The sequence below is a fragment of the Fistularia commersonii genome, chromosome 13, assembly GCF_037954325.1.
Source record: "Fistularia commersonii isolate RoL2024-O1a breed Wild chromosome 13, RoL_Fcom_v1.0, whole genome shotgun sequence".
NCBI classification, from domain to species: domain Eukaryota; kingdom Metazoa; phylum Chordata; class Actinopteri; order Syngnathiformes; family Fistulariidae; genus Fistularia; species Fistularia commersonii.
This window is the reverse complement of record NC_141296.1, coordinates 7,653,345-7,909,074: the sequence shown is the minus strand read 5'-3', so window position 1 is coordinate 7,909,074 and position 255,730 is coordinate 7,653,345. Positions and strand designations below refer to the sequence as shown.

The 255,730-nt window shown below is 39.3% G+C and overlaps 15 protein-coding genes and 1 non-coding gene across 26 annotated transcripts; 11 read left to right on the top strand and 5 right to left on the bottom strand.

The window, feature by feature from the left end:
* Nucleotides 1–35,977: 35,977 nt before the first annotated feature.
* Nucleotides 35,978–46,689, top strand: xpnpep2 (X-prolyl aminopeptidase (aminopeptidase P) 2, membrane-bound). The gene is made up of 21 exons (XM_086158244.1): nt 35,978–36,101; nt 36,584–36,648; nt 37,144–37,254; nt 37,336–37,399; nt 38,102–38,206; nt 39,318–39,404; nt 39,572–39,715; nt 40,269–40,370; nt 40,708–40,789; nt 40,919–41,120; nt 41,445–41,534; nt 41,829–41,938; nt 42,032–42,109; nt 42,415–42,486; nt 42,564–42,624; nt 42,817–42,886; nt 43,033–43,137; nt 44,915–44,974; nt 45,159–45,235; nt 45,338–45,427; nt 46,299–46,689. Exons 1-21 carry the CDS (start codon nt 35,993–35,995, stop codon nt 46,497–46,499), a joined length of 2,085 nt encoding a protein of 694 aa, XP_086014370.1. The 5' UTR covers nt 35,978–35,992; the 3' UTR covers nt 46,500–46,689.
* Nucleotides 46,690–50,974: 4,285 nt separating this feature from the next.
* On the top strand, nt 50,975–62,623 carry sash3 (SAM and SH3 domain containing 3). 2 transcript variants are annotated; one of them, XM_086158203.1, is made up of 8 exons: nt 50,975–51,254; nt 53,261–53,356; nt 54,491–54,625; nt 55,823–55,955; nt 56,109–56,260; nt 57,307–57,519; nt 58,149–58,257; nt 59,400–62,623. In XM_086158203.1, exons 1-8 carry the CDS (start codon nt 51,198–51,200, stop codon nt 59,618–59,620), a joined length of 1,116 nt encoding a protein of 371 aa, XP_086014329.1. In that variant the 5' UTR covers nt 50,975–51,197; the 3' UTR covers nt 59,621–62,623. The 2 variants fall into 2 exon arrangements, with proteins under 2 accessions (XP_086014329.1, XP_086014328.1); XM_086158202.1 differs by having other exon boundaries at nt 58,113–58,257.
* zdhhc9 (zDHHC palmitoyltransferase 9) lies at nt 60,720–88,247 on the bottom strand. Of its 2 annotated transcripts, none has more exons than XM_086158200.1 (9): nt 87,356–88,247; nt 77,960–78,120; nt 71,840–71,998; nt 69,758–69,895; nt 69,295–69,341; nt 68,665–68,769; nt 65,718–65,821; nt 65,319–65,427; nt 60,720–63,978 (listed from the first exon to the last, which is right to left on the bottom strand). In XM_086158200.1, exons 1-9 carry the CDS (start codon nt 87,646–87,648, stop codon nt 63,775–63,777), a joined length of 1,320 nt encoding a protein of 439 aa, XP_086014326.1. In that variant the 5' UTR covers nt 87,649–88,247; the 3' UTR covers nt 60,720–63,774. The 2 variants fall into 2 exon arrangements, with proteins under 2 accessions (XP_086014326.1, XP_086014327.1); XM_086158201.1 differs by having other exon boundaries at nt 60,720–63,957.
* Nucleotides 88,248–90,375: 2,128 nt separating this feature from the next.
* Nucleotides 90,376–94,473, top strand: tyw2 (tRNA wybutosine-synthesizing protein 2). Its single transcript, XM_086158386.1, has 7 exons — nt 90,376–90,514; nt 90,671–90,836; nt 90,912–91,110; nt 91,189–91,339; nt 91,441–91,550; nt 92,348–92,505; nt 92,949–94,473. The coding sequence occupies exons 1-7, from the start codon at nt 90,462–90,464 to the stop codon at nt 93,324–93,326; spliced, it is 1,215 nt and encodes a 404-aa protein (XP_086014512.1). The 5' UTR covers nt 90,376–90,461; the 3' UTR covers nt 93,327–94,473.
* An 859-nt stretch (nt 94,474–95,332) lies between these two features.
* On the top strand, nt 95,333–104,872 carry sytl4 (synaptotagmin-like 4). Of its 2 annotated transcripts, XM_086157978.1 has the most exons (17): nt 95,333–95,436; nt 96,851–97,023; nt 98,450–98,665; nt 98,978–99,090; nt 99,277–99,382; nt 99,447–99,608; nt 100,091–100,196; nt 100,291–100,381; nt 100,459–100,553; nt 101,138–101,227; nt 101,591–101,769; nt 102,137–102,239; nt 102,731–102,892; nt 103,295–103,391; nt 103,471–103,579; nt 103,685–103,893; nt 104,268–104,872. In XM_086157978.1, the coding sequence occupies exons 2-17, from the start codon at nt 96,905–96,907 to the stop codon at nt 104,414–104,416; spliced, it is 2,106 nt and encodes a 701-aa protein (XP_086014104.1). In that variant the 5' UTR covers nt 95,333–95,436; nt 96,851–96,904; the 3' UTR covers nt 104,417–104,872. The 2 variants fall into 2 exon arrangements, with proteins under 2 accessions (XP_086014104.1, XP_086014105.1); XM_086157979.1 differs by lacking the exon at nt 95,333–95,436 and having other exon boundaries at nt 96,884–97,023; nt 98,450–98,577.
* Nucleotides 104,665–114,971, bottom strand: srpx2 (sushi-repeat containing protein X-linked 2). Its single transcript, XM_086157980.1, has 11 exons — nt 114,830–114,971; nt 114,587–114,738; nt 110,824–110,901; nt 110,251–110,442; nt 108,500–108,676; nt 108,138–108,261; nt 107,932–108,053; nt 107,654–107,833; nt 107,421–107,554; nt 107,207–107,328; nt 104,665–105,344 (listed from the first exon to the last, which is right to left on the bottom strand). Exons 2-11 carry the CDS (start codon nt 114,627–114,629, stop codon nt 105,164–105,166), a joined length of 1,353 nt encoding a protein of 450 aa, XP_086014106.1. The 5' UTR covers nt 114,630–114,738; nt 114,830–114,971; the 3' UTR covers nt 104,665–105,163.
* A 935-nt stretch (nt 114,972–115,906) lies between these two features.
* Nucleotides 115,907–122,248, top strand: tspan6 (tetraspanin 6). Its single transcript, XM_086158151.1, has 8 exons — nt 115,907–116,170; nt 118,673–118,861; nt 118,933–119,007; nt 119,098–119,193; nt 119,433–119,585; nt 120,559–120,642; nt 121,373–121,457; nt 121,580–122,248. Exons 1-7 carry the CDS (start codon nt 116,084–116,086, stop codon nt 121,439–121,441), a joined length of 753 nt encoding a protein of 250 aa, XP_086014277.1. The 5' UTR covers nt 115,907–116,083; the 3' UTR covers nt 121,442–121,457; nt 121,580–122,248.
* A 3,091-nt stretch (nt 122,249–125,339) lies between these two features.
* Nucleotides 125,340–126,917, top strand: mid1ip1l (MID1 interacting protein 1, like). Its single transcript, XM_086158781.1, has 2 exons — nt 125,340–125,481; nt 125,715–126,917. Exon 2 carries the CDS (start codon nt 125,792–125,794, stop codon nt 126,284–126,286), a length of 495 nt encoding a protein of 164 aa, XP_086014907.1. The 5' UTR covers nt 125,340–125,481; nt 125,715–125,791; the 3' UTR covers nt 126,287–126,917.
* Nucleotides 126,918–141,294: 14,377 nt separating this feature from the next.
* Nucleotides 141,295–158,450, bottom strand: bcorl1 (BCL6 corepressor-like 1). Of its 4 annotated transcripts, XM_086158780.1 has the most exons (13): nt 158,228–158,450; nt 151,982–152,067; nt 149,255–151,867; nt 148,836–148,968; nt 148,095–148,559; nt 146,929–147,113; nt 146,444–146,701; nt 146,199–146,365; nt 145,658–145,803; nt 144,811–144,888; nt 143,555–143,726; nt 142,143–142,281; nt 141,295–142,033 (listed from the first exon to the last, which is right to left on the bottom strand). In XM_086158780.1, the coding sequence occupies exons 2-13, from the start codon at nt 151,985–151,987 to the stop codon at nt 141,953–141,955; spliced, it is 4,443 nt and encodes a 1,480-aa protein (XP_086014906.1). In that variant the 5' UTR covers nt 151,988–152,067; nt 158,228–158,450; the 3' UTR covers nt 141,295–141,952. The 4 variants fall into 4 exon arrangements, with proteins under 4 accessions (XP_086014906.1, XP_086014903.1, XP_086014905.1 ...); XM_086158777.1 differs by having other exon boundaries at nt 141,295–142,281; XM_086158779.1 differs by having other exon boundaries at nt 141,295–142,281; nt 148,836–148,965.
* Nucleotides 158,451–168,637: 10,187 nt separating this feature from the next.
* trnav-uac (transfer RNA valine (anticodon UAC)) lies at nt 168,638–168,710 on the top strand. The gene has a single exon. It is a non-coding gene; the product is annotated as a tRNA-Val (tRNA).
* A 5,304-nt stretch (nt 168,711–174,014) lies between these two features.
* Nucleotides 174,015–184,472, top strand: cstf2 (cleavage stimulation factor, 3' pre-RNA, subunit 2). 4 transcript variants are annotated; one of them, XM_086157899.1, is made up of 15 exons: nt 174,015–174,135; nt 174,366–174,444; nt 174,631–174,800; nt 175,588–175,724; nt 176,833–176,952; nt 177,104–177,226; nt 177,501–177,636; nt 179,182–179,241; nt 181,037–181,051; nt 181,451–181,550; nt 181,794–181,990; nt 182,145–182,269; nt 182,739–182,822; nt 183,955–184,098; nt 184,193–184,472. In XM_086157899.1, exons 1-14 carry the CDS (start codon nt 174,039–174,041, stop codon nt 184,078–184,080), a joined length of 1,569 nt encoding a protein of 522 aa, XP_086014025.1. In that variant the 5' UTR covers nt 174,015–174,038; the 3' UTR covers nt 184,081–184,098; nt 184,193–184,472. The 4 variants fall into 4 exon arrangements, with proteins under 4 accessions (XP_086014025.1, XP_086014027.1, XP_086014026.1 ...); XM_086157901.1 differs by lacking the exon at nt 179,182–179,241; XM_086157900.1 differs by lacking the exon at nt 181,037–181,051.
* Nucleotides 184,473–184,475: 3 nt separating this feature from the next.
* Nucleotides 184,476–190,244, bottom strand: nox1 (NADPH oxidase 1). Of its 2 annotated transcripts, none has more exons than XM_086157898.1 (13): nt 190,182–190,244; nt 189,976–190,071; nt 189,775–189,881; nt 189,101–189,185; nt 188,389–188,534; nt 187,948–188,141; nt 187,748–187,871; nt 187,562–187,654; nt 187,232–187,473; nt 186,464–186,626; nt 185,581–185,727; nt 185,368–185,492; nt 184,476–185,277 (listed from the first exon to the last, which is right to left on the bottom strand). In XM_086157898.1, the coding sequence occupies exons 3-13, from the start codon at nt 189,832–189,834 to the stop codon at nt 185,151–185,153; spliced, it is 1,506 nt and encodes a 501-aa protein (XP_086014024.1). In that variant the 5' UTR covers nt 189,835–189,881; nt 189,976–190,071; nt 190,182–190,244; the 3' UTR covers nt 184,476–185,150. The 2 variants fall into 2 exon arrangements, with proteins under 2 accessions (XP_086014024.1, XP_086014023.1); XM_086157897.1 differs by having other exon boundaries at nt 189,775–189,885; nt 190,182–190,237.
* Nucleotides 190,245–190,556: 312 nt separating this feature from the next.
* Nucleotides 190,557–201,617, bottom strand: xkrx (XK related X-linked). Its single transcript, XM_086158482.1, has 3 exons — nt 200,647–201,617; nt 193,196–193,455; nt 190,557–192,533 (listed from the first exon to the last, which is right to left on the bottom strand). The coding sequence occupies exons 1-3, from the start codon at nt 200,985–200,987 to the stop codon at nt 191,680–191,682; spliced, it is 1,455 nt and encodes a 484-aa protein (XP_086014608.1). The 5' UTR covers nt 200,988–201,617; the 3' UTR covers nt 190,557–191,679.
* A 3,603-nt stretch (nt 201,618–205,220) lies between these two features.
* arl13a (ADP-ribosylation factor-like 13A) lies at nt 205,221–209,761 on the top strand. Its single transcript, XM_086158387.1, has 10 exons — nt 205,221–205,240; nt 206,317–206,433; nt 207,004–207,074; nt 207,174–207,426; nt 207,852–207,957; nt 208,055–208,260; nt 208,342–208,441; nt 208,805–209,072; nt 209,155–209,262; nt 209,372–209,761. Exons 1-10 carry the CDS (start codon nt 205,221–205,223, stop codon nt 209,425–209,427), a joined length of 1,305 nt encoding a protein of 434 aa, XP_086014513.1. The 3' UTR covers nt 209,428–209,761.
* Nucleotides 209,762–211,876: 2,115 nt separating this feature from the next.
* On the top strand, nt 211,877–214,202 carry tmem35a (transmembrane protein 35A). Its single transcript, XM_086158012.1, has 2 exons — nt 211,877–212,067; nt 212,831–214,202. Exons 1-2 carry the CDS (start codon nt 211,948–211,950, stop codon nt 213,194–213,196), a joined length of 486 nt encoding a protein of 161 aa, XP_086014138.1. The 5' UTR covers nt 211,877–211,947; the 3' UTR covers nt 213,197–214,202.
* Nucleotides 214,203–216,252: 2,050 nt separating this feature from the next.
* cenpi (centromere protein I) lies at nt 216,253–237,161 on the top strand. The gene is made up of 20 exons (XM_086158301.1): nt 216,253–216,492; nt 219,884–220,021; nt 220,716–220,834; nt 221,144–221,251; nt 221,397–221,445; nt 221,574–221,620; nt 222,746–222,835; nt 222,917–223,048; nt 223,822–223,965; nt 225,606–225,726; nt 225,973–226,067; nt 226,893–227,010; nt 227,182–227,246; nt 227,406–227,515; nt 230,807–230,942; nt 231,842–231,966; nt 232,416–232,464; nt 235,853–236,068; nt 236,447–236,488; nt 236,638–237,161. Exons 1-20 carry the CDS (start codon nt 216,321–216,323, stop codon nt 236,779–236,781), a joined length of 2,220 nt encoding a protein of 739 aa, XP_086014427.1. The 5' UTR covers nt 216,253–216,320; the 3' UTR covers nt 236,782–237,161.
* The last annotated feature ends 18,569 nt before the right edge of the window (nt 237,162–255,730 follow it).

The window sequence follows — 255,730 nt, the reverse complement described above, 5'->3', positions numbered from 1 at the left end:
AGCTATTCGTCTCACTGCATTTCCACAGTTCACCTGCATTGTCGTTCAGAGCATTCCAATATCACATTTAACCTCTCTTACTTTATAACAAATATATAACTGTCAACTTTTAAGGAACCACATAAGACTTAATCAAGCAATGTGCAGCTCTATTTGCCATTACAGAACATTATTTTGACTTCTTTCCAAGGCAAAAGGTTGTGAATGTAATGTGTTCTGTCCTCCACTGTTTGTTGGGACTCATAGAGCCTCTGTGTTTCATCACATACCTATTCATCACGGTGTTACCTAAGCCACTGTACGTCAGGACTTTACCAGGTGTGAGGGGGACTCTACATCTTTGAGGGTCCTATTCAGGAAATGATCACAACCGACCATGAGTCATGGTATGGTCTGGTTGTCATACTCTATATGTTGAGCTACAGAAGTGGTATCTTATAGGTGAAATGTATACTCGACCTCCTGAAACCTATACCTGCACCAGTGGGATCTCAGCTCTCTGCTGAGTGAATGTTTAAGCTTATTTTTCAGAGTTTTAAACATATCAAAAGTTTGAATTGTATCAATTTTTCGATGGCCATTTGTACCCTCTTTCATCTTTTTACCTTTACAAGAAATACTGTTTTTCATAACAGCCACAGAGAGTTAGACCTTGGTGAAGTAGCACCAATGACGCTATAATTGCTGACTTAAGTTGCATCACTTTTCACAATGAACACTCATGGTCTCACTTTAGTGCTCGGAGTACTCTAAGCTACAGGAGGTACACACTTACCAAACTGAGGTCCTGTTTGAGCTTTATCGTCAAGGTGAAGTTTTGTTGAAACTTTCTCACAGAAGAGAATATCAAACAAATATGGTACGATCTTCCAAAAATAGCAAGGAAACTGATAACCAAAAGAAACAGCCAATACAATATAAAGATAATTCCATGTACCATTTTAGTTAATAGCATCATATTTCCATATTCATGTGTCCTGCCATAAGTACAGAATAAAAATAAGATGTACATTTTATGCATGATGAGGGTTAATTTTCTGTTGAAGGTGTGCATTATTTTATACGCACCGCTTCTTTTTCTTGATTAATTAACAGCTAATTAAATAAGCTTTTATATCTCTTAGACATTGTGACCAGTCTTATCATAATGAGACTCAGAATCACAAATGTAATCATGATCACAATCATAATCAAAAGAATCAGAACTAGTATCAGAATTTTTACCACAGCCACAGTCCTAATGATGCAGTTCTGGGAACTAATCACAAATGTAGTATCTTTGTGTTTAAATCCATTGTCAATTCATTCTTCCACACATAAATCATTGTTCTATGAAAATTGAATGCCAAATTTTGGTGGATTTACTCATTTGATCATTATTGATCATTGTTGATATGATCATTTGATCATGATCAGTCGTTAAATAAGTGATCATTTGTGTTCCTTGGGGGTAAATACATGTATCTTTAGGGTGGTTAAAATCTAATGTGATGTTCTTTCGCTAATAGTATCAATTTGTAGGTTCCCTTCAACACTGTCAGGAAGCGGATGTCGTAGGTTGATTTGATTTTACGATAAAAGCTTTTTCAATCTCAGCAACAGTTGGGTTATTTTTTCTCTTAAGCAGCCCAGTTTTGTTTGGGAACATTTGAGATCATTAGAAGTAAATAACATGGACTCTAGGTAGAAAATGGAAAGGAAGGTAACATAAAATAGAATAACAGGAACAATGCATTTTGTTTAAAAAAAAGGCATCCATTATGTGACGTAAATTAAATATCTGTCAACTGCTGATGTCAACTGGGAAAAAAAAACAATGTTGTGAACAGAACAGACCTTGACCCACTTTAAACAACAAAGCGGTGCCCAGGAAAAGGAACGACGGATCATTCAAAATAGAGGTGACGTAAAAGAAATACAACTTTAAGTAAATAATGACTGCAAGTTTATATTTCTTTTAATTTGAAAATATTAACAAGAACCACTTTGGCAACAGTGGAAACAAAACCCTGAATAATGATTATACTTAATTGTGAAGATCACATTAGTTAGAGCTTAGTTTTCATAAGAAGCCTCCCCAGTGCATCATTTGGAGCAGTGCTGCAGTCACTGCAGAGACTCCAATTACTGACCAAGTCCCACATGACTGGTTTCTAACTGTGACCAGCAAATTAGAAAAAGAGGGGGAGGGATGGAGCGGGGGCATATAGAGCGAGACAAAAATTGTTGTTGCAGTGTGATACTGGCCCATAAGATAGCAAAAATATTAAGCAGAATTTAACAAGTGCATTGCCTGAGCACAGGGAGAGAAAGGTGCTCTATGTGCATGTTTGGACATGTTCCAGATGTTAAGGTCATTGGACATTCTTCAGTAATCCAGGCAGTGGCTCGGCTTGTCTAATTTAATGGTTGCATTAATATTTTGGATAAACTTCCTGTGCAGATTCCTTAATGATAAAGATCTCATCTATACATCCATTAAAGCAGACAAGAGATATATATGTTTATATATGAGATGAGATGAGATGAGAACAACTTTATTAATCCCGAAGGAAATTGTTGTGCCAGAGTTTCAAGTAAAAAACATAACAGTAATAGATGATAATAGAAAGGAGGAAGAATAAGAAATATTATGAAATATGAATCGTTTAACTGTTAGCAGTAACTACAAAGATTGAAAGATACATGTATATCTACAAAGATATATATATATATATATATATATATATATATATATATATAAAATGTATGTATGTATGTACATGTACATGTACTGTGTGTATATACATATGCATATATATATATATGTTTATAGACACACACATAAAATCTATGTATGTATATTACAAATGTACTGTTTCTGTCCATTATAGGTGTCACTACATCATAGATATAAAAGGCTTAACTTGGAGCAAGAATGGCTTCAAAATATTTGTGATGTTATCAATGCTGGTCGCAGGACCGCTTCTGAAATTATCCATAGGGAACATGGACATGGACAGATTGGTCTTTGCTCAGATCATGATCAACTTTGTGAAACGCATTTAACTGCAGGAATAACAAAAAATAAATTGGTTTCTGTCAGGCATGCAGCTTGGCAACCAAATTAGTGTATAACAGTGACGATATTTACAGTGTCCTTGTTTTTGAGGTTGACTTTAAACAAGGACACCTATAACTTGTGTTTCTCAATGTTTTGTCGCATAGCACAGAAAAGCAGCTTTTTACTATAATTAACAACAGACACCCACATTTAAATGATGCAATGGAAGCCATCTTCTAGGCCAGATATTATTTGATATGATTTAAATTCAACCAGTCTTATCAGTATGGTGCATTGTTGTGTGTGTTGGGATGAAATTCATCTTCAGCTTTCCTTTAAAGCTTTCGCAGAGTCATACATTTGGGTGTTAGACCAGACGTCCCAGGGATCTCTAAGGTTGTACTTCCCATCTTTGTAACATCTCATATGTTGAAAAGAGAAACACCATTCTTCTAAAGCTTTAAAACTTGGTTATGATGACACTGGAATGAAAGAATGATTCAGTCTCTGCAAACAAAACCATTTATCTCTCCCGTTCAAGGGAGAATTGGAGCTGCTTATTGTAAAATAATGTCATCCTGTTTTCCTGTGTCACTGAGTACTTTCAAGGGATCCCAAACACTTCCAGCCCATAACTTATTGCTGCTCCTCTACTGTTTTGACCTGATATCGTGTTTCCCAAGACAGAGTCTTGTGTACTCTAGAGGGGATTTCGACACTGAAGTAAGATTATTCTTTTCTCCCTATGCAGAAACATTAAACAAGTGGGAGATCAGAGAAGCAAAAAGAGGCAGATGAGTGGTAGTTGTGTATGCTTGCACTTTTACGCAAGCCTTGAGAGTCAGAGGACAGCTGGTTCACTCATCACTGTTTAACTGTGTCCAGAGCTTTCAAAATCACAGGAGATTACTTGATTCTGCAGGAGAAATATAGTACACTGAATTATAACTGGTTATAAATGAACAAAGGGACCATGAAACATATTTCAGGCTGTTTTCAAGTGGTGTTATTAATGGTATAGTCTGACTCTGTTTTTGATTGTTTTGATCAAAAACATGAACTCCAGCTCTGCTGCCAATGTAATTGGCAGCATTTAGTTTATGTTTATGTGTTATTTATTCAATACATATGTGCACTTTGGCATGATTATGAATACAGATTTACAGCCAACACTTAACAATAAGGGTACTTGGAATCGACATTCATAATAATTTGCATTAACATACAGTTATTTAACAGTTAGTTTATACGTCTACAAATAGTATATATGGTATTCAACATAACTAAGGACTGAGTAAATACATTGTTCATTCAATCAGGAAGATACTACTATCATGGTAAGCAAAGCATTTACCAAAAAATTACATAATGCAATTCTGATTCTGAAAAAGAAACAAATGTCTCAACAATTTCCAGTGATTAATTTTCTTTTGAAGATGATGCTTTTTACTGATGGCTTGACAGTTTATACTTAGAATGCCGAGGCATTAGATATAAGACACTGCTGGGACTCCTGTAAAGGTCCAGAGGAAAATTAAACATGGGCAATGTCAATGGGGTATTCTGACATTTTGCGCTGTGAGTGTGTCTGAAAAGGTTCAAACATACTGGGAAGTGAATGTGGCAGCCTTGAATATGACTTACTATTAAGAGAAGACATGAACCTCCTGCCCACGTTTCAAAAATTGAAAAACTTAGACGGGCAGAACCAAAACGAAGAAATATGAGGTATTTAGCAACTACAGTTATATATAAACCTAATGTATATAAAATCATTCTCTTGGTAGACACATTATAAAAAGATAAGATTGTTTGAATTCTCATGCTGATGAGGGATGAGGCAGTAAATAAATCATGTGATTAACCATATCTATCCAATAATCAAGAAAACTCCAGTAGGTAATAAGCAATTATATCATTTGGAGTATAGTTCATAAAACTACACATGCACATCATCGCACTTAACATGAATGTTGTGTCCTCTTTTAGTTTTCCTCTCCTCATGTTTTCACTTATTTAAGTAGTTAACTAGCTGAAATGACATGATAATGGCCTATGCAAAGCTTTGAGATCTCACAAAGACAATGAGCAACGTTATTATGATTTCCATAAAGAGCATGTGACTTGATTGAAACCTTCTGATTCACATAGAAGGTGATCTTCAGTTTTGGGTTGTGGACCTAAATATTAGTACATAAAAATACTGACCAAAAAATGAATATCTTAGCAATCATACCAAAGTAGCCTGATTTCAATGTAATACATATACAATACTCATGTAATACATACTATGTAAACTTTCTGTTTGAAGGTTTATTTGAGGATGTTTTTGCCAAATATTCCAAAAGCATGAATCATAATGATATTCTCATACTGTATCTCTCTTGAACAGAATAAAATAAAATTCCATTATATTATCTAAAATGTTCCAGGAAATCACAATTTAATTATTTGTAACCCTGTGCCTCCTACTCTAAAATCCCTGAGGTAGAATAACAGAACAGTGTTTTCTGTAGTTGCAGCGTGTTTGTGGAGAAAAGTAATGAGGGAGATGAAAACCAGTAGTGCATTGTGTAATTAAGTCTGTATATCATCTTTATTGTAGTTTTTATTGCAGAGCACAATAAAAAAAACATTAAATTGTGTTAGAAGCTGTTTAATTAAAACCACTTTATTTTAGTTGCCACAGTAATTATCATTTTTGCCATTAGTTAAAGACTACTGGTGCGTCTGGGAATTTACTGGGAGTTTTTTTAACAGATACCAAACTGGACAGAAATGTCAAAAAGAAAAGGGGAAAAAAAAATGTGTCAAACATCCTGTCAAAAGATACAAACAGTGGAAATGTAAAAGGTGCTCAAACAGAGTTTTCCTGTGAAATAGCAGATTATTACCAACAGTTCAGTTTCCTACTTTCTAGAAGTTTTCTCTACAAATAGAATCTGGCTAAACTGTATGTTTATGACCAGGCTTTTTATGATCATGATTACACAAGATTCTTTTTATCATCAGACATTGTCAAACATCAGAAAATTGCCAATAAAGTAGATATAACTTAGATTTTTCTTTCACCTGGAAAAAAGCTCTGAAGTTTGCATAATTAGAAGATTTTCTCTTCCTTTTGGCTTTTCCCTTCAGGGGTCGCCATAGTGAATCAACCTTCTCAATCTAACACTGTTCTCTGTATCCTCCTCTCTCACACCAACTACCTTCATATCCTCTCTCACGACGTCCATAAATCTTCTCTTTGGTCTTCCTCAAGACCTCCTGCCAGGCAGCTCCAATTCCAGCATCTGTCTACCAATATATTCACCGTCCCTCCTCTGTACATGAGCGAACCATCTCTGTCTGAATTCTCTGACCTTCTGTCCAAAACATCTAACATGTGCTGTTCCTCTGAGAGTCTCATTCCTGATCCTATCCATCCTGGTCACTCCCAAACCTCAATATCTTCATCTTTGCGACCTCCAGCTCTGCCTCCTGTCTTTTTCATCAATGTCACTGTTTCTAGACCATACAGCATCGCTGGTTCTCACCATTGTCTTGTACACTGTTCCTTTAATTGTATAATTCAATCCATTAGAGTTTGCATTAAAAATTTCTCATATGAGGCAGATGACAATGCAAATTAATGACATGAGGTGAGAAAGAATAATGTCAAACAAAGAAATAATTATAGAAAAAAAAGACATAAACAAAATCAGCAGTACCCACAGCTCACTGTGCGATCATACTGACCAATAATACACCTATTATGAGCATGTTACATATTGTTCAAGTGACTGCAAGATTTGAAGAATCCCTCCTAAAACGATTAATGTCCTCTGTTTTTCACCTGATAAGACCAGGATAAGACAGATTAAAAATAGGGCACATACTTGCAATTAGTGATTACATGATAGCACAGCTATGATAACGGGTAATAAACCCCTAAGCACTGACGATGGATGGATTATTAGACCGCAGAGGATTAACAGTCCAATTCCGAGCTATTGCATGTGTCAGAAAATGTTCATAATCGCGCCTGAGATTGATCAGTTCAAAGTATTAGACCAACATAAATGTGATTTATTTATAATTCTGGTGCTCAATAAGAATTGTAATATGTCATTTATTGATTTTAAATAAACCTAACTCTTCAAATCTTCAGTATATTATAACAATGATGGCAACTCCAATACTAATGGTACCAGAATTGATTATTTCTTTATAAATAGTCCTCACCGATATTTTTCCCCTATATTACACATGATTTTTTCTAAATGGACAAATGCAACAAGAAGGACATTAATTTTCCTGGGTTATCGATCATTGAAAAGGAAAAAAAATCTGGTTGTATTTTCTGTAAAGTTGTGAGAAAACGTGGCTTTTAAGACATTAATAAGGTGCTTCAACCTCACTCTGCAAGCCCACAACCTGTGTCGAGTGTGACCTTGAGTAAGAGAGAGCAACACTGTAGGGTTGGCCCATTTTTCCCACCACTATTATACTATTGATTAAACCTCTGGGCCATTTCAGGAGACACACAGAAGCTTTCAATGGTGTTGAGATAACATGATGACTGAAGATGAAGATTGAAGGTTGCATACATTGTGGATTATGTTTTGTTGTACTTGAAGAAAGCCCTGGTGACTGAAAACTGTCAGGCTGAGAGCAAATTATATCAGAAAACGCTGACTTAAACCAAACAAAGTACTGTGAAGATAGAGTCATTTTCATATGGATAGTATCTTATCCCCTTTCTATGCCCGAGTTCAATGATAAGTGCAGGAAAGATAAATGTTTGCCCTTCAACTCCTTTACATTTTAAGAGATTCATTGGCGGTAGATGACAGTAAATGGTGAGGATGTGAACGTTATGTTTAAATTATTTGATTCATAAAGAAATCAAGAGTAAAAACTCTCTCAGTTAAAGGAGAGATGTTCTTTCTGTTTTGAAAAGTTCTTTTTCCAACTCATCACTACATCGGTGCAGGATTTCCAGCTGGGACTGACTTCTGAGCCTGACTGCAGGCCACAGAAAGACTGGCAGTGCTTTTATGATGGGGATAAATGTTCAATTATGAATATGGCAGAAATTGGATATTTGAATTCTGGATAAATATATGTCTCACAAAATATCTTCTATTTATTCAATAAAGAACTCTTGAGAGTTTCAATTCTCAGTGAGACAAATGATGTGCAGTGAATTATAACTGGTTATGAGTGAACAAAGGGTCCATGATACGTACTTCAAGCTCTGATTTTATTGTTTTGGTCAAAAACGTGAACCCCAACAATGCTGCCAGTGATTTAATTGGGGGCATTTTATTTATGTTTAGATCTTATTCATTCAATACATATGTGCACTTTGGCTTGATTATGAATGAAGGTTAAAAGCCAACACTTTATAATAAGGGTAGTTGGAATCAACATTCATAGTAATGTGCGTCCACATATATTTAACTATGTCTTCAAGTAATTTAGATGGTGTTCATTATAACAAATAATACATGTTAGGGAAGATAAATAATATCATTCTTTCAATAAGAAGCACAAAGTGATTGCTCAGCAGCAAAATCTAATTTTGTGAAGATATTAAAGGTAATTTTTTGTTTAGCAATTGGAAAATGCATGTCCTATGGTTTAATGACAATGCCTCATATGTCAAAGACAGGTGGTTAAAAGAAGCAGGAATAGAACTCTTAGAAGGGGCGTCAGGGAAAAATCATCATTCGAATGGTCCTCAGCCAAATGCATCATCTGGAAAGAACACCGCTGGAAAATATTATAAGATATTTCAAGACCCCTCATCAAGACAAATATGAAAATACAAATTTGATAAACTGGGGACAATGCGGCTCAAGGGAGGTAATTCATCTCCATTTATTCTGTGACAAACCCAAACTGAGCATATTTTGGAATGAGGCGGTTAAAACAAATACACAATGTTATTGTGCCTTTATAACTATGAGACCTTATATACAGATAATGTTGTGTTTTTGAAAGCCTAAAGGGATTTACAAACAGAAAGATTTATAGGCAGCCAAGTGGCTAAATCTGGCCACCTGCATGGTTACAGAACATTTTAGGAAATGTGTGAAATAGAGGAATCAAAATATTGCTGATAAATTTCAAACACTGACCCAAATACAGTCCAAATTTAGTGAACACCTCTAACCTCTAATGAGCAGACTTTATATGATAACACTGTAATATGTTCCTTTTACCACCTGGATGAGAGAAATCGAAAAGCATGCATAATCAATATGCTTGTGCCATGGGATGTGCTTGACAAAAAAGTTTAGTTTTGATGGATGATAAAATAATGCTGCGTCCCTGGAGTTAATTTTTTGTCCTATTTGGATTTTCAAGCATCAAATTGGGGTATATGGAAATTATACATATCTTAAATTATTTTTATATTTTTTTCACTTTTTAGCCATGATCTATACAGCCTGATAAAAGCTTATCATACACTGGTTATGGGAAAATGTAGGTCAAAGTGGGGGCTTATGGTAACTTTTCAGAAAAAACAGTATGTAACTGTGGTACAACAGCCTGTGACATTTGTGTGGCAAAAAAAAAGATTCTAAAAAGGTTCTCTAAAAGAATTTTGACTATACGTATGTTCAAGTATTATGAAAATAATGCATGGCCTGAAACTGCATACGGTTAAATAGTATTTATCCCAAAGCATTTTCAATTAACCAGGTAAATTCAAAATGTCAGCTTTGGTTCAAGGAGGCTTTTTTAATTATTGGAACATAATGTTGCTTTGTAATCTTTTTCTAATCTGAAGTAATTCAGCATTTCCCATTTGTCTAAATCCTGTGACTAATTGATCCCTCTTAACTTGTTAATTGGCTAATTGTTTAAATCCTGACAGTGACTAAAGAAACTTCCTCTGTCTTCTTGCAGTTCCGACTAACTCTGAAACGGCTCATTTCTCAAACGTCCCATTGCAATCTTCCCAAAACAACATCCATTAGCAGCTCGGCTTCGACAAAACAACTGAGTGCTTGTTGACTTGTCATTAAATGGAAAGCGTATGCGGGTCAGCTGTCCTGCGCGTCTCACTCGAACGTCTCCTAGTCTGTTGATGGGAATTTCATGGGCGATACAAATAGACAGACAGCAAAGTACGTGGTTGAGGACTGGCCCAGGATGTCACTGATCAGGGTGGGATACAGTCTCTGCCATCTGTTTCCCAGGCGGCTGTCCAGCAGGGTTACAATGAATGCACAGGCAAGAGGGGAGAAAGAACAGCCCACCATGCAATACTATTAGCATTGCAGCTTTTCAAATTAGCATGGCACTCTGAAGGCCTCCCAGGCCTGTCAGCAGGGGAAGAGTGGCTTTGGTTGAGGCTAAACACGGATATTCATCGAGTCTGAAACTCAAACTGACCATCTCTCTTTTGTCTGTCAGTTTTTATGTCCATTGGAATGGATGGGATAGGCACATCCCAATTTTTTCCACATTGCCGGGACATTAAGTGACAGAATGTGGGCAGAGAATGCCAAAACAAAGATTATGTGTGTATTGTAAGCTCAACTGTTTATTTTTCCTCTAAGTTTTTACTTGAAGTTGTTGGTTGGTGTGAATTTCCCATCCAAAGTCACTTTAGCCTGCTTTATAAAGATGGGCAGGGTGAAAGGCACCGCTAGTGTTCGGTGACACAGCTAATACCTTAAATGGCATATCATTTTCTGTTTGGGTATGTTACCCAAACAACAAAGGAATGTTATGAGAGCAGTGGGGTCTCATCGCTCAACCTTTTATGAGAGGACCCCACAAAGGCCCAAATCACTCTTCCTTTCTGTCTCTGCTGTCACCCTCAGGAAAAGTGAGCACACCGTAAATCACTTTGGCAGCTCTATGTTTTGAAGCAGCAGACTGCCCGTAGCCACAGTCATTTTATAGGTTGTTATTTCTCTCCATGTTGTGGTGAGAAGAGTCCAAAATCATGTATCTTCAAATGCTGATGTATATGCTTGAAGTGCTGAATCAAAGCAGAGATGAACGGAAGGACGTGCAGAATGACGGCCCCAGGTTGTTGAAGGAACCTCAATTCAACCTTTGTCCATAAAGTGAACTTGCGGATTTCAGTGAATTCTTTTAGTATGGAAAGTGGGGGCTTTGTTGCATTCTTTTAAGATGTGAACCTGAATGTTGCAGTGTTAACCTGCATTAACATGTGTGCCTTATATACAATGCATTACTTTGTGCAGGCACTCGTGGGAGAGGTTTAGTCTTGAACGCTCGTGGTGAAGAAATTGGCCACGTTCATGGGTGCACTGAGAATAAGTAGATTTTCATCTCTAGACTTTTTATTGTTACTTTTTATGTCTTAAATCTGACAAGCTATCATATTATTTTTATTTTGTCAGAAAGACCGTCTGCACTATTTTAATGTGTCATAAAGTGTATGAATGCTTGCATGCATAAATCTGCCCAAATCCCAAAACAGCCTGTTCATAAGCCCCAGAGAGCGAAAGAGAGAGAAAGAGAGATGGATTATTTCTTCCTGATGCCCTTTGTTTGAAGAATAAGGTGTTGACTGACAGCTGAGCTCCTGGACCCGACTCAGCCAGGGTTCAATGCGGATGCCTGCCTAATGAGGTCGACTACAGGGATTATAATCAGGCAGGGAATATTACCGTTCTCATGTGTCAGTCAAGAAGGGAGAACCTCCCAGCGATGCAATTTCAAGGTGAGATTTTCAGCTCTCAATCGGTTCATATTTGCCTCTCAACACAAAGCCATGTCACGGAGTCCCCGGAGCGTCTTAAAGGCGTCTTTAACTCGTGGCAGTTAATGGTGGAAGGAGTTATGGTGGGAAATCTCACCATGGGTCCTTTTCCGAGACCCCAGTGGACTCTCGGGGCACTCCAAAACTTACAAATTATCTCCTGTCGCCATTTTGCCATTAAAATGTGGCCAGCTTAACCCTGCAGTATTTAACCCTGCAACAATCATTCAGCAAAAGGTAGACCTCAAGCTAAGCCTGAATCCCTTCTTTGGGTTGATATGTATTAATGACCACCACGTTTGACCTTCTCCAACCCCAACAGCGTTCCCCTCTCCCTCCCTGGCCAGGCCATTCTAAAGAGCAAAACAGGGAAAGAGATGAGAGATGGAAAGAAAAACATTTAAAAAAAGTACCTACAAGAGTGATGTGACATATGGAAGCCATCACAGACCTGAACTCCCATCTGTGTCAGCCGTCGTGGCCTGCTGGCACCCTCAAGTCACTGCACTGAATAGAAATAATCCAGGACAGAGGAGCCATGGAACTGTGATAAGAGGAGTCTGAATCCCCCGAGGGAAAGATTTCAGTGCTGGGGGAGGGATGGGATGAACAGCTAGTGGAGGATGGTATTGTGAGGTGCTAAAGCATTTGCAAAAAAAAAAACAAAAAAAAAAACAGGTGCCCGACAGCTCAGTCGGGTTCAGCTGGGTTTAACTGGGCTCAGTTTCTCACGTTTCAAGATGCAACAAATACCGTCTACACGGCTAAAGCTGCTAAACGGCCTTGTCCTAGTTTCACATTAGCTGGTACAAACATCGAATTGGAACGTTACATAAAATTGTGATGGGTTTAAGCAAATGCGCATTCTCTCTCCCTCAGTCACTGGGACACATTTATTTATCTATTTTTGATTTCTGTTTGGACTGCAGCTGCAGTTTTTTTGGCTAACTTAACAAACCGGAATAAGACTAAATGAAAGGCATATTTGGAGAAGGAAATTGGTTTCTCCTCTTAATTTAAATGTTTGTATTACCAGAACAGCCTAGAGGAATGAATTAAAAGGGTATTATTACAGGCTTCAGTTGACTATAGAGGTATTTTAAGTTTTGACCACAGCCATTTCAAGCTCCCTGGTCCGGTTCACTGGAGATCTAATCAGAAAGTTGAATGATATTTGTTCACTTCAGTAAAATCATATTGCGTTTTGTTCCCTTTACTGTATATATGAAGAGGAGTTCCTCAATCCCCAAGAAAAGGCAAAAGTGTGCAGGTTTTTTGGAAATTTTAAAATACATTTTTACTCAGGTGTCTGCCAATGTGCAAAAGCTTTTTTTTAAGTTTCTGTACTGCATATTCAGACTATTGTGGAAACTCTTGAATGTGCAGCCAAATCAGTCTTCAACTGAACTCTGCTTTACATATTCATTGAGATACAATCTGAGAACACAAACAAACACACTTACTTCTTGCATCCTAATTCTATGGTCAACATGCATTTCAGTTAAAAAAAAAAAAGACCTCATGCTTTTCATTTTAAGCAACAAAATAAATGCAACACTTGATCTTGAGTGACAGTATGGTCAGGTCTCTCCGGTCCTCCCCTCTGAATAATTCCATCCTGCCCCGAGGCCACAGAGGGCAGGACCCTTCTGATATAACACCTCACAGACTTGAACACCTGGGATTTATTAGTCAGTGAACTTGTGTGGTGGCATGCAGACAATAAGTCTCAGCCTCTGTCTAAGTAGAGGAGAAAAAAAAACAGATTTTTTTTTTCTATACCAGCATTTTATCTGCTTCCCTGCTGCGTGTCCATCTTCAGCAATCTGGTGAGGAGTGTGATTTAGATAGCGATCAGGGTGATGATGGGGGAGCGCCTTGATCTGGGCCGTACCTTGTTTGTTGTGGCGGTTTTACCTCAGCCGATTCAACCCTATTTTTTTCCACTCTTCACTGCGGTTCTGCTTCAGTGGCTCAGTCAATTGGAGGAACATCTGTCTGATCCCTTGTCAGCCGGGCTTCTTTATTATGGGTCCTCAAAACAGAACATCATAGCAAGGTCATGTTCAACAAAATGGATTTTTTTTTAAGTACAGTCAACTATGCTTCCAACAACTCCTGACCAGTCACTGCAATCATGCACTACTCTTATCATCGGGATGTAATCCTGTAGGAGGGTTTTGTTTGTTTGTTGTTTCTACACATATTTATTTCCTTCGGTGCAAAGAATTAGACAACATCCTGGATCGTAGAGAGGAGCACGCCACGGTTGTGTGCAGCTGGCAGTGACACAGCAAGCCATGGTACAGTAATGGAGTCATCCATCAACAGGCCCTATTAAAACACCTTGACAAGCCAGCTGAGGCTGCTCCAGTGGCCATGGTGACGAGCCACAACGTCGATCTCAAACAGTAGCAGCAGTCTCGAAAGAAAACTGTCCGTGAAATGGAAACTACCCAATGTTTGTAGTCATTTCTGTACAGCAAATGATTTGATTTGGCAATGCAAAACAAATATTAGAAACATTTTTAATGCATTAAAATTATTTTAGGTAATTAGATTAAATATGTTTAAACAGGAATAGTTTTACTTTAACCAGAAGATGACTATTGATTTTCTCTGTAATTTTTGAAGACGGGAATCATTGATCAAAGCAAGTACATTTAAGGAGGGAACAGGGCAGACAGATATAACAAAAAAATGATATGCGTTGTGATTGTGTGCCATCTATTTGGCATCTTGCCATTTGGTAAATAATTAATCATTCATCCGAACGTTTTCCAAACACACAGGAGTCTTTTGATGTACAACTGTGATGGTTAAGGTTCTGTCATGCAAACAAAAACAAAGCCAGCTGTTCAAGCTAAGAGAATGATTATCATGGTTACCATAAAGGAGAAAAATCTTTACTTTCAATCTAAAAGCATTACATCGCAGACATTATTTGATTGGCAGTCAGATTTTTTTGTGTCAGATATGTCACTGTTGGATCTTTTATGTTAAATAAAGTGAAAGTAGCTGAAGCAATGAATTATTAACCTTCCCCATTAAACTTTGGATTTGTGTGGATGGCCCTGTGTGTACACATCAACCCTTTGGATGTTGTGTATAAATTGGCGTCAAATATTGATTTATCGCTTGTGCTATGTTTACTCTGCCGATACAAAATGATACTGTAATGTTTCCTCAGTCCAACAATAACCAGTAGAAGCCTGTCAACAATAGTGTCATGCTGGATGTTAATCTGAATACCTGTCAAGTTTAGACAAATAATGAAATGATAATTGAGAATTGTCTATCTTTCATCATCGGCCATCTGATAAATACATTTACATACCTTCTTTTTTTCTGTCAATATCAAGTTCGTGGGCAGGAGGTAATGCATATACAAAACATATCAAAAATGATTTTTGCTGCAGAATAAAAACACTGATTTTGAGAAATCAAATGTTTTCAGTAAAATGTCTTTTTCTGTCCTAGCTGCTTCTTATAAGCTCCATTATTTATTCCCTGTATTTCAAGCCCTTTGAGAATTCACTCAAGCGGAGACAGAGCAATTATGTGCAATTTCAGCTCTCAAGACCATCTCTAGCGATCACCATGGCAATGTTTTAAATGGGGTTAGAGTCAGATAGCAGACACAGAAAATGGTAATATGTTCCTTTTCCTGATGACCCCTATTTGTTCTCTCCAACTTCAACGAATTAGTGAACAAATATTTCCTTCCTTCAATCCTTCTCATTGCTTTAAATAGTTTTTTTCGTTGCATTGCCATACAGATAAGCAGTTCTAGCAGGATCAGGATGGCCGCCTCTTATTGCATTGTTTGTATCAGACAAACACTGAATCGCTGAAGTCCTGCAAGGAGTATTATTCCTGCCGTTTGTAGTTCTTTTTTTATTCAGCCCTGGCTGGAAAAGTCCCTCTGAGCCCCCAGTGTGTACATTATCTTTGACCAGTGATCAGGATCCTATTCAGAGGACCGTATCTCCTCAATCTGTGGCATGTCAACAGGCATCTTCCTGCATTCCTCTTCTTTTGTTTGCAGAGGTAGGGGAAGGACATTAATGAGTCTTCCATTGACTTCACATCCTTGGAAAGTCCACCTCGGTCCCACACCTGCTGCCTATAAGCTGCTGGAATCTGTTCGTTCACTGCTGAGGATGTGTTGCTTGGAAAATATGCGGGCAGCTCACGGCCTTCCAGGTAGCGCAGCATGCGTCGAGGAAATGATGAAAAATGTCAGCCTGAATTTTGCAGTCCTCGCCGTCATGACTGCCAAATATTTGGCTATTGTTTCACAAGAACAAGCAGTATGTTGTTGATATTAAGCACCTGTAGACTTAATAAACTGTTAAGCTCTATTGTTTTTATGATTCTCCTATTGAAAGTTCAAAAGGTTTTTATAAGCTGTGTACATGTGAACATCTTTGAAAAAACTGAAAGATACAGCCCGGCCAGTGATATATGAATATTATACACAATGATATGCAATATTTGTGCACACTGACTCAAAAATCCCACAATCCCACTCATCAGTGCGGAGTGGTGCTCCAACAATATCTGTTGACTGAACCAACTCCATCAAGATGGATGGCGCTGAACAACATATTAGCCCTTTTGATCGAAACTTTGGGTACAAAAAAAAATTCATGAATGGACAATCGACCAACATAAAGTAGTGTGCAGACTCTGCAGGAAGGAGTATTAGTTTCACCAAGGCACTTCCAACTTAAAGTATCGCATCAACCCAAAATATGATTCCTCCCCAAGTACTTCAGTGACCGCAACGCTGGCACCAAACCCTCCTGGAACTTTGGGGCCTCGGATAATGTAAACAACTTAGTCCGTCTCAGAAGCTGACTTAAAGAGGGATAAGATAATATGGATATTTGCTTGATTAAAACAAGAAAGAGGAAATGTGGTTTGTTAATAAAATGTGGTTTTATTTTTTTGTATTATTTCTATTAACTTCATCTGGGGCACCACATCTGTTCTTTTGTAAAAAAAAAATATAGATATAGATATAGAGTTTAAGAGAGCCCGGGTGAGAGAGAGTGACATGATATGATGTAGAAAGCATCCTTTTTTTAATGTTTGATGATTGAAATGATTAACAATCATCATTTGGAAGAAAGGATCATAGTCCATAAGGTACAGAGTTGCTTTTGGGGATTTCTTCACTGCATAGCAGAACCTGTTGAAACTGGTTGTTGTACCAGAAGAAGTAACTATTTCTTTTATTTCCAGTTAATATTTTAGATTTTGGTTTAACTTGTTACCTGCACAGTGACACACTGGTTAGCACTCCCACTCCACAGCAAGAAAGTGTCTGGCTCAATTCCTACAAGGGTGCCTTTCTGTGTTAAGTATACCTGTTTTTCCCATGTCACTGCGGGTTTCCTCCAAGTTCTCGGACTCCGCTAGGTTGTTTGGAGACTCTAAATTGCCCAGAAGTATGAATGAGTGAATGGTTGTATCTGTCTTTGTCAGCCCTGCAATCAACTGCTGTCTGGTTTAGGGTGAATCCCACTTCTCACCCACTGAAAGCTGGAAGCATTGGCATCCCTGCAACCTTTAGTGCAGGATAGGTGATATCAATATTCAATGGATGAATGGATTGTTACATGACAAGATATGGAAAAGGAAGGTGCATGAAGTTTACTGCAGAAGTTAATTTCCAAAGTGATAGAGAAAGAAATGCTATGATATCTTTACTGCTCAGGCTACTTGACATGACTTAAAGCTTGATTTAAATTTGGATCTGTTCTACCTTTTTTTTCCCCCCAATCCCAATTGCAGATTGTATACTATTTCTCTGGATATGAAATGTTTCTTATCAAGAGCTGTACAACAGGTAATGTCATCATATTTGTGTGTCTGTGTCTGCGTCTGCACTACAACAGAATGAGAGGTATAGAGGTCCAGCCATGAGGAGGCTCCTTAGTTTGACGACATTTCATATTGGCAGTAAGATATTTGAAGAGTAATCTTAAATGAATGAATGTTTCTGAAGTATATCAGAATAGTAGAATTATTTAACACAATATATATGCAAATACTTTGGTCTTTGATCGCAATCATTCACTGCAGCTGTTTTTGAAGCATTGCAAAAAAGCCAATTGGTTCATTTCTGTATTGTTGATCCACTGTCTCTGGTGAAACAGCCTGGAAACAGAATTAAACATACAAGGGTGCTCTGTAGTTCCATGATACATCAAACTTGTAATGGACTCATAAAAAGAGAGCCTATCAGTGTCTAAATCTGCCAGTCTTTTAATACACACAGCGAAGCCAGTTTAACTGCTGGCTTTCATCACAATATATTAAACTTATATCGGGTTTAAGAGCCTCTAAAAGCTCCAGTGACACCTCACTTTTTGTCTGGAACCAGTTTATGTGTAGGTTTTCCAATAAAACATCTGAAGAGTATGTAAGAGAGTAAGACTGATGCATGAAAGGAAGTGTCTTCCATGGCACTTCCATGGCAGCTTCACTAATGTATCGAACAAAACACAAAAACAAATGTTGCACAAAAAAAAAAAAAAATCAGCAAACGAAAACCCTTGACCCTAAATCTACTCAGAGTCTCTGCTTTTGAGTCACAATCAGAAAACCATGTACTCTATAAGCCAAATGCCCTTTGATAGTATAGGTTTCTATCGTGTTTATTACTCAATAATCAAGGAATCTATTTCAAATCTAAAAAACATAATCATGGATGAAGTGAAATCACTGTGAGTTTCTTAAATCCTGCATATTGCTTTACATTACCTTACTAGTCCAAATAGACCATAAGCCTTTCTTTTACTGCTCAACAAAGGTCAGAGCAAGGCTTGATGTCTGAAATGGTTTTCTGCTTCGAATATCTGTCCTTGTTTTGGAAATATTAATCTGGTTCGAGTGTAAGGTTGTGCAGCAGTAAGAATAAATCTGAACCCTTTCTCTAAGGACCTGTCTTTTAGACCTACATTGCATGTAACATGGTGAAAAGCATCTTACACGCTACAGGCCATCAGCAAATTTGCTGAAAGGTTAGACATACAGTCAGGAAATTTTCCATGATGGGTTGCAGCAGCTCAGCATGAAGCTAGAGATCCTGCAGCTACAGTGTGTCGTGCCTTTCCCTTTCCTCTATGACCCCCAAATCCTGAAGGTACCAAGCTGTGGTGCTGCAGTAATGGCCAGGAACATCGCTAAGGAGCCTCTGGTAGATTTATGGGGACCATGGTTTTGTTTAGCCAAGGTGTCCAGTTTATTTTTGCTTTGCTGTTAGAGAGTTCAGTTTGAGATAATTAATCAACAGTCTGGACTGAGCTTATGGATCTATGGAGAGTTGCCTCTCCGGTCACCTGGTTTGAGCATTTTCTTCAGGTGGTTGGTATCAATGTATTCAGATTAACCCTGACTCTACTCTAAAAAAAAATGGATCAAAAAAGAATCCCTAATTTAAGTTATCACATACCCTATAGTGAATAACTGTTCTCACATTCCTTTAAGAATAAAACATGACGGTCATGAGTAAATCATCTGTCTTGCATGGGTGAAGCATGCTTTTGAGGAACGAGAAATAATTCATTTAAGGGAAATTGTATTCTAATAAAATTCCATTAAAACATTCCACTCAAACTAATTTGTATGCATTTGACTGCTGGATTGCTGGATATTACTATTCTTCTGTTGCCCAAGGGTTCTGGTATCTATTGATGTTTTTCCATCCTACTTTGAAGTCCCGCTCTTTTTGGAAGTGATGTTTTCTCCAGCCTAAACCATGGAGCTTCAATCTTACATTGTGTTATCATGTAAATACTTTTCTAAGTGTTGTCTTGGTCAAATCCTCTGTTAAAATCAAATCAAATGTAATTTTCTGAATATGTTTGCCTACTTTTCAAAGCACTGTAGTTCATGTGTGTATTTGTTACATATTTTTCACAACTTGCTTGTTATACTTTTGCCAACCTATACTCAAAGTAATTTTTAGTTATTTAAGTTATTTTTCCCTTGCACTACCAAAATGTTGTTGAAAGAGCATCTCTGGAATCATTAACTGTTTATTTCTTTGCTAGTGAAAGATTCAGTGCTTTTCTTGTCATGGTTTAGTAGCTTTTTAAGGGGTAGAATAACATTTGCTCAAAATGATAGAGGCTGGAAATAGGGGTTGTTGAAATCACTCTAAATGGCAGATAAGGGTATAACGAAAGGTTTAGCTCAATAATAACATGACCAAAATGTGCTAAAAATAGCATGTATCATCAGAGCAGAGGGAAGGTGTCTGAACTGACCGTCTGACTTGTTGAAAATGTCAGCCAGGGTCAGGGTGTGCGTGCTAACTGCAGCGGCTCCAGTTTTCCACTGGTCAGAGCTAACACCCATAAAAAGTTCTGTACATGACAGAGTTGTATCGAAGGGGTTTTGTCAACCAGAGGGCCATTTCTGTTCTCCCTCTAAGAGAGATATGAAAGTTATTGCCTTAGGTCATCTAATGGGCTGAGTTTCACTTCAGTCGAATCATTCTCTCAGTTGGATGTGGGCCATCTTCTCAAATAAAAATGTCCTTTATGTAGCTTTTGTGTGTTGGGTTTTTTTAATGACAGAAAGATTTACAACATTCATATTTGTATTAAATTTCCAATTAGAAAAATATGGTGCTCTGGTTTTGCTTAATTTATTAATGAATTCCATATTTACTTCTGCACTGTTGATATTATGGTTTCAAGACTTGTCTTCAACTTTTTTCCATTTATCATTCATTCAACTTTCATTACAGTTTCCATAGACATATTTATACTGTAACAATGCAAAGAAAAATGGAATAGAATTTCAGTACGTTCCCTCAACAAATCTACCCTTGCTTTTCAAAGTATGGATCTGCATCAAATAACAAATCAACATCAAAGTTCCCTTTCACGGCAAATTTAGCTCTTTTTCAGCATCTGTGGGAGTTTATTGCAACCTGACTGATCAATTGGCAGGGTCTGTCATGCTGTCCTCAGTACACTGGAGGAGCTTACAGTTGTCTGAGGGAGAAATTCTTAGGGATGAGCCATCTGAGAAGTGACAGCCTTTTTGTTGTTCTTTAGTGGCTGTCTGCTGGCGGTAGTGCAGAGCCCTCATTTTGAAAGGTTAGGGGGTTAAGTTAGGGACGGAGTTAATCCCTTGCAAGCTCATTACCAGCTCCTGATCGTAAGGACGCAAGCTGTGCAATGCTTGAAATCATAAGTCGAACATAGGTTTGTGATACACTCTCATCTTCTTTCCAATGACAACTGTTGTTTTGCTTTTTCATTTCACAACAAATGCTTTTTATACATCACTACATTCATTTCTATTTACTACAACTATTACTTTTCTCTAAAATATGCAGAATTCTATGGGCAAATAATGATAATGCTAAAGCCCCAGCTATTGCCAAGGACCACTTGAGAAGTCCAAATTTGTGCAAGTGCATAGTGGATCACTTAAATTCTTAGACACACAGACAGTAGTAGGCTGCGGCACACATGGATGTTCCTCATGTGAGTGAATAAAACAGGTTTTAAAATTGAAGGTTTTGTAACCGTCAGGAAGGAGGATCCAAGCAAACTCAAAATGACAAGCTTAATCAGATACATATCCATAAAGACTGGGCTGATGGAAGCGAGAGCCATGAAACTGTAGACTTGTTGCAATCATTTTGTCTTTTAAATAGGTCTTAAACAAAATGTCTTTTTCAATGAATGAATGAATAACATCAGCAGTGATTTTTTTTTTTTTTATTTCAATTTCTTGTTTCCCTTTTTTATTTCTCATGGGCTGGAATGTTTGATAAAGTGAGAAAAATGAGCACTGATTTTCAGCTGGAATGCATTTGTAATCTGGACTTCTTAATTTGGTTTGTTTTAGGTAGTCAACCTGGGGCATTTTTCATTTAATGTAAAGAAAACCAGAGGTGGGATAGGTTGTTCATTCATATAATGAATTGGAAATCTGCCATGAAAAGTGTATATTTACTTTGTAGACAACTTATTGAGGTAGAGGAAAGCTGTTAACTGTTTTAACCCATCTGTTTCATCAGAGGGGTAAAAATCTCTCCTGTGCAGATAGGTGTCAGAGCGTTGACGTGTGGTTTTAAATGGCAACAACATCCAGCAGTCCTTTTCGCCATTACACATTTGATCCATTGTTGTTATTACAATATTGATTAAGGTCACTTATGCAGAGCTGTTGCTGATTAAGTGCAACACAAGCCCCCGGGAAGTTGTCTTTGCAGTTTTCCTCATTTGCTTCTAGCATGCTGGTCTTGATTTACTTAAAACCGATCCATGATTGTGGATTTATTTGTTGGCTCAAAGAACATCATCTTCTCATCAAGCTGCAGAATCTGTGTTATTTAATGTCTACAGAAGGACATGTTAATATATACAATCAGTTGGTCATTTATGAAGAACAGAAATAAGAATAGTCATGTCCTTTTTCTCATTCTTCACTTTTTCATCCTGTACAGTAGTTCAACAAGATTCCACAGCCAATTAACGACTCTAATTATAGATATGAGCAAATGAACGTGAACAAACAAGCTGACATGATGACGGATTCACTGAGAAAAACAAACACATAAAACCGGATATCCAGAAACGAGCAAACCCTGCAAATAATTAAGATAACAACGCAGAATGAGCCGGAGTGTGTCACAGGTCCTGAGGGAAGCCGCGACACACTCCGGTCCATACATACCCTTGGCCCAGGTGTTTTCCGTTGTGTATTTTCCTGTTTACTAACTTGCTTATTTGGGTATTTTCTTTTGGTCCCTTAAGTCAATAACTTCCCGTGGACCACGCTGCTCCTGTCTGACTTCATTGCGTCCTTGTGGCCTCCGGATGTCATTAAAAAGCTCAGATTATCAGCCAGAGGAAGTCTGATGGAGTGCACTTCATTGTTTGGGAACCATGCCGGTTTGGACTTGGGCTATTTGTGGAGCTGCAGAGATGCCTCCTGCGCATCAACTGTTTTAATACTGCAAGGAGTGGATGCTGGCCACTTCCAGATGAAACAATGCCATTTTTTAAGGATTTCCTTCAAGTAGAAATTAATTTCCTTTCTCCACAAAGACAACCTTACCGCTGACACAAGTGGTGGAATGTTTTTCTGCTCCTTGCACGTTGTTAGAACATTTTTAACATTTTAAACATGCTGAATGATTATTGCTGGTTGCAAGATCAAAAATCCCTTTCCTTTAATTATATATTTCCACATCCATTCTTTTACCTGCATCCAGTGATATTATTTTTCATCACCTGAGGGTGGAAGAAAATTAGCAAAGTGCTGTTTTGCCAACTGTAAATTATTACATCTAACATTCATTTGTTCACTCTTTATATGAGTTACGTGGCAGTAAAGTGAGCTGTGTCAGCTGAATGGTGATATTGTTAGTTACTTACAGGACTGTAAGGAGATCCTTATATTAAAAGCGTGCCTCCTCTATGCTGCAGTTCCTCACTGTCACCTCTTCTAAAACAAACTTGGATTACTAGATAGGAAAGAGCACCAGTGATAAGGAAAAAATACAGCGTTGCTGTATCACAAGGTTACCCTGCAGCAGTAACTAATGGCTGTACCTGTAGTCATTAAATTATTTTTTTGAGATCTCGATCTTGCTGCCACAGCGAAGGTGAACTGATTGTTGAATTTTATGTGTAAGCATACGGGAATTTTACTTGTTGGGAAAGCACATGGCGATTTTCACAATTTGAATGTTTATTCAAAAAGGGGTTCAAAGCCCTGCATTATTTCCAGTAAATTACCCTCAGCTCATGATGAGGACATTAGCATTATCTCTGGGCAATTGTACTTCATGGTTATATACTGCCACCTATAGATTTTTATTGATTGAGGAATTCTGGAATTTCTTGTTACACAGGTCATGATACCATTTATTTTGCAGGTTTTAAGGATTACATTCTGTTCTTTAACTTCATATTATTCAATCAAGTGTTACGACAATGAGAAATATATCAACATATGAAAATAGAGCTGGAAAAGGCTTCCCCCTTTTCTCTTTGTGTTCATAAATATAGAGGTTGGCCTGTATGTTAGTTTGTCAAATAAACATGCCAAAATAGAAATAGAAACTACAACATGGCTTCGAAGACGCAAACTTATTCAAATATCCTCTGACATTTCTTACCTTTTTCTTGATGACTTAATGGACCCGACATTGATACTACTCTCACACTCAGTGTCTGGGTCACAGATCACACCTGTACAGTGTGACCTTTGCTTTAGCATGTTATCAGACACACAACAAAATCCAGACTGCAAATCACATCACACAGATACATGCACACACTGCCTTATTTCACACAATAGAAAGCTCTGCTGCTTTTTTCGAACGCACAGCAAACACCCTGATAACAAAGGATTAACTGGACTGCGGTAGAACAGCTCTGCTGAATCTTAACATGTCATTCTTCCACTCTTGACCAGGCTTTATCTATGGAAACCCGCTAGTCTAACACTCATCTACTGTACTCTCCACTGATATAATCCTGCTCTGACCTGTCACAAGTTGTGTTATTCCCTCACCATTTTGGAATTTGGCACTCTAGGAAAAATGCATGTATATTCATTCCCCATGATCGGTGTCCAGAGACAGAGTATTGGACGATTCTGTCACTTCATACCACACACTGTTATCATCTCTCTCAACAAGCCACTTGAAAACCTGCATTCAGATCAACCAGATTTTTTTTCAAGCACCGAGTACGGCAATGGTGATCTTGTCTAAAACACTGTAAAGCACCACCTTTTCTTCAGAGAAAAAAATAAGGAGCACAAAAGCTACATGAACCTGAACAATGTATGAGCAGAAACCGTTCAAAGGCTCGTCATTACCTCTTCAGTAGCTCTGGAAATTGTTACCAACCCTCTGTCTCTGTCATGCATTAGTGTCATTTCCCAAAATCCCTTTTTAAATGTGGGAACATTTATTCCCAAACAAACCCAGAAAAAAATATTGCATTTTAAATGTCATCTGACCACAATGTTTACCACTGAGAACCATTTGGCTAGAATGGTGTCTGTGGTCATTATTTCTTCTAAATTCCATCATCAAAGCTGTTCAAGCAGACTTGTTTTTTTTTTTACTTGTTGTAGGCCTCCGCTGGGGAGTTTAATGCAACACTTTTAGTTGTGTTATTTTATTACTTCTTCTCAAATGATCCCGGATTCCCTCAGCGAATACATTCTGACATATAGCGCCATCAAGCCTCTACCCAGCAGCTCAGTGTTTACACAGTATTCATGAAGGTCTATGGTCTGTGGAAAGTAGCAGATTGCATGTGATGGTCTTGTTGGGGAACATAACTCAACTGTGCAGTAAAGTTCGGCAAATTGCCTTAACCATGCTATCTTAAAGTCGATTACCTTATTGAAGACAGACATGAGGAATTGCAAACTGTTGCCATTTGTTCCCCAAGGCCCCACATGCTGTTTTACTGTAAAACGCGATACCTGTTCATTAATCCCGCTGATTGGAGCGCTGCCCAGTAGGATGTTAGCAGGTATGCACACATCTGTTCTACTGTGGGTGATTGCGCATATGCATTTACATCTAAACACATGTGTGTCTGTGCATTAGTAAGAGAGGCATTGGCGCCTCAGGACACAAACCCCATCTCAGAATGTGTAAGTGTGTGTGATTTGTGGACCAAATGAGAAGTCTTGCATCCATCTCAGCTGACAGCCCCCGACCTTCTTGTAATCTCAGTATTTCTCACTATCTCACTCCTCCCCATTTCCTCACACATGAATACACACACACACACACACACACACACACACACACACTCACACACAGACAGCAGCCATGTGACCTGCTGCAGGATCAAAGCCAGGAGCCTCATTCATCTGCTGCTGAATTGACAGGCAATCACATGGAAGACTCCATCATCAGCTACTGGCCAAAATCTGGTGTCATTCTATCTGCATTCCTGCTTTTAAGTTTAGAGTGTATTTTACTCCAATGCTGCAGTGTTTGGTAGAGAGGCTACATTTCTTTTGTATACTGTTTCAGCAGTGGTTTCCTTTTTATCAGCCATCCTAGAAGACTGATTGTCCTTCACATGGAATCAGACACTGAGCGACACAGCCCACTGATATCTGACATTCTCATCCAGAATACAAAATGCCTAATTTGGGAAAAAATAGCTATGTTTCTGCAGTAATAAATAACATATAAGGATGATAAGGCAAATCATTTGGGTGATCAATTTATCGTTTTAAATCTCTGTCAGTCATTAGCTTAAAATTTTATTCAGTGCTTTGAATATCAGATTACTCACAGCTTTTATTACTCACAGAAGTGTCTTTAGTATGGTAGTAATAGGGTATGCTAGCAATAATTTGTGTTGCAATATGTCGAAAATGGCCGGTGAGTGAGACAGTCAGTTGGTGCAGTGTCAGCGGTTATGTGAGCGTCGTATAGATTTGTGGTGGAGCTGAATCAATGCAAGCCTTTCAGACAAAGCTTTTGCAGTTTGTCAGTTAAGACTGTTTTACTAAAGCTGGCTGTGGAGCTCAATATGGAATAGAATAGTTGCTAATTCACAGTAAGTTGAGTCAGCTGAGGTGGTTTGAGCATCCACAACTGGAGGCACATTCATCTGATAAAAGTCTCTTCGGTGGAACAAGGACTTGCTTGACGGGCTGCAAACTTCTGGCCAGGCTCTCCAGAAGAAGCTGGGATGGCTCTTACACTGCAAGAACAAATGTTTACTGTGATGCCACATACAGCTCATGGACTTTAAAACCTACCACCATGATCTTCTCATTATTTCATACCTCAAACATCAACCAAAATTATTGTAATGGTTAGTATTTATAGTAGTAGTGTGACTATCAGTAGTAATGATATTTGATGATGATGATGATATTTGTAGTAGCATGGGTATATGGATGGATGCATGGATGGATGCTACGACAAAAAAAACATTGTGCCCATAGTTTAAACATCCTCCAATGTTAATGTTATTGTGTTATTAACAATGGTAACAGTAGTGATAGAAGCACCAGTGGTCATGGAATTACATATCATTGCAGTAGTTTTATAGAAAGAAGACTGAATATCAACCTTTTTCCAAATTAAAGTTCACTTTGATCTCCTCAGAGCCGGTTTTCATGTTTCTGTTTTTGTGTTGGGGGTGATTGGTGTGTATACAAGGGAGCATCAGTTTAGAGACCTTGGGTACATGTTGTGTGAAGGCATTCCCTCTTTTGTGTCGAATTGTTGTGCCAGCATGATTGATCCTGACCAAGATATAGAAATAAAAAGATAAGGCCTAAATTCTTCCTCTAAGAATTTCCATACTGTATCTTTGGCTTACCGGGACATCCTGAGTGTGGTAAATAATGATACAATGCAAACATCAGCTTATATGATTAAGATTATATGAAGTCTCCTAGTTTGCTACTGCAAAAAGATGTTATTCCTGCTCTAAATGTGAATCTGTGGCTGCAGTCTTTTGTCTCCCAACGCTTTCTGGCTTTACCACCTCCTATCTTCTGCCGCCTCTATCTCTCTAAGCAATATGGTTCCACTTGGGCCCCCAGCTCTATTTACGATCACTTTGTCAAAATAAGGAGAGGAGGGGTTATCCCTCCTAGCTAAAAGTGCACAAAATTGTGTATTGTGCTGTAAAGCCCAGGAAGATCTCTGTAATATGGCTGGTGCTGAAATCTCATAATTTCTTCAAGATGTTGGTATTTTTTAAGGCTGATGAAAAGAAGTTTTTTTTGTTTTTTTTTCTTTTTCATACGCAGCATATGCTTGTGATCATTGCATGTCTGACATTAAGTGTGTACAGGAAAGGCTTATGTCTATATTATCACTGATGAAAACACTGATGATCTTTTATTGAAAACACTTTCAAACAAACAAGAGTTTTCACAAAAGAGTGCAAATATCAGTTGAGAATACATGTCATTTCATGAAGAAAGGAACCTTATGGTCTTGACAGAAAGTAAACATTTTATTGCAATATGTGTCTGCATATAGAAACCAATGTTTAATCATTCTTTACACATTGTTTTAATGATATATGTCATATGTCATTACTTATTCATTTTGGTTTGACATTTTGAGCTGAAATATCACTCGATCACGTTTGTGTAAAAGGTCATATAAAAAATGGAAAAATATATAATCTCCTGTTTTTACTGCTAAAGTTTAATGCATCAGTGAACACAGTGGAACATTTAGCAGCTGAGGAGCTAAACATTTTCCTCATGAATATTTAGTTCATCGTCACAAAGGTACTCAGAAACATACAAAACTCAACCAGAGTTGATCAACAGCAACATATCAGTCAGTATTTCACTTGCTTTATTTGGCAGAATGTCACTGTTTATCTTTTTTAATGTCCAGTGCCATGTATTATCAATTATATTCTTTGTCTAAGACCTTTGTAAAATAAAAATCAGAAATAATCAGGTGCAAATGGCAGCATGGTGGCACAAAGGTTTGATCTTGATAGGCGTTTCTGTGTGGAGTTTGCATGTTCTACCTTTTCCTCCATGTTCTCTGGTTTCCTCCAAGTGTCCAAGAGCATGCAGCCGGTTCATTAGAGGACCTAAATTGCCCGGCTGTGGGAACAAGCGAGTGAATGGTTGTATGTCTCTATATATGGCCCCGTGATCAACCGGTGACCAGTCCACAGTCAACATTACTCTATTTTCATTTAAGCTTTTAAGTTTATATTATTGCAAAGAAAAATGTATAGTTTCAAACAATCCATACACTTGTTTGTCCCTGTCTTCTCCTTAGAAAACATAAATGGAAACATTTTTGACATTGTGTGTGTAATCTTAGCTTCTTATCAGATTTTCCCCAGTAGTGGCAGAGCACGCAAAGATAGCAAGGTATTTGGAAGTGGATGTCCCTCCCTTCCACCCCAACTGACAACCTGTTGTTGACTTTGTGGAGAGACTGAGGCACAGCTCTGTGTTTACGTGACTGTAGTCACCAAGCTCCTGATCCAACTGTCAGGGCTGCAACTAATTAACCCTTTGTGGGTTAATTAGACCAACACATGATGTTTCCTTATCCTTATTCCTCCAGTTTTTGACTCTACAGTTTGATTTTGATGGAATCTTGGGGATGGTATTCACTGTCTGGATTGATTTTAATAATGTCTAGTTGTTTATAATCTTTGACATAATACTTGTGCCATTCTTGACAATTACCAAGGTAGAAGGAGTAGTTCAATGAAACGCCACATAAAGAGATTATTAAAAATATGTTTGCACGTCTACTGAAAAGAATCGGTATTATTGTTTTCTGAATTCTACGGAACTCAAAACCGAGACATGATTCCTTGTCAGAGCATACAGATTGAGAGGTCATGGTGATGGGATTGAAAAACTATCAGTCCTCTGATGCTGCAAACATTGATTGACAGCTCATCTTGGTGGTGGTTTTTCAGGCAGCATCCATGCAGGCCCACCATGCCCTGCCTTCCCCTCTTCCTCAGCTGTGACTCACACACTCTGCACTGTTGCCAGGGCTACGATTTAATAAAATTGCTCACTAACTTTGTGTCTCATCATCAAGCTCCAATGACACTAAGATCCACACGCAGACAAATACTCACCCACATACAAACAGGGATTTCAAAACACATTTCAGACATCTACATTATGAATGAGTGCAGCTGTGATGGAGAAAGGTCCTCAAAGACCAGGTTGTTCACTTAAAGGCAGGTGAGTATTGGAAATCAGATTGGTTGTGCATTAGCGCCCCTCTGTGTTTAGGTCTGGTCATGTTCTGTTTCATCAGGCTCTGCCAAGATTCGGCTGTAATTCTACTTACAGCACAGCTGTGTCCCAATTACATGCTACACATTCATTTTAACCGGGCCCCACTTACAGGAATTCTGTTACATGATGGAAAAATAGGGGATCTGCCATATCTATAGCTGGTGTATTGGGATGCAGAAAACAAAACAAATACTTTTTTTTTTTCAAAATGAGATCAACTTGAAAAAGAGTGGGTGCAGATGCTCGAGGTGAAAGTGTTTGTTTCATTGCTTTCTCTTTTGTAATCTAGTTAGTGCTCCTTTCAGTCCTTAGTAGGATAGTTTAGACCGTCATCATTCACAGCTGTATGGAGTTTCATGATTCTCATCTTTTATCCATTTATCATCAACCAGAGCAAAGTAAGGTATATAGAAAATACTTAGCTTATAACTACAAAGACATTATTACTTAAGATGCAAAATGTTCAAGTGTACTTTTTCTTACATGACTTTATTTTATATATTATTTAAAAACCTTTTCAATTATATGAATCATATTTTTCATTAGCAGAAGTTACAAACATCATAAGATAAGATAAGATAAGATAAGATAAGATAAGATAAGATAAGATAAGATAAGATGTGTATTAAAAAAGATAAATTAAAAAAGGTCTTTAATTTTTTCCCATAACTATATGACGATATAAATATCCAAACAAAAAGACAAAAAAATCACATACACATAGTTGTGTCAGGGATAACTGAGAAAGGAAGCAAAATATCAAATTGACAGTGTGATTTCAACTGATCAACATTAAACATTTTAGCCATTTATCTTTGTATCCTCATAAGAGGTTTCTGACCAGACTCTAAATTAAACATAGCTTGGCATTATAGAAACTTTGCCTCATTCCATTGCAATTTCATTGACTGTGAATTATCCCCTCAAGGTCAATTTCTGAACAGATTACCAGTTATTAACAATAGTTATTTAAAAGTGTTACCTTTGAAATTGCCATGATAGATAAGTATCATTATCATTATATGCGATTCAGCTTTTAAACATGTTTTGCTTTTGTAACATTTACATTTACTTTAGCTAATCCCGATGTTATGCTCTTATCAATCTCATTTGGCAATGCTACAAATAAGAATGGAGCACTTCCACCTCCTACTGGTCATGGAATATGTGAGGCCTGAACGAGACGTGCCAAAATACAAGGGAAAACAGTATATCATCTTTGAAAACATTTAGTGGCACAATTATAGTAAATCTAACCTTCTGTGCACACTTCTATTTCCATGCAAGTGACAATATTAAGGTGAAAAGAGGTATATCCTGAGCCATTCTTGTGCATCTTCATATTTAATATTCTGACATGTCAGCTCATTCACATCGGAAGCGTAAATCTCACCTGACAAGCTAGAAAACCTAATACTTAAGTTGATGATTTGATTTAGATTCAGCATCTAAATGCAGATTTTCATGAAGCACATAAAAAACAATTTCAATCAGCAGTAATGGTGATAACATGGCTGTCAATGTTTTTGTGTCATTTACATGTTGCTTGAGAATGTTGCGGGAGCGGCAATTGGTGTCATGATCGAGCAAAAGAAGTTCACCAAGTCAATTTCCTCACTATCTGGATTTTAAAAACTCACTGTTGAAGTTATGTAATCAATTTTATGACAAGGTCAGCCACTTCTCAGGTGTTATCAAGGAATTATATCCAACCGAAGGACTTTATAACCAATGCCTACATTTATTGACCAAATTTCTTATTTCAATGTGACCAAACATTAACTGGTGTTTATCATGGTTGTTTGCTTTTACAATATATGTAATTCAGCCTATCCTGTTCCAAGGTCAAAGCAATTTGCAGGCTTCACTGAACTTTAACTCAAGTACCAAGTGTCAGTGGTCATAAAATGCCCAAAAGTATTGAACAAGAACTTCTTCATTTTTTATTTGAAAGAAACTGATGCAACATACTCACAACCTATAACATTTCACTTCCCAAGCCCCTGGGCATCAACATTTTATAATCCCCTCATAATCTGTGTGGGGTGTCCTCTGACCAGTGCCTCCTCCACTTAGAAAGAGAAAAAAATAATATATGGCTTTTTGTGACAAGCTAAGAGTCAAGGAATGCATAACAAGTACAAGCAACAACACCCATTATAAAAAGGGACAGAATGAGAGAATGGTTTGTGTGCATGCGTATGTGTGTACGTGTGAAATTAAAATACATGATGATAAGAAGTTTAATTCAACACCAAAGAATAAATCATATTTACGCAGTGTATTTATAATATGTTATAATGCAAATCGTACTATAAATTATGTCTCTTGCATCTGCCATGGCACATTCAATTCTAATGAAACCCTACTGATACAGGATAGTAGTAGTGGAAAATATGTGTTTAAATATCTCTTCTCTTTTTTTCATCTTTTCTCATCCATGTCTCCTCACGATTACAAGTCCATGTATGCTACTCAGGAAAAGATCATCTGGTTCATTGACCAATGGTTTTCGGATGTAGAGCGATATCAACTGTGCTGGGATTGTCTTCAGCTGCCACTTTTTGGTACGAGTTGGCATGGATGGAGTAAAGGGGATGATGTGGCTGTATCAGTCATGCGTTAGATATGCTGCAGCTGTTTTCAGAGAACAGCTGTACGTGGGCAAGGGAGAAATATTTCCCTTTCTTGCTTTTAAAGAAAAAAAGCTTGTATTGACTCATGAAGTAGAAATGTTGCCAGACCCCTTCAAGGCATCACAGGAAAATTAACAAAAGAAACCAAACATGTTTACTTTGCAGTTTGCTGCTTGACAATGTTCAACACAGTCATCAGGCTTCAAGGCAAAGATGAGTTCAGAATTTCACTCTGAACTCCAGATGGCTTCACTGGAAGCCAGAAAGGGCCAGTACCCTCCGTTCCACCTCGTATGCGTACACAGCATGTGTTTTTGTCAAAGGCCAGAATCCTTCATCTGTTTCTTCCTCTCCGTCCTCAGCATGGCAGCTGCAGCTCATCGCAAAACTACAATATGTACCAGGTGTGTGTCAGTACCCGGGATAATGTGTTCACAAAACTTTGCTCACAATTTGTTTTTAATGGATTTTTTGGTAGCTTCCCTGATATGTAAATATATTTCTTTCCAATTTAAATATGACACAAACATAAATACAGCGGGTACCTTAGAAAAGATAAAGATAAATCAGTGTCTCCAACTATTTCACTTGATAATGGGTCTAAAAACTCTTGAAAAGTGTGTGGCTTATTAACAGGGTTGGTAACTACATGATGACCAAAATTTCATTAATGCACTTTCATACCATTTGAATGAAGAGAATAAAATATGCATCGAAAGCCAATATACTGTATATCCTGGGTCTCTGCGCTTGCACCTACACACTGGAATCTTTTTTTATTTAGATTTTCTGTTATTTAGCCTCAGGGAGGTTTATTATTATGCCTTACATTTACAAATCAAGTTGCGTTTTACGCGCGAGAGAGAGGCCAGGAGATGATCATAGCACCCAAAGCCATTGAATACACAGACGCAATACTTAATAATGACTGCATTTACTCAGAACACTTTTCAACAATCATCAAATCCAGATACTTTTCAAAAACCCAACATCACCCAAGGGGAAGGATTTGTGTATCCCAAGGACAGAACATTATAACACAAAGTTGAAAATGTGACGAATGCTGTTAAGGGCAATTAAGATTGTGAAGACCTCTACACTGGTGACACAAAACAACCTCTGAACAAACAAGTGGCGCAACAAAAGAGAGACACTTCTTCAGGACACGACTCAGCACCTGTCACACCTGAAGGACAAGGGCCACCCCTTTGACAAATACAATGTCTGCTTTCTGGCCAGAGAAGAAAGATAGTTTGAGAGAGCAGTCAAAGAGGTCTGGAAAGACCTTCACTGAGCTACAACTCAGTCACTGACCGAACAAACCCTTTCAATTTAGACTAACACCCAACCCCAGCTGGTATAAACCCAAAACTCCATAGTCTGTTACAAGTGAAGAAGACCGAGGGATGAGAGTCAAAACATTTTCAAGATGAAAGACAGAAAGAAACAAGTCCAGTTGCCACAATGGCATTTGACAATAAAATGACTGCATTGTTATCATATTATCCTGTACTATGACACTCAAACCTTCCTAAACACAGTCCAAGAAGTTCCAGAGGGAAACTCAAGGAATGAGCAAGCATCTGTCTGGGAAGAGGTCCAGCTGCAATGTGCTCATCTGTTTTACAAATGGTGGCATATGTGCAGTTATGTCTCCCCCAGCTGGTCACTTCACTATAAATGCTGTTGGACGGGCTGCTCCATTAGATACACAGAATGGATAACATTTTGATTCTACCATTCATTGCGCCCTTGCATCAGAACACAATGATGAAAGTTGGTTAACTACTTTTATAAATCAATATTCAGTTGTGTGCACTGGACTCACAATAGGCTCATAATATGTTAATATACTAAACAGGTGAGCAGGAGGTTTTAGCAAAATATGCCTGAAAGAGATGCCAAGTTGTACTTAAATAAAGACTAAAAAAATCTGCAATCAAGCTCAGAATTTTACCCTAAATTCCCAGTGATGGTATTTTTTATGGCAATAACTTTCTCCCAGGTACAACATTTCACTCTCAGCAGTTTCATTAGAATTGATAACAGCCACCTTTTCAATATTTTCTAAAGATAACAGAACATCAGGATGAAGATGCTGTGACACTTATAACATTTAATACTGCTGCTGATAGAAATGTAGAATATGAGCTCTGATTGTGTAGCTTACACAATCAGAATCCTTAAAATGGAGTGCTTTTACACATCACCACTGACTGTGTAAATTTAATATCCACTTACAGTTATAATATAAAAGTCTGACAACCATCTTGAATTATTGCCTCAAAAATCAACCTTAAACAATCAATCATTAACAAAAACATAAAAATTCTCAATTGCATGATTGTTAATTTCCAGATAAAAAAATTGAAAAACAAATATAAATATATCAGCATCAGCTGTCTTCAGTATATCATTGTCTGATATTGTCTCCACATCAAGAGTGACCAGCATCACTCTGATTAAAAGAGGGGAAATAGCCAAATCTATCAAACATTTTTTGAGCTTACTACTTACGAGAAGAAAATCTTATGTTTTCCCTTTGTCTTTCAACAAACACAGAAATCTTCAATTCTTTATACTGACCATGTTACAGAGAAGGTTTTCTTTCATAAAGACTGAAACTCACTCAGCACGGTACTGTGATAGAGATGCCCACAGACATCTCAGTTACTCATTAAATGGAGTGCTGGATAGAAATATTCATCATATTTTATCACTGTTTAATTTTAGCATTATAATGATACAGTGTGGAAGTCGCAAGATTTCAAAGTCATGACCACAGCCAAAGTATTTTCTGAAAAAAAAAATCTTTAATGAGGCAGTTTGTCCGCAATAACATGCTGCATGGGCATAAAATCTGGTGCAAACCGTTAATAAGCCAGTATTAAAAGATGTCTCTTGGGCACCGTGGATGCTTGCAGCTTTCTTGTAAATGACTCCAAAGCTTCAATTCTTTGATAACAATAATTATGATGATATACCCACAACACTTCATGCGAAGCATTAGTGTAAAACCCAACAATACAATATCAAACTGGGCCATACGAAAAGAAAGCAAAGAAAATTCAAATAAGGCAAGACCTAATTTTTTTCTCAATTGAAAAAGACCTCCTTACACCCGCACTACTTCACATTAAGTCCTCCTTCAGTTTCCCTTCTCTTCTCTGCCCTTCTCTTTTCATGTAAAGGGAATACACTCAGTTTCATACAAGTACTATAAACACAGAAACCGTGAGCAGGCGCACATGTTTGAAGGTCTGCTGTTTTACAAGGAGCTGCTCATTTGTATGCAAAGATATGATGATTCACAGACATGTAATAAAATCAAAATCATCAGCATACCAGCATGGCCTTATCTTTTCTTATGTAGCGCTGCCTATACATAAGCACATTTGGAATCTCTCACTGTACCATTACATGAATTCAAATAACTATCCGTATCAGTGGCTTTATGTAGTGATGTGAGAAATGCAAAACCAAAGTATTAGAAAATGGGGGTGGAGGGGTGAGAATCTCAGTCAGGGTCGAAGAAAAAAAAAACAACCTGTGGGTGGTCATTGTGGTTGACCACAATGTTTTGTTGGTCACAAAGCAAAGAAAATGTTTGTGGTGACATCAGTATCCTTCCTCAAAACCACCTCATGTGATTTCTATCAAGAGGGCTGCGGGAAGAGGAGATGGAGGAATAGCTGAGAAGGAAGGAGGAGGGGAAAGGAGAGAGAGAGAAAGGATGGTCATGCACTTACTAGCAGACACCCACACACACTTTCTCACCACACACTGCATATGCTGCATGCACAACGGAGCACCTGCTTTGTTGCCACTCTTTTTAGCCGGTTTGAGACAATGCCTTCCCATGGCTGGCTGCTAGTTTTAACTCTTGCTACGCTGACAGGTAAAAGTTTCTCTTTCTTCTCACTGAGCTCTGCATGGTGAAACTGCACAGTTACAGGTGGGGCAGAACAGAAGATCGAGAATTGTCTTTTGTGTCCATACAGGACCGAGTACTAATGAGTAAACAAATTGTTATTGGATTTTATGAAACCATGCAACTACTATTTTTTTTTCTTCTGCTGGTTGCTCTATCCATGCATATATTTGCATAAAACTTGGCTTTGAAAAGTGCACGAATTTATACTGTAAAAACAGATCAAAGTTTTAAAATGTTGATGAACTGTATGACTTGTGGTTTATACACAGCTACAAAGGAGCACCAAAGAATTCTTTAACTGAATTTGTTGTGTAACTGTGACAACCACTTTGGCTTAAAATATGTAACAGAATATATTACCAATTACAAAGACTCCGATTCACATAGTTTAGCTCGTTTACTGTCGCTTTTTAAGGTATTTTGTCACTACACTCGTCTGATTCCAGGAAAAACCACTGCGGCTGCCGTTGCTTATGAATCAACTGAGAGGAACTGCACTATATCTCCACCAGTAAGCTCAGAATGGGATAAGTGGGCACATTATGTGATTTAAAGGGTTAATGAGTAATTATGACAGGGAGGTTTATGACAAGTCTATTTATATCACATTACACAGTTATTTACAATAAACTGACAAATAGATAAAGGGTTGGAGAAAATTTGAGAATAAAATGCACATGGTCAGATTAAAATGATGGAAAATAAGATGGAATATGACAAAATATAAAAACCTTAAACAACAAATGAGTCATAAGGTTCCACAGAATTAAAGATTAGTTCTAAAAGACTCAGTCCCCATAATAAGATAAATAAAAATACCACTGAGTTACCAAGGATTTTCCTATTATGAAAGACATTGCATGCCTTCGAAACAGTTGTGGTTAATGATTTCTGCACACATATGACAGTAAAGATCACTTTGCCAGATACTGAAAAGAAATGATTCAGCACTCTGATTTAATGAAATGTTCTCACTTTTCTCCCTGGTTGTTTGTGTGTGTTACAGTACCTCCCCAGCACAGTAAAAAATACCACTCTCTTGCTGTTGGAGTTACGAGAGCAAATGCTTTCATTGAATATCCCTGCCTACATTATCCCGGGCACTGACACACACCTGGTACATCTGCTTGCCATCCTAATTAATTCATAATGATTTATACGGGTGTGTGTGTGATGCCAATTTATGTCTCTTTGGCAGAGCGAGTATATTGCACCACGTGATGCCAGGTTGGCCTTCATGACAGGCTTTACAGGCTCTGCAGGTAAAATCTTTTTATGCCTTTTGTCTTGTCCTCCTCCACTTTCCCATGACTAAACGCCCCCCTGTCTGTGTGCCTTGCAGCTCCTCTACTTTCTTCCCACATCCTCACATTGCAGCCTTTCTACTGTTCACTTTGTTTCATTGCCTCTGTCCACTCAGTGCATCATCGCATCCACATTTATCGGCAGCCTCATTTGCAATATGACTTAGCGCGTAAATCACTGCTTCAGCATAACAACCGTGACCTAAAAATTAATGAACGGAAATGTTTCTCCCCACCATATCTTTATTGATGAAAGGCTCAAACAATGTTTAGTCATGTCACAGTTACACGAGAATCCTTGGAAAAAAAAAAGATTTTCTCTCATTTGGCTCATTAAAGATTATTTCACAGTTCCACATTATAATTTAACCCACGGGACTGGATTCTGGGAGTAGATGTACAGTGGTATTTGAATCTATCTTTCACATAAAGGTGTAGCAGTAGAATATAAAGCAGATAACACTCCCTGAATAAATATCCGTCCTGCATCACCAGATTGCTATCTTCCCCTCGTTTCCGCTTAACCTTCCCGTTATCCCACACGTGTATATTTTTCAAGATTAGCTGGCCCATTACACATTGTTCTGACATTTATAGCCATCTGTAATTCAGTGTCACCAGCACCCCCCCTAACACTGTTGGCATCCCATCTCCTTACAGGCACTGCCGTAGTTACTCAGACCAAGGCCACACTATGGACAGACAGCCGTTACTGGGTTCAAGCAGAGAGACAGATAGACTGCAATTGGGAGCTGGAGAGAGATGGTGGGCAGATCATATGGTTTTTCTAACATAATAGGACAACACAAATTTTGCAACTTTAAGACCTTGCTGACAAAGGCTCAGTTAATTTATCAAGATCTACACGGTAGCAACAGTGTGTGTTACTACGACAACAGAAAATACTCAAAATAATGGACATTTTAATGCATTAAACACACATCAGCTTTTATTTGGGTTGAGGATAAGTAATGTTACTTAAAACAGATGTGTACTAAAACACTATACTGCAATGTAATGAGAGTCAACCAAATGAAGGTATACATTCAGACCTGACATAGTAGTACATTGAAAACGCCAGTGTGGTCAGGAGGGAAAAATTATAAATCCTCCATCAATTTAATGATGTACCTTGTGGTTTTCTATCTATCAATGATTGGTGTTTTCATCATAGTAAGTCAAAAAAAACACACCACAGTTACTTAAAAGACACATTGCAATGCCTTAGCGGCGTTATGATGCTTCTTCATTACTGGAAACTGCTGTCATTCCTCCCCTACATCATAGTTAAAAAGTGTAGGACAAATGCAATATAGTCCCTTAAAATAATTCTATTAGTAGCTTAAATATATTGTCCAGAACAATTACAATACTGTTTAGGTAGTGATATTTCGCTGTATTGCATTTATTCATTGCTTTTTTTCTCACATAGTGGTTATTATATCTTTAGGGCTTTTAAGTAAGATGTATTGATATGATTCAAAAGCTATACAGTTTGTTGAATCTCAACCAGATTCACATTGAACATACTGTATAGCTGAAGGGTAGACATTAAAACGAAATAAACAAGGAAAATAGCGTACCTTGAAAAAAAAACATTAAGGTAAGAAAGAACTTTAATTTACTGCACATGACCATTAATAAACAGCTGGGTTCTATTTTGCTGATGAATGATTATAAACATCAGAGCATAAAGTGGATGCTATAATTCTTTGCAATGTTACATATTACAGAGCACTTTGATGCACATTTGATATACTGTAAATATCATACTGCAGTGAGGCACTGCAGCATTCACCATTGCATGACTATTCAGTCACATCCTATAATGTCTGTAATAACTTGGCTACCTCCTGTCATGTGTGATGACTCCCAGCATCCGTCAGAAGCATTACGGAGTGGCTCATTTCTGAGGTCCCATCCGGCGGCGAAATAGGCTTTGATCCGTTTCTCTTCTCCCTCAGTAAGTGTTTGCTGTCAATTCGTTCTGTCAGTCCAGATTAACATTTATAAACAGCGTTCGTGTGTGAATGTTAAATTATTGATACTGCTTGCAGAGGCCAAAGCAAACCGTTTTTCTGTGATTTACTCTGTTCTGTTAATGCATTGATCTTCAATTTCCTCTGCAAGAAACTCAGGAAGACTACACCATCGGGCTTGACGCAAGTAATCGCACCCTCAGGTCTATTCCAAGTAACCTGGTCGACCAAGTGTGGACAACCAGACCTCAGATCCAAGCAGATAACCTGACCATCCTCCCGGACAGAGTCATTCGTGGGTTGTTTGTTTTGTTTTTTTATTATGTGCGGGAGACTTGGTGTCCATACACTCACGAAACACACACAATGGGATCTGCCTGTGCTTTTCTACTTTATCTATGTGCTGATAAATACCTGCAAACTCGACAAAGAGAGATAAACAGCACCACAAACACAGCCATAAACAGCCCATCCAGCCAATAGATCAAATACAAAAAAAGACAATCGGCTCCAGACATAGTGTGTTCAGACGCTTGTGGGTATTATTAGACTTTATGGTCAAACAATTGGCAAATGTAGGCAAATGGAAGACATGAACTAATGGAGACCGTCATAAAGCAAATGGCTATATGTCTCTGTGTGTGTGTGTGTGTGTGTGTGTGTGTGTGTGTGTGTGTGTGTGTGTGTGTGTGTGTGTGTGTGTGTGTGTGGTTGTGTGTGTGTGTCTTTAAGTGTCTTTGTCTATGTTGAAGGAAATAATGTTTTATTTTTTGGTGAATAATCAGCTCCCAGATGAATATGCATGTCAAAATGGAGGGCTAAACCTCATCTATATGTTTTTTTTACAGAGCGGTCCTGGCAGGATAAAGTGTCTCAGATCCGGGCACAGATGAAAGTCAACCCATACGAGCCCACAGCTCTTCTGCTGTCAGCACTCGATGAAACAGCCTGTAAGCAATATCATGTAAACATCCTCCTACAAATGTAGAGTTCACATGAGGCAGTGATAAATACTGTGCACTATGATATAAGGGATACAGTCACAGACAAAAACAAAACGTACTCCTGAAATAATGAAATTATGATGAAATGAAATATTCAGAGATAAAGCAATGCACAGTGGCCTCATGTAGCATGAAGATGAAATCGGGCCACATTACCCTGCCATTTAAATAATATCACCTGTAAAAAAAAATGAGGGGGACTAATACATTTCTGATATACCTGACTAATGCTGGAGATAAAGTGTTCTGCATTAACTAACGACAGTATTTCTGTTTTTTCAAGGGCTGTTTAATCTACGTGGCAATGACATCCCATACAATCCCTTCTTCTATTCCTATACCCTATTGACATTGGATGAGATTTGGTAAATCTGCTTGTCTGTGTTTATGTTGGAACATTCTTGTTTTTTTTAACATTCACATTTTTTCCCTCATATAAACGACCCCCTTACCTCAGTTTAAATTTATTTCCACCATACCTTGAAATCTACTAGGCTCTTCCTCCACAAATCCAGAGTGACAGAAGAATTGAAAGTATACCTGAACACCTCCTGTGAGGGACCCCTTTGTGTGCAGTTAAAAAACTACGACTCTGTCCTGGATGACCTCAAGATCTATGTGGATCAGCCGAGGGTGAAAGTGTGGATTGGTACAGAGTATACAAACTACGCACTTTATGAGATCATAAAACCAGAGGTACATCCACTCAATTTTGTCTTGATGTATTTTTTTATTGGGTACCTGAGCAGTTTTGAAATTCTTTTATCTTTTGGCTATTTGACTTTCATTGTTTTGAAATGAATTTTCATTGCTGAATATATTCCATCAAGGATTCATCTCTTGGAGTAAATTTACCCCAGATCTATTTATATTATCATTCGGGGGAAGGCATTGGGAGGGCAGGGGGGTGGGGGGTGGGGGGGTGGGGGTGGGGGGGCAGTGATAAAAATAATTTTATTTCAGGAATAGCAGAATTAAACCTTTAATTATTTAAATCATCCTGTATCCTGAATCCTGTAGGACAAACTAATGACAAGCTCCTACTCTCCTGTGTTGATCACAAAAGCAGTGAAAGATGAAACTGAGCAGCGAATCTTAAGAGAAGCTCATGTAAGTCATCACACACACACATGTACACACACACACACAAGCACCCAAGATAGAAAAAGACCTGAAAGTTTAAAGGACTATTCATGGGGGGGGCATATTATATGCTATAATATCAATTGTGTGGACTTAGAGAAAAAGTACAGATACACAGCCAAATACTTAGTCGAAATATCAAAATAGGGAATATCAATAGGGAAATTTGCAACCACCTGAAAATTTGCTCATACCTGACCTAATCACTCAAAAAGAATTGCCTGAATTAATTTGTTTATTCGGCGCTGCTGTTCTGTCAAGGTGAGAGATGCTGTTGCAGTTATACAGCTACTGATGTGGCTGGAGAAGGCTGTGCCGGCGGGAAAGGAAACAGAGTTGACAGCTGCAGAATACGTCAGAATATGTCGCAGGTGAATGTGTGTATTTAATACAAAGGCAGACATTCAAGTCATACTATTGTTTATGATTTTTATGAAGATGACCTAAAATTAATATCATTGCAGCAAGCAGAAAGATAGTAGAGGACAGAGCTTTGAGACAATCTCTGCAAGTGGACCCAATGCTGCACTTGCACATTACAGGTAAGTAGCTCACCTTCTCAGGCAGAGCCCTTATAATGTACACCACCCTCGTTCTCGTCTTTATGTTTCATTTAAAATCATACATCCCTCTCTAAACATTAATATATGAATTGCTGCCCTTGCCCCGTATGGTTGGATGGATGGATGGATGGATGCATGGATGGATGGGCCATGGGAAGTTCAAACAGAGTCAGTAGTGCAAATCTGGAATTCACTTGATTGATTTTCTAGTCTTCATGCTATTCTTGGACTACATTGTTTTGACTTACATGCCATTTCATTGTTCATGTTTTTTTGTGACGTAGCCCTACAAATGAGACGAGTAGGAGACTAACAATTAATGAGATGTACCTGCTGGACTCCGGTGGACAGTATCTGTGAGTAAAATCAGACAGAATTACTTAATTATATATCCCTGGCATTTAAAATGACATCTCTGGTCTGTCATTTTTAGAGATGGAACCACTGATATCACTCGTACAGTTCACTGGGGAACTCCAACCACAATGCAAAAGGTAAATCTTTTCAAAATCGAACAGTAATTTTTGTTTGTGTCCAAATATGAAATGGCCAGCACTATTTCATTATTGTTGTATTATTGTAATTATGTTAATTCAAAAACACGGAATGCAACCTATATAAATTTCTTAAAAAAATCAGTTCCAATAATACAATTTCTACACAAGTAACAACATTTTAACTTGCAGGAAGCCTTCACCCGAGTGCTTATGGGAAACATTGAAATATCACGTACTATATTTCCTTCAGGAACAAGAGGTAAGAATAAAATATATTCAATAAAATTCTTCTTTGGTCATCTATTAGAGATTTATTTCTATTTTGCAATTGCTGGAACTGAGCATATGTTGTTTGTGCAGCAGGATGCTCCATAATCAGCTCTTTTATTTTTATTTTTCTGAAAGGTGTGAACATGGAAATGCTGGGCCGACGGGCATTGTGGGAGGTTGGTTTGAACTACGGCCATGGCACAGGACACGGTGTTGGAAACTACTTCGGAGTTCATGAGTGTATGTACACTAATGATTTCCTAAATGTTTCTCCATCAGCTCAGGTTGAACAGAAATTACCACATGTAGTGTTAGTAGAGTCAACAATTAAAACAGAAGTACTCAGAAAGAGAAGTGTGCACAGTTTTTAAATCAGCCTTGCACAGAATGGGAGAGTGTAGCACATCTCACTTCATTCTTAGTTTGTGACCGGTGATCATGTTCTTGAGAAAATGCAGGATGGAATTAATTTAGTCGAAATGAGGATTTACATTTTAAGTAGGTGAATATGTTTGGATATGACATTCAGAGTGTATTAAATAGTTTGTTTATTATAAGAAGTTAATAAACAACATATGACAAGTGGAAGGATTTGAGAGGAGAGCTGATAGTTTATGTTTCAAGTCTGTTGTAATATGGACTTATTAAGATATGGATGTGTAATGTAAGGATCAGTAGCATAGTATGCATCAAACAACCTCGATTTTCAAAAAAATAGTTAAATGTCAAAGCAGTTTTCCAAAGAAAAGAGTGGAGTCATTGTGGATCAACTATAATCTGGCATTACTGGAGATAAAAGAGCAGACGCATTGGAAAGAAGAAGCAGTCAAAAGGGGGAGTTAAAATTAACATTTGGATCAACAAGCTCAGTCGGAAAAGCTGTAGTGTGGAGAAAAGTAAATCTTGAGCCAAAGCAACGCTGCAGAATTCAGCACAAGGGCAATATTTGTAGTCAAGCCAGAGTAGGACTTTGTTTTACAGATAGACAAAAAGCATTCAAAGAAGCAGGCTGAATTTAATCTGTATTGTACATTTTTCACTCCAGGAAATCATTCAACATATTTTTAAGTTTTTCTACTTAACTTGCTCTTTTTCAAGAGTAACCTAATCATGATGGGGTTTTTGGACAGAATCCAGCAGCTGTGAAAAAAACATACTAAATGATAGAGAGAATACTGTGGAGATTAAATGAATCTGAAATCTATGTTTAAGAACTTCTGAGCTTGAAAAATGATTTCCAGTGCATTAAGCACTGAAAGAGAGCAGAGCTTGAAATTGAAAGAAATGCATCTCCATGGAATTCAACCACCACGAAACCTCAATGAAATGGTAGAAATTTGAAGCCAGAGATTTGAATGCACGCCCACACGAAACACGCACGTGTACGCACACAAACTCACAGATACTTATGGCACACGCACTCGTAACACATGAACGTTTCACAATTATCTAACAGAGCCTAAATGATTCTGCAAAACATCCATCTTTCTTTCCCTCAATCCAGCTATAGCTTGCATTTTTTTCAGTCATTTTCAGCTCCAAGTGATTTCTGTTGCAAAAATGTATATTTTAGTATCATGTCTGTGGAGGCTCTCAGTCATCCAAGTCATGGCAAATTCTTGTCGAAATCTTTTTGTCATGGCAACTGGACTTTAATTTTTTTTACTTGAGGACGTTTCACCCCTCATCCGATAGGTTTCTTCAGTTCTAAATAACAAGATGATTTCGACAGGAATATTATCGTATTACTTCTCTAATCCTGCAAGAAATTTCAATCATGTAGCCCAGGGGTGTTTATATTGAATTATATGTCATACATATTCAGTGCGAACAAATTTATTTCTGATTATTTTCAAAAAGTAAAACATATTTTGGGTAAAAATTACAGAACAGTTAAACAATATAAATAAATGAAATATCCAAATATTAATTCAGAATATATTTTAAGTTTAATGTCTTGCTCTGTGCTTTTGAATAAATTGAATAATAAAATAGTGTTATTGCTGTATGTCTTCAGGGCCAGTTGGTTTTCAAAGCAACAACATTCCATTCAGAGCTGGCATGTTTACATCAATAGGTGAGTTTTTTGTTATTGTTTTTGTTTTATTTGGGGGATTTTTCTCTAACTTTTCAAAACTATGTTCAATTCAAGACTCATTTTTAGGGAGATTAACTCCCTAAAAATATCACCCTATTTTGGTGTGTTTTTCTTTTTTCTTTCCTCCTGTTCATTCATTAAATCATTTACTTTTCTTTGTAAGAACCTGGTTATTACAAGGAGAATGACTTTGGGATTAGGATTGAAGATGTTGCAGTGATTGTACCCATCACCACAAAGGTAGACGCAGTGCAGTCATTGCTCTGATGCTGGTGTTACATTCATTGTTTGCATAACAGTTGTTTGTGAGTAACTGCTGGCTCCATTTCCTTTTCATTTCAGTACGGTCATAACTACTTGACCTTCGATACAGTTTCATTGGTGCCATATGACAGAAAGCTGATTGAAACCTCTCTTCTTAGCCCAGTGCAGGTAAATGTATATTTTTAATGTGTTCTAAAATTTTGATTCGTCATTCATCATAATCATTAAATGCCCATAGAAAGACATTACCTGCAATATATATTTCTTCCTTCTCGACATACATAATCGGTTTCCTGTCTAACTTTGTAAATACCCCTGCTTAAAGCACATTTGATATGGAAATATGTTTCGGTTTGTGTTGATGGCATTTGGTTTCCTTTCAGAAAAAAAACTGTTTTCACTCGAGGTTAAATCCTCTCTGCCACTCAGAGATACAAAAACAGCACTCTGACATGAAATCTGTCTGTATTATGTTCCCTTTTGTCCAAAGTTGAACATGATTTCCGATTGAATACAGAATTGTCTTGCTATGCCACTCTCCTGTACTGTTTTATATTGATTGACCACTGAAGAACATTTGAAATTTGAGTATTACACAAAAATAACTGCGCCGTCTGATAGCTGTTGCTTGTGACGACAGTCACGCATGTCCTCATGTAGTTTCGCTATAACGAAATGCAAAACCCAACACTTCTTCTAAGTCCCTGCTGGTTCATCAATATTTGACCCAAAATAGACTTAAGATGGGATCTTAAATCCTGATTTTTTTTCTTGTATTGGATTTGTTTTGGATTTATAATTATATCATACTATATTAAATCATAATTACTTTAGTTTATGCCTTTGGAAGGCAGACTATATTTTGAAAGTTGTCTACACAAACACAAGTTCTTAGCATTTGGAGTTGAATTAATTCAGGGTAATTAATCCAGGGTGGGTGGAATATTAAATTCACCACACAGATTTTTTTTTTAAACATCTAAATGTCATATACTAGCAATGATTATATTAAGGTCCAAACAATTTCTTCTCCTTTCAGCTGCAGTGGCTGAACAACTACTATGAGACTATCAGAAAGCTGGTCGGTACAGAGCTGGAAAATCAGGGGCTGCATAAGGAGAAGGAATGGATGCTTAAAAATACAGAACCTTTCGTTGCACCTGGATCTTCTGCCTCTGTCCTTTCCACCTCCATGACGATTGTTTGTCTGACCACCTCTTTTCTCCACAACATAATTTGAGCAGCTTATTTCTGTTGCAGTGTCTCGATTTCCTGCAGGCCAGTTCTACCACTATGCAGCCTCTGCTGAAAATCATACAGCTATACTATGCTGGGAAAGACACTGTAATTTATTTCAGTTTTAAACTAAAGGATATATTTGTTTAATAAATTTAATAGGTGATTAAATAAGTGATATTGTGACATTCAAATTGAAATGTTCCTTTTTTGTGATCTTTGCTGTTGTTAGCTTTGACCAGATTATTTCATTTCTATAGCAATAAATTAACATTTTAATGACAGTGAAGAATGTTCATCAGGACTTCAGGACTTCTTTTAAATCAGCTATTCAAAATGCGTGAATCAGATGAGTGACTATTTGATATGGAGAATTATTTATGAAGAACAACATGTGTATACAAATTTGAGATATTTTACTTTTACTCATTTTTAATTTTGGATGACTTTGTACTCTCCCTACACTTCTCCAGGGGCTAGAGAATCAAGTCATCATTCAGACTTGTGTTTTAATTTCATGGACTTCCCCAAAATGTTTAAATGTTCATAATAATCATATTCTTTATTGAATTGAGGACATAGATACATATCTCTCTTTCAGTCATTTTGTAAAATGCAAATGGTGTACTATGACAAGCTGGAGCCAAAAGCCCAACACAAGAAGAAGTCGTCAATTTTTTGGTGAACTTCTTGTAAGACCTCAGAGCCATTAACAACAATACCAAAGACTGGGAGAACTGAGCTGATGATCACACTTTCTGAAGAAGACAGCCTGATCAGGGACACTGTTGGGTTGGGTGAGAAGCAAAGATACATCAGATGGGAGGAAAAATGGAAACACAGACACCATTTAAATAAATCTGCCCCCACGGACCTAATAACAGACTATGTCCGCAGCACATGCAACATAGTTTGTTGTTCAAAATCGTCTCGTTTAGTCACAGCAGATGCTGCAAAACAGTCTAAAAAAGCCTATCAGATGAAAGTCTCTCAGTTGCAGAAAAAGTATGAATAAACAACAAAACAAAACTCCCCACCAAACATGACTTCTACCCTGTACCAAAGACTTCTCCTTCCTCATAGTTGGACAAAACACACAAACTTGGCAACATAACTGACTCTACCCTCTCCTTCAAATCCCATATCTTCTTGTGTTGGGCTTCGATGATGACCATAATTTTCAAAAATATAATAATAACAATAATAATAATAATAATTGGATCCAATGATATTGATTATGATTAAGAGCATTACTGAAGATCTTTTTTTTTTCAAATATTTTCCACTCTATTTCCTATCTTTAGCATAAAATTGAGTCATTCAAATTAAGATTTTTCACAGAAAGCAAAAAAAACACATGTTGAAAAATTTTGATTCCACAGATTAAACTACCCAGAAGACTTTCGTGGCCAGAAGGATAAAGTATAATACTACTGATTTTAATCCATTCATTTTATCCATTCATTCATCATCTATACCCCATAAGCTAAGGAAAGTCAGGGCTGAGACCGAACACCAACTGGCTTCATTTCTGTGAGGACCTGCATACTGCCTCTGACAGTAGCCTCCCTACCATGAAATCCACTTACCAAGAATGAACTGCATTAGGCCAATGAGTCCTTTGCTTGTGTCCTTGAATACAACCTCCTGCTGCAGTCCTGGAAGGAGCCATACCCTATGACATTTGGGATGCACATTTATTATCCTGAACAAATAAAAACTGGAGAAGGGGGCAAGGCTTTTGCCTTAGTAATCCTAGGCGAGCTGCGGCTTTTAGCTGACCGTGTCTGCCTGTGAGCACAGTGTGAAATTAGGGCCAAGAGATCTATGATAGATATGATCTTGTCTTGACAGTCACTTGAGAAATGTTGCCTAGCATGTTTGCAATGCTATCATAGCACCGCCTAAGTTCATCAGATGCATGTTAGAGGGGCGCAACCCAAAAAATGCGTGGTCTGGATCACTCACCACTGGTTCTAGACCTACAGGCAGACCATCTCTTTGCTACAAGGACATCTGCAAGTAAGACCTCAGAGCCATTAACAACAATACCAAAGACTGGGAGAACTGAGCTGATGATCACACTTTCTGAAGAAGACAGCCTGATCAGGGACACTGTTGGGTTGGGTGAGAAGCAAAGATACATCAGATGGGAGGAAAAATGGAAACACAGACACCATTTAAATAAATCTGCCCCCACGGACCTAATAACAGACTATGTCCGCAGCACATGCAACAAAGTTTGTTGTTCAAAATCGTCTCGTTTAGTCACAGCAGATGCTGCAAAACAGTCTAAAAAAGCCTATCAGATGAAAGTCTCTCAGTTGCAGAAAAAGTATGAATAAACAACAAAACAAAACTCCCCACCAAACATGACTTCTACCCTGTACCAAAGACTTCTCCTTCCTCATAGTTGGACAAAACACACAAACTTGGCAACATAACTGACTCCGCCCTCTCCTTCAAATCCCATATCAATAATATCACCAGGATTTCATTTTTTGACCTCCTTTTTTGCACCCCTCTTTGCCATTCTAACACAGTAAAACTCTTTCAAGCCTTCAAAGCCTTGAAACTTGACTACTTTCACAAACATCCTGTATTGCCTTCCCTCAACTAATCTACAAAAACTACAATGCACACAGAACTCAGCTCCCCAGTTACTCAAAGCACCACAATCCCCTCTTTACCATCCTCCAACAACTCCACTAGCTCACTGCCCAGTATCATCCAGTGTACAAACTCATCCTTCTCATGTACAGAGCCCTCAATAACCTTGCCCCCTCCTGCCCACCTGACCTTCTCATTCCCCCTTCCCCCTCCCGTTGTCTTCAATCTGCCAACTCCAACCTCTTGACCCCCATCAACAGAATTAAGCAGAAAAACTGTAAGGGCCGAGCCCTCGCCTCAGCTGCCCCTACCTGCTGAAATTCCCTGCCGTCACACATCAGGAAATCGAACTCATTACCTATCTTCAAAGCACTACTGACAACCTATCTCTTCACAATGGCTTTCCCCCCAGCTCAAAAAGTCATTTATACTTCTTCTTTTTTCAATTTGTATCTATTATGCTGCAAAGAATCTTTGAATGACCCAAAAAGCACTGAATATATCAGATTTATGAGCATTATATTATTCAAAATCTCTGGGGTAAGCACTTTCCAAGGACCACCTGTCAAATAGGTAAAAATGGTGAACACATAGGCCCTAACTAGTAATAGTGTTAGTTTATGAATGGTCACATTAACCCATATGCTCAGACAAAATAAATGCAACAACTGTGTACAGGATTTTACTTCCACTTGCTACTTTCACCTGTGTATATGTTGTTTTGACAAGTTAGAATATAAACATCACCATTTCACTTGGGTTAATTGTCGACTTGAAATTTCAATGTACTTTTACAGCTATTCACATTTTCACTTTCCCTGTGCTCAGACCTGCAAACAAACTCGAACCACATCAATGTTAAACTTCACTTCTTTTCACACCCAGTTATTTTGTATTAATTCTGTCAGCGCATCATAGAGGTGTGAAAATGTTATGTTTGCATCAAGGCTTTCTACAAAAAAATTCACTTTCAATGATTCTTATACAGGACATGGTCTAGCAGTTCCATTTGGTGAACAGCTTTATGGTGAAGAAAAATACATATGAGTGTTTTTGCTGCTGTGTGTTTTTGTTTTGGCATTAGTATTCAATTTTGGTCTTTTATGTCATCAGGAAAAAAATACGATCAAACTACCAGTTTTTCAACAGTGGAAGTCTAATTTAAGAAACAGGTATTTACTTCAGAGAAGAAATATTTTTGCCAGCTTTAGTTTATTAATTTTATCTTTCATTTATTGAATCTTTTTATGGCATTACACACACCCAAATGGCACTGCAGTACATGCATTAGTTAACACTAAGTGATTCTTAATGTCAATTTGGAAATGCATGATTTTAAATCACAATGAAGTATTCTGACTTGAGTCGTTCACTCATTGATCAGGTCTACTGAGAAAAATGTAGAATCTTTCTGACAACCTCACCATCAGTGGAGTGACAGGAAGTTAAAATAGAGCATCTTTGTATCATGTGGTTTGCAACAACACCAAAATAACAAGCTAAACATGGCTTACATTTAGTTCCCTCTCTGCTTTTACTGCTGAGAATCCACACGAGTACTTTTTGTCTTAATTGTCTGTTTCAGTTGAGTTTTACAGAGTCAGCATCTGTCTGGCAGAGTAGTCCATTTAAACTACAAACCAATGTCTGGACTCAAGCTCACATCTATCAAACAGCTACAGAATTGTTTCCGAATTATTACACGCCTCATACTTCCACGCTTGACGTAGACTAAGTGTGATCACTGGAGTGGATCTAAAGCAGAGTGAAGAATCAGAAACCAGAAAAAAAAATGCTAGCATTTCAACACTGAGAAAAAGTTGATGTTGTTTAATGGGAAAAGGGTTGCAAAACAGAAGCTTTCATGAGAAAAAAAACAAGTATCCAAACGTAGAGGAGTATGTAAGCCAGAACACCAAACACAGGGTTTTCTTCCTCGGTGTACCATGTGACTTCCTCTTACCCTCTGCACTTCATTCTGCGGCAGCAGAGTGTGCAGCTCTACCTTCTCTGTTTTTATTCCCACAGCTTTGGCAGTGACGAGACAGAATCAGAAACCGTCTCAACTGCTTTCTCAAAAGAAAAGAAGAAAATGTTGAGGCGAAGGCCCTCAAATGCCTCAGAGAAGGAGCAAGTGCAGAAGAAGAAGGTGAGCGTTCCTTATGCGTGTGTTTTAAGATATAGTAAAGTGACTTTGCACATAGAGAACATTTACAGTATAAATGTCCAAAAAAAAGTGTGATTGTGAAGTTGATTAACACTATTTCATTTATAGAGCATGTTTACTTGTTGACTGACAAACTTAAGTACACATCTGACACTCTTGAACGATGCAATTTTTACGAATCCGCTTTAAAAATGAGCTAAAGCCAGAAAAGTTCCTCTCCTGGGTGATTCATCGTCGGTTTGAGTCAGAGCAGGTTGTGGCTTCTTCTGTCGCCAGAAGCACGAACCTCCTACGCTCATCACCGGTGGTGTTTTTTTCCATCCAAGTCACTACTCCTGAAGTTTAATTCACGCCTCATCATAACAAACCTCGTGTCTCCCTGCAAACATCTTCTAACATGTAATTTTCAGTGGCAATAAGAAGCTTAGAATACAATTGTTCCATGACACAAGTCACTGCTTGCGAGGCTCATCTATCAGAGGACTCATGAGTCTGAAAGCCTTATGTTCTTTTTTTCATAAATCATATAACAGAGGTCACTAATTAATTCAATATTGTCTAAAAGAAACAGACATTTCAGTACAAAGCTACAATGCAAATAAGATAAATACACAAATGGTTAAATGTCTTCTCATTAAATGTAATTACATGTGGAAGTGATCGATCTCTGATTAACAAAAGTGCTCTGAATTTTTGATGTGGCTGCAATTAGTCATCAGAGTTTGGCAGGTTTTTATCACAGAGACAAAAAAAGTTTTACTTTTAAAGAACTACAGTTAAGGCTTTATAAGTCCCAGGGAAGAGCTTCAACTTGATAGCTAAACGTGCAGTCTGATACAGCTGAAGTCTTCCGCAAGATCTGCTGATGAAACATAGAGAGGTTTATGGGATGCCAATTGCCTTGCCACCATGTACTGGTAGTTACATAGACCATCAGTATCTACGGCCCTGTGACGATATCTTTGCAATGACTGGCTGCCAGCAGTTGCTCAACCTGTGCTGGTTTCCTGTGGTTTTGGCAAGAAACTAAAACAGATGTGCTTCAGTCAGATAAGGTTGCTACCTCTAGTTTTAAACCGCAGTGCAGCAAGAATCAAGTTGTGCAAATCATGCAAAGTAATAGAAGGTTTTCCATGTTACCTTAAAGTAAATTAATCTTGAATAATGAGCTGGTATTAAGCAGTTGGATATACTGGATTCACCTATTTTCCATCCGCAACTTATGGTTGTTTTTCTCCTGTGCTTCCTCTTGTTGCTTTATTGTTTTGAGGGATGCCTGTGTTTGCATGTTGATAGATAACTGCAAATGTTGATTGTTTTTGTTCTGTATTGAAGATGAAGACAGTATTTATTCGGCTTTTTCAAATCTATAAAGCCGTGCATTAATTAAAAAAAAAAATGGGGAGGGGGAGTGAAGCAGAAAGAAGAGGAAGGTTATATTTCTTATGTCCTTTATATCATTTTTTATAATTATTTTTATTAATTCAAGAACGAAGTGTTTTAAAAAAAAAATCAAATGAAAGCATTGTACTCATAAGTATGAGCAGATGAGTCTCATAAGCAGCAAAAAATGGAATGTAAATGTACATATGTAATATGTTAAGTCTGTTGTTGCACAGATGATACTATTGGTAAGTTTAGCAGCCTGTCTGATCTTTTAGTCCGTCTTACATTTCCTAAAAATACAAACATAGACCAACATGAAATGGCAGCAAAGGCGATGACCTTTTTCGTCTCTTTATCTTTCAGACATCTTTTCCAGATAGCAGGCTAGTACCATAAAAGATGAAAAAAAGTATTTACATTTATGTAGATTAAAATTGTTGCTCATATCTGCGATCATAACAATCTGTGATGCACTGAAATCAACAAAGTACATCCTGGGGATTTTTCTGGGGATGCTTCTCCGATGTAATGTTTTGAGATCAAATTGCCATTTTGCTGTTGTAAGATCTTGTTGCAATTCTAACAAATTGCATGTTTTACAGCTTAGCCTGCAGAGGTCCAGCAGCTTCAAGGACTTCATGAAGCACAAACCCACCTCACCTGGTGTTTTAGAGAGGGATCTTTCCTTGGAGGAGACAGTAAGTTTGACTCACTAAATCCTAAACAAAAAGAAAATTGCACATACAATATATAACTTTAATAAGATTGAAGCATAAAATTATCAAAGTTCCTACTGTTAAATGAGCCTCATGTTCCTAATTCATTCTTGTATTACCATTAAATGCAGCTTTCATGCAGGAAGCAAAGGCCAGAAGTACAGATGTTCCTACTCTGACATTCTACATAATCCATATGCAAAAAACAAAACAGTCACAGAACTTAAATAACTTCCCCATAACAGTGTGTGGCTTTCAGTGGAATTTAAAACAAAGAAAAATGAGAGACTGAAGACGAAGAAGAAAGAAAGACAGGGTGTCTTGATGTGACTCACTCAAGCAGAGAGCTACTTTGTTTAACAGACAAGCAACTAGCATGCAACCTGATGTTTCAGCCTCAGAGCTTTTTCAGTTAAATGAATCATATTCACATTTCCTTTTTCACTCCTCAGTCACGATCATGTTGCAGGATCATTATAATACAAAAAATGTGTGTTCTAAACAACATAATTGTAGGCACAGAAGAAAACTTTATGAGAAATCTGGTTGTCCTGACCAAAAATGCAGAGTTAATAAATCACTGGCTACAGCTGAATACAGTATACTGATATTGTATACTGGCTACTGTTTTTGTGTATTTGCACCCATAAATACAATTAAATCAATGTAAAGTTTTTTTATTTGGTAATATAGTGAGTGTACTATTCAGTGTACTTCTTCATCACAAATATCTTAGGGACGATCCAGCGCCCTTGTAAATCATGAATATTTTTGTTTTTTTACAAACGACTAAGAAAGATGATAAATGGTGGATATTATTATTCTACCTATTAATGAATAATATATTTTGTGATTTTATTTCATACTTTTGTCTTTGATTTGAAGGTGCAAAATAACCTATTGCAACTGAAAAACTGATTAAATTACCAAGCCATCCTTAGTCCAGGTTACTTACTAGTATTTAGAAGTGAAATTAATACAGAATACAGAAATCTATTTTGCAAAAAGGCGAACTGTGGCCCTATATATGTCAATAACATGAATTTCAATACAAATTCCACATGAGTTGATCTGATAGTATCTTGTCAAAAGTTAACTATGAAAATTTCCTCTCAGGTGGCAGAGACTGAAACTGAGGAAGAAGCAGTGAAAAGCGGTAACAAGCTGAGCAAGAAATGGCGTAACGTCATTTCACGTACCATGACCCGTAAAACATCCAAGATGGTGCAGAAAGCACTGGCAGAGGAAAGGGTAAAGACTGCAACTAAAAGATTGGAATATTACAGCATTTCAAAACTGATAATGAATGTATATGACAACCTCAAATGAACACATTGCCACGCTGATGATGACAAAAAAAATTCTGGCCTCATGTGCATCTGCAAAAGTGATTGCTGAAGCACAAAGATTGAATTTGTCTCCATCTAGTGTGTTAACTCATATACTGTGGCATTTTATTGCGGTACCTTTGATAAATTCATGATCTAGGAAATCCGTGATACAAAGAGGATGAAATAGTGCAGACGAATCAGTACAAAAGAGACAACAATGTATTCATTATCTACAGGAAAGACGAGGGATAAGAAAACAAGGGGAAATACTTTTGTATTTCCTTCACAACAGCTCCCTCAATTAAATGCATCTCAATGATACTGATGCTGCCTTACACAACAGTCCTTGTCTGCTATGCTGTGCATGTCCCCATATCAACTATTAGAGCTCTACATTCAACCAGAAAAGTTACTTACTCCTTTCTGACATGCCATAGACCACAGAAAAAAATGTGAAAAATTATCTGTGGTTCATCTGCGCACTCACATACAAGCAATTCATAAAAATTAAGAAATAAAAAGTAGATCATAACTGAAAATACCAGGGTCTAAAAATAATGTATATGCTATAATTTCTTGCCTTGAGTTTTTGATCATGAGTTGCTTATGTGGCTTGGAATTCAAATGACTTGTGGTTTCATTGTTCTGGTTTGCAGGTTCATTTTGCTCAAAACACTTTTTAACTATTAGCCTTTAACAATAGAAACTTGACCAATATAAGTAGTCACACAATTTTGGACAAAAGTGGACAAAAGTGTAAAATGATAATTTTATTATATGCCAATTCCCTGGCCAACAACAATGTATAATACTGATATTTGGTAAAATGATGGATGTGACATCATGTGAAAAAATGGCAATATCTTGATGTCTAATGCTAAACATTTCATTTAGAATATTCCGCTTAAATTGTGTTTTGCTAATAAATTCAAATCCATTGTCAATTTCCACACATTTAGAAATTTAACAAACACAAACTTAATGATTGTGATTCGACTTTTCCTTATCTTGACTCATGCGAGGGAGCCATCTGTATTATGATGTCTTGCTTAATTTCCACTTGGCCAGAACTAGATCAGGATGAACTGTTGAACAAGTGTGTTTTGTTTTTCTGCAGGGGGATAGCAGCGAGGAGCTGTCCCCCATCCCCTCCGACTGGCTCCCAGACCTCAATGGAGGACAGAGAACATCGGTGTGTTCCTCCGGCTCAGAGGAAGCCACGTCCAGTCTGACTCGCCAACAGCTGTCCAGTAAGTCCTCACACACACACACGCACACACACGCACACACACACGCACACACACACACACACACACACACACACACACACACACACACATTCACATGTGTTTGTTAGAAGGCCAGAAGACATATGAGCTGAGCTGACTGTGTGTTGACCCCAGGCAGTGACAGACAGAGCCTGGACAGTGGATACAGCCAAAGGGACAGCATGAGGCTGGAGGAAAATTCCTACAACGGACCTTTCTGTGGTTGCGCTCTGGTCCACACTGACTTCACTCCCAGTCCATATGATGTGGAGTCATTAAAACTCCAAGTAAGTATCAGACCACCATCCGTCTTTAGACTGCCCGATTCCTTCCCAACTGACTTATTTCATGTCTTCTATGTGAATTATATAATAGGTTTATGAGAGAAGTGAAATTTTAAAAGGCAATAAAAGACATTGTGTGGTGTACTCCAGCTATTTTGGGAAATTCTGTTTGTTACTTCCCCTCTTTTGTGTCAACAAGTGATAACTGTGCCTTTTTCAAGTGGTGAAAGGATCAAATTGGATTCATAAAAGATATTGAAATTAAGAATACTATTAGGTGTAAAACATTTCAAATATTTTTTTCACAAATTGTATTAATGTCAAATTTTCTTCGGTTATTGAGCTATTTGTTCCCATTCCTCTTTTCCCTGTGGGAATGTTTTCAAAAGAGAAAAAAATATATCATTTAGTTTTGTATTATTTTCCTTACCTCAACCGACTGAAAAGTTTAATTTTCACTCTTCACTCTGACATTAGAAGCCTTTAATTTCAGTATTAAAGGTGGTTAATCCACACGTCAAGTCCACATAGTAAAATAAGTGTGTGGCATTTTATAAAAATACTCTTTCATTTAGCAGATTATTCATATTCTACTTTCCATCTACTTTTCTATCTCTGTATTTCCATTAGAAGTGTCTTGCAGATGTCCAAATTTATCATGCTTTATCATACATAGGTATATATTCAGTATATCTTCTGAAAAGTCAGTGTCAAAAAAGCAAATAAAAGATAAAGGGCAAAAATGCAGTTAAAAAATGAAAATGAAAAAGACAAACTTGACTTTTAATAATTTTTTTTGAATTTTCAATTATATATTTTACCTGGAAAATCAAACTTGCACATTTATGATTTATTTCAACATTTTTGTATGTATTAATCACAATGTGGAAGGGATCTTTAAAACAATATTATTTCAATTTCAACAGATATTATTAAATGACGGAATGACAACCATAACAAATCTTCTGTAAAAGCATCAGTTATAATATGTCTCTTTGAGAATGTGTTTAGAGACTGGCAAACCTCTTCAACTGTCCTCTCCACTGCAGAAAGGTGACATCATCCATATCATTGAGAAGCCCCCTGTGGGCACTTGGACTGGGAAGCTCAACAACAAGGTGGGCTCCTTTAAGTTCATTTACGTCAACCTGCTACCAGACGAAAGCATGCCATCCAGGAGGCGGCGATACAGCAGCAGAGTCAGCGGAGATCAATCCAAACCAAAAACCCTGGAGGAGGTGCTGGATAGTATCGGCCTGGCGGTGAGACAAAGCCAAATCCCAGATGGATCAATTTCAAATTTCTGCTTAGAGAGGGAAAATTCATTTCCAGATATGTAAACGGTTCATTTTCTGCATTGATTCATATCACAGCTTCTGCTTGACTATGGAAAGCTGGAGTTAAACTACTGTGTCCACATCACCAGTAGTAGTTTGACAAATAGATTAATTTGATCAAAGTTTTAACAAACTGTTTCATAATGGTAGTAGAAAATGATCCTCGAAAGCATCTGAACACATCAAGTCTGACTAAGCATGTCACTGATGATTTTGTTTTTCGTTACTTATGTTATTACTTTATTTTTTTAACTGAGTATATTTTGCTCATATATTTGCTTTTCTGACATTCGTTTAGCTTCCTGCTGATTTTTTGATGGCCAATAGTTTTGTAAATAAACAAGTGAGAATCTGTATCTTTATCTATCCATACATATATACACATATCCACTATATGAATATATGAATTTTTTTTTTTCTTTTTAACTGGGCATGTTTGAATGCAGGATGCAGTTAAATAATGTATCACATTTTCAATGTGAATATATATTTTTTACCATTTCTCTTTGTTGCTCTAGGAGCTCAGCTCTCTGCTCTCCATGCATGGTTTCCAGAGCTTCGAGGACTTCATTAGCTTGACTGAGTCTCACCTCAATGAGCTGAATATCACCGACCCAGATCAGCGCTCCAAGATCCTAAACACCGCCAAACTGCTGAAAGACTGTATGTTTATGAACACGATTTGATTTGATTCAAAAGCATAATTTCTAAATTAGCAAATTTTGAGAATACATAATTAAAGTTCATGAAGATAATGCTTTCAGGGGTTCAAGATTATTAAATATGTACCCATAGCTTTGACTCCTTTTCAGCCTCAGCTACATGATTAGTTGCATTGCAGAGCTCTGTTACAGTTTTTACAAAGTCAGTAGTTTTATTCTTTTGCTTCTTTGTGAGTTCATCTCCATTAAGAATTGATTATTTCACACATTTTATTTATTGTCTTGATTTATTAAGTATCATTCAAATTCTGCACACAAAATAATACTTAAAAATGTAAAAAAAAAGCATGATAAATGAATCACCTGCAGGAGAGATGAGCTGAAAAATCTGACGCCCTGGTATACAGTATGATTAGTTGGCCAGTACAGTAGACTTAGTTGGCCATGTAAAACCATCATGCAATGGTTTATTTTCTTAAATTAACCCCATTTAGAACAATTGAGCATTTATTCTGGAATTAAACGTAAAAAAATTCAAGGTACACTCACCTTTTCCTGCAACTGAAATGTTAGTCCTCTGAACCAACAAGTCCGTCTACTTGTGCATGTGTGTTTCGGGGGAGGGGGGTGGAACAGATACCAGTCAACCTGTTAAGCAAGTGTTATTTATTAAAACAAAATATGACTGTCAAGAAAACCATACAAACAGATGATGTGTGTGTGTGTGTGTGTGTGTGCGTGCGTGTGCGTGTGTGTGTGTGTGGGTATGATTCTGTCGTTCTGCCGGTGTATGGCAAGCTTTATGTGTGTATACACACAGACACACACACACACATATATATATATATATATATATATATATATATTTTCCATTTAATTTTGATCCATTTTATTGATTTGATTGAGGGGTTATTTGAGGGGATACGTTTATGACATTTCAATAAGCTGTCCCCCTACAATACAAATGTACATTTAACAAAGATAATTTAACAATACGCGGTCACTCACAGTTGCAATGTTCAACGGGATGATGAATCATGAGAAACCCACAGAGAATATTTACTTACACGATCAGTGCATGTGTGTATTGTCAAACTCTCATGGTTCACAGTGTGACTCAAAACACTTTTCTTCTGAAAACAGCTGAAGAGGAGTCTGAGGCCCCAGATTGGGACGGATCTGAGGCCAGTGAGCCAAGAGACTCGGGCTGCTTTGAGGGTTCGGAGAACCTGGAGGGACGAGGGGGGTCAATGATTGAGGTCAAGCTGCAGGAAGACGTGGAGGAGGAAAAGGATGAGGTGGAACAGCAGGTTGAGAGTGTTCAGGAGCAGCTGCAGGAGCTCCGAGTGGACGAAGGGTCATGAGACGTTCACCTACACACACAAAAAAGGAATGATAAACTCAAACTAGTCTTACAGTTTCTGGGAGTCTGTGGATCAAAACTCAGTGCCGTTAGTAAAGACAACTTTAGAATTGTCTGATGAAAGAAAAGTCAGATGATTCCCGCTTCCGTTCTTTTTTTTTCACTGTTGAGCAAATTAATCTGTCTCAGCTTGACAAACAGAATGTCCAACATGTTCACTGTTATTTCCTTTCCAGAGATTGTCATATTGATCCAAGCTGTTTTCACAGCTTAGCTTTTACATTAAAACTATTTTCCTTTCATACGAATGTAGTTTGATCACATACTATTGAGGGAACTTGAGTTGCTCCCTGGAGGGTAGTTCACTGTGTACTATGAGATATGTTGCAGTGACTGCCATGTAAATAAGTTATACAGCAACTGTAAATATCTGCCTTGTTTTCTTTTCTTTTTTTTTTATAATAATTGCAAATATCAGTGACCATTATAAGATCAGACTCAGATGTTAGCATCTGTTTAGAAAAATGAAAATAAATATCAACCCGATGAACTTGTATTCCTGTGTTGAAAGAAGCATTCTACACGGCATTTTTTGTTTAACGTTTCCCTACATCATATGTAACATACATTAAAAAAGGTAGTTAAATTTAGGAACTTGCATAAAAACGGTGTCTGAGTATCCCTACTGATGATGTTGTTAAGCAAACCCCAAGGAATCAGTGACTCACAGATATTTCCATGTCTAGTACACCAAAGGTACTTTTGTCATTTTCCTACTTGATCACTTTTCATTGTCAGAAAATAATGAGATAATAAAGGTTAATAAGAAAGTCAACTCATTTATTCCTGTTCACCAAAATCCATTGAAACGTTTTTCAAAATCACTTTTTCATGTAATGTATATTTCAAATTATTTTGAAATTATAGTCAATTCCAAATTAATTTATTCACCCATTACTAGCAAGTAAAATGAATTCTGGTGAAAATGACAATATAGGTATAAATCCACACCCACAAATTCTGTACTTAGTGTGTAATAATAATAATAAATGAACCTTCTTCATGTGATAAGACTTATAGAAAACAATTTAGAAACCAAATGATAATAAGACAATATTGTTTATTTACCAGACATAATGATCATGTAAAAAGAAGTGGAGTATATGGAATGAAATACATGTTGTCACAGTGTTAATACCAAACAAAGTGAACATAAATAAAGAATTACATCAATGAACATATATTGGATCTGTATACATCATGTAAGCATTTCAGATTTGACAAGATCATGGCATTTTTATTACACAAGAGCTCACCTGGGGAAGCTCCAAAGTCCCCAGGTCAAACACAGAGCTGCAAACTCAAAACTGCTTGATTGTGTGTCATAGAAATTCAACACAAACATCCCTTCTTTTACAAAATATCATCAGTACATACATTCTTTCTTTTTGGCCAGAGCAAAGTGATCATGTACACACCACCACTGTCCTCAAATACTTTTCACAACTACTTAATTCATCTTAAAATGAAAACAAAAAAACATCGAAAAGAACTGGCCAGCTTGTTTTTATTATTCCTTAAAAGGAATCATTTTAGGGCTGTGTTTTCGAGCCTCCTTCTGGAAACAAACAGTGGCACGCTACTGTCCAGGTGTCACCGGAGTGAAATGCAACACAGAGGTTTCATTCGATCAGTCTTAATTCATTACATTTCCACAAAATTATGTTACAATGATGACCATCACACAGCTGCCAAAAATTCAGCTTCAAGAAGTTAACCATTCACATTCCTTTTTTTTCTCTCCAACCTAGTCATAAAAGACAGTAATTTTTTTAAAGTTAAAATCCTCCGGCGATAAGGGAACTTGTGATTGATTGGAGTGTAATCATCTAAGGCAGCAGAGTCTGATACCGTTAACTAGAACTTCTACACAAGCATTATGTCACAAACACTAACTCTGTCTTGCATGAAACACAATCACTATTACAGACTCTCGCTATCAGCTAACACTATTTAAACACTAAAAAAATCAGCTTGTCTTTCTCGTTCTTTGCTTCGTGTGAATGTCTTTTTCCCTCTGGCAAAATTCCCAGCGATAATGATCCTGCCAGTGATGGAATATCTCTCACAGGGAAGACAGAATGAATATGTGGGGTTTTTTTTTTCTCTTTTTTTTTTTTTTCTTTAAACCAAGGAGGACAGGGGTGAAGTGACGTTGGGAACAATCAGCCCGAGCGTGAGTCTCAGGAGGAAGCGTTTGCTGGCTGCACGTCAAGAAACTACAACCAGTGCTGGAATTTTTCCTTCTCACCAGTCAGATGACTTTCACAGCATCCACCTATTTAAAGTTTGTACAATTCAACCATAGCTCTGTTCCAATTTTTGCTTCTTATTCAGTGTTTCCAAAATAAGAAATCTAGAAGAAAAAAATAAAAGTAATTAACTAGGGAACAAAAGTGGCAAAATTATTACACATTTTACCGATGAAAGCATCCTTATGGGTATCAAATATAGGGTTTGTTTGTTGAAGAAGAGGACCGAAAATACATTTTGGGGTACATGCTTGATTATTTTTCTTACTGAGGGTTAAAGAGTGATTGATACTCACAAGTTGTACTCATAAGACAATTAATGATCTAAAGAGGTTTAGCAGTGCCGAGTGTGTCCAATCCTTAACACTCAAAGGTGTTTTAACAAAAAGGCGTAGTTTACATTGGTTCAGGAAGACCCAAGGGACAACAGCGGGAATGACCTTTTCAAAGTACAGATTATCTGCTGTATAATCAAACTATATTCAACATGTATTCAACTTATTGTTCAACAAATAATATCTTAAAATTTTAGATTTGTAAAGACACTTACATAAATATGCATGTAGCTGCATGTAAAACAGCGAAAAAAGTAATGCTGACTAGCAAAAACTGTAACAAATTGCACAAAAATAAACATAAATTTACAAAGAATTCATAATCCAAATTAAAATAATTGCTCAAAAAAAAAAAAAGACAAAGTAGAAGGACCTTTACATTTAAGTGTCTTATGAGCTTTCATTTAAATACAGACTAAATGTTCATTCAAATGGCAGCTATGCCTGAGAGGAGTAAAAATCTTACATAAACCTCTGCAAGAAAATGAATAAAAGCATTGATAAGCGCTGAAAACATCCAAACAATTCTTCAGAAAATGTCTTAATCCCTTTGACTTAATGTGCATGTCACAGAGTAGAAATCATCTCTGAACACTATTTCTGTACTTGAATTTGAAGGGCGTCTGTTCTCAGTTGGTTGCATGGTATTTGATAAGGCACTGTTACTACTAGTGTCTACGACCATCAGAAGTTAGTGTTCGCTCTCTTTCATACATACACACACTGGGACCATGGCAAAGTAAAAATTTTAAACCATTTGTTTCATTGCGTGGACATCAATGCATCCTTGATATAAAAATGGTAGAACAGGCTTACTGATTTGGATCAGATCAGTAAAAAAAATGTTTTTTTAAAAATTGAGGGATGCACGTAACAAGATACTGAATGCAGCAACATCAGAGTACAAGATAGATCTGAACTGGTCTGGAAGGAGCCTTTAGAAAATCTCAGCTACAGGTTTGAATGTCTTCCCCTGTTCGGACATCACATGCTTTCAACACTTCTTGTCCAGCCTATTCATGACTTGCATAGGGCATGTAATACAGTATGTGCACAACTGAAAACTGACTGTACCGATTGAAGATTTATACATTGAGAAGCCAGACACTTGCTATGAGTATATGGTTTCTGGCATCTCACAATAAATGTCATTATGCTGTTTTAAATAAAGAAGACAGTAGTACTGACAATAAGCCCGCAGGCGGAGCTTAGAGAGTTCTACCAGCAGCTTCTCCCCCAGGGTGCCTTGTCCATGCATTGTTCAGGAGACCGAGGAAGAAACCGACTTGCCATGAGATCGTGCCTCTCCCAGAGGAGGATGTGTCACTCAAACAGCTCTGCAGCCACAAGGGAGGAAAAAGGGAAAGAGGAGGAGCTGCAGAGGAGAAGTAACTCTCCTCTGGTGGAATGTGGGGCAAAAGTCGTAGACTGACTGAGTAACCTGCGCATTCATCTGACTTTTATTCTTAATGTTCTGGGTCCTAGCCAAGCAGGACAACGTCATGCAGCTAATGGGTCTTGTCCTTGACGATGGATGTCTCTGCGTCCGTCTCAGGGGAAGCCAGAGGCGGGACACTTGTGACAGGAGACTGCTCCTCTTTGGGGGAGGAGCTCTTTTCTGCTGAAGCAGTGATGCTGGGTTTGGCTTCCTCGGGTGTGTGTTCATTTGGGATGAGGGGAGCCGTGGTTTTCTGTAGGCAGAGCACAGCATGCTGAAATAAAGACACATAGACAGTGAGAGCTATTCATGACAACCACATCTCATTAGTTACAGCATTAGAGACAAGATAGATAATGTTTGATTAATTTACAGAAATATGTTGACGATACTGACATGCAGGTACATTGAAATTAAGGGATAATGAAGAGCTTTGAGTGCCTTAAAGGTGGAAAAGCCCATTCATGAAGCAGCTGCAAAATCTAAATTCTACTTTTAATACATTTAAGTCACAAGAATACAACTGTCGTAATACAATCTGGATTCCCACTCTTCTCAAGATAATCTCTGGTTATTGTTTGTTTTTCCTCAGGACATTTCCAGAAAAAAAAAAAAACCTTTTCAGTATGATAGACATGAATCAGAGAGGTTACTGTTTTTCTTGTTTGTTTTCCATTTTTTCAATAATCACAATATGAATTACATTTGAATAAAAGCTAGGATAAAGATTCCATTTGATTCCGTGTTTGTTCGATAAGAGGGTACACATGTCCGTGAGACACAACAAGTGGTATTTCAATCAGCTAAGAAAAGTTCCTTAATTATTGTATATTTTATACAAAGAAATAACACTTGGATATCAGCCATATTGATGTCAATGGTACTTACTTGGGGTGACCTATTCCATTACCATGAAAATTGTAACATAACCCCAAAACTTCAAAACAGGAAGGGTTAAAAAGGGTTGAAATTTTAAAAGTACACCCCAAATGTTTTCTTCCTTCAGTTGTGCAGCCCTCTACAATCTGTTTTTCTGTTTTTTTCTTTATTCCATATTGCTTTGTTTGATTTCAGCATAATTCAGGATTACCTCTTTTCCTAATCAGTAGAGGTAAAACAAAGTGGTTTATAAAAAGTATTGAAAATGTACTGAAATAATGTTACATTATAATACGCAGTAATGGTATTTTGGCAAAACAGATAGTGTGAATGCTACTTTTTATTTTACAGCATCTGCATAGGATTTGGGTCATGGTTCACAATCAACAGATTTCTGCATCGAGAGAGCAAGCTCAGATTTATGAATTTAAGTATACAAGTATGCAAAACACTAAATTTTCATGTCTGCTGAAAAATCTGCTAACTTGGCAGTGTCTAGCAAAAATGTGCTATCAAGACAGAACTAGGAATATGATGGGCGGTATGTAAGCTGCACAAGATGGCTGAATATCAATGTGATAAACATAGATTACTGAAGTCACTTCAGTCATAAAAAAGCACAGTTCTTCGTCGCAGTTGAACTTTGTTTCTGCAGTATAATTTCCGTCCTGAACATGCGCTAGCAACAGTAAGTGGGGAAGGAGTGTGTGTGTGTGTGTCTGCGTCTTGGCTCACTGTGGTTTGTGGCACTGGGCTGCTGCTGCTGCTACCAGAAGTGGAAGGTGCAGCACACAATGCAGGAGGAGGTGAATCCTCCTGCATGAGTCCTCTTCTGTCCAAGACACTGGAAAGGGGAATAAAGCAATCAGTCACTAAATACTTCCTGCTTGTTATTCAGCAAAAATAGGTGCAACAGAGAGAGGAAATCTGACCTATCACAAGACATAGCAATCAATGATGACAGTAAGTAAGAAAAAAAAAAATCAAAGTGAAAAAAATTAACAGAAAACAAATGCGATCAAACGTGTTTAAGGCTGCTTTCAAAATAACTATTACTGAAGCAGCCTCAGGGAAAAATTGGAGTGTGCAGAGATATGCTTCTCCTTATTTGGTCCAAGTTTGATCAGATGTTACCTTGGGTATGTAGGCCCACAGAGCACCTCGCAGCAATTTTTAATGATGTTTTTGTGGCTGTATGGGTTCTGCACTCTGTTCTTTCCTGACCAGGATCCTTTGATCTAAGAGAGACAAAAGAGCCCAAAACATCATCAAATCTGTGATTTTGAACATTTCCAACATATTTTAACATAGAGAACTTAGATTTAGCTATACACTATAATTGATCTTGCTTGCTTAAAATACAGCTTGTAACCCAGAAAACTGTTCACTGCCCAAAACTGTTTCCTGGGTTCATACTTCATTCAAGACCACAGTTCCATTTTTAGATATTATTCCCACAGGCTTGGCTTTGACCTACAAAAAGGAACTTCCAAGGGATTTAGTGATTCCTGGTTTACTGGGAAGGTGTGCCGCTGGGTGCAAACAAGCGTGGCAGCTACACATTAAGACCACATTAATAATTCAGTGACAAATCTGAAAATTTGGACAATAGTTTCCCCCAGCAGGAAGAAATAAATATTTGGCCTAATACTGTGTATATGACACTGTATGTACACAGCAGGAAAAGCAATAGCAGTAAGAAGACTTTTGCAAAATCCAAATTCCTAAATATTCCACTGGAGAGCAGCATTAATTAAAAAAAAAAAAAAAAACAGAATTAAAAAATATATTTCAGGGAGAAGTACAAATAAACCAAGGACAGCTAAAAAAAAAGATGATTTATTTTTGAAGCAGCAGATGCAAGATGTTTGTGTTTTAGAGACACAGCTGATGCGCAGCCTTTCCATGTTTGCTATTTGTACATAGTTTCTGCCTTCCATTTTCTCCTTGTCTCTCTTTCCATCTCACACTCTCCCTCCTCTCACCCCCTCATCCCCAACTACAGCGGTGATTCTGGCAACCAGCCCAGCCCCTGCAGGTATCGATGCATCTATTATTAGGCCGATCAAAGATATCGCGGCGCCTGGGCTGACAGCCATTGTATCAACTCGTGAAGTGACGTTGCACAGTAGGTAGGTGCAAATTGAAGAACTTCTTCACTGATTCAATGAAAAAAAGGAGGCCAGCCCTCCCAGTGGAGAGAAAAAAGGAGAGTAATGAATTAATCATTAAAACAAAGTATGAGTGCACCGCACTCTCTTGCTTTAAGCCAACTAGATCCTCCCACCAACTGATGCCTTTCTCTGCTTCTCATCAGAGCTTAGGCAGGCAGATCTGGGCTAACAGCTCCTCCAATAACCTGCAGTATATACGCTCTTAACACTGTTACACACACACAATCACACACGCACAGATCATTTTCAACTCATCCACCAGCATCGGTACTCGTCATATGCTTTACAGCAGTTTCACAAGGTGAGTGTTGTGACTGTAAAATGAGTCACTGGTGATGCTCTCAAGCAATCAATACCCAAACCAAACTCCTCACCCAACCCTCAAAACGAATCTTGTAAATATTTAGAAAACAGCTGCTCTGTTTTGTACTCATGACAGCCCATTGCTTTAATAAATACTTTGTTTGAGACTGTTGGCTTGCCGATGAGTAAAAATGACAACACCTTCAGTTTCAGTAATTTTATACTATTAACCAGTTTGTCGTACGCCTCAATATTAGACAGCGCCATTTTTATGTTACAGAAATCTATGATCTCAGTGTGGTTTAACTGCACAAAACTCAGGGGAATTCTTCCTCTTATAACGATGACCAACATGTTCACACCAGTTCTGGCTTAAAAACAATGTAATGGTAAACTAATCCAGGCTGATATGACTATATGAGTTTAGTGATTCCATTGTGTCTGTTGTTTCACTTGAGTTTACAGTATAACAGCTTTGTTTAACAACCAACAGTTTACAAGCCCTTTGTCCCGCAGTTCTGCACGTTGTCAAGGAAACAGCTCTGTGGTCTTAGAAATTGTCATGTTTTGACCCCACTGATGTATATTTATGCTTCCAGCCATGTGAAGCCAGGCTGTCTGATTACAACATGCTCTTTAAATGGCACTTAATCTTAACACTATAACAATAACTGGAAATATAATAACTGCCTTTAAAACACATCAAATACATAATTCAGAAGTATGTGGAGACTGCAAAGCTACATGTGTAAATATTGACAACCGCTGAGTTTTGATTATTAACGGTCAGAGCAGAGGTCGTCAGAGGAGATGGCACTTGAATAGTTGCAATGATAGAAATAAACAGTTAACTTTTTGAACTGCTTTGAAACTAGAAATTGTTTACCATCACAGCATAGAGCCACCTCTTTGGACACCTTGATTTCAGTTTCTATAATCAATTTGTCACTGTGTTATTTTTTTGTTATTATTGTCTTTTAATCACTTTGATATTCACTTACTTTTGATTGAATCCTCTACTGAAATTTGTTTTTTTTTCATGCACTGTAAATATAGTTTAAAGATTGATGACAGGCTGAAACAGAATCAAGTGCTTTTATAGGTCCCACTCCAATGTCCTCTCATCTATTCAAATCTGTACAAAAATGAAGAAATCACATCATGAATATGTGACCACATTAAAGAAAATATTGTAACAAGCCAGGGATTAGAAAAGTAACAATCAGATTCCAGGATAACTTGCACTCAGGATCATGCTCTTTAGCAGATGGTTTTAGGTCAACCGTCCACAAACAGGGGAAACCCTGGGGGTGACTTTCTCAGCAATAACAATTAGACTGAGGGTGCACAGCACCATTATGATATTAACAGTGCAGGTTAGTGTCACACATCGAGCACAACATTGCACAGCTATTCAACAATGGAATTCTCTAACACAGAACTACGAGAAGCACCCCATTCCCCACACACTACAATAAATTGAAGATGCTGTATAACAGAAAATTATACCATATTGCCTGCTGAGTGTTAATATGACTGCAATAAGAATCAAGTTAAGTGTAAGTCCATTGACCGTATAGGAAATTTAAAAGGAACAAACTTACATCTTCATTGGTGGTCTGGTTAAGAGAGATCAGGTAGGTGTGAAAGCCAGTCAGTCCCACCACAGACCACAGGGTGAAGAAGCACACCAGCACCTCCAGCACCGTAAAAAACAAGTTAAGAAAACAACAACACACTTCTTAAGCCAGACGTGGAGCGGCTGGTCAAACAGTGACAGGTTACACCGACTTCACACACACAATTACTTGATTTTAAATGGGGAAAGTAAGAAAAACTAATTCATCAATTCATAATTAAGTAAAGTAACATCACTTTAGTCTTTGGCAAAATCGGAATGCTAAATGATTTCAGCCATTTTGAACATGACAAGACATCTCTTTTTAACATTTAGCATTAAAATGCTCAAGAAAGAACACATGCCAACATTTTCTATCCAGCCTGTGCAGAACTCCTTTGTCATTTGGAACCGATTTTAGGATCTTTTTGTTGCCCTGCATATTTTAACTCAGAACACTATTAACATCTATCACCTTGCCTCATCGAGTTACAGTTGCTAAGAAAGTAATGTGAAATCATTGTTCAAGAGAAGGGTTGAGATTGAAGTTGAGGTGTGATATAAATTTCTATCAGATCTGGCATTTGCAAGCCACACCGCTTCAAAAAGGATATGTTCCAGGTGTTTCCTTCAAAGCATTCAAGAAACCCTTATCCACTGAGCCTGTGAAAGAAGTATAACAAATATTTGAGTATATATGACAACACTTTCTGAAAAAAATCCACAGAATCATGCTGTGCTCAACTGAAAACACAAGTGTTAAGATAACAAGCCTGCAGCTAAATAATGGTACTCAAAAATACACTAATTTCTTCATCTCTCTGTCAGTCTGCAAAGTATAGATGAGGAAGAACAGAAAGATGTAATAAGAGAGGAAATGTTTTGGGCCTCAGTGGCTGTTGTTTGTTGTGTCACCCTCCGAATCTCCAGGACGAAGCCTGAGTGAGGTTGTATTTGTTGCACTTCATGCACTTGCTGGTTAGTTTGTAGCACAGCTCAGCTTTACTGTTTAGTCACATTCTTTTAATCATTCATGTGTCATTGTCCATGGGAAAGACTCAACTCTACAGGATACTCACGCATGACTACATGGACAATGTTGAACGTGAAGATGTAAATAGTGAGCAGAGAGAGGGACAGGGTGAACAGATAGAAATATCGGTAGTTCCTCTTGCCCACACAGTTTCCCACCCATGGACAGTGGTGATCAAAACGATCTGGGGAAAGGACAGAATGTGAAAATATGTTAAATGTAACGCAGGATTCACACCAGCATTTTCTGAGATAGCAGACAGTTTAAAAATCAAATGTGTTAAAAATACACCACACTCCAGTCTCTGCTCAAAGGTAGGCTTTGTGCATCAGTTTCAGTAAATATGTGATCTAAATATAGTTTTCACTTCCTTCTTCCCTTTTTTTGTCTTCAAGAGGAGAGCTGGTTCCAGTGATAGAATTACATATCTTTCGTTTCTTCAGAGCAAACTTATGTAGATGCCTGAAACCTTCTGTGCCATAGCGGGGTCATAAAGTAATCTGAGTTTTTTTCTTTGTTTGTTTGTTTCTTTGTTTCTTTGTTTCTTTGTTTGTTTACAGAGCAAAAACTATATATGTGAGCAGTGAATATAGATATACTCGGATGTAAACATGAACTGAGATTTAAGCTTTACAATGTTTGACATCCATGCCTGTAAATTACCATAGTGACATAATATACCATGTATATACTGATGATTTATTTATTATATCTGCACCTGCTGCTCTTTTGCACTCTTGTTTAGATGTTAAACTGCATTTCATTACCTTGTACTTTATGACAATAAAGTTGAATCTAATGTAATCTAATTTAATCTAATCATAGCAATGTAACAATTAATGTCAGGTAACTACTGTCAGCTTCTCTTTTCATCCTCATCAAAAGTGTTTTTGGGTTTAGGTGTGCACTCTCTAGGATACATTCTTAGAGACATAATTCTGCAAGACTGAAAAGAATTCTAATGGTGTTATTTGACAACATTTAGAGGCTATAGAGGAAAAGTTCTTGTTCTAAATTATTACTCCCAAAAGACACAGTGAAAGGCAACTGTGTGATATATAGCTTCAGTAAGTTTCCCCACTTGGATAATGTCCAACATGTAGAGGAAGTCTCAGAAAGAATAATACATATTAATACACTCTTATTGGACCGAGCCCAAAAACTTATCTCTGAAAGATGTAATTTAAGTGTAAAGAGAATGTACTTGTACTTGTACTTGGGTTTAAAATGAAAGTAGTGCTTTTCTCCTAGACTTTCATATTATAGAAATACTCTTTGGCTTAGACCGACGGTCTGGTAATTCTGGAAAATACCAGATGGGTCAGTTCACCTGGTGAGCAGCATGGCCCCCAACACCATAGATATTGGAGAAAAAACTGCGACTGTAAAAAAAATGCTTGGTAGTTCCAGACAAAAAATATCATATGTGGATAATATGACCCTAACCCTACATATGTAACAATAATAAAGGTAACTGTGTATGCTTATATAGCTTCAACTTCAATTGTTTGCCCTAAATTAAAAAATGAATGTATGTGTAATCTTCACGTGGTCCATTTATACCAGCTTTGACAATGTTTACTGTTTAAATTTGAGATCTCTCAGTAAACTGGGTGAATGTGAATTTCATGAGGGAAGAGTATCCAGTAAAAAAAAAAAAAAAAAAAAAAAAAAAAAAAAAAAAAAAAAAAAAAAAAAAAAAAAGGAAGTAAAATGTATTGCTGTGTCATGCCTGTGCTATTTGTGTGTGTGTGTGGGGGGGGGGGGGTTGGCCTTTACTGCAGGTTAACAAGATGAACCAGTGTTCACTGTCACAGCAGACTTCTAGATTAATAGCAACATTTTTAAAAATGTGCCTTGTATAGTTTTTGGCTCGTTTGTTTCAGTTTTTTCTAAATGTTGAGTGTCTAAAATTTATTTACTAATTTTGATTTCTTTTTGAATTATTTCATTACTATCAAAAATATATACAGAGGAATTAAGGTTACGTCTTTAATGATACCCATGATGTTTGCAAGCAATTTTTCCCTGTTCATGAAAAAACTCACTTTCTACATCTCAAAAACTGAAATAGAACTGTTTCAACTGTTTTTCTTCATAGTTTCTTTTAACTGACAGCTGATCTTACCCACGCAGTTGTCACAGATGCTGCAATGAGATGCACGAGGCGGTCGGAAGATCTTGCAGGTGTAGCAGTACTTGAGCTTGACAATCTGATTGTTGATTTGAACATTGCGGATTCGTGGTGGAGGTCGCTGGCCAGCAGGGACGTTGCCATTGGCAGCCTCTGTTAAGACAACAATCTTTGCTATTACATGCTCATCTTGGATGCATAAATTCTAGAAGTTATGGATTTAATCTAAATCTAATCAAGAAACAAAATTCAAAATATTAAAACATTTGATACATAACATGATTGAAGCACTAAATGTATCAATAATTTGATGCTGAACGCATTTAGGAAGTATTGAACTTGTTGACAACCAGAGGAATAAAATCATAACTTTTTTTTTTTTTTTCTTACAATCAACAAATAATCAAATCTGACTTTGGATAAGGGAACAGTAAAACTTAAAAATCTTATCAAATCAATTTTAGTGGTCCTCCTGGAATGACAATATAACTGATCAAATATTTAACAGATACAGTAAAAGTGTAAACCTGTCACACTTACCAAAATGCATTTATACACTTGTTTATATACTTGTTCTGAGAGGGCATGTACTAGGCTTCCTCATGCTGAAATTTCATTGTCAGATATCCTTGATGTTACCAAATAGATGGTCCCTTTCAGCCTTTTTTTTGTTTGTGTGGGTGAGAAGCGGCAGGACAATAACCAGTCAGCTAGCTGCTGGTATCGATCAAGAGAGGTATCTAAAATGGGCACACTATGTACAATGTGGAATAAATTAAATAAATAAGACATTGCCATGACTGAAATTTTGATACAATAAGTAGAGGAGAAAAGGCATTTGAGCTGATTTGCATAATGTTTTGTATAGAACGTTTTAACTGACTATTTCCAGTTTTAAAAAAAACCTTTTTGTATTCATAAGGCTGGTACATATTTATTTGATTATACTAAGCATCTACAAATGTAGAGAAATTAATTTAGTTTGGCACAAAATACAGGAGATTATTTTTACAGTAATCTTTAGTCTACAGGATAAACCAGCAGAGGATGAATTAATGACTCATCACTCACAGGAAATGATGCCACTCCCTTGGGTAGAAATCTCCATCTGCTAGAGGTATTATACATTCCAAGAGGATGCCTCTCTTTATATTAGCATTCCCTCCCGGGGCTCGTCTCAACAGGCTGAGGGGACAGAGCACTGAGGCTGCATCTTCATTGACAGCTTTAGTGTAAGCCCTGGATCTCAAGCATCCACACCTGCTACTCCTAACATCTATGCTTTTCTAATATATGAAAAAAAAGGGATTAACAATGATCACATTTTTTATTTGCATGTTCTTCCCATGTTTTCAAGGATTGATATATGAATTGTGGATTATTGTTAGAATATATTAGTTGATCTGGAGAAATTAAGATAAAAGAAAAGAGAAAAGTATGCTGTTGAGGGCAAAGAAATAAAGAGGTTTATATTTTGGGTAAATCCAACTTAGACCAAATATAAAATGATGATGGTTGGGCTGGTTGTTAGAGATATATACAGCAGCTGACGTCCTCATCACTTCCATTATTGAAACAAAAACAATGGAACAAAATTGAGTCATATGGAAAATTAAACAATTCAGAAATTACGAAGCAAAATAGGCTGAAATAGGCTAAGTAACGCTTTGTGTTTTGAAAAAAATGTTTTTGGATTTCATATACCAAACTAAAAACCGTAGAGTATGTTTGCTGATAAGACAAAATACACATGGAGCATATAAGATGTTAAGTGTTTGAACTCCTCCCAAGTGTCTTAAAACAAATAAATCATAATCTGACCAAAAAACCATGAACCTGTTGACCTACTGAACTGTCAAAGCCCTAATTGAGTCACATTCCTAGAGAGACTACTTGATTACCAAAATTTTGAATTAAACTTTTGAGGAGACAATGAAAAGCATGATTGGTCATGGATATAATGAGTTTAAGTTCAATGTTGTTGAGGTGGTATCTGAGTTAGAAGAGAAAGAAAAATTCAGGACTGAGTAAGATGAAGTGATGTAGAATATCCTGAGGTGAGAGAATGGTAACTGATCCAGATTTCAATGGACATGCTGGTGCAGACATGAAAGTGAAAGTAAGATTTTCTATCCAGGATAGGAACACAGAGAGAGATGATGGGATGTTGCAGAAAAACTGGAAACGGCTGTGGTGATTACTTTCTTCCAGAAGAAGCAGACGCATAGGGTAATGTATAAGACTGGAGGTAAGAGCACACAGGTAGACTACATCTTATATAGAAGATGTAGTCTTATGTAGATCAGTGACTGCAAAGCAATGGTGGGTGAGAGTGTAGTCTGACAGCATAGAATGGTGGTTTGTAGTATGTCTCCGGTGACAAGAATGATAATGAGGACAAAGGCAGAGCTGAACACAAAGTTTTGGAAGCTGCAAGGGAGGAGCCTTGTGTGGATTTCAGGAAGAAGCTGGGTGATCAACAGAAGCTTCAAAATAACTGGACAACTACAGCTAATGTGATCAGGGAGAGAGGTCGGGGAGATTGGGATACCCTAAAGAGATAAGGAGAGGGTAGCAATGAAGAAGTGGGACACAGAGGAGACTGAAGAGGGTAGACAGGAGTTCGGGAAGGTGCAGCACAAGGTCAAGGTCGAGGTGGCAAAGGGCATAAAATGGGCATATGGGCATATGGTGGCCTGGATAATTGGTTGGATAGTAGGGAAGGAGAGACTGAATTATACAGGCTGGCAAAACAGAGACAGAGATGGGGCGAACGAGGAATAGGGTCCGGTGATTGAGGATAGAGGGAGGAAATGTATTAATAGGTGCCAGGAGAGTGATGGGAAGATGGAAAGGCTTCTTTGAAGAGCTGATGAATCAGGAACATGTGAGCAAGAGCAGAGGGGAGTGGAGGTGACTATTGTGGACCACAAAGTAGCAGATATCAATAAAGGTGACATCAGAGGGCAGAAGAGTGAAAGAGGATGAAGGGTGGAAAGGCAGTTGGTCCTGATGATATGCCTATGGAATGGGACTGTCCTGGAGATGCAGCAGTACAGTTTCTGACTACATTATTCGACACAATCTTTGGGAGTAAGAGGATGCCTGAGGACTGGAGAACTGTGCTGGTGTCCAATTTTAAGAATAAGGGAAATATGCAGAACTGCAGCATCTATAGAGGAATAAAAATTATTAGCCATAGAATGAAGATATAGGAAAGAGTCTGTGCATTTGTCTGTGCATCTTGTTGTTTGCAGTCGTGATGACTATGATAGACAATGATGTTTGCAGATGACATTGTGGTCTGTGGTGAAAGCTTGAGGAAAATCTCAAAAGGTAGAGGTATGCCCTGGAAAGGAGAGGCATGGACGTCAGCCATAGCAAAGTGTGTGAACGAGAGGGAGCCAATCAGAACCCAGAGGATTGTGATTGGAGATAAATAAGGTGGAGGATTTTCAGTACTTAGTGTGAAAAAGAGGCGAAGAGCTGCATTCAAGCAAGTTAGAATGGTATGGCAATGTGTCAGGGACAATATGTGATAAAAGAGCATCATACAGAAAGAAAGGAAAGGTGCAAAAAGGCATTTGTGAGACCAGAGATGCTGTATGGTTATGAGACAGTGGCATTGAGGCTGGAGCTAGAGGCAGCAGAATTCAGATGTTGAAGTTCTCTTTGGTAGTGACAAGGATGGCTAGGATCAGGAATGAGTTCATCAGAAGAATAGCGTGTAAGATGTTTAAAAGTGAGAGATGAAGTCAGAGAGGCCAAACTGTAATGGTTTGGACATGCACAAAGGAGGGATGTTGAAAATATATGGTAAAAGGCTGAATATGAAACTGCCAAGCAGGAGGCCTAGAGGATCACGGAAGAGGGGATTTATGGATGTAGTGAAAGAAGACTTAACAGTTGATGTGAGCGAGAAGGATGCAAAAGAGAGGGTTAGATGGAGGAAGTTGAATTGCTGTGACAATCCCTAAATATATCCCCAATCCCCAACTACAATGACTGAATAATATTCAAAGTTGCACTTGGCAGTTTTTAGTTTATGAAATATTTGACAATTCTAAAAAATATAACTGTAAAATGAAACTGAGTTATTGACAAATATGCTTTTTAAAACCTGTTTTAAACCCTAAGAACAAATCCATCAATAGCTTGATCATTATATCCATCACATTCTTAATGCCCAATTGTATCTGCTGATGTAGTCGAAATGAAGGAAATAAACCTTCACACCTCAAGAGAGTATGTAAACTGTTAAACCACCAATCTTCTAGTTTATGAGTCATAGTCACGATGAGAAGTGCTGGCTAGAGGATACATTTACCGGCATCCACTGTCACTAACAGAGGCCGGTCTCCACCCATGCTGGTTGTCTGGAGTGAGGGAGCTTGAGCAATAACTGAGGAATACGTTCTTAACAGAGACAAAGACGGAAAGCTGAAAAGCTCCACATGCAGAGAGGGAGGGTGGAAGTTATAAGAGTGATTGCAACATTTATGAAGTAATACTAATCTTCTAATTTTGAATGCCAGAATGGGGATAAGAATAGCAGGAACTAATAAAGATTGCAAGGGTTTTGATTTGTTTTTATAGAAGGAGACAATTTGGTTCTATTAAATTTAAAGCACGTTTGGGATGAGCTGTAAATCTGCAGATGAGCAATCGCTGGCAACATAAACCATAGCAAACATGAATAAACCAAAAGGGCTGAGGGTGACTACTCACTGCTTTCCTCACTTGTACTGAAGTATTTATGCCTGGAAAATACTTTTGCTTCAGCAATTTTCAGTCTATATCCAATCCATATCTCAGATTATCATTTGGAGAGGGAAGTAAGATGAAAGCTGGACTATGATGCAATGAACTGTAATAACTCTTCAGCCTGATGACCAGACACCTGAGTGGCAGTAGATAAGGAGGCCTGGTGGTAATATTGGTCCTGATTGTGCTTAACAGCTTTGCATACATCCAAGTGAAATGCTTGAGTGCAGTCATATTAGAAGAGGGAAGGGCACCTGCTTCATCAAAAGAAGCAAGAATCTGACAGGTTTTTAGAAATGCTACTCAAAATTGTATCAATAAGATGCTTCTGGTGAGACTTTACGGTTTTCTCTTACCAGGAATTCACAGTTTTGGAACATCTAATGAAACTAAAGCAATACTGACTGTTACTGAATATTGAAGAGTCATGATCTTGATATTGAGTACTTCATATGCTGGTCACATTCTTGAAATGATTTATTCAATAATGATGACAGAAAATGTGTGTGTCCCAATAACAACATGTTGTTGGGGTGAAGACAAGAATCTTGAAGTTTAACTTTTGAGTCAAATAAGTCAAATAAACAAGATCAATACTCTAAATTCATGTATGGAAAACTATTTAACAAGACAGTAAATTTTCAAAAATATTTTTTGTCAAGCAAACATCCTTTTAAAACTTCCATTTGTCTTGGGTCATTAAGCACCTATAGAGGGTGTATTGTGAGTAAGTCAGAATATGCCAGATGACATCAAGGTGCACAGCTGGCAATTTGTCTAAAATAGTATCCATCATTGGACAGCAAATGTACAGCGTAAAGATGAGTTCAAAAACTCTGCTCCTAACCAATACCAGGGCCCAGTAGTTTACGGCAGAGTACCTACAACAAGCACAAGATGTAATCAAATCACTTCTTCTGTTGTCACTGACATACAAGGCATTTGTGTTTCATTATTCACTTATGATCAACACAACAAAAGCCAAGTGAATGGTTCACTTTGTAGGTTGGAGGATTAGCAAGAGGACACGACATTGAGGCCGATCTGGATTTTCCACTTTTCTTTACGTTTGTGAGGTGGGACATTCTAACAGACACTTTCCCCATTAATTTCTCAGAATAATAAATTAAAGAATTCAATCATAATTCCAGTAAAATTATCTACTAATGCGCAGATTTTGACATTTTTTCTGATTCTGATAAAGTGCAGACAAAGTTTTGGACTTGGAAGAGGTTAGTTCTCTCTGTATTGAATTCTGGTCCTCTTTTGTTTAAATAGGAATTAAGATGTTGATGGGAAAATTACATCTTATAAAAAAAAGAAAAAAAAGTCTTAACTCTGTAGACTTACCAATTTCCATCTCAATGAATGTGGCCTCTTCTGGGAGTGCTCGTGGAAGCACCCCTGGGTCGCTGAAGCTGGTCCGCAGTAACATGGCCATGACAAAGAGGAAGAGCAGAGCTGCAAAGACTGGGATTGCAGGAGACAGATGGACAGCCAGGTATGGGCATCTATATGAGGAAAAAAGGACAATATATGCAGAATAAACTCAGTTTAAAAGCAAAGAATTTGTCTTGGTAAGAAGAGGAGAAAAGATATACAGTTTTGCCTGTTCTTTTAATAGGCATCATTTCAGTGAACACAACAAAGTTACAATTTTGCTTATCATCTACAGCTTCATGTAGCAGAAATCGAAATGGGAGAGTATTTGCTTTCAGGCATAAACTATCTGACAAGGCGTGACAGATGATAACACCAAACATTTTCTGACCCGGTGTTCTGAGCAGAAGCTTATGAACTCTGAAAGTGGACTCTCTCGGACCTCCTCCAGGACAAAGTCGATGCTTTGAATACACAACATCCCACTACACTCACTTCACCTACTGAAAGAGTGGTAAAACATTAGCATAACTTTGACTGCCAGGCCTTTGAGATTTTACCCGGGGCGGAAGGGGAGGCTCCTCCAAACAGGCCTGCTACTCCAAGCAGTAACAGATGTGAGCAGCACCCCAAAGTGCTACGACGGAAGAAAGCAGCAGTAGCTGAGGCTCCTACATGCTGTTATTAATAGTTAACTACATCACCTCATCTTCCTCCTGTGTAGCTAGGATTATATATGCATAATGCAAGAAAAATGTTACACTACTGGATTACAAGGAGCTGTGCATTATTCGGTGAAAGCGAAATTTGTGTCTATGTGTGAAAAATTACATCTGCAGTACAACAACTGCTAAATATTGTATATGGGCATCCATGTCCCCAAACATCGAATTAGTTTGAAGCCTTTTCAAAGATAAATTTCCATGAGAAAATTCATTGAGACTTAATTTACACATTTCGTAGTGTGATTGAATTTTTTGTAAAATTCAGATAAAACACTGAGTCTGTTAATAGTATAATGGGCAGCTAAATTGATATTGGTTTACAGATGAAACACAGAAACAATTAAATCCATAGTGAAATATGATATACATGATATACAGTATTGATTGAGAGTTGAGAAAAAAACAAATAAAATTTCTTCTATTTTTTTACCAACACCTGCAACAATGAATTTCTTTACGGAAATGTACTGTCCATCAGACAAATCCCAAATAATATTTAAACAGATGCTTGAATTTGAGAGCAAACTCTCTTGAATAGAGAAACAATTTTAGCATCAGACATGTTTCAGTCTTCTGGCTTCTTGCTTGTAGCCCTAGAACAATTTTGGGGCATAGATTTTTGTACAAAAATGCTGGCTTACAATATGATCAGGGAATGTTAAAGTATACAAATCAATGTGATACGACTCAACTAATTAGTCCTAAATTAGAACAGTGCTTCTTTACAATTAACTTGGGTAACTTTGGCCTACATTTCATGAAAAAATACTAACTTTGCTAAAACTAATGCTTGGAAATAAATATCAACAGTGGAAACTTTTTGAGCTATGTTAGATTGCAATCAATTGTTGGATCTGTATTTTCTAAACACTATATATTTATGGAGTGTTTTCTCCACAGGAGGTCTTGGATGAGTCCCAGGTACAGGCTGTTACACAAAAATCCAGGTATGAGAATTTTTAGTTCCATTTAGATTCCCGGTCTGTGAGGAAAGCAAATGTATGCACCAACTTGAAGGCAATCAAATAATCTGCTAACGTTTGATAATGCTTAAGCTTTTAATTCATCAGTAAAAATACAGTATGAGACCTAAATTTCTAAACTCTGAACTTCTTCTTTTTCCGTTAACTTTTTCCTTCAGAGGTTGCCACAGCAAATTAACCTCCTCCATCTAACCTTGTTCTCTCATATCTCATATCAACTAACTTTGCGTCCTCTTTCACTACATCCATAAATCTTCCCCATAGTCTTCTTCTATGCCTCCGCCCTGGCAATTCCAACCCCAGCATCTTTCTATCGATATATTCACTATCCCGCCCCTGAATTTATAAACTCTCACTCCCTTCCCAAATAGAATATGACTGTCAGAGTGAAAAGGGCATCTCCACCTGACATTGCAGGGTAGCTCTTGAAGCAAGTGTTTACTCTTAACCTTTGAAGTAAATGTGAGTTTTAAAAAAATTCAACATTTAGATTTTTAAGCTTCTTTACAATTCAAAAATAGCTCCTGAAAGCAGTGTAGTCTCATGAATTGCTACAGTGTCCACTATATTGACAAGCTACTCCCTGTTGACAACACACAAGCCAGCCAAAACTATACAGTTGTAGGTCAATCAGAACTCCATGCAAGGTGATAATTCTATGTAGCCAAGCACTATGACTACTCTGAAATAGCACCGTATCATTAAATACACTGAGGTTTTTTTGTCTGAACAGCCTCAAGTACTTTTCAAAGACTTAAATAGAAAGACTGTCTTGGCCTCTTTACTAGAATCAGGTCTCTTACAGGATACAGGTATGCAACTGTACTTGACTGCAATAAGGTGAAAACTGGACTAATGAGGAATATTGTCAAACTATGTCATTTATATTCAAGGTACATTACTTGAAAGCAATAGAGTCTACAATTTCATGGTAAATCTTCTGAAAGGAAATGTGAAGCTTTATTTATCATTGTGCATTAAAAACCTTCTGAGCAAGAATAGACTAACGAAAGCTGAGTTTGGGGTTTGGAGATATCACAAGCCTATGGATGTGGAATAATGCACTCCAAAAACATTCTCCATTTCAAACTGCCTTTAGATAAAATATTATATCCATATGTCATACACCATCAAAACGCAGTCCCTTTGCAAAACATAGCAAATCACTGGCATTGTTTCATTATAAAGCTCCCATTTATCTGTTAATTTGTTATTTTATGGACCCCTAGCAGCACTGTGTTTTGGCTGAGAAATAATAGCTGCTACAAGTGGTAAAAAGAAAATTACTACTTGTAAAAAAGACAATTCTCATAAATGAATGCAAGAATTAGCCCTGCTATACACTGTTGTAACAAGATCTGTGATGCAACCTGTGGCAATTTTTGACAAAGGCAATATAGGCAATTGCCTACAGAGAATAATTATGTGGGAGCATAATATGGACATATACTTTTACTTGTTGATGAAACAGCTACATGGAAATATCTGAGCTCAGCTCACAGCACCAGCTGAACTGGTTGTAGTAATTTTCCTGCAGAACTTGTATTCACAAGTGAGAGCGAGAGGCAATGACTGAATCAGTAGCAAATTCCACAAAAGCAATCCTGTGAATTATGTGTGGCTAATTTATTAGAGACAGAAGACAGCTGCAAATGGGGCTGGGCCAAGGCAGGGCAGTCTGTTGATGAAGGGTATTTCCCGTGCTGATGACTGGTGGGCATTCTAGGCAGACTCTATCAATGCTTCCCATCAAGCCTCCACATCCTTTCTGGATGTGACTATTTCCTTGGCTGGTGAGGGGCAGAGTAGTGCTGCAGGGTTCATTGGTCACCAAGGAAGCAGCAGAACGCCCCGAGTTTAATCAGATTCTCTGTCCATGAGGTTCGAGTGTTTTTAATCGGCAAAGCTATCAATCAGATCCCAGTGAGACTCCCATGCTTCTTGCCCACTCAACTTCCTACCTCTCATGGGCCTCACATGAAAAATGATGAGGGTTTACATAAATACTGCACACCAAAATTATAAATGGGTTTTTATCAGTCTAAAATAGATTCAAATTTTGATAGAATGTGAGTGAAAGAGACCATTTCTTTCTCAATGAACTTTATTGATAAATATTTGAATTCACTTATTCCTAGTGAAAAAGACCTTATAAATTGGTAGGAGTATAACAATAAAATCATGTAATGTAGCACTTCTACACAGTTCTTAACAAACATTAGAGGTAATGATAGAAAAAAACAAAACAATACGAAGCAATTGACAAAGCACTAAAAATAATAAGTATAGGTGACAGCCAAAAAGAAAAAAAGAGGTTAAAATTATATGTAATGATAAGCTAGATAATGCTATTTATAAACCTGTTTTGAAGAATAAGTTTTTTTATTTAACCAGGGACACATTGTATAAGATGACAAATGATACTGCAACAGGTCTCATACTGAGTACTTAGATAACTAAAAAGAAAAAAAAAATTGGTTAAATTTTACACGGCAAAGATAGTCCTATTTTTCTGGTGTAAGGCAGAGTGCGTTATCATCAGTGTTTGATAATATCAAGAAATTAATCTTGAAAAATGTAGCTCCTACCACTATATGGCGGCTGAAATCAACTTACCGGAGTCAACTCAACTTACCAGAACAATTTGTTTTTGTACTTAAGATGTTATTCAGTAATCCATATCCAGCTTTGCTTTCTTGCATGCAGACGCACTGTTTAGCACACCTAAAATCTCTGTCGACCTCAACTGTTCTTATCCTTTAAGAGGTTCATACAGACCACAGCTCAGGTAAAAGCACTTGAACCTTGGTCTTAATATCTCTACAACAACCAAACAAAAGGATTAGTGCCAAAATGTTATAGTTGTAGAAGTGCTTCTGCTTAACCCTGTTTTTTTTTTACCTCTGGATGGTTACATGGGTTATCCAATAGCACACTGTAAATAAGTTGGATTTAATAGTATAGTGATAAGAAATAAGTTGAAATACATTGCACTGAGCTCTACATCTGTTTTTTGTCAATGTCTTTGTCCAGCACTCAGGAACAAATAAACATAAATAATACAGATATTTACTGCCGCTTATGCTGCATGGAAAGTGGAATATTTACTTTTGTGTGTATGAGTGCGTGTGCATAAGGTTTAGGGTTGGGGAAAAGACCTATTAGGGTGTGTCTACTGCGGACTATGAGCCACAGGAATTCCCTTCTTAACGTTAGATTACACTGGCTCAAAGACAAGACCCGTCTGAAGTTGGTAACAGCATTAACATTGTTTTGTTAAAATTACTGTGCTCAGTATAAATCTGAATCCATGTCATGACAGGATGACTCCTGACATTTACCCTTTGTTAAAAAAGCAATACCTTTAAAAATACCTGAGACTTGGAAGTTGTTATAAATGGAAGTGAATCAAACTTCAATCAAATTGTACACTTGGTATAATTGGTGATCCACATTTGTCCCTATATAAACACAAAATCATTCAAACATCTGGAGACTGTAACTCAGCTTGTTTCCAAGGCTCGGATGAAAATAAAGCTCAGAAACTCCATTTGGCCTCTCCCACTCTTCCGCATTCAGACACACAACCTCTGCATTATCCATCTTGTAGATATGGCTATTTGGCAAAGGGTTCTTCGGCAGAAAACCTTTTCCCGTTATGAATGTCATATTTTTACATCAGCCTCAGTTTGTGTTTCAAAAAGAATCACTTAAAATTCATGGTTTTGAAAGAGGTTAGTCTAAAGCTGCAGAGGACACAGTCTGTTGTTCAGTCTTTCAAGTTATGCAACATTTAAATACCATATGAGAGAGATGAAGCATGGGTCAGGTTCATAGACATTTTTCAGGGATTAAAGATGGGATTACAAATGTTGCATAATAGAATATTCACTAAGTGAAAAGAGGAAAGATGATACATAAACTAAATGACTATATCACAGCCAAATGAGGACAAATCCCATTCCTCTCAAAGTAAAAGACAAAAATGTGGATAGTGAACATAAGTGCACACGGGGCTTCTAACCAATGTAGGTCAAGAATTTCCCTTTCTGAATGGCAAAGTATGAGGTTGAAATATCGCTTCGCCATCCACAGACAACAAGCACTTCTCAGAGAAGGCAGAGAAGCCTTTATAGAACAAAGACACTGATAACGGTTACTGGAAATGGAGCATGCACTAGGAATAGGGTATAAATCATATTATTGCTCATTTAGCAGGGGCTGCCAATCGCACTCCAATTGGCTAACGGGAGAACAGGGTGGGGCCGAATGCCAAAGGAAGCTCCGGGGTCGATTACAAAATCTCCTTTGACTGCAGCTGCTCTGCAGGCTTAGCCCTGCACTTCTGCTTCGTCAGTGCATCTCATGTGTGCAGGAACAGAGGCCCGATCGACATCCGGACACACCGAGAGCGTTCACTTTGCAACATATAAGCCAAAAACGCATTCAAGCATTGGTAGAGGACCAGTGCCCCGGGGATGGGCTGACAGATGAGGACACTGTCCTTGTGTTCCAGTTTCTAGTTCCTGCTTTCACAGTGCATATGCTTGAGTGAAGCAAAGAACAAACTGACATATTCTCATTTGCACCACTAAAGCAGAGATCACACACCTGCAAGAAAACCTTAAAAGAAAAAAACAAAACACAATTCCAAATACCCAATATCAATATATTCATATATTATGTTGAAATCTACATAAATAGTATATTGATTTTTGACAATCTCCCCGGGTTGTGGAAAATCACATATTAGATCTTCTTGTCTTTATTGGCTGTTCCCTTCAGGGGTCGCCACAGCAAATTGTCTGCCTTCATCTAACCCCATCCACTGCATCCTCTATCAAATAAAGAACAAAAATAACCTACCTACATTTCCATATTATACTGACAAATAATTTAACTAAAAAATCATGCAAATGCTTGTGAATGCTGCATTTATAAGCCTTGTGCAATTATATATATATATATATATATATATATATATATATATATATATATATATATATAAATATGCGCGCGTGTGTGTGTATGTGAATGTATATGTGTATGTATATGTGTGTATCATTGTATTTTTCATTCAGTTCATACAGGTCTCTCTATGTATTCGGCCTCTTGTTTCTGCAAGAGACTCTGGAGCACAAAGAGGACTTTCTACACATGGTGCTGATGGCTGCTGATGTCTGCTAGACTGATGCTGGATGTGGGCCCAGCCAGGCCAGGACACTACCCTCTCTGTTTCGGATCTTCTCTACACTGCAACCCACAGCTTAACCTCAGGTTCACACGTGAGGAAAACAAGCAAACACAATAGCAGAGTAATGAATGAATCAGCAAACACATAAAAGCTTTGCTTCTCCAACTGATGCAATTCGACAGTGTAACGCAATTTAATGAACACTTTTGATATTGAAACTATTTGGGTTTTCTACTTGAGCTGTACAAAGTCATCAATGAGCTCAGTGACTGATCAACACAACATTTTTCAACATTAAATAAAGAAACATTTTTGGAGGAGGAGATTTACACTTTTTTTAAAGGAGAATAAAGGTGACTATCAATGTACTTGTGGCATTTTCCAATGAAAGAGGAATCGTTAGAAAGAGAAGTGTTTAGTTGAAAAGAGCTTTGCCTTTTTGTCAGAAATCATTTGCAGATGAGAAGTCTGATTTAACTGTTACAGTAGACTGAGGATATTCTGAGTAATTCAGAGTGAAATATCTGGTGATTGGCTAGCGCAATTGTTATAATTTCTCCATTAAACACAATTGCAAATTGGGTATTTGTGTACAAATTATACCTTGGGGTATTCATTCTAAAGGATATTACTCTGACAGTAGTTTGAATCCCGCATGTATCAATACCTTGTGTAAGGACAAGAAAATGGCCCCTGTGTCATTTGGGCCAATTTAATCATTAATATCCATCCTCCGTGACCAATAATTGTGATCACTGGTAATATGAATATTGGGAACAAATTACTGGGAACAAATTACACGCCAGTCATTAGTCAGCGCAAAGTCTTCCCCAAGCTGTGGATGTGAGCAACATCGGGTCTCTGCTCTGCACAACGATATCTATTGTCCGGACTTAAAGGGAGGTAAGAGGCCATTAAAGTGCAGAGCAGATAGATGGGGAGGGCCTGGCAATGTGTGACTGTAGCAAACTCTTCTCTGTTCCAAATGCATTTGGCATTGTAACTGCATACCTTCCCACTGAAAGGCTGGGTTACTGTGTAACAACCAAAGATTTTATGCTTAATCATCATGCCTGAGTTAAAAAATGTCAAGAAGAGGAGGGGAAAGGGGAAATAAAACAAACACAAAGTGGTGCATTCTGAATGCGACAGCTTGACAATAATCATCTGCAGACATGGTCTTTGTTTTAAAAACAACCTGACAGACAGGATTTGGGTTCAAATATTGCATCTGAGCTGCTTGGCTGTTTGTGAGACTAATGTGTCCGAGGGGTTTTGAAGAGTGGTGGGCTGATATAGAACTGCTGATGGAACAAAACATAGGCAACAGCAGACAGAACAACTATGGTAATTAAATATTAAAATCGACATTATGTGGTCAGTTAATAACCCTCCAATTGAGGATGAATTTGGAAAAGGAACATATGAATCCAGGGTGTTGGCAGCTAAGTGAAAGGCAATATGGTTGTTGAGCTGAAGGCCATGCAGGCAGGTCATCTTACAGCCTGGTTGCAGATAAGAACTATGAGCAAAATTTTAAACAGACATATTTACAGGATACCTGGAAACTCCATCATGATCTTTTTAAAGCTATCATCTAAAGCCCGATGCAGATGTTCCCATTGCAAAATATTGTATAATGGTAAGGTTTGATCAGACCCATTCAGAGAGGGGTGGGGGTGGTGTCACATCTTTCTTAAGGAAATGCACAATTTTAATCAAAATCATGGGAGAGTAAAAACACCATGCGGACAGAAAAAGTCACTTATAGACATAAGGAAAATAATCAAAAATGTGCAAGAAATTACCAACGGTAACTGAGGATTACTTATGAATATGAAAAAAAAATTAAACAGATGTTGAAAAAAAAATAATTAATAAGACCACTATAAAAAAAAGAAGCGTACAAAGGAAGCATTAGGAAAATGTCGTACAGTTTCTGTAATTTTCAAATCTAATCATGCATTTAAAGATTAAGGACATTTATGCTTTGCCATATTTTACTGTGTGAGAAGCTTTGAAAAAAAAGCTATTATCATGTAGAACACATATTCAGATATGATGTACTGTGATACACAGGTTTACGTATATTGTGATTTTTTTTTCTTTGATTGCCCAGCCCAAAAACATGCCGTACTTGTGCGTGTGCGTGTGCGTGTGTGTGTGTGTGTTTTTTAACCAGATCCTCAACACGTGAATCTGTGGTTATTACTGAAATAAAAGTAGTTTGTTTCATATCATATTTGTTAGAATAATTATACGATTCAGACAAATGCTATTTTGGGATTTAAAAAAAAAAAACGGACATGAATAATTGAATAAATGATCAACTAAGATATTGACTCAGCGTATGTAACACAAACTACTGTTGATACGTTGTGGATACTTTGTGGACAAATCAGTTCACAGGAGTGACGGATAAGTACTTTTGGAGTAATTGGAAATAATCAGGAGGGGAACTTACTCGAAAGCAAAGAAGAGGGAGCAGGTTCCGATGATAAGGAAGAGGGTCAGATAGAAGACCCCCTTCTGCCGGGCCATCATCACCCGTCCATCGCAGCAGAAAGTGTTCTTACCCGGCAGCTTCTCCCATTTCCGCACCTTTCTCGTGATCATCACCGCCGACATGGTTTCCTCTTTTCTCGTCAGTCCACAATCCTGCTTATGGGTCAACGCAAGTGTTTTTAGCGACTCGGATAACAAGGCGGTGCAGGTGCTCTTGTGGTCTTCCCAGATATCGCTCAATGTGACACACATGGGCAAAGCGAGGCGGGCCGGCACAGAGACGGGCTGCGGGAGGAGGTTTCTGAGCGTCTCCGAAGTGGCGCAGTCACATCGTCGATGCTTTCCGATTCATGATATTTCCAGTTCGCTTTCTGTGCTGCGGCAAGTCATTGTCACGTCGAAGCTGCACTCAACCTGGATTCCTTCGCCGTTCAACACGATGAGCCGATTAAGCAGATCTTCACCCGAACGCCTGTGGCAGATGTTTCCCGGTGTAAGATCGGAAATCCAGCCTGTGCCTCGGAAGCGCGGACGTTGACCGGTTGACATTCATATCATCTCGATAAATCACAAATGATCGCTGTCGGGCGAGCCGCTTGCAGAGGTGTGTCAAAAGCACGCATGGAGATGATCGATTGGGAAAAGAAGGGGGAAGGGGGGGGGCGTCGACTCTGAAAAGACAATCAAAATTGAAAAATCTTTTTTTTTTTTTTTTTTTTTTTTTGTGGACTTAAATTATATGGAAGTGGCGGCTGGATGTTCTTTGGTTTTCCGCCTTCTCCGCAGAATGCCAGTTCGTGGTTTTAGTCAATGGCAGCAGGAAACACGCCTAGATTGAAACGTCTTATCTTAAAGGGGCAGGACAGGTACACGCAGAGGGAACAAAGGACGGTGATTCAATACTTACTTCAGTCACGGTCATGTGCTGGATTTCTTCCTCTGATTTTACTCGGGAGGAGCCTGCAAAAAAAAAAAAAATGCATACATTAGGTAATGAAATGACTCCTGAAGATTTAATCCCTAAAGTGTTGCTACATGTGTCGATGTCAGGTTCCAGTGAACAGATGTAAACAGTGCGGAGGAAATCACTCTTATCTGAGTGGAAGTAACATCTCATCACCCCGTGTCCTGCAGCAGACGCCAAATGCCTTGTTCTTTTTTTTTTCAGATGATATGAAATTGCACATCATGCCACTTGATTTATTGTGTGTATATCAAAGGGGTACGAAAACATGAGGAAAATAAGTTGAACTTGTCCAGCAGCAGAGGTTTATGGGGGTCTTAAGGGTTTGAAAACTGAGCTCCACGGAGGTGACTAACCACGGGAATAAAAAAAAACAAATGAAAAGAAAATTAACTTGTGTGTAAAATTAAAAGATGCTGTTTAATATATTTCAATTATGCAAAAAAATATGGGCAATGAAGTAAGAATTATGGTTACTAACAACTTGTTTTTGTTATTGTTAATAATAATAATAAATCAACAACTACTACTGCTGCTACCACTAATAATAATTTATTATCAATTAGTCTACTAACAACTTGTTTTTGTTGTTGACAATAACAACAACGACAACTACAGCTTCATTATTAAGAAATTTGTAGTAGTAAAACAATGGCAGTGCCTCAGGGTTGAAATGTATTATAAAGTCTGATTTTTAAAGAAATAATGCATTCTACAATAATGATAACTACAACTAACCCTTGGGTGTCATAACATTAATACAACAAAAATATGTGGCCTATAATCACTGTAACTTTTTACATTTCCTAATTAAACCCGGTGGCAGTTTGGCTAAAATAGTGAATATTTCAAAATGTCCAAGTCACATATATTTTGAGCATTTAAATTGATGCAAAAATCCCAACAAAGATTTTTTTTAACTACACTGCAGGATCCACTATATATGTTTGATATATGTTGTTTGTCCCTAGTTACATTAACAGTACCACTTTATGTAACCCTGCTCTTTTTTATGATTCAAAATGTTTTTTGATGAGTATAAATATTTACTTTTTTGACGTATTTTACGTATCATGGCAGCTTTTGCAAAGTGTTTTTAAGCATGCACATGAAAAAATATGCAATAAATGTTCTGTATTGGCATTCCTTAGTCATACAGTAATTAGTTTTGTTGCAATACAGAGTAAATGTGCTTTTCCTGGATCAGCTTGGAAAATCTTAAATATATAAGATCCCTTACAGAGACCACATAGAAGTGTGGTCACTGTGAAGAATGGACAGAGAAACGAGGGGCAAGTAGTTTTGGTCTGCAGCAAACACAAAGTTCCTCTAATTTATGTATGGCATATGTCATTTTCATTCCCCTGCAATGAAAATGACAGCTGAGTAGGGCCGCTACAAGCAAAATCATGCAATTGGTCCTGTTTGTCCAACAAAATACATTCAAACTTTAAAAATGATATCAAAATGAACTGGAATTACAGAATATACCTTTTCAGTCTTTGGGTGAAAGAGCTGAGGTGCAACATTGTAGTCAGCCTTAAAGTTTGGTTTTAAAGTAGCATTTTGCTTGCATTTTGATACACCTACACCATATTGCATTTTTAAGGGGAAAAAAATACAAAAGCATCTGATTGATTATTAATTGGCTCTACTTGTAAATAATTCATTAGTCATCCTTGTCCTTTTACTTTTCTAAATTCTAATACAATGTCCCCAAATGAATTTGGTCATTTGTCCTTTCGACTGAAAAACTGTTTTCATCGAAATTATATATATGAGTGTTATATACTGTATTTTTGGATTGGCTCCCTCTATCGGCATAAGCTCGGCATTGATTATAAGTGATATTCAGAGTGTCATACACTTGCAAACAATGTTAATTTTGACATCATACAATTTCACATCAATATTTAAGGAATTCCAAAAATGAAATGCTTGAACTTAAATGATCGGCCGTCGGGGTTTATGTTGGGTGTTTCTGTCCGTCGTACTCAACATTCCGACTAGAAACACGCGTGGTTTAACGTTCTGCCCGAGTGATATTAGACGAATTCTGAAACTCGACATCGTACCGGTTGTCCAGTTTATTTGCGTATGAATGGACGAGTTGCTCTGTCTCCGTGTGTCTCAAAGCCATGCCCAGCAGCTCAGGTAATCGTGTGTTTACACAGAGCCACGAAATCCTTTAGCATTTAGCACGAAACCGGCTATTCCAGCTGTTTAACTTACGTCGCAAAAAGGGTTCGGGGTTGTTTTTGTCAGTCTGTGCTAAATTTGGCATTACTCATTTCTTTTTTTTTTCCACAGGAAATGTCTGGAGTCACAAGGTTTCCTCGATCACAGTCGACGCCTTCTGAAAGAGTCAGATGGGAATGTTCTTCTGCCCGTTTTAAAATCCTGTCAGTCAAAGCTGGACCTTTCCTGTCTCAGAGCCATGGTGGCTCCACAGGCCACCTGCGAAATTTTGACTCAGGTCAGGAGGAGCCTATGTTACTGTTCAGCTGAAATATATTTGGGGGTTGAAAAGCATATTTATTGTTCTCCACAGTTCCCTCTTCAGTCAAAAAAGAAGAAAGAGCGAACAGGTTGTGATAAACTAGAGAAGATCCTTCGGCACCTGTTGGAAAGTCATGGAGAAAAGTGGACAGATGACCTGAGAAAAGATATTCCTCGCAACTACCAGCGGCATGGAGACTTAATCCTGCTTGGGGACAAGTGTTTCTCTCTGCCTCTATGGAAGAAAATGTGTAATGTCCCCAAATTATATTTACTATAGAAAACAAGCATCAAAACCATTGACACGGCTGTTGATTGTTCGTTCTCAGATCAAGAGTTATGGAGTGCAGTGGCCGAAAGCCTGGGTGCAAAACGCTTGGCAAGAATGAGACGAATATCCAGGGACGGTTTCAGATCTCCCGCAGTGACAATGCTGATGGGAGAAAACAGCTGGGTGAAACATGTGGACAATGGAATCAGGTAAGAATCATCCCTTATCATTGATAGTCAACTATTTCCGAATGATTAAGTACATTAACAGTACATTTTCAAATGAATAATCTGCATTGTTATTGTTTCAGCTATGAATTTGATGTCACCAAATGCATGTTCTCAGCTGGAAACATAACGGAGAAGATCCGGGTAGCAGCATTTTGCTGCAAAGGGGAGACTGTAGTTGATTTATATGCCGGTATGAAATCTTTGTTTAACACCTAAATGCATTTTAGGGTTAAGTGAGTTAGTTTATTATGAAAATATAATTTTGTAGTTTGAGTTTGGATACACGATTCTCTTGTCCCACATTCACCCTTATTGTTGTCTGTCTTATTTTTGAAAATCTTTTGCTATTAGTTTTTTTCCTCTGTTGTGCAATGACTTTCAATCTTAATTTTCCTTAAAACATTGGAAATTGCTTGAATTGACAATTGCATCAACATAAGCAAAACCACCAAAAAAAGCATGTTTTTTATTTTCTTTAACAAGAGCAAAAGTCGATTGTAGAATTTTCCAACAATTCTTGAGAAATCGCATCAAAAAGGGGAATGCAGCTGTTTCTCATTGTGCAAAGACATTTGTGTTTCATAAATGTGGTGTGGTTTCCTTTCACAAGTGAATATTGGAATGTATTTCAGTATCTTATGCAGACCATCATGATATTCATTTTTTTTTTTTTTACTATCCACCCACAATGTTCTGTTGATTAAGATACTGTACGGTTGATTTAACAAAAAAAAAAAGAAACAAGAAACAACTTAAATCGCTTGACCTATATTTTAAAATCCAGATTGAGGCTAGGTGACAGAAATAGTGCAACATCTACAGATGTCTCAGAGGACATTTGTATTGTCTTTTTTTTTCCAAGTTTTTGCATAAATATTTCTCAGTCTGTCACATTGCTCAACACTTCCAGAATTTATATGAAGCGAAACGTATTTTGGAGTCATGATACATGATAAGTTTAACTAGCATGACTGTACCTCGTCTTAGGTATCGGATACTTCACACTCCCATACCTGGTACATGCTGGGGCTTCACATGTGCATGCCTGCGAATGGAACCCAGATGCAGTGGAGGCACTACAGAAAAACCTGGTGGCGAACGGAGTGATTGATCGCTGCACAATTCATCAGGGAGATAATCAAAAAGTAATATGATTTATTCATCTCTATATATAGTATTTAGTTAATATATTAAAGAAGAATTTGATGTCTGTAAAAAGTCTATCCACTTCTTGGAATTTAATATAACTAATGCTGGTGATGTTTTACCTAAAACCAGTTCTGCTTAGATGTTTCAGCCAATTGCTGTTCCTTTGCGTTTCTATGCTGTTACCATACATGTGGGTTCAATTAAAAAGTAGATCTGAAATATGTCATAATATTTCTTAACTTAAGGTTATGCTCTTCATTAAATCAATATATCTTTTTGAAGAGTATCAGTGCCCTTTTTTCAAATAGCAATTTTTTTTTAAACATGAAATACATCTGAAGTGTAGCTATCATTAAGTAATTATGTCTTTATATATTGTTTTTCTTTTTCATTGAGAGGTTCAACAAAATACATTGAAGTGGTTTTGTAATTTCCTCAGGTGCAGCTCGGTGACGTCGCTGACCGGGTGAACCTGGGTCTCATACCAAGCTCTGAGGATGGATGGCCTTTGGCCTGTCGTTTGCTGAAGAGAACCACTGGTGGCTTTTTACACATCCATCAGAACGTTACGTCGCCATTTCCAGACACTGTAGCCATCCATGAAATCACTGATGCTACCCAAAGGGTGTCTGGGAAGAAAGCTGACAGAGAGGTGTGGCAGAACTGGGCTGATGAAACTGCAAAGTGCATCAAGTCTCATTTAAATGAAATCACAGCTGCACCCTGGACAACAAACATCCATCACATTGAGCATGTGAAGTCATATGCACCTCATGTTCATCATGTTGTGCTGGACTTGGAGTGCAGACCCTCCTAGATTAAAGATATTAAAAACTGCTGAAAAAAGAGGCAGACAACAGCCTGTCAGTAAAAGTTTCTACTGCAAACCAAGTAAATTGTCTGAATTTACCTACAATATTTTTTGAAGTAAAATCAAATACTGTCTTTTTTTTTTTAACCCAGCCAGACTTTGACCTGTAGTTACTGAACCTCCCTGCCTTGTCTCATAGAAGTCTAGTAGGCAAAGCCTTTTCTCATCAAGAAACATACTCCCAAATACCAGACATTCTTTCCTTGTTGTGACAAATGGTAGATACACATAAATTAATGTGAAAGCATAATTCACTTTTAACACTTCCCATGAGCTTCTTTTTTGAGTTCCTGTTTTACATGTGGTTGCTACATCTTCCAAAAAAATCAAATGGGTAAATTGTTTTTTAAGAATAGTGAGGCAGTGATGGAACACAACAGGATATTTCCACTTTTCAGCTCTGAAAAACAAAACTCTCTCTTTTTAGTTTTTTAGTTTTCACCTTGCTATGAAACCAGTGCTGCTTGCCAGGCAAAAATGATAATATAGTTGGAATAAAAGCAATTGGTAAGAATCATAGATTTCGTTTTTGCAGATCATACATTGATATTGTCCTGAAACCACATAATCACTGCTACTTGCCTTTCTTGGGTGACTGACATCCATCATATACCACTTATCCTACTCAGGGTCGCAGGAGATGCTGGAGCCTATGGTCACTGTCTCATTCTCACATCAGGGCACTTATCGCAATTTTTGTAATTAACCTGCTGAATGTTATTGGACTGTTGGAGGAAACCAACACAGACAAAGGGAGAACATGTGAATGCCACACAGAAAGGTCTCCTGGTGGAATCAAACCAGGGCCCTACATACAGTGAGGCCAATCTTGGCTGGCGGTTCAGTGTCTTGCTCAGCAACTTCGGCACACTAGGAGGAGCCAGGAATCAAACCAGGAATGTTTGGTTCCAAAGACAACTGCTCTACCTCCTGCACCACACTGCCCCCAAGCTTTCAGATACACACAAATTTTTTGATCTATTTGTTAGGCTACAGCTTTTTGAGAGCCACAGGATCACAACTAGGGCTCACGTGAATGCAAATTATTTCAAGGTTACTGTTCCCATGGGGGAGGATATGGAAATGGTCTTATTTTGTGGAATTGGCCGTTCTAATAAATATTGGAATAGCACAGATGAAGTATATGTATCAGAAATTTGTCTGTATTTAATTTCACTTCATTTGGCGTTTTTGACATTTCCAAATCAACGATTGTCAGACATTTACTGGGAAAAATGTGCTTTGAAAACATTCATATGGATCCGTTCATAGATTGAGTGAATTTAAAGGGCAGGGAAAACTGAAATTATTAATTTCTATGATCATTACATTACAGTCATTTGGCAGATGCTTCTCTCCAAAGCGACTTACAAAAAGTGCAATTCAGTCAACGAAGATCCAAAGTACCAGTTACTTTTGATGATTAAGTTTGTTTCATTAGTTGCGGATAGTTGTGCTCCTGCTTTCTTTAGTTTCTGTAATTAAGAATGCTGGCCATTTTCATATATCTAGTGAAGAGTATTCATTCCTGAGTCAGAAATTAATATTAGACTCTCTGATAAAATCTCAAATTTGAATTAGATGGGTCCTAAAGATAATGGTGATAGCCAATAACTAAATATTTGAAAATGTTCCTGCTCAATCTTTTATGCCACTGATACAGAAAATGGACCACTGATGGATGGCAAACCTGAGAGAGATCTATAAATCGGAGAAATGCTGTGAAGGCACAATATTTCCTGCAGATTAAACGCCGACTCTTTTTATCACAACACCAGAAATAATCCACACACCAGAGTCCAGAAAAAATCAATCCAAGCAAGTGAGGCGCGATCTAACTTTCAAAAGCTCACAATTCCGGGCGTCCGGTGAAAAACAGAGCAGAAAAAATGCACCTGCTGTGGAAAATGTGGAGAGGCGCTCCTCCTGCCAACTTCCTCTGTCTTCTGGGAGCTACTAGGGACTCTTCATGCACAAAGTCAACATTTTTTTTCTGCGGAGAGGCGAGGCGGCCGGAGTACGGGAGAGCGGGATTATGGGGAAACCGGCGATACAGGCGAGTAGAAGTCAACTTTTTCCGACATTTGTGTTCATCTTGATAAAAACCATTCGCTGTTTTCCCAATTATCTCCTGTCATAAAAACAACTATAGCCGTTTAGACGTCTCTGATTCACAACAGGTGCGTGTCATTAACTACAGTTAAACGTGTCGCCAATTGTTTTGTTAGCGTCGCCGAAATAATCTAGTCAGTTTTTTACGTTTCAATAAGTCTGTTTATGTGTCTTTTTTGTTGTTGTTGTTTGATGGAGGAGCGGGGCTTGCTAAACAGCGAAATTACAGGAACAAACGCAAAGTTTACCCTTACATGGGGACAGTACGAACACCAGATATTGGCAAATGTAGTCGGTTGGGTTTTTGTCATTAGTGACATTTTTTCACTCAACAGCCTCTAGCAAGCTGTCTATTTTAACGGCTTTAATACACCCCTCTAATGTCATTGGAGTTCGTCGTCAGGGACGGTTTTTACTTTTGTTAACCTCGACGCCTCATAGAAATGTGCCCTGGACTAAAAGAGTGACCGGCTGCCCGTCGAATTCACGTTATAGTTCACATCGCGTTAATGCGACGTCTGCGGTAACCGAGATCCACGCATGCGCCATTTACTGGACAAGTTGCAAGTAGGTAATACTGACATCAACTTGGGTTTTTAAAATTGGCATGAGGGAAAACCCGTCTTGGATGTTCCATCCCGTTCATAATTTCCGTTTTCTTTTTGGTGGCAAGTGATCTTTCTCTTAAAATGTCCTTTTGAATCATTTTTCAATTCCGTTCAACATATAAAAAGGAGGGCACGACTGATGACAAGCTTGATGTTTGGTTTAAACATATGGTTTAGGGACTGGATTCCAACCAACTCTCTGTATCTTTAGAGGGTGGGAACCCTCTGTGAGAGCCAAGTTCATGTTGTTTTTGCCTGTCTCACTCTAATCAAACTTTCACCCCTGTAGAGGCTTTTTCCGTGGGATTTCAAACGTTGTATCCTGGTTCTTACGGTAATTTATTATTGTCGGAAAGCTAGGTTTACTCAGCAGATAGGTCAACCATCTGAGATTGCCAGTCTTAAAAGTTATCTAGCATATTGTTAATACTCATGGAAATCCTGACTATCATGTTTTCGTAGTTATGCCCTAAAAAGTTAATATAATAATGCAGCATGACCATCATTTTACTTTTTTCTTTATTCATGAAATACCCTCAGCGAAACACTAGTTGAATATAGGTACTCCAAGGTTAAAAACCTTCAGATCATCAATTTCCTCTTTTTGCAGCCTTGTGCTTTACTTTGACAACCTTTTCTTTGCACAAATGTGTCATGGGTGATTTATTAAACAAGATTGGTCAAATGATTTCTAAAAGGTTCATAGTAATGTCTTTTCATTTGATTCTGGACGTCTTCTTTTCTTACCAGGCCACTTTGATGTGACTAGTTAACCTGCGCTGAGGGTTCCTGATCGAGGACACTATGCCTGAAGCAGTTGACATGATCAACCTAGGATTCCTGACTGATTCTGAGCGGGATCTTATCCTGGAAGTTTTGCAGAGGGACGAGGATCTGCGGCAGGCTGAGGAGCAAAGAGTTCGGTCAGCTCAGGGCTTTTCTCATCAATAATATTGTGCACTTTCCTCTAATCCTTTGTTTAAGCCTTAATAAAATCTAAAGCCCCAAGCAGCACTGGATCAATCAAGAGAATCAGTGTTGCTAGTCAGGTATCCGCTAGTTTGAATTTTTCTGATAATATTTGTACAATCATTTTTTTATTTTGAACTACTTATAATCAAAAATGCATGTTGAAGCTATACTTGTCGGTATTTCATAAATAATGATTGGAATTCCTGATTTTGGTAAGCCTGGATGTTGATATAAGTGCCAACTGAAATCTTTTAAAATGTGCATAGACTCAAAAATGTTTCTCTAGTGAATCATACACACTGTTTGAGAAATGCCAGATAAAGTGCAGTGCATCACAGATAATGGACCTGGCTGTCAACCATCTGAAATATCAGGAGTTTGTTGGGTTACCACAACCAGGAAGGCCAGGTCTTGAATGGGAAACCACACCAAAAGCATTGCTAGAACCATTCGATAAAGAAAGAAATGGGGGATTTCTGAAACAGTCAAATTGGAGGAGATCTGCAACAAGATCATTTGCCAACATCAACAACACAAATGGACAGCCTGAGATGCTATCATCAACAGGGCCATCAAACTGGATAGGCTGACATGCGGTTCACATCATAAGCAAGGGTTAGCTTCCTGATCAGGGCCACATACAACACCTTTCTCAGTCCCCAAAGTCTGTATCTGTATTATGTATTTAGTGAGAACTCCCTGTCACACTCCTCCCAGAACCCAAGCTTGCAGGCCACTAGAAAATGTTGATTTTTATCAGGAATAACATTGTTTCCTACTCTATTGGCTATGATTTAATAGATACTTTTACATTAAGTAGCATGCAAATTTAGAAATATTTGGATTCATTTCTATTTGTCACCAATCTAGAGAAAAGTGTTATTTAGTATTTACAATGAAACTCAATTATTTTATCAGTATGTGTGTTTGGTTAAAAAAAAAAAAAAAAAAAAGCCCAACCTCATTATTTAAGGGCAGTTGTCAAATTTACATTGGAGGTGTTTCAGGGCTCAACAAGAAGGTACCATACCTAATCTCAGTATAAAATACTCCTGGTGTATATTCAGTATTTACATTTGACATCTGATAAAATTAACTATTGTGATCAATAAATATCACTATCAGAACATTAAGCGCTTTTTTTATAGTGTGTTAACTGAATTGGATTTTTATGCAGATATTGGTATGAAAAAATATCCATGGTAACATTTATGCTAAGCAAATTGTCTAACAACTGTTTTCATTTAGACACATCAATGCAATGCATGTGTATTATATCCGTGTGGACAAAATGCATAATTTCATCGTTTGTTTTTATTTATGCATTCTTACTGTTCCTCTCTTTTTTAAGCTTCTATTTGTTTATCTTTCTCTCAGGAAGCTGAAGACTGAGTTGTTGGAAGTTAAGAGGAAAGGAGCTAAACGTGGCAGTGGACGATACAGTCAGCATAGTTGTGGTCGATGCCAGGAGCCTTTGAGCCGACTAACGGTTTTCTCAAGCCAGTGTAAGATGTGCAATCACCATGTGTGCCGAAAGTGCCAAGTAATCTACCCCAATGGAGCCTGGCTGTGCAGTGTGTGTGCAAAGGAGTCGTAAGAGATTATTTTGATCTGTCTGGATTCAAATATCTTTTCTCGATCCATTTTCTGAACTTTCTAGCTTGACATTAAAACAGACAATATCTTGCAGTACATAAAAGTTTATGCCCGCAGCCTTTGCTTGCAAATCTGTTCAGTGTGTGTAGCCATAAGTGAAATCTGCAAGAAAATAAGTAGAATCGTTGATGATAAATGTAATATGTAATATGTTTGGGGAAAAAATACATCTTGTTTTCTTCTGCCGCTCATACAAATCTTGGTAAGCAAGTGCATTGCTTAATGTTGGGTTGTGAAATGTGTCTTTAGGGAACTTAAAAAAAGTGCAGGTGACTGGTTTTACAATCAAAGGGCCAACCGCTTCTCTACAGCCTCAGGACATGAACTAGTCAGAAATTCTCTCAAACACAGGCCAAGTCCATGTAAGTACCAGAAGAGGAAGTGGGTATCAACAGTTCAGTGATTAACAGCTCAGAGCCAGACTAAACAAAATGCCATCACTCACTGGAATGTTTTCCCTGCTAAATATTTGGACAAAAAGCTAAAGGAAAAATTTTGATGGTATATTCAAATGGTAAAGAAATTAAACTATTTGTTTGTTTCCATAGTGAAGAAGCATGAGACAACCGGAGAAATGCTCTTAAAGAGTACAGAGTTATGCCAAGATCCACCCAAACCTGTTCCAAGACAAAAAAATCTGATTGCGAACAAGAGGTGCTTCATTATTATACAATAAATGTTAATTATTTTCACAATGTTAATATTGCCTTTTTCATAGTCCTTTAAGGGACATTTCAGGATACAATGCTTCAAGGGAGTCCCCAAATGAGGATGTTCCTTCAGTGCCAGCACACAGTGACACAGAATCTGCAGAAAACATAAGCTTAAGCAACAGTAATATGGAGAGTGAGTCTGGACATGTAACCCCTGAGTCTTTCAGGTGAGTTCATTCTTACAAATGATGGATGGATAGATGGAACCTTCTTGAAGCTCTTTTGGTCACATGAATTTACTTGATTTTTGATTTATTTGTTGCGTATGTCCTTTAACACACAAGCTCTGCTTAAAGTAACGAAAGTCAACCCTTGACATTGACCAGTGTGGCTCTTCTACACAGAGCGCTAAGAGGCAGGACAAACACCAAAAGTACACATTTCCTGATTGCATTGTTTTTTGTGAGAGTAAAGCAAAGCTCCCCAAAATAATTTATCAGTTATATTTTTGCTGTTTTTTGGCCATTCTTGTATAAATTTTGCATCTTCAGTGATGGAAATTAGACATTCTTTTTCCTGCTTAAAACCTAAATTGTCAGTAACTGTAATTCTTAGTGTGTCATGTCAATCAAATGATGTACTTGTAATGGAGCACTATATAAAACTATGAGGAATTTCATTTGCATTTATTGTTCATTGTACCATACAGGAAAGAGACATTAATTCCCTCCAGCCCAGCAGAATGCAGTGCCTCCAGTTTGTTGGTCCCTGTTCAGGCAGATACAACCAGCATTCATAACTCAAACATATGCTCTGTGAGCTTTTTTTTTCCCCCAGTAGAAATTATTATATTTTTGATTTCCCTTATTTTATCCCAACCTTTTTTCATTGATATTTCTGTTGCTACAGGACCCAAAAGTAAAAGAGCCGTGTCCAAGCCCAGATTTGGATGTTGATAAACTCTTCAAGAAGAGCATTAGACGAGTTCCAAAAACAACTGGTAATGATCTCATAGTTCTCTATGCACCATTGTCATTTTGGTTTGATGTATCATTATGTATGGTGTTTGTGTTTCAGAGCACATGTCTACACTGGATCTATGTGAAGAACACAACACTGTGAAGCCCTTAATGGGCAACAGAAGCCAATCTGTTCCAGGCTTAGACATCCAGGTAATGCTATAAATAATCAAAATGTTTATATACATGCACTTTTCAAGAAATTATTCAAATTTTAATAACCCACACAAACTTAAAAGACAACTTAAATGTTAATTCTTGATTTAATTGTTTTATTGTATCAATCATAATTGGCTTTTGATAAAATGACATTTTTATCTATTTCAAATCAAACAGCCATTGATTAAAAGTGCAGTGAATAAGAGTGAATCTAACATACCATCCTATCTGTCAAGGGACCTGAGTAAACCCTATAGCTTCATTTGAACCTGATTTCATAACTATTCAGCCCATGGTTGTTTTAGTGCTCCAATGAGATTTGCTGGAGGTCACTAACAAATTGAGTTTATAAAGAGGTGCTTTTCTGTTATTTAAAGAGATTTTAATGGGACTTGATTTAAAAATAATAAATTAAAAAAAGTGAAATGCAGACTTGTGGTGAACAGCAAATTTTGTATTGTGTTCTTACATTAGACTCATCATTCAGTTTTTTCTTCATTAAGAAATAGTTCTGTTTTTGTTGGCTATTGTGTTTAATTTGAAGAAAGTTTTGGCCTGCGCTAATTTTTATATGACAGGATGAAGAGGAGGAGGAGGATATCGACAGCTTGGTTAGCTTCCATAGAAAGGCAATGGCTTCAAGTTCCTCTAGCCTACACAGCTCAAAGGTGAATTTTTGATATTTTCACAGTAAGCAAGAATAGTGTCTTGTCTCCAAAAATGGAAATGGAAGATAAATGATCTCAATCCATAGGATATAGTCTTTTATGATTGAATTTTGATTAGTCTGTCATTTTTATATGAATCTAGTTTATGACTTGGTCTTGTGTTAGTAATAATGTTTGCTTATTTGTAGTTCCTTTAGTTGAAATAATTGTAATAATCATTGCCATTAATACATTAGGGCAAGGCTTTCAAAAGACATTTATGGCATTGTTTGTTTCAGTGATATGCAGATAAACCACTGGAGGTGAATCATTGTTTTCTTAAGGTGTGTGTGCGTGCGCGTGTGCGTGTGTGTGTGTGTGCAGAGCACACTTGGCAGTCTGATGAGTATTTACAGTGAATCAGGAGATTATGACAGTGTGGAGGTGAGCGGAGACATTGTTTTCTCTATGATCTACGATGAACACACCCAGAGTCTCCAGATCTTCATTAAGGAGTGTCGTGGGCTGGCTCATGGTGATTCCTACCGGCAACTTTCAAATCCGTAAATATTCTCTATATATTTCCAAAATCACTTACAGTTACATGCTTTGAACTACAATAAGGCAAAAGGAAATAATTTCAAGGAATCCTTTGCTAAAATTGTGACAATTTCTCAATCTTTGGGGATTCATCTAAAACAAATATTATTCTCTGCATACACACACTCTTCTGTGATGTTAGAACAGCCTTGATCAGAAACGGAAGAATGTTTACTCACACTTAAATGATGTCCTAGGGCTTTCCACTTGAGCTGCTCAGGAAATTGAAAGGCAACAGATGATTTAATACAGGAGAGAATGTAACCTAGACAATGACAGTTTGTATTGGCTAAAAAGTATTTTGACATATTAATTCCTTATCATTTCTAGTTACGTGAAATGCTACCTCCTCCCTGACAAATCTCGCCACAGCAAGAGGAAAACCAGCATCAAGAGACACACTAACAACCCTGTTTATAATGAAACATTGAAGGTGATGCTTTATGACTGTTTTTTTTGCAACTAAGTCACCACTGTTTGACCTCTGTTGACTTAGTGACAGTCCCTGATTAGTGACCTTGTGCTGGGCCTGTGACAAATAATAACCGCACCTATGGAGACCTTAACATTGATATTGACACTGCAGATTAGAGCTGTTGTCAAATATTGATATAGGCTGTGGCTTCCATTAGTGTGTCAGCTTAAATTAGGTGACACCCTACCCGCTTAAAAGGAATAGATTTTTACGTGCAATATGCACAAAACTATGTTTCTGTACTTGTGGAAGTAAGAAATAATGTTTGAGTTTAAAGTCCCCCGGTAAAGTTAATCTTCTGTTTTAATCTGTGTTACATGCTTTATTTAGAATGCTGTCGTTTGCATTCTAAATAAAGCAGCTTTTCAATGATAAAATTTGCAATTACTGTTTCATGACTCAAAAGAGCTTCGAAGCATTCTATCTCCCTTCTTATTCCTCCCCTGTAGTACTCCATCAGCCGCTCACAGCTGCTGACCCGATCCATTTTGATATCTGTCTGGCATGATGGCCGTCTCAGCCGCAATAGTTTTCTGGGAGAGGTAGAGCTGGCTCTGGACTGCCGTGACCTGGACTCCCCGCAGGAGGACTGCATGGCTCTCATGACAAAGGTCAATCACTCATTTGATTTCAAATTAAGTATATTGCTGTTGGGATTCTTAAGGTATTATCCTCCTTAAAAATTAATAGCCTATGCATGCCCCCATAACGGTTTGCTTCAGATCAATACCTAGTGACCACTCTGCACCCACTTGTAGATTAAATACAGATGAATGACAAGAACTTAGTTAGTTGAATGCATTTGAATGGACATCTAAGTAAATGAGACTGCTGAGCTCAAGCTTGGAGAGTCAACATGCTCTGTGGCAATGTGTTTTCAATTTTCTGCATTTTTATGAATCAGCATTGGTTGACCATGACAGAACCATTTTTAAGTTTAAAATCTGAAAACAAACCCCTGAGTGCAAATCAATCACTGTATCTTGTTAACATAAAATTCTTCACTTCAACAGAGCACCAGTGTTATACACGCGTCAGTTTTCAGTCAGTACAAAGGAGATTTGGTGATATCCTTGAAGTACATAAGCCCTAAAAAAGAGAATATCAAAGGTAAGAATATGGTATAGACTATGATCATGGTCTAGATACGCTGTATTCCAGATTTATGTTTTTTCTGTCTTCATTTCAGGGAAAAAGGCAGGGACTATAGAAGATGGAGAACTTCATGTCCAAATTAAAGAAGCAAAAAATTTAATGGCTATGAAAGCAGGAGGCACAACAGATAGCTTTGTAAAGGGGTTAGTGATGAACTGTTACTCCGATGAACTGAAATGTTACTCTGATAAAGAAGTTAATGCATGAGCATCTGTCTTGTTAGGCTAACTATCTGTGTTTTGCTGTAGTTACTTATTTCCAGTGAAATCAAAGTCTACAAAGAAAAAGACTACAGTTGTGAAGAAGACTCTAAACCCGCACTATGATCACACATTTGTATACAAGGGAATAATACTGGAAGAGCTGAAGTCAATGTGTCTGGAGTTGACTGTGTGGGATAAAGAGGCCTTATTGAGCAATGAATTCCTGGGTGGTGTTCGTCTCAGCTCTGGCAAAGGTAAAAAGATTGATAGAAATTAAAATCCGGTTTCACTTATATCAAATTGGTACTCCAAAATAACTAGACTCCTAAGTTTTTATCTTTGGGCAGAATATTTTTTCTCCCTGAACAGGTTCATTTAGAGAACCACAGAAGGCAAAATTTAGAGCTCAACAATATGAGTTTTTATATAACCCAAATGGGCTATTTTCTCTTCCTATATTATGAGTGGCATGAAATTTTGGAGAATATTGAAATTACTTAAATCTTTTGGGTTTTCACCTTAAGTTGGATGGATGAAGACAATTGTCTTATGGTCTGTGGTAAAAAACAAAGTGGGTCAAGGTATTCTTTTTTCCTTCAGATTCAATGTGTAATTGTCACCCTTCCAGGCACTGTAAAAATAGGAAAGGAGGAAGTGGAAATGGACTCTGTCGGAGAAGAGATCAGTCTGTGGCAGAAGATGATGCAGTACCCTGACTCTTGGGCAGAGGGCACTCTTCCATTACGCTCCAGTATGAAGAAGAATAAGGGCAAATAAGGACAACGGTCACAATCCCAGATCTCTCAGACAAAGACTGATTGAGCAAAGCTGTGGTGTCAGAAACAAATAATAAGATAATGTTTATTAAGGCCAAAAGACAACAGGCTGTAAGGAACTGCCCTCAGGGTTCCACAGACTGCAGACTGATGTTGCTATTGAAAATGTGTGTTTTTACTTTCTGCATTCCATATTTTCATTGCTGAAAAAACTCACATAGCACATATTGGTATCATCAGTTGAAACAATTTAGTTCAAAGTGTTTATTTAAACATACATATATATATATATATATATATATATATATATATATGTCATTGGAGTGTGTCGCCGCTAAAAGTTCCAAAAAATGTAATTGCTGAAACTCTCTTTTTGGTGGTTTTTAAATTTTAAACTTAGATCAAATATGTAATGCCATGAATGTATGTTAACCAAATAAATATTATTCAAACTCAAGACTTGAGTCATGTGTAGATCGAGATTCTTGTCTGTCAATAGTCTTGAGTTTTAACTGTCATTATTAACAGACACTTAATGACAGACCAGAGTTTCTGGTTCATCATACAGTACTGGACTTTCTAAAAGGTTGTTTGAACATTGACTACTTTCGTGAGTCTCAGCTTCTGGTCTTGATACTGAACAAAGCAGTGTTGCTATCCCTGTATCTTGTGAATCTGTTCGCTGTTTTTTTTGTGATGGTGTTACGAGCGAGTTTGATTAATTTGTGGCAAGTGGAGAGATGTGAAATTACTCGCAGATGTCTCTGAGGAGTTCTAGCCTCTCTCGTTCCTCTTCATCCAGCAGAAAGTCATCGATGAAGGAGAACAGCTCATCAGACCCAATCGGGGTAATAAAGCGCTCACGATCGACCCCACGGCTGTCCAGCAGCAACATGGTGAAGTACATCCTGGAGATTCTGAATGCTTGTCTGCAGAAAATAATAAATAGGATTCCTTTCAGCATGTAATATTTTGATTAGAGTAGAGCAGTCTAAAGCATTTCAAAATGAAAACTGACATCACATTCTGTTACACGTTTAAGCAATTTGTTGCAACCTAAAAGTACAACAATTAGCTTAAAGTGATTTTAGAGTACACAATAGTCTTGCTTTAGCTCTGAGTTGAACTCAATCTGTGTATACTAATGGACTCATAAGGACCTTGTTTTAGTGGTTTGTCTAACTGCTGTCAGGGTTATGCAAAATCTAGTAGGCTGGGGTGTCATGACTTTGCCGATGGGGTCTGATTAAGAAAGGGCAAGAGAAGACCTTAACGGGACGGTAAAAGGCTAGAGAGGGAAACCTAACTCTTCTCAAAGATCTCTGTCAACCAGTTTGTAACAATTACTGACCTCTTAGCGGGCAGTATTTTTTCTTTCGTGAAATTTAAGCACACAAATTATGGCCCGTTATCAGCTCTGAGTAAGTTTCGATGGTTATTGAAAGAACGACAAATACTCAAAAAAAACAATAGACTGTATTTCACTTCCATTGCACTTTCTTAATGTTTAAGGGTTTCTTAAGTGTTTCTTTTCAGGCTTATAAAAACTACTATTTACTTTGACCATGCAATCAAAGTCATGGTGTTTCTTTAAAACAATCTTCTATGTCATGTTGTTGTTAAAATACAATGTTTTACTGTGTGATTGACTCATAAACTGGAGTGCTTCCTTTTCTGTTCAGCTCAGTGGACCAATCTCACTCATCCCTGTGTGAAACAATCCTTAAATCAATGCTGAAGATGTTAAAATAACATTGCAAAATATTAAAATGCAATGACATTCTCCACATTTTCCTGAATACACCCTCAAAATATCTAATTGATTTTGGAATTTCTCTCCACATCCCAGACTATTGTTGTGGTTTTGTCAGAGGTTTCTCTGACAACTGCTGCCTTAACAGGGTAGCAGTTTTTGTGCCTCCTTGAGAGGTACAACACCACAACTGGTGTGTTTAACAGCACATTGAGCATTTGGAGTGTCAAAGAAATTCACACTGTCCTAAATAGTAAGTGTGTTTGCTTATTCGCAAATGCCAAGACTGTAAACTTTATTTGAAATAGTGGCAGTTTTGTCAAATGTAGACCTTATGTCTGCACATTATTAATGCTAGAGTGCAGCACTGGAAACAATCCTGGACCTTTGCTGAGCAACAGCCTCATCGATGTTTGTTCATCCTGAAGTGGAGACACAGCTCTGGATTTTTCACAAGTCACTTGTGACTCAACTTGAACATTCAAGAATTATACTCATCTAATAGGGACTCAAATACAATACCCATGGAGATTTTACAGAAGGCTCTAAAGACCTTTCCCTTGCTCAGAGATGTCTGCTCTTCCTACATTTCCCAAGTTGCTTTTGTGCCTCATCATGGCATGCCTGAGGGGAGACTAAGATTAGGTAAGAGACTTTCCAGTCTGGAAAATGTTAGAATTTCCTTTCGCTTAAAATGCACTGCTGGAGGAAAATATAGATCTCTGGCACAGATGAACATGTTTCTACATGGCAGGTCTAGAATAGCTGGAACATTAACTGTCATGGGCATACTTTTGTAATTCAGACATCCATCATTACCATGCTGAGTTTCTTTTCCTTTTCAAGTCAAACTAACAGGGTACCCCGTTTTATTAGGAGGCTCCTTACATTTGACTTGATACAGGGCATTAGGCTCTTTACTTTTAATGAGAATGTTGGGATGTATAATTTAATCAATTTCAGCATGGAATTTCTTCGCTGAATGCACTTTTGCTAAATACAATCAAATCTGAAATTAAGAGATGACAAAGGGTTTACCTTAACTCCTCAGTGACTTGAGAACTCAGCTGCCTCTCTCTGATGCGACCAAACTCATGAGGCGAGGAGCCCAGGAGCTCGATCACTGTCACACGTCGCAGGTCTAATCCACAGTCCGATTTCTGGTGGAAGCAGGATTATTTGGTTCCTCATTTAATGTGCAGGACTAATGTTCATCTAATGTTAATTTACAGTAACTCGCTGTTTTCCTCACTTGTATCATGACATTCTGTATCTGGTAGTCCGCATTAGAAGCATTAGGTGCAGAGACAATCAGAAGCCGCCTTTTGGCATAGAACTGGTCCAGGAGAGCAGCTGCCGTTTTTACATCTGATTTAATCTCCATTGCTGTCGACACAATGTCACATTCACATCCTGTATCATTACATATTTGCATAGCTACAAACTGGAAGCTCATAAGGCTGAACTATGTTTAAGCAGACTTACAAACACATTCAGCAGGGTCTCCGCTCCAGCTGCCACTGAACTGGCACACACGGGCTGATGTCCCCATCTGCTCATATCCTCCATCACAATGATACTCACACGTTGCACCATAGTTAGTGGTGTCAGAGGAACAGGTAAGGTAGCCATGCAGAGGGGGTTCTAGGGCTGTACATCTTTTCACTGAAAGGTGTTAAGGACAGATTACTTGCTCAGGTGTAACTAAAAATAATTAATGAGAAAAATAAATTGAAATTACCTCCAGTACTGCGAGTGCTCACCTTCAACACGAATAATAAACTTGCAGGCAGCCATGTTCCTAGCTTGATCATACACTTTGTAGCGGATAATGTTTTGCCCTTTGTTGAAGTCAGTGCCTGGCTCCTGGCCAACTAATATTAGACTACAGAGTGACACAAATAGTCCAGATGCAAAAATTGTATCTTATCCAAACACAAAAGGGAAACAACTGAAAAGATGGACCTACTCAAGTGATTTATCAGCAGAATCTTTGGCAACTGGGGGGTCCCAGGTCACCCTAGCAGTGAGTTTTCCAGGATCTGCAAATTTGATTCTTGATGGAGGACATTTGATCTTAGGAGGATCTGTGTCTGAAAGAATCACAATATATAGAGTCAATAAGGGAAAGCAAGCTGAGTTGAATTGCAACATATTTCCTGTACACGTACAACAAAAAGAAAAAAATCTGAAGTGGATGACAGCACATCACATATTTGGATCAAGTTCAGAAAACAGAGGAAAAGGAAATGTGTTTTTGTAGAACAGAACATCAATTGAGTTTCAGCTAAGCGGATGGACTGAATTTTAGTTCCTCTTTCTTGCCCATACCAGAACAAACTGGCTGTACCGCACTCCATGATCCCCCGTGCAGACAGGTACGTGAATGTTCGCCCTCTATACGGTATCCGGGGAGACAGGTGAAGTCACATCGGGAGTCCACCACGAAGCCCTGAGTGCAGGAGTATCTGCCATGACGGATGAGGGGTAGCACCTGACACCGCATCTCTAGAAAAAAAAACAAATGTACCAATCTATTAGTTTCCCCGGGATCACACAAATGTAGTTTAATAGCACAGCAATAAATGTTTCCATCATAATGATAAAATGTTTGAAGGAATTTGTTTGAGAGGTGCCTTGCGTGGCTTTGTAATGTGGAAGACATAGTGCTAATAGGTGAATTTGTTGATACTGAGATACAGCTTTATCTATATTTGTATTTTGAATTTAAATAAAAGCCATAAAGGGAAAGGAGCACATCTTAGTATCTAGCCACAATCAATAGTGCCATTAAGGCTACTAACATAAAATTGCCTCAGACTGGATTCACTAAAACCTTCACACAAAAATGTCTGAAAAAGTGAAAATTTAGTTGCAAGATGATATGCTGCTCTCAAGTCAATTTTGATTTTAAAAAAATATGAGTATTTTCTTCAAAGGAAACTGGCCTCAGAGGTAAAATATTTGTAAAAAGATATCAAAAATCATCTTTTGGGGTAATATTTTAAATCATAGGTTAATATGCATTTGATTTTTAGAAATCTGAAGGGTACATTTTGGTAACCCTGATCTAAATAAATATCACTGAAATTTTAAAAACAGCCTCCAGTTATGCTTCACATTAAAGATAGACAATGACAGCACACTTCGGAATTGGCAAAGCTGTGTTTGTAATGGAAGTTCAGGGGAGACTTTATGAGTCTGAGGCCGCTGGTGAAGAACAATGAACTTAACACAATCATAGCTGCTTAGGGAGCATCTCTTCTCTGGAAGTAAACATAGAAGCAAATGGAAACGCAAAGGAAGGGAAACTGTTAATAAATGGTGGTTTAAAATTGGTTCTCCTGTTGCAAAGTGTCACTATCGCTCACATCGTTGGGAGATCAGTGCCAGTGGTCCGCCATCTGCAGGCCTTTTTAAATTAGATGAAGGGGTATGGTTGGCACAGGCCTCCACTCAAATCTTTAGCTACATGTAGTGGTTGAAGTGCTTGTCTTGTTTGGATGACCCATTTTTAAATATGGATCATGATAATAATATTCATTTGGAATAATCAACATTACATGTAGACAAATGTGTTCATCCGTTATGCAGTGAATAGAAGCAAAATAAATCTCTAAGGTCACAAGCCATTTCTCTCCCCATGTTGTCCTGTAAAATTACTTTGATTCACAGCTTGAGGGAAATTAAAAGCACCGGGAGAGAAAACATTGATGGATTGATCTTGGGTAGTAAAACTGCAGCCACACTGGTAATCTAAGACCTTTGAGTTTCCAATAGATTTTTCATGTTACAATTTTGAAGAATTCCTTACAGTTTCTTTTTTCTTATGTACAATTAATTCCAAACAAAAAATATTTGCATTGAATCTTTTTCTGTATATTGCAGACAGGTGAGCCTTAGGTCCAACAACAAGTCAATCAAGCAGAACTGGTAAATCTTCTGTGGCCTATTGTGTTTTTGGGGGGCAATAAATTTACCTAAATGTATATTTTTTTGCTGAATACAATGTAGCTACAGTGCATAGTTACATTCCTTGATTTTTCCTCATACATTCTCTTAAAATGTCATCTCCTACTGACTCCGGCATTGAGTAGTCCCAGACCATTGTCGGCTGGCAAGGCACTGAATGGAGCGCCTCCCCAGCAGCCGATATCCTCGGTCACACCTCATCCCACAGCGGGTTCCCAGCGTGCTCTTGTAAGATGGGCCTCGAGGAGAGCGGCAGGTCACCTCTCCATTGGTCAGACGAGGAGTGTGACACCAGTGTGGATCTGTTTTAAAAAAAAAAAGGACCCAAATGTGTGTTTAAGGCTGCCTTCTGATGATGAAAGGGAACTGAATTAGCTATGCAAGTAAAATACCATCTGATGCAGTTGTTCAAAAAAAAATAAGATCGTTTAATGCCATCGTATTGTGCCAAGAAGCCAAGAGCGCTATGTGAGGATGTATGGGAAGCAACCAATGTGTTGGACACCGAAGATGAAAGGTTTAAGCGTTAAGATGTGGTTTTAGAAACATAATAATGGTATGTGTCTTTATACTGTACGTATGTGCATTCACGAATGCCTGTGTTTGTGTGTGTGTGTGTGTGTGTGTGTGTGTGTGTGTGTGTGTGTGTGTGTGTGTGTGTTTTCTCCTTATTTCATACACACCCTTGTAGTCAAGTTGAGGACTGTTGTCTTCCACTGTATAGTCATTGTAGGTGTCATTCACTGTTGTCCCAGAGGCAACTGAAACAATAACTAGTTACTATCAGAGATGCTCGAACAACATACTTAAAAGCTAAACATGTGAGACCATGTTCAAGCGGTTAAAAAGGTCAATGTAGTTCTCCAGTGAGAAAATTGAGAATCAAGCGGTGCCAATGAGTGTATGGGGCACACACAGGCATTTCCATAACTTCCCTTTGGGTTTCCTTCTACACAAGCTCAATAACATTCCAGTCTTCAGATACCTGGGTGTGCTTAAAGTGACATAAGAGGAACAACAAAAGAAAACAGACCTTTTGAAAACATCATGATTATATATTGTATATTTTGAAAGGGACAAATGACTGTATATGTAATTCTAGTGTTCACTGTAAAATGTTTGCCTTAAAACTCAATGTTTTTTACAGAAATATTGTCTGGTCACTCAAGATAATCCTCATACTTTTACTAAGGGAGAACATAGTTCCTCATAAAGCTGCTGAACACAAGGTGTTAGCTGTCAAGTACCTAAAGTTTCCAGCCCACGGCTTTCTAAAAAAAGGTTAGTTGAGACTTTTGAGCTTTTCCAGCAGATTTTTTTTTCTTTTGGTTATCCAGGAGAAATGCCTTACCCCAAAGTAATTGAGAGAAATGACAGCTCCCCACAATTCAGCAACTAAAACACAATTATTTTGTTATTCAACTACACATCTATAAAGGAAACAGTTTTTGATTTTGAAGTATACAGTCCTATTTCCAGAGTGGCTTATATTCTGCACTTATTCACACTTTTATCTAAGAGCCAGAGTGTCTTTACAAAAGAAGCCAAAAAACCTCTTTGTTTTTTATCACAAGAATGTCTCATTATTATTATTTAGGTGGCATGTGTGTTTGTTGGAGCCAAATCTCAGGTTTGATCCTGCATGACATCCTCTGCCTCAGCTCATTCCAGGCTGTTTTCTGGCTGTTTCTCAACTCCAAAGAGTTCCCATTAATCCTAAACAAATACATCTGAGATCCCCAGGAATGTGTTTTACAACAAAGAAAAGCCACTTTACAGATGTCTGTGGAGGTTCTCAGTCATCCATGTCATGGTAAATTCTTGTTAAAATCTTCTTGTAGTGGCAAGTGGACATTTCTGAAGAACTGAAGAAGCTTCTCGAATGAGGGATGAAAGTAGAGGAATTCAAATCCAGTTTCCACGACAAGAAGATTGCGACAAGAATCGACAAGAATCCACTTTACAGATATTTGATATTTTCAATGTTTCATAGATTTTCCTGATTGAATGGAGTTTGCAAATAAATAAGATGTTCAACTGATACAGATAATGCAAATGGCAGCTTCAAGGTTAAATATTTAATCTTTTTACCACTAATTTATCAGAAATTGAATGAACATCTATTAACATAATTAGGATTAACTATGTCATAATGGTTCACATTTGTATGCAAATAAACACAAAAGCAAAGCCACTTCCATCGAACATTTGCAATCAAATCTTGTCAACTCAATGTGTCTGGGAAAAGGGGAGGGTCACCACATCACTTTTACATGCATCACTATTTACAGGTAAGAAATTAATAAGCATGTAAAGTTGTTTGTTTCAGTAGTTGGTCTTATTATCAAAAATTTGGCTCTGAATCCCTGAAAAATGGGAAGTGTGTCAACAAACCAAAACTCCAGGATTTTCAGTGATGTTGAGTATTGAAACTGAATGTCAGCATTATCTTAATATTAGGTTCCACTTTTTTTTTTTTTAAACTTGCGCACACATCGATTTTACAATTCCCTCAACACAGAATTAGTCACAGAAAACAAGCAACACTCATCAGTCTGATAGGAAACACACGGACATTCAGTCAACATGAATCATCTTGCATTTTGTTCACTGAAATGAATACCAGGGTGAACTGCATGTACCAAACTGTAAAAGTGATGTAACTTTAACCTTAAAATTTGAGGCAAGAGAGAGACTGGTGACAAAGTGTACATCTAGTATCAGTTATTAAAATTTTATTTTTGTGATTTGTATGTCTTTACTTGCAAATTATGAGATAGATCTGTCCTATTTCAAACGGTTATGAGATAAAATAATTTCCACAGCTGAAACTCTCAAATGCTGCATTTGAGAGCTCTGCAAAGAGTTCCGCAAAACACCCATTTGCAGAACAATTGGCTGACTGTGGCTCGATTTGAAGAATGGTCATCCTTCCAATCAGAAGGCTGGCTGTTTGATTGTTGGCTCCTCCTGTCTACATGCAGAAGTGTCCTTGTGCAACACGCTGAATCCTGAGATGCTCCCAGTGGCCTAGTTAGCACCTTATGTGGCAGCTCTGCTGTGGGTATGTGAGTGTGTATATGAATGAGGGAATGCTAACTAGTGTAAAGCGATTTGAAATTCCAAGGTGTGAAAGCAGCTATATGGGTTGAGACCCTTAACCATTCAACAAAACCACATTTATAATTGCAAATTTCAAAAATACTTGATTCCTTTAAGCCATATGAATCAAAATCATGATTTAATAACTAGTATTTTCTCACATAAAAGTGAATTTCCTGTATTTCAGTTCTACCAGTTATGGCATTTGACATTCCCTTACTTGGGTTTTTTCTTCTCAGCTTTCTGTCTTCAAATGTAATTATCTATTCCTCTTTTGTTGGTATCATACTGAGTTTTCTATTTCTGCAGAGTTAGTGGATTCATGCAAATTCATACAAAATGTTATTGCACGTAGAAATTAGCACGTAGTGAACAAACACGTGTTCAAGATAAACCCAGAGAGGCAAGACTGTTTGGAGGCGTTTGGGGAGGGATAGTGAATATCTGGGTAGAAGGATGCTGAGATTGGAACTACCAGGGCTGGTGGCCAACAGGTACCCCGACATGAAGATTCATCATTGTAGTGAAAGAGGACATGAAGAAAGTTGATGTGAGAGAGAAGGCCACGGAGGAGAGGGTTAGATGGAGGCAGTTGATTTGTTGTCAACCCCTGAGTGGAGCAGCCGAAAGGCCAAGAAGAAGATAACGTAAATGATTAGTATTGGCCTCTTGATATATGGTTAGAGTGGATTTTAAGGTTACCTGAGTAATCAATCTGTCAACACACAGACACCAAAATACTGATCAAGAAGATCGAGTGAACATTCTGACTTGATGTCTTAGAGATGTATAACATTTCTCTGGACAAACAGCTCCTATCGAGAAGTGTCCCCTGCTTAAGCGTTAAGACAAAGGTGAGCATCCTTTCAGTCTTGGTTGCGCCTCTGTGTGTGTCGGAGTGGATCTGAGGTCACATAATTATCTTTCAGGATTAAAATGGGGGCTTTAGTGCACTGAGCCCAGCAGGGGGATTCTCAGTAATTAACGGGCTGACCTGTAATAAAACTGCCATGTCAGCTATCTCAAAAAAAAAAAAAAAAGAGGATATTATGGCCCATGTTTTAATTGTTTTTCCATGGCAAGCTGAGATGCTGAATCATTCGTGAGGGGAGAATTAGATTCCATTCACTTTCATAAGTTGCTGCGAAGACTCAGCACATCTGCATCTAATGCAGTGTTATTACTGGGGAGAAGGTATTTCCCCAAAGCTGGCAGGAAAAACCTCCACTCTCATAGCAGGCCATGCTTTGATAGTCAACTCCATTTTAATCCAACTTAAACTCGGTGGCAGTTCAAGATTCATTATAAAGTGAATTTTGGATGGATGGTTTCTTTTCAACTCACCTGAGAGAAGGAGCACAGCAAAAAAGTGGCGGCTGACAGTCATAACTCTACTCTTGGAGAAGAGGAAAGATGACACTACTGGGGGAAAAGTTTCGCGTAGTGTCTCCTGGGGATCTGATGACAACCACAGATGAGGACGCAATCCTGTGATCCTTCAAAGATGACGCTATAGTTACTTGCAAAGACCTCCACTCGATTGCCCACACTGGTAACTTAAAACAAAAAAAGGTACTATCGTCTCACCAGAGTCCGTACTTGTCTGCAACTGTTCCTCAGAAGTTCAAGATGAATGCCCAACCACTAGGTGGCGCTGTATGGCCTTTTTTTTTTTTCACCTGAACCTCCCACCAACGACTGTAGGCCATTTTAGGAAACCCCACCTCCTTTATCGACTCAGAGTAAAGGTGAAGGATAAATCCCCGCTGTAGACGTGGGACCAGTCTAACACTAAACTCTGAAATAACGTCCGCGTCACTGTACAATTTTTAAACCAATTTTTCATGAAACTCAACGCTTAGCTTATTTGTACCTTTCCTAAGACGAGTGTGAAGCTCGCAGATGTTATAAAATGCGCTAGTAGCCTGGCAATTATCAAAACGGCTCAAAGAAAGTTGCGTATTATCGATTACGTTAGTGAAAAAGAAAAATATATACATTTTAGAGATATACATCAGCAACAGGTGGTCTGTTTTCGATTAAAGGTCCACACGTCTGCGACAAAAGACATGAGAAGTACAACCGGAAGTAGTACCTTCAACGTAAAATCATATATTCGTCCCAAGTTCAAATATGAAAACTTGTTTGTTTTTTTGTTATCATGAAACGTTATAATATGCTCAATTATTGAGGTGTTTTGCATATAGTTCTTTCAAATTTGGTGAAAATTCTCTATCCTTAAAATGGTGCTCATTTTGTTTTCATTCGGTTCAGTTTAGTTGAGCTTTATCACTGATGTCAGCTTACATTCATAAAAATGAACAAATAAACGCGCTACGAAAGTCTGAATAGATACGTTGCTATTTCTTATAACGTGTAAATTGTACTTATTTAATGCCTGGAGGAAGAATAAACACAATTTCCTGGAACACAATGGCATAGCTAGAATGGTTGTCAAGGAACTGAGACAAAGGTAAACGGATTTTTGACCAGAAGGAAAGGAAATCAGCTCACATGTGAATTTCAATCAAACTGAGAACAGAGTCGACTAAGAAATCCTGCTATCTTAACATGTTCGTCTCTATCGCGGCTTTGCTTGCGGTGTTTTATTTTGAAAGCGACGCACTTAGAGCGGCGTTGTTGTTGTTGTTTTAAATGACGTCTGACTTGACGCTGGAAAACTGTTGATCTCCCCTCAGGAAAGTGAATTTGGGCCAGTGACGACAATCGCCCCCCCTTTCTTTTCTTGGATTCATCCCCGAAGTTTTTCTCCTCGGCTGTCCGGCTTTCTGAGCTAAACTTTTCGTTCATTATTTACAGAGAAATCGGAAAAAAGCCAGCATGTCGCCGCCGTCCAGACGGCTTCAGACGAAGCCGGTGATCACTTGCCTGAAGACCTTCCTCATCTCCTACAGCCTTATATTTTGGGTGAGCCGCCTGTGTGACATGTAATGGGGGACAACTAGCTAGGAGCAACAATGGGCTAAAAAAGGAAAAAGGGAGGTTGCCATCAAAGCTACCGTAATTCCTCCCGGAATGACAAATGACTTGGCTACGTCGGAATAAAGTTCATAGTACAAGGTTTACCCGGGCCAGTTGTGAGGGAGAAAAACATTTTATTCGCCGACAGCAGGAATCACTGCAACAGATGTTTTTCGTTCAAGGCTTGATTTCATCAACTGTCCTTCCCCCTCGGCAAATTAGCTTCCGGCTAACATTTGTCTTGACACTTTTTTCAGCCCTCAACTTTGTACTTTACTGGATATCCATCTTTAATAAATATACTAAACGACGTGTAGGGGTGAAAGGGAAAAAAAACTCGTGCTGTGTTTGCAAGATCTCACCTTTAGGTGACTTCTTTCGGATCTGTCGGTCGGTCGGTCGAGTATAAGGACGTCTCTAGTGTTCTGAAACATTAATTTGAGAGGAAAAGTCTTTTTATGCGGTCAAGTTTAACAATCTTGAGCTGGAATGTTCAAATACTGCACATTTCAGTCAGGTTTCCTTGTCAAATTTCTAGATTTATATAGATAGAATAATTTTGACTGTCCTCTCAGACCACAGGTTGTACCGTGCAACGAGATTTGGGTTTTAAGCTCCACAAGATGCTCAATGTGCAAAGAAAAACAGTATAAACAAGAAAACTGTTGAATAATATAACGTGAATCTAATATACAGTAGATTATCTAAGTCTACCATAGGGAGGTGAAATGGCTCGGGTGTATTTAGTCCGTGAAGTAAAATAGTTTGTTAAACATACATAAAACTGATTTATAGTGAATGTCATTAAAAAAAAACTACACTTCAGCAGATTATGAGCATGTATTGTTGCACATCTTGCAGTTATTTATCTTTGCATAAAGTGAACAAGTCAAGCTGCAACAGCCGACACAAAGTTCATGTTGTTTAGCATGTGTTCATGTAGCTTTATCAGTCAATTTGCTACTTCTGGCTGGTTGAACTAATTCACCCCCCACCTCTGTCCTCAGGCCAATGACTTGTATGGGCAACATTAAAGGAAAACCTCTTGATACCTTGCTCAATAAAATCTCTTGCCTCCCAGCTATCCCCAGTATATGTTAACAGAACTTTTGATTGATTTAAATATATCTTTACAAGTGATGAGATTTGCATCCTGTGACATCAGTTGAAGGCGTTCATTACATTAATCAGGCAGTGTTCTCTTATTTAGTGAAGTAGGCATTTCCGTTCCCTGATAGTAGTGTAGGCTAATACTGAAAATCATTGTTAATCAGCTTTTTGGAGAACTCATCTGCTAATGGTTCTTATTTTATGTCCTCGGAGTTTGTTAAAGCAGCAAAATCAATTACCTGTTGACATTGACTGTAGACATTGTTGTGTGCTGAAAAGAATAATATTAAGATTTTTTTATGTATATGACTTTAGCAAACAAAGCTGGGAGACTGATGAAGCCTCACTCATTTTGCCTCAGAGGCAAGGCACTGGGTAAACTTGAGAATTATCCAGACTTGGTGAAGGCTCAGGAAACATTAGGGCTTTCTCAGCAGATTTGCCTCTTCTACATGTTATGGTAGTTCAGCACAAAGCACATGACTAGCCATCTATATAGTGGTAGTTTCCATTCTTTTGGTTTTGAATACAGGAGAATGCTTCATCTCAAAGTGAATGTTTCTGCCGAGCTGCAGGAAAGAAGGCGCCAGCAAATCGTTGAATATTTGATTCAGGGGGAGCAAAGCAGATTGGATCTGGTCAGGTCTTGGATGGGCTCATCTTACTGTGTCATCATGTTGTTCCACAGCACTAGCTGTTGTGGTGCTGGGAGCAAGGACAGCTTGTCTAACTCCCTTATACTGTACCTGTGACATTGCCCACATAAGCAAAGGAATGTAAATCAATGGACGTCTGAAAATATATAAAAGAACAAGATGAAAGATGAGCATTTAAAAATCAGTAATATAACTGAAATAAAATACAAACATAATACTTAAAGAAACATTTACCTATTTTGCTCATCATTTCCTGAATCATTTGTGTTACTGTTTGCTCAGTTTACCAATTTTTGAGTTCTTTGTTGATATCAAGGTATAAATTGATGATACATTATCATATTATGCAATATTTTCAGTCATTGAAATGAGTCTGCATAAGGGACATGATTGGCAAACTGTACTGCATGAGCAAAGACCTACCAAAAATGGTGCTCCACATTCACCAGTAGACTGTGAAAAAATGTAAGTCTAATATAATATCAAATCCATTATCTTTTTCTTAATTTGGCAGATACTGCCCAAATGTATAAAATCAATATGACCAGGTGAAATGTTACTGGGGTTAATTCTGCAAGTAGTATTCTGTATCATATTTGCTTTATTGCCAGACGTCCTAGAAGCCCCATCATCTTTCTATTTCCTCTTTGCTATCAGATCTGACTATCATGCTGTTCCCTAGGTCACCGGTATGATCCTGTTGGCTGTTGGGGTGTGGGGGAAGGTGAGCCTTGAGGCCTATTTCTCCCTGGTGGCGGACGACAGTACTAACGCACCATATGTCCTCATCGGTACGGGAGCCACCATTGTTATTTTTGGACTGTTTGGTTGCTTCGCTACATGCCGAGGCAGTCCATGGATGCTCAAACTGGTCAGTGAAGGGGTACAAAAAAATGTTCCTTCACTTGTGAACATCTGTGTAAGTTTTTGTTATTGTTTCAGTACGCAATGTTCCTGACTGTGGTCTTCCTTGCGGAGCTTGTGGCAGGGGTGTCAGGCTTCATCTTCAGGCATGAGGCAAGTAGTTATATAAAAAATGACTGCTGATAAATAATGCGTGGCAGCTTAATACATTATGATATATTTTTTTTTTTTTTAATTTTACAGATAAAAGCTAAATTAGGTGTTGCCTACACAAATGCTGTAAAGTCCTACAACAGCACGGAAAGTAGTCGTACTGCAGTCGACACCATCCAGAGAACTGTAAGTGGAAGAGCTACCACCACACGGATGCTGTTATCCAAGTTGTTTGTCTCATTGTAAAAAACAAAGAGCAATTGCTTATGTGAGGACATTTTAAAGAACTAATATTTATACACCTAGAATAATCAAATCTCTTAAGCACCTCGCTCACAGGAGTAGGAACACTAAAACATCTGCTCTGACTCCAACCGGAAACTCATCCCATTTATTTGACTTATTGTTACCTTATTTACTTGTAGCTACATTGTTGCGGAGTAAAAAATTATACTGACTGGAATGAGACCGACTATTTTAAAGAGAAGGGGATCCCTGCCAGCTGCTGTAAAGTCAGTAACTGCTCACCAGAGACACTGACTGACCTGGACAAGGCTCAGAAGGAAGTCTACACTACAGTGAGTACATTTTTGACTGGTATTTATTACTAAGGCCAAGGGAATACCATATATCATTTTGATAGATATTTAAAATCACCTGTGAAGTATTGTTCACACATAACTGTACTGTTGCAGACGCCTGAAACTTATGGATTAAAATAGTTTTCAATATTATTTGCTAATTTAGTCTTTTTTCCATTTTTTCTTTTTTACTAACTTGCAAATCAGATACTTAAAATACACTGCTCAAAAAAAATAGAGGGAACACTTAAAAAACACATCCTAGATCTAAATGAATGAAATATTCTTTTGAAATACTTTGCTCTTTACACAGTTGAATGTGCTGACAACAAAATCACACAAAAATGATCAATGGAAATCAAATGTATTAACCCATGGAGGTCTGGATTAGGAATCACACTCAAAATCAAAGTGTAAAAACACACTCCAGGCTGATCCAACTTTGATGTAATGTCCTTAAAACAAGTCAAAATGAATCTGTGTTGCTTCCTGAGTAGACACTATGATTTCACAGAAGTGTGATTGACTTGGAGTTACATTGTGTTGTTCAAGTGTTCCCTTTATTTTTTTGAGCAGTATAGTTTAGTGAGAGTATCGGTAGGAATTTGGCTAGCAGTAACAAAAAATAATTTAGTCATTTATTGAAATCATATTTCAAATTTGAGCTCAGTGACACAATGCTTTAATTCCTTTATTTAAATATTAATTCAGATGAACTCATAGAAATGTATATAAAATGGAAATAATTTTGTTGTGTACCTGACATGATTATCCATTCCTAAAGAGTGTTATAATATAACACTACTGAAAACATTTTTAATATCACTATTACAGAGTCTAGAATTTATAATGTTTTACTTGCTTGTTGGATTTGAGTGAAATTGAAGAGGAATAATTAAAACCATACTGATGAAAAAATTTGTTTGTTGAGATGTTTAGGAATCATTGACATTATATCGCTGCTGTGTAGGGCTGTTTTGCGCTGGTGACCCACGTGATGGAGTCCAACCTAGGAATCATTGCTGGGATTTCCTTTGGAATTGCATTCTTCCAGGTACATTTGTCGCAACACAAAGTTACCTACAAAGCGCTAGACTTTCTGATCATTGTCCAGCTGTCTGGCCGTTACTTGCCTCTTATTGTTTTTAGGGAGGAATAGCCTCTCAACATGCTCAGCACCAGTCTGCACATAGACACAGTTGGCAAGGAGCTTTTGGGTCTTAAGAGACAGATTTTTTTTACTTTTGAAGTAGGAGTTGCCTTCAAGAAGTGTACAGACGTGCTGCCACTGTTGGCTATAATGGTTCTCTGTAATTTCTCTATCACTAGTTTCAAGTCATGTTACCAGTGAAACACTGGTATTCATATATATGAGAAATGATGTGATAATTAATGTTTCCAAAAGAGTTACTTCTCTGTATAGAAAATAAGAACAGTCTCTATTAATAATGTATAAAAGAGTAAACAATATGATTTTTCATTCAAGATGAAAGACGAAACAAATCAGGAACAACAACGTCATGGTTATAGTATGATAAGAAAGTGGTGTTTGAACCCACTTGTAAGATATTTATAGCTCGTTACAAATCATTTGAGCTCAATGGTTTGGCTGCCTCTGTATATACAAGCATTTAAGTATTGAACACTCTGATATATGAAGCATTACTTGAAATTCAAAAGCAAAATGTTGTACACAATAAAGTTTGCATGAATTAATAACACAGATGACTTATGGTGTCTAACCGTGTTGTATCCGTTTTGTACAAATGTCTTTCCCTGCTCAGCTCATTGGAATCTTCCTGGCCTGCTGCTTGTCTCGATACATAACCAACAATCAGTATGAGATGGTCTAACAGAGAACCTATGCCGGTAAGAGATGCGGCTTAAAGCTTTAAATATTAAACAAATGAGACAAATGGCAAATGGTACTGCAAAACTGCAAATGCTGTCTGTTTGACAAATCCAGTATTTGCATTTTGTCTGTCTTTCAGGTACTGGCTGGGCAGCTCCTGACACAAACTGAGTTAAATGAATCCTGTGATTTTTAAACTTGTGTTGTATTAGTTGCTATACTTTTATAGGGGAATTTTTTTTCTTTTATCTGATCTCCCTTAATGGCAAAGGAACAGAATACGCTTAAGGGAAGAAAATGAAAGGGAAACCTGCACCATATAGACAAAAACAGGGACCTGGGCATTGCAAGGATAATTTGTTGCTCTTGGATTATATATTGGGAAGATCTGTCAGCATAAATGTCATTACATAGATTTTTCGTTTTGCTTGAGTTATCTAGTCTGTCAATGTCATCCTTTCTATTTCTTGTCTTTATGTAACGTAGTTGTCTTAATTTGTAATTTTTTTTTCAAAAATACATGGTAAATGATGAACATTTTGTCATCACGATGTGAATTTTGTGACTAAAAGCCAAACAGCCAGAAGAATTCACAAGAGGTTTCCACCATCAATTCCTGAATGCACAGTTTAAGAAAAGGACCTCCGACTTGTGTGAAAAGCTAACCTTGGCTCACAGCTGCTGACATCCTGCAGTAATTTGTGCCAATTTGAGTTACCCCTACTTATCAGTTTTCAGTGTTAAGTTTTTCTTTTGTGGATGCATGTGAAATATTTGAGAAAAATAAAGATAAATCTTGTATCAGTCACTAATTGTGTGAAGAGTTGTCTGCCTTGGTGCTGTTTTATTTGCTTCAATTGCAAGATTTGAATAATCAACACATTGTTATTTGGAGCATAATAAATTTAAGGAACTATTTAAACAACATAGTTTTAATCTATTGGATGAACTGGTAGATTAACCATCTGCAATATATCTGAGCAAATTTTTAAACTAAAAGCCTCAGATGTTGTGATGTTTTGTCAATTAATTTTAGTTTCTACAATTTTTTAAATTTACTGGGGAATATATTGTTTCAAAAAAATAAACATAATTGGCAAAATCCACATATTAATCTTTTTAATTTTTTGTAGTATTGCAGCACGTTGTTCTAATAATTTCACCTGAAACTTCATCAGTCACATAAGGTAATGGATGGGAAGTCATTAAACATCCATGATAAAGTTTCCTTACAAATGTGTAGCTTAATGTTTAAATCACAAGTCTCTTACATTTGTAAAGACTTTAAAGCTGTAAATGAGTACATTCTTCTTAGCGTCTTAACTCAAGTCTTCAAGAGAACAGCATGGTGTCTCCACTGTCTTGAAAGAGGCTATCGGCAAGAAGACATCAGGTGCTCAAAACACTTGAGTGTTTACAAGGTCCACAGTTTTTGCATATATCTCACGATGCAGTTTCTCAGATATGTCATCAGTAATAGTACCAGGGGTTATGGGAGGTTTGGGGTCTTAAATTTCAGACCCCCCTCCCCCTATCTACATGACTGGACCAGGAGTGATTGGTGATCAGACTGTGTCCAAGAAGCTGTCACCCATTGCTTGTACCTCCTGATCCATAGCCATCATGGAGCTCTCTGTAGCCTCTGAAGCTGCAAAGATGGCTCTTCTCTTGCGTGCTGATGCCCAAGAGGCTGTAGGCGTTACAGAGTGACTGTCCTGCAAAACTCCTTCCTCCAACTTCAATGGGCAAGCACATCGCATGTTAACCCCCTCTGCGGCATTCCACCAGGTCCACGTTTTTCTCCCCCTTCATCTAGCTAGCTTCCTCCATCCTCTCCTCCCAGGGAGCTCTCAGCTCCGACGAAATGAAGTGCTTGGATGACTGAGAGTAGGACAACCCTGGCCTAAGGCTGGTTCGCATGATGTTTTCAGGGAAACAAAGTTGTTTCCAAGAGGCCTATTAGGGCTTTCAGTTTGGAGGGTAGTTTTTCTTCCTTGGTGGTTGCCGGTGCTTGTTCTGGTTGACAGCTACTTAGGATATGCCCCAGAGTTCCTCTTCCTTGGCACAAGTGACACACCAAAGTATTGACTTTGCCCAAACAAAAAAGAGTTGCTGGGCTGGGTAGGACATCATAAACAGACTGAATAAGGAATTTAATGCAGTAGGGTTCCACCCTCCACCACTCAGGCTACGAGATTGTCTTATCCATGGCTTCGTCCCATCTGATCTTTACACTCTGTTGTCTCAATCCCACCATCTGGCTTGCACGGTGCTTCTCGACCCAAGCCCTCACTTCATGTTGGACCAAGTCCCATCTTTCTTTGCCCTCGTGTTTTTTGTGGTGGTTGTTGGTATGGTTCTCAGTCCTGAATGGTCCCTCACCACAGATCCCACAAGCTCTCTGTGTCGCAGCCACTAGTCTGCCTGCTCCACAGCCTCCTGTGCCCTCCACAGTCTGTCAGTCCTCACCTTAATGCCAGCTTGAGATATTTTCTGGTCCTCGGATTCCGAATACTGGAGCGCATCATTTGCTCTGGTAACCATGAACTCCTCAGTGAGGCTGTTGATGATGAGTGTTTGCTTGTTTTTGTTGCCGTAGAGGGCAATGCCGCTCAGACTTTGAGGTAAACCTAGCCAATGCGCAGGTGGCTGCTGACCCTTCTCTTTCTACAGAAGTCTTTCCACAGTGCACAAGCTATCCTACACCCATCGGACCCTGGGATCACAGTTGGTGCAGACACAAAAGTCTGTTCACAATAGTATTTACACAAAAAAATACTTTGCTTAAGCAGTAATGGTTGCAAAAGAGATTTTCTTGGCTAGAGGGGGCTTTTCTCAGTTTTTGATACATTTGCACATTGTTTTTTGTCATTTTGGTAAAAGATTTGTTTTCTCTGCAAATTCCCTTGATTGATTTCAATATTACTGAAAGGCTGCCATATGAACTGGAAAGAAAATATCTATAAATGGTTTCCATTTTCTAACAATTGCTCCCACAGTTGATTTTTTTCACACCAAACTGCTTACCCATTGCAGATTCAGTCTTCCCAGCCTGGTGCAGGTCTCCAATTTTGTTTCTAGTGTCCTTTGACAGCTCTTTGGTCTTGGCCACAGTGGAGTTTGGAGTGTGACTGTTGGTGATTATGAACAGGTGTCTTTTGTACTGACAGGACAGAGGAGAAGAAGTTACAGGTCTGTGAGAGCGAGAAATCTTGCTTGTTTATAGGTGACCAAATACTTATTTTACTGAGAAATCTACCTTTTAAGTCATTAAAAAAAACACTGAATTCCCGAATTCTTTCCCCCCATTCTGTCTCTCATTGTTGAAGTGTACCTGCGATGAAAATTACAGGCCTCTCTCATCTTTTTAAGTGGAAGAACTTGCAAAAATAGTGGCAGACTTAATACTTTTTGCCCCACCGTACATTGGATGAGGGATGCGGAAAACACGGGTTCTGAGTTACACCAGCAGGTGGCGCTGCTTTACAAAGAAAAGCAGCTGTAAGGCATTTTGCTGAGGCAATTTGAGCGTGACAGCAGGAGGTGCAAGTAACAAATAAAGCCAAACTTTTTTATCTCTTCAGACTTAATGGACACACACACACACACACACAAACACTTGAAAGGACTTGATTTCGTAACTTGAAGAGAAGTTTAAAAAAACGGTGTCCCTTTTTGCCGTCAGGCTTCGACATGTCTGTAAAGCATGAGTAACAAGGGTGCAGCTGATTACGGACAAAGGGGTTTGAGGAGAAGTGACTATAAGCATTGTGATTGGCCAATTTTGGATCAGATGCTATTAGATCCCACCCCTTTTCCTGTTCACTGGCCAATTGGGCTTCGCGAGGAGATAGGGGGTTGGAGGTTCCTTTTTCCGCACTGCAACCCGGCTGTGCCGTATATAAGCGGCTTGTTCGTTGCAGCACCGGTGAGGAATTTTTTCATCTTCCCTCCCGGTGGGTGGTGTGAGGAGCCTGAGAAAACTTGGTCTATCAAATCAGGACACCAAGAAGGATTTTCCCAGGTTACCTCGTGGTTCAGGTCAGTCTTAACATGTATCGCATCATCTCTGAGGAGAGCCGCTTTTTAGAGTCTAAGCAGTAAGTCAAGGTCACACAGACAAAACAGGGCGAGAGTGCGGCAAAGTGAAATCTGTGCATGAAATGTTTTAGCACAAGACTCAAAGATGAGCGTGCATTTTGTGTGTTAGATGGTTATTTCAATGTATATTGTTTTGTCGTTCTTCTCTTCTGATCACTCAACTCTCCCTGCAGAGCAACCGCCTCTAAAACACCCTGCCTTAAAGCCACCTGCCAGTTTCTCTGTGACAAGTCAACAAAAAGCCTTCACCATGATGCAGATCAGCAACGACTCAGCCAGCAACAAGCATTCCCTTATCAACGTTATGCACCGCTTCATAGCAGCTGCCAACAACATGGATGAAACCATCATGGTGCCGAGCCTGCTGCGAGACATGCCGCTGGAGGAGCAGGCGCCCAGTCAGGTGGAGGCCAACAACAATGAACCTCCGTGCTCCAACAAACAGCAGAGGGACATGTATGAGCACTACCTGCTTCTTAAGTCCATAAAGAATGACATGGAGTGGGGGCTGCTGAAGAGGGAGATGAGCAGCGGTGCCAGCTTCCTGGAGATGGCAGTAAAGCAGGAGGAGCAACAGCAGCCAGTTACAGGGGACCTTCTGCTGGATGACAACACTGACCTGGAGCACCAGTTTCACTACCATCTCAGGGGACTGTTTGGTGTCCTGTCCAAGCTAACGATACAAGCGGACCACCTGACCAACAGATACAAGCGGGAGATCGGAGGAGGAAATTTCATGAGATAGAGAAGAGTGTGACCACCCCCTTGACTTGCAGCGCTGGGATGTGTTGTGAGGAGGGCTCTATCTCTCCATCCTAAGTATAAATGGACAGTGAACTGACAAGGGTTTCTCTGGCTCCAGAGTAGCAACACTCCAACTTCCCTTTTTCTCCCTGCTGAAAACCCTGAAACCAGTGACGCCCTGCATGTGTCCCTTGCTGTACCTTGAGCAGCGGGCACCCTAAGCTTGGTGGAGGTTTATTGAATCTCTTCAATACAGATGAAGCACAGCTCTGATTCATGCAGAAACTTGTCTTCGCTTTTTTTTTTTAATTTTATTTTTTATTTCCAATTTGACCAGGAGTTTTTCACCGGATAAACATGAATAAAGTGATTCAACTGCAGGAGAAAGTGAATGCTGGTTATTCTGTCAGGTTAACGCTAAGGAGCTCTTCCTGCAGACTTTCTACATCTGTCCTGGTATTTCTGTAACATGGTGTGCCTTGATTCTCTGTAAAACCTCAAGTCCTGTTCAATTGGCTCTTACATGTGCAAACATCAGTGTTGGAAATGACATGTACTTGTCCTTGAATATTTCAAATTTTTATATTGTGCAGAAATGCAAACAGCTGAAATAAATAATTGGAACGATTTAAGTTTGACTTGTTTGCTTTTGAAGAAGCATTTACCTCAACTGCTCTCACAATCCATAGGCTGTACTGCATTTAACCACAGGAACTATGTTCGACTCTGTTCCTCAATGCAAGACAAGTTTAACCGCTTTATGTAACTGAGGGGATTTAACGTTTGTTTAAATGAGGCAACATTCCTGACCCCCAGACACTGCATTTTATCTGTAACAAATATTGGTTGAACGGAATACAAACCATATTTAACTTTCCTGCGTGCTTAAGCAAATTTTCAACTATACTGCAGGGCTAAGTGTAAGGCCAAACAAAATGCTACTTTGTAATTGGACAAGCATCACAATCATCTGCAAATAGTCTTGATCTGTTTACCAGGATTCACATCTGACATTAAAGGCCTCAAAGTATAATTTTTTTTTTAATATTCAGATTAATTTATCTATGGATTAGGGTTCCCTTTAAACATGCCAAATTTGAACATCAGTTGGTGTAGTCATGTTAAACTTTCCTTCAAACTGGGTAACTGATAATAGATGTAGAGAAAGACCTAGTTTGATGTGGTAAAATCAAATCAATTTAAATTGCTCCATAAAAATCTTCAGAAAGGCTAACTCCTCAGACAATTTAGATCTGATACTAAATTCAAAGGGGAAAAATGATATTCATCATATCAACATGACATCACTGCAGGTTAACTGAAATACTAAACTGACAGTGTGGTTGTCACATCCATCCATCACAGTATCAACCCACCCCTTAGCAACAGCTTGTGCAGAAGTAGCCAATCCGGTAAGAAAGGTTTTTTTTTCCTCTGAAAGGAACAGCAGTAACTAGCAGACTGTGTAATGCAGTGTCAAGCAGGCAAGCTCAGGGCAACACGGTCAAAGGGGGAGTGAAAAAAAATCTGCTGCAAACAGGCCCTGAGAGTATGCATTAAAATGCTGCAGTCCCCTTTTTTTCCAACTCACAATAGACAACACAAATGGCTGCAAATCAAAATGGCTGTGCCGGACAGCCCACTCAGACAAACTGGGTCAACCAACGCTAAGACTGCTGGCCAGACAATTAATCCGAATACTAATGACAATATTTCTATTTTATTATTTTTTTAAAAAGATAGAACTTAAATTCAAAAAATATCAGTTACTGGGTGCACTAGGACCAACAATAAAACTAGTAATAACCCTTACGTTTAAAGCTTACTCTGACTGTGACATTAGAATAAATTATTTATTTGGACACTTTTTTTTTTTTTTTTGCTTCTTGTGATATTCAAGCTCAAAATAAAGTTCTTGTGTGTTCTTACACAATCAAATTTCTCCTCAACCATGACATTGATATCCTGAAATACAGATCATGCCTGCGCAAGGCAGGGGTCACATTGATGGCTTGAGAAATCTGAGTGCAATCAGATTCATCTCTGCAATATTCTTCAGATCTAATATGGCCCCAACGTGGTGAGAACGAGTTTCATCATGTAACATGGACATAAAAGTACATTCCGTGCTCCGATCATAGCTCCTTATCTTGTTCAAAAATATAGGCTCAAATAAATTGAGAAAGGAGTTGAATTTTTTTTTTGTCACAGCTTGATTGAGGCGTGATGTTTTACAGCCTTGGGGTTCAGTGCAATGAGACCTTGGATCTCGAGACTTGTGAGGCATCTGGTGTTGAAAGGCCTCCAGAGGCTGCATGAACCTCATGCCTGCATGAGGTTGCATGATTATAAACTTGGCACGACAATGTTAGTCTGCTATCCTTTCTGAGCAGCCGTTTCACTTTTCCTCAATGACTAGACAGATTCCGCCTTCCTGCCATAAAAGACTAGACAGAGCTGGGATTATTGTTTTATGAGGCAGATCAAGTCAACTTGAGCTTGATGCTGAAGGGTGATGGCTAAAGGTCAATAACGTGACTTTACAAAAGAAACACATATATTAGAATATATTTATACCGGCAGCCTGTTTGGTCTCACTGCTGTTGGTCACAGGTTACACTACACTTTTCTATGCTAACGCTGCTCCTTGAGTACACATCATTTGTGTTTGCTTTAATGCATGATTCAGTTATATTAAAGCTAGCAAGTGAACAAAGACTTAAAACAGAGCGGTTTTGACTAAATTTGAACTTCAAATGTATCCACTCTGAAAATAAATAAATTTCTGTGCGGATGGTGACACCAGGCATCCCCAGGGCTTAAATTTGTCAGGTTTGACAAATATTGAAGACCACATCATTGTGTACTTTACATTACGCCGCCTTGTGCTGCAGAGCTAACAAGAATCAGCACGTTTCACTGATGTAATTTACATATCTCTATGACTCCCGGGCGCTCCGACATCACAGCTTAACTGTAAACAGGCTTTTCTCATGGAGCCCTTAGCTTAGCTAATGAAGGTCAGTGGAACTGTGTAGCTCAGCAAGCTATGCTAACAGGTTCAAAGACAGTAGGTACATAAGACGCTTTTTTTTTCCAAACACCCGCACAAATATTGATCTACAAATAGCTTGGTAAATGTTATATATTGTCTTACCCTAATATAAACATTTCACTGTTTTGAATAAGTAAATTCTTACCTGACATCTGCGTTGAATGCTTTGCGTGTCAGTAGTCTGGATGTGAATTTGGGACTTCACTGATTGCATCTATTAACATTTTTCAGCTGTTTCTGATTGTAGTCAGTGAGATATTATGATTACACAAGTGGAAGGGTTCAGTGTGAAAACACATGTGCAAATCTAAACTTGTATTCTGGTGTATCTTTGACATTAAAATGTGTTTCAGCATAGTGAATTGCATCACAAATCAGGATATTACAGAATGAACTGTCATTATTTGTAAATTGTTGGATTATCCATGATCGGACGTGTGGTGATCTAGCAGTGACTCGTTTGCATGGAGGATGAACTACTTTGGAGTTTTCGAGAACCAAGATTCTCTAAATTATCCAAAAAGATGTATGGCTATCTTGTGCAATCCATAGATTTTAGATGGTCAATATTTTGCAGGTGTTAATTTTTCAAGCAACATTTTAGCCTAAGGTCATCTTTGCTAAATATATAATCTGGGTAAAAACTGCTGTCCAGTTCTTTTGTCTCGTCAGTGTGGCGACACAGCTGAGAAGTCTGGGAACATCATGTTCTTTTTCACACAGAAACTTTCTCATCAAATCTTTCAACCACAGAGGCACTCCCACCACCACCACCACTCTTTTTGATAACGCCTTGTCTGGAGGAATTTTTTGTTTTTTGGAAAATAAACCATTTATTTGGCCCAAAATGCTTGCAATGTGATGACACTTATTACTCTCACATGGGGAGAGTTTTCCTGAGCTGATTCTGCAAACAAGGCCGTCTTTTTGTGTTTGTTCACAGGAAAACCCTCAGTGTAAAATCTCCAAGACCAGAGCTCACATTTCCAGGGTGTCCTTGTTGAACAACATGATCAGTATGTGCCCACTCTCTGCAGAGCATACTGGGAGGAATGTGGAAGGTTATGTAAGAGGCAAGTGGGCGTGGAGTCCAGCTGAAGCAGCTTACAGTCTGAAGCAGCGCCTCAGAGGGGCCTGCCTTGTCTGTCAGTCACACATTTCGAATTTTGTAAGTGGATTTCTCCTGTAATGCGCACGGCATCAATGGTTATTGATGGTTATACTCAACATCAGTCTCATGTGGCATTTCAGTGTTTATAAACCCATTTTAATTTTGTATATGTTAATATCAATAACACTTTTACTCAGCAGACTTTATAAACAAGGCCACATACACCAAACATTTGTTCAAGAACACGTTCAAGAAAGGGAAAAGTCTCCCCAATAAGTATTATGGAGAAAGTTACAGATGTCTCAGGAATAGAGGGATATGTCTGCCAAAATAGATAGGATGGACCAGAATAGCTTAATTTTGGAAGCCAAAAAAACAAAGAAAATTTGCATAAAGACTATGATGAGAATCATTCCTCAAGTCTCATACGTTGTATACCTCCTCGTTCTTATTTTTGGGTTGCTGCAATTGATTGGTAGAGTGGCGATAGTAATCAGAAAACGCCGATCTTTTGCTTTTCACAACACATGGACCATGGAAAGATGAGTTTCTACTGGTCTGCACACAGTGCTGTATCTGGGCAGCTGCTGCATTTAATCTAATCTGCAAGTAAAGAGGGGAACAATGGCATTGCTGTGTGTGTGTGTGTGTGTGTGTGTGTGTATGTGTGTGTGTGTGTGTGTGTGTGTGCGTGTGCGCGTGTGCACATACGAGCGTGCATGTGTGGGTGCGTTTTCTCACTTTCATAAAGGACTGTTTTGTCTGTGGGGCTACTAGAGATCTTCACAATCCACACAAAACACAATAATCCCATTTTTGACATCACTTTTCATGTGCTTCCCATTGGCCAAGAATTTCTTTAAAAGTAAGGCTTTTTGAATAGATTTTGCTTTGTTGTATGAACCAAAGCAAGTTGTGATGTAAGAGGAAATCATAAAGATCTGCTTTGCTTTTATTTTCAATCAATATTGATTTTTATTTGTGTACTAAAAGAAACACAGTATAATAAGGTACAAATGCCCAAAAATATAATGTTTGTGCATCAGCGCTTTACTTCACTTAGGTATTAATGTTCCATTGCATCTCCATTTGACTCTTTCCATATTGATACCTAAATATCCCATTGTTGCATCTGAGTTGCATAGATTGGGCTCTCTAGAGCCCACTTTGAAACTTAGCTAAAACAGTTGTGTACAGCTTGAACCTGTGAGACAACTACCTGATAAAAATGTGTTGCTAATGCTGTATTATCTTTCGGTGGGATAGATCATTTCAGTTTATCAAGGCTAAACTGACCCTCTGGGTGAAGTTCTTTTTGATTCTGATCCTGAAACATCAAAACTAAGAAAACAAAAATATGAGAAATAGTCTTCAGGACGGTTGCATAGTTGGTTGCCCCAAAAGAGCTGAACCATGACAACAAACAAATGTGAGCTGTGATTACGCAACAGTTAATAATTGCCAATATTATTGATATTGTTCTTCATCAATTTCATGACAATACCAATCGCAAGTGTTCACTATTGGTTTTGTTTGACAAATGCATGAAGAGGAAGTAGAGGAAGAAGTCTAGCCACTATGTTTTCCATTCTTTTTCTCAGAGAAACAGCTTGTTTCAGTGCATTATTGATGATTTGTTTTTAAAAAAAAATATCATAGTGTCTCTTCTGAAATTTCGAGTGTTGCTCATATCAGCTGTTGGAGTCATTGTTATTTCCAGTGAGAGTACCTTAGAGGAATGCCCCTATGGTCAAATTTTATAAAACAATAGCTGGAATGGTTTCACAAGAATATGGGATAACTTTATATTCATTTTCATGCTTTTCTCAATTCTCCACAATCATCAGCAGAAAAAAGGAAAGACAGTCATTCCTTTTGTGTATCAAATCAGGCAATAAAAGGCTCATTCCCCGTTTGACTGTCCCTGAGAAACAATGACAGGGATATGTAGTACAAGAGCTATGCAATCTGTAATTCATTAGCTGTAGCTGTTCCCGAAATTCTGAAGAAGCCATGGAATTTAAGTGAATATTCTGGGTAAATCAGTAATCAAAAGCCACAGGCTCATATCAGAATTGCAGACTTAAGCTGCTCTATCTAGAGGGATATTATGACAAAATTACTGAGACAACTAATTAAAAACAAAACTAGACAATAACCTTGTGCAAAAAGTGTATATTCCCGCTTGTCTTTAGTCTATTTTAGGGCTAATATTAGGGCTGCGCTAATCAAAAGACAAAAGACATCGATCTTAGCATTGATTCTGGTGTCTGTAGTAAAGGTTCACAGTTTATCAAGCACCAAACTTCAGCACTGTTTTTGTCTCTCTGATATTATCGAAAAGCAATTTCATTTACTTTTTAACTTTCATTGTCAGCCAAAACAGGAATCATAGAAGCAAATTGAATACTCAGTGGTTACTGAGAAAGTACCATTAAATAGGAGCTGGACCGCAAACAATATCTGAGAATCTGCAAGAAGGTGCGGCCAGATAGTGTGCTTTCATGCTCTACTTCTCTTACTGCGGGCCAACAACACCTCAGTGACCATTTTAGATAACACTACTTTTTTGGAGCCGATACTGAATATGCAAAGTCCAAGATTAGTGATGGTTCAGTTCAATATTTGCAGCAACAGAAAACTTTCAAAGGTTTTATTCAAAAGCTTCCCATGTGTACACCTCACCACTGATGTATTGCTTCAAGTGTTTTTTTTGTTGTTGTTAGAACAAGCTGAGAAATTTCACTGCTTTAGGGTTTGACTTCAAGGGCGGCGTTTTGCAGGTCCCTTGGCTCCTATTGTTCCTTTATCTTTCAAATACATGTCATGTCAAAACCATTTGTCCCGGGGAAAACCGTTTGGACCAAACAACTGGTCAATGTCTCCAAATGAAAGTTAATGGAATATCTTGAAGTGAACTGAGGCAGATCATTCCAATTCATATTTTTGATGTGATGTTGCCATGTCATGCCAACTTTGCGTACAAACTCAAAGAGTTAAACCCATTAACTTAAGGTAACCGAAAATAAACAATCATTCCAATTGGGCCTCTTTCTCCAGCTGTTTTTTTTAACTGACAAAAAAAAAATTGTTTCTTCTCATGCTGACTTTAGAGTGACTTCATGTTGATTTTTAGGGAAAATTTCTTACCCTCCTTCTTTCCTTTGGAAAAATATGTTCATCATTCCGAAATTTCTTGATTTTGTGCCAATCAGCCATGCAACCATTGGAGGAAATTTTATGCAAATGTATGGCATGAAAGTGTGTGGAGGTATAGTCATTCATTTAGGGTGAAGAAAGATTTATGGATGCAGTAAAAACGGACATGAAGTCAGTTGGTGTGAAAGAGGAGAATAGGGTGAATAGGGTTAGATGGAGAAAGTTCATTCGCTGTTGCAACCCCTGACGGAAAAAGCTGAAAGTAAAAGAAGAAAAAGTATTTAATCATCACATGGCTACATAGTGCAAAGTTTCTCAGTTTCAATCAGATGCCCTGAGGTCAGCAGGTTTGTGAGACACGTGCAGGATGGCTGAAATGTTGGCAGCAAAAAAAGGGGCCTCTGTAACTGGACAAGGTCAGACCCCTTGAAATAGAAAGGGACTATACTTGACCAAGAGTTTCTTTTCCTGGTTATATTCGGAAACTCCCCACTGGTCAATAGAACTGAAGAAGCCTTTAGGATGAGGGAGAAAAATGTCTTCAAGTGAAGAAATTCACGTCCAGTTGCCACGACAAGAATTCCCCATGACCTTGATGACTGAGAACCTCTACAGATATTTTCCTAGTTGTTATATTTAAAGTCATATACTATTGAGCTAAAAAAACAGCAACACTGTTTCTTGATATCAACAGGATGAATGCCTTTACTCATATAGCTGGTATATATTAAAGTCTTGTGGAGGTGTTAATGTACAGCCACACACTGCTCACTACGAACACGGCCATCTGCTTACAGACAAAGGATAAATTGCAAATGTAACAGAAATTAAAGAAAGTTTGATCCGTCTCAAGAGTTAAAGCATCCCAAAATGTCTAAAGGACCGTTTGGGCAGTTTACAACATTCATTCTTGCTTGTTTAACATTCCGGTCAGCAGTCGGCAAAGCAGTACGGGGAGCTGTTTTCAATCGTGATCGAGAGAAAAGGAAGTATCTGGGCTGAGCTTTAAATGCCAGTTAAGTACAGAGGACTTCCCCCTGTATGCTTTGTGTGTATGTTTTTTTTCTTTTTTTTTTCTTTTTCTTTTTTTCAAAGAGGGGTGTTACATAAGCCGGTCTGAGCACTGTTCACAGATACAACAGATGTCCTCCGTGAACCTACCCAAGTGCAAGAACCATTGCAAAATAGATATATATACATATATATATATATATATATATATATATACCTGTAAAACATAAAGTCAAGCACAAAAACATTGCACTATTAATATATGAAAAGGGATTAGAATAACAAGATATGGTGGAAATAAAGAATTGAAACATAAACCCTGTCACATACATTTCACCAGCACATTTCATTGAATGTACATGCTTTTGTGTGCCCATCCGAGAACAATAAGAAAACCACAAAAGGGTGGCTTCGCTTCCTCTTTCCATGTCAGTCTGTCAGTAGGTCTTGTGCAGACTTGCCCTAATTTTTATCCAATGACACAGTCCTGCTCCAAAGCGGGAGGCCAATGAACAGAGGCGGCTAACAGGGGCTTGGTGGTGAAGGCGGACCTTGGCGCCCAGCTCTGTGTTTTATGTAATATTAAGTTCTCATGTAGAAGAGCATCAAAAAAATCCCCCAGGATCCCCAAAATACAAACTACATTACTTCACTGGTGTTGACTAATCTAGTTGTTCTTCATACGGGCATTTCTAAATAGTTGACCAAATGAAACTTTTAAACTGCAAAATTTAGAGGCAAATCAAGTGAGTCATAGCTGTATTTCTTTAGTGTTCATCATACACAAAACATTCAGCAGCCACACTCTGTCAGTGCTGGGACTTTAAGCAGGGTCGCCAGCGTTGGCTGAACTCTAGTAACCTCACGAGCACAGAACAGGTTACTGCGTGGTGAGGACCATCTGTATTGTGGGGCCATATGAGGGGAGATGGCAGGTCACATCTCAGTACAATTGATCATCTCAGCTGCTCACACTTACACGGAGACATCGAACAGAAGCCTGTATGCTTCCAAGAAAGTTACAGGTTGAGACTTTGGCAGCTCAATCCGCAGCCTGTTATTAAATGGAAATAATTCAATTTATGAATTACACATTATTTGTATTCATACACTTAATAGATCCTTAATGACAGATAGGGAGTCTTTCAGTGTGACTAAGGCACATCAATTGTCTCATACCATCAATAAAATAGATCAGTGTTTTATTTTACTATAAGGACAGGAGGTTGTCACATCACAAAATAACATGAACGGTGTGCATGGATAGAGCCTTGTATGTCAAGTAACCGAGGGTGACATGAACAGCTGCATTTCAAGCCTTAAAGGAGTCATAATGTATCTCACATGATGCTCCTCCTGGTGGTTGGCTCCTTACTGAATCAACAAGCATTGTCACAGCACGCAAACCTGCCATTTGAAGGCCTTCTAATCATGTTTTCAATTCATTTAAATAGAGATTTAGGTAGGTGGTTGTTCAAGGCTATCATAGTGGAGTAGAAATGGACAGCATACGGGCAGGGGAAAAATGAAGTTTTGGTGCTCATCTGGGACGTCCTTTCACTTTATCAGTTAGGAACATTTTGTTTACTTTTATCAAGAGTTAAGGCATGCTTACAGCATGCAATCAATGTGATGGATTTGATCCTCATACATATATTTATTTGTCTTAGCAGTGTTCTGCCTTTCAGTGTTTATTAAGATGCCTCAAACACCCACCATGGGCTGGCAAATTTAATTCGGTACTGGGTTGCTGCCCTGCATAGGAATGGTATCTGTGTTAGCTGCTTGGGACCCTTCAAGTTTTTTTTTAGGTATTTATTGAAAGAAATCTGTAGGGAATGATACTGTGAAGTCATGATATCAGTCACAAAACAGAAATGGGCAGCAGATGATAGCTGTTTTTTTGTCATTGGTTCCCTCTAGTGGATTCACTGAAACCAAAATGCCCCTTTCAGGGAAGCACTTACCCAAACACACATAAACCATCACTTGAGAATTATTGACTTGGACCACTTTCATTTAGAGACTGTTCTCGACTTTGATATTCAAGGTCCACATTGTTGATTCAAAGCATTCACATTATAACAGGTACATGTGTTTTGCACTTCTCACATCGCTGGTCCTTCATTGCTCCACTACAGTATGGTCTTAACACATTCTAAACATGAGTTGGCTATTGATTTAATCTTGGTATTCACATTTTTTCATTACACTTCAGCAAATTCAGTATAGATTAAGATACTCTGCCAGTTACAATGGCAACTTTTAATTACACATTCATGTCTCTGGCCATTAATGCAGCCTCAGGGCGGCACGGGCCGGTGTCTCCCTGAGCCAGCCTCGGGGAAGCACGGGTGATTGTCTCCCTGAGCTGGTCCCAAGCCAGATTAATGCAGAGGGTTGCGTCAGGAAGGGCATCCGACGTCAAAAATTGCCAAAACAATCAAACCTAGTAATCTCATATCAGATTGGTCGAGGCCCAAGTAAACAATGATCGCCGATAACCTACAGAGTACCAGTGGAAATTGGGCTACTGTGGGTTAAAGGAGAGGAAGAAGATGTGGTCAGAAGCAGAGAGAAAAGAGGACAGGCAATTGTCTGGGACTGAGAGTAGTGACTTTGACTGGAAAAGGTAGAGTTGGTTGACATGATGCAGAGAAGGAAGGTGGATATACTATGTGTCCAGGAGAACCAGGTGGAAAGGAAGAAAGGCTAGAAGCTTAGGAACAGGCTTTAAGTTGCACTATCATGGTACTGACAGGAAGAGAAATGGAATAGGAGTTATCTTGAAGGAGTGTTTTTAGGACTGTTCTAGAGCTGAAAAGATTCTCAGATAGACTTATGAGTATGAAACAAAAAATTGAAGGTGTGATGCTCAATGTTGAGCTATGGCTATGCCCCACAGGTGGAATGTGAGTTTGAGGTGAAGGAGAAGTTCTGGAATGAGTTGGATGAAATGATGCAGAATATCTCCAGCGATGACAGTGGTAATAGGTGCAGACTTCAATGGTCATGTTGGTGCAGGCAATAGAGGGGATGAAGAAGTGATTGGCAGATTTGTTATACAGGATAGGAACGCAGAGGGAGAGATGGTGGTAGACTTGCAAAAAGGATGGAAATGGCTGTAGTGAAAACTTTTATCCAGAAAAGACAGGAACATAAGGTAACGTAAGAGCGGAGACTACATCTTGTTTAGACGAGGTAACCTGAAAGAGATCAGTGACTGCAAAGTAGTTGTAGGTGAGAGTGTAGCCAAACAGCATAGGACTGTGGTTTGTAGGATGACTCTTGTGACAAGGAAGATCACGAGGAAAAAGGCAGCGCAGAGGACAAAGTGGTGAAAGCTGAAAAGGGAGGAGCGTTGTATGGTTTTAAGGAAATAGTTGAGAAAGACTCTGAGGGGTCAGGGAGCACTCCCAGATGACTGGATAACTACAGCTAATGTTATCAGGGAGACAGGTAGGAGAGTACTTGGTGTGTCATCTGGAAGGAAAGTAGATAAGGAGAATTGGTGGTGGAATGAGGAAGTTCAGGAGTATATACAGAGAAAGCAGTTAGCAAAGAAGAAGTGGGACAATGAGGGGACTAAAGAGAACAAAAAGGAGTACGGGGAGATACAGCGTAAGGTAAAGATAGGAGCAAAGGCAAAACAAAGTGTGTACAATAACTTGTATGCTAGGTTGAACAGTTAGGAGGGAGAGAATGATCTATACAGGTTGGCGAAACAGAGAGATAGAGACGGAAAGGATGTACAGCAGGTCCGGGTGACTAAGGATAGGGAGGGAAGTATATTGACCGATGCTAGAAGAGTGATGGGACGATGGAAAGAGTACTTTGAAGAGATGATGAATGTGGAAAATGAAAGAGAGGCAAGGGTAGAAGAGGTGACTATAGTAGACCATAAAGTAGCAAAGATCAGTAAAAGTGAAGTGAGAAGGCATTGAAGAGGATGAATAGTGGAAAGGCAGTCGGTCCTGATGATATACCTGCGGAGGTATGGAAGTGTCTAGGAGAGGCAGTGAGTTTCTGACAAGATTATTCAACATGATCTTAGAGAGTGAGAAAATGCCTGAAGAATGGAGGCGAAGTATGATGGTGCCCATTTTTAAGAATAAGGGGGATGTGCAGAATTGCAGCAACTATAGAGGGAAAAAGTTGATGAGCCATACAATGAAGTTATGGGAAAGAGTAGTAGAAACTAGACTGAGCAAAGAAGTCAGCATTTGTGAGCAGCAGTATGGCTTCATGCCTAGAAAGAGTACTACAGACGCAGTATTTGCTTTGAGAATGCTAATAGAGAAGTACAGAGAAGGCCAGATGGAGCCGCATTGTGTTTTTGTAGACCTAGAAAAAGCATATAACAGGGTGCCAAGAGAGGAACTCAGGTATTGTATCTGGGGTGGCAGAGAAGTATGTTAGACTGGTGCAGGACATGTATGCTAGTTGTGAGACACTGGTACGGTGTGCTGTAGGGGTAATGGAGAAGTTCAAGGTGGAGGTGGGACTCCATCAGGGATCAGCTCTGAGCCCCTTCTTGTTTGCAGTGGTGATGGACGGGCTGACAGATGACGTTGGATGGGAATCTCCATGGACCATGATGTTTGCAGATGACATTGTGATCTGTAGTGAGAGCAGAGAACACGTTGAGGAAAATCTAGAGAGGTGGAGGTATGCGCTCGAAAGGAGAGGAATAAAAGTTATTCGCAGAAAGACAGAATATATGTATGTGAATGAGAGGAACCCAGATGGTATGGTGAGGCTAAAGGGAGTGGAGATCAATGCTGGAGGTTGCAGAGATGAAGATGCTAAGGCTCTCTTTGGGAGTGACCAGGATGAATAGGATCAGGAATGAGTCTGTCAGAGGAGCAGCACATGTTTGAAGTTTTGGAGAGAAGGTCAGAGATGTGACTGAGACGGTTTTGTCATGTACAGAGGAGGAATAGTGAATATATTGGTAGACGGATGCTGGAATTTAAGCTGCCAGGCAGGAAGTCTAGAGGAAGACCAAAGACAAGATTTATGGACGTAGTAAGAGAGGATATGAAGGTAGTTGGTGTGAGAGAGGAGGATACAGAGAATAGGGTTGGATGGAAAAGGTTGATTCGCTGTGGCGACCCCTGAGGGGAAAAGCCGAAAAGAGAAGATTTATGTCTCTCGCCTTTCTTGCTGCAACTGAACCATTCCAGCCTCCACCGTCTTCTTTGCACAGCGGACTTATTCTCACAGACTTTGATACCATCAGGCAAGCCGCAGCTGAGAGTTGCCTGTTGAGGTATAGAGCTGTCTTGCGTTGTCACTCTGCTTCTGCAAGACCACTTCCTGTCTAGTTTTCCTCCAGGGGCTATGAGGAAACAGATTGTAGGCTCACTGTCCTCACTGGCATTTTGGTTTCTTTAGTTTTTCAAAAAAAAAAGTATCAGCACTTTGAAGCATTTATGATGCAACATACAATTTCTGAAATAAAAAAAAAAGTAAAAATAAAAAGCAAGAAAAAAAGGTTAACAGATCTCTATGTCAACAGCTTCAATATCAACTTCAATGCTTGACAAAAAGTTGCATATATTGCATTTCTCAGAACATCTTACAGCAGCCAATTGATTTACAATACTAATAATAAGTGATAACACTGATAGGGTTGGTTTTTATTTTTGGTTCTGCCAAACCATTATTTGCCAAGTATCCAAATGGTAAACTCTACAAAATGTAAATCTTGACGTCTTTGAACATTTACATTCTGTTAATTTTGGGTCCAACATTGTATTGTAAATTTGAAATAAATTAAAGTGGCATCTTTTTTGACTTCTGAATTACAGGCACAAGCAGGTGTGGGGTTTATTCATTGAAACTAAACTTGCAATAACCACAATAAGGCGATACAAACTATGGTCCACAATCATGCTTTATTCTTTTTGATTTCTTATAAAAGAATCAAATAAAAGGCTCTTTCAGGATCTCAAACTCTGCTCAGGCTTGTTGTATCCGGTTTCTTTAACTAAACTATACTTCCTATACACCGTAAGTCTCTTCATCTTAAATATCTTGTAATAGTTTGTGATTTCAAACCAAAACTTTCTTGATTGTCAACACAAAATCTATCATAGCACCAGTACAATAAAACTGTACTTTTGCTTTTTGAAATACTGTTTGGGTAGGGGAGGAAAAAATCTCAGATTAAAGGGATCCTAATAAGTACAATTCAAAATTAAGCACCAACCATACAAAGCATTTCATAGATAGGCTTGTCAGATGCACAAGAGGTCAAATATATTAATGACTATTAAATTAAGCACAACAGACAGTGCAAATAAAACACTGCAACACAAAGCACTCCGGGATCTTGAAACACAGTACTGGGAGGTGGGGGCAGTCGAGGCTGCAATGGCAAGGGGAACTAGCTCCTCGAACAACGGTGCAGGCTCCAGTGATGTTATGACTTCCTCTGAGAGAGATCCACAGGATTCAGGAGGAGCAATGTCAGGAGTGGAAAAGAAGACTGTCTTTCCAAATATAAAAAAGAATCCATACTGTGAGTAAAGGCGAGGACATTGCATTGCTGCCCAGGCTTACTTGTGTGGGAAGTAAAAATGTTTATTTTGAATGATCTAGAGGACAATCAACTGAAAATAAAATGGAATTAAAGGATGGAAACAAGTTTTGAGCTGGGCGGATGATCTTTCTTTTTTTTTTCTTATATTGTGCTGTGGTCTCATCTCGGCGGGTCTCCAGGTCTCAAACGTGGACAGGGAAACCGTCCGGGCCGGTGGCCTCCCTGACTCTGAAAGACGGCCTCAGTCGTCTTTGCTTTTCACAAGAGTTCACCATGATTAAAAAGCCTTGGATTATCTCCCTCAAAAAATATCACTTTCTTTTGGGAACCAAATGCAAACGGGAAGTCCTACACATAATCCATCTCTTGCCACAAGAATACATTTATATAACCAAATGTATTAACCCTGATGGCAAGATATACAGTACATAAACACTACCATGTACGTACAGTCAATAAAAAAGGTTTGCTCAATAATTATCATGTATTCAAATATACCTATAGATAGGAACCTGAAAGCTGCTTTTCAGCACTGACCACTCCCATGTGCAAGTCTCTGAGGTGGTGTCACTGCGATCACTTAATCTCCTTCAGTTTGAGGTCAAAGGTTATAGGTGGAGTGTCAAGTCACTGCTAGAGCTGAAGCTTAATCCCATGACCCTCATTTCCTCGGACGGAGACATTTCTTTTGAGCTGCTCCTTGTAGGGAGGCCTCGCGTTGACAGAACAGTTACACGGCAGATGAGAAAGAGGGGCTACCGGCTGCATGACTTCTCTGTGTCAGTCAATGTCTCCTCCATCTCCTCATCGTCCTCCTCCTCTTCTTCCAAGATATGAATGGAGGAGCCCAGTAGTCTCTGGAGTTCTGGTACACAGCGTACTAGTTCAACAGGTCCATCCTCTCCCTCATCCTTCTCCTTCTCCTCCTTCTCCTTACTTTTACTTTTGCAAGGTGAAGCTAACACAGAGCTCACCTGGCTGATGAACACCTGCCTGCAGAGTTCAGCGTGCGACAAGCTCACCACCTCCAGGTTCGGGTACCGTGCTCGGAAGATCCGTGCTGACATCTTCAACCGCTTTAACACATCTGTCAAGAGGAACCAGTTGCAAAAGCTGCAGGAAAGCAAAGGTACAGATTTAGCTGTTCTCCTTTTCCTGGTATGAATGCAAGACACAGCAAATCCACAAAAACAAAAACAAACCACAACCAAAAACAGATAAAGCTAACCTATAGCAGCATTTTTCATTTCCCTTTATTTACACAAAGATCCATCCTGTTTGTTAATATGCATCAGCTTGATATTTTCAGGGGTCAAAATATGACTTTTAATTCGTGTTTAAAATTCACTTCATCCATTAGCTTATTTATCACCTGTATCCCTTCATTAGTACAGAGAAATTAGATGAGTGAAAGGATTTAAAAAAAAAAAAGAGAAAGAAATTTGGACCATTTGAGAGTCACAGGGCCAACACATGTCATAATGCCTTTAAACATTACTTTATGTGACCTTTAGTGGTTGTAAAGCATCCTTTTCACAGGTTACCTCATGGAGCATTTTAAGAGTGTTTTTCTGTTTTTCCATATCCACCACACCTGCACAAAGTTATTATCAATGAAGACTCAGCATCAGAGAGGTTTCATAACACACCTTCACTCCCCGGTAATTGGATTGAGAAGGCACTTAATGTGTCAGGGCTGGACACTAATGCGCAAACTGAATGCACTTGAGCAGGGAGAAGATCTAGGAGGCGATTGGTTTGGTGACCACTAGCACTCTCATTAACCCTCACAAGCGATAAAGTTTCCAATTATTCTAATTACATTTGCCCCCTGTACAGTCACCTTTTAAAACCTCTCAACTTTATCTTTGCAAAACTAAGCTATAACATCAACAAATTCAAATCAATACACTTTATATCTGCAAAAATAGAAGGCAATTCTTCTCATTTTATTCATATTTGAACACTACACTTATCTAAAAAACAAGTTAATACCAGGAAGGAGGTTTTTAAAAACAGGAAATCACAGTAGTCCTGCAAAATACAGAGATAAATGCAAGTGTGAGACAATTGCAGTAACTAATCTTAGCAAACAATTTGGTACCTAAGCCAGTGTGCCCAAAGTAAAGATGGTACCTGTAAAATGTGTTTCTGACAAAAGATTACTCAAGCCAAATACTTCAAAACTCACGGCAACTGTCTCAGACTACTGCATCTCACCATCTTCGTTACTGTGAACTTTCAAGTTTTAAAGCAAAGGACACTTGATTATTTCATTGTGAATTCCGACGGCAGTTCTCCCTTTGAGTTTGCCGAAAAAGAGCCAGACACAAATGTTAAAGACATGATGGGGTGATGAGGCAGAAAACTCTTCAATCACACTCACCCCTGGGTTAATGACACCTGCACGTGATAGCAGGGCAGGAGAGGCTCGGAGGAGAATTCAAATAGAAGGCAGTCTTTGTCCGAGTCTACCTCACTGTTCCCTGCCTCGCTCTGCTCCTGCTCTGGGTTCTGCTCGGACAGCAGAAAGTCCCAGCAAGGCTCCTGGTCCATCTCTGAAGAGAGAAGTTCATTGAGGTAAGAGGGGCTGACGCCATCACTTTGCTATGTTAGATCCCCCTCTAGTGGGCAGCAGCCAGAGTATTTATTCAGCCTACGGGAAATGTTGGAGATTCTAGATCAAGAGGGGGGGGTGCAGCGTTTTTATTTCCCTTTGTGGGTCACGTAATGGCAGTCAGGGGAGAGTAACTGAACGCGCATACTTGGAAAAAAAAAAAACATTTAAAAACACAGTTTTCCTTTATTTCCTACAAAATGAATGGTATAATAATAATTTCTGCAGTCAAGCTCTGTGCAGGCAACTCTTGACGAATCACTTGATATACATTTCTTTACTTCAAGCAAAGGTGCAGATTGTACAAAAAATATTTAGAAAAGAATTTCAAGTATAGTGGGGAAATTTTGTAATCCAGGTGAAAAGTCAATAGCAAAATCTAACCATTGAAAAACATGGATTTGGTCATGCAGACCATTTTATTGAGAACAATGACTTGCTTGGAAGTTTATTAACATTAGTATTTTCAAATCTTAACAATTTACGCAGGGCATAATTGAACAGCAATACAGCATTAAAGGTCAGTCGTGAAATGTTAATATTTAGGGATAAGGAAATAAGTCAATGTTATTCAGTCTTCACAAAAATTACTTTGAATTTACTAACAAAGCATGTTGCTCTGATGAGGAGGTAGATGTGGGAAAGGATGCTGGAAATTAGGGGTTTATTGGCTGTGTTTTGTTGCAGCTGTTTATCAAAAAGGATGCAACCCACGTGCTAGCATGCAATGTTAATCCTAAACTTCCTGCAAAAGATAACTGATGACTGATTCACAAGAGTAACACCCCTGAGTGTACTGGTGGCCAAGTCAGAGCCCAGCCTACAAACCAGCACAAATCCCTTGCAGCAGCCAAGTCGCTGCTCCAGCAGGACTCAACTCGCTCTCCCTGTAGATTGCGGTGGAACGAGCCTGCCAGCCCATTTTACCAGCATGTTTACTCGTTGAAATTTAACGGATTAACAGACTCAGCGACAAGTTTGTCAGATACGCTGAAACATCTGGTGACCATTTTAAGGTTTCTTACCAAATAAGGAGCTGCTGTAGAAATCCCAGGGTAAACTGGGGTCAGGCTCACTGCGGCCCTCCAGGTCTGTGAAATACTCTGAACAAAAAAAAAAATAAAGAGATGTATTTCGACGAGAGTTGTGGTTGTAACTTACATTCAGTGTTCATGAAACTATGGGAACGATGAAACTATGGGAACAGGGAAGAGCTTTTTTTTTTTTTTCTTTTTTTCTTTTGCCTAACAAGACCAGACAAACTCGGTCAGGTCGAAAGGTATGTGTGGATGTCTTCAGAAAGATGGGACACATTTGAAAACAAACAAATACCTTTAAATACTTGTTTTTTGACAGAATTTGGAGAGGACCGCGTGTGTCCAGTAACTGTGCTTGAAGTCCATAATGAAGAGCAAGCTGCTTTATTTACAGTTATTGGTCGCATGACTCAGAAACTGGGATTTTAAATATTGCATAAAGTCTGTTGTTTTTTTCACCCAAACTTAATGGAGAATTTTTGAAAAAATGTGATGTTGCTGAAGTAAAAGCCTTCACATAAAGGAATACTGACATCGGTCAGGGTTGAGTCAGTTAAGGTTTAGACTCAGCAGGGATCCTTTTAAAGTAATAATGATTTTAAGAGTTAAAAGTCACCTAAAATAAACCAGTTTGTGTCAGTGACCATTTGTATAACCTTTTTTTGTCATGCTATGCTACAAAACAAAAAACAAACGTTATTGAATTTAAACAATGTCAGCAAACAAATGATTTTTTAATTTAAAGCCTTTCCAAGTCTAAAAACCCACTTTCAACATTATCATCCTACAGATTTTTCAAGTTCATTTTATGATACACCTTTGTGGAAGCAGTCACCTGTAAGGAAGATCTTCATGCTGGAGCTGTGTGCTAGTTTGACAGGTGTGTGTCCAGAGTACGTGGCCAGGGTGGGGTCTGCACCGTGATTTAGAAGCAGCCACACGATCGATAGATTATCACTTGCCACTGCGTCGTGCAGTGGCCTGAACAGAATGAGACAGAAAGAATTTAGGCTAAAAAAAAAACAAAAACAAAAAACACGACAGCATCCAAGCATACGACACAGTGGCATTATGAGTGACAATGAATGTCATATTTACAACAAAACTATAGTGGGACTTTCCTGTGGGTCCTTACAATTTCTGTCTGTATTGCAATGCTATAAGACAAACTGTTTAGAACACATAAACTGGCGACTACTTAATAAGAAAAATTTATCCAGCAATAAAGCAAAACATGGTTTTTATTATTATAAGAAAAAAAGTCTAGGTTTGTGGTTTACTACAATACCACCACGAGAGGCATATGAGCGCAACAGAGAGAGGGTCACCATGTAACGTTCAAGCCAGTGTGATTGAAACTCAAACATTTGCCTCACCGTGTTCCATCCTGGGCACTGCAGTTGACATCTGCTCCATGTTTCAGCAGCATCTGGACAATCTGAGTCCAACCTCTAGACGATGCCTCATGGAGAGCTGTATAACCTGCGTTGTCACGACGATTGACCTCCCTAACATCCTTTTCAAGGCAATACTGCACTACATCCTGTAGAACAAAAAGATATTACGGATATTAAATTGACAAATCACCTGTTGAAGTGAAGCGACCATCTGTCATTTTTACCTGATAACCGAGGCGAGCAGCACGTTGCAGCAAGGTCTCCCCGGCGTTTTTATTGACAATCAGCCGCCGAACCTCTGGAGGAATGTGCCTTTTAGGGGGGGATTCGGAACCGCTACTTTTTCCTGACGAGCTTCTCTTTTTAGGTGGGGATGACAGTAAACTTTTTGGCGTGTGTGGGGTGCCGTTTGCTCTGTTTACTTCCTCATCCAGGGCAATCGAGGCACCGCGTTTGCCCAAGCTGCTACGTTTGCTCTTTGTCTAAAATACAGAATTACTGATGAGAGGATGCGGTTCGGGCTATACTCTTAATTCCACTTAATTCATGGGAATTTTCATGTGTAACTGAAGTTGCATTAATGAACAAGCAGGATAACTTTTTCAGCCACGAGGGGGCACTGTGCACCTAAATATTTATAGCACAAGCTACCTTGTTCCATTCCAATATAATTTTTAACACAATATATTGGCCTCAACAAGGATCCTACCTTCTGCTCATCAATGTCGCTTAAGTGCTTGCTCTTGAATTTCCTCTTCCCTGAAGGCTTGTCATTCTCTGGAGAAATCTCGCTTTCCAGGTAGCGGACTGACCCTGAGCGCATTAAGGAGGGTCTGCGGGGAGGCGGCTCCGGACTAGAAGCAGAAGGGCTCTGACACCGACCTGTCTGTGAATCTGTGATAACAGTTTTGATTCGGAGGTTATCCTAAAACTGAACCACACTGGCAAAAACTGCAGTTTCAATTTCTGACAGGACATTAGACTGTTTGTGATGTAGCTTACTTTGATGCCTCAGGACTATCACATCTAGATTATTCAACAAAAATCAATCCTGCTTAATACTACTATAACATATCAGCATCTATCATTTTTGCACATAAGACTCTGAATTCCAATTTCAGGGGTCTCATGTTATTGTGTATGGTCTAAAACTTTTTTTTCTATGGGAGTAATAGTGTGGAACTGCAAGATATAAATATAAAAATGAGCTAGATTGTGGTGGGGTGGGAGTGAGGCGGCACTGAAAAATCAACCTGACCTTTCCAAGAGCATTGACAAACCATCCTTGATCATCATTTCACAACTGGGCATTGTAAGACCCTGCTGCTGACCACCGATTACTGATATTCATTGACTGCCATGTGGCAGCACTGCAAAGGATGTTCCATTAGTAATACAGATTTCTTAGGATTCTCTTCTGTCCCAAATACCTTGTCTTTTCTCCTGTTAGGGGAGTATGATCAGATGTTCTCTCACTGATAAAATTTTAGCAGCTATACGATATCTTCTACTACTTCTGGCATCACTACATTTTGCTGTTTTGATCTACAAAATGGATTATGCTGCTTATAATGCAATTAATAAGACATTTTGTTATTTCAGAAGAGACTGGACTTTACATCAATTGACAGATAGATTCTTATAGGAGGCTAGTGTGAGTAGTTCAGAAATACTAAATACAATGCAATTATATAACCAGTTGACAGACAAGGGCCTCTATGGCATATTTATTAAACTCAAAAGGCTGATTTGCAAGGATTTCACAAACTCATGTTTATAATTTGTGTTGAATTTAAATGATTTTATACTCACAATCAACTGTTAATATCATTTTTTTAGGGACTTTTACTTAATGTCTGAACTGAAAGCACGCACCTGCTGCAATTTCACTGTCCTGTCGTTTGGAGTCATATCCTTGACGGTGCTCTCCATCTTCCAGCTTGTCTCTCTCCGTGATGTACTCCCCTGTCTGATACTTTTTGTTACAGCAGCGTCTGCGTTTCTTATGAGAAAGGATGTCGCCATCTGTGGTGGCTGTTTGTCTCTTGCCATGAAAAGCTCGCTCCGGCAACGGGTGTGAGCGAGGCCTCCCTCTTGGACGGCGGGCGGGTTGAATGGGAGTTACCGGGGGCGACGGTGAAGTTGATGGAGGGGGCATTTGAGGGGGCGGAGGAGACGGGGTAGCAAAACCCCAGAGATCAAGTCTGGCCTCATCAGCCCGCCGCCGTCCTCTTCTCAGCCTTGGGAAGGAGCTCTCTGTGGCGTCGGGCTCCTTACTCGACACTGCAGACATTTTTGAAGACACTGGGGTCTCTTCACACTGAGGACTGTTGCTGCGATCTGTGACCGGTTAAATCACATTTGACAGTCAGAGCAGCTCGTATTCATACTGGCGTAAAAAAAAAGGCCTATTCTGAATATCTAACCCAAACTAAAACGCCATAGTGCTCATGGATCTTATCAAGGAGGCGAGCTGAAACAGAAGTGATGCACTAACTGACCTTTTCGTAGCACAATAAAACCCTGTTTTTCAGCCACTTCTGGGAGCATTGATTTTGACGGGTTCTTCGTCTCTATAGCTGAAGTCACTCGATTTGAAGAAATGCATGACTATACCTGGTTTGCTGGGGACTGACGGTTCCACCTCATTGGGACCGATTTTGCCCCTTGGAATCTGTTCCTTCCTCTGCGGGGAAAACGTTCCTTTTGAGGGACTTTGCTCGAGCGCAGGAGTTTTTTTTTTCTTCTGCTGAAATACATCGGAGAGAGCGAGAATGTGACATTGGATGTTAACTAACACAAAGGAGTAATGGCTATGGAGAGCTGCAGCAAAATAACATTAAGTGAATAATCAGGTATGGATTATTGAAATATTAAGTAAAACAATATTTTTTATTATCATTGGATAAGGAAACTCTTTTCATTTAGGCTGTATTCCTTCATAGACAGTGTGAGTGATTTCATTGACATTTTAGAACAAAATTGTTTCTTTTTTTTTATGTATTAAAAGACTGATACACACAGGGATATGTTACCTTCTTTTGGCAAGACACCTTGGTTGGACTACTTCCAATGTCTTGCTTCTTCTTTCCCGCGACCTTCTTCGACGGGTCTGAGGATGACTTCTCCTTTGCTGGCTTCTTAGGACCGGTTTTCTTTTGTTTAATGACTGAAGCTTTTGCTTTGGTAGGGGAGTCCTCTTTGGTTCCATTTGTTTTCTTCTCATCTGAGTCACCTCTGCCCGAACATGGGCCCGACAGAATAGACGCAACTACACCCTCCAATTTTTCAGTGGGACTGTGCAAGGCCTTGCTATCTTTCTTCAGAGTCTCCCCCTCCAAAACCTGGGCCAGCTTGCTCTCCATCCTATTGCCATTTGTTGACGCATTGCTTGCAGAGACGTGGGCCTGGCCAGTGAGCTTCGAGGACCCTTGCTTGGCTTGTAGCCCAATGTGTTCTCCCTGACTGGCATTTGTCTCCATATTATTTTCCAAAGTCTCTGTGGTATTTACCTTTTCAAGTCTCCTCGTAACCGGAGTCGAATCCCCTTGAGGTGGCACACCAGGCCGTTTCTCTGTCGATCCGAACGCTGCGCATTCGGAAGCAGAAGTACGTTTAGGCTGAGCGTCATGGCTCCCTGTGGGTACATTCAGAGCATCGCTTTTTCTTGTTGCAACAGGTAAAGCTTCAGTATGGCCCTCACCTGCCAGTGGAGTAGTAGCAGCAGCAGTAGTAGTAGTAGTCATAGTAGTAGTAGTTTCAAGAACTTGCTGCTTCACAATAGACGCAAGGTTGGAGAGGGGAGACATTCTCCCCCATTTATCATCCACAGTTTTGGACGGACTGTGGTGGGTGCTCTGAAACTTAGATGCTTCTGCATTGACGCTGCCCTTCGTCTTTGGAGAACCCGGCTGGATTTTTCTCTGAACAGAGGACGCTTGGTGTGGGAAAGGAGATGGCTGTTGCCACACTGGATTCATAGCGGCGGTGGAATACGGGGCTGCAGTTTTACCTGACTTTTGATGCATAGTGGTGGAGCTGGATAGGGCGGTCATAAGGGCTACTTTAGAGGGACAGTTCTTAGTTAAGGTTGTGCTGGTGTTTTTGACATGCTTCATACGATGAGTGTGTTGGTTGCTCTTCAAGAGACAGGATGACTTTTTTCCTACCGAGGCAAGGTGTTCTCCTTGGTCAATTATAGATATAAACTCCTGCTTGGCAAAACTCTGAAATTCGTCGGCAAAAGTCCCTTTTCCATCCTTGCCCCTGAGAGTAGAAGCCAGTATGGGGCTTGCCACTCCTACATATGTTCCAGGGATATTTTTAATGGGGTCCTGCGATGATCCCTTGCCCCACGATGGCTTACATTCTGTGACCTGGTGATTCTGAGGCCTGTTTAATTGCTTTTGATGGGAACCATTCCGGTGTGTGCTGGGTAAAATAGGGTATTGCACAGTAGAACAGTAAGGTGAAGGATGACTCCTCTTTGAGTTCACAAAATCTTTCTGATGCGACTCATTATCATGAGACTCCGTCGTGGGAACCGCCGGGTCACTCGTGCATTTCGGACGTTTCGACTTAGCAGATAAATCGAGGGGTACATCTCTTGGCTCGACTGAGCAAGGTATTCTACGATCCTCCGAAGCTGAAGGGGGCAGGGTTTTTAGAGAGCTCATACTTGTCTTGTCTAAACTGATGCCCTTCTCCACATGGTTCAGCAGTCTGCTCTGAGAGGAGATGCTGGCGAGTGCAGAGCCGCAGCAAATAGCAGCAGTGGGAGACAAGGTGTAGTGGGTGGGTGCTGCAGAAGTTAGCGATGGGTGCTGCAGCGGCAGGGGAATAGCTGGTGACGCGACCACTGAAGCTAATGATTTATGATCACTGACAGATTTGCCGATCTTGCTGGATGAATGGTTTGATTTTACTTTCGAGGTTGACGCTTTTTTCTCGGGGGCTGGAGTTCTACCCACGGAGAATGGATAGGAATAGGTCCGCATGAGAGGTGCCCCTCCAACACCTGAGCTTTTAGGAGGAACGTCCTTCTGAAGCTGATTGGCAGTGGCTTCTCTAAATGCTGCAATCTGACCCAATGCTGGTGGCAGAGTGATTTTACAAAGTGTAGAGGAAAAATTGGTCGCGGGGAGGAAGGCAACAGGTTGGGCTGGTTTAAATATGGAGCACTGAAAACCAGGTGGACCACTTTGCACGGATTGTGTTTGCGTATGTGATCTCTTACTGGATGTCACGTTACTGTGAGAGGGATGTAGCGAGTCCTCCCGGCCAACTTTTACACCACTTGACCACTGAGGGTTGGGGAAAACACCCGCGCCATCAGCCTTGATTTTAGGTGTCTCTGCCTTTTTGTCCGGTCTCTTCTCTGAGCTTGACATTGGTGCATTGTTAGGCTGCTGGGGTGGAGAAAGCTCCGGGCTTTGGTTGTAATTGCTAGTGTCCGGACAAGTTCTCGCTGTCTTACAGTCCGTTGTTGGAGTGGTCTTGTTTTGCTGACTGAGGGTAACATCTCCTCTAAACTCAGGGGGGAGCGTCTGGGGGGGATTTCCCACCATGCTAGTGGACGCTTGACTTGGAGCACCGATCTCTCTGCTCACCGTGCCGCCATCCCCTACATTCATTAGTGTGGGATCCACCTGAGTAATAAGACAAGTTCAAGACGCATCTGTTAATGAGACACGAGCGAAGAATGCTCCGATCTAGCGCTTGAGTTGTGACGAAGAAATAAAAAATCGAATCAAAAAAACTACCTGCATAGGTGTTTCTTTAACACAACATGCCTCGGAAGGTAGCTGAGTCAGTCAGGTGACAGTTGTTCTTGAAGTAAAGTGATGCACTGAAAACGACAAAGAAAACAACAACACTTTAGGTTGAGGGTGCTACCTTAGTACACGAAACATAAACCAAACACACACGCCATGAAAAAAACATTAATGTGGCCATTTATGAAGGAAAGCTCTAAAGTACACGACACAAATTGGTTCAGGGTACCCATTATTGAGTAATTGAAGACTTCCTTTCTTTGAAATTGCCTTGGAGTCAGATATGTTACAATTTCCTCTGAGCAGGGAAGCCATTCACCAAATAAGAGAAACAGGAAAACTATGTGTTGAACAAGTGAAGGAGGAGAGGGAAGGGGGGGGGGGGTTCTAAGAATTTCCAAATGTCTCCATGAACCCAGAAAATGGATGATCTTTTGTGGGAATAAAAGGATTCAGCTCATCCGCCACGTTATTTGCAGACACTTTGAAAATTTTTCAGGTTGATTCCCGGGTAAGAGCGCTAGCTCCCATTTCTTCAGTTGTGAAAAGAAGGATAGATTCGGGTTAACCCTCCCAAAACCTTTATGATGCAGCAGAGACACAACATTCCTCTCCACATATATCACATACTACAGCATTATAAATAGAACAATGGGGAATCATTAAAAGGCTACCTGCAATACAATTTGTTTTTCCCTGACAGGGCTTTCCCTGCCGACAACACATTTACACAGCTTTGGCTGTTTAATTCTTTTTAACATTGTCTGATTATCTTCTCTGTAACTGTATCAATTCATCAGTTCATTCATTCGATATGTAGCACTTATCCTACTTAGGGCTGCAGGGATACCGGAGCCTATCCCATCCCTGTATCAATTAAAGCCACGTAAATAAATACTGTGCAGTTAACAATCTGGGCAAAAAAGGCATTTGTCCTTTTTAAATGAGTTCAGTCACTTTAAGCGGGATGTTTTGCTTTTTTGAGGTCACTGAAGCTGTCATTACTACCAGTATATCCGTTAGCTTTTTGTAGGTATTTTAAGATCTACAGTTTATACATTAGAGGATGAACAAATTGCTCAGTTTGAATTAAACAAACCCAAACGTGGGATTCCGATCACAAGGAATGTTGGGGCCCTTCCCTTGACTAAAACACTTCAAATAGTCTTTCGGACACATGCCGGATCGCTCCCTGCTACGGAGGTGGAGGTGAGCGCATCTGCAAGCAAATGAGCAGAGGAGCACGGCGGCCTGAAATCCGCCTGAAAGCGTTGAGGGATGAGGGGGGGAGGGGAGGGGGTTCAACCCCGGAGTCGGTCACACATCACAAATATGGTGCAAATAATTACAGACGAGCCGCATCCGCCGGAATCTGCGGCCGCGGACTCCGAGGGATCCGGCGATGCAGAGGCGTCTCAGTGCAAAGGAGGGTCTGCATTCATTACCGGGGGGAAACGAAGGGGATGGGTGGGTGAGGAGGAGGAGGAGGAGGGGGGGACAGTTGCTTCCAGCCACTTTGTCTTTGTGCTGCGGCCGTACGCCGTTAATCCGCCGCGGCGTTTGAACGCATCCGCTGCGACGCGGGGCCGGCGACAAGAACGGACGCCGAAACACACGAACACACACACAAAAGTCGGGTCTGACATAACGTTTGAGGTGAAACTGTCACACACGCACACACAAAAACAACTGACTGCCTGGCACTCGGCGTGGAGCCTCTTTTACCACCTCGGGCTGCTCCGGGACATTGTCATATTTGCTAAGTGTAGGGGTAAGACCACGTGTGTGTGTGTATGTGTGTGTGTGTGTGTGTGTTTGTTTGCTGGAACACGGGCTGTTAAAGAAAGAAACCAGTGCAGATAATGACTATCTGCACTGGACAAACTCTGAAGAGGTCTTCCTCTCCCGCGCTGGAGATGCGAGTTCAACCGAAGCGGAAGGGTCTCTGGCTCTCAGGTGATCCGCAGATCGACTGCGCTTCTGAGAGAAAAGAGTGGCTTTTACTCTGTAATCCGGACCGGGTTGGTTGATGGTGGTGGTGGTGGGAACAAACAGATGTGTGGGAAACCAGAAGACAAGTGCCAGGAGAGGGGGGATTCGGGGGCATCGCCGATACACAATGTGTCACATCCCCGCCTGATAAAGTCCAAACAACGACGCGATTTAAAGCCACACGGACAAACGAGGCAGACCCGGACAACAACTCGAAAAAGTCCCCGAACTCCGCGGGTCGCCCCCCCCTGGTAAGGTGGCGTGGACGTTCGCCTCGAACAATCGATTTCAACCCGATAACAGAGAAAGGAGTTATCGATGAGGGAGGGGAGCGGGGTGAAGGGGGCTGGTTGGGACGTCGACACGGCGACACAACTTATTACGCAGGCCAGTGTCGCCGGAGCGGTCGCCACTGTCGCGAAAGAGGGCAAACAATATATTTAACTCCGCTGACCAGCAGCGGCAGCGGCGGCTCCCTGTGCGGCCGCGGCTCCGCGCATTGCCCCCGCTACTGTTACACGTTGAGGCAGGCTGCTGTTATTTATCTCCCCCGCCGGCCGACCCAACACCAAGCGCTCCCGTCTCTTATCGGTCCCTTGGCGGACCCGCTGAGCCGCCTGAGCGTGGAGGCTTCCGCCGAGCCCCCCTACCGCCACCGCCACCACCGCCGCCACCCCTACCCTTCACCGCGGACCCACGGAGCCTCTCTCCGCCTCCCTCCCCGGGCTCCCCTCTCTTCTCTCGCCCGCTCCGAAATTCTGCCAAAAGCGAACCGGCGGACGAGCTAAAAGATGTCTAATGACACAAACAGTTACCGACCCGCTCATCCAGATGGCATGGGAACGCCGCGCAGGGGCGACTCGGATCCGGCCGCTGTCCAGCCTTTCGGCCTCCGCTCGTCCGCGGCTGTTCACTAATCTCGACGGTTTTCGGTTCTAAAAGTCCAGGGGGGGGCATGAGGGAGGAGGGAGGGGTGGGTAAGCGGGAGGGGGGGGGGGGGGGTCGTCAAGACTGTCCGTTCCGTATCTCCAGTCTGGTGGGAGAGAGGGGGGCGGCAGGAGGGTGCGCGGTTTCAGCATGGGAGATGTAGTGCTCGGCTATCCACGCCCAGGATTAGAGACTGGAGCGGCTGGGAGGGGTAAGGACTGCAGGTACCGGCATGCAACGCGGTGCTCCAGTCGCTCAAGAGGAATAGGGGATCGCAACCAAAGAGTGTAACGGTGCGCTAAACTGAAAAGGGGCTTATCGGGGTGACGAAGTATTGTTAAGCCAAACGAATCTCCGGGGGGGGGGTCACCGCGAGAAGGTGCGTGTTTCGGGTAGCGATCGGGTCATTTACCGGAGTCCAAGGCGGCGGTGGCGGCGGCGGCGGCGGTGGGGGGTTTGGAGATGCTGATCGCAAAAATAGAAAAAAAGGAATTGCCAAAATATTTTTTGAAAAGAGTAATACCACGAGAGGTTTTGAGTTGCTGCAAAATTCGCATGAGGAAGCAGGAGCAGTCACGCTGTTTAAGCTGCGGACTAACCCACTTCCCATGCAAGCTCTTAAAGCTTCATGCTTATTCTTCTAGAACATTTGTATTTGTCTTGATGTCACGGATCTACCAAGTTTACCCAAATCTAACCAGCGTTAGCCGTGACTGCCGGTCCCCGCAGGCCTCCCCAAGTTTTATCATAAGCCCTGGAAACGAGAAACATTTGCTTACGAGGCCACGGGCCTTGTGCTTGTGAAATCCCACTGGCAGGTTGTCTTTAACTTGCTTTCTTTTGTAATGAGACGTACCTCAAATCCATCTGTGAACCGAACGTTACATTATAAAACTGAAGCAAGATGCTTATTATTCATCTGCCGCCTAATTCTGGCTGCCGTGCTATGATTGATGACAATCATGTGAACAGAATACAAAAGCGTCAATTCCCTTATATGTTGAACTGAAAGACGATGAGACGATTCCAAATGTTTGAGCCACCTCTGAGCAAATGAATGGACATTCATTCTGCAAGAGGTAAGGTCTCTCCATTATTTTGAAACCTTGAAAATACCAATCCCGAAGTGCAAATTGTCATCACACCCGCCCCAGATGATTCTTTCCAGGAAAATGGGGTTAAAGTATTGTTGGTTTGTTTTTTGCTTTTTTTTTGTCTTTTCAAACTTATCCATGCACAAAGATCCTGCACAAAGCTCCAAAGTCCTTGGTGTGCTGACAGCACACCTTGCAAACACTTAAATTCCACTTCAAGAATATAGAGACATCACTATGGAACAACACCTAAATTCGCCCAATGTTATAATACATCTTTGGACTTTTTCTCTTTTTTTTGTAACTCCCAACTGCAGATACAAAGAGTAGTTCTGGTGTTGCAACAGCATTTCAGTTAAATAGCAACCAAGGACAGATCTGCAACTTCCAGCAGCTCATTGACAAACAGATAAAGGGGGAAAAAAAAGAAAGAAAAAGTTTGAAACATGGAGAGGCTCCGAGTGTGTGTGTGTGTGTGTGCGCGCGAAGGGGGGGGGGTTGCACTTCCCATTCTAGACCCCCCCCCCCCCCCCCCACACACACACACACACACACACACTCACGGAGCTGACCAGTGGGATTGTGTGTGTCTATGCTGTGTGTCTCTTATTCCGGGATTACCTTCAGTCTGGGCGGTTGAGCGTCGCAGGTTCCCCCTGCTGTAATTAGGCCACTTGTCTTAGCAGACTCCTGCAAGCAGCAGGCCTGCTGTTTACATCCACTCCTCCGGCCGAACACATCGCTCACTTTTCTCCACACTTGCCGTCCCGGTGTGTGTTGTTAGGGGGGGGGGGGCGGCGTGCGCACACACAGCCGAGGCTGTCACGTACGTGCGAGTTTGTTTACAAGCACACCGGGCGTGTGTCGGTGCAGGCGGACACTGAATCCCGGTGCATCCGCCGGGAGCAGCCGGGAGACGAGCGGAAACTGTTCCGCCGCCCTCTACACCACCACCACCACCACTCCCGTCGCGTCTGAGAGCCTCAAAACGTGCCCTTCCTTCGCCATTCCCTCAGTAATGGCTGCGCACAGTCGGCCAACTCATTGACAGATGGTCACATATCAAATTGTGTAAGGACGTCGATCGCACACAAACACACACACAGACATATGCACACACAAATGCACGTATGGGGAATCGTGAAGAAGGGGTGTCACAAAGTCGACAACTGACACATCCCCAGTGTGTGTGTGTGTGTGTGTGTGAGAGAGAGAGAGAGAGGCAGGGGGTAACCCGGGGACCTCAGCGACCGCGCAGCTCTCCCGGTGCTGACCGGCTGCTCGGGCTTCAGCAATTCCAGCCGACTTTGGCACCAAGTCCGACGTGTGAAGCTGCGAGCTCAAGAACTTGGAATGCATTCAATTGCAAGTCCCCCCCGAGCACGTACGTGTGTGCACACGCACCGCGAACGCCGCGATCTCACACCGACCGATTTCACGTTTGTTTATCCCAAAGCCCCCACCCCCCCTCTTTTTTCTCTCTCGTGAAATACATCGTTTTTTAAGTGGATCCGGGCTGCGTGGTCATCCTATCTGTGGGTCACATTGGGAGATATTCGACCCTATTTAGGCCGCCATGGTTTCCAGCGACGAGGATGTCCCGTCTAAGTTGGGTTGGTTCACCTGGCCAATATTGAATGTCGAGGCTGAAATCGCAGTGGGGGTGGACGGCGAGGCAAAGCCAGCGCATTATACGTCCATCTTGGTACAACTAATGAATTATTCTACAACAAAACGAGAGGGGTGGATGGCAGCCGATCGGCGGAACGGTCCGGGCGTGATGTGCGCCAGGTTATCGGATTTGCCCGATTCGCCGTCCAGATGATGTCAAATCACGAGAACAAACACAGAAATACATCACTTCGTATCCAGTTAACAAGGGTAACCCCCCCCCCCCTGCACACACACCCCGGTCGGATAGCCGCATGCATCCGCGGCACAAAAAAAAAACACGCATGGACAGCAGACCGTGTCATCTCGACACACAACTTGGGTTCTCCGTGGGCTACATGTGACACGATCACACACAATGCCGCGGGATACACAGCGAGATGTCGGCACAACGAGCTGGGCTCCAGCAAGACATCGGCAGGCGGAAAATACAGATATCCAGGTCAAAGTTTGGCAGAGTTTTACTCGCCCTCAATAGCGTTGTGCAATGCCCCCCGCTCGCCCGTAACGCCTTTGTTATTAGTAATCGCATGGTATTGCACCGTCTTACCTTGCGCTCCGAGCCGTCTTCACCCACAAAGCCTGCACACGGCGCAACAAGCTATTGTTGTCCGCGGACTGGCCTCACGGGAGGAGTGGATGGTGTCGGGTGTGATTTGGAAGTAGAATGAAAGCGGTCTACAATTTCTTTCTTTTTTTTTTTTGGCTTGTCCTCGCGATCTTCCCTTATTGCCAGCTTTCGGTCTGCAGCAGCTGGAGATGAAAATCGCGCACCCTGGGTCCTAGCGCCTGGTGAAGCCCCACAGGTGAACAGCAAACAACGCCGGTCCTCGGCAGGCTCGCCTCCTTCATGGCAGGCGACTTCCCCAGGACGCACACAAACAATAACCTCCAGTGCGGACATTTTTTGCTCCACCGAGACTTGGGGAGGGCTGTCTGCGGGAATTAAACCATGGCTCGTAGATTTGAACAAAGGGTGCCTCCGAGTCCCAAATGTCTCTTTATCGTCGTGAGAAAAAAAAACCCACTCCGTATACAGTTTAATTACCACGTTTCAGAAAGCACGCAAGCCCTTGTCGTTTTAAAGTCCAGACAAACCAGAGCATAATAACTAATCATGATATTTTAAGCCATTCGATCATCCAAGAAGAAAAAAAACTCTGAACTTTTAAATCAGAAGGCAAATACATCAATTTGTCTGTCAACTTTGGTAACAATTAGGCCTTTAACGTTTCATCACAAAAGACCAATTACTGAAGGACAGATTCTTCTGGGATGTGCTGACTGTGTTTCAGCTCACTTCACAACCTGAAACTTCTGCTATTTTTAATTACACACAAAAATGGCCCAGATTTGCTTTGAATAAGCGTGACAGATAATAGACTCTGTCTGCTGTATGTCGTGGATCTTTTTCTGTTAGACTCCAATTTTGTGACTTTTGGTGAAATTCCAAATCAATTTGCCTTTCCTTTATTTTCTATTATGGATCTCTTTCCTTTCAGCTTTTCCCTTCAAGGGTCGCCACAGCAAATCAACCTCCTCCGTCTAACCCTATTCTCCGTACCCTCTTTTCTCACACCGGCTAACTTTATGTCTTCCTTCACTACATCCATAAATCTTCTCTTTGGTCTTCCTCTCGGCCTCCTGCCTGTCATTCTAACCTCAGCATTTTTCTGCCAATATATTTACAGTCCTTCCTCTGTAAAAGAGAACCCCAACATACTCATCTCGGAACAATGGATCTGAGCAATTAAAAAGAAGAAGTTATTTTTACAGGTGCTGCAATGGCTCACACTGTCAGTGGGAGTGATATTATTTGCACATCACAGTCATGGAAGAATATGTGATTTCATCATCGCTAGTGTTTATATCAAATGAGCATGCTGCTTTGCTTTAGAACAATATGACTTTTTGGCTGGTGCATCTCCACGGCACCACAAAGCTTATTTTACAGCATTCATTCATTGTGACATATTTTTCCTTTATCAGAGAAAAATCCAAGTCAAGCCATTTAAATAAGTCACTTGAATCCAGTGCTGTTTTGGTAATTTTTTCAAAAGGTGATAGTTTAAGAACATGAATGCAAGGGAACCTCTGGCGGGTTGAATTGTTACTTGCGTGTTTATTTGGTGAAAAGGTTATTAAACTGACTTCATATGATAGCCAGATTAAAATAGTTCCAGTACCCTTCTCTTGGAAGATTATCCATAGGATAAAAAGTCTGTTTATGTCAACAATGGATCTGTTCTTGCTCTACATCAATTTAAGCAACGCAATGAGGCAGCATGCACCTATGCGTTTCTAACTGTGACATATCAAAATGTCATGAGAAAAGTGAATGCCTTGTTCTCTTGGCAACATGATACAGATAAACGGGACCAGAGAAATAATAGGTTCTTAAAATACAAACAGGAGCTAGGCTGGCTTACAACAGTGGAGCACGAGTAAATCAAATCATCGTCAAATATTGATAGTTCGGTCAAATGCCGATGCTTCCGTAGGATGTTAAATTCAAGCAATTAGCACCCGATCATGCTCTGTGGCATGCACAAAATGTCTAAGCTGACCGCTTCAGATGACACAAGGGAATGATACTGAATTTAAAAGAGGAGCTGTTTTGAGGAGTGGGTGGAAAGAGATCCAGCCATAAAGATTTCTCAACTGGCAAGGGTCTGAATACAAACAGGGAGTCAAGTGGAGAAGGAAATTATGGTAGAAAGCAGACTTCTGGGGAATGTGACACATGTGTATTGTTGCGATTTGGAAGAACACACAGGAGTGACTTAGAATGACGAGGATATGACCAGTTTGTTGTGTTCTCCACACTGCTGGATATCATAGAGGGACCACAATGCACGCAACGCCCTCAAAACAGACATGTTGATTTCAGTGTCCTCGGTGTAACAGCTATTTACACTGTAAGGCTGTGAGGACTGTATTTCCACATTCAGACAGCACAAGGGGAGATTGAATGGCTTTTGTGATTCAAAACAATTAGAATCGTTTGGCCTTGATTTCACAAGGTCTGAAACACATTCAACATCTATTTGACTTTTGTACTGACCAAAGTAGTAGGTTTTTAGAAATGGCGTTCATTGTCCATCGGAGATCAGCAAACATGTAGAATTTATGTCAAGGCACCGTGAAGCTGATTAAGTGACTCGTGGTGGCCCAGTGCCTTACTCGCAATTTTACCTTCCTTAAACTGCCACCTTACCATGATGGAGGGGTTTGTGCGTCCCAATGATCCTGGGAGCTATGTTGTCACAGGCTTTACGCCCCTGGATGGGTCACTGAAGGCAAACAGGTCCTGGGTGAGGGACCAGACAAAGCGCAGCTCAGACGACATCCCATGAAGAAGACCCAGTTTCCCCTTGCCCGGACGCAGGTCACCAGGTGCCCCCTGGAGCCAGGCCGGGGAGTGGGGCTCCATGGCGAGCATCTGGTGGCTGGGCCTGCACCCATGGGGCTCAGTCAGACACAGCCTGAAGAAGTGATTTGGGTCCCTCTTCCCGTGGGCTCACCACCCACACAAAGGGCATGGGAGTTTGTCCAGCCAGTCTCCATGTGTTTTGTGGATCTTGAGAAGGCATTTGACCGTGTCTCACGGGCAATCCTGTGGGGATGCTCTGGGAGTATGGGGCAGCGAACCCTGTTATGGTCCTGTTCGGTCCCTGTATGATTGGTGTTGGAGCTTGGTCCACAAGTCGGACCCATTTCCGGTGAGAGTTGGACTGCCCTTTGTCACCGATTCTGTTCATAACTCTTATGGACAGAATTTCTAGGCATAGCATAAGCATTGAGGGGATCTGGTTTGGTGGCCATGGGATTGAGTCTCTGCTTTTTGCAGATTATGTGGTTTTATTGGCTTCATCAGGCCACGATCTCCAGCTCTCACTGGTGCGGTTCATGGCAGGGATGAGGATCAACACCTCATTATCTAAGACCATGGTGCTCAACTGGAAACTGGTGGAGTGCCCACTCCGGGTCACGGAAGAGATCCTGCCCCAAGTGGAGGAGTTCAAGTATCTCGGGATCTTGTTCACGAGGGAGGGGAGGATGGAGCGGGAGATCGACAGACAGATCGGTGCAGCGGCTGCAGCGATGCGGACTCTGTACCGGTCCGTCATGATGAACAGAGTGCTGAACCAGAAGGCAAAGCTCTCAATTTACCGGTTGATTTACATTCCTACACTCACGAGCGGTGGGTAGTGACGAAAAGAACAAGATTGTGGATACAAGCAGCCGAACTGAGCCGGGTAGTCGGACTCTCCCTTAGAGATAATGTGAGAAGTTCGGTCATCGGAGGAGCTCGGAGTAGAGTCACTGCTCCTCCACACAGAGAGGAGTCAGATGAGGTGGCTCGGGCGTCTGGTCAGGATGCCTCCTGGATGCCTCTCAGGGGAGGTATTGCGGGCACGTCCATCTGGGAGGAGGCCCTAGGAAGACCCAGGACACGTAGAAGAAACTATGTCTCTAGGCTGGCCTGGGACCGCCCTTGGTCCCCCAGAAGAGCTGGACCATGTGGTGGGGGAGAGGGAGGTCCGGGCCTCACTGCTCCAGCGCCTGCCTCTGCGACCCAACTCCGGATGAGCAATGGAAAATGGATGGATTGATGGAAGGCTTTTCGCCATTGCTATAAAGGCTTCTATTTTCAAATCATTACCAAAGAAAAAAATCCTGTTTCATTTCAATTGCAAAAGAGCTGCAAGTTACATCATCACCTAATCTGCTATTTATGTTCTTCATTAATCAATAATTTATTTGGCCTATAAACTGCCACAGAGTTGTGGGAAAATGCACATTAAAAGATGCAAACTGACGTCCATTTAAATCTTATCTTACGATCACAAAAAATAAGAAACCCCCGTTTTTAAATTAAATGTGAATGATATTTGCTTAAAATGACAAGTCGCTTGTTTGGATATATTAAATGAATTGTCGGATATAAGTAAGACAAACCATCTACATAAATGCCAGGAGATGACCGTGACATTTGATAGAGGTTTGATAAATAACAACAATCAAATCAGGGCTGTGAGTGTGCTGAAGTCCGAGCTTTGCCATGCTTGAAATCTGACTTGTATCAAGATTTAAATAGGTCTTATAAGACATGTCTGACTACATTAAGTTCATAAGTTGTATTATAATGTCTTAAGCTCTTTAATTCAGACTTAGGGTTTATATAAATAAAATTATTTTCTTTCTGTTTTGCTCCATTGTCAACTTCTGCTTTGGAAAAAGAACAAAAAAACAAGAGCTTTGGGTCATAAATCTTTTTGTGGGACTGGTTGCAATTTTGTGCCCAACATTTTAAACAGGTTATACCCTGTGGTCCTTGTTTTAGACAAAACTAAACCTCAAACTTGCATCAAAAGTAGATGGACCTTCAAGTCCTTGGATTCATGAGGAAGCATCTTACTATTGTTGTTTTTAGACATATACAGCAGGGTTTACATGGCTGGTCTTCTTGGAAAACGTACCACCCCTTCGGCAGCTGAGTTGAAAACAAAGCATTTTTACCTTTGTTTTACCTGCTTTTACCTTTTAGCATTTTTGAAGAACCAGTGTTTGAGTACATGCAGTCCTTGCATCTTACAAGGGGAACAGAAAAGCAGCACAAGTTCCTAAAAGACAAATTCTCAACCTATTCACACACACACAAATCAGTTTAAGATCAATTTTTCTACATTCCCAAGAATCTTACATTTAATACACATTCCACTGGACAAAAACCAGGATTTGGTTTTCAAGAGTACCATTTTTGTTGTTTTATTCAGCACCACTGCTGAAGCAGATTTCTTTTGTTGTCTAAAATTACAATACCAACAGGGCCCTATTGCAGATACTGACCACTAGTTGTCCCAAAGACAATGTTTCTGTGGCAGGTTGTCATAGTATATTCAAATGAGCTCAGACTTGGCAAATTTGTTTTAGGCCTAAGCTCAAACTAATTATAGGTCCAATAGACATTTCCTTCGAGCACATGAAAAATATTTGGGACAAATTTGGATAGGGGATGGAGGAAAAATATGGCTCATGTCAGGAGGTGAAAATGAAACTGCCTTCCCAAGTTTTTTTTAGAGAGCTATCATAAAATGAAATACTAGAATATGTTAGGGATGAGGCGAAGCCAAATTGCTTATTTGCATTGAAGGCAACAAAAATTATAATCTGACATTTCAGATAGTTTATTTTGCAAATGAGAGGCCGGCAGACTTGCAAGGTTAAATATGTTAAAGCATTAAATAAAAAATTATAGACTGCCCTCGACAAACAATGACACATTAGGCAGCTGTGGCTCAGGTGGCAGAGCAGGTGCCCCTCTAATCAGAAGGGATTGGTGGTTCGTTTTCCATTTAAAAGTGTCCTTGGGCAAGACACTCAACCCCCAGTCGCTCCCAATGGCTTGGTTAGAGTCTTTCAATAAATGGTGTCTTGAGTAAAGTGATTTGAAAACCGCAAGGTGTAAAAGTTGAGACTACATCACAGCAAACACACTCCACACTACATTATCAACCCCTTGAAAATATAAATGAACACAAACATTTAGATAAAACATTACCAGACAAAGATATAATAAAATAGGCAGTCAGTACTTAACATGACACTCACCAATTAATTAGACTGTCCTAGAAAATTAATGAGGATAAAGAAGAATATGTGCAGTATTAGGGATGTATGCTGCCTGTATTTGAAGTGATATGTAAATTAATTTTTGGTTTAATGTTTTATTGCCAGTCAATCAAAATTTTAACCTAGCTATAGATGTAGCTGCTGCCAAGGATTTCAGCACAACTCAACAAAGTGAATTTGCTGGATTGGATATTAGGTTCAGAAAATCTTTATTTTAGTCCTCTTAGATATGTTAAACAGCAAATTACTGTTCTTAATGGCATAACACCATTTTTGTTCAGCACATAGCATTACAGATTTCCCCAAGGGCATACACACTAATTCAGTGTTTTGAGTATTATTTTGGACGCCCAAAAACACATGGTTGTTGTTTCTGAGTACGATTTTTGCCATTTAAAAGGGACTGAATTAACATTTGGGGCCAGTGTGCTGAATCTCCCAGTGAGCACCAACAATGTGTCAAGCTGTTGTTATGTAGTTTTGAAGCATCAAACAAGAATTTCTGTCCTTGTTTACGTGACCTTCAGTTACTTACCCACTCTGTATTTCTCTTTATATTTAAAGAGACACAAAATGGCAATGGTCTATTTCCAGCCCTTTTTTTTCTTAATAACACGCTGAGCCATACTCCACCGAAATTCATATTTTTTCAGTTGATCTGTCATAATTTTGCTGCAGGTGTTTTTCTTTTGCCTGTTGGTACCCATTATAGAGCAAATCTAAGGATTCAGCTCTACATTCTTAACACATCACCAAAGCATCTCTGACATCTATGTGTAATGCCTATGGTAATATTTTGGATGACCTTGTTCTTGAAATGATGGTGATCAAAGATTTTGTTTGGCTAAATGACATTGCTTACAGGTCCAGGGCACTCATTTTGGAAGCTTCTATTTCTCCAATCCATGGATCTCAAAACGGGGCAGAATTCTTAGAGCGTCACTGAGCCATTACTGCCTTTGCTCTGATTTCTATTTCAACCCCACTGAAACACTAAAGAGTATTTCCACGTAAGTGAAGTATTCAACAAATTGAGGTGATCTTCCATTCACAGTGATGCGTGCTGTAGAATATCTGTTTAGATACGACAGATCAATTGTGTTTTAGAGTTGTGGTGACTTAGTCCAACCTGTCTGTTGAAGTGTAAAGCTTGTATTTTAGTTTGCATATTGGAAGGGTCTGGGGTGCAGTAACCAAGAGTGATAGTGCTCAACTAGACGACTTTGGATGTTTGAGATGTATGATGATTTTTTTTTTTATAATGATAAAGAAGAAAGCAAGGATCATGCACCCCATTGCATTGCAGATAGGGCTGACAAACACTCAAATATCGTATTTCCATTATAATGCTGTAATCAGACAATTCATAAATGTTCCATGGCAATTCTGTATCTGTTCAAGTTTATGAGACACTTGTTAAAGCTTGCTCAAAGTCTGCATGTCTGATGTTTCATGGAATGTCTCCCTGATCTTGTTTAAGTCTGATCTGAACAGTTCCTTCCACATGGTGCAAAAGGAGGCCACAGAGCACATTGCTTAGAAAAGAAAAAAAGCTATCTGAGTTCCACACATTTAGGAACATACCGGTGAGAAATCTTGTTAGTGTGGACAAGTCAGTATTTCAGCTTCAACAGCATGTTTGCCACATGGTTTTACCAGTTTTGCCAAATTAATACAATGAGTAATGCAATTTTCACCTCACCAAGGTCTGGGGATTGGTGGTGATTTCCACAGCATCACCTGCGGTGATGATGTTTGCTTGTGGTTCCTATTGAGGAAGGCTGAGTGATCCCTGGAATGTTTGGATTCAAACAGTTGCTTCCTCATGCTCCCATGAATGCATAAAGATATCACTCTACTCTGTAAAACAGACAAATATGTATGTTTTTGAATTGTGCAAAATGATTAAGGGCTGATATAGAACACCATGTCAATTTTTCCACAATCCCTAACTTCTTTTACTTTAACTGCTAGTTTATCAAGGAAAACCACCTTGTCTTTCTTGGCCACCCTCTTTCACTCTCTGTCCTTGTTTCCCAGGACATTTTGACCTTTACAAGGACACATTATAATTAAGCGTTGAGTCACTTGCTTTCAGTTATTTTTTTCTCTTAAATTTTGTGACACGTTTTAGATGACATTCATTTTTCAGACCCTTTGTGTTTGAAGCTCAGTTAATGTGCAGAATCAGAGCACATCATCCTGAGAGCATGCCATTTACAGTATTTGGGCTATTCTTCCATTATTAGGTCGTATTCAGTTTGCTGAAATGGCTTCCGATTTCCACTACTAACGTCTTTGTCCCGACATTAACTTCATGTACAGTTTCTTCCCCAGCTTGTTTCCGACATTAACTTCATGTGTAGTTTCTTTTGCAGCTTTGCAGGTTCTCTCTCTTGAACATGAGCTCAATTATTGAAATGATAAATTAGTGGTTATTAACTCTCATATTAACTCTCATGTCTTGATACCTGCGATTGACTATGATGTTCTTTTGAGGGAAGACAGAGCAACTGTTTCTTTCATATTGTGTCACCACAATTAATATAAATGAGTACTGACAATGACCTTACTCCTTGGTAAATTAAGAATATGGGTTAATACCTTATGGCGGAATTTTAAATCCTCTTATATCTGGCATCAGTTACAAAATTCCAGTAAATGTTCAGACTAATTGATTGTATGTAATCCTCCTCACTACCCTAACCTCGTCATACCTCTTTAATATGATAACAAAAATCAAAATGGACCCAAAAATAAAGCAAATACAAAGTCTAAAATTATCAAACAAATTGTTTCATGCTTCTGAGATTGAATGCCAGGTCTATTTGTCAATAAATAAATCAGCCTACAGAATAGATCTAGCATCACTTGAGTTTTGATCCAACACTCCTATGAATCTGTCTTCTCTAACAGCGCTGACTGGATCAATGAGGATACAGGCTTTGGCTGCCTCTCAAGGTGTGCTATTGTACCCCACATGATAAACAGATGCAGCTGTCATGTACACATTTTTTTCAGCACAGCCCTTTGCCCTTCTTTCTCTGGTGCCCAAGAAAGTGGGCAAGCTTTGGTCAAAATGTCTAAATGTAGAAGATAACTGCCAAAGGAGATAGCCAACAACAGATTATTTGGTAAGAACGTATTGTCCCTGTATGACCTTTGTCAGAGCTTGGTCCTCATTGATGGCAGTAAGTGAATTCATTTAAAGGATGACCCCATAAGAGCCTGAAAAAGTGGCCATGGGGATGAAAAGTCTGGGCCTCTATGCTTCGGCTACTGCCCCCGCTGCTAGACCCTGGGTAAGCGCTGGAAAATGGATGGATAGAAGGACGGGAGGTTTTATCTTCCTGTAAACCATGGGCTTCCAAGAGTAGGGGTTCACAACTAAAAACAAGAATGTATCTATTGCGGATGTACAAAGTTAAATGATTGAGAAGCCTTTCAGTGAACATCATTTAGCAATTATCATGCTGGGGTGCGGCGGGTACAAGCAGCGAGTAAGGCCAACTCTCAACCAAGCAGAGAAAATTTAATCTTGAAACTTAAAATTTAATTTTGTAACATAGAGGACACAACTTTAGATATGTGTCCTTCAGCTTGGTAGGCCGTGTGTTAGAGATGTGAGAGTTGGTTTAAAATGGGAAGTTGTGATGTTCATCATAGGAAGCTGCTTGGTCACTGTAATAGCACTACGGTTGGAATCAATGTGCTGAAAAGAAGCACCTTTTCATTGTATTATAAAGCTGTTAATATCACTATTGAAACCTCTTTAGTTAGTGCACACACACACACACACACACACACACACACACACACACACACACACACACACACACACACACACACACACACACACACACACACACGCACATAGTCTAAAAGGGCGAGTGCGGTGATCTATAATCCAACCTGCTCTCACATACAGGTGCGCGCTCACACGCACACACTAAGTTATACCTCTACTCAGCTAAGTAATGTTCACTCATATTTCCCAAGCGTTTATTTGCATTTTTTGCTTTGAATTCTTCAAATTTCATTAACTGTCGTCATATTTATAATCTTTACAGCTGACAGAAAAATCCCCTGACGAAAACTGCACACATGCAGAAAAAGCAATGGAGGTTTATTTGTTGATCGACGACGACGAACGTAGCTGACCCGGTGTCCGTCCACAGCGGGAGACGGAGAGGTAACAAACGAGCTGACAACCTGGAGGAGTTATCGTTCAGCGATATTATTTCCTTATAATCATTTTTATCATAACGAAAAAAAAGGCTGACCTCTACGATACTTATTGACAAGCGCCATCCCGGCAGAATCAGGTTCCATAGTGTAGCGGTTATCACGTCTGCTTTACACGCAGAAGGTCCTGGGTTCGAGCCCCAGTGGAACCAGAGCTTTTTTAGCGAGAATTAGCATGTCGTGTAACATATATTTAATATGCCGCCAGTACAAAATTTCGGCCAACCATCACATATAGCCATTGATTACACAATTATTATTATTTGCAGTAGCTGGTTCAGTTCCATTTGAGTCTTTTACCTAAGAATCTGATATGTAGTAGCTCAAAAGGTACAGTGAGGCCTCCCACTGAGCAGCTCTTCTCATTGTAACAGGCAAAAATGAGAGCGCAGTTGTTTTCCCAATTATCATTATCATATTCAATTATCATAATTAATCATTGAGGTTTGGGAAATTTGGTTCATATTCAGAATTTTTGGCTACGAGGAGAATATTTTAACTAGAATTATCTGTGTATTCAAACTTTTTGTTTTACTTCAAGATCTGCCTAAAGAAGAGGAGCTTTTTTCCTCCTATCAAATATGTTGTGACAATATATGAAATGTTTAAGAAATAAGAGATGTATCGTAGCTATTAATGAGCCGGGCAATATGTATTAAGCTTTTTTATGGTCTGACTTCTGTATACCTTTTATACCATACATTTCTATAGGAAAGGCGACATTTGTCAAATAATACTCAGTTTACAGTAAATATATAAATGGATAAATAAATAATTTAAGCAGGCGACATTGATACAGAATTGTTAATAAAATGTGGTAGATTTGAAGCTAATTCAAAGGCTGTTATAGCAGAGCTAATTTCAAGAGAATACTGTGGAACAATACACGGGAGATGGAAAGAAACAATACAGATTGAAGGGTCCTGGATTAACATTTAGATGAAATTTGTTGTTGGGTTGATATAAAATGACTGTAAATGTCTGTTGTGAAACAGAAATACTGGACTGAAAATAATCAGGGAGTTTGTAAACATGTAAACCTACCATTATTGAAACATGAGATGACCAAAATTATCACTGTTCAGTCATTTATTTTCACTCTCCTCCAAACAGCTTGAGATTCTAATTACACCATTGGGGGGAGGATTTTAAAGCAATGACATATTGATACTGGTCGAGACCTTGAGATGCTGTTTAAAACTGTTTTGATCCACACTAACTCACTGATCTCCTTCAGATTCTTTTTCTTCTCTCTGCTTTTCTCTTCAGGGGTTGCCACAGCAAATCAACCTTCTCCGTCTAACCCTATTCTCTGTATCCTCCTCTCTCACACCAACTACCTTCATATCCTCTCTCACTACGTCCATAAATGGCCTCTTTGGTCTTCTTCGAGACCTCCTGCCTGGCAGCTCCAATTCCAGCATCCGTCTACCAATATATTCACTATCCCTCCTCTGTATATGACCGAACCATCTCAGTCTGGCTTCTCTGACCTTCTCTGTAAAACATCTAACATGTGCTGTTCCTCTGATAGACTCATTCCTGATCCTATCCATCCACGTCCCTCCCAAAGAGAACCTTAGCATCTTCATCTCTGCGACCTCTAGCTCTGTCTCCTGATCTTCCTTGTCATCAGAGTCATCCTACAAATCACAATCCTATGCTGTCTGGCTGCATTCTCACCAACAACTACTTTGCAACTACTTTCAAGTTACCTTGTCTATACAAGATGTTGTCTACCTGCGTGCTCGTACCTCTGCTCTTATAAGTTACCTTATGTTCCTGGCTTTTCTGTGAAAAAGTGTTCACTACAGTCATTTCCATCCTTTTTTGCAAAGTCCTCCACAGTCTGTACCTCTGTGTTCCTATCCTGTATACCAAATCTTCCCATCACTTCTTCATCCCCTCTATTGCCTACACCAACATGATCATTGAAGTCTGCACCTATTACCACTCTTTCATCTCTGGGGATAATCTGCATTACTTCATCTAACTCATTCCAGAACTTCTCCTTTGCCTATAATTCACATTCCACCTGTGGGGCATAGCTGTAGCTCAACATTGAGCATGACACCTTTAATTTCCAGTTTCAGACTCAAAAGTCTATCTGACATCCTTTTCACCTCCAGAACATTCCTAAAAAACTCCTCCTACAAGATAACTTCTACTTTCTCTTCCTGTCAGTACCATGATAGTACAGCTTAATGCCTGCTCCTAAGCTTCTAGCCTTACTACCTTTCCAATCCTGGTCTCCTGGACACACAGTATAGCCACCTTCCTTCTCTGTGACGACCAACTCTACTTTTTCTTGTCATATTCCCGATATTCAGTGTTCCTTCTCTCAGTCCCAGACCTTGCCTTTCCTCTTCTCTCTCTGCTTCCAAACACACCTTCCTCCACTCCATCTTTGACCCACAGTAGCCCAATTTCCACTGGTACCCAGTAGGTCATCGGTACCAATGGCAGTCGCTGTTAACCTGGGCTTCGACCAATCCAGTATGAGATTATTAGATTTGATTTACACGTTTGGTTTTGGCAAAGGTTTTACTCGGGATGCCCTTCCTGACACAACCCTCTGCATTTATCCGGGCTTGGGACACACGGCATGGGCCAGGGAGACACTGGCCTATGCCGCACCGTAGCTGCATTACTGATCACCTTCTGATTACATTGTCTAAACAAGATGTAGTCTACCTGTGTGCTCCTGTGTAGTGAAAGTATTCACTACAGCCATTTCTGTCCTATTTGAAAAGTCTACTGCAATATGTCCCTCCTGGATACCAAGCCTGCCCATCACCTCTGTTGCTTGCACCAACATGTCCATTGTTAGAGTCTGCACAAATTACTTTTCTCTCACCACTGGGGATATTCTGCATCACTTCATCAAAGTCACTCCAAGAATGTTCCTTCTCTCCTTACTTACACCCTTCTTGTAGGCTATAGCAACTAACAGCAATGAGCATCACACCCTCAATCTCTAGCTTCAAACTCATCACTTTATCTGACATTCATTTCACCTCCAGAACATACCTAGCAAACCTATTACTAGGCTTCTAGCCTTGCCACCTTTCCACTTCGTCTCCTGGAAACACAGTATACCCATCTTCCTTCTCTGTATCATGTCAACCAACTCTCAAGCTTTTCCTGTCATCATTCCACTATTCAAAGTCCGGACTCAGTCCCTGACTCTTGTTTTTCCTCTTCTCTCTGCTTATGAAAACTCCTCACTCCTCTTGTTTGACCCACAGAAACCCAATTTGAACTGTTGCCTGTAGGTTATCAACACCAATGCCAGTCGTTTTTCATTTTCATTTTGATTCAGAATGAAAGTCATATTGTGTTTAGTTTGTATATTTAGTTTAGGACAAGAGTAAGCCGGATGCCCTTCCTGAGGCAATCCTATGCATTTATCCAGGCTTGAGATCGGCTCAAAAAGACATTGGCTTGTGCCCCCCTGGGGCTACATTGATTGCTCTAACTGATTAATGTCATAAATATACCTGATCACCAGCACCAGGGCTCTAAAATTGTAATGTCTTGACCCTCAATGTAAAGGTACTGTGGCATGAATCTATGGCTCCAGAATAGCTTTTTTCACAAGTAGTACATCTGATACTGATAGTCTTATTGACAGAACATCAAACCTGCTATGCTGAATTTCATGTTGTTTGGGGACAGCCTTTACAATGAGCCTAGAAAAAAAGGCAGTTCATTTTGAAGTTGGACCAAATCACTTAGGAGATCCATCATTTTGGTCAAGGTTTTAAATTATTTTCAAAAATTTCTGTTCAACTTGTCTCCAAGGCTTCTTTCACTGACTATTGACTGCAATATAACTAGAACAAGAATTTCAACGGTGAGTTGAATTCAACGGCATTTGTATTGTCGGGATCACAGGTTCACGGAAAATACAAAATTGTATGGCTCTTTCATATCCTTAGAACGTGAGTTGCATGCTATATCGCCACACTACAATGCATGACTTAAGTTAGAATGTTTAAGATATTGCATGTTGCCCTATTTGCAATAATTTGTGCAGCACTGTGTTTAGTTCCATCCTGAAAAAATATCAGTGTTGAAGTGATACAAGGTACATCCTTTGATGATGAAGAGTAAGCCTGAGAACGGGTGACGAGTGGCTATGATAATAGCACCCAACCAGAGAGAAGTCTCGGCTGAATAATTTTCCCTACTTTTTTGCTGCCATTGACAACAAGGACAGAGCTGCAGAGTCGAATGAATTATAGGAAAGCACAGGTGCCGTAAACCTATATTGTACTCTTACTATAAAAAAACATTTGATGTACAGAGGTTTGTTAAGAAATTCCTGCTCTTGTCACCTGATGTAAATTTTTTGCGCAGTCCATGGCAGAAATGAGTGAATAAATAAATAACTAAATAATATCATCAATGGCAGCAACTAAGCCAATACTATCACCTTGTGCCCTCAATTGAAAACTTTCAAATGATTTAGATCACAAGATTGAACTGCATGTTGGTTGTGTTCACCAAACATTTCATGTCAACCTAACTTTAACAATGTATAAGTGGTTTGTTTCACGATGCATTTGATCCTCTTGAATTGATCTGAGCAGAGCTGCAAGTTTGCTCTGTGTGAAGAGATGAGTGCTGGCCTAATTTAAGATAACGGTGCTATACCCAAATTTAATTTGTCAGCATGATAGGGACAGCCCCCCCCCCCCCCCCCCCCCCCCCCCCCGCACACACACAAACACACACACACAAACACACACACACACATACACACGTAATTACATTTTCTATGCACAAAGAAACACATTTGACTTCAGAGACCATGAAGAGACACTGAACAGCATGGATGATGCTGTTCATGACTAGGATTGGCGAGAGGAAAGCTGAAAATTGATGTTCTGTTCTCCGCACCGTTTTACACGTCAAAATGTTTTTAACTATGTATGATGGAGTCTGAATTAATGGACTTTGCATATTTTTGTGCAGTAAATTTACAATTTATTTGTGTTTAGAATGTTTGAATGGTGTTATTTAGTTTAAATTAAGCATGGTAATTTGTGAGACTGTTCAAGTACCACATCAGTTGATAACCAGGCAGGGACAATATTAACAGAAATTATCAAAGACACAAATTTAAATAATTAAATGTCTTACATACCGAAAGTATAAAATCGTCCCATTCAAGAAAGCTGGAAAAAGCTGCACATTAATTACACTTAACGTTATATTACTTGCGCCATTTAGTTCATTTCGCGTTGTTATTGAGCATCTCTAACCTTGTGTTCAGTGTAGCCCATTACCAAAGCATCATTTATTTTATTTTCCCTTTAAATTCAAAATAAAAGAGGAGGAAAAATCCAGCAGGGAACATTGTAAACGGCTTAGGAGGCCGGACGATCGGGGAGTTCATGTTTGACTGGCGCCTCCTGAAAGCGGAAATTCCCTGTCTTCAACTTCCTTGTGTTACCTTTAATTCTGTCGCCAAAATGGCGAACGTTGCTGCTGCCGCCGCCGCCGCCGCTGCCGCCGCCGCGGCTGCAAACAGAGACCCAGCCGTTGATCGTTCATTGCGTTCCGTTTTTGGTAAGTTAGTACCGCAAAGTTTCATGGAGTGAGCATATATGCTCGTTATGTACCTCATAGCACCTTTAACACTCACAGTTAATGGCACCAGGTATGCTAATACACGCAACCGGCTAGTATTGCTGTGAAGGAGTCAACACAACTTAAATGGGAAAAAGTGCGAAACACGTTGATGGAAACTTTACTAGCTTGTAAGTGTTTTTGTAATTACTTGCATGTCTTCATTTTAGTGGGGAATATTCCTTATGAAGCTACTGAAGAACAGCTGAAAGACATCTTCTCTGAAGTCGGACTTGTTGTAAGCTTCAGGTGAGCGTCATTCATTAATTCATCTAAAACTTTTCGTAGTGTGTGTGTACTTGGAATTATAAATTCGCCGAAGAACTATCCATTTCAACTTCATTTTTGAAAGACTCAGATTTCCATTCTATAATATGGTTGGTAACTTTCAGTATGTGTCGTGTGCCTCACTTGCATCTTTCTGTTGGTTCTCAGGTTAGTATATGACAGGGAGACAGGAAAACCAAAGGGCTATGGTTTCTGTGAGTATCAAGACCAGGAGACAGCACTCAGTGCTATGCGGAACCTCAACGGGAGAGAGTTCAGTGGACGTGCTCTTCGTGTTGACAACGCAGCCAGTGAAAAAAACAAAGAAGAGCTGAAAAGTAAGTGTTCAGTTGACAGTGTGATTAATTCAAACTCTGACTTTGTTGGACATAGTTGATCCCCTGTTGAGGAGACTCCAGTCCTGTGGGGTGCAGGGGTCTCTCCTAAGGACCTCCATCGACACTGAAGTGGCATCAGCCATTTTCTTTGGAGTATTCTTTTGGAGCAGCAGCAGCTGACAGGAAGAAGATCGATAAATTGCTGAGGAAGGGTACTTCCGTCCTGGGGGGGTCCTGTGGACTCAGTGGAGGAAGTGGGAGACAGGAGGGTGGTAGCTAAGCTATCATCTCTGAACGTCTCCCACCCCATGCAGAACATCTTTGCGGCATTGAGCAGTTCCTTCGACCAGACTCCTTCACCCCAACTTATGTGAAGGAGATTTCGCAGGTCCTTCCTGCTAGCTGCTGTTTGACTATTTAACACTCAGCTCTCAATAGACTTCTTTTTCATTAATTTATCTACTCATTTGTCCATTCATTCACTCTCCCAGACAACATAGGTGTTACTACTGTACTGATACCACTGCAAGCATTGCTGTTGTTCGCTGCTAGTTGCCACTTTTGCACGTTTATGCTGTTTATATATTGTCTATCTATTGTTTAGTTGTAACTTGGAAAACAAGTTCTATACTGTTTAAATATATTGTTAATGCTGTTAATTTTCTATTCTGGATATTTTTTTTTGCACTGTCCAATTTCTGCTGTGAGTGCCTGACATTTCCCCACTGTGGGACAATTGAAAGAAATATTCTGGTCTATTAATTCTGTTTGTCCACATCTTGCCCAGGCTTAGGAACCGGAGCACCCATCATAGAGTCTCCCTATGGCGATAGCGTACAGCCAGAGGAGGCCCCAGAGTCCATCAGCAGAGCTGTAGCTAGTTTACCACCGGAGCAGATGTTTGAACTCATGAAACAGATGAAGGTAGATGTTAATGTTCATTTGCATTAAAATATTATCTTGAAGTGGGCTTAACTTTCTAAATCAGCTATGCCTTTTCTTAAATGAAAACCACTCCTCCAAGGCACAGTAAGGTTTGCACCTTGTGTGTACTCTGGTTGAAATTTAAGGGGAGCTGAGATTGAGTATGATGTTGAAACTTAGATATTGTGTTAAAACACTGAGGGATCCATGATCTTATCTACTGAGGGGTGCAAACATTCCTGGTTATTGATCAAAACTGACAATTGTCAACAAATGCAGAACCTACAACGGATAATCCTATCATGTCTTGATCTCTTCATCATGTAATAGTGTGTTTCTTCAGACTTGTACAAGTAGTCATTATATGACATGAATATATTATGATATAGTACAGGAATTTGATATATTGTACATTATAATTTTTTTTTTTCTCATCCAAAAACAGCTATAGTTGGTCTTTCATCTGTTATTCCAATGGGTGAAAGCCACAGTTAGCCATTCTTACATTTTGTGTAATTCCTGGACACAGCAATACACAATACAGTTGTGATACCAACTATTTGACCAACAATGCCTTTGCATGTGACTTTTGCTGCTGTCCCCACCCTCAGAGACAACAACAGATATATTGTCTTGCCCTCAGAAATCACAGTACATTTTGGTGTTATGATAGTGGGTATCTGCTGTTAATATAGTAGCAGAAGTATAGGTAGCAGCGTTACTAAAAATTAACATACCGTCACAATGTTTCTACTTCATGGAAAAAAACAAGCTTAAAAGTGAAGGAAAAAGCGGAGGTGGTGTGATGGATGTAAGTTTTTCTGCTCTCTGATACAAAGTTAATAAATGTTAAATAAATGATTAATTTATTTCTTGTAGCAGGAAAAAATAATTTGAGATTGCCGCACAGAAGAATAAACATAATGTGTAAAACTAGTTTCCTATTGTGGTCCCAAAAATCTCACCAATTTAACAAGTATACAGCAGTATTGAGACAAAGATGTGTTCTAAGTGAAGGCATATCTACCTCAAATTGGTCTTTTTTTTTCTATGCACTTTGGAATATGACATTTAGAGTTTTGTTTCAAAATCTAATTTCTCTTCCCAGCTGTGTGTGCAGAACAGTCCCCAGGAAGCCAGGAACATGCTGCTGCAGAACCCTCAGCTGGCCTATGCACTTTTGCAGGCTCAAGTTGTAATGCGGATTGTAGATCCTGAGATCGCCTTGGTAAGACATGTTGAATCTAGAATGATCTTGGACACTATTCCCTTATTTAATGTATGGTACAAACTCAAGCCCACTGTGATTTTATGTCTAGCTGGTCTTTTGCATCGATTCTATTATTTTGATTAGGTTAATTCATACATTCCATACACAGAAAATGCTCCATCGTCAAACTGCAGTTCAGCCTCTTATTCCGAGCGGACAACCTGGAGGAGCACCGCAGTCTAATCCACAAGCCGCACAGCCCAGTGTGCCAGCATCTCAGTCACAGTCTGTGGTAAGAAGTTGTCCATACTTTGACACAAAATGTTTAGCCATCTTTCCGGTTCAGTGCAGATGTTTTTTGACGGTAACTCTCTTTGACGGTAACTGTTGATTTCAACAGTTGAATTCAAGGATTACAACTAATAGAATTGCAGTTTACCTAAATTGTAGTACCACTTACTGGGAACATCTAATTTATAAGCAAGAAGACCAGCATATAGAAGAGTCTTCATATCATAATCATATGATCAATTATTTGTATCCTTTATTTTTATTGTTTCGATAAGGCTGGAATGCATGTCAACGGAGCCCCTCAAATGATGCAGCCCCCCAACCTGGGTGTCGTCCCTGGACCAATTCCTGGACCTGTCCCAGGACCTGGACCTGGACCTGGACCAGCTCCAGGCCAAGTTGGACCTCCAGGTAATTACCAAATGGAAGTTTCTCTGATAGTGTGGTCCACTGATATTTAAGTGGATTTTTTTTTGAAGATTTCAGACATTGGTCATTAAGTTGAATTCTGCAACCACTTTTGTAAAAATGCAACTAAATTTTATATCCTAAGGTAGAGGAATACTGTCTTTCCTTTTGTAGTTTGACTGCTTTATAAGCATTTCTGTGACTATTATGTTCATGCATAATCATTGGAGCCCTACAGGAATACTTGAGAATATCTAGTTATTCAGATCATGCTTGATTGAGGAGGTTGGCCTTGTGAGCTGTCACTTACATACTTCCTGTCCAAAAAAAAGAAAAAAACATACAATAAATTGCTTAGAACTCTTTCTGAAGTACACAGGTTATAGTTCTATTAGTCTGCTTTTAAGGCTCATCTTGTGCCGTATCTTTTCTTTGCGTTTGAGGATCACTGCGTGTTATATATGTGATCTCATAAACGGTTTTGTTGTTGTTCTGACGATGTGCTGCTAGATCTTTCAATGAACATGAAACACAGGCATCAAAATGGAAATGTATTTATTTATTTATTTTATATAAACAGTAAGTATAAGATTACGCTGCATACAGAACTGTGACACTGTACTGCTTGGCCGCATAACAAGCACCTCATAGCAGTGACTGACCAAAATGATCTTAGTACTGCTGTTTCTACGGTTTGGGCACATTTTCTCATCTTTCATTATCTTATGTATTCCTTGCATTGATTTTGTAGCGCTCCCTAGATATTTATCCAATGTTCTAACCCTTATTTTTACTGAGTGCAGATTTATTGACATCGGTCAAAGTTTCACGATTCTCGGTTTCAGCTTCTTTAAATACAGCAAAAAAGTTGTTTTTTGGCCAAATGTCATGTCATAACATCAACTACATTTTGAAATTAATTTATAGCAATGAAGAATTTTTCAATAAATAATTTTAATCATTATAATTTTTATTACAGCTCAAAGTACCATGTATTAATTTGTGCTGATTGGCAAAAATGCTAAAATTATTTTTGCCAGTCCAGAACTTTGATTGGATTTGAACTGATCTGAGGTCATGTGTAGTTATAAATTTATTTAGAGAAGGTAATTACATTATTTGATTGTCTCTAAAACATAATTAAACATATTTTAACTGACTCAACCATTATTTCAGTTGACTAAAACCTCATATCGTGTTTCTAATGAAAATGTCATGGCTCACTGGGATCACTAGGTGTCACCATAGACCAAAATTGGTTGTTGTCCTTTGGAAACCAGATTTAAAAAAAAAAAAAAAAGTATTTTCATTTCTGCCCAAATGTCAGACATAATAGGATCAGTGTCTCTTGAGAGCACCCTAATTGCTTCATGCAAAATGTACATGTTGCATGATGCATGTCAAAGTCAAATCCTTTTGAATTTCCTTGTCATTTTTGTTTTTGAATGCATGCAATGGTATCATGGGCACGCTTCAAAATGTTCTCAGTGCTGCTTTGCTCTCTTGAGTATTGTGTCTCCTATTCTTTCCACATTAATGCTGGCTCAGGAAACCTTCAGCAGTCTCCCACAGGATCGTCTGGGCAAGCTGCTATCGAGCGGCCTCAAGGTATCACTGTACTCCTTCACTCCTCCACTCAGGCCATAGGAGCTTTGGAGCAGTGAAGGTCCAAAATCATGAAAGTTCTATGATATCCAATGGCCTTTATGACTTGGTACCCACCTTTTTTCTGTGTCACATTCATTAGAAGTAAAGGCTTACCATGGTTTTGCATGGCTTCCAAACTAAATCATGTTTCAACTGAAAAGGGCTGAAATCTATTTATAAGTTAATTTTTAGTGTGAAGCTAACTTCAGGTTATCAATTATTGTAAATTAATTACTTTACAATCTCTCAACAAGCTGTGATTGTCAGTATCATCTATTAGTTTCCCATCTTATGAAGAAATAAAGTATGATTAGGTGATCCCCAAATCTGCCTCATAATGTATGTCAAAAAAAAATAAACCAAAACCAGATGGAAGTATTTAATACCCATTTTAATTTCACTTTATTTTTCCATGGTTAGTTTTTGAAAATCATCATCGTAAAAAGTATCTGTTAAAAGACTTGAAGCTTGTAATTTTCACATTTGCTTTGTGAAAGGTGATCAACAGCTTGAAATGTAATCTATCACATCAGGATACTTGGCTATTACAATGTGGGTAAAATTCAATTCAACACCCTCTTTCTCTGCTCTTCCAAGTTTGTTTGCATTGTGCAGCACGACTGCAACCACCACAGAACCACACCACATCAAAGGTGTGCTGTGCCTTGATAGCTGGGTAATCATCCTGTATTGACTCTTCCCAAAAGAATAATCTTTAAGGGCAGGTCAGGCCCCATGAACGCTGTGTGGACCATTTGAATCTTTCTCCAGATCAGGAAAAGCCCTTTACTGATAGAAGGAGGTGGCTGGACAGTTGGTATTTTCAAGCCTTGGCAGAGGTTGCCAAACCAGGAAGTCACACTTTGGGTGTTACTGATAACTTTGCCCCTTCGGCTGATTTGAAAAGACTGTTGTACATTTACTTTGAACCACATCAATGATTTTTTTGGCGGGGGGGGGTGCATTATTCCTGCAAGGACACAGATGTTGTAGTGAATAATAGAGGCTTAAGAATAACCTTGGCTGTTTTTTGTCAGCGATTAGTAACCAGCTGTTTGCAGTTCATGTCAGGGTGGATGTGAGAAGACAGATTTAAATAAAATTAGAGGGGCCGCTGGATATGGTGTTAGCTGCATGGAGGGGTGAAGTCATTTAATTGTCATTTCCAAACAAGATGCAAGAGACGTGGCTTATTCTTAGGAAAACTTGCAGGAAACCGATGGACTGCATCTGCATTTTTTTTCCTTTGCGGTTATTGTTTTTTTTTCTTGTTTTTTTACAGTGCTTAGTAGGGGTGTCTAGGAATTATTAAGGAATTGGGAGGTGTTTAATCCCATTGTTGTTGAAGTTATCAGTCAAGACAGATGGGTAAAAATTGAAAACCCTTTGTGCATGACGATGAAATACAATGACAGATGCCCTGCTCCACATTACATGCCAGGTCACTATATTTTAGAATGAAAGTGATGCGAATAGTTCACTAAGGTTTTAAGTCACTAAATCTCAACAGTGTTTTGGACCATTTGTAGAATTTAAAACTCTTATTGGACTTTTATTGGACTAACGTTTCTCTCATCCTGAGTTTTTGGATTGATTGTGAAAATTGTACCTTATTGATCGACCTTACTTGTTTTAGTTGTAACTTGGCTTTTCGCCGCATTCATTTGAGATTCAAGATAAAACTTGACACATGCTTTTTACTGTTATGTCTTTGCATGCCTCCGATCATGATGTTCTCACAACCCCAAAACTAAAGACTTACAAGACGCAAGTAGGAAATATTCAATCCTCTAAAAGTCGGTTTTGTATTTATTCCTGGGGTCTTGTGTTCCCAGTCACCTTTCTCATGAGTGTTGGATTCCCTACATTCTTTCTGAACATCTGGTTAATCTCTCTCTTTCTTTGTTGTGATATCAGGCTGTGGCAGTTTGACCTATTTTGTTGTTTTCCTTTTTCCCCCCCACTCCAAACATCTCCAGTTCTTTACCTAGGATATCGATCCTGGGTAAAACACTATTTCATATTTGGTTTGGGCTTGTGAGTTTTGACTCCGCTACCTTGCCTCGCCTGTTTAAATGGATGAATTATAGTATGGAAAAACTTCCCTTGATCGAGGAGGGCAAACTTTCATCTTTTTGATGTTCTTCATTATGTTTTTGTTTTCTTACAGGGCCAGGAGGTATCCCACCAAGAGGTCTGTTGGGTGATGGTCCCAATGATCCTCGTGGAGGAACGTTGCTGTCTGTCACAGGAGAGGTCATCGATCCCAAGTAAATGATTGTCATATCTAATCAGCTATATAAGTCAACTACTGAAAGAGGTGTATCTAAGGAGTGTTAGTATTATAAAGCCTATCGTAGTCATCAAATCATATGCTAACATCACATTTGTTGTTGTTGCTGTTTTAGCTTGTCTGTCAATCTAGTTAAATCTTTTTTAATTGTTTTCTGCTCGACAGTTTGATGCCTGTGAATAAACCTAAATAACCCTCCTTTTTGCATGTGATAATCTAGCCGAGTCTACATGGGAGCGCCTCCACCCCACCAAGTTCCACCTGTGCACATGGGCCAAATGGCAAGTGGGCCACCAGACATGAGAGGACCACCAATGGACATGAGAGGCCCGCCCATGGGCGAACCACGAAACATGATGGGCGACCCCAGAGGGCCCCCTATGATGGAGCCACGCGGACCCCCAATGGAAACCAGAGGTACCTACAAAAAAATCAGAGTATTTTAAGTTAGCGGTAGTATAATTACAGGTACCTTTTATTTGTGAATTATGAATAGTTTGTTTAGTGTAAGTAAGTCCCAGGTCTCTTTCTCTCCTTTTTTTTTTGTTTGTTTGTTTGTCTGTCTGTCTAGGCCGTGACCCACGGGCAATGGATGCTCGTGGTCCAGTTACCACCCAGCGGGTTCCAATGGCAGCTGGAATGCAAGGCCCTGTTCCTCACAACATGGGGCCTAACGCTCCTCCATCCGCAAGACCGGTAACGACTGAAGCTGTTTCTGTCTTTCTCTTTTAGTGCCACTCTTTTTACTTGGACTCTCATGCTAAACAAAAGCCTTAAACATAATTGTCATTTTTAGGAATAAGTTTCATGAAGCAGTCAATGTTTGATGTCTATTTTATTCCAATTTTTAGTCCCCTGGGGAAGTAAAAATACATTTAGTTGTTTTGTGTAATATATATAGATAGTGTAATGGTTGAAAGATTCTGAAAATAGCACTGGCATTTTTTTAGGGGGGAAAAAAAAAGAGGGAAACTACAACAAAATAAAATAATCTTCAACCGCTATCAGCCAAATTGTTTATCATCTTTCCTAGAAATTGTATCCTTAGCCTTCTGTTTAGAGAAGATAATCACTTAATCATTATATCGTTGAACATCTTAAACCGTGTGTGTGTGTGTGCGTGTGCGCGTGCGCGTGCGCGTGCGCTTGTCTTTCCTTCCTTCAGGGTCCTGGCATTTCTGGAGTTCCTCCATCAGGAGGAGGCTTCAGTCCGGGGCAGAGTCAGGTTTCTACCCAGGACCAGGAGAAGGTGGCTGTTTTTGTCTCCTACTATTGTCTACTAACACATCAGTGGCCCTGCTGAAACGAAGCGAACTAATCAGGGGATAGCTCAGGGACATGAAACCATACATTAAAAAAACTAAATAGATTTTCAAATTACAATCACATGGTAAAACCACAAGAAGGAGGATGTTTTTGAATAAATGTACCAAAAATATACTATCCCGTCAAAAAAATGAATATTTATTGACTAATTAGTTGTACAAAACCCTGCCAAAACATCCCCCATAAACCTATTGGGGAAAAAGAAAAAAGAAAACTCATGTGCAGCAAAAACATCACATAATCCTTGTTAGGATTGACTGTGGTTATAATGTAAGTACAAAACACATTCACCCTCATGTTAGCACAAGATATAGCTGAAAACCGGAGACAATTCCTTGTATGTGTGGACACACTTTGTCATCAAAGCTGATTGTGATTCTGATTTTAATATTAAAAAACAGTTAGTCAAGAGCAGATTGTTGAGACACAGTGATACGTGGCTCACACTAAATGAAAGCTGCCCTGGGTGACCATCTGACTGAGGATTTGAAGGTTCATTCTTTTTTCTGACTGGTCCTATTTGGTGTGCAGGACCAGGTCAGCATGTCTGCATCCAAGGGGGCAGCCATGCAATGGGAAGATTTCTGTAAACTGGGTCTCTACCAATTACTTGAAAGGAAGAGAACAAAACACAATAAAGATACTGCATGAATTCTATGGAGATGAGCAGGGGATGTCTTGCATCCCCAAAATTATCTCTTTATGTAAATGTTTTTTTTTTTTTTAAGTAAATCATTACTCTAATTAAACACTTTACTGAAAGCTGAGAATTAATTTCAGCCAGTACATTCTGTTTGAAACCTACCAAAAATAACTTTAATCAATAACTGGACTTGGTAGCAAATTACAGATTTAGTCATATTTTTTTCTCCTCTTATTTACAATTTGCAAGTCATTTTGAACATGTAAGATGCCATTGTTTGTGTCAATTTGCAGGGTGGTGATTTAACCAAATGTAGCTGTTACATAGGTTCTGTTTGTTTGGTCATAGTGATGAAACAAGGGGTAGTTTATATGGGCAAGAATCACAATCAACCCCCTTCTCCACCTTGCAGGCTGCCCTGATAATGCAAGTGCTGCAGCTCACCCCAGAACAGATTGCCATGCTACCTCCAGAGCAGCGGCAGAGCATTCTCATCCTTAAAGAGCAGATTCAGAAGACTGCAGGAGGAGCGCCATGATGATTAAACATCCTTAAGGTTGTTTTTACATGCATTCTTGATTTGTTATGCATTGACTGTAGTTTGACACTGATGTTTTACTTGTTTTTTTCATACTATTCTTTCATTTCAGAACTTGCCGTCTTCCTTGGCCCTCATCCTTGTGACATCTCTTTAGTTCGGAGTATTGTATGGCTTATTGTTTTTCAGTTCTGCTGTCTTTTTACTTCATGGATTGGTGATAAACATGAGCAAAGCTGTTTGAGAGGGTGATCTCAGTGAGCACAGCCAACTTCTGCGAGCCAGAGACAAATTGTCATCTGTTCGTCCTTTTCCGCCTACGCCCTTTATGTTCATGTTAACCTCCGGAAAACAGTTTTTGGTGTATGTCCATAAAAAAAAAAAAAAAAAAAGACTGAGCATGCTTTGTCATTTATTAAGTTGTTTAACAGTAGAAACCATAAGGTTTCCTGATCAACGTTCCTCAGATAAATAAACCACCGGCTGTGACTTTTCTCAGAAGGAAACAAATTTATGAGTGCTTTTACAGTGAACCTGCTTCCTCTAAGCACTAAAAATTATATTGCAGCCCTTAACATGTTATAATTTCTCTGACTAACAGGATATGTGTGTCTGAGTGCTGTTCACATCGATCAGGCAAAAATAAGTTTTTATTTAAAAAAAAAAAAAAAGCATTCAGTAAATGACTTCAAAGTTTGTCTTGATAGAAAAGGGCACAAAAACGTTTGTTTCCATAAAAATGTCAATGTGCCCGTAACCTCAAAACGGAAGGAACTACAGTTCTGGACAGCAATATTGACTTATTGAGAATTTTACTAATGCAAAATTATTGGAACATGGTTCTGGTAAAAGGTAAATGAGTCAGTGCACACACACACACATGAGTCAGTTGACCTAATAACACTGATTATTATCAGTGTACAGTTAAACAAAAGTATAAAAATAGTAGTTCAACAAGTGTAAACATTTGGCAGCTTTTGAGATGATTATCAGTTTTCTTAGTGAGTTGCAAAAGAGGTTCACACCCAAATGTCCTACAAAAGTAAAGATGCAGTTTTCCAGCAGTCCACTCAGAAGTTCTCCTTGTTGAAGTAGAATTTTGTTTTTCGTGGATCTACATCCGAGTATTTTACACAGCTTTTTTCCAACACTTTAGCCAAAGCTTGGGGGCCACATAAGAACGTTCCAACCACAGACCTGTGGGTAAAAAGCAAGTAGCGAAAACAATGAGCGGAATAATTCAAGCTTTGTAATTCGCCGAGGATTAGAAAACGGGTTTGATCTTACGAAGGATTCTCTTTGCGGACTTGCTCAAATTCCTTGTCCCAGTTGGGTCTGCCATAGTGGGTTTTCTGCTTAAGGCCAGTGACCACATCTGTGTCCTTGTCATAGTTAACTCTCACATGTAGTGCCTGTAATGACAAGAAAGGGATGAATTACACAGATCTGAATACTGATAAAAAAAAAATGAGATGAGCTCTGTATGTTTCACATGCTTACATGACTTTGATCCCATCCGGTCAAAAAGAGTTTGTAAGTGAGGAAATCGCCCATCTCTCTCTCCTCCATCTCTTTCTCCAACACCTGGAGGAGGTCAGCAAACCACTCGAAGGCGTGTGTTTCCCGGCAAAGCCAGTAGAAATATATCTGAAACCAGGAAATAGCCGTGAACAATGAGGCTCGAACAAAAGCCCTGAGAACTCCACAGTGACTGGGTGTATCTGGGAAATACACTAAGAGTAAGTCTGCTAAGAAGTACCTGTCGAACGAGGTTGTACAAGGTGCATTCCAGCAATAGTATTCAAATGCAAAGTTTGACATGCACTTAGAGCAATAGACCTAATCAGTTGAAAATTTTGAAGTTTAAACTTGATCGGCAAAATGCTTTCGAATCAATTGTCTTAGCATAAGCCAGTGGTTATCCTGGTGGGTTCCTCCCACAATTGAAAAACATGCACCAGGTTAATTGGAAAAATCGCCTTAGTGTGTGAATGAGAGCGTGAGTGCTTGTCTTTCTAGATGGGGCCCTGTGTTTGACTGGCGACCAGTGCAGGGTGTTTCCTGCCTCTCACCCAACAGGAGCTGGGATAGGCGCCAGCATCCTCCGCGACCTCAAGTAGGATAAGCAGTAGATATGGATGGATGGTATAATTGATCACTGCATGTGTTAAATGTAGTATTTACTTTATTCAAATGCAAAATTTCAAACCTGACAGAGAAATACGCTTTAAAAGTGCTTCTTTCTAACATGATTTAAGCAGATCCAGTATTTTGGGTTACACCGCGTTATTGAGCTAAGAGTGTTAGTATGTCCCAGATGGTCTAGAGGTACAAATGGATTGACAGGTTAAGGTGAAAGAGACCAACTGATGTGAGTTTTTACCTTTCTTGTGCGCAGCTTTGGGTTCGATTCTTTGAATTTGTACCAGATGGATTTGAGAATGGAGGCAAATGGAGTAACTCCAATGCCAGCTCCAATCAGCATGCTAACCTCATAGTCAAATACATCCTCACTGGCTGTGCCAAAGGGTCCATCCACACCCATTCTATTGAAAGAAAAATGGATCACACAAACATGGATTGAAATGCATTCATTCATAATTACTATGTGCACAGTTTATTTGTTAAATGTGGGGCAAATCTACTCCCTTTGAATTTTAGTCATGTAGTCTTAGTGTGGCATGTAGCCATTAGAAAGCTTTAACTGGAGGTGAAACAGGCAAGGGGTCATTCAAATTTGCAGCAGACGTTTGTCTAATGTTCCCAAAGTTTGTCTAATGTTGGACGAAAAGAATGAACCTCCAGTCACATTTCTAAAGAAGTTCATAAACAAAATGATGTAAGAATTGTTGTCAATCTCATATTTATCATATTCAAACGTTTTAAAGGTGTTTTGATTAAAGTTATTGTCTAGTTGTTTCGAGAATTTATGACCAATTTGGATTTGAAAAGGCAGTAATTTGATACACTTCTACTGAATACAATCTATGTACAAGTGAAAAATGCAGCTATTAAAATCTAAACTGTTGTTCTTCCATTGTTCAGAAATCCTTCTGAAAAGTATCTTTTAAACACCCACCTGTAATGCACCTACAAAATTAAGAATCTAGTACATAAACAATGTTAACTGAAACACCGAAGGTGGACTTACTTTGGCCCCTGCGCCCCCTCTGGCAGCTCCTGCATGATGCTGATGAGTTTGTCTGTCCAGTCCCCTGCAGAGCGGATATGGACACTGAAGAAATCCTCCTCCGGTGCCGAGGTCATGGTGAACGGGTGCCACTCCAGCTGTGAGATTTGTGGGCAGTTGAGGAAGACGTACTGACCCACCTCCATCTTGAAACCGCTCTTCACCAGCTGCAGCTCCAGCACTTTAGAAGGCCGCATCACGATCTGGCAATTGAGGATTCCCCTAACATTAGTCAAGGTGACATAACCTCCCAAACAACACAGAAACTAAAAAGGAGTCTGTCAAACTAACCTTTCTGTATCGGACGCTCTGCATATAGCGAATAAAACGGAGCAAGCGTTCACAGAGGTAGAGAACCATTGGACCGATCACCCACATCCAAGTCTGACATGGGAAAACTGTGTCTTTATTTTGTATGAGCAGTAGGGAACAGTTCTTTTAAAGACAAACAAATAAACAAAAAACCAAAACAAGTACCTGCGGAAACCCTCCAGCAAACTGTGGAATAGGACACTCAGGAATCCGCCCCCAGTCGTTAACATGGTCTTTACAGAATGTGGTGTTATGCGATGGTTTTTGTAATTGTTTCCTCACGATGCGCCTGAGCGGGACATGAAGGTTTAATCATCCGGCGGATATCAGAACGTTTCACTGACGTCAGGACACATTCCACTTACCCAGCGCCATGAAAGACAAGCCCTGCGAAGAAGATGATGAAGAGATGGTGGGTGTACCAGAAGACTTCGAAGTAGCTGCGCCTGATGACCTCCATGGAGGACGTAATGATGAGGATTAGCGCGAGGGTGATAATGACCCCCGTCAGGCCAGCAATGGTGGTGAAGACAAAGTAGGTTGGGATCTGCTGCAGATTCTGACGAGGAAAGAATCGCAACACTGTCATTACCCAAGAACATGGAGGTAATAATTGCCAAGAGAAATCTGTAGAGATGATGGACGAATCAAATGTTATTCAATTCACTTTTAAAGGCCAATAACGTGAAAGAACTGCAAGATCAATTTGAGCTATTTTCCAAGTTGAATTTGTCCAGCTTCCGCTGACGTACATGCACACACGCACAGGGAGTAAGGCTTTTCTAAACAGATGGTTGAATACTTACAAGTTCAGTTATTCGAATAGGGTTCAGATAGGTGGTGTTGTCCGTGTCTTCGAGGTTAGACAGTGTGGTGCTGAGGGTGTCGTAGTTGCCTTGTCTGCTGTTGTTGTACCACTCCACGTTCAGCAAGTGGGCAATAATGTGAACAGCTGTTCCGACCAGATATACATATTACTTTAACATAATGATAGAATTTAAAGAAATCTATACTCAGACATGTCATTCTAAAGAAAATATGGCAATTTGACCCAAGCACATTATATTTTAACATCATTTGATGTGAATAATTACATTTCACAATCTAGACCTGCATTTCTCTGAGGCATGAGGAAATAAAATATGTATTTAAAATAGCTATATTTTAAAAACACAAATGTCTTTCATTACCAAGATGACACTTATAGTGTAAGGCGGGTGAACTTGAACAAATTTTAGATCATGATTTCGGAGCAATATCTGAAAAAGTTGATGTATACCTGCAGCAACATAGATGTCATTTTTTTTCAATAATTTCTTTTAATGTGTTTTTTTTTTCTTGGGAAATGTTTTTCAGTGGATAATAGCATACATTTAAAAGCATTATGTGAATGAAAGTGAAATCGACTGCCTGCTTTATTCATCAATTTGCATTACTGATCTTACACATATAACGATGTGTTTAGATATTTTCCAGAGCTGTGGAACTGTGTCTTAAGTCAAAGGCGGCTGAATTCACCTGTCATCGCGCCGATCATGTAGCCAACCAGCTTGTGGAAACTTAAATTCTTATCCAGCTGTTTCCTCATACTTCTGCTGCAGCACTGAAATGAAACATTTTTTTTAAAGAAAATAACATAATGTCAGAACTATGTGATGTAATCCCACATGCCCAACACATGTCCTACCTGTCACAGACCATATGGGTAATGATCATGTCCACTGATAATGAGTGAGGAACACAAAGGGAAAGTATAAAATGACGGGAGCAAATTTCACAACTAATCTGAGTTTATAATACAGTATAAAAGTATAAAGAATACAGAATAAAATTCTAATTGGAATATTAATTCCTGCTTCTCATTTTTCAAGACATAATTTGAGGCCCCATTCTGTGATTAAAAAAAAAAAAATTTTTTTACATACAATTAAGAATAATCAATCACTGAAGAAGCTGTTTTTTTTTTTTTCATTTCGGAAATATTTTGAAAATCAGACCCTTCCGCATGATCTATAACAAAACCCTGTCATGAACTTTTCTCCCCCCCCCTCCTGATGGAAAAACTAAACTTCTCAGTGAATTTTCCTTCATAGCCCAGGACTTTGTTTTCTAGATATATCTGAAGAGACGAGATTCCTCTTTTTTTTTCTTCTAAAAAAAAAACCCCTCCATTTGATACAGGAACATCTTACCACCAGAGATCCTCGGACCAGAGACAGCAGGTTCCTGCACACCGGGAGGAGGATCAGCATGCAGTTGAAGTTGAGAACTGCAGCAGGAGCTCTGGCCCAGGCCAGGGCTGACTTGAGAAAACATGAGAAAAACATAATTCAGACGAATCCTATGACTCTTTGTTTACATCAAGACACCTGTCCAGGGACCCTCTGACTTACCCCTAGGAGATGGCGAGTATAGAAGAATTCATCCCCCAAATCGTAGACGAAATAAAACCAGACAAACAGAAAAATGTTGATGGCCATCCAGACCACCTAGGGGGGGAAACACACTGTTTATGATTTGCGTCTTCGTCTTGGCGTCAAATCACGGCGATCATCCTCACCGGTTTTCACAGAGAAAAAAAAGAATATTGGCAGCTCACCACAGTGAAGGAGGTCAATCCATTGTTTATTATCCAGTTGCCCATCTTGGTCTCTTGTCGGTAAAAAGGTCGCCCCGCTCGGTTTCTTTATACTTATCAGTCCGGGCTCCGCCCTCCGGCTCAGGTGCGAACGTGGTGCAACTCAAGGAAGTCCAACATACAGACGAAGTTTGAACTCAGGTTTTTGTTTTTCTAAATAGTTTCCCCGATATGTCGAAAGGCCACATTCCGACAGGTAAACAATGACTGGAAAAATGAGGAAGGTGACAGAGAAGAAGAAGAAATTGTTTCCATCATATTTATTTCATTGCTCTTAATTGATGTTTCATTCAATTAAGATCAATTTAGTAAAAATAAAACAGCAGACTTTGGTAAGACATTAAATATTTTATTTAAGTTTCAAGTAAGACAGTAGTCAAGGCACTGAAAACTAGACATGACAAAAAAAAACAAAAAACTTGACTCAATGTAATAAAAGAAACACCGAAAGTTGTTCATTCAGTGTCAATGTGTTAATGCCACAACAAATAAAATCCTTGTCTTAATGTTAAGTTTGGCGGCGATAAGAAATCAACATTTTGACTATTCAAGCTTATTTTTCCCCCATGCAAACACACACTAATTGGGCATAATATCTCAAATATATATTTACAAATAATGATTTTTTTTTTCAAAACCAAAAATCGAAATGGCCCTGAGAAGTTTCGTGTCCAATATTTGTTTTTTAACTTTGTGAAGAATTTAATCTATTTAACAGAAAGCAAGAGAAAACAATGACCACATTAACCAAGCTTTAAATTGGTTAGTTGCAGCACAATCTTAAAAGCACATTGACACTTCTTGTCACTATTATTTTTCTTCTAGTTTTTATTTTGTTTATTTTTTACAAAACTAAAACGCATTTCATCAGAGGCATCCGTCCTGGACGATGAACAACAGAAGGCCTTTATGGCAGAAACTTTCTGCAATTGAGCAACAAGGAAGATGTATTCACTTTTTGGGACCTTTTCTTGGGACTGTTCTTTCATGATAAAACTTGGCAAATTACACTGCTAATGTGTGGAAAGGGGTATTTTTTAGCGTGACAAGCCAGAGCGGAAGAAAGCAGGGGATCCTGGTCAGTTTGTCTTGCGGCTCAGACTTCTGGCACCTTCCCAGCACACCTGGTTCAGTCCCGTACCGGTCCCTTAAAGGCAGCCTTTGTGTGTGGCTGCATATCTCAGTGTGCCTCACTCGTTGATTGACTGTGACCTTCTGGGCCCTTTGTCAACATAATAAACCTTACAATAAAGGTCTTTTGACATACCGGAGTCTCTCTCGAACCATCAGCGAGTAAAGCCTTAAGCACTTAAAGAGAAAAAGGCAAAGGTTTGCTGTAATAACATTCTCGATCTTCTCGAAATAGCAGAAATCGCCGTGGTCTCAGGGTGCGAGACCGCACTATTTCCCGGATGCATTTCAATAATGGTACTTGTCTTGACGCAGAACGAGTCTTATCTCAGGCTGCTTCCATGATATCCTCTACAATAGCTGTCTCCTCCTCTCTGTTGTCAGCAGGATGTGAGGTTTGAGGGTTCAGCAGTTGCAGCGGCTCCTCCGGTGCCAGTACCATGGTGGCGGCATTGGAGTACGAGGGGGTCACTTCCCCTCGCCTCCCCCTCCCTCCTTGCCCCCTGCTACGGCAGCAGACACAGTGCAGGCAATCATGGACGTTGTACTTGAAGAGGCTTCGGCAGGGGTGACAGAACTGGTAGAAGAGCAGCATGAAGAGCACGGCCAAGCTGTAGCAAATAAGCAGCTGGACAGCCAGGAGTAGGGCGCACACATACTCATAGAAGTCTGACTTGAAGAAGTACCAGAGTGTGATGAGGAGGAAGTTCTCGATGAAGCGTGCACAATAATACATGGCAAGGCGACCCCAGTGCTGCTTCTTTTCTATGAGCTCTCGGTGAGCGAGGTCGAGCTGCACCGCTGACCAGCAGAAGATGTTGATGCAGGCGTAGAGGAGTGTAAACATGCACAGCACCACAGCTGTACCCAACTTAGAGAAGTTCTTCTCTACGTTCTCAGTCAGGGAGCCTTTCCTGGCCCAAAACTCTACCCAGGGTAGAAAAAAGAAGAAGAGCAGGTTTACCATGCCGACCAATATCACCCAGTGGGTTAGTGCCGTGCTGAAGAGGACCAGGGTGGTGATCCGGGTGGCAATCTCAAGCCCCCTCCACACAATCATGCATCCATATGCGACAGGCCGCAGCCGCACTTTGTAATCATCGTATCTGATCTGGATGGCGAGGACGCTGCACACCAGAGCTCCGTACGTGATAGAGATCAGGGTGATGATCATCAGAGCGACTGTCAACACAGAGAAAAGATCAGCTCCACTAAAAGGCAACAGTTTCAGGCAGATAAAATAAGATACTGTCATAGGAATGCATTAAAAACATTGTAGTGACTTGTATTCAAATATGGGACCACTTAGCAGAAACAAGCTGGAAACAGCTCTGACCCGTCAATGATCATCTAGCTTCTTCTTGAAAAATATGTTTGTTTTGTTGAGACAAGATTGTGCCTCTACATGCTCTGGAGACATGAACCAACATTTTTGTTGGTTTACAGTTTATTTGAAGCTTTGTTTGCACACAGCTTATGGGACGTAAAGCCAATATTCCCTTTACCTAAGTGTTTTTTTTTTCCTTACAGCTACCAGTGATGCAGTAAGGAAACAAAACACACAGAGGGGAGTAACACGCTCGGGAGGTAAAGCTGCGCGTTCGTGTACGAGTAGAACAGCTTCCACAGTATTTTCAGGAGAAAACGTGCACACTCAATTATTTCATTACTCAAACAACAAATGTCATCCACTAGTGCAATCTATCTGCTTGTTACTCTCTTGAAAATAATACCACGGCCCCGGCTTTGGGTCTTGGACCCCATCCAAGAAGATCCGAATCATCCTTCTAGGAATGACTCAGAATTTAGATTCCAATTTAACTATCCCTAAACCAAACTCTTACTTCTGGCGGGGAAGATGTATTTCTCCTGGATGGTGGCATACAGCTGCAGCGTCAGCTGAGGGGTGGAGCCCAGAAATGCCTGGATAACTGCAGTGCGTTTAAAAGCATTTCTGTGGGTGGCGAGGGTGCGCTCTGATTGGCCAATTTCCAGCTCCATGTGCGTCTGCTGTCCCTTCTTCAGGTGGATCTTCCTGGAAATGGTGACATAAGGCTCCTCTCTTTTTCCTGCTTTGAAATAGACAATGAGGGCCTCGATGCATCTGCGGTAACAGGGAAAAAGGTGCGAGTTGAGATATGTACTTCACCAACAGATGGCAGTACAGGGTTACGGTTAAAGAAAAGAGACACTGTTTTTGTTCAAATTTAAAAAAAAAAAAAATTGACAAGAAGGGCCCCCAAAACGGTAAATTTAAATATAATCAGGGCTATTACTGCAAGAGTATTTATCTACATGCCTAAACTGATAGATGAATGTCATTCTAAATAAACATTTGTTGGCATGTTAACCCTCTCAGGCTCAAATTAAGTTGTGGCGTAATTAGCTAAGTAGCATTTAGCTGTCGCAAATCTGCAACATCTGCCTGGAGAGGGTTAAACCAGAGTTAACGCTGAACTGATGTGTTATTTGTCATGAGAACTGTATTGATCCAGGTAAATGTCTCCTGTGCTGGTTTCAACAGACACATCTTTATAAGTGTAGCTTCACAAACACCAGAGGGCAGTCAGAGGAAGACAAGCAGAGCCTGAATGCCTGGAGTGGAAATCTCAGGGTGTGGTTCTCTAAACACTTGAAAGGTATATGCTGTCTCTGTTGGCTCTCAGGCGGAAACTAAGAGGACTCAGAAGAAAGCATGTTTACTAATAGATAAGAGGACGCTGAGGAGAACGCACAGCCTGCTTATCATCATCTGTGTTCTCAATCCACAACCATGGCACCAATTTTGTTTCTCCATCTGCCCTCACCAGGGAATTACATTTCTCTGCCATGAGAACTTCAATGTCACCTATACTACTGCCTAAAGACAGGCAAATATGTGAGAAACCTAATAATTGGTAAAAAAGAACCCCCCCCATTACCAAGAATTATGGAAAAAAAAAGGTGGGCTATTTCACCAAAATGGATATAGCAATGGATATTTATTTGTTACCCTGAAAAGAGTGATGTCTCAGAATAAAGAAAGATATATTTTATCACAAAGCCCTAAATGGCTCAAACAATGTGTCATATTGAGTCCTATCAATGACCCACACTGACACGATAACAGCTGAACTTTCCCGGTGGCACAAGGTTTATGTTCAAATCACTCAGGAAGAAATAACCTTCCTCAATTCCCCCACTTCTCTTCCCACCCAAACTGAATACCTTGAAACATTAATTCCTAGACTGCTACACCCTGAACCCCCCTCAGGCTGCTCTAAAGTTGGAAGAACTGGTTCCGGGTTCTAAAAACAGGCTAGGCTGAAAACAAAATTGAACCTTGGCTCTTACTCGCCAAAGACATTTCAACACTTTATTGTGTCACGCTCTCTGCGGGTCATTCGTTTTATTAATGTGCCAGTAGTGTTATTGATGTGACTCTTCTGAGTTACTTCCTTGTGTGACCAAGAAGTTGTCTAGCTCTTTGGTCAACAAAGAGGTATTTAGGTTATATACCAAAGAGGGAAGTAAAAGGACATGGAACATGCATCTGCATTTGAGAGGCAAACCCAGTCCTGCGAGAGATTTCTGACTGCAGAACTGATTGTTACATGCCTCTGCTGGAATGTTATATTTTGCTCCAAAATACCATCATCGCCAACTTTACACTTTTTAAAAGGATTTAACCCCCCAACCCCTCAAAAAAAGAACTAGTTCAAAAAACCTGACAATTAAGTAGTTATTTATCAATATACAACTTTTAATTGAATTTTTAGAGAAAAATCTAACTTGCTTATCACGATTTCTTTGTTTTTGTTTTTTTTTCCCCTAAGACAATGTCTGAAACAAGTAACCTTGATCACAGGAGCACCAGGAAATACAACGGTTATTCAACCCAAACAACAAACAAAAGCATGGATATTTCTAAAATAAAATGAAAAACAGTTGGGATTTTCTATAACACCCTCTAATGTTGGTGATAACCGAGAATTCAAATACATCAGATAAGACATACAGTAAGTAAGTAATTTATGTGTTTTTTCCAACCCTGTTGTATGGCATTTGAACAAGCGATCACGCTTCATTTCTGTTGTAATGATAGAGGCTGCAATTTATTTTCCTTTTTTTCCAGGTCTGAGCCACAAAAGCTTCACTTGACATGCTTTCAGCACAGGGTCAAATGAATTCTGACTGAGTACTTGTTTCCTGTGTACTATTCCTTTAAGACTCAGGAATCCCAGATGACTTAGGTGTGTTCATGTCTGCAGTGCGCCGATGAGCTCAGCTGGCCTCACACACCCCTGAATCATCAATCAGTCGTTTCAAACTCTGTTGCTTCAGCTGCTACTCTCTGCTCGTGATGCAAAGTCAGCCTTGTGTCAAGGTCCAACGCTGCTCTGTGAACTCTGTTTGACCCAAAAATTACATGACAGCGGGGCAAATCCTGCTGTCACTTGCAAATACGCCTTTAACACACACGCACACAGGCGCGCGCACACACACACACACACACACACACACACACGGGCGCACGCGCACCCATGCAGGATGTATGGACACTTCCAGACTGATGCGTTTGCTGTAGAAAGAGCTATCTCGTCTTCAGCTTTAGCGTATAACATAGAGCATCATTAATGTTACAGAGTCTGATTTACTGACATCATTTCCACAAAGAACTGGCACCACAGTGGTCTGGGAGGACAGTCTGAGGTTACTGAACTCCAGCCAACAGGCACTTAAGAAACTAAAGCAACTGGGATGCAGCCTTTTCTTAGATGGAAAAAGCACAATTGATAAATGCATTACCCAACAGGATCAATATTATGACTCTCAAGGCGGTGCCTCATGTTTGGGAAAAATGCTACAACCAGGCTACAGTTTGCATTAGCAGCTCAAGGATGCCATATCACTGAGAAAAGAGCAGAAACATGGTTTCAAAAGAGATTCTTGTGACATTTGCACAATGGAAGTGCTGATGGCCAAGCAAAACAACAGGCAGGAAATTCTTGCAATGGGTCTTTAGCAAGATTATCCTGTTTAGCACACCAGGGATTACCGTTCATCAGACCTAAAATGGACAATACCAGTGTGGCCAAACATATAGAGTTCAAAAACCCAACATAAGTCCTCTATATCAATGGTAATTGATCTCCACTTATGTATTGTTTTTATCAATTTGCTAAGAGAAAAACAAAAGTCATGAGACTGCTCAGTCTCCCACTCCTGGGGAAAAAAAAAAGCACACAAGTGATTTACACTGGATTTTATATTCACCCATTCACACACCGATAACCTAACCATCAGAATTAACTGGGGGGGGGGGGGGGGGGGGGGTTCCCAGGGACACTTCAGCATGCAAACAGAAGGAGCCGGGGTTCAAACTGCCAACCCTCCAACTAGAGGGTTGCATTCTCTGTCAGCTGAGCCACCGTCCCCCTCAGGCATGCCTCCTCTGCCTGACTAGACAAGTCGAAACTAGCACAGCTATTACACAGTTCTCGTCTCGGCGTAGGATGCAGGCCACTGATCTTAAGACTAACTGAAACGAAGTCATCCGTGAAAAAGATTATGAAATTAACTATTTAAAATTGTATTTTTCCCTTTGGCACAAAAGTTACTAATACGGAGTATTTTTCTCAACATGTTGAATTTATAGATTCCAAGAAGTTTTAAATTGTTTTCATGTAAACCTTTGATAAGACATTATGTTTCTTGGGACGTTACCAGTGTTTACATCCTCCCCTCCTACTCAAACAGGAAACTTTCTATCTAACCAGTCAAGCAGGAGAGGCGATAAGTTTACAGCGGTGCAGCTGCAAAGAAAAAAAACAAGAGCCAAAATGAATCAGTTGGCATAGAAAGCAGGATGAATTGCACAGGATCAAGGAAACAATCCAGACGATAGAGCTCAGCATAATAGATGATTATGCTGAGCACAGCAGCGCTTGTGGCAGAAAAGTCTCTCATTGTGATTTTTCGGGCTGTTCTGAATCATTGGTGACCGGCAACAAAGCGTGCTGGATCATAAATCAGAGTCAGACCTGATGGATGTAGCTGCTGCTGCTGGTTGTATGTCTTTATCATATTCTTTAGTCTTCATTTCTCACAGCAAATTGATGTTAACACTTCCAATCTCCTCACTTATTCTCACCTACCATGTTGGTACTTCTTATGTGATTTCTTGCTCATATATATAAAAGGACAATTCTTGGCATTTTGGGGAGAAATCTTACTTATTCTTAGCTGATTTCTTGCTTTCGCTTGAAAAAAAAAAAAAAAAGGAAATTAAAAAAAAAAAACACTCTCATGATTTTAAAAATACCCCACTGAGTTTCTTGAATAAAGAAAGAAAACTGAAATACTTGGAAAAAAAGACCTGTGGGAACTTCTTGCTAAGGATAATATCTCAATTTCACTAATGGCTAAAAAGAGCTATTTCTAGTTATTTAATATTCTTATTAAATACCTGAAAATAATCTTGTGACATTCTAAGGGGTCCTGACTTTGAGAACCCTGTATCATTGAATCCTAGTTGTCATGCTGTTCATGTTTTTGGTATAATACAATGAATCATTTGATTAACTGAATTGCTACTATTATCATTATAAATACTGCTACGAAAAGGTGCTGTATGGTTTACAGATGTTGAGAAAAAGACGGGAGGCAGAGCTGGAGGTAGAGGAGACAAAGATGTTGAAGTTCTCTTTGGAAGTGAGGAGGATGGACAGGACATGCTAAATGTTTTAGACATAAAGTCAGAGAGGCCAGACTAAGATGGTTTGGACATGTACAGAGAAGGGATAGTGAATATGTTGGTTAAAGGATGCTGAGGTTGGTACTGCCAGACAGGAGGGCTAAAAAAAGACCAAAGAGGAGTTTTATGGACAGTGAAAAAGGACACAAAGTGATTTTCTTGTGCAAAGAATAAAGCGACAGAGGCAGATGATTTGCTGTGGGGACCCCTGAAGGGAGCAGCCAAAATGCATGACTATCATTAATTATTATTATTATTAATTTCACTACAATTTCTCAGTCTTGCAACCTTCTTGAAAATTAATTTGGATTCACTTTAACACTTCATGCCATCACTGCAGCTCATCTCCAGCTTTCTAACCCAGTTTGACGATCCAGTCCCCCCCCCCCCACACACACACACATGACTGAGAGAGCAAATGACTCATAAACTGTTGATGCAGCTCTATTGACCTTGTCACAGTGACTAAAAAGGTGCTGCGTGTCTTTACACATATTTATATTGCGCTGTGTGTTAAGCAGAACTGGTAAAGCTGGAACAGAATGGCCATTTAAGACTACTTTTGTATTAGTTATGATTCAGTTAATTACTTCTCCAGGATATCTTGCTCAGTATTAACTCACTTACTGCCTTTCAAAAGGGATGACAAGAAGCAGCCTTTGTTCTGCAACAGCCAAGATCATTATCTGCTCTTGTGTACATCTTTATCACCTTATCTGATGGAAAAACAGACCAATTGTGATATTTTTGTAACACTGAAAGCTTGAATGAGGCATGAATCGAGTGGTTTACAGCCCTTCGGACACACTCCTTTCCGGGCAAAGTTTTATTTGCACCTGAGCAGGGTGCACCTGCTTGCAAAAGAGCACGCCTTCATATTAACTTTGATAAAAAAATCATCTATGCGAACCACATCCCAGTGTGTGCAAAACCCCCGTGTGAGAACGACACACACAGAATCCAGTGTGCTTTTCGCTAAACACAGATCTCGCCTACATAGTCTTGCATGAGTCACGGTTTGCAACACAGGTCTCTCATCGAAGATTCACAGGTGCTGAAATGCAGATGGCCACTCTGCAATGTTTCTATGCTTGCTGCTTTTAGATTGGACGCACTACCTTCAAATCTCCAGACAAAAATAGATCAGTCCATGTTATTGCTAGATTCTTTTCGGGCAACAACTTCAACATTCTGTGACCTCTTGATTCCTGAATAGACTAGGCCAGATCAATTGTGCCTATTTGGCAGCATTGAGGACTTTTAGAACCATCCGCGCAAGTTATGTGATAAGAGAGCGGTTCAGTCAGGAGGCGTGTAATTTTGACCAAACCCTTCACTTCAATTCAAATTAAGTGAAGCTGCAAAATATCACAAGGTGCTCTCAAGAGTTAAATTTAAGATGTTTGAGAGTGCAAAATGTGTGCAGATTTTCAGTTCAGTTTAACATCCTGCTATTTACACAAGACCTCCTCATCCTGTTATTTACACAAGACCTCCTCTCCATCTGTAATGTGATTCAGTCATTGCCAAGGTAGGCCATGTGGTTTGCAAAACACTGCAAGACTCCGTTATTATATCTGTGATAATGATATTGAGGCAATCACAAAGGAGAAGGGCAAGGAGTTGCATCAGAAGGACGATTACCTAGTTAATCATGTCATACTGTGATTATCTAAAATCCTTTTTTTTGTCTAATATATTCTTGTGTTGCATGTTTTCTTCTTTGCAACTAAAATTAGTTTCACTTATTGATACTTATTTATTTTTGCTTATGAATGATACTGAGACGATCATTATAAGAAGGGCAAAGAACTGCATCAGATGGATGGTAACCTAGTAAAATATGTCATACTGTGATAATCTACAATATTTTATTTGTCTAATATATTCTTGTGTTGTATTTCTTTTCTTCTCTGCAATCAAAATTATTTTTACTTATGGCATCAATGGTAATAGGTGATGATCTGAAGAACAGATGATTGTAACATAATAATGGGTTAGAAGTTGTTGTTTTTTTGCACATGCCAGGTGTTCAATTCATAATTAAAAGAAATGCAAAACACACAGCAATTATAGAGGTTTTATAAATCATGACAGTTTTTTTCTATCCAGGATATTTTGGATGTCTTTTGCTTTTAAAGAAATCTCACCATATTATCAATCTAACAAATTCTATCAAAATATCCATCTTGAATACTGTCTATGTTCTGTTGAATGTGATTTAATAAATGTAATTTCACACCTTTGTTGCAGTGAGGTGGAACATAACTCAATGGACATACCTTTGATTTCCAACACCACTTGAAAGCAATTCTCGATGCATAAGATCTTTTTTTTTTCTCCCCATACATATAATCAATACAGTATTACCAGCCCTATTTGCAATTTTCGATTAGTATCACGCTACCTTCCCCACCTTATATACCTATGCAAAGTTTATAGTATTTATAGCCTGTTCAGTAAATTCAACTTGAAATATATATTTTGCACAGCTGTGGATCGGGGAAAAACAGATGGTTGTTATTGATTGTGCACGTGTGTGCGCCGAGCCCCACCTACCGAATGAGGGGGCCGAGGAGCAGCAGGTGCAGGAAGAGGACCAGGGGTTTGTCCCGTCCCAGGTCTCTGTGCACGAAGGTCAGGGTGAGCTGGATGAGCACGGCGGGTACGAGCATGAAGGCGATCGTCAAGCCCATCCAGGTGACGTCCTCCGTCTTCTGGTATCTGCTGCACAGCAGGGCGACGGAGATGAACTCGGCGCAGTAGAGCACCGTGGCGAGAACCACGCTGAACGGTGGGTGAACCCGGCTGTGGTTGACCACCAACATGACTCCGTTCTCGGCCACAGAGGCGTCCACGATCTGCTCCCCGTCCTGCTCCTCCATGGCGACCTCGCACATGATGACCACTGGGCTGCGCCCTCCAGAGCCACGTCGTAAAGCGCACCTTCTTTCCCGAACGTCTGAACTCCCTTCCCGTGCTTTCACATCACCATTTGGAAATTATGCTTGATACGCCGCCTCTCCCAACTTTCCACCAAGTTGATCATCGCGGATTTCACATCTCTTTTTTTTTTTTAAAAAACTCCTCCCTCCTTGTCGCTGTGCGTGGCTGGGAGGTCACCTGCCCGTGACGTCCGTTTTTATCCCGGCGAAACCACCCCGAGGCCCGGGGCGATCCCGGGTACGATACTGCCCTGTCGGGTGAGAGCGTTGAAGTTAGGCCTCGTCACGCTGTCCCGCGTCGCTCTGCTCGTCCATACTCTCCGTATGGACTTTTCCGCGTCGCCAGAAACACGGCGAGGTTGAAGGCTGCGAATCTCGGCGTTGTGCTGTTTCAGGGGTCTCCAGCTGTTCGCTGGTTTCGGCTCATATCGTCTATCGGCCCGCCTGCCCGGAAGCTGCCAAGTGAAACAGCGGCGTCAAGCTAGAACTCTTGTCAGAAAACCGGAAGTGATGAGTCTATATTTTCAAAATAAAAGCCAAGCTGCCTCTTCACCCAGCGAGAGAAAGGTTGCTGCAACACGTTAGCGAAATTACGGGAAATTAAGGGCAGTGGCTGTAAAGATGGGGGGAAAAAGCACTTTTAAGCTTTGGAGCATTATCCGCAGTGGATTTATGCAAGGAAAGAAGACTTGCGATTACTATTTCAATCAATTTGTTCTTTCACTTTGATTCATATTACTGTTTACCTCCCATTTTAAAATCATGTATAAATATCCGCCTGATCATTCATAATTCATTCATCATCCATCCATCATTATTTTCATTATTACCGGCAGTGCAATGGCCAGTGCCACTGACATCACAGGGAGTGTCACCTCATTGTGCTATTCCTGTATGACATCATAGCTTTCCTTTTTTACAGTGAGGACCACAGCTGCTCATTTCACAATGAATCTCCTCTTGTGATATCACAAGTTTCTCTTTCATAATAAAAGCTGCACCGGACACCCTCTATCTCTCTCTTTCTCTCTCACACACACATACACACAGGGGGGTAATTATAAAATATTTCATAATAACCAAATTGGTATTCGTGCACTGAAAATATATCGATTCAACACAAACCAATAACTTCTACCAAAAGATGAAAATATGCGGTGATCAACACGGTGGTTTTGCACAGTCCAGTGTTTGGTGTGCTAAAATGGAAGCATAGAAGATTTGAGGGATCACTTTCACTCAGCTTCCATTTTTAGTTTCCACCAACAGGGCAGACTTGGCCTTGTCATGGTGACCTGTGGGACGGACAGTGAAGAAGCCCCCTGAACAGGTGCAGCACTGAGTAACTAAGAAGACCACACTCAATTGTCTTTGCCTTTTTCCAATCAAAGAATTACTTGTTGAAATTATAGGAGAACCTTTAATGATACGCATGACTTGCAAACAGAAAGAGTTTACTGTTTACTCACAGATACAAACAAAAATTATCTGTGTCCAAAGTCCAGGGAAAAGTACAATCTGTGTGCACCAAAGTGTGTTGGACAGGTTGATATTTGCATGACCCGTGATCACATAATTAGTGTGATATTGTGTTAATATGGCTGCAACCTTTAAAGCGTTGTTCTGGATTTCTGTGTTTTCCAGTCAAAGGCAGTATAAACAAAGTGTGACCTTATCCATTTACACTGCATCTGAATCATTGTCTTGTGCCCGGTATTGAGAGGGCCGGAGACCCATCTAATAAGGCTTGTCATTACTAATGCATGTGTTTGGCGGTGGTGTGTGTCAGCGACTCCAGAGAGCAGTAGCTGCCTCCTCTCTGGAGCTGCAGGGAGGACGGACATGCAGGAAGGAATGCGGCAGACATTCCTTGTGCACCATATTATCGTCTAATAAGGTCATTGCATCAGGAATATGATTTCAAATTCTTCTGGGTCTTACTTTGAACGGGCTCTGTAAAGAAAACACTTGCCGAAAGCTATTTTTTGCTCTCTCATCCTCAGTGAGGTTATATTACTGCCACCTTTGCGCTCTATTCTCTCCCGGTGTTTACCGTCACCGAGCCCTCCCACAAGCCTCGTGGTCCATCGTCTTTGCTGTGTACTGTACTTGTGATTTTTTTGTGTGTGTCAGTTTTATTATTTGACACACTGGTGTGGTTGGTTGGAGTCTGCGATGAGTCCTCTCAGTGGGACAGGGTAGAAACAAGCTATTGGTTCTGAAAGGGTATTTCAGGGTCTTTAAGTAGGGCTCAGTAATACATTTTAAATCTGGCCTAGATGTGAGACAGGCCAGATTTTTTTTTTGTATCAATAAATGCAATATTTAAAGAGACCTTTATAAAACTTTATAAAAATCCAAAATAAAGAAGTGTGTGCTAATTCATACTCATGTTGTTGCTCAACAAAATCACTTGAGTGGAAATAAGGATGCTAAACAAGTCAAATAATTATATCAGGACCCTCAGAAAAAAATCTGTAAATGAAATAAAATTTCATTTCAAATAGATTAACTTAAATTTGCATCTGATAGCAGACACACCTCATTGCAAACCTGCTGTGGACTACATTTCCGTGCAGGCAACACACAAAACACACTTGTGGTTTATTTCATAAGCAGAATTTGTGATGAATATTTGACTACACGTCTTAGTTACTGACTTCACTTTTTTTCCCCCTGCGTCAAAAAAAGGGGTTGAGAGGATCTGCATTGCACGGTTGCGCGTTGAGTCTTTTCATTAAATATGCTCTTCCAGCAGTTGAAATGCAAAGCTGTTTCCTCTTTGCTGCCTCGGCCTCCAACACAGCTTGATGATTTAATTTTGAAAGACAGAAACGAGTGCCCGGCCCAAAAAAAACCCCAAACAAACAAACCCAAAAAAAAAACGCTCCCTTGACAACAGCGCCATCTAGCGGCCAGCTCTGTCTCAACAGGTGTATTTTTGAACACGTTATTAATGACTTTACGTAACGCGTTGATCCTCATCTGTTTCATGATAATCTCTTACGCAGTCAAATTGATGCGTAAGTATAATCTTTTATTCCGTCGACTGGACTCATTCCTTCCCTACATTTTGAGTCTCTTTGTATTCATTATAGATTGTCTTCAAAATTGTAGTTGATAAGATTATGTATGTGTTAATGCACGTATTTGTGTATATATTTGGTTTTGCGTGTTTGTGTGTGTAAATGTCCACTATACATATATATATATATATATATATATATATATATATATATATATACATATATATATATATATTAATGAATGAATTAATGAATTTATGAATATATATATATATATATATATATATATATATATATATATATATTCATTCATATATATATTCATAAATTCATTAATTCATTTATCATCTTCGGAATAGGCTTCAGTAGTCCCCCTAGCAACCTTGACTACAGGACACACACACACACACACAAATATATGCATACACTTATATACTACATATATTCATCATTACCAATGGGCTTCAATAACCATGAATAGACCCTTGCAACCCTGGCTGCAAGATATATACGTGTGTGTACAAATACACACACACACACACACACACACACACACACACACACACACACACACACACACACACACACACACACACACACACTTAACCAGTTTATGTGTGTATATATACTTATACACATGTATACATTATTCAACATATATATGTGAGATAGCCATTCCCAATGCACCTCGAGTGTTATTTGTAAAGTGATCAATACATCCTAAGTGAAAATGCACCAAATTAAGCTTCAGGCTAAAGTATAAACACAACTTGAAGAAGCTCCTTGTGTACATTGTGTTGTGACTCTGCATCGTATGTTGTGATGTCAATAGTGCTAAAAGCTGTACAGCCTAAATCTGTCTGCAGGAGCCCCTTCCAGGTCAGGTTGAAGATCATGGTACGTCACAGATCACGCCACAGGATATGATTAGCTCTCCTGTGCTGGTAAATACACCTTTCATTGGTTTTGGTCGTAAAGGATCCTTTCATCCAATGAGGTGAGATCCCAACTCACTTGTCTTTGGGATTGGTTGAAAGGACAAACCACATTTCCCAGGTTACACCTCCCCCCATGAGGTGACCAAGGGCTTAGCATGAGCCTAATTACATGTTGTTGCTGTTTAGTACAGGATGTTAATAGAGACGTGCACCCAAACAAATGCATGGACATAGACTTACTTCTGTAAGTACATTTTTCTTTCACATAGAAATGTCAAATTTCTCACAGCTCATATAAATCTGTAGTCATTTAGTGGGGTATGAGTTAAAATGTCAAGTGCCCTGGATTTTTAAAATGCTTGTTTTTATCTATAAAATCACTGCCTTCCAATAACAATCTGTTATATTCAAATTAATTGTAAGTTAATGAAACATGTTTCCTTCTCAAATACAAATGTTTGTAAATGTTTAAAAGAGTGTTATCCAAAGTGGTCTCATCCACAGAAAAAAAGTTATTGGCTTGCTGGCTGACAAGAGAAGATAAATTTGCAACAAAGCGTCCTGTGAAATAGCTGTGTACAAATATTTGGCCATTCAAGTATGCTTTCCCAAATCTCCACCAAGAACAAAATTATTTTAAATTAGTTTGCTTGCACCAAAACTTTCAAATATAATAAATAAACTACATATGAAATTTGCCATTTATAATGTAAAAAAAATGTTTGTTAACTCTTTATCTAAATGTCTCCCTTAAAAAGCAGACGCTTTTGAAAACGGGTTCAAAGTCTTTGGGGACAGAGAAATTAACAATTATAATTTGTTGGAAATGAAGATCTGCCGTCTCCAACTGTCAAATAAATGTGGGTCAGTTTGTTAACAACACCATAAAAGCAGGACATTCTAAACTGGCTTTAGCAGATTACAGATTGTGAACAGATGCTTGGGACAAAGGACTGAAAGATCTGCTAGTATTTTTTTTAGCACATGGCCCAGCAACCTCAGACACCTGCTGTGATTGTATTTCGAATCTAGTGTGCCGAGGTTTCAATAGGAAATTACTTTGTCATGTTTATACATCATCCTATTGCAGATCTCAGACTGATTTTCTAGAGAATGAATTACTGATGATTCTTATTACAATGTTATCATCTGGATTAGTCATTGCAGATAAGCATTTCTTATTCATAGATATGTTTCGGAATCCCCACGATCAAGTAGATGCTGACGGATGTTTAAATTCTTGAGTCCGTATGTGTGTGTGCATGTGTTGTGTCAAACTCCATTAATTTGAGTTATTGTCTGCTTATTGTCTGTTTTAAGGTACCAGTTCCAGAAAAAATGGTGGCCTCTGTGCTCACCTTGTTCACCTCACGTAAGCATGTTCAACTTGATGAGCAACTGTTGCTCTTGGTTCTCCAAAATTCAAGAGCCAATCAGGTGAGATAATGTGATGATATACTGTGTATAAAAAAATATAATCCTCAGTTTATAATGTAGGATTCTTAACAAATGTGTTTGGTTGTTTATAATCTGCTTTGTACAGAACAGCCTTGTAGATATTATTTCCAATAATTGGTCACATCAAATTTTGTTGTTTTAAAATTGATTATCACAAATTGTTTTAACAAAATGTTGTCTCTACTACTAGCAAAAAACTAGTAGTAGTTTAATTTTCCTCCAATTCAAATGACTGTTTTTTTTTTATTCCTCACCAAGTTGTTGCTCGTAGTTTTAGTTATTTATCATTGTATTGAATTGTCTGACATTCTTGCAAACTCTTGCATGATTTTAATGTTAATCCTGTGATTTTTCATGATGATTTCTCACTTCCCCTTTGTCATTGGATTTTTTAAAAATAAGTATCTTACCTTTCAAAACAAGACAAGGTTCTTATCAGACAATTTGCCAAAAAATGAAGAGGAAAAAACTGACGAAATAAAAACAAAAGCTTAGTTTTTTTTGTCACTGGACCACATGAGTTCTTAATCTGCATCATCTCTCTTGCAGGAAAGTGACGATTCTTGTCGTTGGTCTTGATAAAGCAGGAAAAACATCCTCAATCCGAGGAATGTTAAGAGGTAAATGTATTTTCAAAATGTCATTTTCAACCTCAATTAATCATATAATAAGTCAGCTGAATGATTTGTCATCTGTGTTTTGGTGCCAACTCCTTTCAGTCTCCCATGCCATTGAGGGAGGGCCCACCATCGGCTGTGTGAGAAATGAGCTACGGGTGGAGAACTACCTGGTGACTTTGCTGGATGTTGGAGGGTCGGCAGAGTCGCGAGGATGCTGGAAGGATCTATGTGGAGAATCGCACGGGATCATCTTTGTCGTAGATTCCAGCGACAGACAGAGGATAAAGGAGGTCAAAGAAGTTCTGGCCAACCTGCTTAAACAACCGAGGGTGGCAGGAAAACCCTTACTGCTGTAAGTATATCCATCTCCATTCTTGCTTGTGGACCTCCCTTCAGTCATTTCAAGGTTTAATTCAAATGTATTATCAGCTATTTTCATACCCCACAGTAGGTGTTTTTTTATTACAACATTTTAATGGTATACATATTTTACTAAACGTGAATACCGATTAGCATCCTACCGTAAGATCTCCGTGACAGTAATCTAACTAGCTTTGGCTTGTGGATGATAGTAAAAATTTAAATATGTCACCTTGTGCTTAAGGAGAGCGTAATTGACATATTTGATGAGATAAATGTTGTCCCTTCTACCTGGTCCTTTAAATGATTAGATTAATAACAGTATTGCCCCAAAACAATGTAGCCTCAGACTTTAAAAAAATGCTCTGGTTTATAGAATATTCAACTTCACATTTTAAATATTTTTTTCTTCTCTAGGTTGGCTAACAAACAAGACAAAATGAATGCTTTGCTGGGAAGTGAGCTGATTGAAGTTCTGTCTTTGGAGAAGTTGGTCAACCAGAGCCGCTCTCTTTGCCATATAGTATGTGCTGCTATAGTGTTTGCCTTTGTACAGTGAATCAATGTAAATTCAGATCTATAAGAGAAATTTAAAGATGGATATACTTGTTGACTGTCAGGAGCCTTGTTCAGCCTTAATGGACCTGCGACGGTGGTCAGACAGAAAGACTCTCCGAGGCCTTCGTTGGCTCCTGCGAGCTGTTTGTCTGGATTATCCAGAGCTTTGTACACGAGTAGCCCAGGACCGCAGGAGGCCCATAGAGCCAAGAGAGAAGGATGGGAAAGGCAAAGCAGAGAAAAATCGCAAAAAAAATAAAAGTGAAAGGTAAGACAGCCTCTTATTCACTTACACCAACATAATAATTAGTGTGAAATGTTTATTGATTTTGTTGTCATCTCCTCCCAGGATGCACTACAGTAAGTCAGATCTTCGCCAGGTTCATCGGCCAAAGGTCAAGGAGAAGGAGGACGGAAAGCTCCGACCCATCAGAAACATGCTGCAAAAGGTTCAAAAAAGTATTTGTAAAATGTATTTCTAGAGAGCCGTGGTATCTACCGGCACATTATTTTGTTTATTTGAATCCCTTTTATATTTCTCAGAGCATTCTGGTGTTCAAGAGACCCAGTGAATCAATCAATCAATCAATCAATCAATCAATCAATCAAACAAGGAAGCAAACGGTCAACCAAGCGCTCGATCGATTGATTGATTGATCGATCAGTCAATCACTTTTTACCCATGACACAACTAATTGAAAGGGAAGCTGGGTGAATCTTGAATGTAATAGCATGTGAACAAAACTGACCGCTGTCTTCTCGAATGTAGGCTTTGTGTTGTGAAATACAACTCACGAGTACCGTATTCACAGGAGAACACGTTGAAAAGGAGCCTCAAGAACACGAAGAAAAAAAACAAGTTGGTTAATGTCAACGGTGGTGGAAAAGACAATGACGAAGTTAATGATCAAGAGGAAGAGGAGGGTAACGATGGGGAGCACGAGGCATCTGGTCACAGAGAGAAAGCAAGCAGTGCCCTGATCCCTCCAAAAAAAGGCAAACAGAAAACCAAGATAAAGGTGAAAGAAGAATCCTTGGATGTACCAGAATCACCACTCAGTGACAAAAAGCCATTCAAAGGTTGAAATAATTTCTGTATACAATACGTTGTATATTTCTTTACTGTTCTTTACTCTTATCTTGTTTTCAATCTTGTGTTTAGCTAAAAAGAAAAAGAAGAAGATTGTGAAAGTCAAAAGGAAGAACAAGATCAACACAGAAGAGATGTCGGAAGCTTACTCTCAACCGGTGGATCTTTCTGCTACTCTGGGTGAGCCTCATCCGCTTCTTCCATCCACAAATCAAATGCAATAACTGGACTCTGAAATGGCAAGATCCCAACATGTGTTTATAAAGATGATGAACCTGTCTCCTGATAGATCTTTACCGAAAAGCAATTCTGGCTCTGAGGGAACGTCAGGATCAGGGACAGTGACAGTGGACAGTGAGCCTGATTGTGTCCCGCAGCCTGAGTGTGACGATGTGGTTCTAAGCAATGGCATACATTCACACTGCATCACCTCACAACACACAAACACATATTTTTCATCATGACAGTTAGGACTGAATCCCTAATCTTTTTGAGTGAATATATTCCAATGTGTAATGAAAGGCAGGTATACAAATATCAAATTTTTTTTACAGGTATTTGGATTGTAATAATCTATGCAGTTTTCATTGTGAGTGAAACCTAATTTTGAAATGTAACCCCCTTTTTATAACTATTTCAACACCATATGACTTCTGTATAATAAAGATTTTTATTCCAACATGCTTATCATTTCCTAAGTCTAAGTTATTCCCAATCCATTCCAGTTAGCCTCCTGCGTGTTTTTGGACTGTGGGAGGAAACTGAAGAACCCAGAGGAAACCCAAGGAGACATCAGGAGAACATGCAAACTTGCCCCCTATGGGATCAAGCCATCATAAATCCTATCATAAAAATTATGAATGAATGTTTTTATTCACTTTTGATGTTATTGTGACAGTTCTGATATATCAGTCAATCTGGTATCCAATCTATAATGAAAGTTATACTCATGGGAAATGACAAGAAAGTTGATAAAGCGCACAACAATAATTTGCAAAACTGACAATAAAGACTTACATACTAAGTATGGACAAAAATAACTGTTGAAAGGGTTGACGCTTTCAAAGAATTGTAAGATGATTTGTCTTCTTTTTCAGTACATGTACAGTATGAGCATATCCTTGATTGTAGCTCATAAAGGGATTTCCGATTGCCTCTTCAATTACAAATTGTGCTTGTTTTTTTCCACCTCTTGAATAAAACAAGTGGAAGACTGGCCCACCAGTGACCCACTTAATGTGCCTCGCAACAGAGCCGTTCTCAGGGCCGAGACTGACGACAAAGTCCCGAATGGTCCAGAGGAAATGTTTTGAAATGAAGGTTGAAGGGGTCGATAGAAAATCGGAGATGTGTCGGGCTCCCGCCGTCCAGTCCACAACCTGTATCCAGGCCTTCTGCTTATCTCTGACTTTGATATCAATAAGATTCCTGCCAAATTTTCAGAGTTCCATAAACAAATATGATTGTAATGGAAAATGATATATGTACACAATTTCTCACCCCAGGGTACAATAATATGGAACAACAGATATGTACAGCATCGCAACATATCTATATTTTACAAGAAATGGTTTGAGAAAGGTATATGGTCAATAATTGACTTGATGGATGACAATGGCAGCCTTTTCGACCGTGAACAATTCTGTACTAAACACAGCTTCAACCCTCCCATATTAGAGTTCATAAAGTTGCGTAACGCACTACATCAACAATTTGTATTCCAGATCAAAAATATAATGACGCACCAAACCATACAACCACAGTTACCCCCATTATCACTCCAGGGAATCTCAATTCTGGATAGAAAATGCAGCAACTCCTTTATTAGGAAATGTTTTACAGAAAACTTAATACCTGGACGTCAAAACAAAAATTATATTTTGAATCAATTTGATAAGGAATCAATTGCCAGACTGCGAACTATGTACCTGACTCTTCCCATACCCCCCAAGGCAAAAGAGACCCACTTCAAAATTATGTACGACATCTACCCATCTAAGGAATTATTGAGGGTGCACTTTAATATTGACAATAATATTTGTACCTTTTGTGAAGACAACATTGAAACCACTGACCATATATTTTTCTCATGGAAAAAAGTACAGGGCTTTTGGGCTAAAACTCAAAAATGGGTTAAAGACAATTTTCCATCGTCACCAGTTTCCTACTCAAGAGATGACGTTACATTTGGTTTACTTTTAGGCAGCAAAAGAGATGAACTATGTGTCAATATTATTTTAGGCCTGGACAAGTTCATTCACAAAAACAGAATGCAAAAGTGTTCCCCCAATTTTACGTTCTTATAAACGATTTTGAATTATATAAAAAAATCCTTAAAATTTATCGAAAAATCCAATAACCAAAAAATATACAGTTTGACGTCTGAGATTTCTTGTGAACCACCAAGTTAAATATATGTTATATTCCCCTTTCAAGTTTTTTTTATTTATCTTTTATTTTATTTATCTATCTATTTATTTAATAATTTTCTTTTACTTTCTTTTTTGTCTAGCATTAAACATCTCTCACAAACCTTTAACACTGTTAACTTCTGATTACATACAGAACGAATGTCCTTATGTCCTTTGCTCCCTCATCCCCGATTGTTTCATTGACATTCGATTCAACCTTGCTATGTTTATTTGTACATATGTATATTTGTTTATACTGTTTATGTTAAAAAAAAAAAAAAAGAAAAAAAAAAAACCTGTATCCATGCGACCGGAGGCGGCGCTGGAGGGATGCCATGTTTGTGGATCCTTCGTGAGGCCCCGCCCGCCTCCCCTCTCGCATCTTCACCGGGCAACCGTCGACGGTCATTCATTTTTTCGCGAAGCGACAGTGCTACTTCGGGGGGGGGGGGACATGGCCTCGCCAAGAACAATAACCATCGTGGCCCTTTCGTTCGCCTTGGGTTTATTCTTCGTCTTCATGGGAACAATTAAACTAACACCGCGACTGAGCAAAGACGCGTATAGTGAAATGGTGAGTAAACCCCAACCGTTCATGTCTACGAGCGCGGAGGCAAAGGCCATTGTTCTGGTCTCAGGCGAGAAAAGCTCCGACGCTTCAATGATGTGTAAGATGTGGAATAAAAAGAAAAAGATGCGAAAAAGAACGATTTCAATCCGAATGTGCTCTAAACGTCCCCCCTCATATCAAAATACAAACAAGACCTGCTTGTAAACCCCTTCTAGCAATAAAGCTAGCCCTGTGCATTTGGCTTAAAACAGAAATGTAATTTATGCCATTATAAATAGCGCGAAATGCACCGGTTGTTAGGTCCTAAATACTGGAAGGCGGAAATACAATAAATGATCCATGACAAACAGTTTTAAGGTGTATTTTAATGTGTAATGGCTGCAACACACACACGCGATTGACATCGAACTGGCAGAGGTTGAACTTCATTGGTTTTGGTGCAGAAGCGTTTTCTCCTTTTTTCTATGTAAAAGTAACTGATCAGCAATGGCCGCACATTCGAGCAAATTCTATGCGTTGCACCTGCTTGTGAGGGAGAGACTTTCTGTTGGGATAAGATGCTTCCATGCTACATGTCAAACCCACGGGACAATGCCTTGATAGACGTATATATAATTATTCTTTTGGTCCACATAGTGACCAGTTGGGGCATGTAATTGATATAATGGTGCATCGACTATGCTCAGTATAACACAACTGCAGGCAATCGTTGTTATGTTGATGCGTGAGAGACAAATTTACCAAAGGCTGTGTATTTTCCTTTCAGAAAAGGGCGTACAAGAACTATGCTAAAGCGTTGCCAGGGCTGAAAAAGATTGGCATCAGCTCAGTCCTGCTCCGTAAGATCATCGGTTCTCTAGAAGTGGGTTGTGGAGTGGTACTCACTCTCGTCCCGGGCCGGCCCAAGGATGTGGCCAACTTCTTGTTACTACTGGTCATGCTGGCAGTCCTGTTCTTCCATCAGCTAGTAGGAGACCCTCTGAAGCGGTACGCACATGCTCTAGTCTTTGGTATTCTGCTCACCTGCCGGCTGCTCATTGCTCGCCAAAGTGATGACCGGCCAGAGAGAGAGGACAGCAGGGAGGAACAACACATCAACGACCAGGAAAAGAACAAGGTCAAGCAGTCCTAAGCTTCCTTTCCACCTCTGTGCAAGCCACCAGGTTCTCCTCTGTGGATTGTAACAATTCATATTTTGAAGTAAAAACAACCACTTCCAATAAAAAAAGAGTCATCTCCGCACATCCATCCTGTCCAGCCGGCTGACTGATCACAACCTGCTCCTTTGCACTGTTACTGTGAAACTGAGAACCTGTGGACATACATCCCTACGTAACTGTGGACAAGCATTCCTGTGGAAAGTGATGAGGCCCACTCATTGCCACACGAGTCAAGTCATTTCCCTGTTCTTTATTTCAGTCTTCTGTCTTCAGTCACTGTGTTTAAAGTACAAATGAACTTTAGGCTATGAGTTGATTGGGAAATGTTTTTTCTTGAAAGTGTCTTTGTAGCATGTTTTTCTAATTTGTTTTTTATACTGTAGGTGGGAGAGACTGATAAGTTATGAATTTCAATAGTGAGAGCATGTTGCGAATACAAATCCTAAGCCAGAGTGAGAAATATTTAAATATTGTCTAATAATTATAATACTTTAACTATCATCAAGGACATAACCACCTTCTATTTTGTTGAAGTATTAGTAGAGTATTTTAGAAACAAAAAAAACTATAAATCATAGGACTGTTGATTTTACTGAGTAGATTTTGCAGATCTGTGCATGAAATCCCTTCCAGAGTTAAATAAGCTAAACACCACTTTTTGATTGATTGATTTTGTTTCTTGTTTTAATGTCAAAAGGAAGTGTTTTAACCAGAAAGGACTGTGTTTGCTGTCCAGAGTATCTGCTGCTAGAGTGCACAGCAGAAATCTACCGTTTTTGCCTGTTACAATTTTTATGTAAGTTAATGTCTTGTCTGTGGTCTATGAAACATTTTGCTCATCTGTGCATTTTTATTTCTTTGTAAAGAAACAATGATAATGGGGGTGAGATTGCAATTTAATAAGCTGTCAATTTGTTTCAAGGTTCACGCTATTTCTGTACATGATCTACATAAAATAAAGAATTGGAGGTGAAACTGACAACATTTTTTTCTTTTTTCCATTGTGGTTCTTTTTTTAAATTTCTATTCAGGGGAACAGTCTGCAACAGTATGTGCTGTTGTCACATGAGCTTTTTCTGTCCTCATTTTGTTATGTAACTACATCAGAACAGGTTAGAGACTTTATATCACCACATAGATTTTTGGGGCCACGAGATTACACCATTGCCAAGATAGTTTTATACTTTGCATCACAAGTTGATAAATCATGTTGTTTCAAACCAAGAGAGAATATGTTATGCTGACAAAACGTTACACAAGGCATTATGTGGTTAAGTGAGATCAATGAATAAATCAGACTTTATACTTTATAAATATATACATTGGTGCAACATGAGCTCTCATTACGGCCTTCCACTGTGTTTCATAGTAAAGACTGCATTAATCCACCGCTATTTTGACATGCAAAATTTTATCTAACCGTCCATCCATTCATCTATATAGGAAATAAAGTCCCATTACAACTTACAGTTACTGTTGGAGGTGGAAAAACTCCATTTCAAAATAGTATTTGTTGTTTTGCCAGCAATCTGAACACTTTTCTGTAATGTCTCTTACTTGTGCATTTGTTCGCGGTCAAGCACTGATGACACTGATGGTGGTGGAGTTGAGATGCAAAGCACTTCATCGCCTGCAGGGTGAAACACAGGATTCAGGCTCTTTCTCAAAGACATCTAAGCACTTGCATAGAGGTGCAAGTGAATACCCTTCCCTGGCTCTTGGTACTAGTGTCTCAATTATGGCCTGTTAACGTTCTTTGCCCCCCCCCCCCCCCACCTTTAAACAACAGATACTACAAATAACTTTCATTTAATTACAATCTTACATGTTGTCAATGATTTTACCAGTAGTAACATAATTCCAATTATATAATTATTTTCTATTGCTGAATTATATGTTGTTCCTATAACACATTGTGTAGTTTTATGTTTAAAGATTGTGTTTCAAATGCATTATTACTTTACCGTCCCAGGATATATATATGTATATATATATATATATATATATATATATATGTGTGTGTGTGTGTGTGTTTATATACTGTAATAATTTATAATTTCTTCCTTCATTACTATTTTTATGATTGAAGCCATTTTGGAGCCACATTTTTTTGGATATAGATACCTCTGATAACATTTTATGATAAATGTATTATAACATCACAACATTATGAATTTAAAAAGTTAGAAAGTCAAAGTCTCAAGAGATCGCAAGGGGACAATTAGATGATCTTGTTACCAAGTTGGGGCTGGATGGTTGAGGGACAAGGGAGGATAGAACCGACTGGAGGTGCCAGAAAGGATTAATCAGTTATTAAGACAAAGGAATGAAACTATAATATTTGCTCTAGAAAACACTTTGGCTGGTGACTGATACCTTTGGACAGGCACTTTGTTCCAGTTAAGGTGCAGAACAAAGATTGACTGATTGATGCAAGGGATCAGAATTTAAAGGAGAAGAATTAAAGGCGCATTGTGTCTCTTCTTTAAGCGATCTTGGCCGTTCGAGGGATATGACTAACTGGCATCAGAACTAAGTCAATAGACTCCAGAGCAGACCTGGGCATTTTACGGCCCCGGAGCCACATCCGGCCTGTTTTGCTTTTTTATCTGCCCCGCCAACTATTTTCTTTGAATATTTTAACAAGTATTTTCAATTAATATTGAATTTAGAAACTCCTTATTTTTTTCCTTTTTAATTAATTTTTTATGGATGATTACATACAAAATAATGTCAATACATTTGTATGATCATTAATGATTTAAGTTGAAATAAAATGTCAAAAAATGTAAATATTTAAATAGCAATTTTAATTTTGTTCAATTTACAAGATACCTAGTTGGCCCGCGCATAAAAATTAAATAAGAAATGTGGCCCAGCCAAAATAATTGCCCAGCCCTGCTCCAGAGGACGCACAACGACCACAAAGAATACAGAGGAAGTAAAGGACGCTCGGACTACAACTCCCAGAAAGCCTTTCCTCACACTTTCCTTATTGCGCATGTGCAGAGCAAACGGTCGCGGGATAGATTTGAGTTTTCGAATGGCGGAAAGAGGGGAGGAACGACATTGTTTTTAAGTTTTAGCTATGTTGAGATGGCCGCAACACAATCCTTGTCGGTTACGTCGGATTTGTTATCACAAAATTCAAGTGAACCATCTCTATCTAACCGGAGCCACAACAGAAGTCTTAGAGTTGCAGAGAAAGAGAGAAGGAAGAATGAGGCGAAAGACGCACTGGTGCCCACCCTGAAGTACTTTTCAGACGGTAGGACTACTTCGAGTAAACCAACAGTTCTTATACGTGCTAAAACGATGTAACAAACAGCTGGACGAGCTAAGCAGATGGAAGATCTATCTACGAAACGCTATTTGCAACGCTGCAACTTCAACATTTCATATATCGATTCCATCTAGGTGTTAGTAGGATCGTGAAAATGAAACCGTTCAATGCAACCAACACTTAGATGTTTCAATCGATTTCCCTCAACCGTGAATCAAAAAAGCCAGTATCAAATTAGCTTCACGATTGTTCATTTTAAGCTGAAGTTCTACAGTTACTATGCTGTTAGCTCTTTTTTTGAGCTCTTTTCGGATAATTAAATTTCTAATCCTCACTATGATGGGGTGCCTGATCAGCCAGGCGGGCGGTGCTGTGATACAGTTTAACTCGTAACGAGCCATCCGAAGCAGTTGTAGTGAGAGACCTGAGGCGTTAAAACACATCTCTTATTGGAAAATACACCACACTTAGTGGAAATAATCTCCGATTGGCACGAGTTGTAGTGGATTATAAGGGGTCAGTATCTTATTTCAGTGTGGAGCCTGGGAACAGTCCAGAAAGCTTTAACCTGGGAGTCTCATGAGGCATCATAGATTTAAACAGGCCAGGTTTGTGTCCCCAGTTCAAAAAGCGGTGTTTCCCAACCTTTTTTGAGCCATGGGACATATTTTACATCAGAAAAATGACATGGCACACCACCAAATTAATATGTCAAACACGTTTTTAATGAAATAGAATGAAACTGTAGTCTCAATTTACTTACTCAGTGTGAAATCTGGCCCTGTTTGGTCGAACACAATGCTGATATTCTTGGGGGAATTGAGGAAATGCAATATAACTTTAATTGTATTGTCTTGAGCTCACCTTTTTTACTTTCTTCTGACCACTACTCATACTTTGGTCACCTGGGTCAGAATGTTCTTCAGGACGGTCCTGATTGAGTACTTTTTCTTTTAATACATTTATCCACCACGTATCACTGCCGCTGTCTCACTCAAAACATCAGTATTTACTCTGCTGTCTGAGCAGCAGACAGTTGATACACAGGTTCATTCACGACCTGTTGCCATCTAGTGGAAGAGCATTTCATTGTTTCACCTGTCACGGCATGCTGCCCACATAGACGGACAAAGACACATTATTTGCGTTGAATAAATAATGAGTGCCTCTTGCCAGATGACAGCTGAGATCCAGCATCCCCCGCGACTTGGCGTCTTGCTCAACAACATGACAGGTCTGAAGGAGCATGCGAATTGAACCAGGAATGTACAGTTTCAAAGATCATCACTCAGTTTTTCATTAGTAATAGATGGATTGCACCTACTATCCATCCCCTGGGGGACATTTCATTGTCATAGCAGCCAGGTACATTAAAAACAATAAAGTAAGACAGCTTTAAATACAAAAATACAATAAGAAAAACTTGTAGAAACATACACAAGTGCAGTGGACCAGATAACAAAATATGTGATAATTTAGGTGCTCCAGTACAGTGATCACAGGTGTGGGAAAGGCAGATGTATAAAAGAGTCTGAGGGCACCATGCAGGAATGATCCCCTGGTGGGTGCCCAGATAGTTGTATGATGGGGCTACGTCCACATCAGTCCCAATTATACAGACTGGAAAGGCGGGAGCTTGTTCCTCTTGAAATCCAGCACCATCTCACAAACTGGTCAACAAGGTCCCTGTACTCATCCTCCTGGCCATTTTCTACACACCTAACAATGGCTGTGTTAGCTGAAAATTTCTGAAGATGATGTGACTCATTGCAGTACTTAAAGTGTGCAATGTAGGTGATGAAAGGGTATTCTAGTGTTGCGTCCATTCAGGGAGGAGTAAGCTCTCTGCAGAAGATGTATTTCAGCATCATGCACACCTATATGGGGCTCACATGCAAGCTGCAGGGGGTCTCATAATGATACACCAGTGGTCTGAGGTGTGCCAGGTATGTCTCCCTATAGCCCTCATAATTTGAGAGGTCATTGCTTTTGTCCTGTAGTCATTTGGTGTTTTAGCATGCCCTGTCTTAAGCACTGGGACCAGGCAGGCTGTTTTCAACAGCACTCGGACTTTGAAGGTGAAGGCTCAGCTTGAAGAGGTGCTAGAGTACCCCACAGAGCTGGCTTGAACACACCTTCAGCATCTCAGGGCTGATCCCGTCCGGTCCAGCAGATTTCCCCTGGTTTAGCCTCTCCAGCTCACTCATGGACTGGCTGGCTATGATGTGTAGGTCATGGCAGAATCTGTGGTGGGGGTCAACATTGGGGTGCAGGTAGAAAAGGTGTGAAGACATGTCTGCTGCCCTTAGTGACAGTGAGGGCCGTGAAGGATATGAAAGAGTCCTGACATCTATGTCCTTGCCATGTAGTTCATACAGAGCATTCCAATGAGTGGCCTTTCGGTCACCCCACAGTGTCTCCATGGCCTCAAGAGATCATTTCATCACAGTCGTCACGGTCACTGGTTGCTGCTGAAACACGGGCTTGTAGGATGTTGTGAGCGGGACTAAGATGTGGTCTGACTCCCCCAGTGGTAGAAGGGCAGCGGGGTTCATTCTCATGCAGCAGGACCAAAGTCTTATTTTCTCTTGTGGTGCATTTGACAAACTGGTGGAATATGGGAAGTGTTGAGGACAGAGACATGATTAAAGTCACCTGAAATAGTTATAATCAGTGTCAGTGGCAAGTGGTTACATAATGGTACTTGATATTGCTAAAATATAGTTGGTTTCCTACTGAGCATGTTTCCAAGAACCCCAGAAGTGAAGAGTGGAGCCTCTTCCACAGAAGACCACCAGAAAGACCTCTGAATAGCAAGTCTCAGGAGCAAGACTGATGCCAAGGGTTTGCGCAACAATGATACAATCACCTCTTTTTGATAATTGCGCTGATATTATTGAAAATAGTTTGTCCTTTCAAGTGCTGTCTATTCTCATCTTAATGAAATTCACATTGAAATACAATACCAGGACCATGATTTTTAATGCCTGTTTCAGTGAACTACCTTTTAAGGCATGAGAAGATGTTCAAATGAAGAATTCAAGGCTACGTATTTTGATGGAGCTACATTGCATACTAATTTCCCATCAAACTCTTACGAGCAGAGCATTTTAATGATGTGAAAAAGATTGATGTTGATAAGGAAAAGCTGCTAGGAAACAGCTCTGGTTGAAAGAGAAATAGTTATATAGAAAACAACTAGAAGTATAGCAGTTACAAAAATGTTTATATGATATCTGTTTTGTTGTTAAATAAAACTCTTCCTCTTATGCATTCATCAGGGACCCAAAAGTGATCTTGGAAAAAAATTGCATGTGTGGTATAATTCCTCTTAAAAAAACAGCCACTTTTTAATGTGCTGTTATTTCTCCTCTAGTTGAAGCAGGTACACCTTTGATGGGAAATGACGAGTTTGAGAGGAACTTCGAGGTCCTTGAGAATGCGGCCCTCAGTAAAGGACTTTCCCCAGAGGCCATTGGTGTTATGCTGGAGTTTGCAATGAGCCTTCGTATGGGTAAGACTGTAACATCAGCTGTGGACTGGGTATTGAATGCTCACTTCATCACTGGGGTTCGCCGGTGTGTGGAGGGCATTGTTTCACTAGTGACACTTGTTATCATCCATTGCCTAATACAAATTCTTAGTACTTGAGTCAAAACACACTGACACCTTCCCAGTTATTTCTTTGCTGTCTTTTATTGGTTACATTTTGAAAATTGATCGGTGTTGTGACCCCAAAACTGTGCATGGTTATAATATTCCACGTTGGTTGGATTACTTTAGAGCAAAGTTTAGTTCTCTGTTACCTTCTTAGTAAAAGACTACCGGGTAATTGCTTAACTACCGGAAATGTTGACTTTCGTATAAAAAAATTATATTAGGTATGAAGTTGATCAATAAGTTTTTTTGGAGCTACGATTCCTGACAAAATGTCGAACTGTTTTACAAATGTGTTGTTCTCTCTTATGGGAAAACCTTTTTCTCATTTTTATTCAGAGAGCAACACCATTATTGATATTCATGGGCCCATTTGTTTGAATAGATTTTGCGCGAGGCTCTACGGACAGAGAATCTCCACTTCAAATGGAGTTTATTCCCTATAAAAATAAGAAATAGAATCTGTGGATGTTTTACTTTACATTGTATTGTTAATGTCAGTTTATTTACTGATTGAATACTTTTTCTTCTCCATGGTTTTCTTTGTGAAGGGGCGAGTCCTTGTGCACGGGTGCTCAAGTGTCTGATCCCTGCCACAATGGTGCCCCAGGAGACTGTGGTTCGAGCAGTTGCTTGGTTAGGTGTCTGTAAAATACCAGTTACCACACAAGTAAGTAATGCTTTTTTTTCTTTTTTGTTTTTACGAAATTTACTTTTGATGCATCTATTAAGTTCCAAAGATTAAATTCAAATGTTTAATCCTTTTTTTAATACACATATTCATAGATAATGTATGCAGATTATACTTCAAATTAATTTCATGAATAATAAGTGAATGTATTTGTTAAAGATATATTATTGCCATTAAAGAAAACAATCAATACATTTTTTTGGCTTTGCTGGAATGAGGGTTGATTTTCTTGTCTGTGACTGATGGCTCATGTTGAATCACATTTTTTGGTCTTTGTATAATTTCCAGGTTCTTTTCATAAAGTGGGTGTTGACCTTTTTTGACATGATTGATGGAAAGGACCAACTCAGATCAATCTATGGCTTTATCTTCAGCTATGTGACGGATGAAAACCTGGTGTGTATATTGTTAAATAAATAACAAGCTGTTCTACTTTCAATATGTCGTGCTATTTATTTAGTCTAATTAGTTTGATCACAAATCTGTCATTTATTTGAAGGGCATGGAAAAAATGTAATTATATTTTATCTCCTTTTTTTAGTGTCCTTTCATTTGCCATCTGTTATACCTTTTGACCAGGAAGGAAAATGGTAAGTTAAATGCAGTCAGACTTGAGATGTGATACAAACTATTTCTTATACCAGAAGTCTTTCTGTCATAACAACCCTCTTTCATTAGTTTAATTTAACATCTCTTGGTATTCATTTATTAATTGCAGTGCGAGTATTCAGAGTTAGGAAGCTACTGGAGTTACAGACTAAGGTGGTGAGTATCTGCCTGATTTGATGTTCACTATCACCATTTATAATACCGTATTTTCTGCACTTTAAGGCGCACCTAAAAGCCTTTCATTTTCTCAAAAACCGACAGTGCGCCTTATAATCAAATGCGCCTTACATAGATCAATATTGGTTAACTATGGCTACCGTTGTCATGGGGCGTTGCTGAAGTAGCAGCGGTAAAAATGGTAAAGAGGAATTCCAGTCCCACACCACTTGTGTGTGTGTGTGTGTGTGTATAAAGACCCCAAAATGGCACCTTTCAAGAGACACGCTTATGACGCAGAGTTCATACTCAAGGCGATCAGTCACGCAGTAGAACACGGGAATAGAGCAGCTCCGAGAGAATTCAACATTAATGAATCAATGGTACAGAAGTGGAGGAAGTGACAAGATGTAAAGAAGACTAAACAGAGTTTCTGAGGAACCAAAGTGAGATGGCCACAGTTGGAGGATAAACTTGAGGATAAACTCGAGTTTATCCACAGTTGGAGGATAAACTCGAACAGTGGGTTTGAGCTAGCGACTTGAACATCAATGAATTTTGGGGTGGTCCCTCTTGGTGCTTTTGTTTTAAAAGCTTTGAACTGTGACAAATGGAGTTGGCAACACATTGTTTTCAACTAAGGTGGTGCAAATCCCGGTAAGAGCTACCGATACGTACGGTACCGTATTGTGAATGCATTTACTTGTTTTGGTAGTGAACGGTTGTCAGAACGTTGGTTTGTATTCTATTAATAAAGTTTGACTGACTTTTCTGACTGTTTTGTTGACATTCCCCTTAGTGCAGCTTCATCTAGTGGATGCATAACACGACCCCAGCCACTACAGTAGTTTTATTCTATGCGCCTTATAATGTGGTGCGCCCTATACATGAAAACAGTTTTTAAACAGGCCATTCATTGAAGGTGTGCCTTATAAATCAATGAGCCTTACAGTATAGAAAATACAGTAGGTACTGCATCATCAGACAAGCAGTCAGTATATCAAACTATTCACTGAATGATTCACTCTGAACACAATTTCTGTCATTAATTATTTTTGTATACTGTAATTTTTGGAACACAGGATCTGTTATGTTCTTTGTTAGTCTGATTATTTTTTTTCTCAGGGAAGGCAGCCATTCCTCCTACACCTACTGTCACTTTACAAAGTATTTTGCCCGGAACTAGTGACTCTGTCTATTCCATCAAGAATGAAGGTTTGTGCATAGAATATTTTTAAATGTTATGGTCATCACCCTTCAAGCACAGAAAAAAATGTTGTTTTTTTTCCCTTACAGAGTGGTTTTAAGAATCACAATTCACCTTGGAAATCAGCATTTATTAGTGTTCAGAAAAGAAATGGCTTCCAAGTTGCTTCAAACATCAACCTGGCCTTCACAATCAAAGATAAGAACCACCCCAGGAAAAGGGTAACGCAAAATCTACATTTTCCTTGCTCTGATTACAATGTATGCTTCTCAGCTGACAATTATTCCTGCTTGTTATTCCTTCTGAAATGAGGGTTGACCTTATCACATTTCATCAGATCAACAACCACACTTGTTTTCATCAAGGTCTAGGCTTTTTTTTCCAAGGATAATAATATGTTTAACACACTTAGCCAATTCACTACAGTTGATGATAAAATTTGATTGTCAAAACTGTTGATATGATGTCTGCTATGGATGGATGGAGATTATTAGTCCCATTATTTCAATACTGGTTTACAGTATATGTATCAGGATAGGTGTGGATAACCATACGCCTCATAGAGTTGCATAATTTCATAAGCAGTCACTTTATGACCTTTAAATATCCATTTTAAGTGACAGTTCTTTTTTTCTTTTTTGGAAGTATAATATGAAATTTCTAGCACTGCTGAATAAAAGCTCTCTTTAAATATGACTTCTTGCCTTTTCAAGCACAATATTTTTATTTCAGATCAATCAGTGATCTTTCCAAAAAATACAAAATCAGCACTTTTTTCTGCTAAATAAAGGTACATGTATCAATAGAGTATGTATTTGGCTAAATGAAATGCATAGGACCATACTAGTGCATATAGTCAGATGCTCAACCCTTATTTCTACTTCATACATTTTGTAATGAAGGGATTTGGCCTAATCTGTTAAGAAATTTCAATATTATGCTTGCATGCAAATTGCTGTTTTAATTTTTTAATTTGTTTTTTTTTTCAATCTAGAAACACTACCACATTGAAATACCAGCTATGATGCCTGCGGTCAGTAAAGAGCCTCAGAGGGAGGCATCATCCAGCAGAAAGGTGGTGCCCCTTGTGCTGGTGTGCTCCTTTTCCGAGCTGTTGGAAAATATGCATTGCATAGAGGTAAATTTCCAATTGGGAAACTTTTGGTTATGAAGTGATAATTGACCAACCTCCTTGAGAAGTTTAGTTTCCTCTGCTTCAGAGCACTTGGAAGAAGTAAATGAAACAATAAGCTTGACAATTATGAAACACTGCATTGGAGAGTTAAATATAGGTTGATTGCTCCATGCCATTACAACAGATGCTACTTTTTACCCATGTGAAGTGCAGTGTATTCTCACAGCCACAGGGTTGTGCTCTGTCCCTGTAATTATTGCAAGGACAGAGCACCCTGTCCCTGTACTTTACTATTAACCCCCCTGCGCAGAAGCAATGTGAGCTTGCACTGCCTCATTTGTTTTAATTACAAACTTCTAGAATGTTTTTTTTCTAATTTTAATAGCCATTGTTCTTTGTATCAATAGTTTTATTCTGTGAGTGAAATATCTCAAATGAGACATTTCTAGATAATGCTTAAAAAAAGCTGCAACTGGTCATTTTAAGAGGCCTCCATAAATGCCTTGTAAAGGTTCCTATATAACTAATTTTAAATGGCTTGCAGAGATTTATGTATGATGGAACATAAGTTGGGTGACATGCTGGCGCAGTGTTTAGCGCTTCTGCCTCACAGCACAAAGAACCCTGGTTTGATTCTGAACTCTGTGTAGCATTTACATGTTTTCCCTGTTTCCGTATGTATTTCCTCTGGGTTCTCAATTTTCTTCCAGCAGCCCAAAAACATGCAGAAGGTAAATTGGGAAAATTTCCCCAGATGTGTAAATGAGATGAATGGTTGTCTGTCTCTATATGTAGCTCCAGCAAAACTGTCAATCAGTCCAGCGTGTACGATGCCTCTCACCCGATGGCAGCTGGGATAAACTCCAGCCTTTCCACGACCCTATGTGTAGTGTAGCAGTACATATGGATGGATGGAACATAAATTGACCCATAGCCAACAAATCTTTTTCATAAAGACATCTACTGTGTGTAGTCTATGTCAGGAAGCTTGCTTAACATTCTGACAGACTGATAAGTCGGTCAATCCGCATAAAGCCATTTAAATCATAAAATCCTTTCACAGGCCTGCCTTTACAAAGATCGTCAATTAATTTCCTCATCAAACATCTTCCTGTTATTGAAAAAAGAGTGATTATTCTGCAGTAAAGTCTTAGTTTCCCCATAACTGAAGAACTGTTGTTTTCATTCCCAGTCTGTCTTTCTTCTTTTTAACTTATTTATTATGCTGACAAAGTCTCCATATTGTGAAGCAGCTGTACATACAGAATAAGGGACTGTATGAATTATCCGGCATGACTGAAGGAATGTCCCAGTGCTTGCATTATGGGGATTACTGGATCCTGATGAATTGGCTCAGTAGCAGATTTGAAGCCTTGCTCACTGACAAGTGGTAAAGAGGGACTTGTATCAATTTATCCTTAGTTTTTAGAGGGTGTAAAGTTCAAGTTGATTCTTACATAAAGTAGTTTCTCATGCTCATTTGCTGCTCTCTGATTCTGACAAAATAAATTTCATGAGAGCTACAGAGCACATATCAAATTGTATCATATATCTACTTTATTTTATTTTTTGTTGATTAACATTTAATTGCTCAAGCATCATTTTCACACATTGTCAATATTTCTACATTTTACCTGTGCTAGCTGCCTGCTCAGATGGGCTCACTGCTCGGCTCCAGTCTGGCACTGCACTACTTGGAATGTGTACAAGATGAGTCTGCTCTTCTGCGCCTCAACTTCTGGCTAGGCTACGCTCTTCAAGAAGGTAAGACAGAAAAAAGTACTGCTAGCCTGCCTTGATATATCTTATCATAAAAATCTATTCCGGGCAAAGCTCAGCTCCCAGAAGCTGCTGTTGAAGAAGGATATAAAAAGAAAAGGAGGGACTTCAATATGAAATAATTGCAGATAATTCAAGATTTCTTACTTGGTGAACTTGGTCCCTAACCAAATAACCAGTTTGTCCTTTCTTTTTTTTTTTGTCTTTTTAAATACACATATATTTGTTAAGAATTTTTGTCATGTCGGGATGGCGGAGCATCGCAGAGTTCGGAGGAGGCTATACACTTTCTGGACAAGCTTTTGCATACACATCACTTTCTCCAGGTGAGCATAAGTCATCAGAACGTAATAGTCATGCCACCACCCAAGATATATTTATCATATCGTTATTAACTTGCACACAATTACCTGACCCTTGCTTTATCTTAATAAGAAATGTAATTAATGTGCATATTAATCTGTCTTAGTTAAATCTATCAGACATACAGAACACACAGACTTTCATAATTTCTATTTGTTGTATGGCCATTTTTCAAAATCTAAAATCTGTTCCTGTTATGCTTATTGTATTGACAAGGGTTCTTTTAATATAGAAACAGCTATTATGGGAATCAAACATTCATGGTTCGATTCCTGGGTCCCCCTAGTGTGTCTAAGTTTTGTTGAGCAAGACACTGAACCCCTAACTGCTCCCCTGGCGCTGGTGGACGGCATGCCTACTGCTCATAGTTCATCGGTGATGGGTTAATTGCAGAGAACAAATTTCCCCACAGGGATTAATAAAGGATAAATTATTATAAAGTATTATTATGTATATAGAGTGATCCTATCATAGTTTTGCTTTGTTGGGTGACTTTTATATGTAAATGTTAAGATATGATTACATAGTCCTTTATAAGTCCCACATTGGGGAAATTCACCTTTCAAATGAACAACCAGTGTCTACATCAAAGATGTCTGTGGAGATGACATTTGTTGTGGGGCAGACATTCTTTCTTTTCCAGATTGTATGTCGATATGCCTTTTTTACACATTTTCTAAATACCAGTAAGTTAGATCTCAGTGATTATACCGAGTATGAATTGTAAAGTGTGAATTCTGCCATTTCTCTGATTTAATCTTTTCTAATGTGTCCCTTTTTCAAATTAGGAAGGGTTTTCCAGCGCAGAGGCTTTTCTTTATAAGTTTCTCAATGTCTGGGATGGATCCTTTCTACGTCCACAGATGCTTGGCCTACTGAGCAATATTCCCGTTGTCCCCAGTTCCCGTGAGTTTAGATTTCTAATCAACCATTCTCCGAGTTTGCCTACTTAATCGAAAGCTGTTTTATATTTTTCTTTGTCAAAATACATGGAAATAGGGATTGCTGTATTGTACCATTCCTGTAGACATCCACTAACCTATCTTAACGGTGATATTCTAATTTTCCCTGTCTCAGAAATCCAACAAGTTTTGTTTGAGCCCCTCATGCAGCTCTTCTTGACATCGTCACCTTTTTTTAAGGTAATACTTATCCAACACTTTTATATTTCTCTTCAATTGTATCAGGCCACAACTGAATGTGAATTGTTTGTCTCATTAATTAAACACTGTTTATATTCTTTGTGGAGTTTTGTGTTGAAACCATCCCTCTGTTTTTCTCGTCTCTGTGTTTGCCCTCAGTGTGGATTGGTCGAGTGCTTGAATGCTATGCTGTTGAAGTGGCTAACCTGGCACTCAGTGTATGCTCTGGAGGATGAATTAGACATCAGCCTTAACAGCCACACCTCCATGTAAGACTCATGCATACTTCCTTGTTTGCTCAATGGTGATGGAATACATTTATACCCTTATACTATTCCCTTCCCCTGTTTACATGATCATTTAGAACAGGGGTGTCCAAACTTTCTGACTTGCAGGCCACAATGGGTTCTAAAATTCTACAGACGAGCATGGATTTGCAAGGCTCATTGTACAAATTGTTTTCCGAATGCATTGATTTCATAACACAGTAGAGAAACTCATGTTCAGTTTCAGAGAGAACAGTGTTGTTGATCTCCATTTTTTTGCCATTGCATCAAGTCTGGAGTGCGTTGGGTGGGGGCAATTCTCAGGATGGACCTGGCTATGCTGGTGTTCTTATGTGCTGTCCTCTGGAGGTTTGTCCACCACTGTCCACTTTTCTTTTCTGTGAGCCATTCTTTTTTCCAGAAGGGTTCAAAGGACCAAAGTGAAAAAGTGACCTAGAAAGTAATATGCCATACTCCAACAAAGGTCTGTGTGTGAGGAGTGTGCTATGTATTGGGGGAACGTGGCTATTTTAGGGAAAAGGTAAAAATAAATGAGGTTTAATAACAATCAAATTTCGCATTCAACAGACTAGATTGATGGGCGCAATGGGCTGTAAATGGCCCATGGGCCGTAGTTTGCCTATTCCTTATGTAGAGGCTTGTCACCTCAAGCTGATTATTGCATTGTAAGCGGACCATTAAGCACACATTAATAGCGTGGTAGATGATGTATTTTGCGTGTCAAGAGTGCTGCGATACTGGGCAAAGAGAGAAACTTCACTTTTTCCAGATAATTCTTCATGATATTAAATGCTTAAGTCATATTCAACAAGATGTTATTTTGCTCAAGATTCGTGGTGTGACGAGAAAAAAAGTGTTTCCTCCTTTGGCTCTGTAGTCTTATCCCTGCCAGGTGGTCAAGAGGAATGAGGAGAATGAGGAGAAATTATGTGATATGATATTGTCCTCTGCCGAAATATATATGGAATCGTTGAATTCAAACTGAGTGGCATAATGGCGCAGCTGCATCACAACGAGAAGCGTTGAATTATGACTGGGACCATCCTATGTGGAGTTTGCATGTTTTCATCATGCTTGTTTGAGTTTTCTCCAGGTTTTCAGGCAGAAACACACATTCCAAGACTTTGTAGTGGAAATTTATAGGCGCATTCTGCAGGAGGCAGGGGGAGTTGGCAATAGTTTGCCATATTCTGCCTTTCCATTTTTATTTCTATTCATATTTATTTTCCTTTTTCTGGGCATTACAACTGTTACGCTGCTGTGACAAAGGAATTTCCTCTAGGATCAATAAAGTGTATCTTATCTTTAAGGAATCTGGTAGAATGAAGAGGACTTCTTCTCTAAAAGTAACTTGCATAGAACTTTAAAAAGAAGATAAAAAGAGGTGAGGGACTGATTTTTTTTCCAACTATATGTAGGTTACTATCCAAAAAACAGATGAGGATTTAAACTTTGAAGTTTACTTTTTAATCAATTATATGTCAGTTTCCCCTTTCTAGATGCTGCTATAGGGCAGACAAGTCCTGTCTCATATTGCGGGCTTTTTGAATTGTTACTTCAGTGAGTCCTAACAGTAGATATGCAATTTACCTTCGTTTTGTTTTGGTAAACTCTTTAGAATGTGTCCATTGATATTTATATTCATAATAGAGGGTGAACATGCCACAGTTTTTTTTCAGGATTTTTTTTTGATCCTTCATTCATTCGGATCCTGAATTTCACTGTGCTATTATGTTCATAACCGAAGACACAATATCATCCTCATAAAAATCAACATCTGACTTGTTGCAATAAATTATCTAAGTAAAAATTGATAAAAATACATTGAAATTATGTCATGGTTGCTCTTGGCTTTAGAAGTTGTTTGGTCACAGTGACATTGGACAAAGACAGTGCAGCTCACAAGGCTGCCAATGGAAATGAAAGCTGAAGTGATTGATGCTGCCAAAGAATAGCCTCATTAATTCCTTGGCTGATTAATTACTTTCATAACATAAACAAGTTCCTTAAAGGGCCAGGGTATTCCAGCTTACTGAAGAACATTAGGTACTGTGCTCTTTTCATGCTTTGAATTCTTAAGGGGATGGAAGAGGAGGGTGTCATTACCTACAGGTGGCCACCCTTGACTTTGTTAGTTTGTTTTACAAGGGCATATAAACACATTCAATTTTCTTGAGTTGAAATTACAATGCCAATTTTTCCTTGCCACTGTACTACTCTTTGTGTTGCATTTTTAGAAAAAAATATTCAAATAGACTTCTGGATGATTTTAAGTGCTAAGAACTGTCTTTGTCAAATGACAATCCATAGACAAGTGACTTAATCATTGAACTAAACTTCACCTTTGCAAAAAGTAGCACTGATCCAAAGGCTGCTGAAACAACTCTTTGTTACTATAACTTAGGTTAACTTAGGTGGATTTTATGAAGACACACAGTTTTGACTTTCTAACCTTTACATTGCTCATTTTTGCTCAGTACTACTATGAGGATTGCAAAGTGGCAGAGGTGGGGAAATGGTAGTGATGGGTTCAAAGGAAGGGGCTACATTGGGATTGGGCCTTGACAAGATTAAAGCCTAAGGGGTTGGTCTCTTGCAGCATTTATTTTGAATTCTGAATTCATTTTTTCTGTACCTAATGTATTTTATTGTAAGTAAAGTGTTCATTGCAATCTTTACACTATTTGTGGAGGCTTATGATATAAAGGAATTTACTAAAATATATTGGAACATATAATCCTTACCAGTGTCCCAGGTATTATTATTTTTATTATTATTGTTATTTGATTTATATCTAAAGTTTTATAACCTAGTCCTAATGTTGTAACATTTCCAATTATTTAGAATAAGTCTTAAAACTATGAATGAAACCCCACCCTCCAACTTTACTTGTTCATAGTGCCTAGTTAATTTGTGTTTCAGTGATTTTAATCTATCTAGACATACTGAACAACAACCTTGATTTCTATTCAAATGATTGTCTGGCTTCAAATAATTTGGTGAGTTTATGTTTCAGTAATATTTAAAATTGTCAGATTGATTTCAGCCCATTATTTACTATAAGTAAAACTTTCAGTTTAATCTTCTTTACCCCTATTTTCCAGAAAATCTCTGGCATTTATGGAACTAGTCAAACATTAAATGTAGAAATCATTGGTTATGGATTGTCCATGTATTCTTGGCCAACATCACTCTTATGATCTAAATCACAAGAGTGACACAAAAAAAAAAATTAACAATGCCTTTGAACGTCTGCTCTGTCGTCTGTCCTAGAAACATGACACTGTCAGGGTTTATGGATTCTGTGATGGAGCTTGTGCGCTTTGTAGGACGCCTTGCCACACTCGGCCTCCAGCTTGAAGGATGCCACTCTCTCCTCCTGAACTTCATCCTGGACTTCTACGAGACGGTAAATGCGCTAATACCTCGGTTTCCATCGTATTTGTAGGGAAAGATTCAGAAGTTGATTCCGTGCTTCTGTGAAATTAGCTTTCCTTAAATATGTCCTCAGCACAACTCTTAAGTTTCCTGTACCGTTAGGTTGATTGTTTTTTTCGCAAGTGTTATTGCCCCCAGGAAATCTTGGAATCCAAGGAACACAATTGTTCCTTCAATAGTTTTAATGAAAAGCGGTTCGAATAAATTGATGTAACAATTTCAAATAAAGGGCAGGAAGTTAAAAAAACAACAACAAAACATTAAATATTTATTTTTAAAGTAATTTAACTTTTTGTTTTTTAATGATAGACCCCTGCTATTATTTCCAATGTTTATGAACACTTCTGGCAGGAAATGATAATCATGTAGAGGCCTGGCCACAGTTAGATTTATTTAGATTTTAACAACTGTTTCTGCTGTTTGATGCAGGACCCCCAAAAACCACACTATACCTTGATATAAAAAGATGAAACGTCTAAATATTCAATTAAAAATGCATATACAGTAATAATTATATTAAAGCTAAAAGCTGGCAATTATGAGTATGATTTTGAACACCTTTAAGGATATTGAACTATTCATTTTTTGTCATTATAAAGTATCATTCAGCTGGAACATCTTGCTCAAGGCTTTTATCTTTGCTAGCTATCCTTTTTATAATAGCATTCAGAGATCAGTAAACTGGTTTTCTCTGCTTTATTTAGAATAGCAAAACTGCATTAATTCATCACAGAATACCAAAATTATCTTTTGTTTTAAGCCTCTAACAAACAAGATATGGTTAAGCTTGTTAAAACAATGAAGTGTACAGTATGTTGCAATATCTGTGGTTGGAATTTGTTGGAAAACAATATTTTGTTCCATCTTCAGGTATCTGACATGTTTGTGAAGTATGGCCTCCCGCTCATTTTGATGCCTCCATCTGGGGTTTTTTACCCAGCCCTGTTTGCCACCAATGCTGTAAGTGTGGACAAGCTGGCCTACATCATGTACAGGTAATACTTCTCCACAGCACTACCTGCCATAAGCCCATCTTAACACAGACACTGGCAATACTCTTAATGTAATGTGTCATTTACTTATGCATATTTGATGATGGAACAGAACTGAAATCAAATGGTTTCATTGCACTTACATGTTAATGTATAATTTATGATAATGAGAGCCTGAGAGGCAAAATACTTAAAACCCCCTCTCTTTTTTATGTCGAATTGGAGCTTCAATTATGACTCCAGGCTTTAATAGCACAAGTCTTTTCAGTGTTGGGTAATTGACTGAACCCGGGGGGTTCTGAAATTATTTTTCCAGAGCTTAGCATGAAATACTAGGGCCACATAATTGGGACATTATTACACTGTATTTCATACAAATCATAGAGCACACGTTGTTTATTTTGCTTCCAGTCCGTTTAATTTATTGGTCTTGCACTGTTTTGGATTGTCAGGTACAAGGTGAACCTGACATCGGCGAAGAGTCAAGAACGTTTCACCGAGGTAAAAGTGGAGCACTTCTCTTGATATGCACACACAGACCCTCAGTATTACAGTGAAAGTTCTATCTACATTGACAGAATCTATCAGTCACAAGGGTACAAGTGTACAAGAGTAGCTGTGGTTTAGTGAATTAAAGCATGACTACCAGTAACAGTCTTATTGGTAGAGTATAATCGTGGAAAAAAATTATGCTAACATAAGCAGAGAAAAGGGTGGCTTGGAAGAGCGAACGACCCATTAATGGAGAATTATGAGTAAATATACGTCTCTACATTATGAACACATTATATGTATCTCATAAGTTTCATTTGCCTTTTTTCCACTTCTTCAGTATATTTCACATAAGAGATACAGTCCAAATATGCTTCAACACCAGTCAACAGTCTGAAGCTCTAGAAAATGGTTATGCTGCGTTATCCCAGCAGGGAACCAAAGTTTGAGGACTAACATCCTTATAAACGGAGCATACCCAATGATTATAGGAGGCATTTGTTGCCACAACCTCTCACCTTTTGAGTCTGTGCTGTGGGGAATGCTGGATGGCAGGAACCTACCACCTTTCCTGTGTCAGGGTTGAATATTGGAGTTGTTTGATACCATGCCCATTATCCCCATGTGAAAAGAGGGAGTGGGTAGAGGCTCAATGTTCCCCCGCCTCCCTCACGACGTACCATCTCTGGACAGTGTTGGTGAGGTGGTTTTATAGGTGTGTTCTTTGAGGGTGTTGAAATGAGCTAGTCATATGCCACAATGATGACATGGCTGCCCTGATTCATCTTGAAAGGATGTATGGGGGATGGGAGAGGGTGATTTATAAGGATGGAATTTTGGTAGACTTGACCTTCATACACAAAACGATGTTCTTTTTTCATTCTGGATATATAGAAATGTATAAGTGGGCATTATAGAAGTTTGATGTAAAGCACTCTTTTAGTATGCCTGTGGAGGTTCTCAGTAATCCAGGTCATGGTGAATTTTTGTCAAAATCTTCTTGTCTTGGCAACTGGACTTGATTTTTTTCACTCGAATACGTTTCACCCTTCATCCAAGAGTCTTCTTCAGTTCAGTTGAAATGAAGAAGCTTCTCGGATTCAGTTCAGTTGAACAGAAGAAGCCTCTCAGATGCGGGGTGAAACGTCATCAAGTGAATAAATTCAAGTCCAGTTGCCAAGACAAGAAGGTTTCGACAAGAATTCATTCTATTTGTGATTTTTGTGGAATGTCTTTATTATAAACCAGCTGAAATTGTTGCACTTATAGTCACCAACCTGAAATCTCAAATAGCAGTTAGGGAATTGTGTTCTGAGAAGTAGAAAGTATATTGAAAAACTCATTGTTCTCTGTATGTGGGTTAAAGACGATGAAAGCTTTTGTTCCATGGCATGAGGATATTTCCCCTGACAACTAGAGAGCCTTCATGCGGTCTGTGAGTAGAAACTAGCAACCCAGGATAAAGAACATGCTTAATGTGGGTGGCCCAACCGTCCAAGTGCTAATATGAAAGTCAGCCCACCACTAGCCTGAGGCGGTCATTCTGTGCATTGAATGTAATTTTTGTCTTACGGAATGGCAGTTGTGCTTTGGTATCGGCACGGGTTGGCAAGGCCAAGGACGCTCCCTTCACACCAGCTCTCAACAGCAACTTGGCTCGGTCACCAGTACTGTTAAAGATAGCTTAGTGGATTACATGGGTCAGATGCATCGCGTTTTGTCGATACTGAGATATGTTTCTTACTTGAAGCCTGGCGTGACCGCTTTCTCTGCTTCTGCTGCCTGTGCCCTGAATGAAAGTTTCTGCAGCATTTGCTTACATTGATGTGGCATTTGCTGTGAGGTCTCGATTTCAACTTCTAAAACCTCCACCGCTTGGGGATTAGGAATTAGCAACTTTGTTATATGTCTCAAACTACTTTACTCCTCAACTGACCTGTCTGTAATTCTATTGGAAACAATATCGTTCATAAGCTTACCCTGAGAGTGGAAGGCCACATTTTCCAACCAGCAGGTCTTCCACCTGAAACCCCTTTTGCTGTTTGACAGAAATGTCCAAATGCTGTAGTTAATACATGTGCCAGACACAGCTCCTCTTAAATGACCAGCTCCAAAACATGAGGTTCAACTTGCAGCTTTTCTCAACTGTAGTTAGAGTTCTGTACTAGGCGTAGAACACCATTATCTGAATTTCAGAATGTGTTCATCCTATTATTAGCAGGAGCTGTGACAAGGCCACAGATGGCGAATGAGAATCCCAACACTCCTACATTAAATAAAAAAAGGAAATTAACAAAAATGCCAGTTTGACTAATTAAGCTTGTTAGAAGTCTACACCTCGCTGAGTTGTACTCACAGCTAGGTCATCCAACAGTTAGCACTGACTCATTCCATACACACTTTGAAATAAGTTAACAGACTATTTCTATACTCACACAAATTTAAAAGCAAGTTAGACAGGGAAAAGCAAGTTCAAGGACTAACACAGACAGAGCCAAAGAGGCTTTAAAAGCCTCTTGGTAGGAAAGCTAAGCAATGAATTTCAGGCTTAAGGCAAATTTGTACTTGTATTGAGGGTTTGTGTCTCAGCACTGGTTCACCTGGCTGCATAACGCTGTGCCATAAGCCATCGCATAGTTTGCATATAACCCCCCAGTGATGTAGCTATGAACCAATGGCTGCCCCAAACCTATGGTTCTGGACCCCTTTGTAATATCAATCTATCATTTTCTATATATTTGTAATTTAATCTTTAGATTAAATCCTATTCTGGTCTGATTATGGTTGACATCCAAGTGCTATTTATAGTGTGGGCACTTAAATATACTTTACATATGACTCAAATAATAAAGGACCTGTGCAGAGAATGCGGAGACATATTCAATAACTGCCGGTGGTTGTCAGGAAAAAAAAGAAATAAAATAGTTATTTTGAAAAGTTATACACAGATAATACCTTTTCTGTAATTTTCCTTAAATGTTCTAACATTGTTAATGGTTCCGCGCTTATGTATAACTTAGCTTTTTAGTGAACCAAAAGTGTCTCAATTTGCTGTTAAACTTTACCACCCTGCCAGCAGAAATTTTAACATGTCGTTGATTTTAAATTATTCTACTACTGTGAGCTGTGAATTTACAAGTATGTATCAGACCTCCAGTATTAACCTCCTGATATTAATTTGCCGACAATTTGGTGATACTATTACTGGCACTTTTTATTCAGAAAAATGCACTTGCCGAATCTTGTTCGGCAAGTGTGGCAAGTACACTTATAAGTACACTTGTATAACTCCCCAGAGCTCATATCAGGTTTGAAAGATATGCATAAAGTGGTTAAGCTAAATACTGCATTTATTCGTCTTATGCGCGCAATACATTTTGTCACTCTTCCTTTCCAGACTATTCACATCAGCGGCCAGACTTTTTTCGAATACAACAAATACATAGTTGACATGGTCAACTGCCTGTGGAATTCCAAAATGTTTGAACCAGGCATGGGTGTGCAGCTGGGAGAAGAGCTGCTTCCGAGGAGCAAACTATCGGCGTATGGGAAGCGCTTCAACTTCATCTTCCACCCAGCCTTCATGTGCTACGCTGTTGACTTTCATCAGAGGGTTAGTTTCTTGATTTGTGTCCTATCGGAATTTATTGGTAGGACGTCTGCCAGCAACAGTATGTCATCATTGTACATTAAATGGTAGATTGTAAATCGAGGCATTAGAGTGATACCCCAGTAGCCACTCTGCAGTTTGGTTAATAGACTTCTTGTCAAGACATGCAGACAAATGTGGTATTAATGCATCATTCATACAACATACATTAATACAGAAGGACATTTTATTATTAATGGGTGAGCATGAGAAATGATTTTCCTAATGTTTAATAATACACATACCTTTTTTTGGTTCAACTTCAACTTCTATCAGCGGTGGTCTTCTGAGATTCACCATGGTGGGCTGACAATGAATATTAATGCTCTCCTCTCTCATCAGTGTTGGCCTGGGATGAAGGAGATGGACCTCAATTCCATAAAGGTACAACAGATATTCTTTTCATTTCTGCATCCATAATCAACATCACTTGTCGTTTGAGATGTATAATTCAAATTTAAGAGATTAAACAAGGTCTTTGATCATAACAGTCTTAATAATACCTGTCTTACGTTACAATGTTTTTCTTTCAGCATTTCAAGCCATGGTACTGGTACCTGGAGTATCTGTTCACACAGGGTAATGACGGCCTTGAACAGTTTGTTCATAGCAACATGAGCCAGCAGCGGACAGAGGGTGGTGAAAGTGACAGCCCGTCCTTAAAGGAGGTAGACTAGCCAGAGGAGAAACAACCACTTGGATGCCTACCATCTTTTTTTTAGACTTGTACATAATTTTTTCTGTTCAGTTACTTCATGCGAGCAACTTCTGTGCCGTCTGAGTTTGAGCTACTTCTATGTTGTTCTTTAATGTACATAGGATTATTTGTGTTTTATTACTAATAGTATTGGTCAGCAGTAATGGGCAGAAGTGCTTCGAAGTGATCTTTAATTATATGATTGTATTTTACTATACACATATGCTTCAACATGTTAGCTGAAAATGCTTATTTTTTTGCTCTCTGTTGTTTGTTACATGTCCATGTACAGCTTGTATGCTTGACAGCTTCTCCTGACAGCCTTGTGTATTTGTAAATAAAGTCTTACTTTACAAACAACATGAGATATCTTCATATGGTTACATAATCTATGAATAGGATCTTTGATTTGGGGCTGAACAACATTCTGTCTGATAGTTTTGGTCTATAAAGCAATGATTTCATGAACAGAATTTCTGTGCAGCTACTGATAGGAGCAGAACCAGTTGGCCGAAATGCAGTTTACAAGTAATCTGCAACATTTGATGACCATTTAAATCCTCCGTTCTTCAAAATGTATTGCTGTGAAACAGTCCTGTCATAGATGGTGTCTATGAACTTCATTTCATTTCTTCATCTCAAGTTGCAAACAGGTCTGTAAAAACCAGTGTGTTTTCACCTCGATGTTTGCTGCCGTCAGCCATTTTCCCTTTCCCCCCCTATAATGTTACACGTTCACAGCAGATGCTTTCAAATATTTTACAATATATAAAAATAAATACTATTGGTATTGTTATAGTTAACAGATGACATTATGCTGGATGGGTTCTTGGATGGTTCCTGACACGTTCAAATACCAGGTCCATCATTCTGCCAGGGCCGAGAACAGGTCAGATTCTTTTTTCAGTTTTGCTTTATCGTGTGATCCAAACGTTGCATTCCAGGATAAAACCATTTTTCATGGGTTTTCCACATGTATAGCTTTTCACTATCTTGTGTTTTCCATGTTAATCATCACTCAAAATAACTAAATCACCCCTTTGAATATTTTCCAAACTAATAATGCAAAGGGGAAGATTGAATGTCATGCCTTAGTGGTCAAATGCAATGATGATTTGATTGAACTGATCAGAAGAAAAGCGCAACCTGGGCGGGTGGTCGATGTCTTCATCTGTCCTGCATAACTTAGAATTTAACTTTGGGGGGGGGAAATGCCAAATTGGATCAGCTTTGTTGAAGTTTTTAGTTTGCCTCCAAATGACGAAGAGTTGCGGGGGTGGGGTGGCGGAACGCCAAATTCCTTCCTGACTCTGATTTTCTTCCTCTCTCCCTCCCGCAGCAGCACCGCATCCGTGGAAGTTTTTTTTTTTGTGTGTGCGTGTGTGTGAGTGTGTGCTGCCCTCGGGACGCTGACTCCGAGGAGACGACGGTCTCGTTCCGAAATGAGCTTTAAAAAAAAAAGCATCTGACGAAACCACCGGCGTGCACTGCGGCGTCCATGTGAAGATACGGAGCCACCTTAGCGGAAAAGCGGAGACTGATGTTGTTGGCGTCAGACGGACAGACAGACAGACTCCGCCGGAGGCACCGCGCTGCTCCATCGCTCCAAACCCGCACCTCCACTTTCTTCAGCTCATTCCCGCATCTCGGAAGTATCTCCCGCATCCGTGCCCGCACCGTCCACTGATCCGTGTCAGGACCACCTGAGCCAACGCCTCCCCGTTCTCCCCGCTGGAGGTCTAGAGGAAGGTAAGGAACATTTTTTTTTATTTTTGTTTTATTTTGCTCGTAACCTCGGTGCGGTAGCGAATGTGGCACGCATCCCACTCCCGTGGATGTTCGCGGGGGACCGGAGCTTGAGCCAGAGTTGATCAGTTTTTTTTCCCCCCTCATCCTCCGCATTTTAAACCGGACAACATCCATTTCGTGCTCAGTGACACCGGTGCTGCCTCTGTGTGTGTGTGTGTGTGTGTGAGAGTGAGAGAGAGAGAGAAAACATTTTCCACGGCATCCTTCCACCGCGCGTTTCTGCCAGCGGAACCCGAACTGTGGATCATTGAAGTCAGATTCAGCGAAAAGCGAGCGGCATAAGCGTGTGTTTTTGCGTGGCACAGGGGAAGCTCATCTCTGGGAGCGGGGTAGGGGTGTTTTTTTTGGGGGGGGGGGTCTATCGGTTTACCCGCCTCACCAGTTTCCACGGGTGGGGACTGATGGGTGAGGCGTGGAGTCGGTTTGAACTCCGGATGTCACCAGAAATGATAATTTAGTGCTGCGCGTCTTTGGCTCCATCGAACTCTCCGGGGCCCCACGGGGGCCCCACGCTGTGGGTGGCGGGTATTTGGAGGGAGGACGGTAACCCTGTCTGGATGTGAGAGCAGCAGGAGCTCTTTTTCAAATTAAGATGTAAACACAAGATCGCTGCACCTCTGTCTGATTGCCAAGCTGCAGACTTTGTGCAAGTTCACTCAGATTTATTCATGTGAACCAGAATCAAGAGCTGTGAGTGACCATTAGTTCTAATCAGCAACTAATCTGATTATTAATCAATTGATCAGTGACTTGATTGATTCATCGACTATCAGTAAACTGGCAGTTTTCATAGAAAGGGGAGTTTCTTGGTTTTTTATAACATGACACACAAATGAATGGTTTATTGAAATATATTCATAAATTCAAAAGCTGGCAGTTAATTTGAGAAAAAGGTGTTCGTGCAAAATAAAATCAGATTATCTGTGTACGACACCCTCTATCTTTAGATTTCCAAACGTAAGCAACTAGGCATATGTATATATCTTAAAACGCATACGTGTATAAAGATATTTTTCCAATTCCGACATTCTTGTTGGAGAATGTTCAGCTTTTCATCCTCCCTTCGTTCCTTTTGCTTTTTATGTGCATTTACCAGGAGACCGGCAACAACTGTGACAGCAATCCACCTGTTAAAATACAGAATTCATTCCAGTTACGAGCACCGTTAGGTTCAAACGAGTCAAGTACGTTGCATTTGAGGAGTCGATCAAATACAAAAAGAGAAAATTACCTTCGTGAAAGTCTCATCATGTTGATTCTGGAGATCAAATGCCCCCCCCCCCCCCTCTCTTTGATCACAAAGCTTGGGCATTGATGGCTGAATTCAGGATGAAAACTGGGAGCTGTAAATAGTTCTTTTGAGTAAGAGTCTTATAGGTTTCCAAACCCTGTGGGTAAATGAAATGACACATCCTGCTTCTCAAAGGAATCCTTATGAAAGTGAGGATCTGTCACAGGATATGTCTTTATAACCAGTTTTTATTTTCATGAACAATGAAAGATCATTTTCTCAAGAAGAAGCAAAATGTCACTTGAGGTCACTTCTTTAATTACAGGTTGTAGACTTTTGAATCAATACATCCGAAATGGAAAAATGATGAGAATATCTGCATATTTTGGCTTTAATAACACTAAACTTATGTTGTGATGACCAGAGCAGCTTCTTGTTTTTGCTTCATTGCACCGAGATTTGGCGAAGTCAGACATTATTTCTTGAGGCTCTACGCTGTTGTGAACTATAATTGTGAAAGATGCTAAGAGGATTATGAGGATATTCCATTGTTGCTCTTTCTTTCCATCTATATGCCTGCTGGTTATTTTTTCATGTTGCAGTTTCAACTCTAGCCCCCTGGCTCGCTTTCCGCGAATATAGATTAAATCGCGCAGCACCCTCTTATTTTAAATCCTTTATTTATCCTGTTGAAGACAGTGTCACAGTCACGTGCTATTGAAATGTACAAGGCGGCGCTCGCAGGACCGCTCATATTTCGGTGTGTGAAAGGTTAAATTTTTAACACCCAGGACTTCAAGGCAGGAGCCAATTTTTTTTCATGGCTAGTTTTCATCTCCTCTGATGAATCCTTACCATGTGTTTTGGAACTTGCATTATTTATACTGCTGTGTAGGGAGCAAGCTGTGTTAAAGATCATCTCGGGCATGTTTTTCTTTCCTCCTCCCTTTTTTTAATTCAGGAGAGTGATCTGAAAATGTCATTCTCTGTTAAAGTCTGCCCGGGGTCTCCAGTAACTCTATTGGAGCGTTAAGAATTAGCATCCTACCAACTGCTATGGTGACATTACATATTTTTGCTGTGAAGAATCTCTCTTTATGTGAAATGATAAGGTGACAGTAACTTAGATCCTGCGATTTCATCAGAGTCCAGAGATGGTAAATAATTTGTCAGGTCTTGTTAATTTTCACTCCGTCGAGAAAAAAGGTCGGCGGGTTTCCAAATGGCGACCTTCTCGACACCTCATGGTGTTGGTCCGGCCTCCGTGTGGTTTAATTACAGGCGACCCCGGCTTTGACCTTATTGATTTCACCTTGAGCTCCGGTGGGCCTGATGAAGACTTGAAAGATTTGCTGTTCTGTATTCGCTTTCGGTTGAGTAAATATCACATGACCTTATGTTGCAAGAGCTCATATGTTTGTATTGACAGAATCTTTATGAGCAGAACCTTCTATTGGCTGCAAACCAAACAGCTTTTCTAAGCTACCCCAAGTACCCTTAGCAGTAATTCAGTCTCACATTAGTTATCACACTGAGTCGTGACGATCCCTGCGGAAGAGAAGGACTTCTCTCGCTCTCTTTCTGTCTGTGTACTAATTGAACACATGTGTTGGTCAACATGTATTGTATTTGTTTTATTTTAGTAAAAAAATGTGACCTGGTGCTGACAATTATACAAACTACTAAAGACCAACTACCTTCATTCATTATCGAGTTGATCACATATTGAGACATCTAACCATTCACTCATTCATCCAATTGACAATTCTTACAATTGGACATATGCTTTGGTCAACATGTATTGTATTTGTTTCATTTTTGCAAAAAAATGTGACCAGATGCTGACAATTATACAAACTACTAAAGACCAACATTCCTTCATTCATTGTCGAGTTGATCACATATCGAGACATATAACCATTCACTCATTCATTCAAATATCAATTTAGAGTCTCAAATGAACCTACTACAGGTTTTTGGACTATGTGAGGAACCCGGTTTTGTTTAATTTTCTCTACATGTAATCTCCAGTATTCTACACTGGAATTATAAGTCATATTTTCATTCAAAATAGTTTGATCCAAACCTCTGCAGCTTTACTTAGTGGTAATGGCCAACGGAAATGCTACAACTTCCGTGCAGGGCTCTAGACTGCGACAGATTAGTTGCATTTTGGCTCTACTTTTTGAGTCACTGCCACAGCATTTTATTATTTGGCCAGTCCAAACTGGACACAGTGCAGCCGATAGAAGAAATTTATCAGAATACCCTGCTTCTAAATTTGTGAAATATCCCCTTAAATTTGAATCACAGTGACAAATTTCCTATCTGTAACGAAGATCAGATGAGATAAATGGCTTCAAATTCATGCCCTGGCAACCATTCATGGACCCCACACAAAGCTGAGGCACTATTTATATTCTGGAAGTTGCTGGATGACACTTTGGGGTCCATCTTCAGTTATTTTAAACCCTCGCTTCCTGAAGAGGCAAAGAAACTAACAGACAAACAAGTTTATTTCACTTGACCAGCAAAGGCTGCACACTGTCAGCTAACTGTAATCTGACAATTTTTGGCGAACCTAAAACTCTCTTTCCAGATGTTTCCCTCACACTGGTAAAAATAAAGTATTTTAAGTGCTGCCTAAGAACAGGGACGCACAACTCCGGTGGTCGGGTCAAGAGAAGCAGAAATAATTCATCAATCTGAATTAAATCTTTCCCGGCGATTGCTCTCAGGAAATTAACAATCATTTATATCCAATTAATTCTGAATATCAAAAGCGTGTTTCGTATAAAAAAATCAAGGACCTATTTTAATTTATATTAAATAAGAAAATTAAGTACACAAATGACGATATATGCTAGCCTCCAAGGCGATGAAGCTCAAATAGGATCTCAAGCCTGCACATGTCAGTAGAAACTAAGGTCAGCTGAACACAAATGACTCAGTATATCTGCTTGGGGGTTTCTCATCTCCCGTCATCTATTGTTACATTACTCTTAATATTGTTTCAGTTTTTTGTCTTGTATTGGTTTCAGCAATTGAGGGAGATTTAATGTCAATAGTTATTATTTTGTTTTCTTGACAACAATACTGAAGTACTTACTAATCCAAATCTGCCAGACATTTTTAGTTTATGGTCTCCACTTATTTAGCGCTTTCAAACCTAATGGTTTTCAAAGCTGAAAGACGAGGCTTTACCCTAGATTGCATTCACCCATTCACGCACACACTGTCACACCGATGGCGCTGTGGACCAAGGCACTAATGAGCTTCTTGGGGTTCAGCGTTTGGCCTAAAGGATACTTCGGCATGCAGAGATTAGGAACTGGGAAGCAAACCACAAACTTTATAATTGGAGGGACGTCGACTATACAAACTAAGCCACAGCTGCGAAAGCTCAATTAGAAATTCCCGTAAAAAATAGTTAGAAAAAAAACATTATTATTATTTGCGGAGGTAGTACTCCAAGGACTTACAGCTGCTGTGTAGTCTAATCTATAATAATTCACCATATGTCGTTAATCAAGCAGCAGAAAATGGGTTGACGTTATTAATTGATTTTTATTACATATTAGTCTTTTCAGTCAAATTTTGAAACAAATGTGAGTGTCTTGGAGTTCTTAGCGCTTTCAGAAGATTAAGAAACAAGGCACTGTATTAAGTGTGTGAATGTTTAAATGTTTAAATTTCCTTGGGGAGGCAGAATGTTTGTTCCAGTGTTTAATGTTTTCTTTAAATGTTCAGGTAAAGTTCATCATGAGGAATTTATTGTTTTTAGAAATGAACACATATTCCTATCAGACATAAAAAGTGTCATAAAGCCATAGATATTTTTAGATCTGTTTGATTAGGGTTGTCACAATATTTCAAGACTGATCATAATCAAGTCCAAGAGTGTTTGATGGCTGAGTCCATCTAATTCCTGATTAGTAGTAATCAATCACTTGAGGACGTCAAAATCTAGGATAAGCTCTATTGCTACATCCAGCACTTTTAGATCATCATGTTTTTGGTTGTCCATTCTCAGTAACCTTTCAGTAAATAACCTCCAGAGATAATCATACATCCCTTTTTCAGATATTTAGAATGAAATAGATAATATTCTCCCCAAGTTTATGATACATTCAGTTTATATCCATTATACATTCTACTTGGATGAGGAACTCTAAAAAATAGCAGGTTGACTTTTGAGTTTTATAGTAATATAGGATATTATAATATATTCTTCAATACATATTGAATGTATATATTATATGTTATATGTACATATAATACATTGTCATTATATCAACATATCTATGTGTTTTACGATTGTGCCCCCATCCACTCTCTGGCTCAAAAGCAAGTTTTATTTGAAAGTCAACTCTTAATTTGTGTTTTCATAAATAATCATCTCATGTATAAGTCCCTTTTAAATTTCTGTTTACTGAAACCTTGCAGCGAATTGGCAAAGATTTTGCCAGGTTCACGGAGCAAGTCAGACAGAAGAAAATATATCAAGCTCGAGTGAAAGTGGAAAAAAATGTCTGCTATAATTTTGTAAATTATAGGTTTTTGGTCACTTTGCGTATCCTGCAGGGGGCAGGGCAACGGTAGTGGAACACACAAGACAAGAGCATCTTTATGAATCCCGCTGCTTTTGTGGGAAATATCATCCCGACATCCATGCCTCACACTGACCTTTATAAAAACTGGCGAGGGACAAAGTACAAATCATGCAAACAAATTATTTTTTTAAGAGCTCTTGGTGTAACAGTTAAGAACAGTTATATCCCACCCACCAGGATTTAGACACAAGTTGAGACTTGTATGTTGTTAAATTTATCTTTTGTATCTGTAATAGTTTGGTTAGGTTTAGCCTACAAATGCATATTTTGGTAGATCGCAGAAAAAGTAAAGAGAAAGAGAATTACCCTATGAGGTTTATACAACAAAAGTGGTTTGATTGCTTTGCTCTACACAATCTACTCCTGTAAACGGGGAAAACACAACAACGCTATGAGGTTCTTGACAACTAATAAACTTGTTTAGGTGTGGACAAATATCTCAATACTTAGGTTTTTGATGTGGCCTCACAGACATATGTTGTTATTGATAAAAGTGCGCACAAGTTGAAACTGTTCCACTGTAGACCACGGAAGTAAATGATTACATTTAGACAAAAAGATATAAAAGACGAATTGGTCAGATTTAGGAAAACATCATAGTATCATAAAATATATCTTTATAATCAGTGAGGGAGGCAGGGGAGACTGTGTGAAGACAGGTTATTATTTTAGAAAGTTGCAGAAATAGCCCTACAACACTCCCTAATGTGGTGCCAAAAAGGTGTTTGGCTTGAGGGTTTCTGAAGTTATCCTTCAACCTGACAAGCAGTTTGAATGATGTACACTGGTCCCTTAACAGCATTTTGTTCTTGTCACTTGGGACAAGAACTGTAATTAACTAATAACATCGGTCGCTCAAAAGTACACCAGCAGCAATAGCGGTTTATCTACCTCCATTACAGACAGGCAGATATTCTGCTAGTAAAACATTGTCTTCCCTGCAGTGTGTTACTCTGTAAAAGGCATGTCCGTTAAAAACAAGAGGGGAGGAAATGTCTCCGGCAACAGAATCCTCTGGCATACTGGACCCGCTGCCGTCTATAAACATTGTGTTGTGGGACATTACCGGCCGCAGACCTGCTCGTTTGTGTTCACAATTCTTGTCCAGCACATGCCAGCAGCCACAAGCAAACACCGCAGGACCTACCGTAAAGTGACCGTCCCTCCTCGGACACAGATGGGCTGAGGATAGTTGTGCACATTGGAGGATCATGATCCTGAACTTTCTGGCTGTCAGACAGCTGTGCTCAGTCAAGCGAACTGCAACAGACCCTCCATCTCCCTGCACCTCTCCATCATCCAATCCCTGCCATAAGTGTTGGCAAAATGGACAAATGGGCGGAGAACGGGGATAGAAAAGCAATTTGCCAGCTCCATAAAGCCTGTGAAATTCCTGGCCATGGTGACTGCAAGCTATTATTTAGAATCTGGTAGCCGATGCATTCCTATTAACATTAAATTGGTTGGTGTCTGTGGGTTGTCTCCTCTGACACATTTATGCTGGTTATTCACTGTTGACTCGAAGCAGCTCTGAGGGCCAGCTTGCAGTGTGGCCCTACGCAAAAGTCATACTTAACATGGAAAGAGTTGGGATGACTGAACTATTTAATTTTAAATTTGTTGACCGTTTTGAAAGAATGTATTTGAAAATAGAAGTTGAAAGGCAATAGATTAACACCAAATTCAGAGACAAGTGGTTATTGATGTTTCTGTATCCTGAATGCTCACCTTTATTCTCAACTACATAGCTGATATTGAAACCCAAACCTCAACAATTTTACTTTTTTAGCTTCAATGAATATACCTTTTTTTTTTTTTTATAAAACAATAAACATCCAATATCAACACCTTTTCCATATCTTAAACATTGAAATAACTGATGATTACATAATGGTTTTATACTATTGTATAATAAGATAACTTTATTGATCTCCATAGGGGAAATTCCTTTCCAGCAGCGTAACACTTATAATGTCCAAAAAAAAGGAATTTATTTGAATATAAATATGAGTATTTATATATATATATATATATATATATATATATATATATATATATATATATATATATATATATATATAGGCAGAAGACAGGATGTAGCAAGACAAAAAAAATAAAAAATAAAAATCCACGAATAAATAGACAGCAGATAAGTAGCCAAAGACAACAACTACGACAACAGGGATGACAATGGGAAACATCAAGGAACAGTGAAGGTGAAAAATACACAACCAGAATTTAAAAAATATATATAGAGTGAAATATCATGTACACACCTCCCTATTGTCTCTCTCCATGCAAAGGCACATTCAGTGATCATCCACTTAAATGTGAAATTCTGTTGCCATTAAATCTGGATATAGTTATAGGTTAAGAAAGACAATAAAACATAAACCCGGTCCCAGTTCATATACAGCTGAAAAGTGACACTGTCACTATGATGTGACATTTTCTACTTGAACGAGAACAATTGTTCAACCGTACAGACCACACATTCACATCTACCTCTGAATGACTCATAAAATGTTCACTTGACTTTCTTCCAGTGTGATTGTCAGGTCAAACTCTTTTGGTTTTCATAGAACAATACCAGAAGGAAAAATATATAAATGGCACGGTCAGGCCACAATCTGAGTCAATCAAAGAACAAAGATTAACTTTGCAGGCCAGCGTTCTAAATCAAAAGAATATTAACTACTGTGGCCTTTGTATACTTTATATTCAATCTCCAATCTCTGCATTATAAAAAGAACCTAAAGCAATGGACAGTAAATACACTATATCAAACAACCAAATCCATCCATGTGACATGATACAGAACCAGTATAAAATATAAAAGGCTCATGATAATTGTTGGTTGTGACATATTTGTGTTGATCCAAGTGAATGCCTATGCTGGTGTCACACTTGTTGTCTCTTCCTTTTATTAGAGACAACAGACAAAGACAGCTTGTCATTCTTAACTGGTCTACTCACTCACTCCTAGTTGATGAGTGTGTATTCTTAAAAAGTGAGGGATGTGAAGATAATGATAATTTTAAGGACCTAACGCGCATTAGTGTAAAATCATTAAATGAAAATAACAACAACTATGGTTGCCTCCCGGAGTCAAAAGTAATTGTTGAATTGTAGACTCTTAATTACTCCTACGTGTGAATAAGACACTGAGTAGTTCTGTGTCTTTGCAGGATAAGCTGTTCAGAGACTGAGTGAATAATTAAATTTTATATATTTATTGTTGGTGCAGTAGTTAACGCTTCTGCCTCGCAGCAAGAAAGACCCCAGTTTGATCCCCACAGGGAGCTTTTCTGTGTGCTGTTTGAATGCAGTATTCTCCCTGTCTGTTTTGGTTTCCACCGACAGCCCAAAAACATGTGGAAGGTTAATCAGTGACCCTAAATTTCCCAGACGTGTGAATGTGAGGGTGACTGGTTGTTTGTCTATATATGGCCTTATGATCGACTGTTGACTGGGCCTGGGTGAACCTGAAGATAAGTGGTATAGATAATGAATGAATGAATATTTGGTGGGAAAAAACAAAATGTGAATTTTTTACAGCATTTTATCATACAATTATATTTTCAAACAAACTGTCAGTAAGTGTTTAAGTAAAAGTGAGACATATTATCTTCCACTGGCTATGGAGCAAAAAGCTATACATGATTTCTTGACTTTGGCTCAAGTATATAGACTTGAGACTTATTTTGGGCTTAGGCTGGACAACCTTCCAGTATTAGCATCCATATGACTTTTGGATAGAATGATGCTGCAAGCTTCACAGTTTTCACAGCTTAGTCCCTCTATGACCTTTCCTGTGAAAACACAGAAAGTCACTCTACAAGAGGGGTTTATTAACAAAGCTAGTAAAGCTTGAACCTGGCAGATGAACACTGAGTTAAAAAGTCATTATACAGTTTTGTTAAACCAAAGTCAACTACAGTTAGAAGGATGACACTTGTTCATTTATGTAATTATTTTCATTTTTGATTTAAAAATATCAGTGCAGTTGCTGCCAATTAACCAGCCTGTAGAAAACTTTTCAATCCCAATAAACATATCATCCCATGTGGGAACCAGACAGTGGTGCAATCAGACACAGTAGGGAGTCAGTCATTATAATGTTGTTCTCCCTTAATTGTTTTTCTTTGTATCTACTTTTTTTCATGTGAGACAGAAATATGACCAAGTATTAGCTGCTCAGACATTTCAGCATCTTCAAAAAGCTGTTTTTCCCCTCAGACTGTAATGTCTTGCAGCGGATGAATATTTAACCATGTTGTAATTAGATGAACTGATTTATGGCTTATTAAAAACAAATCTATTGTTCAATGAGGTCCTTTCAGTATTTATATGTGGCCCTCAGTTTTGCTGGAAATCAGTAGAGGCTGAATTGATTAGTGGGCCATTTTCAGCAAAGAAATATAATCTGTTAAATTTACCCTCTTTACTGTATGAGACCATGGTCGACGTTATTACATCAGCATCCCCTTACGGCCACTGTAATTGGACTTAATTGCGCCTGCCTTGATGCCTACAAGGCTGCTGGCTATGGCTGGGCGATTTTTTTTTTTTTTTTGTGTGTGTTACGTGCAAACACTTGTTGCTCTTCTTTTTCCAATGAATTTCATAGGCAATTGATTTTATGGCTCTTGCGTCAGGTCTGGTTAGTGCACGCTTGTGTCTGCTCGCCATCGGTCATGCTTCATCTTCCTCACATGTGCTAGCATGCTCCAATTAAAGCTGACATGTTCTGATGTTCTGATCACTGCGGTGCCAAGTCTAGCAGCATCCCCTCAGGGTGTTTTTTTGTTGCTGTTTTACCCAACTTGCTTACTCCATCTTTTACTCTAACCGTATTTCAACTTATATATTGTTGCTGATCTCACACAGAGCTCAGAATTTCTCAAACTATTGGAAATACGCTCTTGAACTTCACTGATTTATGGATGGTACGTGCAGTTTTTAAACCTCCGTCCTCCCCCTTGTGCATTTCAATTTCTCTTAGAATACTCCGGATTCCATAGGACCGTACCAAGAATAAATATAAAAACAATAACAAACGTTATGCGCCAGCAATTTTCAAGGAAGCCAAACACAGTATTTAAAAGATTAAGGTCATTCTCGTAGTTCAATGACAAAATGCATATTGCAAGACTGTAGAAAGCAAAACAAAACAAAACAAAACAAAAAAACAGTGTCCGTCTCAACATGGAAAGGGTTCTTCTTCATCCATGGTCAAGCCGTCCTTCTGCCTGTCTCAATGAAGTCAACAGTAGACGGGTGTTTTTCGCATTATCCTAAATAAATATGCAAGTCATACAACCAGAATGCCTCTATTCCACCATTTTGTGATTTACGGATAGGTTTTAATGTATGTATCCACAGTCATCAGAAATTGGAGCTAACTAAGTCATTAGGCAAAGCTGGGAGACAGTGGGGTCTGCAAAAGACTTCTCCCTTACATTTCATCACAAACTACATTCCACATTTCCTTAATGTTTAAGTGATTAAGTGAAACATGTAAGCAGTTAGTTTAAATACTCTAGTGATTCAGGCTTATTCTCAGTCGATCTGTCTGGGAGTACAGAACTGATGCCAGACCGTGGAGAGACATGAGCGCAGCTTATAATAGCCTGAGCAAAATAAAATGATTTGAGAATTAGAAGGGATCCAAGCGTGAAAATATTGCACTTTTCAAAATGTATTTAGATTTTATTCATGGTAAGGGAGCAAAAATAGTAAAAGTATTTTAACTACCGTATCATGCCTAGATTTTGACTACTGGCCTGTTAGCCCAGTTTATCATGTTATAGTAGTTTCAGTTGCTTTTATTTCGTCTCCTTTGAGCAAGATACTTGAACTCCTCCACTTGGAGCAGGACTTCTTCCCCGAACTGGAGTGGGCACTCCACCTGTTTCCGGATGAGCACCATGGTCTCGGATTTGGAGGTGCTGATCCTCATCCTGGCCGCTTCGCATTCGGCTGTGAACCGCTCCAGTAGAAGCTGGAGATCATGGACTGATGAAGCCAACAGAACTACATCATCAGTTACATTTGGGTCTGCTAGGTCTGATCAGCATCCCCCCCCTATCATCGGAGCCGGGTCACTACCAGGTGGTGATCATTTGACAGCTCCACCCCTCTCTTCACCCGAGTGCCCAGGACATGCGGCCGCAAGTCTGACGACACGACCACAAGGTCGATCAAAGAACTGCAGTCTAAGGTGCGTTGGTGCCAGATGCACATATGGACGCCTTTATGCTTGAACACGGTGTTTGTTATGGACAATCTGTAACGAGCACAGAAGTCCAGTAACAAAACACCTCTCTGATTTTGATTTGGGAAGGGCACTCCTCCCAGTCACGCCCTTCCAAGTCACGTTGTCATTGCCCTGGTGAGCGTTGAAGTCTCCCAGTAGAACGAGGGAGTCCCCGGTAGGAGCGCTCTCTCGCAGCCACTCTAGGGACCCCAAGAAGGGTGGGTAAACATCGCCGCAAACAACACTCAGAACCCGAAGGAGGAGGGTGGCTACCCTCTCAACAACCGGGCTGAATCCCAATGTGGAGGTGCTGAGTTGGAGGGCAATCAATATGTCCAAACCTGCCCAGCACCTCTCACCGGGGTTAGCCCCGATGAGAGGCTCCAGAGTAACGAAAAGAGTCCAGCCCCTCTCAAGAGGCCTGGTTCCAAGCCCACGTTGTGCATTGAGGTTAGTCTGACTATATCTTGTTAGAATGTCTCAGCCTGGTGCAGAAGCTTGGGCTTATTCCCCGGCAGAGAATTGACATTCCATGTCCCTTGAGCCGGCTTCTGCAGCCGAGGCTTAGACTGCCAAGGTACCCTGCTCCGGCCACCGCCCGACTCACACTGTACCCAAACCTCTGGGCCTTTCCTATGGGTGGTGAGCCCAGGGGAAGTTTGTTTATAGTATTAATGAAAAAATTCAACCAGACAAATCGCAATGCAAGTTATATTTATGTTGTTGTTTGTGCTGGCCTCAGCAGCAGTGATGTATTAGAGAGTGAGGCATATTCAGTCTCTTGCTGCATCTCCTGGTCTGGCATTCCAAGCTACATGAGCTGCACAGTTCTAGAGCTGTCATCCTGTGCAAGCAGACTCCTCTGCGCTTCCTGATGATTTGCTCAGAGATTAATTATTATGGAGTTATATTGTCTGGGAGGCACACAGTTCATTTAGCAAAACAACAAGAGGAAAAGTAAACAAAATAGAAAAAATCTCTGGCAGATGTTAACAGCCTATGTATTTGTTATTTCCCCCAACCCTGCAGTGCATCAATATATTATCCACAGAACAAATCATAAGTATAATGTCAGATTTTAACTTTTTTATAGCTAATTGAAACCAAAATGATACTTCTGTTGTTCAACGCTCTAGAATATGGTATTGACTGGTAATCAGTTCTTTAAGTGCCCGAGTTCAAAATACTTAAAATAAGACCCTAGTTTCTGGAAAAAACTCAAAACAGTCATTTTGACAGGATCTACAAAGTACATCTTCAGTGCACATAACTTAGTTTAGAAATGCATACATTTTTTTCCAAATATTACCCCAGAACAGGTCTTATTTGAAAAATATAAACTCCATAATCAATCAATCAATCAGTCAATCAATAACCTTTATTTGTAAAGCGCTATAAAAGCCGGAACTATATCAAAGTGCAATACACCTGGTCTGGTATGTAATGGATATTTGTCATCCATGAAGTCCATTCTATTACAGCAGTCAATGCTTGATGTTCATTTGCTTGATCTTTCCTTTCTTCATCATCATATTCGATCGCAACACCGTATGCGCTCTATCCCAGTGAAATAATTCAACCAACTTTCAAGTCAGCACAGTCAGCATTTACTTAATGTTTATTCAGTGCAGATAAATGTGTTTTCTCATACAGTATGTCTGAGCTTATTTTGATACAAAATGCAAAGTTGAATAAAATGTAAATGTGATTAATTAGCATTAAATTTCCCTCTTGTGGAGAATCATTTCAGGCTTCAATTCCATTGCCACAAATGTGTCATACAGCAGTTCAGACAGTCTTGCTGTATCCATGTTTTCATATACAAACAAAATGCATTGTTATTATAATTATAACAATGCTTACCTGCTTAATCCTTTTTGAATCATTTGCAAATGACACTTGGCTCGAAATGTGTTTTAACATGGAACGTAATTAGTGCTTTAAATCCATCATTACCTGATTTGATCCCTTCTGTTTTTCATTCAAATGATGCAAAATAATGTATGCATGTGCAGCCCCAGCCCTCACACTCTCACTCTCTCACTTCACCATTGAATTGTGGTTTATTTAAAAGAAGAGGTCCGGAAGTGAAGCCAATAATACATACATGCGGGGTGGTGAGGTATAGGGGGTTAGAGCGGTCGTCCTTGAAACCGAGCATTCCTGTTTCAATTCCCGGTTCCTCCTAGTCTGACGAATTGTTGTTTAGCAAAACAATGAACCCGTAGCTGCCTTCTGCTCATGGTTCATCCATGATGGGTTAACTGTAGTAGTCAAATTTTGCTGATGTTGTGCTCAATGTGTAACTGTATGTGACAAGAAAGGAATTTCTTCTTCTTTCTACATTACTCAAAGTTGAACACCAAGAACACCAAGGGAGTGTTTCTTGTTCGTGGTTGAAAATAGAAATTCAAATTCTATATGAGTAAAATGTCAGAGAGCCCTATTTTGAATGGAAACAGGCGACAGGTAGCAAATGTGTATGCCTTTATTGCTATATGTTAATGTTTGCGGTGTATGTGATGCAAACACAAATCAGCTAGGTTGATAACACACTACATTCTGAGATTCAAGATCATTGCTCAAAGTTTCTTTTTTGCCATCTTGGAACCTAATGGCATACTCTCAGGCTTTATGATTTACCAACGAGATAAGGTCAGAGCAACCTTGAATGAATTCTGCATTTTTTAAATTTTTTCTTTTTTCCTAAATGGCATCTGGCTCTTTTACCATCTTCTCCAAACAACTCCTCTAGGCTCTGAGTATTAACAGAAAAATGTTTTGCTGCTGCTTCTCCTGATTTTGTTCCAGAAGTCTGACAGCTGACAACTTGAAATACAGACTTTTTCTCTCTCTCTCTCCGAGTTGCATTAATTTAATGTGAATGATCTCCAAATACCAGTTAAAAAGGGGACAATCGAAATTATTCGAAACTGACCTTTATTTGTTGAAGTTGGAGTATTATGCTGTTTTATGAGCATGCACAGATTTAACCACCTGAATTGCTTATCTAACAGCAGAAGCTTTTGATTCCACATCGTACTTCTCCTTGAATATATTTAAAAGGGAAAGCAATTTATACACACACACATCTATCTATCTATCTATCTATCTATCTATCTATCTATCTATCTATCTATCTATCTATCTATCTATCTATCTATCTATCTATCTATCTATCCATCTATCCATCCATCTATCCATCCATCCATCCATCCATCCATCCATCCATCCATCCATCCATCCATCCATCCATCCATCCATCCATCGATACAGATATAGATAGAAACATTCAGTCTTGGGCTTTGGATGTCCTCGACAAACAGCGTCATTGATTAAACACAGACTTTCATTCATACAGATTATAAATTATGCTAGAACAGCAAGGAGTTAAGAGAGGCAACCAGTCATGATGAATATAGCATTTCCAGTCTAGGAACACACAAATAGTGGTTTTGAAAGTATCCACTGCATTCTGAGATTCCCCGGAATAAATGCTCATGTTTTAATGTAAAGAAAACCTTCTCTCACAGTAGATATGAATATGAAACATGTGCCCCCCCCCTTTTTTTTTTCCATCTTTAACATCTTGTTTCACCAGCGGCATGACCTAACGGAAAGATCACATTATTGATTAGCCTTTTGCCCTAAGTAAGGCTCAGTTATGTGATGTTTATGCTCTTGCATAAACTGGACTGATGAAAATACACAATTTATTTCAGTTCATTTTAATGAGTGATGTTATAATCTATCATGCCCAAATCCCTTTTTTCTGTCTCATGGCTGTATTTTGAGCATAAATAGTCTGGCTTTTTCACCTAAAGCATATCATCTACCTGGCCTTTGGGCTGGTAGCTACCTTAGTTCCTATGGAAACTAGAGTGGAAGACTTCAAACCCATCATTATGCAGACCAATCCAATAGTTAGTAGTGAAGTTATAGTTCATAGTGAAATGTTAATATTTGCCTTGGTAGAAATACTTATATATGTTTTCCTCTTGGCAAGAGGACAAGAAACTGAAACCCCTCAGAGACTGCAGTTCTACTTTGGGTTTCCCTTGTAAAGAATGAAACAGTGTGGTGGGGGGAAAAAATAGACCAAACTATAAAAAAAATCTTCAATTACTTTACAGCCTTGACCTTTCAGCCCTGTGACAATCATGTTGACCTTTCCATGTGCCAGTAAAAGTTGCTCTGAACATTAAATCCTGACATTCACTCCAGAGAGCCTTGTTTGTATTTCCAAATTTACAATAAAACATTTTGTGAGGGTATCATTGAACTCAGTTCCCTACTACTACTCCACATCCTAGCTCATACGTTTCACTTTCAGATTATGGAACTCTGCTGAGTGGTTCTTTGAGCATGACGCCTTGGCAGCAGTGTCTGTACAAGGGCAAGATGTATAGTAGGGGAGGAAATGCTGATGGTGCCCTGTCTTCATTTTCAGAGTCAATCTCTTGTAAGTGCTCATTCTTTGTGAGGAAGCAGTGACTGCTAAAGCTTCATGTTGTGATAGGAGTCGCACATCTACCTGACATTCTTGCACTTGTGTGTTGATTGTGTTGATTCTGGGGAGATTTCAAATTCTGTTTTTTTTTTTTTTATTTTATTTTTTTTATGTGGCATGATGTGGACGAAATGTGGACCAAATTATGTAGCGTCATTCGTCTTTCTGCGTCACAGATTAGTTGAACAGGTTGTTGGCGAAAAATCATATACACCCACTTAGTCGTCAAGCAGTACCATCTTATTCCTCCCGTTGAGTCCAACGATACACAAATGTTCTGCCATTTAAAAATATTAATTTATTTCACATTTATTTTCAGACATATAAAAATCAGTTCTGTTCCGATTCTTAATCGTCTAATGATAATAGCATTAATTCAGTAAAATTCATGAAAAGTAATAAAAACTCGACCCAAAAAAATCAAGTGATTTTAGAGACGTAGAGTTGCTCTTTTTTGTTTGTATGTTTTTGAGATGGATAAGCACTGAGCAATTATTATAATTAATA

What these genes read in the sequence shown, in the direction of transcription:
- bcorl1 (XM_086158777.1), bottom strand. An exon ending in CTACAGCAGCTCCTTATTTG is followed by an intron (nt 143,727 to 144,810) that starts GTAAGAAACCTT and finishes TTCTCTCTTCAG; the next exon opens with AGATGGACCAGGAGCCTTGC. An exon ending in CAGGTGTCATTAACCCAGGG is followed by an intron (nt 142,282 to 143,554) that starts GTGAGTGTGATT and finishes GCTTTCCTGCAG; the next exon opens with CTTTTGCAACTGGTTCCTCT.
- cstf2 (XM_086157899.1), top strand. Translation starts at nt 174,039, where the DNA reads ATGGCGAACGTTGCTGCTGCCGCCGCCGCCGCCGCTGCCGCCGCCGCG. An exon ending in CATCTCAGTCACAGTCTGTG is followed by an intron (nt 177,227 to 177,500) that starts GTAAGAAGTTGT and finishes TGTTTCGATAAG; the next exon opens with GCTGGAATGCATGTCAACGG. An exon ending in CTCCTCCATCCGCAAGACCG is followed by an intron (nt 182,270 to 182,738) that starts GTAACGACTGAA and finishes TCCTTCCTTCAG; the next exon opens with GGTCCTGGCATTTCTGGAGT.
- nox1 (XM_086157897.1), bottom strand. Translation starts at nt 190,226, where the DNA reads ATGGGCAACTGGATAATAAACAATGGATTGACCTCCTTCACTGTG. An exon ending in GAGGGGGCGCAGGGGCCAAA is followed by an intron (nt 186,627 to 187,231) that starts GTAAGTCCACCT and finishes TTCTTTCAATAG; the next exon opens with AATGGGTGTGGATGGACCCT. An exon ending in CAAAGCTGCGCACAAGAAAG is followed by an intron (nt 185,728 to 186,463) that starts GTAAAAACTCAC and finishes TCCTGGTTTCAG; the next exon opens with ATATATTTCTACTGGCTTTG.
- sash3 (XM_086158202.1), top strand. Translation starts at nt 51,198, where the DNA reads ATGTTGAGGCGAAGGCCCTCAAATGCCTCAGAGAAGGAGCAAGTGCAG. An exon ending in AAGCACTGGCAGAGGAAAGG is followed by an intron (nt 54,626 to 55,822) that starts GTAAAGACTGCA and finishes GTTTTTCTGCAG; the next exon opens with GGGGATAGCAGCGAGGAGCT. An exon ending in TGGAGTCATTAAAACTCCAA is followed by an intron (nt 56,261 to 57,306) that starts GTAAGTATCAGA and finishes TCTCCACTGCAG; the next exon opens with AAAGGTGACATCATCCATAT.
- sytl4 (XM_086157978.1), top strand. Translation starts at nt 96,905, where the DNA reads ATGCCTGAAGCAGTTGACATGATCAACCTAGGATTCCTGACTGATTCT. An exon ending in ACAGATAGCTTTGTAAAGGG is followed by an intron (nt 103,580 to 103,684) that starts GTTAGTGATGAA and finishes GTTTTGCTGTAG; the next exon opens with TTACTTATTTCCAGTGAAAT. An exon ending in TCGTCTCAGCTCTGGCAAAG is followed by an intron (nt 103,894 to 104,267) that starts GTAAAAAGATTG and finishes TCACCCTTCCAG; the next exon opens with GCACTGTAAAAATAGGAAAG.
- xkrx (XM_086158482.1), bottom strand. Translation starts at nt 200,987, where the DNA reads ATGTGCGAGGTCGCCATGGAGGAGCAGGACGGGGAGCAGATCGTGGAC. An exon ending in CTCCTCGGCCCCCTCATTCG is followed by an intron (nt 193,456 to 200,646) that starts GTAGGTGGGGCT and finishes CTGTTACCGCAG; the next exon opens with ATGCATCGAGGCCCTCATTG. An exon ending in ATACATCTTCCCCGCCAGAA is followed by an intron (nt 192,534 to 193,195) that starts GTAAGAGTTTGG and finishes CTGTGTTGACAG; the next exon opens with TCGCTCTGATGATCATCACC.
- mid1ip1l (XM_086158781.1), top strand. Translation starts at nt 125,792, where the DNA reads ATGATGCAGATCAGCAACGACTCAGCCAGCAACAAGCATTCCCTTATC.
- tspan6 (XM_086158151.1), top strand. Translation starts at nt 116,084, where the DNA reads ATGTCGCCGCCGTCCAGACGGCTTCAGACGAAGCCGGTGATCACTTGC. An exon ending in TCGACACCATCCAGAGAACT is followed by an intron (nt 119,194 to 119,432) that starts GTAAGTGGAAGA and finishes ATTTACTTGTAG; the next exon opens with CTACATTGTTGCGGAGTAAA. An exon ending in TTGGAATTGCATTCTTCCAG is followed by an intron (nt 120,643 to 121,372) that starts GTACATTTGTCG and finishes TTCCCTGCTCAG; the next exon opens with CTCATTGGAATCTTCCTGGC.
- cenpi (XM_086158301.1), top strand. Translation starts at nt 216,321, where the DNA reads ATGGCCGCAACACAATCCTTGTCGGTTACGTCGGATTTGTTATCACAA. An exon ending in CTATTCCATCAAGAATGAAG is followed by an intron (nt 222,836 to 222,916) that starts GTTTGTGCATAG and finishes TTTCCCTTACAG; the next exon opens with AGTGGTTTTAAGAATCACAA. An exon ending in CTGGCCTACATCATGTACAG is followed by an intron (nt 231,967 to 232,415) that starts GTAATACTTCTC and finishes TTGGATTGTCAG; the next exon opens with GTACAAGGTGAACCTGACAT.
- tmem35a (XM_086158012.1), top strand. Translation starts at nt 211,948, where the DNA reads ATGGCCTCGCCAAGAACAATAACCATCGTGGCCCTTTCGTTCGCCTTG. An exon ending in AAGACGCGTATAGTGAAATG is followed by an intron (nt 212,068 to 212,830) that starts GTGAGTAAACCC and finishes TTTTCCTTTCAG; the next exon opens with AAAAGGGCGTACAAGAACTA.
- srpx2 (XM_086157980.1), bottom strand. Translation starts at nt 114,629, where the DNA reads ATGACTGTCAGCCGCCACTTTTTTGCTGTGCTCCTTCTCTCAG. An exon ending in TCTGCTGATAAATCACTTGA is followed by an intron (nt 108,054 to 108,137) that starts GTAGGTCCATCT and finishes GTCACTCTGTAG; the next exon opens with TCTAATATTAGTTGGCCAGG. An exon ending in GTTTATTATTCGTGTTGAAG is followed by an intron (nt 107,834 to 107,931) that starts GTGAGCACTCGC and finishes AACACCTTTCAG; the next exon opens with TGAAAAGATGTACAGCCCTA.
- arl13a (XM_086158387.1), top strand. Translation starts at nt 205,221, where the DNA reads ATGGACATAGACTTACTTCT. An exon ending in ATGGACATAGACTTACTTCT is followed by an intron (nt 205,241 to 206,316) that starts GTAAGTACATTT and finishes GTCTGTTTTAAG; the next exon opens with GTACCAGTTCCAGAAAAAAT. An exon ending in TCAGAAACATGCTGCAAAAG is followed by an intron (nt 208,442 to 208,804) that starts GTTCAAAAAAGT and finishes CCGTATTCACAG; the next exon opens with GAGAACACGTTGAAAAGGAG.
- tyw2 (XM_086158386.1), top strand. Translation starts at nt 90,462, where the DNA reads ATGGACGAGTTGCTCTGTCTCCGTGTGTCTCAAAGCCATGCCCAGCAG. An exon ending in AGCCATGCCCAGCAGCTCAG is followed by an intron (nt 90,515 to 90,670) that starts GTAATCGTGTGT and finishes TTTTTTCCACAG; the next exon opens with GAAATGTCTGGAGTCACAAG. An exon ending in TGTAGTTGATTTATATGCCG is followed by an intron (nt 91,551 to 92,347) that starts GTATGAAATCTT and finishes ACCTCGTCTTAG; the next exon opens with GTATCGGATACTTCACACTC.
- zdhhc9 (XM_086158200.1), bottom strand. Translation starts at nt 87,648, where the DNA reads ATGTGTGTCACATTGAGCGATATCTGGGAAGACCACAAGAGCACCTGC. An exon ending in TCCCTCTTCTTTGCTTTCGA is followed by an intron (nt 78,121 to 87,355) that starts GTAAGTTCCCCT and finishes TTCCTCATATAG; the next exon opens with ATGCCCATACCTGGCTGTCC. An exon ending in CATCTGTGACAACTGCGTGG is followed by an intron (nt 69,896 to 71,839) that starts GTAAGATCAGCT and finishes TCCTTTCCCCAG; the next exon opens with ATCGTTTTGATCACCACTGT.
- xpnpep2 (XM_086158244.1), top strand. Translation starts at nt 35,993, where the DNA reads ATGCTGCATGCACAACGGAGCACCTGCTTTGTTGCCACTCTTTTTAGC. An exon ending in TCCGTTTCTCTTCTCCCTCA is followed by an intron (nt 39,405 to 39,571) that starts GTAAGTGTTTGC and finishes TTCCTCTGCAAG; the next exon opens with AAACTCAGGAAGACTACACC. An exon ending in GCTGCACTTGCACATTACAG is followed by an intron (nt 42,110 to 42,414) that starts GTAAGTAGCTCA and finishes TTTGTGACGTAG; the next exon opens with CCCTACAAATGAGACGAGTA.